Source organism: Astatotilapia calliptera, chromosome 16 (assembly GCF_900246225.1).
Source record: "Astatotilapia calliptera chromosome 16, fAstCal1.2, whole genome shotgun sequence".
Taxonomy (NCBI): domain Eukaryota; kingdom Metazoa; phylum Chordata; class Actinopteri; order Cichliformes; family Cichlidae; genus Astatotilapia; species Astatotilapia calliptera.
Window position 1 is genome coordinate 21,867,962 of NC_039317.1, and position 288,358 is coordinate 22,156,319.

At 40.7% G+C, this 288,358-nt stretch overlaps 12 protein-coding genes and 1 non-coding gene across 27 annotated transcripts; 5 read left to right on the plus strand and 8 right to left on the minus strand.

The window, feature by feature from the left end:
- Positions 1–1,254: 1,254 nt before the first annotated feature.
- On the minus strand, positions 1,255–1,445 carry LOC113008543 (U2 spliceosomal RNA). Its single transcript, XR_003270035.1, has one exon. It is a non-coding gene; the product is annotated as a U2 spliceosomal RNA (small nuclear RNA).
- A 7,042-nt stretch (positions 1,446–8,487) lies between these two features.
- Positions 8,488–55,295, minus strand: LOC113007398 (protein FAM126B). 5 transcript variants are annotated; one of them, XM_026143921.1, is made up of 15 exons: positions 55,145–55,295; positions 54,835–54,983; positions 34,616–34,700; positions 29,020–29,101; positions 27,098–27,199; positions 25,170–25,349; positions 21,947–22,027; positions 19,888–20,003; positions 17,185–17,280; positions 16,338–16,454; positions 14,199–14,286; positions 13,825–13,981; positions 13,566–13,586; positions 12,928–13,107; positions 8,488–9,376 (listed from the first exon to the last, which is right to left on the minus strand). In XM_026143921.1, the coding sequence occupies exons 4-15, from the start codon at positions 29,068–29,070 to the stop codon at positions 8,718–8,720; spliced, it is 1,848 nt and encodes a 615-aa protein (XP_025999706.1). In that variant the 5' UTR covers positions 29,071–29,101; positions 34,616–34,700; positions 54,835–54,983; positions 55,145–55,295; the 3' UTR covers positions 8,488–8,717. The 5 variants fall into 5 exon arrangements, with proteins under 5 accessions (XP_025999706.1, XP_025999705.1, XP_025999707.1 ...); XM_026143920.1 differs by lacking the exon at positions 54,835–54,983; XM_026143922.1 differs by lacking the exons at positions 13,566–13,586; positions 54,835–54,983.
- LOC113007399 (CASP8 and FADD-like apoptosis regulator) lies at positions 55,223–65,965 on the plus strand. 5 transcript variants are annotated; one of them, XM_026143929.1, is made up of 10 exons: positions 55,223–55,365; positions 59,560–59,659; positions 59,742–59,847; positions 60,101–60,236; positions 61,824–61,879; positions 61,975–61,999; positions 62,176–62,222; positions 62,326–62,404; positions 63,235–63,736; positions 63,829–65,965. In XM_026143929.1, exons 1-10 carry the CDS (start codon positions 55,284–55,286, stop codon positions 63,956–63,958), a joined length of 1,263 nt encoding a protein of 420 aa, XP_025999714.1. In that variant the 5' UTR covers positions 55,223–55,283; the 3' UTR covers positions 63,959–65,965. The 5 variants fall into 5 exon arrangements, with proteins under 5 accessions (XP_025999714.1, XP_025999712.1, XP_025999715.1 ...); XM_026143927.1 differs by having other exon boundaries at positions 55,334–55,365; positions 59,313–59,659; XM_026143930.1 differs by lacking the exon at positions 55,223–55,365 and adding an exon at positions 58,269–58,325.
- Positions 65,966–66,587: 622 nt separating this feature from the next.
- dip2a (disco-interacting protein 2 homolog A) lies at positions 66,588–157,363 on the plus strand. Of its 4 annotated transcripts, XM_026145871.1 has the most exons (39): positions 66,588–67,913; positions 120,316–120,387; positions 125,220–125,339; positions 125,429–125,548; positions 128,831–129,100; positions 131,336–131,473; positions 136,931–137,050; positions 138,027–138,224; positions 138,409–138,500; positions 139,591–139,701; positions 140,652–140,775; positions 140,859–140,968; positions 141,120–141,222; positions 141,658–141,722; positions 142,183–142,276; positions 142,692–142,811; positions 142,944–143,058; positions 143,542–143,681; positions 144,079–144,215; positions 144,459–144,539; positions 145,486–145,613; positions 145,705–145,819; positions 145,975–146,176; positions 146,309–146,409; positions 148,415–148,495; positions 148,885–149,002; positions 149,109–149,230; positions 149,425–149,536; positions 149,619–149,728; positions 150,586–150,716; positions 150,831–150,999; positions 151,384–151,554; positions 152,447–152,476; positions 153,613–153,674; positions 153,829–153,886; positions 153,996–154,070; positions 154,792–154,966; positions 155,090–155,213; positions 155,367–157,363. In XM_026145871.1, exons 1-39 carry the CDS (start codon positions 67,790–67,792, stop codon positions 155,617–155,619), a joined length of 4,791 nt encoding a protein of 1,596 aa, XP_026001656.1. In that variant the 5' UTR covers positions 66,588–67,789; the 3' UTR covers positions 155,620–157,363. The 4 variants fall into 4 exon arrangements, with proteins under 4 accessions (XP_026001656.1, XP_026001655.1, XP_026001652.1 ...); XM_026145867.1 differs by lacking the exon at positions 152,447–152,476 and having other exon boundaries at positions 66,596–67,913; positions 146,309–146,418; XM_026145869.1 differs by lacking the exon at positions 152,447–152,476 and having other exon boundaries at positions 66,596–67,913.
- Positions 157,364–158,442: 1,079 nt separating this feature from the next.
- On the minus strand, positions 158,443–177,722 carry LOC113008201 (sacsin-like). Its single transcript, XM_026145447.1, has 8 exons — positions 177,540–177,722; positions 176,300–176,345; positions 175,685–175,772; positions 172,858–172,969; positions 171,347–171,493; positions 169,824–171,255; positions 169,551–169,639; positions 158,443–169,439 (listed from the first exon to the last, which is right to left on the minus strand). Exons 2-8 carry the CDS (start codon positions 176,329–176,331, stop codon positions 158,443–158,445), a joined length of 12,897 nt encoding a protein of 4,298 aa, XP_026001232.1. The 5' UTR covers positions 176,332–176,345; positions 177,540–177,722.
- Positions 177,723–178,654: 932 nt separating this feature from the next.
- Positions 178,655–179,919, plus strand: LOC113008441 (uncharacterized). Its single transcript, XM_026145852.1, has 3 exons — positions 178,655–178,979; positions 179,229–179,412; positions 179,677–179,919. The coding sequence occupies exons 1-3, from the start codon at positions 178,678–178,680 to the stop codon at positions 179,917–179,919; spliced, it is 729 nt and encodes a 242-aa protein (XP_026001637.1). The 5' UTR covers positions 178,655–178,677.
- Positions 179,920–180,510: 591 nt separating this feature from the next.
- LOC113008440 (uncharacterized) lies at positions 180,511–182,707 on the minus strand. Its single transcript, XM_026145851.1, has 3 exons — positions 182,424–182,707; positions 182,033–182,314; positions 180,511–181,541 (listed from the first exon to the last, which is right to left on the minus strand). Exons 1-3 carry the CDS (start codon positions 182,638–182,640, stop codon positions 180,511–180,513), a joined length of 1,530 nt encoding a protein of 509 aa, XP_026001636.1. The 5' UTR covers positions 182,641–182,707.
- Positions 182,708–191,342: 8,635 nt separating this feature from the next.
- LOC113008166 (sacsin-like) lies at positions 191,343–212,385 on the minus strand. The gene is given in 9 exon segments (XM_026145385.1): positions 191,343–192,297; positions 192,299–197,647; positions 197,649–202,396; positions 202,509–202,597; positions 203,796–205,227; positions 205,311–205,457; positions 208,904–209,015; positions 210,882–210,969; positions 212,211–212,385. Coding segments are annotated over 9 exon segments (12,852 nt in total). The 5' UTR covers positions 212,240–212,385; the 3' UTR covers positions 191,343–191,439.
- A 5,480-nt stretch (positions 212,386–217,865) lies between these two features.
- Positions 217,866–236,886, minus strand: LOC113007655 (sacsin-like). The gene is made up of 9 exons (XM_026144398.1): positions 236,718–236,886; positions 236,317–236,461; positions 235,710–235,755; positions 234,989–235,076; positions 231,901–232,012; positions 231,537–231,683; positions 230,007–231,438; positions 229,739–229,827; positions 217,866–229,627 (listed from the first exon to the last, which is right to left on the minus strand). The coding sequence occupies exons 1-9, from the start codon at positions 236,727–236,729 to the stop codon at positions 218,667–218,669; spliced, it is 13,032 nt and encodes a 4,343-aa protein (XP_026000183.1). The 5' UTR covers positions 236,730–236,886; the 3' UTR covers positions 217,866–218,666.
- LOC113007657 (zinc finger protein 525-like) lies at positions 236,616–238,642 on the plus strand. 2 transcript variants are annotated; one of them, XM_026144402.1, is made up of 2 exons: positions 236,616–236,750; positions 237,090–238,642. In XM_026144402.1, exon 2 carries the CDS (start codon positions 237,154–237,156, stop codon positions 238,183–238,185), a length of 1,032 nt encoding a protein of 343 aa, XP_026000187.1. In that variant the 5' UTR covers positions 236,616–236,750; positions 237,090–237,153; the 3' UTR covers positions 238,186–238,642. The 2 variants fall into 2 exon arrangements, with proteins under 2 accessions (XP_026000187.1, XP_026000188.1); XM_026144403.1 differs by lacking the exon at positions 236,616–236,750 and adding an exon at positions 236,940–237,006.
- prmt2 (protein arginine methyltransferase 2) lies at positions 238,294–243,657 on the minus strand. Of its 2 annotated transcripts, none has more exons than XM_026144399.1 (9): positions 243,335–243,657; positions 243,042–243,239; positions 242,158–242,319; positions 241,664–241,828; positions 241,343–241,518; positions 239,686–239,824; positions 239,463–239,599; positions 239,204–239,378; positions 238,294–238,999 (listed from the first exon to the last, which is right to left on the minus strand). In XM_026144399.1, the coding sequence occupies exons 1-9, from the start codon at positions 243,413–243,415 to the stop codon at positions 238,967–238,969; spliced, it is 1,266 nt and encodes a 421-aa protein (XP_026000184.1). In that variant the 5' UTR covers positions 243,416–243,657; the 3' UTR covers positions 238,294–238,966. The 2 variants fall into 2 exon arrangements, with proteins under 2 accessions (XP_026000184.1, XP_026000186.1); XM_026144401.1 differs by having other exon boundaries at positions 239,686–239,815; positions 243,335–243,655.
- A 794-nt stretch (positions 243,658–244,451) lies between these two features.
- ercc1 (excision repair cross-complementation group 1) lies at positions 244,452–250,681 on the minus strand. The gene is made up of 9 exons (XM_026145752.1): positions 250,493–250,681; positions 249,817–250,230; positions 249,054–249,157; positions 248,694–248,793; positions 245,785–245,861; positions 245,529–245,628; positions 245,247–245,318; positions 244,957–245,025; positions 244,452–244,868 (listed from the first exon to the last, which is right to left on the minus strand). The coding sequence occupies exons 1-9, from the start codon at positions 250,550–250,552 to the stop codon at positions 244,806–244,808; spliced, it is 1,059 nt and encodes a 352-aa protein (XP_026001537.1). The 5' UTR covers positions 250,553–250,681; the 3' UTR covers positions 244,452–244,805.
- Positions 250,682–251,486: 805 nt separating this feature from the next.
- Positions 251,487–265,612, plus strand: sona (SON DNA and RNA binding protein a). 2 transcript variants are annotated; one of them, XM_026145018.1, is made up of 10 exons: positions 251,487–251,687; positions 253,851–253,946; positions 255,817–256,024; positions 257,220–257,293; positions 257,404–259,215; positions 259,411–259,798; positions 259,953–260,476; positions 260,655–261,142; positions 261,603–261,694; positions 263,729–265,612. In XM_026145018.1, the coding sequence occupies exons 2-9, from the start codon at positions 253,919–253,921 to the stop codon at positions 261,675–261,677; spliced, it is 3,597 nt and encodes a 1,198-aa protein (XP_026000803.1). In that variant the 5' UTR covers positions 251,487–251,687; positions 253,851–253,918; the 3' UTR covers positions 261,678–261,694; positions 263,729–265,612. The 2 variants fall into 2 exon arrangements, with proteins under 2 accessions (XP_026000803.1, XP_026000804.1); XM_026145019.1 differs by lacking the exon at positions 251,487–251,687 and adding an exon at positions 251,708–251,905.
- Positions 265,613–288,358: the final 22,746 nt, after the last annotated feature.

Genomic DNA, 288,358 nt, shown 5'->3' on the forward strand with positions numbered 1-288,358 from the left:
GGTTCATTGAGAACATGGTTGTTGTTCAATAATAAAATTAATCCTCAAAAATACAACTTGCCTAATAATTCTGCACTCCCTGTATTATGCCAGGTCACAAAGGCAGCAGCCTAGGCAAAGAAACCCAGACTCACCCATTAGAAGGTTTCTCCCTGTTAAAGGGAGATTTTCTTTTCCACTCTCGCCAAGTGGCTGCTCATAGAGGGCCGTCTGATTGTTGATGTTTTCTCTGTATTTTTGTTTCTGCTTATTGTTTTTGCCAGGCAACAAGTAGGAAATATCAGAGTTAATAAGAACGGAAACAACTACTGCTGCTTAGCTGTACTACTTTGGAAATGATAAGACTCTGGACTCAAAGGCAAATGTTTCCTTTAAAGCATGAATACCAGGAATATATTGTAATCAGACAACTTGGTCTTTAACAGCAAGAGACTATCTTGTGCTTCTTGATGTTTATTGGTTGTTGGCAACACAACCACAGACAGTATATAAAATATGGATGTAGGTTCTGAAATGTAAAGCCAACATACAAGTGCCTTAAAGTTGGATTATTTTAATTGTTACCAGTAAAATGTGTGAATTCATCAGGGAGCAAGGTCCAAAGAGAGCAGAAAACCTACAGAGCTCTGTCACTCTCTGGTGGTCGACAGGGGGATAACTACACTGTGAGCTTTATCACGCTCAGTGCTGTGCAGAGCATTAACCAAATTTTTACCAAGATAGCAAAAAGAAGAGTTAAACCTATTAACCTATTTCAGTATGAGTCCTCTGTGGATGAAGAACAGAATGCGCTGTTTACACTTCAGTTAGGAGAGCTGTCGGTCTCTACTGGAAAACAGAGGCAAGTGCCGGCTTTAACTCTGAGCTGTGAACACACGGTTGTATTTTCATTAGAACTTTTTCAAATAATGTAACTGTAATTTAAAATTTATTTATTTTTGTTATTTCTACAGTAAAGTTCACGCTTTGGCCATTTTTCTGTGCCATAATTTGGTTTTCTTAGAACAATCACACTCATAAGTGGAAAAAAGTGTTCTTTCTCCACGTTTCTCACATCAAAATAAACCAGACTTTCATAAATTTACTGACATCAGTTGTGCATACATTGTTTTGTTTTGAAAAATTTCCACACAAAGGGACCAAAAAGGGTACATTATTTATTCACTGCAAATAATCCAAAATTAATTTGAGCTTTGAACTAAGTACCCTGAAAACGCAGTCGTAGCCATCATATTAACTTTAAACATAATAAGGGGTGGGTGCACCGTTCTTGGAAGTACTGCAATACCAAGTCGATGCGTGGAGTGGACGGAGCAAGCCCCTATTCCATCTCCCTGTTCCAAAAATCAATTTAATATATGGTCCCCGGGTAGGGGACGTATCAGATATTAAACTGATAAGAACAGATACTACACTTGATCTTAGCCAAAAGGCCGAGAAGCGATGTCGCATTCGGCTCGGAGGAAACGGCCTGGTTCCCAGCGCCGTCTCTCTGACTCATGGTTTGGAAGCTGAACTGCTGATATTTTGTACTGAATTATCACACAAACAAGAGCAACCATGTTCCCTCACACATCTTATATCGCTGGGTTTGTGTTGCGGTAAATTTAACTTGCGAGCATTTATAACGCAAACGTTATTGCGGCTTCCTGGACACGTGACACGCTTTGATCCAATAGAAAGACCAACACAAATATCACAAATACTTCCACTACATACACGCTAATTATAAATACACGCAATTTATTTATCCATTTATAAAGTCTTTAGACTTTACTCAATGAAGCGGAGTGAAACCTGGGATGAATAAGGTGTTTTACAGATCGACTCATAATAAATATACGTCTTGTAGAGCCCCCTAGTGAAGAGGAGGGTAAACTGCACCACACTCAGAAACTGGTCTAGCAAGACTCAGGAGCTGAATTAAATGACACGGTCCTGGCTCAAGGTCTTCGTATTTACAGATACATTTACAAATTTATTTACAAATAAATAAATGAATAAAATGCGGTTTAAATTATAACACTGAGAAGAGTCCAGTTGACTGACGGTGACAGATATGAGAGCCAAAACAGAATTAAGCGGGGGCAATGAACTGACATTCAGTTAGCTGGAACACCTCTCTCTCAGTCAATGTGGGAATAAACAGTTCTGTCTATGAAGAAGTCAGTAACTAATACTGGAAGCTGTGCGGCCACCTCACCTTGACGAGAATTTCGTGTATGAGTACGTGTCAGTTTACCTGAAGAGTTTCTGAAGAGTAGCTAGTTAGCTAGCTAAATTGACCAGACAACTATGGACGGGAATTTCCGGCCCGGTAAAACTTGCTGTCAAAACTGCAGTCAATAAAATCAAAATTATCTCAAAAAAAGCAAACTTGAAATTTCGAGTTCTTAAGTCAAGATAACCCACCCTTTTTATTATTATTGTTTTGTATTATTATTATGATATTACAGAGACGGAAACAAGCTTCCACAGACAACAAAAACCTAGCTCCTTGCCCTACTATTATCTAAATATTTAAAATGATAAGGGCCATATTAACTTAGCCATGTCTGCTGCTGTTTATGTCTTCGGCCATTTGAAGGTCATATGTTTCTAACGGTCATGCGCAAAGTCGTGAGAGCGTTTGCATTGGAAGAAGCGCACAGTTTTTGACTTCATGACTAAAGCCCGTTAATTTTGCATTTATTTTTGAAAAGTATTTGTTCATAAACAAGATAGAAAATCGATTTAAGAGACTAAATTAAAAAATAAATAAATCAACAACATGTCATATTACAATAACTCTTAAACAGAACTTAATAAATAATTTAAAAACTATCTCCAAAAGTTGATTCTGTTCATCTGGACGTAGCGTTTTGTGGGTGAAACGTTTCGTCACTCATCCAAGTGACTTCTTCAGTCTCAGCTGACTGTTTCCCCAATCTTATAAACAGTACATTTGCATAATGACTGAGGGAGGGAACAATGGGCTGGGAGGTCAGTTTCTTAATCTTAATTATGCAAATTCTTATGACCATTGATCAACAACCACTGACCAAAACCCACTGATCAATGGCCATGAGTACCATTCACAAAAAGTTGGGGAATGGCTGCAATCACAGCATTGTAAGATGGCGAAAGATGTACCCTTAGGCCCCCGGAGCTCTGCAGAACTTCAGCAGGACTCTCCGCAACTTAAATGTAAAAGCGTTAGCTCTTTTCTCAAAAATGCCCTGGTTACACCATTAGAATTGTACATAGAATTTATATTCTCAATTTCTTTTTGGGGTTGAAGTGCCTGGGAAGGGATCTCAACCTCCACTCACATCTTCCTTCAGGTGATCTCAATGGGTCACATAATAGGGTGAGGCAAGGTCTCACAATGGTGTCACCCAAAACCTCTGCTGATAATGACCCACGCCTTTTTTCACACCTTGGTGCAGATGTCGAGGCACATGATCAATAGTGGGTCAACAACCCTGTTAAGAAACAATTCACTAGGGGTTACATATCTGGGACTGTCCACCATTTGTGTTGATGCATGCTCAATCATCCAGGTAAGGAAATCCCAAAAAGTTAATTCTGTTCTTCTGGATGTAGTGTTTTCAGTGGGAGAAAAGTTTTGCCACTCACCCAAGTGACTTCTTCAGTGTCAGAAGTCACAGACTGAAGAAGTTGCTGTAGACCATCTGTTTCCAGGTCAAATGAGTTGTGCTTTCAGATATGCTCTTCTGCGTAGCTTGTTTGTATAAATGTTTTTTTTGTTACCTTTCTATCAGCTTGAAGCCATCTGGCCATTTCCCTCTGACATAACCAGGATTTTCACCCAGAGAACGCTTGCTCACTGGATATTTTCTCATTTCATCCCTGTAAACCCTGAAGATGGCTGTGCAGGAGACTCAGTACAGGAACAGGTGTACCTAATAAAGCGGTTGCTGAACGTATGAAGCATGAATTTACAGGACTATGCAGTAGTTTGTGCTATGTTCTTAGATTGTATAGATTTTCTGTTTGTTTTCCTATGCATATATTTTAATGAGTATTATTTAGCTTGTCTCCATTTCATCAGTTTTGATGACTCAGTCTTTAATGAGTGATGAAAAGTCTTTATTCATTCATCACAAAGTTGAAGTGCTTGACTGACTATTCATGTTCTGACAAATGTGAGAAAGGATTTGATTGTCTTTTGCAGAGGCGAGTCTGTGATATGAAAAATGCCTCAACTGTTTTCAGAACTGCATTAAGAGTGGTGAGAATTACTTCTCTGCTGTGACAACTGAGCCAAATCCATTACGAAAAACCGGAGTGAAGATTAACATTAGTGACGTAATTTCCGTCAAATATGGCGGTCCGCCCAGTTCCCTTCTTTAAAAATGTGATCAGGCAGGATTGAAGCCTCAAAAAGCCCAGAGACACCGGCCATAAGGTCGCTCTGCATTCAGCACTATTGACTGTTACCAGCGTTGCTTGTTTCACAGTAGCTGTTCTAATTTTCTTTCCAATTTCCGTTTTCCCTGCCAGCAAAGCTGTTCTGACTCAGTGGAACCATTAGCTAACAGCAAATAAGCTAACACAGTCAGTTCACAAAATTAGCTGACTGAATTCAGACGACTAAGTTTTTATATTGTAGACAATGGGTTATTCTGATGTATTTAAAATATTTATTTTTGCATTTTTTGATACAATGCTCTGTATTGTATACAGATATTATAATAAAGGATAGTCTTTTAAATTTAAATAAAGACTTCTCTTGCTCAAGACCACTTAAAAACCCCCACTTACAATAAAGTCCGGCTCATTTAAATGAAATGTAAAGAAATGACAGGTGACTTGAGACTTTTGCAGTTATATAGTGAAACCAAACTGGGTACTAAAACTGGAAGTAGTCATGTGATGTGTAATGATGAGTGTACTAAAGCACTCACACACACTCAGATCCCTTACAGCACAATATTTATTCAACAATATACATTAATTTCTCTACATTTCAGACTTATGTTCATTTTTTTTATATTCATCTTGCTTCACTTTTGTACATTTATTTACAAGATTTAAAATAAGTCTTTCTCCATTTATATAACATCATTAGTACAGTGTAATCACATCATCCAGCAGCTTCCCTTGAAGCATTCATAATTGCTAATCTATTTAATACACCGACTGGCGTCTTTGAGCCACAGAGCAGCAAACTGACAGAAGGGCTCAACATGCACTCAGAGTCCAGGTGTCCATGGTCCTCTTAATTCACCCATGTAAGAGAAGTCGTTTGCTCTGTAGCACCACGCAGGGTGTATAAACAGAATCTTTGAATGGCGACACTGTTGAGGTCTTGCACCTTTAAAAATCATCTTAAATGCATGTGGCCCCTCCCACCCGACGAGGATCGGCGAAAGCCCGTCCACCAAAATAAAAAAATAAAAAGGAGAGGGTGGGGGAAATGTTGCATAGAATCAATTCTGATGTCAAGAACAGAAATTTTAGTGCTGCCATTTTTTATTTTATTTTTTTTAAATGTGGCTTTCTGATAATCTCCTGAGACCTTCCAGACCCCATTTTATATATATCTATATATCTATATATATATATATATTTTTTTGGTTTTAAAAAGAAAAAAATATAATAAATAGCTGTACCCTTTGACTTTAACAAAAAAAAAAAAATAGTATTGTGTTGGATGTCACATCCAACACAATGCTACTTTAAAAGAGACTAAAACCCTGCATTGAGTGTATTTGCACATAAATGGATGTCATTTCGATTACTATCTTGAGAGAGGTGGATGGATTAAAGTGCATTCTACTGTATGAAAACAAAGCCCACAGTTGTCACATGCAGGACAGGAAATGAACTTTATTTAAATAAAATATATTTTTTCCTTTATTGAAATTCAAATAGACTTAAGGATTTATAAGCTTATCTATGGCAGCTAAAATTTCCAACCACAGTCAAACTTTAACGTTCATTTCCCACCCTGATCACATGCAAATAACACTGCGTACGCACACACTCCCACACACACACTCTCGGACATTTGTCACTCTGTGGCAGCGTGCAGCACCAAAGTGGCTGCTGGTACCCCTCAGGTGAGGGGGAGTCGTGTGAATGACAAGAACACGTTAACAGTTTAAAAAACAAAACAAAAACAAACAACAGCCAAAAGGTGCCACTCGACTCACAGCAAAATACAGTAAATGGGAAAACACGGCTCGCCGAGAGCCACACAGCACGATGACAGCAGACAGTGGACCAGGTGAGAGTGTGAACTGTAGCTACTCTCCTCTCTTCTTCATCCTCCACAGTCCAGTCCAGTTCAGGAGGAGGAGGAAGATGATGTGAGGCCAAAGAGCTGACTACTGAGGCTTTTTGGCCTGAAATGTGTAAGGCTAAAGCACACACAGGACTCACTCAGGACCAGGAGCAGCAGCTGTGAGGGTTTCAAGCACAGGAGCACGAGCGTGTGGGATTTTCACTGCACACTGAACTGACTTTTATAAATATATATATATATGCATATGTATATATATTAATCATTCATTCTCTTTTTAAACAAGCACTTGAGCAAAACATGGAAATGCAGTACAACCGCTGACTACTACAGTACACAGACGCTTCATATACTGCTTTTATATGTGAACAGCTATACTAAGTGATGATATTTTTTTTTTTTTTTTTTTTTTTTTTTAAATGGCAAATAAAGGTGAAGCTGCATCTAAGGGCACGTTGAACCATGTGTCTAGAGATCCCTTTTTTTTTTTAAATTTTATTTTAAAATAAGAACAGCAGACAGGAGAAAAAAAAAGAAGGCATTTTTAAATTTAAGACATCCAAAGGAGGGGAAACCGAAAGTCCTTAAGGAGAGGATGCGTATCGGCACATCTGGCAAAGACGAGGACAAAACTCGGGTTTGGCTCACCGGGCATTTCATGCCAATGAAACAGCCGGCGCTTCGCAGGGCACTAAACATGCAGACAAGCACGCCGTGCTCAAATCCCTCAGCCCAGACAGGGGGTACTACAGAAGGCCAGCGAGCACTGCGCGCAGATTCAGCCGTTTCACAGCAGAGATCTAACTCCATGTATGTGATTGAAATTGCACTTCCAAAAAATAAAAATAAAAATCAAAGCAGGGCATTTTAGGGACTTAAAATAATAACCCAAATGAGACTGATTGATATATGACAGGAAAAAAAAGAAGAAAAGTCTGATGGTTTTTGTTTTGCAGGTAAAAACTGCACATGATGGTACTCAACTGAAATGCAAGGCCAGGATATTCAGCCACACTTGTCACACGAATGCGCACAAATCTTTACAGTGTCGTCACAGCTGCAGTGTGAAACCATTTGCAATCCTCCCAATTGGTCATCAGTCTGATTTTGAACCATTCTGCATTCTGATTGGGAGACACGTGTCTGAGTGGCAGGTGAACACACAATGAGGTAGAACAAAATGTTTTATAAGCATCCAATCAGAGCACAAAAACAGGCGGTCAGCAGTGACTGCTATACACCTCCAGAGGGCAGCACTTCACCGGCTCAGACATGACGCCAACACACAAGCTTTAACACAGACCTAAACGCTCACTAACGAGTGCTCTTAGACGGAAGGATCCATTGAGCAGTTTGAACCGCAAATTTAACATACAGTCAGCAAAAGTGTGCACGGTCCAATGCAGTTATTCATCGAGATTCAGATTTTAAACCAAACCGCAAGACAAAAGTCTTCCCATAGCTGCACAGTATTTATTTCTCTAGATTTAACCATTTAAAATCTCGGGGAAGGACAAAGCCTCGACACCCTTCCAGTTTGGTTTTACAACAATCCTATTTGTTAGACTTTACAGATGAAATGAGAATTGTTTCTGTGACAAAAAACAGGTCATGGCCTTAACCCTAAAGAATCACTTGGGCCTGACAAACTACTGACACACACACACACACACACACACACACACACACACACACACACACACACACACACACACACACACACACACACACACACAAAAGAAAACCCTTCTTTGGACTCTGATTTAAAACATTTAAAGATCTGTTATTCATAAAACTCTCTGTCGAATTAAAACAAAAAACCCCAAAAAACAGCAATTAACAAGGAAGATAATCAGCAAGAACGATTGCACGTGAGCCCCGGGAATGAAGGAGAAGGAATGAAGAGACAGACCAACCAAGTCCCCCACTCTTCTCCAAATGAGCGACGGTAAGTGTTATTGCTGATTCATTTTTGACTGATTCAGTCTGGAAAACGTAATAATCTGAAATGTCACGGATGACCTACAGCTAGCCTGAAATCCTTGCAGATCTCCTCTCGTCACAGCCTCCCTTTGAGGAGAGTTTCTATGTGGAATGCTCAGCTTGGCAGAGAGGAGGACGCAGTGACACGCTGGACTCTTACACTCGACCGTAGTTACAGCAGGAGCAGCCGGTCACGATTCACTACTTTTCACGTTGTGCTGTCAGTGACTTCATCCACCCACGACGACAGCAGGTCTCAATTACAAATTTTAATGGATGTTTAACGGGGTGGAAACACAGCTCTGGAGATCTCAAATGTGTTTCAATTTCTTAGACACACACACACACATACACAGACAGACGCACAGGTAGAAAGACGTCATAGTCGAGCTGTAGAGAGTCGCGGAGAGAAACTGCATGAATCTGTGTGTGTTATGTAGGTATTCGTGCGTGTGAGTGTGCGCGCCATTCCCTGCACTGGACGTTAGACCTGTGATATGATCTGCATGTTGAAGCTGGGGGAGCGTGACTGCTTGGTAAGAGGTGCTCCAGGAGACAGCAGGGCCTGAGCCTCCTCCGGCCTGAGCAGGTGTTCCTCCTGCAAACTGATGGTGGAGTGCCGGTGAGAACCCCCAGCTAGAAGCCCTTCCCTCTCAGAGCCTCCTGCCTCCTCGTGTTCCTCGCCATTGCCTCCGTTCAGGTTGAAATTCGTGCAGTCAAAGGACTTGCTGGAGGAGGTGCTGCCAGTCCTCACTAGCATGGGGCCCGCGGGGAAGCTCAGGTGCTTCTTTATGGGGCTCAGCTGGATGGCGTCCAAGTTGATGCTCGCTGGAGGCGACTGCTGCCTCTGTTGATGCCTCCTCGTGGCGGCCTGAAGATCCGCAGACAACTCCACCTGTTTGTCTGTCTCCCGCTCTTTCTCCCGCTCCTTCTCCCGCTCTCGCTCCTTGTCCCGAGACAGTCGCGCAGTAATGGCTTTCTTGATGCTGCTCGTGCTGCTGTTCAGGCTGCCACCCCTGGGCCCCACGCTGCCGCCAAGTTTGGTGCCGCTGGGCTGGCTGCTGTTCGACGCCCCAGAGGAGAAACCCTCGTCTGGGTCGTTGATATTGAAGGAGTCCTCCCCGCCGCTCATGCCATCAGCGTCTGAATGTGACGATGAATGAACATAGACAGAAGCAAAACAAAAGCAAAGAGAAATGTGAGTGAAATCACAAAATGCTGAGCTGAGTATGACCTGACTGAGCAAAACTTTTACTCTCATTTTATAAAACCTTCCAAACACTTCATAACTGCAAAGTTTCATAATCTATAATCTCGTCCACATGTCACAGAAGTTGCTGCTCTGGCTCGTTAACACAAAGCCGTGTCTTCTAATTTTTATTTACAGTGTTGTCAAATGGCTTGTAAAAATTTTAGCAGTAATAATGACTATGATTAGATGATTAGAAATACTCCAAAACAAATTAGCAGACTTAATTAGTTCCCCTTCTAAAAGTGCAACACTTTACGCTCGACAGACTGTGCTTCTTCATTATCTCAGTCATTAAGCACCAAACAGAGGTTCAGTTCAATAGACTGCATAATGACCCTGAGCTCTGATCCTCTGATGTAACACAGATTGACTGAAATCTGACCAGCTGTTTGTTTGGGCAAAGTGAGAGTTCAATACCCTGGCTCAAAGAGCTGAGTTTTTTTTAAATCACAATATGCAATCGTCAATAATCTATAGCCTAATAGGCACGATATTTGGATAAAGACCTAAAGATTAAAACATTTTTAATCCATTTGTATCCTCACTTTGAAAGCTGAAAAGGAAAAAAGATGATAAAGTGTTAGAAAAAAAGCAAGTTATTGACATACAGTATGCAGGGTAAAGGCTGTTAAAAGAAGAGAGATGATCAGCTGTCTCTCTCTGTCATGCATCGTTGGGACAAGCAGACCCGGATGACAGGGAAACCACAGACAGCACCAGAAAAAGGAATGCAGAAAACTGAGAAGAAAAAGGTCTGGACTGACATGCACATAACATGAGGAGAAGACACATGCTCTCCTGCCCCATCCCTCGTCTCTCCTGCAGCACTGGCCCAGCGGTCACGTGGTTGGCCGGCTGAGATGTGCCTGCCAATCTGTGGAAAGCGCTGATGCGAGTCCAAACACCTCGCCAGATCAATAGCCTTCCAGTTAGAGCTGACAGCCCGCGAGGCTTAATGAGCCAGTCTGCAAACCACCACAGGCCAACCCAGTCCCCCCAAATGAAGAGTGGTATTGGTGATCTTTACCAACAAGGCTGCAGCCAGTGGTTTTTCCATGTTTTAGCCTTTTGACTACACTTTGCTTATGTCTGCTCATGCAACAGATTTATATACTTCCTGCCGGTTCCCAGTCATTTCAATGCGCTGTGAAATTTAGCCGGAAATATCTGAAATAACCATATTTTGTATTTCAGTTTTTAAGTGGGGAGCATTTTAAAAACTCTTCATGGTGCATTCAAGGTCAATCTGAGGAGCAGCATTTTAAAGTAAACCTGCAAAAATCATTGCTTCTGCAGAAAAAAGAAAATACACATAACCCGCAATATAGCTGAGAGGGTCAGTGTTAGCTTTGCAATTCAAAACAAAAATAAAGGGAGGAAGTGCTACTTAGCATACAAACTATCCATATTTTCCCTGTAAAGTTCAATGCTTTGTTTATGTTTAAAAGTTAAATCGTTGGTCACATTATTAATGAGGATGAACTTTGTGCTTTGCATAACAGAAATTTGGTGTTACAAGCTAAAACAGCACTTTTCAATCCGTAGGCGAATTTCATCTGCAGAAGTTAAGCTCACTGCACATAAGCATCAGAGTTTGTATTATGTAAAATATAAACCAACATACAAAAGAAGTAAACTTTAACTATATAATGATCGTCACTAATGGAAGATTTGTCCAGTAGAAGGCATTATGGGTAACTGTGTTTTTACATACCTGCGTGTTTGATGAATTTTGACTACAGCAGTGTATATTTGAAAAAGGACCTGTTTTCCTACCATAAACAGAGTCCATACATATCAATAAATACACATAAGGAATTCTTCCTTAAGAGTCTTTGATGATCTTCAGCGGCTCATTCTCATATGTTCTGGTTACAACGCAGAACGTATGAGATAGGATCGCTTTAGAACTAAAGAGGACAGACATTAAAGATTTCTAATAAAGACTGATATTTAAATTAATTTTCAGATTGTTTTTAAAACCACAAAGTTTCGAAATAAACTAAAGCTCCTGCATCAGTCGGGCTCTTTTAAAAATCTGACATCATCCGTTCAGAGTTTTTAAAACTGCCCCCACCTCAGATTTAGCAATATTAAAATAGCACATTTTATACTTTTACTTTGAAGTGATCTGAGCTGAATGAATAATTTCCTCTAAGGAACTCAAAACAAAAAAGAAAAATGGTTGCGGTGCAAAGAATATGCTATAAGAAGTTTAAACATGCAAAGGCACAAGCAACTTTCAATTTCAATGCAATGGAGAGGCAAACAAACAGGTTTCGACTTCCTGCAAGAGAATCGCAACTAACTGACTGCTTTTGAAATAATCCCATGTTTCTCTTTAATATGTGGCAGATTTCTATCTAACAAAATCATGATAAAGGATTCTTTCAGAGCGGCGTTCAATGAAAACTCACTGGAAGAAGACGAGATGGCACTCAGACATACACTGACCACAAGCCAGGAAATGCGTCTGACGTTTCAAGATTTCTAAACGTTTATGAATGGAAATGGACACACATATAAAGGATGCAAAATGGGCCTACAATCCCCGCTCGAAATAGTAGACTGACGGCATTCAATTTATAACTTGGCCTTTTTTTCTGATAAGCTAAAAGATCCGACGTTTCTTGTTTGAGCAGAAATCACTGAAGCTTGCTGTAGCGTGTGCATGCAGGGCTTGTTTTCACTCACTGAGCTGGGGAAAAGAAATGCAACATAACGGAACACAAACTTAGGACAGAGTAAAGGTGCTGGACTAATAAAAAAAGAAAGAAAAAGAAAACACCACAAACAAATCGGAGGTTCTCTTTCTGCAGGGAAGGGTGGTAGCAGCAGATGGGTGCTGCTGGCCTCACAGACCCAAAACTTGATGCTATCAAACACCTCAAGGGGCGAGTTCAGAAAGAAGATGCCGGATACTCTGAGCCCGTTTTGTAAAACTGATACATATTCCCTGTCAAAGCTGTAGAAAATATAAATCAATAAACCCAATTATCAAACAGGGAGAGTTTGGAAAGCGCAGAGTAGAAGGTCAAGCTGGACACTAAACATGCTCAGTGAGTGACAAGGGTGGCAGTTTAACGTTGAAGGCATGATGAGGGGAAGAAAGAGAGAACATGACATGACGACAGGCCCATGCAGAACGGCCACTAGCCAACCACACTTCCTTCAAACCCAGAATAGGCGACTCTTCCACTCTTAAATGAGGCAAAAACATAGCAAAGGTTTTGCATTAGAGGGGTTGTTGGCTGAGCGTCTTATAAGACTGGATGAGTTAGTATACTCTGGGGAAGTGAAGAGGCAGCCACAATGGAAAGGGCAGAGTTAACCGCCTCAAGCCGAGAAGGGGTAGTAGGAGGAGGGTTGGGATGATACAGATCGAAGGGGGCACCTCCTCCTGAGACCCGCCCTGCTCTGAGCGTCCGCCCCCGTCCCCTACCCTCGAGAGTGATGGGGGGAATGATGCTGCTGCTGCTGCTGCTGTGGTGGCTGTGTTGCCGCCCTCCTCTTTCCTCTTTAGCCGTGGGATCCCAGTGGGTGCGGTGGCGGTGTTGGTGCTGGGCGAGGCTAGGATTGACGATGAGGCTCAACTCTGCATCGGTTGAGTAGTCAAAACAATCTGGGAGTCAACAACACAGATGAGGAAATGTGTCGCTTTAGTAGCAGCAAGCTTCAATCAATTCGGGCCTCATCATAGCCAGAGCAGGCCTAACTACTGTCTCTAAATTCATATCCACAAGATATGGAAAAAATAGGAACTACCCCATAAATACTTGGTAAAATGGAGACAGTAGAAACTACAGGCACCATTTCGCTCTTCATCGTAACCAGTGAAACAAAGCACGTAATAGACAGGACAAGCAAAAACAGAGAAAAGAAAAGGAAAAAAAGAGCAATAAGGAGCAGTGAGTGGCACAAACACTGCAAACACAGACTATATGACCACAGTTGCATACAATAACTGACATGAAACACCATTTAGATGATGCTAATGGTGTAACTGAAGTACAGAGGAAACGGGTTTTCTTCTCACTGGAAAGGGGGGAAAAAAAAACACCAGAGAAGTCATTTTCTCACCAAATAGCTCCTTCTTGCGGGCTTTTATAGATCAGGGAAAAAAGTAATAACCTGTAAGATTACAGTTTAAATCATAACCATGCACTTGCTTAACTTTCTTCTTCAAACTATCCTCAAGTGCTACGGATAATTCATGAGGTTGATGAAAGGGCGGGAAAAAAAAAAAGTAATCTACTCTGCGTCCAGATTTACTTCCTGCACTGCGGCCTGGCTCGCGTTCCTGTGTGCTGCAGCCAAGATGGCAGATTTTAAGTCTCACCCTCTCTCTTCCAGCGGTGGCGTCGTATCGAGGCGGTGGTGATGGCCGAGATTGATATACGCCTGATGGTGGGAGTCACCTCCACCTGCAGCACCTTGCGGCCCCGTGGTGCGTCGGGAGCGCTTTCCGGCAGCGAGTTTTTCATGGCGTTCCCCAGCTGAAGTCGACACATGCACAGGTGCAGATCAATAAACAATTAAAGGAGCAAAGCCAGGAGGTATAACAAGATTTAAAGCCTGGTTATGGTTCGAATTTGAGGACAAAAAAAAAAAAAAAAGGCAGATCAAAGCCATTATTTTACTTCATGGTTTTTATTTTGTCTCGGGATTTAATTATAGACAGGTGGGAGTTTACTGCTGTGCTGCAGGTCTTACCAGGAGAGGCTGGGAGTAAAGCTCCAGCTGGGCTCGGTACAGAATGTCCTCCAGAGCTTCTCGCCCCATCTCCCACTCTCCATTGTATCTGCAAATCACAACAAAAGACACACACACACACACACACACACACACACACACACACACACACACACACACACACACACACACACACACACACACACACACACACACCGGCATTTAACAATGTCATGCTGCGAGCCTATCTGGAATGTCTCACAAGGTGCCTTGACGTCTGAATCATATCCTCTAATCTATTATTAGTTATTTAGTAATGCCTGCAGCTACAGCGAGGGCGTGGTGGATAACTTGGGCACGTATCTAAACAGAGGGATTATACTCTTTGTCACGCTGTTGAAATGCAAGAAAATAGGCTGAATTTTTTTCCTCGCAGTGAAATAAAATATAAAGCATTTAGAAAAGCAAACTTTATGTCACACATAAATGGTTTTCACAGTTACTAAATAGAATACTGGCACATTAATGGCTGCTAATTTGTGTAAAATTGTGTAAATGCAGGATATGGAAACATATTATAAAATTCCAATTGAAAATCAGCAAAGACTGATAAACATGTATTTAACTTGAAAATGTCCAATAAATACTGAATATTATCTTTGCAGAGCAAGATACTGCAAGATACTACCTGGACTGATGACCATGAAAAAAAAAGTACTATGGAAATAATAAATTAAAATTGCAAAAACACCAGGAAGTGAATGGCTGAACTCTTTGATGTGGTCCTGCAAATGCAACAGTCATGCGAGCGGGGACAAATGTTCTGGGCTTCCTTTTAGTCTTAAGATCAAAAGAAATGGGATGAATGGGCAGGTAAAACAGACTCTGATGTTCACGAGGCTGAAAATTACTCTACAGTAGAATAAATTTCCAATCTGAACAGCACAAGTGAACGCTGTTTCTGTTTGTGATGTTCTGATATCCCAGCACATTTTGCTTCCTCTCTCGGCATTAGCGGCCATATTAACCTAAATCCCAGACTGTCCTCAGCTAGTGCCAAGTGTGAAGCTTGGATTCATGTTCATCTGGCCTTCACGTGAGTGAGCACTGAGGTGACCTATGGTAGGGATTACTAAAAAGGCCATTATTTTCTGTCATCTAAACTCACACTCACACACAGCCCTTTTTTTTCTCCTTTTTTTTGTGCATCGCCTGCTCCAACCTACTGATTTCTGCTCTGCATCCTCATGGAGGTGATGAGGCAGAATGCATGCTCATCCTCTCCCAACCGCTCTGCTACACCACTACTGCAACAGTAGTGATTCCAGTCACCATCGTATCAGGATATCCATATCTGAGGACTTGCTGTCATCGAGGAGCTATAATCAGCTTTGCAATGACTGTCCTCGTAGGGGATGAAATCACCTGCTTCCACAATGCGCTGCTGATGTAATCGCTCTCTACAGTGGGTAGCTTCTGCCCTTGGTGGCGCACTAGCATATGCTGTGAGGAGAATTTCTGCAGCAGCTCATGGCAAACTAGAATCAAGAAGACCCTCATTAGCAATGTTCCAGTGGCAAAAACAACATTATGTTGTGTTGCCCACAACGAGCAGCTGGCTACAGCCACAATAAATACAGAATCTCTTTTCAGCTTCATTTACACCATTCGCTCTGGCCTGTGCAGCTTCAGACTGCTCTCAGAGCAGTAAGGTGGTTGCAGCTCTGGAGGTAGATCGGGCCAGCTACTAATCAGAAGTCGAGTGTTTTTTGTTGGAAAAGGTCAACAGACATATGGGTTTGTTTACTAGTCAGAGGGTTAGTAGTTTGATCCCAGACTCCTCCAGTCAGCATAAAGAAATGCCTTTGGGCAAGAAACTGGACCCCAAACTGGACCTGATGCATCGATCCTTCATGAAAGTCAACCAAAACCGATTCTGACTGTAGCGGGTAGCTAAAAAGCTCTAAAGCCAGCTCAAGACTAAAAATAGAGCTGAAAATAAGTGATAATGTTCCTTTATAACAACAGCATGTGTATATTGCATATATAACAAGTGATGATGCATGAAACTTGTTTCTGCAGCCGTGGAACTGCCAAAAAATCATAATATAATGAAATAAGCAAAAACCGAAACACTTTTCCTGCTTTAAAGACACGTACATGGCATGATACACTGCAGTCAGCATCTGCACCATGAACTCAGGGTCCAACAGCACTCGGTTGCAAGGTTCCCTCCAAAGCTTCTGCTGTTGCCGCGGGAAGCCGCATACACACAACCTGTGAATAGAGATTTTTACTGGTTAAACAACATCCCTTTAACCTCTGTGGAAAGCACACATCAGATAAGATGAGGCTAAATGGGAAGAACAACTAAAGGAAACATCAGACACTTCCTGAGGAAACACATCAAACACTGAGCAAGGGGAACAAAATCTTAACTTCTTGAGACTCATAGAAGGTTAGGCAAGGTCAGCCAGCAGGGCGATCACGTCTTTACTGTGAGGCTAAACTGAAAGAGTGAGTGCTGTTCTCGTGCTCTGAAGTCTTCACAGTCACAGTTTGCCATCTGTCTAGACTAGACTGAGCTTGCTTCAGGCGTTGTCTGTCTGATCGGTCACAGTAGGCAGCGATTCATATCCTGAATCGTCTACATGCTGCGGTGGAATAATTATCTGCGTCATATTGTGAATTCCACATTGATCCTTTCTCCTTAGGGCATCTCAGTGTTTCCAAAATAGACAGATGGAGACAGGTATCCAGCAGTAAGGTTTTTGATTGGCCAAAAGCACAGTCAGTTCAACTCATTTCAAATAAAACTGCATTTATCAAATCCTCCTGCAAAGATGGCAGTCTGTACTGAGATATGGTTACACGGCCTATGAGGTGTTTTAATCCTAATTTCTGGAAAGCAGGTAATACAAAAAATGTGTCATTGCAGAGGCTGGTTATCACTTGGGTGGAGAAAATGCAAAACAAAAGAAGGTACACGCGTTTTTGTTTTTCTTACCGTGAGCTCATCCTACAGACTGACTGATAGGAAGAAAGGGGCATGTAGACCACAGCAGAGTTGTAGCAGAGCATGAGGAAACACAGCACCTCAAACCTGCAACCAAAAACACACTGTTAATCTAATCAACTTAGTCCAAAAAAAAAAAGTTGGGAAAAAAGGAAATATCACTTTTAATCAATATCATACCTTTAAAGTATGACACTTTCACTGAGAACAATTATGCAGCATGGTTCAAGCAATTTATCAACTCTATGAAGTGTTAAACAGTCTGCTTGCCTAAGCACTTTTGTGCATTGTCAGCCAGTGTGCCACTTGTAGGTGCATAGCCTTACATACTGCAGTAATCGCCCTTAAGCTCTCCACAGACTTCTTATCAATGATGCAGAATCAGTGACACTAAAGATTTAAGTCATCTTGAACTCATAGTGGATAGCATACTTGTTGCTGCGGGTTCACCCAGTAAAGAGATTATTGTTAAAATATTTGGCAAACCTACGCAACTCAGAAGCTTTGACAGAGAGGGGCCAAGATTATACTAGCTTCTGGGAACAAGCACGGACAGTTGTGTACAAATAGTTTCTCCTGAAGGACACATAAGTAGATGGTCCATTTCAATGTAGAGCAACATGGACACACACAACTGTCAGACACAAAACCTCACTTTACCCAGTGATGGCAAAATTTACATCACTAGGAGTCATGCATAAAACTAAAGAGGGTGGCGCTGTAGAACACACAGGTGAGATTTGGGTAGTATATGTACAAATTACTAATAAAGTCACTGAAAAGCAACTGTAGCATAAGTTCTGTGGGGGAAAGTGCTCTTCCTTCTAGAAGTTATGGCAAAGGCTGATCAGGCCCACATGTAAGCGTGACAAATGGAGCAGTTCTTTTATATATATATATAGATATATAGATATATAGATAGATATATATATATATATCTTTTCTACTGTAATTGACCACTCAAGGCACTTTCATACAACTTGCCTCATTCACCCATTCATATGGGCACTTTTTATTTTCTTAAATGGAAGTGCTTTCTATCCAACTTTCACACATTCTTACGAGCAACTTGGAGCCCAAGGATGATTGGCACGCAGACTGGAACAGACAGGGGATCGAACCACCAACCTTTATAGGGGACCTGCTCTACCTCCTAAGCCACAGCCACCCCAAACAACAACACAGAAACTGTGAATTATTTAATACAAAAATTTCCATGACAACAACTCATCCGTGACCCTCTGTGTTGTGACAAAACTGTTTGATAGTTGTTTAAAAAAAATAGAGAGAGAGAATAAAAAGTTGGTGGTACTCAAATGGAATCGATACAGAACTCTCCCTTTGTTATTATTAGCCTTCAGCTTCCATATAGCATACTTTATTTCCTTAAGTGCATATTGAGGGAGGACAATGAGGAAGCCCTTGAATCTAAGTGGCCTAACTGAGTCTGTGTGCAAGGTGGATGTAAATTGCTTGGTGCTAGATCATCAGTAGCACTGAGCTGGCACCTCTCTGGAGCTTTGAGCCTTCTTCTCATAAACACTATCTCACGCCCAACTCAACAAATGGATTTCCAGATAAGCTAAGAGGCTTGGTCCTGCTGAAAACCATTCAGTATATTTATGATGCTCTGTGTTTATGGAAACCAGGGGGCCACCCTGCTCTGGAAAACACTAAAGATGATGAGTGTTATCTGTGCTTCCCCTAGATTATCTGCTATGGTGGTGTGACAAAATGTTAGCCCCCTTCCTTCCCCTGCCCGACCAAAATTACTCCAAGCGTGCATTGACGATTCAGTTAAACACAGAGTTCATGATTCAACAATAAGAAAGAAACTGGCAAAACTGGATTCCATTTCTGCCAGTTTCTTTCTTATCAAGGACAAAACCGCTGCTGACCAAAAAGAAGACAAAAGCTTGTCTCACTTTTGTCAAGAAACATCTTGATGATCCCCAAGACTTTTGTCCCATTAAATCTGGTATTTCAGGAAAGGAACATCATACCAACAGTGAAACATGGTAGTGGTAGTGTGATGGTTTGGGGCTGTTTTGCTGCCTCAGGACTTGGAAGACTTGCTGTGGTAAATGGAACCATGAATTTTGCTATCTAAGAAAACATCCTCAAGGAGAATGTCTGCCCATCTGTTCGGTTGTGCAGCAGGACAATGATCCAGAACACATTAGCAAGTCCACCTCTATGGCTTAAGAAAAACAAAATGAAGACTTTGGAGTAGCCTAATCAAAGTCCTGACCTGAATCTGATTGAGATACTGTGGCATGACCTTAAAAAGGTAGTTCATATGAAAAATCAGGAAGGGGGCAAATACTTTTTCACACCACTGTATATGTCACGGGCATTTATGTATATCTGCTCATTCTATTGCTTCATTTCTATGCAAAGATCACCATAGCAGCATAAAGTATTTTAGAGCCAAAAAAGCTTTCAGACCTGCCAAGTCTGGCCAGAGGAGGCTGGGCGAGCATCAAGGCTTACGATCTGATCATCTTAAAAAGGTTTTATAGATGGTGTACAATAAATAAAGTATTTTATTAATGAAAATAAATTAGTCAAAGTTTGATTCAGTATGGCGAGTTGCACCTTGAAAGACCTCTACCACTGCCCCCAATTGAACAAACAGGGATCTCAGTGTGTATAAACTACAGCTAAACATCTAATCTAAATCTAAATCAGTACCTGTTCTGCGCAGTGAAGGTTTCTCTCTGAGGATGGAGGCCGCTGTACACCACTCTGATCAGGTCATGTTGACAGAGCGCTCCCTCTGTCAGTGCCATTGACCCCAGGCTAGAAGGCTATAAAGAAAAACAGTTCATTAAACATTTCCCAGCTGTGGCACCTTTATAGCATGACAGTAAATGATAAATGGCCCTTTTCTTTGTTTAAATGGAAAACTATAACAAAACTTTGTGGAAACGTGTTGAGAAAAATGGAAGAACCAGACTAGGTTTACATGTCACAAAAACAAACTGTGGGGACAGTAGAGACAAAGTAATCCAGCTTGTTCATGGCCTGATGTCGTAATTTTTGTTGTTTTGTTTCATTCTCTTTATTTTTATTATACAAAAGAAAGTAAGTCTTCACAAAAATTACCCGAGTTAAATTTGTTCATGTATTAGTTCATACATATCATGACAGAAAGCATGACTACTGAACAGTCGGTAAAGCCAATGACTCCTTATTTGACCATTTCATCAAATATGTCATATACTTAAATGGATCAAATCAACAAAACTTGTTCAAAAAGAATTGTTTTTGAATTCTCTTTAGCTAAAAACTCTGAAGGGCACCAGAAATCCTGCAATATTGTGGGGAAAAAAATTCTATAAACAGAGCACTTGTGCATTCATGATCTTGTCATCATACTGATCATAAGACAAGACAGCAGAATTTGCTGTGTGGATCTGCTGTGTAGTTTCGCTGACCAAAATCCAAAGCCTTCAACCTCAATTATACAACATGAATTAGCATGTCACGTGGCCTTAACGATAGTTTTATATCCTCAGCAATGTGACTGCTATATGGTCTGACATGGTTTAACTTCCTATTTTAATCCTTGCCCTGTTACAGATCTGATATCTCTAGGTTACCATAAGCACAGAGGATAAACTGAATAACCAAGGTGTATTTCGCTGTCCAGCACTGTGTCATTCCAGAGACAAGCTAAGGTATTCAGGTTAACAAACAAAGTCATCTTAAATCTTCATGTTGAAATAAAAAGAGGAAGAGGTAACGACCGAGTGCGTGGCCTCTTTGGCTATGTCCAAGTGAGGATGTGTCACAAGGCCATTTTATTCTGATGGTGTGCAGACCAAAAGTCACCTCTAAATTGAATTGATATTCTGTCCTAGGTATCTTGTGTGACACTGAGCAGAGAAGGCGAGGCAGTAGCGCTGAGAAAAAACAAAAAGCAAGTGAGCGGAGTGTATGCTAATGCTGGAGGCCAAGGGATAAGGCCACGTGACGTGCAGAGCCGTACTACAGCTGAGGAAGCTTGTTGTGACTCTCTCACTCACACACACACACACACACACACACACACACACACACACACACACACACACACACACACACACACACACACACACACACACACACACACTCACTCACTCACTCACTCACTCTCCTCCATGCTTTCTTCACTCTCTCAGCATGGAGGATAGAGCCTTTCAAGCTTATAATTACAGCAATAAATCGCCCTCAGCACATGCTACACACTCAAGTCTCATCAACACTCGCACGCACAACTCAGAGACAAGCACCTACTGAGGGCTGTCACTCTGTGCTATGAGGAGTAAAAAAGGCTCTAAAATCTGGCTATGAGCTGCCAGTAAACAGTCGGTATGTCCTTTAAAACCTCTTGGTAATGGAATTCCAGGTCAAAGCAACAGTCAATACTGTGCCTGTTGTAGCAGACAGGTCAGCGTTTGCACGAAGCCAGCGTGACGGTGACAGCGACCAAAAGCGACTCAAACACAAAATGAACGAAAGTTGAAATGCTCTCATTTTAAAATCAAAGAAATCGACAAGTGCATAAATTGTTAAATCTTTTCTTATTAGATTTTTGAAAGACACAGATCTGGCAGAGAGGGACTAACACATACAGACAGCTAACTCCTCAAGGTGATGTTAATGAAAAAAAGACCTGCAGTGCTGGGATGTTGAGCTGCCACCTTCTAAATAGCCATTTAAGTAAGTCCTTCTGCAACTTGCAGAGTTGCAGTGAAGAGAGGCTTACCTCATGATATATCGATGGTTTGGAGAGAGATGGAATAGTGAAGGAAAGGAGCTTGCTGTTGCCATCTTTGTCCACGATTTCCTGCAAACCCAAAGAAACAGAGAAGGTGTGTTACTGAAGGAATGCAGGTTTGCATTTGAAACAATGATTCTGATACTGTGAGGTGGGCCTGCTCTGTGGGACATCCACAACCTTTTTTTTTTATTTTTTATTTTTTAAATCAGCTACAGAATTAGGTATAGCAAACAAAATTTGAAAACCACTAAGAATAGCCTTGTACACAGTTAGAAATAGCTTGATCTTTGTGGCATAGTGCAGTATCCTGCTGGAAGCAGCCATCAGAAGATGGGTACACTGTGGTAATAAAGAGATGGACAATGTCAGGAAAGCCAACAAGGTCCAAACTGTGCCAAAAAAATATCTTCCACTCTATTACACTAGCAGCAGCCTTAATACAAGACAGGTGGATCCCTGCTTTTCATGTCGTTTACTCTAAACTCTGGCCCTACAGTCTGAATGTTGCAGCAGAAATCAAGACTTATCAGACCTGGCAACATTTTTCCAGTCTTCTATTGTCCAGTTCTGGTGAATTGTAGCCTCAGTCCGTTCTTAGTGGAGACAGAACGGACACCTAGTGTGAAGGCCTGCTGTTGCAGTCCATCTGTTTCAATGTTCAACATGTTGCATGTTCAGAGATGCTTCTCTGCATACCTTTCTTTTAATGAGTGGTTATTTGAGTTTGTGTTGCTTTCATGTCATTCTGAAGCAACCTACAATGCCGGTCACTGCATAGTTTCTCTTTTTCTGAGCATGTAAACACTAGAGATGGTTGGTTGGGAAAATCCCAGCTGTTTCTGCAATACTCAGACCAGCCGTATGACATCAAAAACGCCAAAAGTGTCACATTCAGAGTCACTTAAATCACATTGTTCCACATCCTGGAACAATGTGATTTAAGCACATTTAAGCAGGTCATCTTCATCATTTCTACATGCCCAAACGCTGCCATGTGATTGGCTGATTAGATATTTGTAAGCAACTGAACATGTGTACTTAAAGAAGAGGCTGATGAGTGTATATTAAGCTTGTAAATGTGATTTTTTTCCCTCTGTGGTGGTTAAGGTGCAAACATTTATCAGTACTGTTGTAGAACCGCCTATCACGCACGCGGTTAAGCCTGGTGTTCGTCTATTCTGCTGGCAGATTAAATGTCACTGCCAGAACCGGTGCCACTCAATTCCAATTTCACACTGCGATGGGTTGCACAAAGATTAACGCTTCTCTGAGAATGATGCCATTTCTACAAGTAATACCTGATTATCTGTGTTCCTGATATATATTAAAAAGAGGAAAAAATAAACATTTACGGATGTACATGAGAACATTTGTGAAACTTTCTCATTTCCCAGATTTATCCTGAAATTCAATTATGAGCAACTCAATAGGACTCAAGTGGCTATTACATGTGAGCATGACGGACACTGTTAACAGAATGAGTAAAGTTGAGACAACTTTTCTTGTTTCAGTTTGATCTCTCCCCCCATCCCCCTTACACTAATCAAAGTGGTGAGCTTTTCTGGTTTTTCAGACAATCTTTCTTATCTGCACTTCTCCTTGAATTTGTTGTTGATTCATACCTTGGTGTGCCCTTCACTGGGTAACAGTACATCTCTGAATATCTGCGGCGACTGCTGAAAGCAAGGCTGTTTATCAAGGAGAAGTCATCGCTGAAGACAGGCAAGATGTCAATGAGCACGAGCAGTATGTACCTATGCGTGTGTGTGTAGGGTGAGTGGTATAGACTGAGGGATGAATTATGCATGGATATACCCTTAGCTCTGCTGGCTGTCATGGAGCTCTTTCTATTGATATCTCAAGCTCTTAGCACATTTCCCCAGGGGTGTTTCCTGGTGATGCAATCTATCTGCGCTCGTCCCATTATCCAGGGTTTTCCCTGTAGGTCGTCTTTCAAGTCAACAGACGTTCAACCTTAACAATGTTTCACTTGTATTAGATCTAAAGCACCTGTGATTTCCATTTAAAAAATGCACTTTCCCACATTCTTATCCAGGGATAGCTCAGTAGGTAGAGTGGTGGCCCCATGATCGGAAGGTCGGGGGTTCGACTCCACTGAACGGCTACCCTGAGGTACCCCTGAGCAAGGTACCGTCCCTACACACTGCTCCTCGGGCGCTGCACTGGTGGCTGCCCACTGTTTCACTGGGTGAATGGGTTAAATGCAGAGGAACTATTTCCCTATGGGGACTAACACGCACACTTTACTTTACACTTTATCCATTTAAATGCATCTTAAGAATTGTAAAGGCTCAAAATAATGCAACGACCTATATTCATCCATATAACCCTATAGCAGTCTAGTCACACCTCACAAATTAACTTCTGCCAACGAGGTTATGGGTTAGGAGGATTACTTGAAACCTTAAGTCTGGATCAATCAACTTTTGACTACTGTGAGACAAAGTGTTGATGTTCTCACAACTACAAACTATTACAATCAGATTCATGCTTGGCATGGTGGGGAAGCTTTAGCTTTGGCAGAGATATCCCTTTATGGATGATGATGTTGTAAGAGCAGTCGTCAAACTAGAACCAGGACACCTAATAAGCAGTACTCAAAACTGAGGAGGAAAAAAAGCTCAGCAGCAAACAGAAGATACTGGTTATGTTTGCAGGGTAAGCAGTTGACAGATCATGTGAAGGGTTTAACAGTGTGAAACTGGACACTGCAGCCACCCTTGCTCCATATTTCAGAATGAGTCTGTCCCTGATTCTGAATTTTGACAGTCAAATCACATTTGGCAGTTCACTGTGAAGATTTGAATAGTCGTTGCTTGTTTGTTTTTACTGTCGGGATACCACATGGATTTGTTGAATTAATGATCCAGGGAGCATTTCAACATTTCGGTTTTTTAAAAAAGTCCTTTAAGGCTAAATTGTATTTAACTTTTAACAATTTGCAAATGAGCCTTAAACAAATGAAACAAAACAAAGATATTAGCATTGCCTGCTAAAAACAAAATAACTGAAATCTCTGTTCAAGTTACTTCACGGCTGATTGCAGGAACTCTACTGGTATGCACTGCAACACTTTATGGTGGACCTGGTTATCCACAAGGTCGCGTTTAAGGCTCAGCCAGTAACAAGACCATCGCTCTGCATCGGGCATGCTACTGTAACCAGACCCAGAAAGGTGAACACCTACCAAGTTATAAATGCCCAGAAGCAGGGCCTCGATGCAGCCATTGCTCTGACGATCCCTGCTGGCAGTGATGCGCAGATAAACCCACACCAGCTCGGGCAGGAACTGCAGGGTGAAGCGTCGCAAGCGGTCTTCGGAGCTCCGGTACAGCTCGAACAGCTGGTGGCACACAGGCTCCAAGAGCTGGATCACAGATGGAAACAAGAAAATGCAAATTAACAAATTAACACGAGGTCTGACACCTTACTGGAATTTACACCATGCTTGTTAGGCTCTCCCAATAAGGCAGTAAACAAAACTAAATATGGAAACTGAACTGTATTTTTCTGTATATAAAATGTTTAATCCATTTATATTTAACCCCAATATCATAAAAACCAATAAAAGCTGTCATTAATACCGTTAACACAAAACAAAAACAGTTTATAGAACATCTAAAATGGTCCTCTTTATTTTTGTTATACGGGGGTGTATTTTTAAGCTCCTGGATGCTCATATTAAGCATAGCCAAGTTTCATCAATGAGGTAGTTTCTTCCACTGGCTCCGTATAATGCTGATGAGAGACAGTATCCTTCTCCACCTGCTGTTCAAACCTTCTGTCTGCGAGGAACAGCCAGTAAGATAAAAGCTAGCTTCAAGGGAGGGTGGCTTTAAAGGAAGAGGAGCTAAAACAGCTCGTTTCAGAGAAAGAATGAACTGCTGGGATGCACCAATGCCTGGTATAAGATATAAAGACCTATAGAGTTAAAAATGAGCATAATAGGTCCACTTTAAGATAATTAAATTCATGGAAATGTATGTCTAGGTTAATATTAAAGAACAATAGGTTCAGGATGACTGCTATAAACTGCTATAAACTATTACCTCCCATTAGCCTCAGCAGCAGCCTTTTTAATAGCCTGCAGAAATGGACTCACATAGCTCTCGTTTCAAAACATGAACGAACGCCATTGTAAACGTAACACGACAGAATGGACAGATGGAGGGAGAGTCTCGCTTCCAGTTGATAATGCGAGATGCATAGAAGCAGAGGGGATAATTCACTACAACGAAAGCCTCGGCAGATGTAGTGTCAGGGGAGGCCAGCTGAGCCACAGCGTTTATACAGTCCAGGGGTCAGTGTGAGTGAATGCCCACACAGCACGACTGTGTAAGTGTGTTGTACATGGCTGACTGGGGAAAAAGGCGGCAAAGAACTTGGCAAGGCATTTGCCCTTCATGTCCTCAGCTTGACAACAAAAAACAACAGCAACAAAAAAACATGCAAAATTCAAGCACATTACACTCTCCCCTACTTTATCTCTCACACACAGACATGCATGCACTCCTCAATCACTTGTGTCATCATTAATGGGATTGTGCAGCCAGACTGACAGCACTAATGGAAGTTAGATCCCTAGTTGCTTGACACTCAAATTCGACCGTGAAATCGAGGTGAAAACGGGGCCAGAAAGAACTGGAGGCACCAAGTGTGTCATTAGAGCCAAATTAAAGTCCTCTCTCATTGAGTACCTCGGGCCTTTGCTTAGAAACTGTGTCATTAGGTCCCTTTAAAGTACAAAACACCGGTCTAGCTGTGCAGGTGCAAGAAACATCTGCTTAGTAAGAAAAAGATATTGAGGTGCTTGGGCACTGCGGTGACTGTGTCTTTTCCAGCTTTGGCTGCGGACGCTTTAGTTTGTTAGGCAAAGCACTGCATACAGGGAACACAGTGTACCGTCTCACAGGCAACGCAGACGGCACCGCCATTGTGCCTTCCATCATACACAACAGCAGAGTGTGTTGCGGTGTGCATGTACGCCCTGCAGACACGGCTGTGTGTCAAGTTTTTTTGCTCAGTGCCAACAGAAACAACATCATGATTCACAAGCAGCACATTTCCTTGAGCTAAAAACCATCCGTCTGCATGTGCGCGTCCTCCGTGTATTACCTCGTTGTTGGGGTCCTGGATGACTCTGTAGAGAGCTGGGACCAAGGACTTCTTTAGATGAAGGCTGCCGGCGTAGCTGGGGATGTGGGTTTCTGGTAAGGACTAAAGCAAGGAGACACAAAGGACTGTTGAGTGATGCAAACAACTTCTACGTCTAGCCACAAAACTAGAGAACAAGTAAAGACTGTGTGTAATTCTACATCCTGTATTCAATTGTTTCACAGCACACAGTGACTTAACTGTGTGTCAGCATGCTGTGACATGTAAGAAGTCCCTTGATTAAAAATGGAAGCATCAAAAAAAGACTTGAAAAGATTGACTTCCCCAGTCGATGAGTTTGACAATGTGGTAGGTGAAGTAAGAAAAGAAAACTTTTAGGAAAGCATAGCTTTTTGATAAAATAACTCTGAACCTAACAGATTGATGATGTCTGACATCCTCAGAACATCCTGGGGTGAAATCCTTCAAATGGTCAAGATCGTGTTTTGTAGATGACAGACGGCAGCTATAGCCTCTCAGCGTGAGAGTATGATCATTTTGAGGGCAGAACACAATGTGCCTGGTCTGCACCACCATGAGTCATACCATTCTATTCTCATCTTTCGTCCTTTCTCTAGTTTTCTGCTGTCTTTTTCCATTCCTCTTAATGTACTGCACATTATTTCCTTCTTTTTAGCTCGTCATCACCTTTGCACTTTTCTGTTTTGTAAATGTGCTGAACAGACTTTTGCATCAGATTTATGATTGCTAAGGTGACAGAAACTTTGTGGCCGTGTCATAACGGTTTAATGCACTGTACAAACCACAGTGCTTAAAGGAACCCATTCCTTCTTCACAGAATGAGAAAGAGAAGTGACATAAACACTTTTTTAAACTAGTCTGGAACACCAAGAGTGAAGCAACATTTATTATTAATTAATTACAGTCAACTAACTACTTCAACTGAAACACTACAAATACCAGCACCCCCCCCCCAAAAAAAAAAAAATCATTTGCATTGCCTACTAGCCAAACTGTCTTAACCCAAATTTTACTGAGTGGGGTCATTTGTGTATATTTTGCATGCCACTGTGATATTTTTAAAGCTATTTTTTCATTACAAGAATATGAATGAAAAAAATAATGAGACGCTTGCTAGCCTGCTATTGTAGTCTTTAGCCTTTTAGATTTGCTATTTGTATTGTTAAAAAAAAAAAAAAAAAAAAAAAAATCAATTGTTGAGATAATATTAGCCTTTTGTCACTAATAGCTGACAATGCAGCTGAGCTTAAATCTATACTGGAAATGACAAGCGGCACTGTGCAATACATTGAGAAACCGCAAACACAGAAAAACTATTGTTAGCGCTTCACAATTAATGAGTATGTGAAATTGCTTTCAGTATCTACTAGCATTTACAAGAACATGAGGACATGAGGCTGGAACAGCAACTCTTGCACTGTTCTTATATAAAAGCTAACTGATTACTGAAAGCTGAATAATCCCATAATTTATATGCATCAAAAAAAAAAAAAAAAAAAAAAAAGGAAAATAAAAATGTATGTGAAAACATGATGAAGCAGATATAAGCAGCTACTTTGCTTGTGAGTTCAAAGAACAAACTATGCACAGTACATTTTGTGTAGTACAGAGAGGTTATGCTGATTAAACACAGCTGACGATAGGCCCGAGTTGACCTAAGCTAGCCACTGTTCTTGCTAGCGTTCACTACATTTAATTAGAATTTACAAAGGACTGAAATGTTAACGAGATGACAGATGCACACAGTTTTTACTCTCAACACTCTTCGCCACAGCTGTTACACACACAGTACGCAGTTCCTCTCTCGAAAAAAAAAAAAGAGAGAGAAAAAAAATAGCCTCCAGGAGTAGATTTCATAGTTATGACTCATGAATGAGAGTAGCGCAATCGAGGGCCTTTACCTTGAATTCTGAGAGCCATTCTTCGACAACACTGCGTTCTGAGCCCAGCATCTTCCTCAGAGACACCCCCCCCTTTGGCTGCCTGGTGGACAAACAGAGGCAGAGGAAGGTGGTGGGTACAGTAATGGGAAGGGAGAAAGGAAAACACAGGAGGAGAATGAAGACAGCAATGTCAATTTTATTTACAAGGAACCTTTCATTACACATAACCTCAAGGTGCTTACTAAAGAAGATAACATAAAAAAAATATGTAGTTTACAATGTCTTAAGGCAATAAACAACACAACAAAACTTCCCAAAGATTTCAAATACAGAACAGGCAAGTGTATGTACTCCACATAAGTATGAAAATATCCAAGCTGTGACTAAGCCCAATAAAAACCAGGCTTAGTAAAAGCTGTGCTTGGTGCTTTTTGGGCTACCTTATTAAACAAAGTCCCATCTGTTTCTCGATAACAGCTAACATTTAGATTTAGATTTTTCAGTGATAATGAAGGTCAAAAACAAAAGCTCTTTCAGGCAACTCATGTTCATATGTATTTAATAGGACATTTGTATTTTTCACTAGAAAATGAATGTCATTTTTTTCTGGAAGTGTTACCAGGTTAAATCTTCAGTGTAACCTAAATCGGCCAGATAAAAAGAGAGCTACTTTAATGACACGGAACTCTTCATTTAAGCTCAACATAACTAACCAACTAGTTGTGTACTACACACTGGTGATTTTCCTTTGGTGTCAGGTCAAAAGCTCTCTGGTGTGTGCCAACATTTGATTTTATATGCAGGGGGGGAAAAAAAAAAAAAAAAAAAAACTCTGTACAGTGCAAAGGCAGTACCCCAGAAACCATTTACCTTGGCCTGTGATTATAACCCAGCAACAGCAAAAAAAAAAAAATCATTCTGAAAGACAACATTAAATCTCATGGGTTTTGAAATAAACAATCAAACATGAAACACAGTGATGCTAAGTGCACATCAGTTCCAGTTAACACAAGCGGCAACATATAAAATCAGCAGCATGCTGTTCTTATCCTCATTACAATGTTATGTAACAAGTCAGCTCAGAGCCAGTACCTGTCACTGCAAACATGAACCACCACAGGAATTCCTTTGAGCTTTCACTCTACAATTCAAATCATAGATGACGAGCTCATGTCTTCTTTCATATATTTGTAACGTCAAAGAACGTCACAGAGCAGAACGATATGGTGGTTAAAAATGGCGAGGGTTTTTAACATTTACAAACAGGACATTTTCTAGCTTGTAATTCATAAAGAGAAATGAGTAATGGGATAGCATCTTCGGCTTCGGCCGCACAGTTATCCTTGGTTCTCTTCTCCATTTCCAGCAGCTAAAATTAACTTCAGCAAACTGTGCAAAGCCATTTCTCCTACAGAACTCACCCCATGGAAAATATATTCTCATTATTTATCCCGTGAAAAGATTTGCTATGAACGAGACGTGTGTCTCAGCAAGGGAGAGGAACTGTGTGTGTGTGTGTGTGTGTGTGTGTGTGTGTGTGTGTGTGTGTGTGTGTGTGTGTGTGTGTGTGTGTGGGGATTGGCTGAGTGAGAGGTGGTGAACAGTCACAGGCAGTGACAGTTTGGATACACACTGAAGGTGATGTTGCATGGACCCAGTGTGCCAAGCTGCCACAGTGACAGAAATAAACAATACTTATGTAACAGCAGATGCACTCTGCAGCTTAAAATCAAGGCCATCCTCTCTCTTGATTTGACACCAATGCCCTTCACCAAAGACTACCAGGATTAATTTACCATCACTAACCTTTAGGAAAGCTACTAAGGCTACGTTCACACTGCAGGTCCTAAAGCTCAATTCTGATTTTTTGATCAAATCCGATTTTTTGGTCTGCTTGTTCACACTACAAATAATCTGCAGATTATACAATACAAATAAAATGTTCACGTTTCTCCAACGCTGTCTCCCCACAGTTTCACTAACATCTACACGGGATGGCCAGGAAGCGTTCGCGATGTCTTTTCGGGCGCTTCTCTGGCGCTGATAATTGGTGTCTGTCTTGTGTCAGTGACGTAAAAGATGGATTTAATGCGACATGACCGTTCAAACAGCAGTCGCTTTCTAAAACATCAGATATGTATTGGATTCAGTACCACATACGAAAGTGACCCAGATCGGATTTGAAAATATCGGATTTGTGCTGTTCACACTGTCATGATCGGATATGGGTCGCATAGGGTCAAAAAAGTTGGATTTGATGTGCTTTCGCCTACAGTGTGAACGTAGCCTAAGAAGAATTATTGCTTAACAAGAATGACAATTAGTCTGACTACTCTCACAACCCAAAGATACACTGTAACATTAAGTTAAAGATGCTGTGCTCTTTCACGTCCACATCCACTTTAATGGCTCTTTAATTGTATTTTAGTAGAAAGACTTTTTTTAAACTAAAAACAAAATTCACATTGCTTATTAGGTCTTGTAAAACCTATTTACTGGCTGAGCTGTGGTCAGACTTTCTGCGAATATGACTCAACATTTAACATAACATCAGCTCGGCCCAGTGCTTTTTCTAGGAAAAACCTCTGAGTCTTCTTTAATGATCTTGTTACTTCGAGGACACTGAACCTTTCTAAAAACTCACTGACGTCTCCTTCCACCAACCTCTGGTGCTAGAGCGCTGTCTGTTTTGCCCTGGTGCCTTTTGAAAACGAACCCACATTTCTGTGGGAGTGAAAAACCGAAAGGTGCTCAGTGGAAATTGGCAAAATTTAAATGACGAGGAAAATCATGCTGGGAAGAATCTGTACTGCATCTGTGAATTATCTGTGAATTTCTCACAGCAGTCACTCCCAAAGTGACTTATGTCAGTGATTCTAGCTGTGGGGCCAGCAATTTTGCGGTGTTATGCCTCTTACTGGCACAAAAATGCAGATTCTAAATTAAGCACTGGGCGTGGGGGGGGGGGGGGGGGGGGGGGTGTTACTTCACTCACGTACACTAAACAGTAAAATGTTTTTCTCCCTTCTAACAATATAGAGGTTTATTTATTTGTCAGGCATTCAGCATTTGCTTGGCTTTTCCCCACTTAATTCGTGGTCAGTGAACTTGACCCCTGGAGTCTTTTACAGCATTTGAATGCAGATATCTTATAAATTTCAGCCCATGCAATAGGTTTGTGCCTCAGTTTTGGTGAAGGTGTGGTTTCAGTATTTTCTTTTTTTTGCTGTTGCTTACCACTAACTTGCTGATAGATACGTTTAAATGTGTCATGTGGTCTAAATATGGTGACTTCTGGCCAACGTAAATATACCCAAAACACTAACACACTCCAACACAGTAACACATTAAGTGACACCATTGCCGTCTCCATTTATACACGTGTATGGTGCTGACCACACTCTCAATCGCTCAGTCTTCTGCTCCTGCCTTGTCACAAAAACGTGCCCCCACAGAATGCAACATGTGATAGCAGAGAGTTGCAAATAAACTCATTACAGCTGCATCTGGGTCAGTGTACTGAGATAACACTCTAAAATGTGCAAGTTAACAGAACTGAAAAAGTTCATAAAAACAGAGATTATGCAGGCAGTTACGGCACACAGTACTCTTTAGATTCAACAGCTGTGTGTGGGCAAATTTGGAAATATGCATAAAAATGACTTTGTCAGACAACTAGATTTAGCAAAAAACTGCTTTTATCTTGTAAGCCTGAAACATTGTAAGACTACATGTGCACAGTCCCACTGCTCACACTGACAGTAAGCCATACTGCTGTGAAACCCCTGTTTAATCTTATTCGTTAAACTCGAATCCTTCCAGGCCAGAAAATGGGCACAAACTCTAAGGCCTGTTTGAATGTACATGCTTTTTTTTTTTTTTTTTTTTTTTTTTTAAATTTAGACCATTCTGCACAGTTTAAATAAAATATAATTAAAAACAAAACTGTGTTCTTCCTGCCAACAGATACAGACACCAATAGCTGGATAAAATGAATCAAATGTGGAAAAGCTCTCAGTTGAGCTTCTCTTTTTTAAATCTACATTTTGATACCAAGCTCATCTTCATACTTTTACATTTTAATAGCCACAAATGTAGCTTATTGCTGTGAAATAGAAAGAAAAACTGTTATATAGAACATCTAAACACCAGTGTGGACACTGATGAATCTCTAGGTCCTGAATTAGTTGTTGCCGTTTGTTTTTTTTAAATACTTAAAATGTGAAGGTTCACAGAGGGTCTCAGGATCAATAGAGCTGCAGATGAGAACTACTGACACTAATCACAAGGAATAGGATGTTCCCCTTTAAAGTTTAGTAAATTAGGTACAAGGAACAAATTTTCACAAGCTAATCAGGCAATTTAGAAACAAACTGCAAAGAGAGCACCAATTGTTTAACAAATGAAAAATGGGCAATTAATTTTCCCCAGGGCTCACATGTTTTGGAGGGTCCCACCAATTGGCTTATAAAGAAATAAAATGAAGACTTTGCAGAATTGAGTTTAGATTATTGGTGCAGTCTTCCACAGTAGTCTCAGTTTCTCACATGGCCCTTTGAGAAAAATTAAATAAGCGGGTCAGGTTAGATGCACAAGTGGATTTTCTATGGAATGACCTTGATAGCATTAATCAATGCTAAGAAAGCAAATGATCTGTAATCAACTCTCCTTAATTCAAATGTTTTTATGCAATACTTAATTACTTCACTACCTGTAACCTGTCTGTAACTTGTCCGTAACCTGAGAGTTACAGATCATTCCCAATCATGTGACTTTTGTTGACAATAAACAATTTAAATAAAGTTTCGTCTGGCTACTTATTAATACAGATATCATTTGTTTGCACACTGGTCAAAGAGTTTCACAGCTTACAACATGTCTTCCTCCAACTGTACCTCTCAGTCTTTATTTTAAAAATGAACTGCAGACAGACGTGTAGAAGCAGAACATCCACATCCAGAGGCTAAACTTTAATGCACAAATCTCAGGGTGCTGCAGATAAGCTTGACAATGTTACAAAACAGGCTCAAAGGAGAAAGATATCTGATTTGCTGCAGGGCTGCAGGAGCTGAGCAGATGATGAGATGAACTGGTGGAATTTCGTGTGTGTGTGTGTGTGTGTGTGTGTGTGTGTGTGTGTGTGTGTGTGTGTGTGTGTGTGTGTGTGTGTGTGTGTGTCTGTGTGCGCACTTCTTAAATCCGAGTCTGTGAATTGAAAGGCTCTCTTTTAGTCAGCTTGTTCGGCTCTTTATGAGGCTGACTCATTTGTTTCCTCCGGCTTGTCAAACCGTCGCTGAGGCAAGCTTGTCAGTTACCATGGGAACAATAGTCAAGTCCTTTTCAGCCACTGGTAAATATTCCCAAATAATAACTCTTCGTTTTCACAAACATAATTTAGATTATATCGCTGTAAGTCAGAGGTTGGATACAACGCAACATGATGTGTGCCAGCATTTGTTCTCCTTCGTATGTCTTTAGCACCGCAATGTTAAAATGGTTTTCAAAGAAAATAAGCAGAAAATGATCAAGAAACGAGCAATGAACAAGACGGTCATGAATATCAACACTACAAACAATGTGAACAACATAATGCAGTATACATCTATGCACTTACCTCAGTGTCCCAGAACTCAAATCTCCGCTGGGAGATGCAAATGGTTCTCCACAGTGTCACACATCTGTCACTCACTGAGGGTCACCTGCAACAACAAGAAAAGAAGAGACCCATCAATCACCATCACAGGAGAATCATCCTCAAGACATTTAACTACAGTCGTACTGTTTAAAATTACTGTCGTCGATGATGGTGAACAGTGTCTATCCATAATTTCCCCAGAGATTTCATAAATGTGTTTGACCCATCTTTGCTGGCATTGGCTAGAATTTAAAAAAATTTAAACATTAGTGCTATCCTCATTAGAAACTGACATCCAAACAGACGATGCAGTGTAAGCAACATGCTAGTCAGTCAAGCAAGTAACTTGGGGTGACACAGAATAAATCAATGTAGGAATGGAAATTTCTGAAATGTTAGCAACCTTTAAACAGCCCCATTTTTATCACTTAAATTTTTAGTTTAGTTGCTTTTGTTTAGAAACACCTGTGTATGGCTTTACAGATGTCACAATTCAATTCATCCATCCATCCATTTGCTTCCGCTTATCCTTTCCAGGGTCGCGGGGAGTACTGGAGCCCATCCCAGCTGTCATAGGGCGAGAGGCGGGGTACACCCTGGACAGGTCGCCAGTCTGTCGCAGGGCTAACACATAGAGACACAGACAACCATTCGCACTCACATTCACTCACAGATTCACACCTATGGGCAATTTAGATTGACCAATTAACCTATCCCCACTAACTGCATGTCTTTGGACTGTGGGAGGAAGCCGGAGTACCCGGAGAGAACCCATGCAAACACGGGGAGAACATGCAAACTCCACACAGAAAGACCCCGGCCTTATGGTGGAATTGAACTCAGGACCTTCTTGCTGTGCAGCAACAATTCAATTCAATTTTATTTATATAGCGCCAAATCACAACAACAGTCGCCTCAAGGCGCTTTATATTGTAAGGTAGACCCTACAATAATACATACAGAGAAAAACCCAACAATCAATATAACAGGAAAATATTCTGCAAATCACAAGCTCACAAGTCCAATACTCATATGCTCAATAATCTGCCAGCCCAAATGATTATAAAACCTGGTACTAAAGGTTTGCAAAAATAAAACAACAGGGACGACCTTGCGGGGTTAATCTAATGGCCACTTGAGGCTGGCTCCAAGAGAGAGACAATCCCCACAGACTGTCATGTTAACTTTAGAGAATTGAAAAGCATGTTTACAGCCTAGTACAAAGAGAGGTTGGTCTCTATGGATAATAAACACCTTTACAACAACCTGACAGTGAGTGAATCTTTATTTTAAAACTCTTCTTGGATACCGGGGTCAGAGGCACGGCCACCTTGTCATAGGTGCACCCACAGAAGGAGCTGTAGCTATCTTTGTGCTGTTACAGCATTATAATCAAATTATACTACAAATAATAAGGCCCGCTGCCTAGGGCTGCTCAATTAATCGAATTTTAATCACGATTACGATCTGGGCTTTCAACGATCATTAAAAATGACTGAGCCGATTATTAGCCCCTCCCTCATTTATCCGCAACACCTTAAAGGCCGGTCCGTGAAAATATTGTCGGGCATAAACCGGTCCGTGGCGCAAAAAAGGTTGGAGACCGCTGATTAAGAGGACCCGAGGGAAGCTCGAAAAGCTAAGCAGAAGTTATTTGGAGAGTGACTGATGTTGGTTGAAAAGAGAGTTTAAAAAAAAAAAACTTCAGTGGTGTTGCACACTATTTTATATTATTTTTTTTAAGTCATTGTTAACCCTTTAAAGCCGGTCAGAGCTGCACGCTCCGTTTTGCGTAACTATTGTTAAATCCCTGTAGAACCTGAACCGTGTAAGCTAGCGCAATAATTTGTTTTGCATATGAAACCGGAGGAGTTGTACTTACATCTTATGCCATCAGCTTGTCCTCGGTCACGGTTTCGTTCCACATATAGCTTTGCAAAAATTGCATAAAAAGCGCTTGCAGGAACAAAAACATAATATTCCAGAAACACGCTTTGCCGTTCCTATCAGCTGTTCGTAACACTTCCCACAGTGAAATGATGCACATGCTGTTTTCTTTGCAAATTTGCATCATAGGATTGTTTTTTGTTTTTCCTGCAGTATATAAAAATTGCTGTATCTCCAAAATAAAACTATGAAGACACTCAAAATAAATTTCCTGTGGTGGGAAACTATTTTTTGCAACTTTATTGTATTTAAAGTTTTGAGGGATAAACCTCTTAAATTTCTCCAAGTAGAAATATATGTAAACAAAACAAAAGCGATTTTAAATTTTTTTTGTAGTTTATTGCACTTTTTTGCAATTTATGTAATTACTATGGACTTAATGCATACATATTATTAAAATATGGGCTATAACAGTTGTATTGATGTATAGCAACTTGAAATGCTCCCACAAATGGCACTACAGCATGTAAAAAAATAATATAAGCTCTGGTGGACTTGGTTCTATAGTAGGTCTTAAAGGGTTAAATAAATATCGTCAAATAATCGTGATCTCAATTTCAGTGAAAATAATCGTGATTATAATTTTTGCCATAATCGAGCAGCCCTACCGCTGCCTTATATAAACTGTACAAGATGTTTTTGCTGAAGTTTTGATGAGTTAAAATTTTGTATTTATTAATCTGCTGTCTAGCACTAATTAGGCTTTTGTTCATAAAATGGTAACAGTTCCAAAATAGCCCACGGTGCTGACCAAAACACTAATGGCTTCAAAATACCTAATCCGTAACTACCCAGGGTCGCCTTGGTTACGACCGCCTTTATAATATCTATGGCAAAAAAAATAAGATTCAGTTAACAATTCATTTTAATCAACATGTCAATTGTTTTCCAGTGTATTGCCTGTTTGGTCTATGACACGTCTGAAAACAAAAAAGCACATCCACAAGGAGTGACGTTAAACACCCATTTTGTCCAAAAAATGTCAGCAAACTGAGTCATCAACTTATCTTTTCTGCTCTAAAGATTGATGCTTTGTAGTAATTGCAAATAAACTCCAAAATGAGCAACAGCAAATGACTCAAGTGACTCAAATGACTCAATATGCAGTCATGAAAATGGACAAAGCAGCTGACGATACGGAAACCAGGGGGACAGTTGCTACAACAGTTCACTAAAAGACACACAGCAATTGTGAGAAACATTTCTACTATGGAGAGATGCATTACCAACAAGCAAAATCATTTCTGTGTCATAATGGAAACCCGTGTGCATTTTTCTCTAGTACTTTTGAAGGTTATTTTGAGTCACGGCACAAGGAAATTTTCAAGCTCTTATTGTTGCATAGCAACAGTCAGCTGGCCAACTTGTTGTCCTCGCCTGCTAAAAATGCATCCTGAGGATCCACACCCATAACATTTCACTGCATTTGACAAAATAAATCATTGTTTAGTGACACGCAAAAAGGCCTCTGCAGATCCCTGAGAAGCTGAAAGAGCCACATCACCGAGCGACCCATTTGCTGTTAAGTATTTCGAACACAGCCTTGTGTTTATCTGACCGAGTCTTACATTAGCAATTCATCACTAAGAGCCAAGGCAGTCCCATCTGTCTGGGATGATGTGTGTACCCTCTCCACCTATTGTAAGCTCTAAAGAAGGTGTTTATTTTCCGTCACCAGATCGAGTATATTCATTCTGTATGACTCATCAAATCTAAGGGTAACAGCGGCTCCGGGTTGAGTGAATAGATCAAAGAGAGGGACAAGGACTGAATAATAGAATACAAACAAAATCTGTGACCTAAGTAGATTACATGTACGAGGACAGAAACGTGTTATATAAAGATAAGGTTTGAAAGATTTTATCATTAGTTCTTTAGAAACAGAAGTTAGAATAGTTCCCATTAAATGTGATCACTGTGTCTCACTGACTCTATATGGTATAAAACGCAGTATCTTCAACCCCAGGGTGGGTCTATAATAGTTTTTTCATTAACATGAAAGGACTTTATCAGGCCCTACCCAACACACAAGCTGCTCAGGAATATTTGAAGAACATGACATAATCCCAAGGCATTAATCTGGCCTCCAAACTTTAAAACTTTTAAACCAACCAATTACAACAACACAAAATTAGCTGACACTTACTTGGGTGATTCCTCCCGTCTCCAACCATCTCATTCCCATATTTGCGTGTAAACTGTGCACTCCAGCCAGCCGTCACTGTTGGCTAAATATGTCATGCACCTAATGAGGTCCTGGCCAATGACAATAGGCAAACTTTCCTTGAAGGAATGCTCTTCCTCTATGCAAGACCTGCTCATTGTCCTTTGGCGGGGCTCACAAGGGATCAGTAGTGTGCCAACCCATCCTGTTTACAACGCTTCCAATCTTGTGTCACAATTCCTGTGCTCAACACTCTGCTAAACAGTGCATACAGCTAAAACAAAACCAACTAACCAACCTATTAAACTACACTAAGTAATTTGTGCACTTTGTTCCAAGACAGACCAGTTAACACACAACACGCTCCACTGTAAATTTGCAATGAGGCAAATAAAAGTTAACATTTTATTTGAACTTTTATTTGATAAAAAACTAAAAGCTCAGCTATTCAATGGAAAGTAAAAAAAGAAAAAAAGAAGTTAATTCAGGCATGTCTGACATTAAGTACTGGAGAGCAAAGCTGCCATGTGGAAGTCTCGACTCTCATGTAACTAACAAACCCCCCAAACCCCAGTTTTAAGTTGTTCAGCCTTGTAATTCAACAACATACATTACCCCTATTACCCTAACTCAGAAGCTGCAAGGAGTCCTGCATCATTTTAGCATGTGGAAGGAGTCACAAGGGTTCACAGCAGTCGTCAGATTGCACAGTGCTACAGACATGAGGGCGGCTCCATAAAGCTATACTAAGTTAAACGCTGATGCTTTGAAATTCAAACTTATATGTGTTTTGCTAAAGATACCAAGTTAAGATTGATTGGGATGTAAAAAGTTTTGCAGTTTACGGTGTAATAGACTAGAGTACAGAATTTGTAAAAATGGTCTGAGGACTTTTTTCTTAATATTTATAATAATCTTACTATAATGATCGTAGTGTGCATATGCATGTATACATGTCTGAATGCCTGTTCCTCAACTCCTCCTAGACGTGTTAATCAGTCTGGTTTATATAATTATTGTAGGGTCTTTAGCTTACAAGATAAAGCACCTTTAGGAGACTATTGTTGTGATTTGGGACTATAAATACATATTTTTTTTAAATTGCTTTGAATTGGGTGAAACGTACTATATAAAACTGCCTAGGGTACCAGGATAATCAGCATATAAACTAATTCCCCAAAGCTATATAAAAAACTCACATCCTTACAAATGATATACTTTAGATGACCTCAAAACAAACTGCAACATTACAACTACTTCATGTGTATGTTGTTGAAATTATGTGACATTTGTAAATACGTTTTTGCTAGCCATTTTTGTGATCTCACTATATTCGCTGATATAATGAAGATAAATGGTAACCTGATGAAATAACATGCGTGTCCATATAACTAGCAAAAACCTCCTCTATTTGATAAAAATATTGCAAGAGTTTAGTCTCAACAGAAGAATATTTTATTAAAATCCTCACAGTATTAAGGTGAAAGAGTGATTTCATTCACATCACCTGTTACAACTTAGAAAGCTGAGTAGCCTAGTCACACAGACATACTCTGTGAAACCTGGAATCTCTGAGTCTAAACACTGTGCCCATAGGCTAAGCTTTCAAATGAAAAAACCATCTTAAAATCTGTCAAGCTGGTAAAATCCAAAAACAACATAATCTTAAATGCTGGGTCAAAGCTGCTGTGTGTGCCATGAGCCGTCTCCTCTCCTGTACTGACTGGATGGACGTACACGGCTAACAGATGCAACACTGAGACGTGTTCAACCCTAATGGACAAACACGTTTATGACATTAAGTAATGAGTATGTGTGCCATCTGTGTTTATCTTACTGTCTTAATACGTAAACCCTTTAAACTTGAGTTTTACTGATGGGCAATATACTGTACAACCGATGATTGTGTCAGTAAAATAACAGGAGACACATGGGCGACAATGCGTGACATGAAAAAACACACAACCTTAGGAACTTGACGCCTTAGCAGCTGTGTGTACAATAGCCATCATTCACTACAGACAGATGAATCACACAGGTTTCCGTGACTGAGAGACTTATTAAACCAATGTCAACAAACGCAAGGTTAAAGCCACACAAGGTACAGAGAGCCACTCTTTGCACTCGGAGCAGGGGAGACAAGATCAGCACTCAAGAGCGTTACAGTTATTCTGTCCTGGTTATAATCAACAGCAGAAACAAACTATGCTTGTTTGTGTAAACAAAGATAAACTAATCAGCTTGGACTTTTTGGCGACACAGTTTCTATTTTTTCTAGCAAGTGATGGCAGCTTTGTTGTTTTTGCTGCTGAATGAATCCCTGTTGACGAGCAGTCATGAACAGACCCAATCAGACAATCAGACTTTTTCAATGAGCATGCCGAGGAAAGAATTTTCAACTTTTTTGGAAATTAAAAAAAAAAAAAAAAAAAAATTCACAACCAAGTCAAGGTAGATGTGCTACAAATTTTTCTTTCACCACATGCTACAAACATATGTTGGAAAGTGAGGGTTCAAAACAGACTTTAGAACCATCTGCAACAAAAAGGAGAAACAGAAATGTTTTCACAACAGATGCAAATGTTCGAGTAGCGTTAGCCAGCAGTGTGAAAACTGGGTGCAGTACCTTTAAGTAGAACTTGCAAAGTCCTAACACTCTGGCAAAAATGTAAGTCATGTTCTGCAGATACTGTGACAAGTGGTTTGTGATCACACCAGTAGTTTCTTTCATCTACACCACCAGCATTTCAACTTAATATGAGCCAGCAGCTGTAATCAAAACTGATAAACACCCACAAAGTTCAGTAATTCAAATATTCAGTGTCCATTTTGAAAAGCGGATTTCAGTCACTATCCGGTCGTTCAGTGATGACGTGACGAATCCTACTTCCAGGCCTAAAGTAGTCTGCGTTTAATATGGCTTTTGTGTTGTTAACATGTTTAATGTTTTGTATTTTCTTCTATTTAATCTCAAAAAGCTCCTAAAACAGTCAGTGATCACTGTTGACCTCCCTCGGCTTTTATTACCGCTAATCATTTATTTAAGCTCAGTTTTTAAAACCTTAGGATGTAACTACAGCCCAGCCCATGCAGCAGTATATGAATGACTAACCTCGTATTGTGGATGGATTATCTCAGTTGTTCTCCTGGCTGACGTTTGGTCCTTTTACAGCATCCTGCCATGCGATTACATTTGTTCCTGACCACCGAGAACACTCACGTTAACTTTTATTGAGTGGGAAAAAAGTTAGCTTGTTTATATTATGCTAACATAGCTGTGTCGCTAGCGGTCACGTAGCACATCATTATATACCAGCTAGCCAAACTTCAGTAACCTTACAAACGTCACTGCTGTTTAGTTTTCTGTCTTCATTTATGCTGGAAGTGATAACAGAGCTGTACGTTTTAATTTGTTTCCAAAACCCCGCAGTCAAGACATGCTATACTGTATTTAGATAGAAGCTAGCGAGCTAACTTCCTGCTAACTTCTAACTCTGTTAAATGTCATAAATTCCGTTTTCATGGATGCCTGGATGTTAAACTCAATTGTTACACCTGGTAGAGCAGAACGCTGATCATTTTATTAAAGATGAAAGACTTTAGACAGTTTTTCAACTCTCAGTAAGCCCATAGTGATCGTTTGATATATGGACCTGCAGCTGAGTTTAGGCCCAGACACGGCTAGTGACGTCAGACTTAACGACCGGATAACTTCATCAAGCAAAGCAGTGTTTCCCAACACCAAATACCAACAGCCTTCCAAGTATTTTTGGTGAGTCATTAACATTTTGATTATGCCACCATCAACCTACAAGTGGGCAACTCCCCTTGCTCCAACTTTGGCAGCTATTTGGATTACAGTTGGGTTTAAGCTGGCTCACTCCCACAATTATGGCAGACTTTGATATCAAGCAGCTGCTTCTCCAGAGAGGATCTCATCTGAAAGTTAGACTTCAGCTATAGCTTGTTGAAATGCAGCTGGAGTTAATAGTCTTTATTCTGCTGAGGAGATCTGTGAGCCACAGGATCACGCCACAGTAGGTAGGGAACTCCTTTGGTACACTGAACCCATCAAGAGCAAAGCAGAAAAAAGATTATAATTCCCAACTGTAGGCTAAGATGTTAGAGTCCATTTGGTGGACTCGCTTAAGAGGCAGCTAATACTACTGCTCAATGATTTATCTGTCACAAAGAGGAGAAATTTCTAAATGGTATTATTTAATAATGATTCGTTTTTAAAACGCCTTTGCTGATGCACATGCAAATGTATCTATGGGAAATATGGTAAAGGAGGCGAGCTCATGCTTACAGGCTGTTTGCCATTTTAATATTTGCACAGGTAAGTTATCAGGCAAGAGCAAATTGGGATTACTGTTTGCTTTCACTCTGTTGTAATCTAATCTAATCAAATTCTTGATACTCATGAAGAGGTAGGTGTAATTGAGTTTTTTGCATTACCTATTTCACTTTATGACACTAAAACTTATTTCTCATGGCAAGGGTGCATTTCTTTTCGTCATATAAAAAAAACAACAAAAAAAAAACAACAACACCTCTACTCATCCTAAAAGTGAAGTAAAACTTGATATGAAACATAATCAAAGTCAAGAACACATGTGAACCAAAGTCATAAATGCTATGTGAGAAATAGTGACACATCCCCCAAAAAATGGGGGACAAGAAAAAAAATTCCCTAAACGGAGGCTGCACACATATGAGTACTTGTTTCAACTTCTCTGCCCTAAATGAGCTGGGCCAGGTTTCAACAGTCCAACACTGGGGACGTTTCAAGGTCAGCTTAGCTCAGTCAGCCATGAATTATTGAACCTGAGCAAGCTGTCTCTCCCTGCAGTTTGGCCCCCTTCTAACGCCATCCTTTTGCCTTCAAGTTTGCTCGCTATGACCATAACAAATGACATCATTACCAGCGACCGTTTAATGATCTCTGTTGTGTACATTTCCTTTGCTTTAAAAATCTGTTTAGCAAGAAAGTCAGAACCCAGAGTCAAATACAGTCTATGTTTCGACCATCAGTACAAACAGATATTCTCCAATCAACTCCAATTATACTCTAGTACCATTATATAGTTTTGTAAAGATAGTCTAGAGAGGCTTAATCCGGTTGTTCAGTCTGACGTCACTAGCCGTGTCTGGACCTAAACTCTGCTGCAGGTCCATATATCAAACGATCACTATGGGCTTACTGAGAGTTGAAAAACTGTCTAAAGTCTTTCATCTTTAATAAAATGATCAGCGTTCTGCTCTACCAGGTGTAACAATTGAGTTTAACATCCAGGCATCCATGAAAACGGAATTTATGACATTTAACGGAGTTAGAAGTTAGCAGGGAGTTAGCTAGCTAGCTTAATAATAATAATAATAATAATGGATTGGATTTATATAGCGCTTTTCAAGGCACCCAAAGCGCTTTACAATACCACTATTCATTCACTCTCACATTCATACACTGGTGGAGGCAAGCTACAGTTGTAGCCACAGCTGCCCTGGGGCAGACTGACAGAAGCGAGGCTGCCATATCGCGCCATCGGTCCCTCTGGCCAACACCAGTAGGCAAGTAGGTTAAAGTGTCTTGCCCAGGGACACAACGACCAGGACAGAGAGCCCAGGGATCGAACCGGCGACCTTCCGGTTACAGATGCGATTCCCAACCCCCTGAGCCACGGTCGCCTTTATAAGCTTCTATCTAAATACAATATAGCATGTCCTGACTGCGGGGTTTTGGAAACAAATTCAAACGTACAGCTCTGTTATCACTTCCAGCATAAATGAAGACAGAAAACTAAACAGCAGTGACGTTTGTAGGGTTACTGAAGTTTGGCTAGCTGGTATATAATGATGTGCTACGTGACCGCTAACGACACAGCTATGTTAGCATAATATAAACAAGCTAACTTTTTTCCCACTCGATAAAAGTTAACGTGAGTGTTCTCGGTGGTCAGGAACAAATGTAATCGCATGGCAGGATGCTGTAAAAGGACCAAACGTCAGCCAGGAGAACAACTGAGATAATCCATCCACAATAGGAGGTTAGTCATTCATATACTGCTGCATGGGCTGGGCTGTAGTTACATCCTAAGGTTTTAAAAACTGAGCTTAAATAAATGATTAGCGGTAATAAAAGCCGAGGGAGGTCAACAGTGATCACTGACTGTTTTAGGAGCTTTTTGAGATCAAATAGAAGAAAATACATAACATTAAACATGTTAACAACACAAAAGCCATATTAAACGCAGACTACTTTAGGCCCGGAAGTAGGATTCGTCGTGTCATCACTGAACAACCGGATAGCTGGTTTAGACTAAACATTTACACACATCTCAGACAAAGCTGGTACAGGGAGTATTTTTTCCTCTGAGATAATTTCCCTTAAGATAGATGGACTGGATGAATACAATGATCTATAAGAACTGTTTTGCCTATTTTTAGGTCGTCAACGTACTACGTGTTTCAAGTTAGGCTATTTTTGTACTAATACTGTGCAAAGAGAATGATCAGTCACAACCTTGCCCATTAACATGCAGCAAAATTCAAATCACTGACGTTACCAGATGACTAAAATGTTCCTCGTTGGTGCTCATTATTATCACAGACTTTATCCAGACATTTTCCCTTGGTAGGTGGATTAACTCTAATACCTGACTATGGTGGGGCAATCTGGTATAATCTCCCTGTGCCTATACTGTAACTGTAACTCCAGCCTGCCACTCACCTGCAGAGTAGGCTGTCCACTCAGGAATGGAATAAGTTTATTTATAGTTAAAAAACAAAACAAAAAAACAACCTAAAGCCCTTTTCCCCAGTCTGCACAGAATGATAGCCACATACAGTTTGAAGAGAGAGGGGCAGACAGGTAAACACACGCCTCTGCGGGACACTAACTGACCAAAAGGACATTTTGGTGAGTAAAGGTCACTAAGAAGCAGGCAACAATGACTAAAAGATCAATGTGCTCCTGTGCAAATCAATACCGCTACCCCTCGGACACGTGGACAGAGTCACAACTACCTACTTCTTTAACAGATGAAATATATATATATAGCAGGCAGATATTAATAGAAAGAAAAAAAAAATACAGGTGTGAATAATAGGAGAGGTAGAGAAAGTGAAAAATTGGCTGCCATTTCTCCCTCATTCTCTCCCCTCATCTCTCATAGGCCAGGCAAAGGGGAACTGAGGCGTACGCACATCCTGGGCTAAAATTAGCTCTGCTGCAGCTGCAGGGCCAGACGTGTTGGGATGGGCCCGTGCATCTAAGTCCACACACACACGCACCCACGCGTACACACACACACACACACACACAGAGAGGTTCCACCAATTAGACAGGGTGAACCACAACACACAACAACACAGGTGACTGCCAACGGCATCCAGCCCCCATCCTGTGCTCATCAAACTGAGACACACAAATGCTTTCAATGCAAATGTTGTGTGTACACAAATCCAGACACAGGATAAACAGGTGCAGTCTGACAAGAGCAGGGTTCTCCATAGTGCCCGTTCAGTTTGATTCTTTACAGTGAATAATCTACAGTGAGTTTGAGTGAACATAATTTTTACACAGCTATTGCCTCTTTTTAAAGTAAATTCCACTATACTGTAGGGCAATTTCCTGTGAAGAAAGCGGAGTGGTACTGTTTATTTTATCATAAATAAAACATGTACCTTGAGGTGATATTCTTGAGATATCAGAAACAATTTTACTACACACAGAGACATGTATACAAGTGAGGAAATTACAGATATAGCAGAAACATCACCTGTTTAACAAAAATAAACAAATACTGATGGCCACCATTGCTACCCTGCAGTGTCACAGTAGATGCACCTATACATTTGAAAATCTTAGGTGATTTTCAGAAAACTTGACCCTGATCTTGACCTTGACTCCAAGGTCACTGATATTCAAACTCGTCCAAGATTTTTAGTACCTGCACCTATGGTATCAATTTGAAAGTCCTAAGTGACTTCCTTCTTCAGTTATCGAATTCACAAGATTTTCTCTAAATTTGACCTCTTACGTTGACCTTGACATCACTGAAATTTTTAATAAATGCACCAAGGGTATCAATTTCCAAAATCCACATCACCCTGTTCTTGAGTTATCGCATTCACAAATTCGGGTGTCTATGCTGTCTGCCCACCCACCCACACACCCAGCCCACCTGCACTGGTGAGTTCCACTGTAACATCTAAGGAAAAGCATTCAGCACAAACCATCTTACTAGGCCCATGTTGGCATATAGCACAGTGTTGGGCCAAAGCTATGCAGCCTTGGTTATCATCTGCCCCACAGATTACATTTTGCTCCATGCAACTTTGTCCTCATCCCTAAATGAAATTCAAGTTGACATGTCACTGTTTTGACACACTGCACATACAAGTGCAAAGGGTCCAAATGAGACACCCAGGAAGTGATTTTTTTAAAAATGCAACCAAGTGCAGCCCATCTCTACCAAGACTATCTTGAAGCCACTTCTAAATAACCGAGCTCCAGATCATATCTCCAAAAAAGATCTCAGATAAGGTTTTCAGGAAGCTCAAGTCCACCACTCACAGCTCGATCTTCACCACAACAGCATCCACAACACTACAGACTGTCTTAATCTGTCAGTCACCCTCATGCCTCTTCCCGTGATACTTGCGTCAGTACATCCAGGTCTTGTGAAAAAGAACCCAAAATAGTTGAGTTCCTCCACTTGAGGCCCACCCACCTCACACTCAGAAGCATACAGCTTCAATGCAAGCTATAGGTCATCAGCCAATGACGTTAACAGAACCATATCATCTGCAAAAGAGAGTAGAGATCTTGATTGTACCAGGTCTGTGGGCTTTCGTGGGCTTTTGCCCAGTCAGTCTATATGCGTTTTATTGAACTGGAAAATGCATGTAAACCACATTCTGGGGTATCCTATTGGGAGGCATGGTCACATTACCAGTAATAACTCAGACATGTTCCTCAGCAGAGTTTGACTCCACCAGCGCTGCCTCTTTTAATATAATAATAATGGTTAAATGGCCAACCTATTATTATTTTTAACATTTAACTACAAATAAGATCTTTGTCTATTATCTATTAATGGATAGATATAAGTGCAAAGCTACTTTGCAAAGCTGGCTTAGGGCTAGGCACCACTGTGCTCCAATGCACGAACACAAGCTACGTGTTAACATTACTCTGCACCACACAAATGCCTACTGTGCTGCATTACATTTACAATTGTAAAACAGGAGCCATGAGGTGGAGGAGAGTGCTTTTCTCAGTCACAAGTTCCCTGACATTTTAAATAAAGACACATGACCACTAATCCCACTACTGGCAGTGTTTTCAGAGCGTGTGTGTCATATATTTAATGTCACTCTAGTGAAATAGAGGAAAGCGCTCTACTGCTGTTTAAGCCCTCAGTCTTTTTAACAATGAGCAACTCTGAGCTTTCATGACATGCCAAGACCACTGGACTGCCCACAGGCTGAGACCGCAACCCGAGGATTTGGATCAGAGAACTTAGTCCCTGAACTTCCTTCCACCCCAGTCATACTGTATGATCGAGAACAATGTGGACCGCATTTTGGCTCCATTCATATCACTGCAGCAGACTCAAAGAAATTACATCAGCTGCGCATGGCACTGTTCTATGAAATCTGCAAGGGACTGTAGCCAAGTTAATAAGCATTAGCCTCAAAGATCTGGTCATTCTCTTGCTCAGTTACTTTAGGACCTACACATCTTAAAACAATCAGACTAAGTAAACCAATTTTACTGCATTTCAGAGTTTCTCTAAATGTATATTTCATGGGCAAGGTTTATATAAACCCTCCAGAAAACATCACAAGCCTCCACATTCTTCCTTATCGTTTCCATCATATCACAACAACAAATAACTGCCAATAATTCAAAGGCTCCTGGAATCAAACAAGCTTTGGCATCTGCTCAACTTCAGACAGGCGCTGAGTCGTGACTGGCAAGCTAAGCAGGAGAGCGGAAAGCTGACTGAAGGGAAGGTAAAGCCCAGCAGAGAACAGGAACTTCTAAGAATATGATGGCCGAACATTACTGGCCCTTGTCACCTCTCGGTCTCTACAACAGAGGAGGAATCCGAAGCAAAAACGTTTGCAAGCTCCCCCTTCTTAAGGACTTGCTGATTTCTGCTTTACTGTTAACTGATGACTGCACATCAGTTTATGCTTGCTGACAAAGTGTTATTTGTTTATGAGAAATGGAGCAACCAGACTAAACTGGAGATCACACTTAGTTGAATCAGTGCTAGAGCTAACACCACTAAGCCAGCTGTCTGCAGATGTAAGGATAATGCCTGATGTGAAGAAACAAACCCAGGGTGGTAAATTAGTGGGTGGAGGTTTCTGCTCTACTTGTGCTAAAACTTATTATTAAACTAGATGCCCCTCTATACGTAGTTAAATGTCTACCAATTTAAAGGTAGACATTATGGGCTCCAGAAAACCCCAACAGTTGATCAAATAATTAGGGATTCACTCAAATATTCAACTGTTTGGATATTGTGTTGTTGTGTAAATATTGTGTTTTCAACTTCTGGATTGGGTATATGACATCTCTCTCACCTCTCAGAAGCGATGATCACCTTCAGGTCACCTAACTGTTTCTAATTAGTGACTTTGTCATCATCTATTAGCGACCTGTCAAACCTATTTAGTAAAATCTTGCCACAAAAGTGCCTAAGAAAAAAATCTTTAGACAATATTGCTTTGCTACTCGCACTGCTATCCTGCTGGGTTCTCTCTCTCCACAGCTACAGCTGCACCCACATGGAGGTAGTGCATGCCATGTCATGAAAAAAGGTTAAGATGTATCCTATTGCTTCCAACTTTGACTCTCACTGATCATTCCATCCATCTTCTTCCACTTATCCAATTCAGGGTCATGGCAGAGCCTATCCCAGCTGTCACAGGGCAAGAAGCAGGCTACACCCTGGACAGCTCGCCAGTCTGTTCAAGGGCTAACACAGAGACAAAACAACCCTTCACACTTGCAATCACACCTTTTGACAAGTCACAATCACCAATTAACCTAACATGCAGTCATATCTCTAGACTGTGGGAGGACGCCGGAGTACTTTGAGAGAACCCACACAGGGAGAAGGAGAACATGCAAACTCATGTTAACTACGTTAATTCAGAGTCTAGCCATAACCTCACAGATGTGAAAAAGAAATTCAAAAATTGTGATGATATAACTGCAAAAAGACACAGGCACTGTGTCTTAACCTTGCTTTTATATATGACTATAACAAGACAACAACCAGTTGGCAACCAGTTGCGTCAAGTCCTCTGTTGCAAAGAAACGTTGCAGATGAGTTATGCTCACTGGAGCAGACGGAGATCGACTGCAATGTGCAAGCAACCTGTCTGTTAAACCAGACAATTATAACATTTGCCAATCCACCTGTGAGTGATTGCAGTTAGTATGAGTTGGGCCAGGATTCTCTGGAGACAGGTTGCCTCCCACTAAGCGACCTTTGCAATTACCTTAAAAGCAATCGAGGTTGAAGGTGTTTCATGCTCAGTCTGTCAGAGATCAATTAGCTGCTGCAAGTACTTCGAATCGGTCACCAAATGTGCACAAGGAGGAGGTTGCGGTCCTATTTTAATTCTAGTGTGACTGAGCCATTAGCAACATTTCTACTTCTTTGGTTTTCCATTTAATGTCAATGTCAATTTTTAAAGTATGAAAAACACAACTTTCATTATGCACTAAAAGCCTTGTTTGTTTTCTCAATTTGCCATTAACAGTGTATAAGACAGGTTTGAGCATGGTTGATAAATACCTGCCGGTAATTACCTATTCGCTGTGCCTGAGTATAGCGGCGGCTTAAACTTTAACTTGATCTAACGGCACAACTTTATCAACAGAGGTATGCAAACATAGCAGTCAGTGACAGAAATGCACTAAAGCAGGTGAAAGCTTGTGACACTAGTATCAACCAGTCTTACTGTACAAAAGAACGAAGATAAAGCCTGATATTGTCTCACATGGGAATAGGCAACTTCCCTTAGGGGATAGTACAGTTAATCTTACACAATCAAAACATTCACACAGACTCCGCAAACATAAAAGCAAATACTGCCAGCAAGCACCACCTAAATATAAACAGGGACAGCTTTAAATGTTTCCGCTTCAAGCACATGTAAATGTCTTTCACATCATATCAGACAGGTTTGACACAGGTGTTTAATAAAGAGCTGGTACAGTGATGTGTTCTCCCTTTGTCTCATATTTGATGCAGTGTCCACAAGCACTGGTTATTAAATGTTCTGTCCAAACAGTATGTTTAACAGTTCCTATATATGTCAACTATATGTGTGTTTTAAAGGCTTTGGGTATTTTCTCATACACTTTTGTACAACTGACAATTTAGAAGTGATGGCTGCTTTTTTAAGATGCAATTCATAAGTAAAACAACTACGGCATTAATGTGTCAGTAAGTCAATGAATGAATTGACAGAAAATTACTCAACAACCACCTTAACTCATTCACTGCCAGCCATTGGCAGTGAATGAGTTAAACCCATTGACTCATTCACTGCCATTGACGTCTATAGCCGTCAATGGCAGTGAATGAGTTAATAAGAAATTTATCATATTAGCAGATATTAGTGGCTATGATATCCCACTGGATAGTAGGGCTGGGCGATATGGCCTAAAATTCATATCGCGATATAATTTGAAGCATGTGCGGTAACGATATATATCGCGATATATTCTTTTCTTCTGTATAACGTATTTTCCACACTATAAGGCACACTTAAAATCCTTTAATTTTCTCAAAAATCGAGAGTGTACCTTATGTATGAATTCTGGTTGTGCAGAGTTTTTGGCTTTCCCCATATTTCAAAAGTGCTTCATCTCTTTGCTATGACTCTCGGCATAATTTGCAGATGATAATGGTTGTAGCCACTGTGATGCTTTTGACCAAAACAGACGCAGCTTGGTGACATCATCAACATATGCTATCGCGATAGAGCAGTATAGTCAAAATCTCTATCGTTGGCCAAATTTATATCGTTTCTATCGTATATCGTTTATATCGCCCACCCCTACTGGATAGCTCAGCATATTTGGATTTTTTCAGACACCCTTCCTGATTTATGGCCTTTTCAAGTGATTCATATCTACTCCCAGGACATAACCAGCGATCTTTTGCTTGTTAGGTGAGTGTGTAAACCCATACACTATGTATCCATTTAGATCAAATAAATAAAATGTATGACTTAATATAAACCTTTTATCTTTGGGTTTTGAATATTTGCTCACCTTCTGAATACACTTTAAGATGTTCAAAACTACAGTTTGGCTTTCACGATACGACAAAAAGCTGTAATTATGCGACAATGTTTAACAGTGCAACGATATATGTTGGCTATACAGATGCTATTACTTTCTGCTTTATTTGTAACAAAAAAAAAATACTATTTTGAACATTACAGCAACCATTAGGTTCATATAGATGAAAGTTCCTAATCTATGTCAAGGAATGTTTTGCAGTGTTTTTAATCACATATTGTAAGATTTATTGGTCATCAATAACTTTAACACACATTTACAATATTCTCTTATATTTTAAACACTAAGTAAATAATCTGCAGGTAAAAAATATTGTTACAGCGATATATGCATGATGGTTAAATTCTGTGCTGATGCCAATGTTAAAATTTTGTTAATTTTGTTGTTTCTGTGTAATTTATTTCCTCTTTTGTACAAAAGAAACAAAGAAGCCTTCATTAAGATTAACTGTAAAGTTAACATCAGTGAACATTTAGGCATCACAAAACCAATGTGAAACACGTGGCCGTGATTATACATCAGTGGATCCCTACGAATACTGGTAGCTGTAGGAGTAGTTCAGCACAAACATCATGCGTCTCGGCCTCTCATGAACTCATGTTGGAGAGATTCACTGTACATCACTGAGACAGCCAACACACTGACAGAGCTCATACCTGGCAGCGCAGTGAATCAACCACCCCGCGGCTCTCTCTGCATGCCAACCACATATCCAGCTGACTCAAGACCGCACGCAACATGATAAAACGGACTCCTTTGAAGACTTTAAAGTATGCGTAGAAACCAATTTAAATGTTAAATAATAGCCAACAAAAACAAAAAGGCTCTAATCTGAAATCCCCACATATTCAGACTCTACAGGGAGGAATTGTGAGGTTTCTTGTCTGCTTGTGGACTCATAGTGACAACAACAAACATGGTGATGCAGCTCTTCTCTGCTGGAAGGAAAGGAAGGGCAGGGGGCTGCCTGCCTGTGTGATCCTCTGGCGCTGTGGGTGAGTACAATGGAAAATAGTCCCCATTGCTAATCCATGGCAGGCTAATTACAGCTTTGATCCCCTAAGCGTGTGCATCACTGTTGGTGGGTGGGAAGGAGGCAACACACTACTGGGCTCAATACCGTTATGGCAAAACTGGCTTGGCTCAAAGATGTCTCCATTTACTCACAAACGGTGCAGAGGTGGAACCAATATGCTGTCAAATCTTACATACACTATATTAATACAAAGGTCATAAGAGTCCTTAAACCATCAGCCACTAGTTTTATGAGCATACAATCCTTCATCGAGCAAATCCACCAGCTTCACAATATGATCCAAAGTCACCGACAAGGTTACCATTTACTCCACTGAGCAGCACATGAAACCCAACTCCTGGAGACATGAGACACAGATTAAGTGGGTAACTGGAGTTTCTGTCTAAAATAGGCCGCTGCTCTGATGATAGCCTAGTCCCAAAACACATGGTGGTGGAAATACAGCAAGGCAGGAGGAGGACAGAGGAGGATGAAGGCTGAGGATGAGCAGCAGATAACTTGGAATTATCTAGAGCTTGAGCTCCACACCTTTGCTCATTATGCCATTAGTGTAATGGTGGCTTATTAGCCTAGACCAATATCACTCCAAGCAGTATCCTTTTAATTTACTGTTTGCTGTCTTGAGCCACAGCAAAATGTCAGTATGGAAGAAGGAATGTAAAAAGTAAGACACAAACATGCTTAGCTTTATGATCACTTTGAAAAACCTCCACCATCTCCAGTTCATAACCTGTGCTGTTTTAAAGGAGGTTTTTGTGGGTTTTCAAGTGGCTTGCATTAGTTATCCCACTATCAATCAGGATCCCCCTCCCCATCTCAATGATGGCCATTTGATGTGTATTAATAAAGCATATTTAAATGTAGGTGCAGTTACACTAATACTGCTTGGTTGACACTCAGTTCCAAGGCACTTGGGTCAAAGCATACAAATAGACCTCAGCACCCAGTTTTGTTTTGTTTTTTTAAATCCAGCCTTACTTTAGTTTCAGTAATTTTTCCTCATGATCAGCTTATCAGTCATCTATTAAACAGCTTGAACAGCCCTAACCTCCATGAATGATGCTATATCAATAAAGTTTGATTAACTTATTGACTGATTAATTGATTGAGCAGCAGAGGCATGTATTAGGTGAATTAGCAGAGCATTGTTTAAGTTATTTGTTCATACCTAAGCCATTCCAGCATATAACTATAGGAATGCATCTATGACGGGACCTGAAATCACCTTGAAGCTGCTGCAAGTTTAAGGTTATTATGGTATAAATGCACACACATAAACAGACTGGCCATGCTAGCGTGTTTCTACACATGGGTTATTTATTCAGAAGCAACGAATCCGCCTTAAAAAAAAAAAAAGTTATAAATGCAGTCGAGAGTTTTAAACCTGGGACTTCCGCTTGTTTTTGTTTGTTTTTTTTGGTTTGTTTGTTTTTTTATAAAAATATCAAAATAAAACCGTTTGTTAAAAAAAATATGCTGCAACGTATTGTGCGATTCAACTACGTATAAATTTATGTTTGTATAAATTGCGGTGGATACATGTAGTTGGCGGGGTAATGTCACAACACAATCACTGTTTAACCTTAAACACTGAAGACACCGTGCAGTCCTAACGGTCACGCAGCTATGTTAGCCAGGTAGTTAACTGCTAGCAAACGGTTGCTCCGACACTGCCACGAAGCCTGAACCTGTACGCCAACGTTAGCTACCTTAGCTCGGCTCGAATGCCGTTAGCACGCCTGTTACAGTCAGCAGCTGTTGGACATCCTCGTTTTTCCATCAGTCGTGACCAGGCCGGGGCTGCTGACTGCTGCCAGCCTGGCTCCAGCCCAGAGCAATCTGCTGTGTGGTCATTTTCCTAAAAGACACCCCGCAGACGTTTAAGCTTCCTTGCCGCGGTTTTACATCCACATCAACACAACAACTGTGCTGTGATGTTCCAACTCATCAGCAGCAGCAGCCCCGGTCTGCGACTACCTGGAAAATCCTTCCTCTTGTAATAGTAAATTCAATACTCACTCGAACTGAAGCTGGTTATAGTGATGCTACACAGTGGCTCTTTTGGGGAATCGGGAACCGTGTTTGGTCAGAGCGGTCACCCAGGTCGTGTATCTTCCCTTCTTCAAATGGTCCCTCGCTCCGCCAGCAGTACCTCCGTATGATCTCTCCACACTGCAATGATGGTGCTGAGGCACAGCGAGACACGATTGGCCAGGCTGAGCGGAACTCAGTGAGCTTTGGTAAGCAGAAATCTCCGGCGACCTGCAGGGGGAGTAGCAGTGGTGCGTTCAAGCCCGTTGGAAAAGTTACAATCAATGGTTTAACACGCTCATATTGCCACAGATAGCCGTTATTTTATTTATTTATTTATTTTTTTAAATGTGTATGATTATCCCTTCAGAGTCTGAAACCCACCATAGGCCACTGAATCTGTTTAAGAAAGAAAAGATAAAAAGATTAAGATAAGAATTTAATATCCCGTTGTTACAGCAGTTAAAAAATTAAACCGAACAAATATATGAGATGTGATATCTTAAATAGCTGAATGGTATGCAGCTCAGTAAAACAATACAGCATGACAAAGCATATATCTAGAGAAGGTAAGACTATTGTGAAATCAGAATAAATACAGCTTAATAAATGTAGTAAAACCAGCATAGCAAATACATAACTTAAACAAATATTCAGAGCTTTGCTGTTTAATTTTTAATGAAGAATAATTTAAATTACATTAAATTAACTTTAAATTGTTACAATTTAAACATAATGTTACCAGACAATGTATGAATAATAAAGGGACTTATTTGCCTCTGACACAGATTTGCCTCTGTGCAACAGGGCAAGCATGACTGTTTTGTTCCACAGTATGAGGGTCCACCTACCCCTTGCTGCAACACTCAGTGGGTGAAAGGTGTTAGACAGGAAGCTGTTTCTAAAGAGTTTATTTTTACAGAGTTCAGTCAGGCTTCTGGTTGAACCTCGAGAGATTTTACAGACAGAGAAGCAGGATTATCATCCGTAGTGGTTCAGTGTTTAACGTGAGGCTCAAATCTCTCAGCACACGACTATCCCAGCATGACACAGCATGATACACACAAAATCCAAAGAATGAACTAATGTCACTTTGTTGTGGAAAATGCAGTCATAGGCGTTCAAACGGCCAAAAAGATTATTTGCTAAGGGAAAAAGTCAGGTTATTGCAAATTATGATCCAGTTAAGTGATACATTTATATTTTTTCCAGCTTGTATGAGAAATTTATTTTCTCTCTGGTAAAAACAAAGAAACAATAAAACAAAACAAAACAAAAAAATCTATTGCAATGACAAATTCATATAGCACATTTAATTGTATGTAAAAATCAAAATGCTTAACATAGAAGCAAAAACACTTTACAGAGAGTTAAACACAGTTAAATTTAGGCCTGTGAGAAAAAACAAGGTTTTGAGTCTGTTTTTGGATTAGACAGAGTTGTAACTGACCTCAGCACCACAGCTATACCTGATTTAGACTTCCGCGGGAAATCTGCATCATAACTTACAATGTAACCTCGAAAAGTCCTTTAACCCTTCGCAGCAACCTTCTAAATGACATGAGGTGCACCTCCCAAGACATGTAACCCTACGTTGGGGTCGATGCAGCCGACAACGATTGAGTGGCGTGTGGAAGGTTGCAGCTGACAGTTAAAGGGGGTTTCGTCATAAATTAGACTGTAAACATTTCGCAGAAGTCAACCTTAACTGAAAACACCCTCACCGCATTTAGATCTAATTTTGTAACTGAAGAACTAGGTTCTCTGTGAACCATATTCGTGTCCTGATTATTCCATATTTTTCAGTGCTTTTAAAAAAAATCTGCAGACAGTATATTTTCTTTAGTGGCAGATGTCGAAAGTTTTACATGTGCAGGTCTAGGCACGGTGGCACATACCTCTGCAGTGAAGTATGTAAACAAAAAAAGTACGTCAACAAAATAGCCGCAAAAGAATATATATATATATATATATATATATATATATATATATATATATATATATATATATATATATATATATATATAGTTTTAAAGTAGAAAATCCCACACCGTGCAAAGGCAAAACAATAGCAATCTTGCACAATTTTGCAAGGTGCAAAACGTCCTACCCTAAGTAGTTTATGTACATTTCTGCTGTCACAGAGTAATTCCAGCACAAATTTAAGTAGGTATGACGGTCTGCCACTTAACTTTGCCCATCACATTATCACTAAATCTTAGCTGTTAAAATATGCTTCTAGCTGAGATTAACAAAGGTAGGACGATTTGCCACTAAATTTTAGCTGTTAGTATGCTTGTAGGTCACACTCACAAAGGTAGGATGGTTTGGCACTTAATTTTACCCGTCAGAGTATTTTTCTGGCTAATATTCACAAAAGTAGGACGGTTCGCTACTTAATTTCGTGTTGGGCGCATGCGCAGAAACAATGGGTAGTGTCACTACCCGATCCGTACCGGAAACCCGATCGGTACCCCGCATGCGCAAATCTTACGTCACTTCCTCTCTTTGCGACATTCAATATATTTGAATGATGCGGTTAGCGCCCAGTTAGCTCCTAGCATTTCTCAACAGCTTCTCAAAAATTGGTGGTCTTAACTTTCTTTTGCTTTGTAATTACAATATCGATAAAATCCCTTTAAAACTATCCAACTTTCATAAACAAATGCTTCTTTCCTGGTCATTGATTTATAAACACAATTTTTCTCCACATAGATACTATATTTGGAACAATAGAGACATTTTATACAAACATAAATCTGTGTTTTTAAGTAATTGGTTTGATAATGGGATTCATCGTGTTGCACAACTTATAAATCCAGCTGGAGGTTTACTCTCTTACTCAGAATTTTTGAATACATATGGTCTTCCTGTTCCACCAAAGGAATATGCCATAGTGTTTGATGCTATCCCTGCTGGGGTCTTAATGTTGTTTAGAAATCTTGTTGTTAGTGATTTGACCCCTTTACCACTGGATCCTGCTGTTACTTATGTCGGTCAGGTGTGTTTCCCTTCTGTAAGGAGGAAAAACAACCGTGAAATACGAACTCTGTTTCAAAAAGACAGAACTTGTGTCCCAACGGCTGTCGCCTACTGGAATAACTTATACCAGGACTTGGAATGGGAGAAGATTTGGACCTTACCGTCGAAATTTCTATTAAATAACAAAGTAAAGGAAATATCTTTTAAAGTTATTCATCGTTTTTACCCAACTAGGTCTTTTCTTGTACGTTATAAAAAGGACATTGATGTTAACTGTACATTTTGTAGTTGTGTGAAGGAAGATATTTCTCATTTATTTTGGTCATGCTTATACACGAATCTTTTCTGGCAAGAATTTTGTGTTTTTGTTGTTTCCTTTATCCTTTCTGAGTTCTCTCTTTGTTACGAGAAAATATTGTTTGGTTTCTTTAAGTACCCCATGCACAGGGCAAACGAATTTTATTTGATTAACTTATTGATATTATTGGCCAAATTTCATATACATAAGTCGAAATTTTCTAACGCAAAACCATCCTTTCGGTGCTTTTTAAATGAAACCAAACAATATGTTAAAACCATACAACATTCTCAAAATCAAAAAGCTGTCAAAACCATAAACCTATGTTCCCTGTTCAATATCATGTGATTCTATAATAGACTGTGTCTATTTTGCTTTTTTATACGAACCCCCTGACATTGTGTTTGCTATTTTGTATTTGTATATCTGTATTTTGTGCTTTTTCAATTTAAAAAAAAAAAAAAAAAAAAAAAAAAAGGATGGATTCCCTGAACACCTCTCGTGCTTCCGCCATGACTTCATTTGTGGGTGTGGTCTGCTATTTTTCTTTGCTTTCGCTTTACGTTGGATTAGACAGAGTGCGTTGCGCAGTTTTTGTAAAAGGACAGAATCAGGAATTACTTATATGGTATTGCTTGTTAAGCGGATCCTCGCTTGTTTCGTTTTAAGTTGGGGAGTATTTGGTAAATCCCCTTCCTCGCGTTTTTAGGCGGTGCGTCATTCTATAGTTTTCCTTCTTCTGCTTTGCTACGTGTTTGTTGCAGGACTCTTTTCGGTAAGGTCTCTCTATAATTTAATAACTATCCATTAGCAATGACTTATTATATTTTCACGACTTTTTGTGGATCTTAACATTGTGATTATTGTGACCCACAGGCTTTGACTATAATTCTTTATTAAGGGCTCATCTCCTCTTAAAGTTTTACCAAAGTCCACATGGCTGTTCCGGATCAATTTCAGCTACTTGCTATAAATGAAATCGCGGAAGCTCTCAGCAGCAATGAACGCAGTAGGCTCTTCTATTTATGTGAAAGCTTGGACACGGACCACAGTGTGGCTTGTATGAAGGAGATGCTCAGATCAAAAGTGACGCAGCATCAAAACGCTCACCTGTTTCTGGCAGAGCTCATGTGGCGTTTGGGGCGTTTGGATATCCTAAGGAAGGTGTGTAAAGTCAACAGGGATGACTTGGAGAGGACCAGACAAATGGTCCCACGTTTCAGGTAAGACATCCTTTAAGATGAGCTGATGAATTGTAAAGATTTGAAGAATCGAAGTTAACAGTGTTTGTTCCACTTACTGCAGAGTATTGATGACAGAACTAAGTGAGGAGCTGGACACTGAAGATTTGGACAGTATTAAATTCCTGTTAAACTGCAAATTATCTCGTGAAAAGCTTGAGAAGACAAAGGTAAAAACAACAACAAAAACCCCAAATGAATGAGACATGATCTTGTTTTCACTCATTTTCAAATTTATGTGGGTGGGGATTTATTACTAACAGCATTAACATGGTAATTTTAATGTAATTTAAATTATTATTAACATGGTGCAGTCAACGATGGGACCCCCCCCCCCAAAAAAAAAAAAAAAAATTAAGTAATTAATTAATTAAAAAAAAAAAAAACATTTTAGACATTTTTGCCATTTCTTTTGTGTTACAGAGTTTTCTGGATATCATTGTTGAACTTGAAAAGCTGGATTCAGTCTCTCCAGAAAGACTTGACTTCGTAGAGGACTGCTTGACAAACATTGGCAGGATCGATCTAGTCAAAAAACTGACCACTTACAAGAATTCAGGTCAGTCTGTGTTTCCCTTTTCGCTTTATATACCGAAGGGCTTGAAATAGCATCGCCACGAGAAAGGTTTGTAACAGTTATGCAGTGAGAAGTGGGAAACACTTCCCTACTAGTTACACAGAACTGGGTTAAGTTTTATGTTCCTCATCAGTATAGCATACCCGAAACTATCGATACTCGCAATCACTCATAATTAATGCAAATATCTATTTCAGTATTTCAGAAACTGCTGATCTACTTGGATTTTCCCACGCCACCATCTCTAGGGTTTACAGAAAACGAAACAAAAACAAGAACTTATCCAGTGGGCGAAAATGCCATGTTGATCTCAGAGGTCAGAGGACAAGGGTCAGACTGCTTCAAGCTGATAGGAAGGCAACAGTAACCCAAATAACTACTCGTTACAACCAAGGTACCCAGATGAGCTCTGATTGCGCAACATGTTGAAGCTTGAAGGAGATGGGCAACAACAGCAGAACACCACACCAGGTGATTTCCATGGGTTCGCCAAAATTGGGCGACAGACGATCAGAAAAATGTGGTCTGGTCTGCCGAGTTTCACTTTCTGATGGTTCAGATGGTAGGGTCAAAATTTGGCTTAAATAATAAAAAAGCATGGATTTGGATCAATTGTGCTTTGCATTAATGGTTCGTGCTGTTGTTGGTGGTGGTGTAATGGTGTGGGAGATATTTTATTGGCACCACAGCCTACCTGAGTATTGTTGCGGATCATGTCCATCCCTTTATGACCACAGTGTGCCCATCTTCTGATGGCTGCTTCCAACAGGATAACGCGCCACACGACAAAGCTCGCATCGTCTCATACTGGTTTCTTGAACATGACGATGAGTTCACTGCAATCAAATGGCCCCCACAGTCACCAGATCTCAGTCTGATAGAGCACCTCTGGGATGTGGTTGAACGGGAGATTTTCCACATTGATGCTTAGCAGCAAAGTGTGACGCTATCACGTTGTCATGGACCAAAATCTCTGAGGAATGTTTTTCCTTCACCTTGTTGAATCTATGCCAATGAGAAGAATGGAGGCAGTTCTGAAAGCAAAAAGGCATCCTACCCAGTATTAGCAAGATGTACCTAATGATGTGGCTGGTGAGTGTAGTAAGCAAAGAATAGGAAGTTTATTACATTTTCCTCACCAAAAACTCAGTATTAAGGGTAAACACCTTTTTTTAGTTTGTGACGACCTGTTCTGAATGTAGCCTTCCTTTGGCCCTTGTTCACCTGGGACTGGAACCCCTTGACCCAAAACTGGATAAACAGCTAATAACATGAATGGATGGATGGACTTTTTTTGTGACTGTGCTCTGTTATAATGTTCAACAACTTTGACGCAAAAGTTAAAAGATTATGATCATGAAAAAATGACATCCAAATGCATTTCAGTTTTATTTAACCCCTGCAACCACAGCAGTAGGGTAGATTCAATTTTCAGTACTAATTTAATGCTGTTTATTTAACGTGTTGGCTTGTTTCAAATGTAATAGGATAATTTTTCTTTAAACAGCGACAACAATAGAACAGCAAACACCGAGACATTATGTATGTATATATGCCTGTCTTTTACAGCTGGGGCACCTGAACAGCAGCGAAATTTGTCTCTGCAGCAACCCCGTAGAATTTCTGTGAGTGAGACACTTTGCAGATGTTAGTTCACATTTCCCATAATGTTTTCTCCACTAAAACCATAAAAATATCTCCTCTTTTGTTTCCTCTACAGCATGTTACACAAGAGCGCCGCATTGGTAAGTCTAGCAAAATACCACAGATGTGTAGCCTAAGACTATATTTTTAATCAAAATACCTTTTTATCCCCATGAGACTGATATCTAGTCTCACAGGGGCTTTACAGCTGGAAACCCCCTGTTGGCCCTGGTGTTTACTTTCTTCTTCTGTTAACCATATCACTCTTTGTTTGCAGTAGGAGTGAGCCCACGATCAGGTGCCTGCCTAGAGCCGAGCTCTGAGGTGAGGATTCCCCTCCTTCTCTGAGTATTTTGATTATATTTTCAAGTGTTGAATGACTCAATTGCATTTACGACATTTCCCCACAATCTCATTTGAATTTCAGAGTCAGCCAGATTGCTATAAATTTAACACTAATCCCAGAGGACACTGTGTGATCATAGACTGCGTGGGTAATGATGGAGGTGAGACACAAAGCACTTTGTACTTTTCTACTTAAACGGAAGTACCAAAATCACAGTGTAGAAATCCTTAATTAGAGGTATAGTCGTGCATTTATAATCCTGCTGGGGGAGAAAAATAAAAGGATGATCACCACATGCTGTAGTAGGTTTTAAAGCTGATGCATCATTGTGTACGCCGGATAAACCTACAGTTATACGCTTATCTGTATTCGATGTATTATTGGGTAGTTTCCAAACGAGGGACCAGCCCCATCCTAGAAAAATTCTTAATGGGAGAAGAACAAGAAAACTATTGTGCTACTCAGATTTGTATTTCTTTGGGAATTTCTTTTATGTCTGCAGCTTTCGTGAAAAGGAAAGCTCATTTTACTTATTTGTGGTTTATTAACAGTTGTCAAAATGTAGCTATTTTAGAAGGCAGGGGAAATTCAAAGGCTGTGAGCTTCTGAAAGAAAGAGCAATGTGTTGTATTTTATAAGCCTAACGTGTGTTTTATTGTAGCAGTATAATTATAAAAAGTCTGTTGTAACTACAGCTGAAACATAAATTTAGTGTAATTCAAAAACAAACAGTGTAGCACAGTAGCTCAAATGTAATTAAAAGTGCCTTACAGCTGCATATAACTGCGTAACAGGTTTTTACGTAGCAAGTTTTTGCTGTTAAAATGTGCATTTTAATCATTGTATTAAGATCATAAATGTTCACCTACCCTTTCAGTAGTTTTGGTTGCCACTGATCTGTGTTTTAAAAATGTAAAGCTACATTTGTCTTTTTAAATTATTGTCAAGGTGATGCTTAAATTCTCGTTTCATCTTTGCTCACTCCTTCAGAAAAATTGGAACAAACATTTAAGGCGCTTCGCTTCAGCGTGAATCTCCACCAGTATCTGAGTTCTGATGAGGTGTTTTCAGCTCTCGAAAATATTCTCGATAAGATGGAGAAACTCAGAAATGATAGCTTTGTGTGCTGCATCATTAGCCGTGGCACAGAAAGTCAACTTTTGGGCACAGATTCGACTGGCAATGGATTTTCTATCAACGAGGTCAGGCGTCTTTTCAATGCTAACAGATGCCCGTTGTTGGCGGGCAAGCCCAAACTTTTCTTCATCCAGAGATACAACGTACCTAAGTTGTCCCTGCGCCCCAGGATGAACCCGGACGATGGGCACCTCGAGACAGATGGCTGTGATGGGGCTGTCACAGCAGCTATTCCTATGGATGCAGATGTGTTCTGGAGTCACTGCTGGACAGATGAGTGTCAGCTGGAAGAAGAGGAACATAGCTCTGTGTATGTGAAGGCTCTGACAAATGCTTTAAACAAAGCCCAAAACAGGTATAAACACTATTTAACTTTACCTCATCATCATGGAAGTTTTCTTATAAGTTTCTTATAAGCTAAACTGTTATTTGTTTGTGCTCTTACAGGAAAATTAAGATTGATGATATTCAAATGGAGGTGAACAACGTCATCTTTGAACACAGCAGAAGTAATCCTCAAGCCAGCTACCACCTTGATGTAAAACACACCCTGAGGAGAGATCTGTACTTACAATAAAGAATTTATTTACTTTTTATTTGCTAAACACCGTGAAGTATCTGGCACCAGTACTGGTGTTACAGATAGGCCTTAGAGTCACTGTGCCTCCTCAGCTGAATTGTGCTGATACCCTTATGTAACTAGATGTTAAATTCAGTTAGTGTGGGGATGAAAAAGTTAAACAGCCACACTGATAATTAGTTAAGGCAGCTCGAACTCAAGTTAATTATTTGCTTAGCAGTAACTTAGTGCTTTTGCAGCACTGAGGCCACCGACTTTGGAGCGGAGGCACCTGTTCAGGTCCTGTTTCCTTGTGATAAAAAAAATAGGACATTCATCAGCTTGCGCAGCTAAACTATACTTGTGGACTTCTTAATCTTTGAATGCAGGTGTCTCCATCCCAATGCCCCGGGTCTCCATAATCATGCACCTAGCCGTGAAGTCTGCCCTTACAAACATTTGTGGAAAAAATGGGCCATTCTAAAGAGCTCAATGGTACGATTGGAAATGACATTTTTAGGGACCAAAGCAGCTAAGCCATGCAGCGGCTGATCGGCTAAAGTCGTAGAGTGCAGTCGGGCTGAGGTATATAGTGCGTTAGAGTCACTACCACACTGCTGACTCATTAACTGCAGAGCTCATCGGGGATTAACTTCACAAACATAGCAGACATAGTTTGCTTTGAGAACACAATCAATTACACATAAATGACAGCATGAAGGCTTCTCTGTCTTTTTATTTCTGTTTTTCGCTTTATTTTATTTCATTTTTTTATGTAGCAAATGAGTCAAATGGCCCTCAATCAAGTTTGTTGCCCTTCCAGTTGTATACTACGGCTGACAGTGTCAGACACACAAGTATTGATGCAGCTCAGAACTTGCTCAAGAAGAACGTTTTTTATTGCGTATATAGTGACACCTAATGGTCATATGTAGTCATGACATGTTATAGTTGGAGGTAAAAACTGAAAACTTTAAATGTGTATTTATTGTTATTATTAACTTTAATTTTCACCCAGCGTGTTGGTGCATGTTTAATAATATATGTTGTGTTTCAACAGATTTATAATTTTAGCAGATAAATCAACTACAACAGTTCCCAACGTTAACTCCACAGGCAGCAACATTTTAAAACGTAAAGGTTTACCAAACAGGACGCCCAGTCATCTGGACTGTGATGAAAGTTACAGTGTATGGGGGGAAAGCAAAAAAAAGTAGGCTTAAATCTTAAAGATGACTTGCAATATTTATTTATACTCCACACTGTACATTTGTGCATTTGTAACATTTTTTTTTGTCTTGTTGAAAACAATCTGAGCTAATTTGTACTTTAAATTATTATTTTTAAAATGTATGCAGAAACCTTGAAAATTTCTCTTAATGAAGGAAACACTATCATGCTTTTTTTAAGTACTTATATATATTTATGTATATGTAAATAGAATTCCTTCTAATTCATGTTGTAATTTAACCCACTACTGTAGTTTGTTTTTGTCACCATGTAAGTACATTACAGTTTTTCGTTTGTTTTAAAATATGTATCTATGTTAGTGTGCTGCAGTGCAATTGGAAGGATGCTAACATAGTTGATACAAATTTAACATTTCATACAAAGATTTTTGTATGAATTGAAATGTTAAATTTGACATCCATAAGCTATTTTTCGCCTTTAATAAAAGTTAATTGTGTTGTATTTAATATTGCATCTGAAAAAACATGTTTGCATAGTCTATATGTGTTTTTTACTTTTATTTTTAACATTTTCTATCATATTATGACATGTTGTATTACAAAAAGGTTAAAAGAAAAATTAAAATAATGACTGGTACAATGGTTAGATTTGAGCATCACTTGACCTTTTAGAAGTTCAACTCACCGAGGCCATGTAGTATTTTATTTCCCAAGAAACTCTGGAATCACAGAAAAGCAGTGACATCACATGTTATGTAAATGTAAATGCCCATGCCTCCACTTTGAACAAAGAGTTCTGCAAATAAAATAAATAGTCTACAAATCCAACCTTAAAGACCCCTCATTACGCTTTTTAAAGATTCTGCGCACAATTGCCATCAAGGTGAAATTAACGCGTAATTATTTTTCTCTTTATGACATATGTTGACCTCTTTTTCACAGACACTGTGGTACTGTCCACTTTAGAACCTGCTGGGAGCATCAAAGTTGGATCCACTGGTCTCAGTAACGCTGACAGGCACTTCTGCAAGAAAATCACAAACCATGTGCAGCTGCACACTGCAGATTCTGTCTTCCAATATCAGTTATGCTACATGTAAAAAATGAAAGTATACATAAATATAATGAAATATGCTGTGGTTCTGTAAAGGCGAAGTACAGCAGTACGAAGTGAAGCTCTGGAAGCAGGACTAGGTTTGATGATGCTGACCTCTCCAGGCTTCCAGCCTTGAGTGCTGCCATATGAACTTTATTTACTGGAATAGTATGAAAAACGCTATGAAGCAATGATGAAACATTTTCTAGTTTAACAAACTATTTTTTTTAAAAATTAATTAAATATACTTTGAATGTCTATATGTGAATGTACAGAGGTATTTGAAGGTAAATGTACATATATGCACACAGGCACACAGAGAGAAAGACTACATACATAAATATTGTAGTATAAATATAAAACAATGGAACACAGATTATGTAGGTCTGTGAGTGTAATGGTGTCTGTGGCTGTGGTACAGGTATGTTTAACTGTATATCTTTGTTGTATGCATATGAATGTGCAGGCATGAATGCACCTGTATGCGTATAGAAGCCATTGGCTGGCCATTTAAAAATGAGAGGAATGTTGCTGTCATAAGAAAGGAAGGAGAGATAAGATCATATAAGGTTATACTTCTTCCTGCTTCCTTTAGAGCCTAAAATGTCAGTTGGTTATACACAGACGAATAATATACAGTGTGTTTTGTTTTATTAAATGTCCACATCTATCTATATGTTACCTTATAATGCTTTATATGCCTTATAATATAATGCTTCTATAGCTGAAAGCCCACTTGAACCGCCAGTGATTTATTTCAAGAATTCCACTCCAGCTTCCACTTTTAGCTCAGTGCATTTCTAAGTGTAACATTTACATTTCTTTCAGCGCTTGAACTTTAATCTTTAAGCGCAGACACTTAAATCAAAACTTCAGCTCCCTTCAGCACGTGTTCCACCTCTTCACAAAGCTTCATCAAAATTAGCTGTTTTTTTGTTTGTTTTTTTATGTATGAAAAGAAAGACAACGTACGGAAATGAAACACAGTACAAAAGAAATCCAGTAAAGGTAAAGGTCATAATGTGTGCCACGAAACCGCTGGGTGACAGCAGGAGGCAGGCGAGCTGTACGCGGAGGAGCAGGCGGCGCACAAACATGCACCGTGCAAGCGCACGAGTGGGGGCCTCGTGAACGCGCACGGTTGGGGCTGCTGTTGCTATGATGCAATGGCGACTGCGCCGTGGGAAGCGAGCGAGGAGTTGAATGAGTTCCCTCCACAGTTGAGGGCAGGCAGCCGCCGACAGTGCCGAGGAGGGACAGACTAGAGGCTGGGAGACGCTGGCAAGGCCCTGTCCCAACACCCTACATGGAAACACGGATCCAGGTGTGTCTGCTAGCCCCGCAGCTAGCCGTGTCATGACGTTTGGAGACATTTCTCACACATCTGTGCGACGTTGCAGCCACACGGGAGAGGAGGCACCAACACCCTATTTGCTCTGAGCCTGAACCAAGTGAGGTGAGGAGGGGCTGTTGTTGTTTCATTGATAATCTTCTGGGCTTGGTCGCATTGTCCTCTCCTCACCGGGCACCAGTGGATCCGTTCGCCCTTCGTGCTGGACCACCATGGCTGAGAGGAGCTCCACCGGGCTGCTGACGATGATGTTAGAGCCCACGCCGGCTCTCGCTATGACCCTGCCTGCTGAGGTCCGGGAGAAGCTGGCGGAGCTGGAACTGGAGCTGTCGGAGGGTAAGTTGCCAACAACATGTACACAAACTAGCACAGCGAGTGGCCCGGAGCGCGCTTTACGCATTATCCACGCGTGTGACAGCAATCAGAACCACCGCCCTTTTATCTGGGTTTTGTACTCGTGTTTGAAAATATGCCAGCATCACCAGAAAAAAACAATCCAAGGAATCTTGCATCAAACTGAACTTCTGCCTTAGTTTGGCTGGTGACTACTGCTCAGGGACGGGTCACATTAAACCAGACCAGACAGCGTTTTGTTTCCCTAATAATGAAGGCAGTGCCGAAGTTTTTAAATACCACACAGTTACGACTCCAAGTATTTGATCGGGTGGCTCTGTCCTAACAGATGCACCGACACACCCATGATACTGATATGTGAGAGCATAACACCAAAGGGTCTGAGGAAAGATTTGAAAAGGTGTAGAAAAAGTAAGTTACAAAGTCAGAGGCCTCACTTAACACCCTGACCCTAACAAGCTGGCCAATTTATTCAAATATGTGCCAATAAGTGTAATGAAGGGGAAAAGTAAGCATGTGGGTGATTTTGTTTTGTGGATATTGCTCCTTGTTCATTTGCTTGTTTGTTTTATTACTGTGCTTAAGTCGCACTTGTAGGCGTGTCTTCTGTTTGACGCTATATTAGTTCTTAATTATAAACCCAAGCAAAGAAAAAGTTAGAACAAGCTGAAATCTCATCATTTGCTCAATTATTTTGGTTTTATATTTTACTTTTAGGTGATTTTTTTATGAATCTTTTTTGTTTTTTAATCTTTTAGACCAATCATGATGGTTTTCGTTCTTTGTTGGTTGCTTGCAAATACTTATAAAAGTTAAGGTTTCTGCAGCACAGACTGTAACAGTAATAATAGTCTCCGATAAGAAGGTAGTAATGAGTTTTTATTGGCGGTTATGTCCATAAAAATGTAATTTCACTACTAGTGAAGTGAGTTAAAGAAATTTTAAATGTTGCAGCTTGAAATTCGCTTGATATTTTCTGTAAACAGCTCCTAAACTTCCTCATATTTGGTGATCATTACACTGAAGCATTGGCACGTAGCTCGGCACAGAGTAAATAAAGATGGGCTTATATTCATGTGCAGTGCTTTTGATGAAAAAGACTCTTGTTCTCACCAACAGTTTCCATTGTTTCCTGTTAATTCAATGAGACTCATTGTTGAACTCCACTTCTTTATTTCTCACGTGGCGAAATTAGCCGAGCTGCAGCAAAGTCTGACTAATTAATGACCTACTTCAAGTCTGATTAGATTTGGAATTTGACCCCAGGGTGGGACCTCTTTTCCCATCAACTCTGGAGAAGATGTTAACTCTATAAACTTGGAAAAAAAAAATGGCGTGAAGTAAAAGAAAACCCACTGATCAGAAAGTCAAAAGTCAAAATCTGGACTGAGTCTTCTCTTCCTGTGTGTCGTGCAGCAGCATCACGCCGGGTTCAGGAGTACACCCGAGGTGCATGCTTTGATAAGCACATTAACTGCGACCCAAACCCTCTAATGGGATAGACATGTTTTCAGGAGCAGCCACCAAACTAATCTATATCTGTCCAGTTTCCTCTTCCTGCTCTCCAAATGTCACATCCTGCCATGTTGAAGCTCTGATAGCTCTATCTCCTCTAGCTTCTCTTCCACTGATACACGCTGTTGTCTCTCCTGCTCCCCCCACCCGCTCGGTCTCACTTTCTCTCCTCACCTCTGTATTTTCTCTATTTTCTCTCACATCAAAGAAAAGGGAATGTCATTTATTTTCCCCTTCTCTCTGCATATCCCTGTGTGCTGCTGTGAACTTTTCACCTTGTGATGTTGCTCCTCAGTCACCTCCCCTCTGCCATCCTGGCCCAGGGCTCAGTAAATGACTCATTTTATGAGAAGTAGATGAGAACTTGAGAGTCGCACAGGTTTTCTATCCTGTTCATTGAGCTCTTCTCTCTGGGACTTCACATGAGGCACGTCTATGTCTGTTGGCGAGACGCATCTTGATGTTTTGTTTTGTTTTTTTTTACCATGCACGAGAGTGCCAACAGTTGTGTGTGTCCTTGTGAGGGAGAGGGAGCACTAGCATTGTATAATTCATGAAGCTGAATAGATGCGTCATGTATGTTTTCTTAAGCAGTTTGTCTGCAGCTAGCTGTTTGGATAGCATGAGATGATATTCCAGTGTCAGCATCTTAGGCCTGCTGATGTGTGAAATAAACAATCTGTGCACTCTGATTGAGCTTATAATAAAAACTGTTTTCTCCAGAGATGCATTGATTCTCGTATTTTCAAATCTTGTATTTGGATCACAGTGAGTACGTGTTCAGAAATGCTTGATTTCACTCTGCTGGTGTCCTCAGCCGATTTTGTTTTTCATGGAAAATGTCGCCTAAGTAACTCTTTCTCTGTCCCTTTAATATTGCGAATATGCAGCGTACTTCAGCGATGTTTCCTTATTCAAAAGGCCCATATATTTTAATAATTGGAAAATGCTCTGCAGTGCAGACTTGAGGCTTCTCCGCTGGAGCAGGATAAGTGAACACACTGACTTACTTAAACTCTGGATAAAATGTGAAAGTGGTTTAAAGTCAGTAAAAGTGCGATTCTTAGCATTCCTCCATGAAATTCATGACTAAACCAGTGACATTCAAAGCTTAAAGCATCTCCAGCAATATAGCTACTGGTAGCCAGATGTTGGTGCTTTAAAGCCAGATCCATTCTGGTTGCTGCTATTTCTGCTCTTTCTCTCATGTAGACCTCAGACAGATACACGGGAGTCACATCTGGATATTTTCCACAGTTGTTCTATCACAAGTGTGGCAACAGCAGGGAATAGTCTGATCTTGACGTGTTTTTGAGGGAGCTGCCCGGTTAGAGTGCAGGGGAGGCATCATACACGGCGCCCACACGCTTGCTGTCTATATAACAGAACGCTTACCCCTTCCTTTCTCATGTGGGCTCTTTTGCCTATCACAGAATTCGTAGCAGCGAGAGAAGTTCAGCTAATGTGTTCTCTGAAAAGTTCAGGCTTCATTGCGTGTGTGAAAACGGCTCTACAGAGATAAGTGTGGTGTCATCAGACTTTCCAACTTTCATCAAACTTGCAGTACGAAGCTGATTGAGAAACTGTGTTTTGTTTTCGGCCTTCAGTCTTTATGTAGGCTGGCTTTGTGAGACACGTAGCTTTTTCAAAAGTGCTGCTTCTCCTCCCACCAAATTCTACACATCATTAAAACGGACCTGTGTTGTTTCTCTGCTGACCTGGATGCAGATCAGTGGCCAAGAGATGGGGCTTAAAGGAGGGCAAGAAGACGAATGATCCCCATTATCTCCTGCAGGGAGGAAAGAGGGAGAAAGACGTGTCTGCTGAGTAATTCATAGGGTCACTCTATCATTCCCTGCTTTTCTGCCCTCCTCCTCTCTTTGCTCTCTAAACCCTCTGATTACGAAGTCTTTTTTAGTCCAGTGCTTGCTGGTGTTTGCTGGGAAACTGCCAAACTCTTGGTTGGTCATTGTGCTTTCCTTGCCTGCTCCCTTTCAGTAAACATTTACAGACGTGCGTGGCAAGTTTTGCTGGTAGTTTAAATGTCGTCTCGCTTCTTTTATAAGTGTTTAGACTCATTGAAACCTTTGTAGAAGTTTTGAGGTGTTTGGAAGATCCAGCAGCACAAGTGTGGCTAATGCTTTCTGCAAACACAATTTTAAAAAAGTGCTTATCACAGTTCAGCAAGCCATGGTTTTCTTTTAATTTGTTCTACTTTTTTACCTATATTCTAGTTTCAGTCGCTGTCCTGACCCAATTACCCCTGAAGATCATTAAAGATTAACGATTTATCCAGTCATTTAGATAAGAGGAAACTTTAGTCTCGCAGGTAAAGAGGTGATCAGGCACTGCCCTGTCAAGTAGTAAAGAAGTAATGAGATGGTGACGATTAAGCTCACACTTGCCTGTCAACCAATGGCACAAGCAAAGGCTTGCTGGTGTAATGACGAGTTGTTTGCATCTAATCGCTGCTAATGGATAAAAACCTTTACTTTGTCACCATTCCCTCCCTCAAAATATGCCTTCATGAAAGGCTGCACAATTAATCAATTTCAATTTTGCATCTCTACAGTCTCATTTTTACCTGACAATTCTGCCACTTGTGCTGCAGAGCGGGGATGCACTGCGTCAAAACAAGCAGCAGTAAATTCTCCCTAAACAGTAATGGCAAGACCGCATTACAGCACTTGACAGAGTGGAAACGGCCAGAGAGGACAGAGACGAAACAAATGTGTCTGCGATGGAGAACAAAACGAGCCACCGAAAGTTGCTGTTGTGAGAGATTTTTCCAATTTCCCAGAGGATTGTAGCCGTCAAAAGCACACATTGTAACTACACTGAGATACATGTTAGAAGGAAACTAGCTGAGAGTTGGTCAGTTGGGACGGGCTCCAGCCTCCGTCTGCAACTCTCACTCGGATAAGTGGTTAAGGAAATGGACGGATGGATTACAGTTATGGCTTCCGGAATTTATGAAACGCTAAAAATGAGATAAAACAATTATTTTCTGCATTTTTTTTTTTTTTTGCAGCGGTTTCATCTTTCTCTAAACACCCCCTCAAACTATCTCCCCTACTGGCTGTGGTAGGTTTAATTTAGCTTGAGACAACGAGACAGGACGAGAAGTCCAGTAAGGAGCAAAATCGCAGTAACCGTGATCCCAATATGGAGCAAAATAATTGCGACGAGCATTTTTTATTTTTTGCCATAATTGGGCAGCTCTACAGTAGCATACCATGAGGCGTCTGAATCGATCGTGGTCAAAAGCCTGGATACTTGGTGTGGAGAGTGAGTAGCTTTGGTGGCCAGCGCTTTTGTAAAACAGAACGTCTTTGGAAAGTATGAGTGTACAGGAAACCCCTGTGAGCTGGCTCTGAGGTTTTGTTAACGAAAGACCACTCACTGAGGGGTGAGCCCACTTAATTCTCCTGAGTCACGGCTTACTGTGGTCACTTGTGGTCCCGCCGCCCGACTCATGAAGAAAGAAACATGGAGTTCAGCCTATTGTTGAGCAGAACCAAACATCAGATAAATATGGGATCACGCTGTATGCTAAGAGCTTCGAGAACATGTAGGATTTGGGGCGATTAGAGGGCTTTGTACACGGTTCCCAGTTTGCTCTGTAATAGGATCCAAAGGAGAAAAATGTTGAGCTTTGGAGTGATCTAGCAGGTTGCGGTAGCTGCTCCAAAGTCCAGCTCGCGGATGGAGAGGCAGCTTTGCTTTAGCTGTGCCCCTGCTGTGGTGGAGCGTGGAACGTGGTGGGTCATAAATATTTCACGGGTGTGCCTCAGAGCACAGCAGAGCTTCGGATTCTCCCGCTGCTCTTATGTACAGACCCCCCTGCTTATGCCAGTCTGTTTGCTCTCGGCTTGTGTCTCTGAATGCTTTGTCGAGGTGGTCCTTTCTATTTATGGGATGCAAAACCACATAGCTGTGTTTTTCATTTAAACCAGCAATGATCCACAGAAGCAGCTATTGTCATACCAGTCTGCTTTGTTCCTCTCTACTGTAGGTCCTTTTTTTTTGTTTTGTTTTGTTTTTTAAATACGTCTCAACATCCTGACTCTTGTCTTTTATGGGAGTTCTGAATATTTAATAGATGTAGTGTGTGAATGTAATATCTAAAATATGACCTTTTCCTCCACTTGTTTTTTCAGCTGTGGATGAGTGTACATTGTTACATTTTCAACAGCTCTGTAATCTTGGTGTCACTCTGTGTTAGAGTTATAATGCTTTCAGTTTCTGTAAGTGCAACTGATGTTTATTAATAACAGTCAGTACAATTTTAATACATGTTAATATTGTGACGTTTTACCATTCTTTTAAATTCCCTGCTGTTTTCTCCGTGGAAGGATTGGGACAGATTTTGTCTTAGATGGATTTTAAAGTTTGTTCTCAGATAACACACAAGTGCTTCTCGCTCTGTCTCTGAACACATTCAGCAAATATCTCGGTGAGACATTTGATTCTGGTAATGGATTTAACCATAAAATGACACACACTTACTGGTGCTGTCTCAACAGTGTTTTATTGCTTGTGGTTGAAACTCATAGCAGAAAGTGCTGATTTTGGTCACGCTGTGAAACCCATCTTCTGTATGGAGCTCTCAACATACAGCAGCGTCCAATGCATGTTGCGATTAAGATCAAATGACTGTAGACTTGTTTTAATTAACATAAAACTAAATTGATGAGTGTTTTTTTTTTTTTTTTTTTTTTTTGCAGTTTTATAGAAACGTTACGCTTAATCAGAGATTAAGTGCCAATCAGCAGCCGAAATGAGAAGCAAATGAGCCCATTTAGTTGTTGCATTGGCACATGGGCACAGTTAAGGCTCATGAAGGTTTAACTGTAGTGTGGCATGCATGTCTGCTTGCTATTGTTGCAACGAATTATGTAAGTGTACTTGTCGTATTCAGCACTCTGGTATGATGAAGCAGTGACCTTGATTATATCTGCAGTGCACTGTGGGTTGTGGATTGTTTAACGTTTTGCATGCATAAGTTATGGGGTGGACTAACACCTATTTTAATCCAAAAATGCTATTTTAAGTATATTTGTAATCATATTTAATTGTATAGGTTTTTCTTTCCCAGTGACAGTGGCAATGCAAAGAATAGTTCTTTCTCCATTCATCCATTCATTTAGAAAGCTCAGATAGCTGACTGGAGGCATTACTAAGATGACTGATGAGCCTTGGTTCCACAAGGACTTTCTAGCATTTCTTGTGGGTATATATCAGATTATGAAGCCAAAAAAAGTTAATTAAAGAGCCGAAATCATTGGACCTTTGCACTGGTCAGGGCTCATTAATTATTATAAAGTAGAGGCTGTGCTATACTTACATTGGTAAATGCTGGCAGCTCACCTGGCTGCTACTGCATGTGCTGCATACAGTCTAATGTATGTTTCCCTGTGTTTTTATGTTAGCTTGAGTGTCCTGCTTTTGTGCTCTCTTGTATATCGCGTCTCTGTGCACTAAGATCATTAGGGGGTTTTGGGTTTTTTTTTTCTGTCTAATTCCACTACCTACATAGCTGTGTGCAATGGTGCCAGCTTCCAGCTATGACACCATCCTGCCTATAGCTTCCACTGAGCTCTGTAGTCTGCTAAGAAGCGCTGCTCACTGTTAAAATACAAATAGATATAAAGGTGTGTTCTTTTTTTTTTTGCACCTTAAGTTCAGAATGGCTTCCTTTGTTTGATGTGTGGCAGATATTGTGTCTTTGGTGCTATCGGTGACTCAGTGTATGTGTCCTTGCTGCTGAAGAAATGGCATGTGCATAGAAAGCATGGCTGTGCGGCAGGCACTGGTGCCAGGGAGATCTGCTGACCAAACAAGCCGCATGCCTTACTTCAAGGACACGTTGCAATTTTCACGCTCTGTCCACTGGATTCTTCTGCCCCAAAAGGCTTTCGTTATGCCTCAATCAGCTTTCTGGTGTAAATTCTTTCCTGCCAGTTCACCTGTCTGTATGTGGGTGTGCTTGATTCCTGCCAAAGGCACGGCTTCACATTAGGGGTAGAAACCAGCTCAGGACAGAAAGTGGGATAATTGCAGCGTGTTCTCATCGGGTAGCTTTTATCTCCCTAAATGCTGTAAATTAAACCTCCAAAAGATAATGAATTTTCCCTCCACAAGAACACAGTGTCCACAACACTTTTACTGCAGTGTTTTCTAAGTGCAAAGTGAATTGCTTGCAGAGTATTGAAGGGTGTGCAGGCGTGAGGTTAGTGAGCTGTGCCGAAAGCCTTCCCACTGTACAAAGTTATTCAGAGCCCAAGGTGAAATCATCAGTTCATCCACACAGCCTTTCATCACTCTTGCTGTTTTATTTGATCAGAATTCTTCGTGCTTAATATTTGACTTCTGCATTTGCAGCTGAATATATTCACAACACGTTTCCAGACATCAGAGCTGTACTTACCCGTGCACCCTTTCATGCATAGATTCATTGTGTAACATCGGCTGCTTCTGTTAAAATCTTCTGACACAGCGTCAACACCACTACATCTCATCCACTGCACTCATTAATGCCTTTATGAAGATGTAAGCTAATAAGTCGAGTATTTCAGGTGATATTTTATTCACAGGATAATAAGGAGTGGAACTGTCTTGTGTGGAAGCACCTTTTCTTTTGTGATTGTTTTAAGTCAGCCAGTGTTTAAAATTCCACATTCAAGTAAAATGTGTGATGCTAATTCACTCCAGAGATGCGTCTGGTCAGCGCTGTCGGCACATACCAGCTTCTTTTGAGTCTTTCTGGTCGGGAGCCTGCAGAGCTCAACCTACATAGCATGACGGCACCATGTGGCGTCTGCTGAACCCGGCCAGACGGCGATCAGACGTCAGTAACAGTAAAGAGGAAGGATGATAAGGACCGCATGTGCTGTTGAGAAAATGTCAAATTTTGATTCTGGGGCTGTTTGTTGCAGAGATTGATGCCCAATTAGATTGCGCTGATAATAGTTTGGGATGGATTCCAAAAAAACCCCAACTTTGATGTTGGAATAAAAGCTAATGAGAGCTGTCTGAAAAGTCAAAAAACAAACTCTGATTTTTCTTTTCTCGCTATTCAGTCAATGTCTAGACCCACTCAGGTGTGATACGCTGATCAAAGACAAACACGGCCCTTTGTAGCTGCATTGTGAGCCTTCCTGGTGAAAAACAAACATACAGAAAATGCCGGGAATGTGCTGTGACCTATCAACTTAACCATGAGGAGAGGGCTTAACAAATCCCCCGACCACTGCTGGAGGGCACAGCTGCATACAGCAAAAGAGAAGGCTAGCATAGCAGGTTGTCCCAGCCTTTTACAAGAACAAGGCTGGTTACCCCCTCGTCTTTTCCTCATTCCCTTAGGTGTCCCTGTGGAATATAAGAGGGAAGTAACACACAAGAAACGAACCAGCTTGTTTCATTTCTTTTTTATTGTTGGGGCTAAAGGCAAGCTTCTTTTTTTTTCTTTAAGGTGTAAAACTTAACTTGGCAGACTCGACTCACATACCAGAAAATGTGTTTTCAGCCTGTTCGCTCCGAACAGGCAGACAGTTTTAGGTGAGCTGTGCTTCTGTTTCTCTCCAGAGACTTCTCAGCACGTAACTTTAGCCAGAAAGAAAGCAGGGATGCAAAGCGAAGGCAAGTCAGGACTGCATTTAAAGCTCCTAAGGCATAACCGAGAAAATATGGGGACTCCTTCTGCATTTGATAATTACCGACTAGTGTCTAAAAGCAAAAGGCTGTAAATCATCTCAATAAAATCCAAGTTATTTATTTTTTTATGAGACTTTCTTTTTTTGGCTGAAAGTTGTAATTGCTGCATTTCATCACATGGTATGTAATATCTGCTGCACAGACTCTTAAAAATAAAAACAAACAATACAATTACACTACGGCTGCTGTGGGACATGTTGTTTGAACTTAGCAGCCTGGTGCCGTTATTGAAGGTTTTATCCAACCGTAGGATAAATAATTTAATGAGCACTTGTAGCGTTATGATGTCCACATTTTAATCTGTTGTTTACCATGTTTTCAAGTTGTAGCATGTAAACAGGGACGGGTCTGAAGTATATTCTTTTACGAGCTAGTGCATCTTTAGTTCACTTAAAGCACCTAAAGCAAATTTGGCATTGAAATAAAAGTTTCCCATCCAGTCAGACAGATTCTGTACTGTGACAGTGTGGGGGCACAGCTGAAGTGGCTGTCAAAACGTTAAAAATGTGAGGCAGATATTTGCCAAATGCTGATAACGCCTCTTCAGATAGGACAAGGAAAATCACATGAGATTGTAATAAAAGCCCTGGGGCTACCCGACTCTTTTGTAAAGGAAAACAAAGGCAAACTCAAGGTTTTCACAGGGCTTAGGTGCTGTCAGGATCTTGGGGTTTAAATAATTGAAAATACTTGTCAGTTTTTTTTCCTTTTTTTCACATTTTAATTATTTAAAAAACAATTTTAAAAAGCTCTGACACTTTTTGTGCTTGTGGATAAATTCTGTTAATCTCACAAAATAACATGTTTGAGATTTTCACAGTATTTTTTGTCCTGTCTCCCTCCACTCACCCTGAACTGCAGGAGGTTTCTTCCTGTTAAAATGAGTTTTGGAGAACAAAGAGTTTTTCTTGTAATTTAAAGCTCATTGAGGTGGCCGTTGTTGTGATTTAGTAATATATGAATAAAATTGAACTGAAGATGTAAATATACATCAACGCAACATTTGAACCATCAACCTAACAATTTGTTTTGAGACATGGACAGGTTTCTTCTGGGGTTGCCTGATTGTGTCTGATACCAGACAAGAACTTGCTTCTTCATGCTTTGGTGAATTGCAGGATCGGCCTTCTTAAGGACGTATATGCATCTTTAATGTGGGTTTGGAGGCTGGAGCAAAGCCTGTGACTTCGTTGTCCCTCTGGAGCTGTACTGGGGATACACTTCTGCCATTGGGAAGGGCGTTTCCATGGGGGTTTTGTTTTTGGTTTGCCACATGTTTAACTGTGTCAAAGTAATCTCCATATACCATTATTTTGTAACAGAATAGGTTTTTGTAAAAAAACAAAAAAAAAGTTAAAATAAACCCCAAAAACATCAAATTTGAACCTTAGCGAACCTATAACAAGCTTACAAGTAGTTACAATAGTAACCCATCTACATTACAAGCGTTTAAGATTGACCATATTCCTCTTTCCATATGAACTGGTGACAGACACGAGTCTGAACCAAAGGGAACATTTCTGGATTTATAAATCACAGACCACTAAATACTCCCGTTCCCCACCCGCCCTTTGCTTTTTCTATTTCCTTTTTTAAAAAATAAACCTTATTTGCCTTTGCATTCCTGTTGTCTGTGGCTGCTGCTGCTGTGTGCATGATGAATGTTTTGGGCTTGGTATTGATATTTTCTGGGCTCCTGCATGTGTCCAGGTTTTGAAGATTGGTGGAGCTTCACAGGTGGAATATTCCCCTCTCACTCTAAGTGGAAGCTTTCCACAAGGTCCTTGCTGGAACACCTTTATAAAAGATCCAGTGAACTCTAATAAACCCTATTTCACTGCCTGATAAAGGGTTGTGTGCCGAAACACTTTTTTTAAAGGTTAAACTTGACCATGCTGTGAGAATAAACTTTATTTGAAAAGCAAGTGCCTTGGAGTTCTTTGATGATTTAAGCTTGAAATATCTGTAGTTGTGAAATAGGCTACATTATTTATATGCTGTCTCTGTCTGCTAACGTTGTTGTTTACAGGATTTACTCCCTGCCAGAAAAAACTATGCATCATTTATCTCTTTTTGTTGTCGTTGACACTTACCTTATTGATGGTGTACAACTTGTTATACAAGTCGCCTGCTGTATGAGTTAACTGCACAGAGATATGTTAGATAGTGAGTGTCTATCACATAGCAATCGCACATTCATTAAATCGCTGATTGACAGCTCATTAAAGCCACCTCTTTGTGTATCTATGTGTGTGTCTGCGTTTGTGCACACAAAACATTCGATCTGATATGTCGCTCAAATACCTTTTTACATTGATTCGGCTTATCGTGCTCCACAAAAGCACTAGAAGGTGTTTAAAAAGGTAAGATATTATCCAAGTTGTCTGACTGGTGCTGTAACGCTCTGCTCCCCACAAATAGAAACTTTTAAATCTGGCTTAACTTTCGGTTTTCAAACCTTATTGTCATCGCTTTGGTTATTTTGACCAGTAGAAATGAAAGCCGCAGCCACTAACATACAGCCTAAGTTATAAGAAGCTGAAAGGATAATGATTAGGTAATGACATAATAATAATAATAATAGTAATAACACTAATCGTGATGTTGCGATGGGTTAAAAAGCAATAGGGACATCTTTCCTGCTGCTGAATTAACTGACACAACCATCTGCTGCAAGCCAAACACGTCTCAGAGAGAGTCCGAGACGATGAGAGTTTTAACTCCACGTTTAAACCTCTAAATATCAGCTTCCTGTGTTAAACACACCTCAGCTTTGAAATAACACAATAAAAGGTTGTGATAGTCAGGAACAAAACCTCTCTCCCGCCTCTTGAAAACTTCTAAAGATGAGCCAGCAAACGGTTTCTTGATCAAAGGGGAGGTGCAGCATCTTACTAAGTCCATGTTTGGCATTGTATCAACTGGGCTTATCTATGTAGTAACTGTATGTCTTTGTAACTAAACAGTAGTTTTCCTGTAAATTTGCTGGGCTTTTAAAGTTAAAAAAAAAAAAAAAAAAAGTCAGCTAGGACTTATTATCAAAGGAGGTTGTGTGCAATCTCCATTCCTGAGTAATGATGTATGAATTTGGTCTCATTCTCTGCAAGTTCAAAGTCTAAACTAATCAGTGTGATACTTTCTCTGCCACTAACAGATGTTCTACTGATACTGCGCTCACAGTGGAGCGCGGGGTTGAGGTGTTTTACTCCGAAGAACCTTTCCAAGCTAATGAATACATTTAAATGAGCAGAACTCAGGAAACACTTTGTCCGTACTGAGATCATATCAGTATAGGTGCCAATGTGCGGCGGTGTGGTGTCTGGCTGCTCTCATGAAATCAAACATTTGGTGTTTGGAGTTTTGGCGATTGCCGCCACGCCCTGAAAATATTGAATAACCTCCTCGGTGTTACGTGTGGAATCCCAGGCACTTTGGGGTGAACAATGGCACGGATACAACTTTAAGCTTACTCGTAATCTAATATAACACACACATATACACACACGTCATTGCTCACAACATTCCTGACATAGAGGTCTCAGTCCTCAGCAGACTGTGGGTAATGCTCACGGCTGCCGTCCTATAACGAGTTTGTGCGACTCGCCCCGCGATGACAGGTGAAGCTCAGTTGTTACATTTTGATTCTCATATGTCTGGTCACCATTAACGGCGCTCCCTCTGCTTTGTCTGCTTTGACTGTTGGCCAAGAAACTAATTACACAACCCCATATAAGGCACCCCGATTCCCCTCTCTTTTACAGCTGCAGTTTACTTGTCTATTATTGAAATTTTTAGCTGTGTGCTCTCAGATGCTGCACAGATGTCGTGCTTGCTAGACATTACACGTACTTACATCAGTACCTTTTACCCAATCAAGCTTTGTAACGAACATGTTGCTGCATTGCACAGTTTTTTTCTGTAGTTTTTTTTGTGTGCTTTAAAGCTGCTTAAATCCTTGTCTTAACTTCTCTAAGTCATAAGAATCAAACAGGTGTTGGATTAGCTATTTCACATCGTTGGCTTTATTCTGTCTTCCATTAGCAAAGCGAATCTTAAGTCTCCGCTGCCAACAAGTGGCGGATATCTGCTGGCAGGCTCTGCTTGTATGTGAAGCCCCTGACGACACGCTTTGTCTGCAGCCTCCATTTGTGCGGTATGTGAGCGAGTAAGCCATATGACCTGAAAATCAGACAGCTAACCCATGACAGAATTGCTGCTGCTGCTGCTTCCTTGTCCCCTCCTTGTTATCTAATTTGATAAGTCAAACTAAATTTGATTTTACTGCTGTGAGGCTGGGTCTATATTTAGCCAGCGGGACATTAAATCATACTACTCTTGCAACCAGGTGATTTTACTTGATGCAGAAAGAGTATCTATAGTATTTATAGTCAATACGTGAACCTTTATTTAGTTTTCAGTATTTCTTTTAAAAAATGTGGTTTACTCTTACTTAGTTTCCAGAGTGGGTCTTCTGGTTTCAACGTTTTGTTTCGGAACAAAGGGGGAATTTCTGGTGGTTATCAGAGGGAAATTTTAAGAAGTTCAGAATAGGTATTACATTACAAACCCAGCATTTTCTTTGAAGGCAGCTGACTCAGTCATGTAGGCATCACTGTCTCTCTAGTTTTACTTACATTTCACCAGTCTAGTTTTTATTTTTATCCCAGACTGGAAAACAACAACTTCTTCCAAACCTAGTTTTAGTTAACTCGAGACACATTTCTGCACAGCTGCCATCCAAACGGGGGGAATTTACACCACAAAGGTCTGCTTCAGTGGGAAGATGCCAACTATATCGCTGATGAATTATGCAGTTCCTGCTGGTTCTCAACTTGTGCACCTCCTCAAGTTATCCCTTTAACAGTTCCGCTTTTTTATTGTAAATAAAAAAAAAAAAAAGTTTTGCCCCTTTCTGTGTTGTGTACTGTAAGCAGTCATAGAAATTCAGTAATCGTCATACTGACCAAGCTACTGAAAATGTCTGAAAATGTGGAAGAAGTCGCTGAGGGAAGATGATTTCTATTTAAAGGTGACCTTTAATTCCAGACATGCAGTTTGGTCTGGTTTTCTGGCCTTAAATCCACTCCATCCAAGTTGAATCTATAAAGAGAGTTGTATTTTCATGTCTGCGTTCAAACAGTCAACTGGAAAAAAAGAGAAGCGAGGAAAATCACAAGACCTGCATTTACATTTTCCCTATACAGAAAGGACCCAGTGAAAAAGTGCATTTGGTATTGTATTGCATCTGAACTGTAATATTAGTACTCTTAATAACAATGCATGCTCATACTAAACATGGCCAAAGTTTCGAATATTTAAGTCAGCATATATGAGGCACAAGTTCTAGCTTACAGCTGCTCTAAGCACTTGGTTTCGAACTTTTTTTTTTTTAACTTGTGGCTCTGTATGCTGTTAGTGAGGACGAACACCCTTAATATCTGTCTGAGGCATTCGACTCTGGCTGTGAGCACCGAAAATTCAGTTTACAATGGGCAGCCGATCAGAAGAAAGGAGAGAGTAAAGGAAGAGTAGCTGAAACTCCTTCTGTCAGGCTGTGGATGAACTGAGTCTGCACCAAGGCCCGTATAAGATAAATAAGCATTATTTTGAACTGTCAGTCATGCAAAGCTACTCTAATAGAGTCCAAGAATAAAAAATATACTTTTGGACATGAACATAATGTAGCCCCATTAATCACTGCATGTACTGGTGCATACAGAAGTAAAAACATCATCAGTATTGGCGAGGTCTTTTTTTTTTTCCTATTAAGCAAAGGATCTAAACTTTCAAAAAGATAACTGCAGCATCTAAATCTACTCCATGGATCATCTCTTTGATCCTCTGTAAAGTATTCTCTACAGGCCCCAGCAGGGTCCTCCTTAAGGCCTTGACCAACGACCCGCTGTCACTGATGCCGCATCAGGATGAGTGTTTTATCCCCTGCAGGTTACAGAAGATGAATGATAAAGGCTAAGACAAAAATTCAGCTGAGCTACTATCAATCTGCAGTTTTCTGTGGGGTGAAAGGAACTGGTCGCAGGCTGGAGACCATGTGCTCTAGGATAGTCTGGCTTCACGGTCATACGGGACCCATGCTCTGCTCTCCCCCCCTTATGTGTGTGTACAGATAAAAAACACACAGGCAGTCTTTCTCTTGTGTCACACAGTCTGTTGGTTGATTTAGGCGTGAGTTTGGCCCCCAGCTCACATGTGTATAAGTGCAAAAGCAGACCCTGTACTGGACGTCTTGTCTGGGTCTCTGTGGAACTGACCATTTATTCTGGTTCTTTGCCTATTTTTTTTCTCTCCTGTGAGGTCTGATGGAGAGCACTGGAGAGTGCTGTTCTCAGTGAAAAATGCTGTTACAAGACTTAGCCAGGAAAAGAGTTTGTTTTCGTCTTTGGAATTAGCTCCACTTGTTTTTGAAGTATCAACTCACAAGTTAAACCCCACCCATAGCAATCCAATACTGGTTCCACAAATAAGGAATATTTTGTCTGGTGCAACGGACTGGTATTTATTAATTGCATTTTTTGGGGATGTTTATTTTGAAACAATATGTTACAGAAGTTCAGGCATTCCTGTGGTGAGTTTGAAAATCTTTTGGCTTGATCATGAAGATTGGCCAGTAATTCCAGAGGTTTGAATTGAACCTATTTACACACAACAGTTGGCACATGCGTGATAATCGTAAACGGTCTCTTTCTAAGAAGTATACACAAATATTTGTCTGTGTTTCTGTATGAAACACCATGTAATGATTTTGGAGGGTCCCCAGTGAGGGAGAGGCTTCAGCATATTAGCAAATAGAGGCCGATTAACCTTCAGTGCTTTTAGTAGATGGTATCGGCTGGATAGTGTTACTGAGCAAAAGCCCCGTGAATGATATCACTCCAGCTGACTCTCTACTGTGCCTTATCTTCTGCATGTCCTGGATGAACGGCGAGCAGCCCAGCCTGCGCCTTTGAATTGTGGGCGTGTGAGGAATGTGTGGTCGGACAAAAAGGCATTGGAGGGCTTTGAGGCATTTTAGAACAACCATATTATTCAGTTATTTTTTATTTTTTTCATGCGGCCGTGAGAGGTTTAAGAGTACCTCGAGCAACTGGTGAAATAGACTCCAAGAAGTAGTCTGTTTGACAGACATGGACAAACAAGCCTCTTTGGTCGCTGCTATTCTGTTTGTTTATGTGATTTAATGCATATTACCTATCATGAATCACCGGGATTGTTTTCCTGCAAGATGTAAATTCTCAGCCTCTGAAGCTACACTTCAAGGCTCTGAGGAAACATGTTTGTCAGAGTGATCGTTCACACATGCTTCAGGAGATGTTGGGTTTCTTTGGGGGATATTGTAAGTCTGCTGTCAGTCTTTCCCTTTCTTCTCTCCCTCATGCATGCTTTAAAGAGCGCGAGGCTAACCTCGGCTCACCTCAGGCTGGAATCTACCGTATTTTTCTTTTTTCCCTGGGTTTGTTTCCTTCTCTCTGCCTGTCAGATTCCTTGCTGAGAGGCTCACTGAAGGGTGTGACTGCTGAAAATAATGCTCAAAGTTTCAGAGGGGAAGATATTGATTGAGGAGCCAGAGGATGGAGAAGCAAAGCGAAAGTCGGGATGAGGGAGTGGCTGATGGTGAGAGGGGAGACTAAAGAACTGATAGGTGGAAATAATGACCAGAAGAAAGATGAGAGTGTGAAGGCTGGAATGATAACAAAAGATATCTCCTTGGTGTAGGGAACGGGATGAAACATGTAGAGAGATTTGTGATGTGTGTCCAGGAATAGATAAATTCAATTCGCCTGTCCTGGGATTTTTTATACTATTTATGACAAAGTAGCCCTTTCAGTGATTTATTGATTTACAGCAATTGATCGTGAAAGGTAAGACTGTGAACATGTCTGTAGATGTTCTTAAAATTTGTTAGGCCTTTTCCCAAATGATGCACACTGTTAAACACGGTCCATTTGGGTGCAGTTTACACTTTCGCCTTACGAGCAAAGGATCCCTGGTTCGATTCTGGGAGGAGACAATTACTACTCGGATTGTGTCGGGAAGGGTGTCCGGAATAAACAAACTGTCAAATCAAAAAATGTGGTGCTACCCACTATGGCGAAACCTTGTGAATAAGTGATGTTTACTCTGTGAAATCCAAAATCTGATCAGCTTTTAAAGGAGCTCAGGAATCATTTTTAGGGGAGCCTCAGTCGGACATTTGTTCCTCTTCAGCAGTTCACTGAGATCACTGCTTATACCATGTAGAAGCATTTAAGTCAGGATTTTATGAAATCTGAGCATCATTCTGTAACCTGCAATGATCCTACAGTCGTCCTACATTCTGCTCGTCTGAACCACATATCAACAACCAGCTAAATTAGCAGATATATTAATGCTGTCAATGTCATACCAGGGCTATCTTTATATGCAACATTGCATTCGAGTTCATTGATTTTAGAGCAGTGATTCCCAAATCGAGGGCCATGAGACCCTGATGAGCTGTGAAGCTGCAAAAAATAATTCAAGATAAACTTTGATTTTAAATTTTGTAAATCCGCTTAAAATGAGCTTGATTGCATATCTAATTCAGGGCTGCGGCTGGGCTGTAGGCTGTCCCAGCTGTGTTAGGGTGAGAGGCAGGGTGGGCAGGTGGCAAGTCTATCACAAAGCTAATACGGAGAGACAGACGATCATGCCTGCTAACACTTACATCTGTGGCCAATTTAGAATCACAGATGAATCTTTTAAGCATGCTTTTGGACCTTTGTGCCCTGAGAAAACCCACACATGCACACGGAGAACATGCAAACTGCACACAGAATAATAAAAGTTGTAAACACATTGGATCTTTGAAAGTTGAAAATCTTGCTGATATACAGAATAAAATGATAAAATGGTTTGTGGAAATCAAAATCATCCACCCTTAGGGGGCTGGATTCTGAATCACACCAAAAATTAAAGTGTTCAAGAGATTAAAAATTCAAGCTTGTCCTGAGCATTTTCGATGTTTCACACTGAATTCGACTGCTAAAATCTCAGGAAAGAGGTGAGCCAAACAACCTAAATACAAAATCCTGAGAACATAAAACAATTCGGTGAAAACACAACTTTGTAGTTGAGGATGTACCACAGTTTTTGTTGGACCACAGACGATTTTTAGATTTAAAAATGGGATGCAGTTACAAGTTGGCTGCTTTGCTGGATTAAAGTAGAGAGGATGGGAGGTGCTAAACTGGATGAATTATCCCAAAATAGATGCTCTTTTATCCGCACACAGTTTCCTATTTGTTCCCGGGAATTTGTATAAATCATGACATGCCAGTCTAAAATTATATGCCACTGTGTGACCAAACATTAAAGACAGAGGGTGTAGTGACTTTGGCTCCTAGCTTTCAAGGTATCAATCATGTTTCTGGCCTCTGTTGAATAAAAAAAATAAAATAAACAACTCAACTTTAAACCAGTGCCGCTTCTTTTTTTCTAAAATAAGGAAGAAGTGAATTAAATGAAAGACAAAGTTTTCCACATGCAGCACTAAGTTCTCAGTGGTTTCTCCTGTGAGAAAATAACCCTGAATCCACTGCTTGTTATCACGCATTGTGCATTATGTATGACAGATAGAGAAGTCTATGGGTTTCACCTGGCCTAGCCCTCAGGCTGAAGTATAGCAGCTGTGGGATACTCTCCGTGGCTTGCTTTCAGTATTAGAGTGAGAAAGTAATGCTGAGAAGCTGGAATTCATCTAACTGTAAAATGATCAGACTGTAAAAAACAAACTGCACAGCTGAATAGCTGGGTTACCTCAGCCAGCAGGTGTTTGTGAGAGTTTGTTTGCACCTGGTCATAGAGGAAAGGATCATTTGACGATGACATCATTAAAAGGCTGTGACATTAAACCTATTATCTGCCCTTTTTGAGTATTAGCTCTGTAAAAAAACCCAAAAGCATGTCTGCTTAGCTTGAATTCAGAGAGTGAGGAGACAGAGTGTACAGCGTTTTATATTTGAGGTCAATCAATAACAGAGGGACTGAGCCCAGTGTGGTAATTATATTGTAGTAATTAATCAGAGTTACACAAAAGACAGAGAAGAATAAAGGCTTGTGAATTTTTTCATGACTAAGCAAAGGCATTAAAAAAAAATCCAGGTCAAGGCACTGAAGGTAGATTTGAACAAGTAATAAAAAGTCTTCGTTTCAGTGGGCTAGCGCTATTAAAAGTAACAGGACTGTTTATTAGCTAGCTCTTTCTTCGGGATGTGATGGAAGGGTTAGTTTGACTGCTCAGTGTTCGACTGATTGTGTGTACAGTAGGGCGCTTGAGGGTGTGTTCTTTGAGATTTCTGCCTTTTAAATTTTTTGACATTTGCTCAATGCATCCGCGGAGACGCATCTGCCCCCGTGGTAGAAAATGGGGGTAAGAAATGTGCAGTTGCCACCAGATACACGCTGTAAAGCCGCAATCCTGCTGCGTCTCATTACATTGCTCTTGTTGGCTACTGAATTTAATGAGCCACCAGGTCACAGGGGACTACTAAAGCTCTGCACTTTCTCTCTTATTCTCTGACCATTGGAGCAATTTGTGTGCTTCCTGCCTTCAGATAAGGTCTTCAAAAGTGGCTTTAACCAAACGCTGGGATTTGTGACTCAACTACCAAGCATCCCTATTCTTTTCTATGAAAAAAAAGGCTGGTCTTCTTCCCCTGCTGACCTCAACCGTGTTGTGTGAGAGCTGCTTGCAGGTCATGCATGCGTGTACCAACATATATGGGTGCCTGCTCAGATGAATGTGAAAGTGGATGTGTCCTGCGGTTGCTGACTGGAATGTGTGATGCGTGTGCAAGCAGAGCACAGTCACGGGTCAGCTAGTGCCTTACTCGGTCACACATTTCCTCCTTTCTCCCTCCCTGCCACCCTGTTTCTCTCTACCTTTCGTGGAACTGGGCATCTCGCCTGGAGAGGGAGGTGGTGAGGTTAACAGCATCCTTCAAAGAATCACTGCGCTCCCGGCCACATTATCCTTCGATGTGTATCGAGGCCCGGTAATTAGCTGATGAGTCAGTGTATGGATATTGCTTTTATAGCAGTGCTGAAATTGACTAGCCAAATAAAGATTGAAGTGGACCTATTATCCTCGTTTCCACCTTCATACTTTTATTCTCAAAGTCTGCTAGTGTTGCTTTATAGTTTAGTGCTTTACAGATTCGCCTAACAAGCAAAAGATCCTCGGTTTGATCCCAGGGGGAGACGCTAATCCCTTTGGGGTTGCGTCAGGAAGGGCATCTGGCATAAAGATTTGACAAATCAATCATGCAGAGCTACCTGCTGTGGCAACCACTTGTGAATAAGGGAGCAGCTGCTTCTTTTTCTCCTCTGCTAGAATAACTTTAAGCCTGTAATGCCAAGTCTATCCTATTTGATGAGTTTTTCAGAGTTTTGAGGCGTCACCATCATCAGTGTGATTTTTGCTTCCCACCAAAAACCTATATGTAATATTATGATAGTTTTTTTCTAAGCAGTAAATTGCAAAAAATTAATAAAAGGATGCAGAAAATGTGGTGCAAATGGAAACTTAATATGCAAATTGATATTTATTTTATTTATTTTTTAAATTGTCAAAATAAATACACCAATCACCTCATGGCTTTGGCTTTACAGGGTTAAAATAATCCTGTTTTTTAAAATTATACACCAGCCTCAGTTCAGCCTCTGAAACAAAGTATTGTAGCTCCTTTCCCATTAAGGCCAGCCTAACTTTTTTCTGATTGGCTGCCACTCACAAACAGGAGGTTCAAGTAGCAGATGGGTGGGGCCTCTATGCCCACAGCTAGAAACCATTTGTCTTTGATATCATAAAATAAGTAGAAACAAATATCTGAAAGCAAGTATTTTGAGTCGTATAAAGCCGGAGCTGTTTTCTTAAAAGAATTACTCACACACACGAGGACTTCATTAATTGAAACCTTGGCTGGGTTTAATATGAGCATCCACTATTGTAGCAGCGTGTTTATATAAATATGACAGATCAAAATAAAAAAGCATAATGGTTCGTATTTGAGGATGTTTTCACGTGTTCACATGTGAAGGCTTGAATTTTGACACTGACCGATGGTAATAACTCAAAAATAAAGTGGTTATATCACTTAAACTTAGTGTGCAAGGTTTGATAACTAGCCATTTGACCTTTGTCTCTTCTATGCGTGCTCTTGTTTCCTGCGTATCTGTGCACTGGCAGCTGGCAAACACCAAAGAAAATGAGTTTAGGTGCATTTTTGTGTTTGCACAAAGATGTTTTTTGTGAATTTACTGCTATATTGCAAGCAACTCATCTTTTCAGCGGTAATCACTTGTAAGAGCACAGGACCGCAGTTGTCAAATAGTGTTCAGTCAGCCAAAGTAACAGCCTAGAGGCCCAAACAAAACCAAACAAGTTTGATTTGCTAATTAAATTTCACCTCTCTGAAATGTTGGCTGTCTGTCGATGTGTGAGTGAGATGCATTATTAAACCCGCCATGCTCTGAAATTCGGCGGCTGTTTCGCTGGTACTGAAGAAGCGTTTGCTGCTACTCCATTTTTCTTGTATTGGGGTTTTATTTGGATGGTCGGTAGTGCAGTAAAGTACTAAATGTGGATGAGGGGTTTGCTGTGAGATGACCAGTGTAAACAGTGTTATCAGGAAGGCTGCAGGAGGAAGCGTCCATCAACAGCTGAGCGATCAAACCCCGCGCTTCGTCACGCTGGTATTTCCGAAGGCTAGATCCTGTTCTTCTTGTCGGATATTAAAAAGGGTCGTGCACTGATGAGCTTGTGTCTTTCTCCATGTGCACCTGTGTTTTTAATTACTTCTAAATCAATACTGAGAGCTAATTTCCGGTTACGGATTGCTTTTATTAAACGCAGCTCATCAAATCAAGCTCGACTTAATTTTCTGAATCAGTCTACCTCCAGACTTTACTGCACACTTGATGTTACCTTACTTTTGACCTCTTGAACCTGCCAGACAGTTTGGATTCAGATGTTCACTTTGTAGCCGGCTGTCTCTGTCCACATGCCGAGGTCATATGCGATGGTTTTTACCCTCAGTCAGGGGCCATAAGCTTCAAAAGAGCCTGTGCCCTGTGGATGACCTTTAACACATTGGTGCAGCCAATTATACTTAGGGGCTGGAAGCTGCTCTGGTAAGCTAAAGGCCATCATGGCCACTGATGAGCAGCTTTACAATGCCAACAAATTAACCAAAGGTCTTTGAGGTCACATCGGGCAGGCGGCCGGGCTTGATGACATCAGTTTGTGAAGCACATGGTGTGTCAGTGTGTGCATGAGGCTGAAACTGAGAGAGAGAGAAACTGCAGGATTAATATTATTGAATCCTGGTGGGAGAGATTAATGGAACAGCGGTTTCATTAGGATCAAGAGCATAAAGCTGAGTTACTGTATCCTCCGCTCGAGTGAGCGACAGAGGAATACAGCGATTGTATTATATGTAGTCTACTCTTATATGCCTCCTACAGGTTTTTTTGGGGTTTTTTTTTTTTTTTTTACATGAATCATATATCCTCGCCTAAACAAAAGACAGTTTCCATTTTCTCACTTGTAGCTCGAGGAGGTTGAGAATTGGATGTTGGAAGATGAGACAAAACTACAAAATTCCCTTCAGGACACAACACAGAGCCTCATTCTTTGGTGCTCGTATGAGAAAGATGTATATAAAAAAAATAGAAATATGGAAGAATGAAAACACAAAAGAAGACGAGGAGAAAGAAAGGCAGGAGATGGAAATGAACAAAAGGAGAGAAACTGTCTTTTGTGCAAAGTTGTACATGGCAGATCTCCAGGCTGCTTTTACCCCGATGTCATGCAACACATCTCTGACCTCAGCTAGCATCTCTCCTAGCAGCGTAGCACCGAATGGTATGGCAACCAGATGACTGATCTGCAAAACTATCCAGTGATGTAGTGCTTTTTTTGTGTGTGTGTGGAAACTTTCTCACCATACATGGTCACAGTGAATTATGTGTAGCCTGCAGATAATAAATTAAGGAGGAACAAAAACCTTTGAGTGCGTGTGTTTGTGTGTGTGTTTTATATCGGACACTTCCCTCCCCCAAAAGGAGGGGAAAAAAAGATTTCATTTGTCATCCTGAGGGAAGTCCAATGCACGGGGCCAGCTAAAACAGCACAGAGGCTCATGTGGAAATGTGGAGCTGCTGCCTTAAACTCTCCCCCCCAAAAGTACTTTTAGTGATGCTAAGTTGAAGACCAAACGGGCCGACAGCATAACCCCAAATAAAACAAAGTCTTTACTGCTTACTTGAGTCCATTTAGCAGCTCTAAAGTCCCCCACTCTCTCACCTTTACTTGGTCTCATTTAAACCACACACTAGAAAAAGATTTGAAATAATTAAAAGCACCAGATCTGTGGCAAAAATCGACATTACGTGGATTGTGTCCGAGGTCTAAAATAAACGTTGCACGTGCGTTTTTTTTCTGCACAGGTGTCTGATCAGATGTGTTTATTCTGAAAGCCGAATGTCCGTTGGTGAACGCGTTGAAGCACCGTCTGTGTTTTGTGGTGTAAACAGGAGCATCGTCAGTGGCTGTTTCTTTGTTTGTGTGCGTCTTGTTGGCTCTTGTAGTCAGCCGTGTCTTTCTTTTGGCTGTGTTTGTAACAGAAGGAGTGTGTGTGTTGAGCTCATAGAGGTAGACTGGCCGTGACTTATGTCCCTGGTTTCCTTTTGGAAGTCTACGTAATGCTTACCTCAGTCTCTCTTGCTGTGTCTCCTGATAATGTGTTTTATCAAGTGTAGTGATGTTTTCATTTCCCATTTTTCTCTCATCCTTTTATTTTCTTACGTCTTTTACAGTTTTTTTTGGTTTCCATACTAAAATCTCCTGTTTCTCGTCCTTGTGCTGCATTACACCCCAGAGTCATTATTCCTGTCTTTGTCCACTCTTCTTGAGTAAGACTTTCCAAAAGCAAGTCCCTTTTTAAACCTACAGCAGACAACCTGCCGATTTGTCCTTATAAGGAGATGATCCAATTAGCTTAGGCCACCTGAGAGAGATGTGTAGTTAATGTTTTATTGGAAAGGCCTTTCTCCTGACTCACCTCTGGAGTTTCATTTTTAGAGCCCATAGCAAATACTTCTTTACCCAAGTTGCCATTTGTATGGATCTCTGGAAAAATGTAGATTTTTTTTTTATAGCATTCAGTTACGCTGTACAAATTTCTCTATATGAAATGTTGCTCATATAAAATGTTTAGTTCAACACATTAAATGGACTATTAAATGCAATCTACACGTGGTAGACCAAACACGGCACTAGTGCTAGTGCACACTTGATATACTGGTTTTATTATTGGCCGATAAGTGCGTTTGCTTTTTACTGAACATTATGCAGAAAAGGTTCATGGCATAATTTTCAAATGATTTCAGCGATGTTGTCCACCTGCTATAGCATTAGCTGTGTGGGATGAATCGAAGATCCCTGAATGGAGAAATGGAGACGGCAGGTTATAACCACATTGGGGGGGAAAATTACCAGGCTGCTAGTAAACTGACTAGTAACTTGTTGTCATGAGAAACACTGGTTCATCCCTTGATTTAGGTAACTACTTTACACTTGAATGATTCATGGGTCAGTGTTAAGCAACTTAACACACAAAGAAAACATTCCTGTGAAAAGGGGCAAGTACAAGGACTGGACTAAAAATGAGTGGAAAAAGCAGCAAAAGTCCAAAACAAACCCAAACTTTAAAAGACCACTGAAAAAAATTACAAGAAAGTCAGGCTACTTGGAACCAAAATATAAAGAAATGAGTTTTTCACAGTGTTTTGGTATCCAACTACACTTTTGCTGTTTTTATCCTTATTAACCAGCCTGCACAGCTGGAGTTTCAGATTGACAGATGAAATACTCAAACCTGTCAGCGAGGCTGTTAGACCGTGTCTTTAGTCAGAGAGCCCATGTTTACATAAGTAATCCTTTCAGCACAATGGATCTGTGTTATCCATATCACTCATTAGACCTGGGCCCTGTGCTTCGTACGTCGCTTACTACATCCAAGATCAAATGAAACATCCAAGACCAAATCATCGCGCTAACTCTGAGCTCGCTATTCCGGTTCCCCGAACACACCTGTTGTTGACGATTAGTATAGCTGGATGAAGTAATGTGAGATCACTGGGTGGCCCAACAGGGGCTACGCATCGATAGTAGAAACATTGATCGGCAACCCTTTGATTGGTCGGCGAAAATGTCGAAGGAGCGCGCTCGGTATTTTTCGGCAGCAGAGCAAGAACTCTTGAGTGAGGGATTTCAGGAGTTTCAGAGTTTAATTAAAACGCAAGGGAACACTGCAAATGCTGCAAAAGCAAGGAGAGAGGGCTGGCAGAAAGTTGCTGACAAATCAAACTCGTAAGTAATTTAATAATAACAATAATAATGGAGTGGATTTATATAGCGCTTTTCAAGGCACCCAAAGCGCTTTACAATGCCACTATTCATTCACTCTCACATTCACACACTGGTGGAGGCAGCTACGGTTGTAGCCACAGCTGCCCTGGGGCAGACTGACAGAAGCCAGGCTGCCATATTGCGCCATCGGCCCCTCTGGCCAACACCAGTAGGCGGCAGGGTAGATTTATCATATCACACCATATTATCCAATATTATATTACATTATATTATATTATAATATGTTATATTATATCCCCTTTCACATTAGAGCCACAACAGGACCCACTAGAACATGGGAACAAGTAAAAGTGAAATATAAGAATATTCTACAGAATGGTAATATTTATCACTTATATTGCTTGTCGTCTCTTGGAAAGAGACCCTGGAATACTCTGTTTGTTTGTTCATAACAGCAACCAAGAAAAGGGCAGAGCAAAAAAAAAGACAGGTGGTGGTCCTGCACCCCCTCGTCAACAAGTTGGTTAAGTGAATAATACCCTCACGGGAAAATCGATATCTCTCTATGAGCACACTGTCGCGCTGAGCTAAAGGATCCTGTCTGTCCCGCAATATACGCTGAATTCTGAGGACTCTCCTTATCAATCTTGCACCTTCCGCAATGGGTGGCTCGCGTATACGGACAGGACATGGCTGCGACAGACTTCCCAAATCCACCTTCGCTTTTATAGCCGTGGTCTCTCATCTTGATTACACGAAGTAATTTACAATTACTACTCTGAAATATGAATTAAATCTGTAATAATCACATACATGTAATATAATGTTAATAGTACATTTCCCTTTTTTAGGGAATGACCTGTATGTATCTGTGTGAAATCAATAAAAGGATCAAGTGCTGCATTATCTTTAGTTACATTGATGTTATTTATTTATGGTGAAACAGTGGTGGAATATCGCTGTTGCTTTCGTATGAATAACGCGGGCATACCTGCGTGGCCGCGATCTAATCCTGTTTACATAAAGTAAACCTGCTCCCGAGCAGGTTTACGCTTACGGCTCTGTTGCTATGACAGCAAGTCCCGGATGGGCTTCGGGGAACCGAACGATCCAGGATCACGCGAAATCGTCAACAATCTAATCCAGCTAACTCACTTAGCGCGGTACGAAGCACAGGCCCCTGGTCAGTGTGCTGGAAAAGAGATAATACCAGCTGAGTGCCAACAGTTCAGGTTTAATGGAGATCTGTGCGAGGTAAGCTGCAAGATATTTAGGTTAGGTCTGCATATCTCGAGAATCTGTAAGGATTAGGAATTAGGATTATCTATAGATATGTCTGTGTTGAGGTATTTATTGAGGACGTGGCGTCGGTGCACAAGACTATATGTCTGCACAAATGCATACGTGTATTTGCATGAGCCTGCATGCATCTGTTTAAACAAATCCGTATAAAAATAAAGTGATCTTTGTAGAGGAGCTTGTAAAGGAGCAAGCGTTCAGCAGCAGATGGCTCTAAACTAACTCAGCTGGTCTCACTCTCAGTGCGGAGCTGTGAAGACTCCTAGACAAACAGAGCTTTTGCAGGTTCACAAAAACAAACACAACCCACTGATATCCCGAGTCAATGGATGGATGTTAGGTGAGGGGGTGGGGGTTGTAAAAATGGCTCACAGCACTCAAGTACTGTATAAAAAAGGGAAGTGGTTTGTGAGTCACACGTCTACATTAGGATCAGTGCAGGATGTGTTTTGGAAGAGAATCCGAGCTTGAAACAAAGGATTAAAACCGTGTGTGTGTGTGTGTGTGTGTGTGTGTGTGTGTGTGTGTGTGTGTGTGTGTGTGTGTGTGTGTGTGTGTGTGTGTGTGTGTGTGTGTGTGGGGTAGACATGGAGAAAGAATGGACCTGTGCGTTTTAACACAGCCTCTCATTAGTGTGGAGGTCTGCGCAGATGTGACCAGTGGGGATGAACTGGGAGGATTACCCTCTTGCCTTAAAAAGCTCGGGTGACCTGTACGTCAATGTGTTCACACAAATCTCAGACTTAAATATTTATGTTTTCTTTTAAAATTAAACTAAATTGGCTATTTTTTTGCACTTTCTCCCACTCATCTTTCATCTCATCCTCTTTAAGTGTTGCACACGGGATGCGCACATGAGTCTGTATAATTACCACTGCCTGTGTGTCTTTGCACTGCGTGTGTGGTCTTGCTGTCTCTGAGCCCCGAGTGTCACTGCTCCTCTGTATTGTTAATTTCATATGCTGGCTCTTTATTTCCCTGTTTTATTGAACTGCAGCCTGGTAAATAATGTGAAAACAGGCATGTCGGTTTAACCACTGTGTACATGTGCTTTAACACATTTGCTTACTTTTCCCACTGCGTGCAAGCGTGGCGTCATATGGAAAGACCTTTGTGAAGGCATTCATACTGTATTGTGTGTGTGTGTGTGTGTGTGTGTGTGTGTGTGGGAGGAAAAGAGAGACAGACAGAGATAGCCAGTGGGGCAGGTGTCAGGTGGACTGGCAGGTGGCAGCTGGAAAACTGGAGGATTTCCTCTTTAGTAACGGCTGATTAACTCCTACACCCTGCACCGTCAGTTCACACAGACTATAGATTTCAAACCAGCTGCACAATTAACCTTGTTACTCCTTCTTTTTGCTTTTGGAAGTTAACAGCTATGCTAAAATATTACAGGCCAAGTGCATGAAGATTGCATTTAAAATCAGGGTGTCAGCTTTGCTCACTGGGTTGAACGGGCGACCCATATGCCGCAAAGCTAATGCAGAGGCTTTCCTGTCGTCCCTCCAATGTCCTATCACAATAAAGGCTGAAAGCATTTATTAAAAAAATAATACTGAGGGAAAAAAAATATGAAGGTATAAAGACTCTGTTTAAAATTGGTTGAGTGATGTTGAGACAGAAATGTTGAAGATAAGCGAGCAAACGGTTATCTGTAAAGCTACAGTTAATTGTTCAGATGACTGTGACGTCTGTAAAATTTAAAGCTGGTATTTAAAATTGTCCTTGACGTAGAAAAACAAGTCAGAATATACATTTTTATTTTAGAGAATAGTTGGTGGTAATGCTTCATCTCTAGCTGACTTCATGCGTCTGCTGTAATTGCTGTGTAGGCTTGGAAAGAAAGTGAGATAAACAAGGAAGAAAAGATCTGGAAAAAAAGCCCTACCCATTCCTGCGATTTCTCTGCATTTAGACATGGGGGTCATTTGTCAAGCAGCAGAGGCGAGGCTGACAGACAATAAAACTGTGAAGGAAAAAGAAGTAATCAGGGGTTTAAATAAGCTTTAAGAGAGAAACGAGGGGTGGAAAATGGCTTAGTTGTTTGTTTTCCATGTCAAACCTGTCAAAGGGGGATTTCCCCTGTTGGGAAAAGATGCCCACATCATTAAAGAACAGACGCATTCTCTACAACTTACGCTCCATCTCTGTTGTGCCCTTCGCCTCCCTTTTTTACTAGCTAATTTTGATTGTCTGTCAAGTGACAGCATGCAGGAGGTAGCAATTCAGGCACTAATGTGATGTTATTTAGTTTCAGATTAGCTTCATCTCCTGGTGTGCACAAAAAGCTCCCTATCATTCTGTTCATCTTCCCTTTATCTGTAGTGTTTACCACATGACACATGCTTTCTCCCTTTCTTTTCTTCTTGCGTTGACCCCAAGTCAGTCAGTCAGGGTCACTTGACCTCCCGTCACCCCCACAGATTAGTTGCGTTTGTTCTTACACTCCATTAAACTTCCATGAACGCTTGAGAAGGCCAAGAAGTCAAGGGCCCAGCTGTGTCATCTGTAGCCTCATCTTCAGATTGTCTTCGGCATTCTGCTTCAGGTCACAACTGCTTTTTGTCCTTAAAATCAGAACAGGGTGCCTAAATGTGGACACAATGGATAAAAAAAAAAACGATGAAAAACTGCAACAGTGAGCCTGAGTCTTGTTGGTAAACTCACTTAATGCAGAGGCAAATTATGAGTGAGAGAGAAATCAGCAGAAAAACAACACTGGAAAACAAAATCTTTATCATTCTCCTGTATTTCTGGAGAACTCTCATAGATCGCGTTGCAGATATGATGTGTGTGTCAATAAAATTAAACGTAAAGTGCGTATCACTACAGTTTCAGAGCCAGTGAGATGAGAAAACAGATGAAATTGACAGAGAGACGAACTCTGTGTTTTGCTTCTCCCTCTGTGTCCTCCGTTATTCTTATTGCTACTCTGAGATGTGACAGATCGTCGAACTCAAAGTGACATTTGACAGCGCAACACAACATTGCAGGTTTCCTCTTGCTGCCTCTCACCACCTCTGTTTCCTTTCCTTTTTTTCTTCTTTTCCTCTGAGAATTTACTATGCAGACAGACACACACTCTGGATCTGCTCTGCCAGCCTTGTGAAACAAGGGTCTGATTGGATGATGCCAGGCTGTCGTTCCTCTGCTCTCCTTAAATCAATCTTTCCAGCAGCTGCTCTCGCTCTAGCCTCCGTGCTCCTTTCCCTTGATGGCTTTTTATTTCTTTCTTTTCTGACCCGCCTGACCAGTTGAACAAGTTTGGCCGGGTGTTTGTAGCAGCATGTCGACCTTTCGCTTTCCCTCTATGCTTTACTGTACGTTACGGAGAGGGGTGATGGAGATTTGGTCATAAAATGTTGGTGCAAATTTGCAAAACCAAACCTCCATGCAGCGAAGTGAACAGTGTATCTGTAAAAATATCACATCTGGATGAATCACTAGGTAGGAATGCAATAATCAGGTAAGGTTTCTTGCTGATTGTTGACAGATTTACAGATCCTTTAGACAAATTTACATTCCACTTCAAGCGCTCTAACGTGCAGAGCATAAAAGGGAACTTGGACTATGATAGAAAGCATTCTTTAAAACCACAGTATAGAGTTCAGGATCTTGCCCAAGGACATGTTGACATGTTGAGTGTAGGGGCCAGACATTGAGCCTACCTGCTCTACCAGCTTGATCTTCAATTACCAGCTGGTGACCTTGTTTACCTTTTTTGCTTTTTTGGTGACTTTTTTCCTCTTTTGACGGTTTGAAGAAGTCACATGAGATCTGATTTGCCAAAAATTAAATTTGGGCCAGTTCCATACAATCATGTGAAAAAGAAAGTAACCTCACTTTCAGCTTTCCATTGGGACCCAGGTTCTGTGGCTGCAAAATGAGCCCAAATCATCGTTCTTCTACCACCGTGCTTAACAGTTGGATGAGGTGTTTATGCTGTGTTTGGTTTTTACCAAATGCAGAACTGTGCATTATAGCCAAACATCTCCACTTTGGTCTTGCCTGTTCAAAACACATTGCTCCAGAAAACTTGTGCTTTGTTCAGACGCTACTTTGCAAACCTAAGTCATGCCACTATGTTGTGTTTTGGGAAAAAGGCCTTTTCCTCACAACCCTTTCAAACAAGCCACGCTTGTTCAGTCCTTTTCTAATAGCACATCATGAACTTTTAGCATGCTTACTGGGGCCTGGAGAGTCCGAGATGAAGCTCTCGAGTTTTTTGCCGTTTCTCTGAGCGTAGCTCGGCACGACCTGGTGGCGAATTTGCTAAGACCATCCACTCCTGTGTGGATTGCAACCATCTTGAAGTTTTCCACTTGTGAACTGTTTTTCTAACTATACAGTATATTGGACTTTTGAAATGGTTTGAAATGGCCTTGTAGCCCTTCCCAAATTCATGTGTGTCGCATTTGCTTCTCTAATATCGGCATTATGTTAACCACATCTGAATGCTCCAAATCTCAAGCTAGTGAATCTGTTTTTTGTGGCAGCAACACTTGCTGATAGTCAGATAATCAGGTGTACCTGATATGCAGCAGCTCACTGCTACTTACCCTCTTTTATTGTTTATATACAACTCAACACCTGTGTAGAGATGGGCTGCCTGACCTGAGTGTCTTGTGAAGATGTGCTGACAGATGTAGTTAAAAGCAGCCCTGCGCAACCTGAAATTTGGCTTAAAGTCTGTTTAACTGAAGCCATTCATATCATAATCACTCCACTCCTGTTTCCCAACTACACATCCGCACACGCCTTCACATAGAAGGACCGTGTGACATCTTTAATGATCATTACTGACACTGATCTGTCAGTTCAAAACCATTACAGACATTTATAACATTAAAGAAGAATCCTGAAAAGAAGTCAATCTGAGAATTTTGCAATTCACTCCAAAAAAGCCAGTCAGCAGCTGAAGTGGGAAACATATGACTCAATCATGCGTACACGTACACAGTAGTTTTAAAACATTTGCAGCTGTGTGGTGGTGAGCATATCTACTCACTAACATAGCAAACATGTAGATAAGGGTCAGAGTTATTATAGCTTTGAGTTTTGTAATTCAGTTTAGTTTCTGTTGTTTAAAAATGTCTTGTTTTAGTTCAGTTTTTAGTACTTTTAGTGTTAGTTTTAGTCTTCCAAGTATTATTCTATTTAGGGCATATCCCAGATATGAGAATTAACTAAATCAGTGTAGGTGGACTCACAGTCTTGTTGACATCCAAAGTCTCAATGAACATGTTCCTCAAAGCCTCATCAGGCAAATTGAGATTATACATTTGACCAAATTAACAAATACTATATTCACTCTTTATTTTTTTTTTATTTCATTTAAATTCCAGTTTTAAACAATTGTTTAATTAGCTTTTTTTCCAAAATGTTCATTTTTCCACACCTAGTTTTGGTTTTTGGTTAAGTTTGAGTCAACTGTAATCACCTGGGTAAGTTATTACTAGTTATTAGTTGTTGGTGACTGGTGTTGTGGCTTGCTGTATAATGCGAATAAGCATAGAAGTTTATCAGTGCTCTGCTGGGAGCAGCAAAGACCTCGAACATGTCGGCAGTTTGTAATGAAGTCAAGTAGAAGTACAACTTAAGAGGGAGGAAAAGGCCTTTTTAAGCCTCTTTTGGAGAAAATCAGCAACATTATTTAACAATTTTTTTGCATATTTGACTGGTGAGTAGTGTTTTATATTGCCCTCTCCTCATTTAATAACTGCCCAGATACCTGCTCGAGGATGTTGTTCAGATGGTTGCCCAGTGGGAAGATTTGTTTCTAGAAAGATTTTGCTGTGACGATTTCACACCAAACAAACCTTTAGTTGGAATTACCAAAAATTCGGGGTTATATACTTAACATGTAATCTGACGTATTTACCGTTGTGATGGAGTCCTTTTTTCTCCGGTGTCAGTTATAAGGAGTAGATTAAGTGGAGGATGGATGAGTTATTTCAAGCCAAAAACAGAGCTCCATGTTGCCAAAGGCTATTGTGTAGGCGTGAATCAATAAAGAGTGGTAAATAGAGTTGGCTGACATGACATATGATGTCGCTGAAAGCCTACCACTTGTGATTTATTCCATTCCCCGATGAGTCATGAAACCGATCAGTTAATCGGCAAAGCTCAGGTGCCTAATCAGAAGAAATGTAATGGTTGGCACGTGAGTGTGCGCCTGTGCGCCTGCGGTAAATGACGTCTGTATATTAAGTATCTGGTATCAGCCCATCTGTTCATCTAGTGAATCAAACCACCTCCCATTTTCACTTATAGCGCAGCCCCACAGTCTGCTGTTAAGTGTTTTCAAGTCCAGAAGGTTTGCACCGCGAGCTCCTTCCTGGTTACTTGCAAACACAGCATGTGTTGTCCTTCCCTCCCAGAACCACATACTTTCCTCTCCACGCTGTGCTTGACACCAACAGGAAGGAAAAAAGGAAACAAAGAACCCACTTCCTGTACGTACAGCCAGCATTCTACACAATGGAGCAGGAAGCGCCTGGCAACTGTAAGGAGTGTGAAGGAAAGATAAAGTGCTCTCTCTATCCTATTGACTGCTCTTTCTTTGCCTGCTCCTCCTCTCGTTTCATTTTCCATCACTTCTTTTTATTTGCGCTTGGAGGCCATTAAACACATCCTATTTCTGTTTCATCCTATTACTATGATTCTCAAGCCAGCCTAGAACAAATCTAGAGTTATACACTGTGGAGAACATTTGCAGACCAGTGTGCTCTGTTTTTTTTTTTTTGTTAGTTTTTTGTTAATTTAGTTTTCAGTGAAGGCTGAATACTTAAGAAATCCCTGCTACTTTCACCATGGTGACCTTTGCTTGAGACAGACTATGTTGGACAGCAGCGCGCCGTGGACTAGCGCTGCAGATGCTGGAAGCCTTTCTTTAAACAACCACAGCTGAGACACTTACTGGCTGCCAAACTCTAGAAAAATCAAAGAAAGAGGCATTAATGCAGATGGTCAACCAGCTGAATGCCAGAAAACACACTGAAGAATGAATGTTTTCAGTTTTTTCTCTATTTTGTTCTGTTATTTAATAGATCAAACATGGAGACAAAAAAAAAAAATCCCCATCATGATTCATCATCTTTCTCTTTCCTTCAGCCGTCCACTCTGCATGATTGCAGCTCTCAGACTCTCCCTCGCCTTTGCTCTAGGGAGGCCGGTCTTTGCTCGGCTCGTAACTTCAAAGTCTGCGCCCCCTCCTGTTTTTCCTGTCGACCCTCTCTTCCTTTATTTGTATTCTCTCTCCCTTATTTCCATTGTTCAATCAATATCTCCCCCTTTCCTGCTCCTTTTCTCTCCCTGTTTTCCTCAGTCTCTCACCACCTTATCTGTTTCTTGCTCCCTCCCTGCCTCCCTCTGTTTTTTTTTTCTTCCTTTTCCTGACCCTCATCTCTCTTTGAGTGAATCCCACCAGTCCAGAGACATCAAAGGCACGTCTCCCCCTCTTTTACTCAGTCGGGCAGACAGGTTTCATGCCAAGGCCAGGTACCCTCAGGGGAGGATGCAGAACAGCGTGGAAACACACTGCACCATATCTAAGAGAGAGTGTGTGAAAAAGATAAAGACCCATATAAGGATATAGTTCATACTTGGTGGAATGTATGGAATAATGGTAAAATGTGTATGAGTTATTGTTCGTCTACACCCCGAGACCAAAGAGAGAGCGTAAGAAGCTCTGCCCGAGCTCTAACGACAAGGCTATAATCTAGACCGACTAACCTTTCTTTTTCTCTGTTTCCATCTTCACAACTATTTTTAGAGGAGCTTCCTATTTTCCAGGAAATGCCATAAAAGCAGTAGTCAAAGTGCAAAATATGTACAAGTACTCAGAGTCGCCGTATGGCATCTGTTTTAATAGCTGCTGTGAACTCCATACCACATAATATCTCCATTCATTTAGGACTGTATAGCAGGCTTAACCAAGGACATGCCGCTATTATCGAATTTCCTGTTCTGCGACTCTCTCCTATCTGTCATCCTTCACTCATGTAAAAGCAAGGGACCGTTTCAAAGTCAAAGTAGACTTCTCACAAAAGTGCTCTTTTGAAATAAAGCTTAAAATAAAGACCCGCCTGTAAACTGGTATCTGTATTCTCAGTTGCGTACTGTTGCACTGAAGTTACTGCGCTGACCCTTTTGTCTGTAGCGGGTTGGTTCACCGATGACTCACTCACACGCACAAATATGTATAGAGCCATTCTCACAGGTGCGCATCCAGAAAGGTGGGAGACCTGTACGCTCTTGTCCCTGTTCAGTCAGCGGTGACCTTCTGGATCGGGGTGGAAGGGACCCTCTGCAGATTAGTTAAGCATGGAGGGAGCCGTGCAGTTTCATTAGCATTGCAGATGCCTTTGAGTATAGGTCACGGGCCGGCATCGTGCTCACGGAGGTACAGTAAAGAGCAAGACATCCGTCACTCACTGTGCATCCCTCCCCTTCTGTCGTTCACAAACTCTCCCATCTATCCACCCGCCCACCCTCTGCGCTGGCCCACATCTGCACTCTCAGCACTCCAGTTTCACATAAAGAGACACTGCTAGTTTCTAAGGGACGTGTTTAACTGCCTCTGCCGTCAGTAGCTACTCCTGTGTTCAAAGGTTTAACGCATTAGTGTTGATATCGATGTTTGGCTCATGCTCTCATTAGCAAAATGCAAGTATAAATAGCAAAGCACATCTAAATCAGCAATATGAGATTGAAAAACCTTTAATAGAATAGTGGCGCCTTTCCAATACTTTCCAATATTTATTACTCCTGTTTTGTGTCAGATTGCAGGAATATGAAAGGAGTCAAATTATTTCATTGCATTTTTTTCTGTTTTTCTTTTTAACTAAATTTAAAAGGAAAGCACGTCCTTTTTATTTTTTTAATTGAGCTTTATCTGCATAAACATTAATAAATGCAGAGGCTTGTGCACCTTTTAACCTTTACCTGCAGCAGATTACCCATTCATTCATGCACTCAATCTTTCAAAATAGCAAAGATTATCATTTCAGCACAGCTGTAAACACGCTGATGATGGCTACTTCTTGTTAGGTCAAGAGCCCGCTGGTTTGTGTCCGAGTACCTCTTCACTTGTGCTGCGGAGCTAAAGTGATTGGTTTTTTATAGCTTGGCCTTTGTTGAAGAGAGCTGATCACACAGAGCTCAGGTTCATTAAGAGCTCACTCATTAGGAAACACGCAAGCACTGTGATAGACGAGCGCAGGCTGAGTGCTGCCACTTCCCATGCAGTCACACATACACGCAACCGAATGCCAGGTTTCCTGACACAGCTCAGCCTTTCCGGCTTTATATGACGGTATTGGGTGCTGTCTCCAAGTTGCTTGTACTTGGAGGCAATTTATCTCACACACTCATTACAGAACCCAGAGATGCCCCGGGCCATGGTGAAATTAGGCTGGTACAGTCAGGAATAGAGGTATAATGGGGTGTTATTCATGAGAGTTTTTACCCCTGAAAAATGATTCTCAGTTTTAAGTGATGAAACAGTTTTGATAGATCAACTCCATATCCAAGTGTGGCAAATAAGTAGCACCCTGGGACACACAAAAACCTTCCCAAAACAAAATTGAATCCACACATTTGGATGTCATGTGGAGTTTGTTTAATGACTTTCTAGGTGAAAGAGGACAGAAGAGGACGATCTGAAGAAAGTCTGAGAGGCGATGGCGTGGGAGCTGCGCATCCCTCTAGCACCCTCTGTTGGACGGATTAAACAAAAGCCCGCCGCTGTTAAAATGTCAGCGTGCTCTCGGGTTGGCACAGGAGCGCCACTGTATTCCCACTGCTACCCAGTTGTGTGCAGATTCAGTTTGTCTCAGCAAAATGGATGTGCCATGGTGATGTTGGTTTGATTGTCGCTTGGAGGCAGACAGTGTGAATATGTAAAAAGTGTGTGCTTAGAGAGTGCCTGCATGTGCGGTAGTGGTTGTGGTTGCTGTGCCACTGACTAATGGACTCATTAGAACAGGAGCTCTGCACATGTGCTCCAGCTGGGCTCTCCTCAAGCTTCCTTTGCTCTCATTACCTCTTATTGTATATGTATGTGTGTGTGTATGAGAGCAGTTGCAGACTGGTGACAAATTAAAGGAAAAATCTGAACCCTTGACCCCCCCAGAGTGAGGGATGCGGTGGCTTTGTTATGCTTTGGTCTGTATTTTGCAGGCAAGGTTTTGTTAACTTTCCGGTGACTAAATATCAATGTTGTGAGTGATCTCGCTTTGTTCTGTAATAAAACAATGTCCCCATCCACAGCATGTGTAGAGTCACTCAGTGATTTAAAGGATAGGAAGATGACATGAATGCCACGCTGTGACTCCTACAGATCACCGGACAATAACAGTAATTCTCAGACTCCGGTATTACGAATCTCAGAAGCTGAAAGAATGTTTCCCCCTGCTTCTCAAACCTCTGAGCAGCAACCAAGCAGTGAGAGATCTTGAACTCTGTTGACTGTACTTGTGGTGCGTTCTTTTCATGTAATTTGTAAGCATGCAATGTGTGTGGTGGTGTTGGGGTTGACAGGTAGAGAGCGAGAGAATTCACTCATCAGAGATGCTAGAAACACGTGCAAACCTCCAAAAAGGATGGAGGACGGAGCCCAATATTACTAGATGGTGCAGTGAAGATTAATGAGGAAAGCAGGGAGAGAGAGTGTGTGGGAAGACACACAGCAGATGGCCTCAGGTCAGAGTTGAACCAAGGCCGCTGCATATGGGCACCTGCTCAACTTGTGAGCTAAACAGGTGCCTTTAGCCCAATATTATTGTTATGTGTAGTTAGGATGATGAGTGGTTAGGAAGTTGGCTTGAAAAGAAAATGAAAGCAAACTTCAACATAGCCTAAAGGCCCAACAACAACACAAACATGAACAGGAGCAGTCCACTTGACAAGGTTGTTATAGGAATGATGTGTCATTGTAGACCTCAGTCTGGTAGTCAGTGGGTGGAACCACTTTACCCTGAAAGGACCTACACAGATACATGTTGTGTGAATCGTAACTCTATCTACATTTGAACTATCAACAGTAAGAGGAGGTGTGAAACAGAGAGGGTGGTGGAAAATATTCTCACTCCGGGTGGCCTAAAGCTGTAAATATAATTGGGCTATTCAACTTTGAATTGTTGCTTCAGAAATGTAGTCACGCTACTCTTGATGCTGAACTCAACTTTGCAGGCTGTCGGTGTGTTTACTCCAATATGTGTTCTTCTCCTCCTGCAGCAGTAAATATCTTGTCCGAGGGCAACCAGATGTTCTAGCCGGTCCTGGTCTTGTTAACAGCAGCTGTGACAGTGTTGAGTCGTGGTGTTAAAATTTAAAAGGATTAAGTTTGGCCATGAGAGCACTTTCACTGTCATGCTGAGCTGCTGGAGGGCAGCCGGAGGCAGTTCAGTTGGTTGTGTTGTGTTGTGGAGAGAGTAAAATTGCCAATTTGGTGCATTATAGATGAACAATCGCGTCCTTATACGGGCTGTAAAGTGAGTAAGGGAGCATATGGCAACAAAAGTTTTTTTAAGAGTGCTCTAGCTTGGTTTTCAACGGAAGACTTTTCCCAATTATATGTTCAGCATTGCTGCATAAGCTGCGGAGGATGGGCACTGTTAACTTGACACAGGCGGACATAAAAAATTAAGCAGGGTGAGAGGAAGGACAGAGGGAGAGGAAGCGAGTGTAAGGAGGAAGAAAAAGTTGTTTATTTGGTACCATGTGACACAAGCTTTAATCCTTACTTTTAAAAACATGGAAAAATCCAGAAAAAGTCTGAAAGGAAATTAATTTTCAGATTGATTTCTCATAATCGGCTTAATTTTAAACACCCTTTTGCTTAATTTCTCTGTAGAGACATAACTGCAAAGTAAAATGTCAATACAAACAAGGCGGTTTGTGAGCACAACACGAACAAAAAGACAAAGTCTGCAGAGCGTGAAGGAGGGGTTTTGATACTTTCTATATTTGCAGGTGTTGGAGCAGTGTGTTTGTGATATAGTGTGGACAGGAAATGGAAGGAGAGGAACAGATGGTGTTTGAGAAGAGGTGAGGCTTGGTCATCCTGTCCAGCGCCTGGGGTGATCATGCTGTTTGTGTATGTCAGACAGAAAGAGCGAATCTCTAAAAATCCTGTAGCTTAGATATGACTAAAAGAGTGATTTGACTCATCATTACATTTGCTTATTGAATAGTGGCAGTTGCTTGGGGTAGCTTGTAATTGTGAGGATCAGGATAGTGGAAAATCAAATTCCTTAACGCATGTATATACGCTGATCAGGCATAACATTATGACCAGTGACAGAGGAAGTGAATAACACTGATTATATCACCATCGCGACACCTGTTGATAGGGCTGTGCGATATGACCAAAATCTCATATCCCGATATAAGAATTTTATCGTCCGATAACGATATAAATCACAAAAATGTAACATTTTCTGTAAATTCTGTGAATCTCGACTTGCGTGAAGTGTTTCCAGCTGCGCGTCATGTAGCTGGAGTCGAGTGTTTAACCTCTGTATGAAACTATACATTTTTAGACATAAGTTGTAACGGCCTCCGTTTTCTTTGTGAGTAATTATTACACGGCGTGCTGCGGGGAAAAGCCTGTTCTAACGTTTGAGTCTAAGGTTTATTTTTTAGCACCTGGCGGCTCTTTTTTTTTACTTCTCATCCGTAAATAATCTGCTCTTTCACGTGATTCAGTTTATTTTGAAAAGTCTCAACAGGATCTTGAGCTTTATTGTGAAAGGTTTATGTGGAACATAAACAAGCGGACACGCGAAGGTGTTACCGTCGTTGTTGCTAACCACAAAGCATAAAAACAGGGGCTTGTCCGTCCATAGTGTGGTTATATAAAATATAAGAGAAAGAGAGAACTTTAAGAAATTAATATAGCCACTACAGTGACCATCAGAACAATGAAAAAATATTGCTGTAAAGAGTTTATTTTGCGACATCACGAAACAGATGATAGCGTAAAATGAAACTGAAACTTATATCGTCATCCGATATATATTGTTATATCGAACAGCCCTACCTGTTGATGTGGGTGGGATATTGTAGGAAGCAAGTGAACATTTTGTGCACAAGGTCAATGTGTTACAACAACATGCATTTGGAACAGGGTCATGCCAAGACTTGCTGATGCACGTGAGGAGCAAAGGTTGACCCCTGTCAACAGATGAGCTACTGTAGCTCAAATTGCTGAAAAAGTTGTTGCTGTTTGGCTGTTTGGTAGAATACAGAGTGCATCACAGAGTGAATCACACTTCTGCATCACGTGGATGGCCAGGTGTGTCGCTTACAGGATGCGTTAAGGGAAGAAGGCAAGCCAGCAGAGGCAGCGTGATGCTTTGGGCAATGTTCTGCTGGGAAACCTTGGATCCTGCCATCCATGTGTATGTTGCTTTGGCACGCACCAGCTAACTAAGCACTGTTGCAGATGATATACACCTTTTCTTTGAAATGGTATTCCCTGATGGCCCTGGCGTCTTTCAGCAAGATAATCCGCCCTGACACAAAAGAAAAAAGGTTCAGGAATGGTTTGAATGGCAATTTAGCATCTTTGGGATGTGTTAGACAAATAAGTCTGATCTATGGAGCCCCCACACCATAATTTAATGTACTTGTTGCTAACATCTTGGTGCAGCCACCACAGTACACCTTCGGGGGTCTGGCTGAGTCCATGTTTTGATGGTTCAGGACTCTTTTGGCAGCAACAGGAAGGTCAACACAATATTAGACAATTTCTCATAATGATTGGTGTACAATGCATATTAGAAAAGAAGTGCAGAAACTTTATTTGTTCAGTCAAACAAAGTTAAACCGAACAGTGGAGTTGCTGTTATGAAAGTGCTCTAATATTTATAATTATAAATATTAGAGCACTTTCATCTTCACAGCTTCACTGTCAGAGCTATTACACCTGACATTATTACAGGCTACAGCTTGCTAGTTCATTAGGTCTTTGTTCTGCTAGAAAAGCATCTTCCTTGTTCCCTGTATTTGCAGAATAGATTCACATTTATGTAAATTTGATGAACTGAAAAGAGGCATTTTATATATATGATGCCAAGAAAGTGCTTCTCTATATTTGCCTATTGAGTTCAGATATAACCTGTTTTTATCACCTCTGCAACGCTGGCTGCATGTGTTGTTTGCGAGTAGGCAGTGTTGTGCTGTTTATAGCTCACGGTGAATGGTGTTTCCGTTTGTTTATTTACAGAATTATAACAGGATGCAAACAAAGAATAATAGCAACATTAGGGTTCGTGCTGTCAGCCAAAGCAAACAATTTAAAATCATTTCTCTGATCGCCGGAAAGTAGTTGTTTTTCTTTAGTATTTGTTGTTATTATGGGTTGAACATATAATAGAGGAATCAGAGAAAAGGATCCCCTAATAAATGAAGTGAAAATAATTTTTAGATGCTGCTCCAGTTATGAGATTAAAAATCAAACCAGGCCCACCCTTCCAGAAGAGGTGACCTCTGGACATAACCGTGCTCCTTGCAAAACAGTGCTAACCACTGTGGCTTCATATTCATAATTATGTTTGGCTGTATTTGTTCCACATTATGTGTCCACCTGCTCGTTCTGTTGACCTGCACCGTTGCTGTGTTTATCCTCTCTCACCTGGACACGCCCGCTGTGCTCTCTCTAAAGAGCTACGGATATATTTGGAAACATACCATTTCACATCTGTTGTGATGACAGGAAATAATGGGCCGATGGTATGTTTCTTTGTTGGACGGGTAAACAGAGGCGCATACACAGTTTTGTGCAGCCACACACTGATGCTGGGCTTTCTACCAAGACCTTGTCATGAATCACAGGCGAGGAACAAAAGACCTTGCCGTGCGGCTTGTTAGACTTTGACCAGGGCTAGTTAGCTTTCGCCCTTATGTACCGGTGCACATCCAGCACTTCTGCAAACACCGTGCGCTCTGACACTGCAAAGTGTATCTGCGTGCACGCCCATTAATTGGATTGCCACGGTGCCCGTGTGTCGATGTTTTTTGTGCATTTGTGCAAACACGCCCAACGCTCTCCCACCCGGCTGTCCCTCGCTATAGCGAAAGTGTTTATGTATGTGTGTGTACATGCAAGGAGCTTAATGGCTAAGCTTGTGTCAAGCCTGTGAAACATGGGCATTCATATGGTAATAAGCAGGCAAAGAAGCAGACAATAAATCTCATTTTATCCTATGAGAGGTGAGCCACAGAGCTGGGAGCTTAAGATGGGACACTATCTGACTCATATCTCAAACGCCAGGGATACAGGAGTTTCTCATCAAAGAGGCTGATGCTGCATTAATCTGCTTCTGCTAAAGAGGTGGGTGATACCATCAGAGAGAGGAAAAAGTTCTGTATTATGGTAGTAGTCTGCAACTGTGACTGTTTCTTAGGAACCTAAAACCATCTTGTCTTGTGCAGAAATTCCAGTTCATTGCTTTTGAAAAATGGCTCGGGTTATTTAAAATGTGGGGCAGAGGGAATGCATGGTGCATGTGGGGCTGCAGGGTTTTCCCACTGGGAAACTTGACTTGGAGTTAGTGAAGACAGGTTGGTTCAGTCTCCAGTTAGTTAATTGCCACTATTTTTGCTCTATTGTGCTCACCACCGCAGCACTGCTCTCTCCGTAATAACACCATCAAGTTGGATGTGTGGGCCGGATGACAGCAGCACACATGATTTCCTGCAGCATCGAGAGCCACTGCTGGCAGAGAGGATTTATAAGCATGTTACTGGAAAAGCGAGCCATCAGGGAGTGCAGAAAGGCTGGCACTTTGGAGCTAAACATGTGAAGTACAGGCAGTTAGTCCATCACAGTGGTGCTCGTTGACTGTGAAGACGTTCTTGTGTTTCAGGGCAAACACTCTGTTTGGAGGCTCCCACACTGGTCACGCTTGTCACACAGATATCTCGCTCTACAAATCACGCACTTCGAGTGGCGCGCATACTAAAACACAGGCAACATAAAAACACTTCCACAAAGAGACTGCATTTATTTATTTTAACACCCGAGCTCTGCAGAAACTGCATGATATATAATTACCATTGCTTTATTTTGACAGCTATAAAATTAGTTTCTTTGACTTGCTCTTGTCGGTGCGAAAACCTTTTACCGGGCTTAAATTGAAAAGTAAATGTGAACAGAAAATTACAGTCCAACAGGAATACACTGTAGACTTATTGATTACTTTCACCATCAGCACAGGTATTGTAGCAGCTTATTGAACTGTGTGTACAGTTGCGGTGCGTGACATGTGGGTAGGACCGAAATAGACGCGTGTTTGCACATCGTGAAACTCTGGCTGAAAGCCAGAATAGCAGCACATCGCTCAGTTAGAGTGCAGCTAAGTCAAGCCTGCGTGTCATGTGTCTTAATGGAGCTGAGATTAATATGTTTGGACTGCAGCCAGGGGATGCTTGCGAAGACCCTCACTGGTACAAAGCAGTTCCTGACACTTTATGCTAACAGTACGAGCCTAAACCCCAAATCTTACTTTAAGTCTGAGACTAAATTGCAACTTTTAAAACGGCAAAAATGCCTCACTTCCCCAAGAATGTCGTCATTCTGAAAATGTGCACACACACACTGAGGTGACCGGTTCACTCCGTCTTCCCCAGGGCTTCAGGCTTTTAATTTAACATAAACTAATCACCACGCTGTGTCAGCTTTTACATTTTTGTGTGTTCGCGTGTGTGCGCCGGCCTGACCCCTGCTCTGCTTTGGTATTCGCTGTGGAATTGATCTGCATCTGCTTCTTTGTGGGAGCTGGTGGAAGCGTTTTGCGTGTGTTCCTTTGATGTGTGCGCGTACAGTATCAGTGTTTATTTGTGACTGTTAATTATGCCCCCCCCACCCCGCTGCCCTCCCTCTCTTGTCTGCTACCCCCAATCAGTGCACAGCTGCAGGGCCCCCCTGTGTAAGGCAGCGCTGCATCTAATGTCTTATTATTCACGCTGTCTGTCTGCTCACCAGCCGCACAGAGCCTGGGGGATGGAGGGGGATTTTAGGCTCTCAGTGTGTGTGCATGTGTGATGAGGGGGTTATGTATTAGCAAAGTGGTAATGGAGGGTTTGTTCGGTTTCCTAATTCGTTGGCACTACTTAATTAAAAGAGATACGACAGTGTGATTGAAGCTGTTGATGGATGGAGACCGAGAGACGCCCAGGCGGTTTAGGATCATGGTTGTCTGCGTGCGTGTGCGCGCCTCTCTCAGCATGTGTGAAAGGAAGAGGAAGTCATTACCTTTTAATCATGTCCTCTGTTATTCCTCCTTTTTCTCTCTCCTCTCTTTTCTCTCTTCATCCTCCTTTCTGTCTTGAAACTCTCCCCAAATCCCCCCCTTTCCCGTTTTTCCAGCAGGCTCTCAGTTTCAAGCTCCTTGTCATCCTCAATCAACCCAGGTCTCTTTTCTGCAGCACTTATCCTTCTTCCTTCCAAGCCTGACTGTCTTTAACCTTCCACAAGGATGCATGCCACATGAATGATCTTACACTGTGCATTCGTGTCATTCAGCCTGTCTTGAGCTGTTCAAAATAATAAATGTTCAATCGCATCTTCTTATTGCCTCGAGGTTGGGTTTTTTTTAATTTTATTTCTTTTTTTGAAAGGTACGACATTGGAGTGTGCAGCGGGAAGCCACATTGAGCATGCGAGTCAAAATAATTTGGTCTGTTATTGCTAAACTCTCGTCCAGTGTACAGTGCAATAAAAAAAAAAACTAGACTATACACAGTACTGTGCAAAAGTTGTGAGTCGCCCATCATCTTTTTGTATTTTACTTCCAAGGAGCCTGACTTGCTTGCAATTGTTTTGTTTTTTTAAAGTAGTCTTGAGCAACGGTTCTCCAGGTTTTCTGAAGGTTTTTCTGTGGACATTGGCTGCTTTTTCAGTCATTTTCAGTCCAGTTAACGCTGACCTATGAATCATTCATGTATAATAAAACATAAAGTCAAAGTAAAATTGATTTATATAGCACATTTAAAACAACAAATGTTGACCAAGGTGCTGTACAATTCAGATAATCAAAAGAAATAAAAGCATAGGGAAACATGATAAAAGGTAAGAAAAAGAATGATAAAATTAGAAGATTTGAGTAAGAAGTAAGATAAATAAAAGTAATACAAACTCTGATCTCCTCTGTGCTTTAATCTGGACCTCGGGACAGCCAGGAGCAATTGATCCGCAGACCTCAGTGATCTTGCAGGAGTGTACCAATTTAAAAGATCGGAAAAATAAAAGATCAAAAAATAAACAAGTACTAAAATCATAAGACAACTTTGTTCAAAATTGGTTATTTGCCGTGTCTTTAGGCACGTTGTTACAAAATCTCTCACTAAAGAAAGAATTTGAAAAATGTCAACGATAACACGGTTTGGCAGGCATTCGATAATATTTTTGCACAATTAAGGTGATTCCCAAAGAGCTACAGTGTTAGCTGAAATATCCGGTATATCTCAGCATGGTGTCTAGTATGTCCTTAAAAAGTTTGTTGAAACAGGACAAGTGGAGGACAAGAGCACAAGTGACAGGCCTAAAAACCGAACTACAGCCGATGAACAGTATCTGACAGTCTTGTCCTTAAGAAATAGGAAAAAATCCAACAAAGACCTGACAGATGCATCTGGCCCTTCAGTTCATCCCACCTACTGTTCTCCTCAACATCATTGAAGCAGTGTGGGATCATCTTGACAGGGAACTGAACAAAAGGCAGCCAACATCTAAAGAAGAGCTTTGGAAGTCCAACAGAAAGCAGTGCAAGAACAACCCTGGTCACCTCAACAAACTGGAGGCAGCACTTTGTGCCTCATGTATCACAAACAGCCTCTAACTTTAGGTATAGCTTCATATTTATACAGATTCTACTAACCTAATCAGGGCTTTTCCCTAAATTAGAGGGATTGTGGAGCGCAATTATGCATGTGTCTGCAGTTTGTACTAAAGGCAATAACTATTCCTAGATGATTAATAATGTCTCTTAAACTTTTCTTCTCTTAAAATTTATCAAAAGCTCCATTAACACAGCAGCGTGAATGTAAGTTAGGTTCATTCGTGAGTGATCTGCCTACAAAAATTATTTCTCAACCACCTTTTGTCAAATAGATGGTAAAATCCAGTCGACTAAATATATTATCATAAATACAAAAATTGCCGTTAAATAGTTACTGTTTTCCTCAACAACAACTGAAATTACTAATTTGTTACCAAATTGTTCCTCAATTAACTTTTATAGTCAAATCAATCAATTAATTGACAATTTTTACATGTATAAATTCATAATAGTTTCATTAGGTTGAATTGCCTGTGATCATATTGTAGATGACCAACCTGAAATCTATGCAAAAAAACAGGTGAGATGATCTACTGTCTTTTATTGTGCAAGCGTGCATGTGTGTGTGTGTGTGTGTGTGTGTGTGTTTACTAATCCAGGTTCATTAACGTGCATTCTCTCAAGCAATAATGCGCTTAATTATATTCAGGTATTCATTTAAACTCGCTGCCATAGGGCGAATTGGTAACTAAATCCTACAATGAAGTACTAATGTGCGCACACAGAAGGCTGATAAGCCCGGTGGGACTGCTGTCTCCCAAAAAAAAAAAGAACTTTAGAATAAAACAGAATAAAAAGGGGACAGCTTTTTCCTCTGAATCAAAGGTAAACCTAATCCTACCCCAGCATAGCTTCTGTTTCCCTCGAAAAATAAGGCAGAATTGTCCAGGAAGCAATGTTTTTGGAAATTGCAGTCTAATTTCTACAAACAGAGACGGGGTGGTTGTGTATTTAAAGGCAGGCGTGATCTGGCTGTCCGTGTGGATGCGTGTGGTTACAGCCACCCTCTAACACTGCTCAGAAATCTAAGGCTGTGGTTTCCTTCAGAGGCAGATAACCATTTTTGTGTACTGTAACATGACCTGTATGGACGTGTTGCTACAGGCCAGCAAACCTTCGTTATAGTTGTACAGTGTGTGAGAGGCTGGTATGTGGGAAGGTGGGGGGCAGGGGTCTGCTTTTGACACCCTAATCCTGCAGCCTAACGTGGCTTTGTAGAGACCTTAGCTGGGAGGAGAAACAAGGGATGGAGGGAGAGAGAGCAAGAGGGGGAAAAAAGGAGGGGTGTATCAGGGGCAGTGGAATGAAGAGGGGGTGTTGGGAGAGATGGGTTTTGAGAGAGGGCAAGAGGGAGGGGAGTGATATGAAGGCAGGATGAGGGTGATGGGGTTTGTTCATTCCTCCTGCTCTCACTATGAAAGGAAACAAAGGATGCTGAAGGGCTTGACTTATGACAGCAGGACCTCTTAAGAGTTTGCCTGGTAGCCCGTTTTAGCTGGTTAGCCTTGACTGCCTGAAATCTGCCGCTGGCCTCTTCTTCTGCTGCCCCTCCATCTCTCCATCTGTGCTGAAGACATCTCCTCGCTTCTCTGCATCTGGCTTCTGCATGTGAGTGAATCAGCCTCTCTTTCTGTGTGTGTGTGTGGTTTAGTTCAATACGGGTCGGCTGTGGTCTCTGTACACTTTATCCTTTTTATTTTACTTTTTCTCCCTGCTGCTCGCTTAGTGTTTTTGTCTTCTAGACGTCCTATTAAGCTAGACGTGTGGTCGAGCCTGTGGTGCGCTGCTCTGTCTCCATCTATCCGTCTATCTCATCCTCGTTTTGTGTCTGCGCTCTGTTTTCTCAGCAATGACGGGAATGTTTTCTAAAAAAAAACAGGAGAAGATACTCATTTCAGCTCAGCTGATGACAGGAATAATGCCCCAAACAGGTCACTTTGGCTCCTCAAATGATCGGCTGCAAATATGCAGTGAGAAAGTGACGAGATTTAAACGTCTGTTTAGGGTAAAGCTTAATCCACGCGTGTAAAACTGACAGTTGTTTGCCAGAGAGCTAATGCTAAGTGACAGCTGGCCACATCTGCTTTTTGCTGGAATCATCACACGAGCCTAGAGAGCAAATGCCGTCCTGCCTAAATATTTAGCTGTGGATTTCTGCGGCTGAAGGGCAGACGGCTTGATTGCTGGCTTGGCAGCTGCGTTGGCACATTGAGGGTCAGACTGGCACAGGAACTGACATTACGGATGGGTGGGGCCACCTACTTGGCTGGCGGTCACTTCAGAGAGGGTGGGAGGGCGGTGCAGACGCACAAGGGGTTTAATTATTCGACTGCTGGTTGGGGGGAAAATGGACACATTTGTACAGCATTAATCACCACAGCATATGTTTATCGATATGGTTAATAAAGCTTCCCCATGTTCCATATACTCGAATGGAAGACTTTTTCTTTTTGCCTTTTCTGGTATAATAAAACGAATATATTTGATTCATCAGTCAAAGCAAGCTATAGATAAAAGGCATTTTATCAAGAGGTTACGATGGACCTCTCAAATATTAGATGCTTTTTAAAACCAAATTTTTAAAATTGACTTTTAAACCAGGCTGAAATGTTGTATTTTTTTTCATGTTTTTTTAAATTTCATTTTAAAATGTGCTTATAAATGAAGTCGACGCACATTTTTCTAATGTTTTATGAATCAAGCTATTAGCTGATTCATTAAGAACGGTATTAGGAAGCTGAGGTAAGAAAAAACTCAAAACATCTCAATCTGAGAACCACAAACAACAGAATCAGACTCTATGTAGGTCGAGACATGTTATCATGTGCTTCTTTCCCTGGTAGACTCATAGCAAAGCAAGCACTGAGTCTGCCATCTACACACACACACGCACACTCAGAGCTGCTGTCTTTCCTACTTAGTTTGTTTGTTCGAGGTTTTGCACGTGAAAGTGATACCAAAGGACAGAGTTGAGAGCCTGAGTTGACACCTTGGATCTAAAAGAAAAGACAAAAGGATGGGTTTGACCTTACAGATGTACCGTTACTCTTCACATTAAAGTAAATCAAAGTTTAATTATATATATCCCTGATTTGCTGGTGCTGGCTTGTAGTGGAATGTGCTGCGTTTCAGAATCTCTCCCACCTGATTGAAGAGCTCCATCTGGGGAGATGCAGGGCAATTCTCTAATGGGCCTCATTGGAGAAACGTCTCCAGTCAGTAGCTATCAGTCAATTATGCTCAATAGCCATCAGTCAATTATAGTCCATAACACATAGCAGAGAACAGCAGGCTCTCTCTCTGTCACTGTTCAGCATGTCACAAGATTGGCCATCTATCCTTTTTTTTTTTTACTCCCCCCAAATTGGATTCAGGCCTGGGTGAGAGGAATGTTGACCGTAATAGCATCGGGTAATGTGCCAGGAAAAACAAAGCTTATGGCCTGAGATGAATGACATTTTGTCACTTCAGATGGATGAACGTTAGCTTCACAAGACTAGCATTTATACTTTGAAAAAATGGGGCAGAGATATCACTCTGTTGTTTTTATTTTTCTCCTCTGGGAAGCTGGAGACATTATTTGAAACGAGAGAGTGTCTAGAGATAACAACATGACAGGGAGGGTTAGTATGTGTGGACGGCGACCCCTCAGCGGTTGAGATAAAGGTGAAGAGGTGATGGTGGAGGGGTGAAGTGGGAAAAAAGAGAAGGTTTTCCAGCTGAGCCCCCTGTCTTTCTCATCCCTTCCTCTTATGTTTTATTTATTTATTTATTTTTGGACCTGTCAAGTTCAGTTTTTGTCTCACCTCCCTGGTGCATTTTTGGAGTTGTAGTCTTTTCTTCACTGCTCAGTACACAGCACTGTTGTAAGTGCAGAAGGTCAAAGGGGGTCAAAAAGAGCGTTTGCCCTTTTGCTGTAAATATACTGCAAGTTACTGTGAATCCATTGTGGCTGTGCAGTGTAGCATAGATGTTACGTTGCCCTCTGTTCATCTTTCCATCTGTCTCCGCCCCTCCACCTTACTATCCTCGCCCTCCTTTGTTATTCCCCAGGCAGCAGGCCACATATTGACCCTTGACCCCTCCCGTTTTCCTCTTATGGAGGCAGTCAAAGATCAGACAGAAAGGGGAAATGAAGTGTCTGTCTGAACGATGCACATATGTGCAAACATATGCAAACTCACACACACATACACACTTAGATTGGACATATTGTAATGGTGCCTCAGCCTTTGTTTTGCTTTTTAGATTCGATTTAGGAGGTCACTGTCGCTCACTCAATACCTCCATATGTAATGACTATGCTGTTTGTTCCCAGATCAAAAGATTAGCTTCACTGAGACATAACTTGATGGATCGGGGTGTGCTAGGGCCTGCTTGGCCACTGAGGCTGAGAATTTGGAGCTGAGAATAGCCGTCCATTGTGTGCTTGTCAAGCTGGTTGGCTGCTGTGGTGTGCAAACTCAGACAGGCTGGCACACACGCAGACACGTACTGATGCACGAGCACACAAACACACACAAACTGAGAACTTATCACCAGAAAGAGTCAGTGTCAGGTCAGCCGACTCGGCCCGTGGACAGCGCTGTATTGTTGCTGGCCTCTGTCTGTCCTGCACATTTAACAGTGCAGGCATTCTGCGGTTACTGGTGACTCAGGACCAGCGCGCTGCGTGGCAACCAGCGGGACCGACAACACCTGCCCTCACACTGTCGCACTGTTGTGTTTAAGAGGCTTAAAGACCAACAAGCAAAGCGAGCCACGGGAAGACTTTGTTAGAATAACCGCAACATTACTAAATACATTTCTAAAGTAGATGCACAGAAATGGGACGCACTGTGTGACCAGGCTGAAGTTAAACAATATTGACCTTTTCTGAGATTGTATTAAAGAGGCAAGATCCATGAATATTCCCTAAGGTAGAATCACACGAGAGGACGTTTAATCAAGTTTTTTTTTCCAGATAGCTTTATGGTGGACTAAATCCTTTACACTTGACATCCAACCTCATGACCCCAACTGAGAGCCTATAGAAATGGATTTAAAGAGCACAGTGTGATATCTATTCAAGTGCCAAAACCCAGTGGAAGCTGATATGGAAATCTTCCTTTGACTTTTATGTTCATTACTAAAGGGTTAAAAGAAGAATATGTTGCACCAAGTGTCTGCTTGGCTGTACAAACAGCCTGGATGTCTGTCAGGCACATTTTCCCCAAAGCACCTCCTCTCTTACAGTTTTGTTGCCAGTTCTGTTTGTTTACATCCATCTTCAGAGGTGTTGGAGCTTGTTATAGAGGTTACATGGAAGCATAACTGTGCACTGATGGTTTGTGTTTGAAGAGAGAAGCTGTCAGTCAGTCAGCCCTCTCTGATTGAATCAATGCGCCTTTTGTCAACAAAAGTCTCCACCCCGTCAGCCTCCTCCTGGCCCACAGCAGTGCCTGTTATACAGAAACACAATGACATTTTACAACCACGGAACCACCCATGAGCCAGAAACACTCCGAACTCAGCGACCTACTTTGCTGTCTTTTGAACAGACCTCATGTGGACACTGATGCCTTGCAACATTTTTGGCCTTTTGGTGACACTGTCATTTAGTGGTGGGTTCACTTTTTCTAAGCTTTTAAGTCACCCTGAAAAGATGCTGTATGTGATTTGCAGCAAAAAAAGGCTGAAAAGGCGTGGCTGGTAAAGAAATGTTGCAGATGGTCTGACCTTGGCAGAGCCCTGATCTGAAAATCATTCATTCAGTGTGTGATTACAAGTAGAGGGAGAAAACACTGAGATGGCCTAAATTAAAAGGACAGTAGCAAGTTTTTCATGCTTGCAAAGAAAAAGCCATCAGTCACATGTAAAAATGTTGGAGAAGAGGTAGCCTCATCAAAGATTTTACTTTGATTCATGTTTTTGTGCTTTCATCACTTTGTGTGAAATTAATAGAAATAGGAAAACATATTCATGGCATTATACTTTTATTGCTTATAACATTGCACAGTTGAATACGACGTATGCGACGCATTAAGTAATAGCGTATACTATACGTTATTACTTAATGTAATACCTCGACCCTCTCTCTGTCTGTCTGCCTCCTTCTAACCTCATTTGCCTCTTTCTTCATTTATTATATTTAACTTCCAGGCATGGAAAAGCTTACACATTGATACTCTTTTCAAATGTGACTACTAAATGACGCGCAGCCTCCAATCCTATTTAACATACTGTGTGGAGACTGACTGAGGCGGACTCGCGTAGTGCTGACAGCAGCATTTTTGACTTTTTGGGAAAATAATGAGGGGGGAAAAATTCCAGATGCATGAGTCAAATGATTTTTTAAATACCACTTCCTCAGCTGACACCACCATTGAGGAATTCAGAGGCAATTCTGCACACGAGCATACTTATCAGCTGTTATTTTTTCTTTCTTTTTGAACTCTAGTGCACATGAACAATTAGGAGAGGGCTGGTCATTTGCAAACCCAACCTGCTTCTGGTGCTCTGTGGTGCCAGTGTAACCAGCCCGGCTGAGCTAATGACTCATCTCTCTCTCTCTTTTGCTCTCCCTCTCTCTGTTCCTCTGTCTCTGTCTGTACAGGGGACATCACTCAGAAGGGCTATGAGAAGAAAAGAGGCAAGCTGTTGGCACCGTACATCCCACAGATACAAGGTAAGCTACACAGGCCTGTGAGAAATTCTCTCTATTAGCATAGCAGTTAGCCCGGTGTCCCTACAGCAACAAACAGAACAAGGAATGGGATTTTAAAAGTTAACAATACAGAGTACAGGATGAGCTTTACTTTTAGGATAAACCACTGTGTAGTGGTGAGACAAGCAAAACAAATCATTTTAATGAGTGGATTATCACAATCTAGACTTTACTCAGATGGTTAGGGGGTTCCTGTGATCTCTGGTGGTCATGTGACCCTTGGCTCTGTTAGCCCTCTGTCATACTGATTTAAAAACAAGAGGAGGAAGACACAATGAAGAGTATCTGAACATATTTTTCGATGCTGTTCCAATAATGCAAATGCAGAGCTCTGCATTGTGTGATGATGCGTTGTTGTTCTTTATTTATTTTAGCCAGCTTGTGCATATTTGTGCTCACCAACCTGTGTTGGGCAGTAGGTGTTTGGAGAAGAGAGGCGGTGTGAAGTTCATCCCTGGTATTTGACTGGGCTGGGAGCTTCTTCTACTTTTTTGCATCCAGCGTGCTTCTTGCCCCTGATTATGCAGTCGTTTCTGTTGCTTCTGGCCGCCCATAAATCGAGGTGGTTTGCGGCGAATCCCAAAAAGGAGCTGCTGTCTGTTTGCTTCATGCTTCTCCTCTATCTATCTAGGGTCCAGAGGAGTTTTTGGTTTGGCCTGATCTCTCGACACCAAGCCTAAGTGGAAACCAGTCTGGTGTGGGCTCCTCGCACAAGGGTTTCCACTGAAGTTAGCAGGGCTGTTATTTAGCTTAAGGCAGATCATCATCTTCATTCTCCAGCTCCTTATTTCTTGTCATCACACGGGGCGGTGTGTTGTCTTTGTGTCTTTCATGCTGTAGTTCATTCAGTCTTTTTTTTTTTTAAATAAGAGAAGTTATAGATACAGAGTAGAAATCAGATTGCTTATGAGTCAGTGATATTCTTTATATACAACAAATGCACGTATTGGAATGAATAGATGTGTTGTTATTTAGTGCTGCTTCATTGAATTGGTGGTTAAGCCTTGGTAGCTGCACTGTTAAAGTGGTTAAGTAGACTATGTGTTTCTGCTGACCTCCATATACAATTTCATAAGCTGTTTTACGGCTTTATATTTCTGTTGTCATCACTTGTTTATATTTCACTGTTTGGGCTGCAAATTATCGCTGTCAGTGCTCGCTCCTCTGTGCAATAAAACTGGATAGCTTTCTTGTCTGTGTGTAAAAGAAGGTTTATTAGCATCAAATTAAGTTTCTAGAGAGAGCAGCCTTGAGTTAATTGTTTTTTTCATTTTCAGTTTATGAATGCAGCCATTCGCTAAAGCACATTTGAGCCTTGGAAGCGATACACACGTCATCAACCACCATGCCGTAAGTAAGCGTTGGCATCAGACAGGTGGTAAAAATTCATCAGGGCCCACTGTGGACCAATAATGACATCTGCTGTGATGGAGCACGCCTCTTATTGGCTCAGTGTGGCGTGTGTCTGTAGTGTGTTCTGCCCAGCAACCGGGTCTGGTGTCCTGGCTTGTTTTATAGACCTGCTTCTTCTGGGAGGTGGGGGAAAGGCCGTCGTGTGACTGAGCTGTCAGAGCGGCTATATGAGGGACCAGCATATATTAATGTGTGCGTGTATCCATGCTTAGTGTGGCTTTATGAGTCAGACACCATGCGATGCATGTCTTTAAATGTCCTCAGGCTTTATTTTGTCTGTGTAATGTTTGAAACTCATGTTGTTTTGTAGGTTTAGTTGGAGCGTGTGAATGTTGCTCAGCTTTGCAGCGTGTCTGTTGCTGCTGTCTGAGAGTTGCTGACAGTGTGGAGCTCACTGATCCCCCACTAAGCTGCCGCTGAAAAGCCAGGACGGCCTGATAGCTGACTGGCTGGGTGTCTGATGGAACAGCAAGCTAAATGCTGGTTCTAACTGGCTGCATGTGGTGTGGCCTGTCCCCAACAACCTGTTTACTAAATGGTAGACTGACGAGGGAAGCCACTCTGCATGGTTCATTGGATCAGGTTAAAAGAGACCACAGCACCAGAAAAGCTCCAAAACTGACGACAGTCTGGTACTCAAGGTTATTTTTTTTGATGGAACTATTAATGTTGGCACTCATTTATCCATGTTTGGTTCTTCTTATGTCTCTCAGTTCAGTATTAAAGAACTGTCTGTTCTTTTTACACCACTCATTCAACTATAATTTAGAAACTGGTCCGTGTTATCATTTTTTTTAATATATTTTATGTGTACAGAATAGTCAGTTAGGGATGTTGTTAACCAAAGAACATTTGATTGACAGAAAATTAACCAATTATTCAAGGAATTGAAAATGAACACATCATCTTTTGATTAACTAAACTGGAAAGGTCATTGAGTTCACTCTACCTGCTAGCCTTTTTAGCCTAAGCTAATTTTAAATAAACCTAAAATATAAATTTGCATTGTATGATGTTATTTGAACCTTTGTTATTTTATTTTAACCCTAGAAAACCAATGGGGTCAGAGCCGACCCCATTGGTTTTCTAGGGAAACCATGGGGTCAAATTTGACCCCATGGGTTCTCCAGGGTTAAAATGATGAAAATGGTTAAACAGTTTCCATCATCATGAGAGGAGGCTTGGTCTAACCAACTGTAACCAACTGGATTCAGATCCAGATGTGACTGGATGCATCTGTAGGCATAAAACGACGATTAAATGGTAAATGGCCTGCATTTGTATAGCGCTTTTCTAGTCCATAGGACCCCAAAGCGCTTTACACTACATTCAGTCATTCACCCATTCACACACACATTCACACACTGGCGATGGCAAGCTACGTTGTAGCCACAGCTGCCCTGGGGCGCACTGACAGAGGCGAGGCTGCCGGACACAGGCGCCACCGGGCCCTCTGACCACCACCAGTAGGCAAACATGGGGTTAGTATCTTGCCCAAGGATATTTGACATGCAGCCCGGAGGCAGCCTGGGATCGAACCACCGACCTTCTGATTAGTGGCTGACCTGCTCTGCCACCTGAGCTACAGCCACCCAATTAAATCAAACATATTAACATTAGTCTCCAGGTTGAATATAATAGCTTATTACAAACCCTGATATTTTCACATTTAAAAAGCACAAGTTGTTGTACTATTATAATGCAGAGGAGTTGTCTTGCTGCTTTTTAATGATATGTCAGACCGGCCCTTGAGGTGGGGTGTGCAATTCCCTCAATGTTTATTTACATGAGTGTCCAGATTTTCAGTAAACTGTCTGTAAACATTATGATTATTAGCGTTGCTCCTAGCCTTTTCTGGTACTCTATGACATGTTTTGACATGTATGTTAGATAACCACTTTATAATCATGATTACCTATCAAGAGGTGTGTCTTGCTTCTAACCCTATGAGACCGGGGATAGGCTCCAGCCGCCTTGACTTTGAACCAGATAGGTTGAAGGCGATAGATATGGATGGATGACATGTTGGTGGATTGAATGAATGGATGGTACTTTTTGTTTTGTGCAGCTGTGCTGTCTGTAACTTTAGATTATTTGGTAGACATCTGATCCTAATTTATCTCATGCACAGAGACGGCTTGTTACTCACATAAAAATGTTTGTGTATTTATTCAGTTCTGTATTTGCAGCTTTGATGGTTTAATGTGCAGTGTTCAGGTATCACAAACTGGATGTTTCTACTCAAATGCATTTCTAAAGTGAAAGTGAAAATTGGCAGGAATCAGTGGAAACATGGCACTAGTTTGAATTGTTTTGTTTCTGAATTTTGACCTTTTTTTGTCTTGTGATGCGGAAAATGTAGTTATAAATCCTTGCATGTGGTGTTGATAGTAAAGTCTCTATCCCATTGTGCCTCCTGCTGTCCTTTAGTGCTGCTTAAAATAACATCTCAGTACTTGTTACAGCGATGTTGCCTATGTATTTCTTTAATGTGCACATTTTATTATTGATCGTTTCTGTGTGCACTTAAATTTTAAACAAGAAGAAAAATTTGCTCTATTACACAATTGGGGATTTTATGCAAATGGTTCCCTGGCAACATGTCCATTGCTCACCTCCCTGTCAAAAAGTTCGCTGTTTTCAAACTTTGGATGTGCTTTACATTTACATTTATCTCATTTGGACTCATTAAGTCCTCTGCACTCATCTGTTGTTTTTAAGTTTCCCGTATTTATTTTCCCTCCAACATGCTTCTTATACATCCCATTGAGAGCGTCGGAGGGAGAAGAGAAGCCAGTGCTAGGAAGATTACTAATGGAGTTTGTATTGTGACCTTCCTTCAGGCAGTAGTCATCAGTTTCCCCTCTGATGCTCACCACTACTTAGTTAATGAAGCTCAAATGAGGATTGCATAAGCCAAAGTGTGAATCACTGCCTGACAACCTCGTGCACAGTGAGGTTGCCTGGTTCGTGGGTTCAATAATTTTAGAACATTACAGTTAGAAGATGTTGTCTTTTTGACATTCATGGTGCTTAATCACCTCCTTCCAGTTACGTCTGTGTAATTTGCATTTTCCTCCTTTGGAAAACTTGGAGGCAGCAGAGAAGCAGTGAGAGAGGCTGGTTTAATTAAAGTGAAAACTTTCTCAATTCTAAACTACTGCACTCAAACAGAGCGGTCTAAGTAGGGATTACCATTAAGCTTGTGGAAACTTTATCTAGTCAAGCAGTGTTGTGCACCATTGGTCTATGTCCAAGACACATTTTGCGTAGAGTTTGTTGGCACGTCTCTGTTATTGATATTGGTACACTGTTAAAGAACATATATTTTTTTTTGTTTCTGTTATAAACGATCTTCTCCCTGCCTTGTTTCTCTACAGGTGTAGATCCATCTCTGCAAATCGACAACAGGATCCAAGCCTCGTCCCAAGTTGCTCTTCAAGGTTCCAAATCCAACAAGTCTCGGGCTGCCAACACCCGGGATGAGCGCTTCAGATCTGGTAATCATGTTTCTGTACTGCCAAAAAGTTTTAAACGCCTTGTGTTTCTCTTTTATTCTGTAGCTAAGCCGAGTTAATGCGTTTCTTAGATCTGCACACAGAAGCCGTCCAAGCAGCTTTGGCAAAGTACAAAGAGAGGAAGATGCCCATGCCCTCCAAGAGACGGTCCGTGCTAGTTCAGTCTTCTGTAGAGGCATGCACCCCGCCAGGTGAGACCCCTGCTCCTTTAAATCACCTGCATCCCAGTTGGTTCTGCTCGTTCTCACTGGGTTGTTTGTTTGATATGTTCCCATGAGCTGTCGAGTGTAGGATGCTGAAACTCCATTGTGTCCACTGATCAAAAATTATGATGTCAAGCATTTGCTGCTGGAAAGAAAATATGCGGTTTGCTGAATGTGTCCATTCTTCGCGACTATAAAAGACTCGGTTCTGACCGTTGTGTTCCCAGAGAGACCTTCCTACACGAGTGGCAGAATGAATGCATAACCAGATTTTGAGCATCATCTTGAAATGTCGACCTTTTGCCTGTTTGCATAACAGTTTGTATTGTGTGGGCAGTTCATTAGAATTTATGTGATTTCACAGCTTTCCAGCAGCTTCTTGTTTTCCCAAGAGTTTCAGGGCCAAAAGAGCCTTGTGCATGTGTTGTTATCTTTCATTAAATAATCTGTAGGAGATTTTATAGAGGGCTTTTCAAACACTGCCGTGATTTTTATCAAGTGGGGGACCTTAAAACTTCAAGTCTTGGATAAAAAGAGAGGACACAGCGGTGGAGCAAGTAACCGGATTAAGAGCTCAGACACAGTGGTGTGAATAGAAGAAGGAGAGGGACTTTTCATGGCTGTTTTGAGTTTCTCTGAGTGAACTATTGTACTTGAATTAGTCACATACATGAGACTGATATATGTGTAATGTACATACAAGGTGATCTGATGATCTGCTGCTTTTGTAAAGATGACGGCAGCTATTGTTTCTACATTTGTCTGGTTAGTCAGCAGAGAAGACAAGAACAGACAAGAAACATCAGATGAGGGTTATACCATGCAACACAGGCCGTCACCTGAACAGCTTCTGCACATTCAGCCAAACACTTGTCAAACACTTACTTTAAGTATGAATGCGTGAGTGGATGTACAGACCAGTAGGTGCAGTATACGCAAAACTTTAGTAATGGCAATCAATCAGTCCGTTGGTTGTTTGTTCCACTGCTTTGCTTAAGTTGGAAAGACTACAACATAACATCATACCCCCCTCAAGAGGAATTGTAGTAACCCTGTAATAACTCTCATATATCATCTAGTATCTGGATTAAATTTCAACGTGTCACGTTCTCTGGCTTCTGAACAAAAAACTGCCCAACAAAAGACATTCCCATCAGCCTGTGCTGTACAATATATCCAATAAATATCAGCATGTTGACATCATAATTGAGAACACGTCTGTACCCTGATGCTATCAGCATTGAACTCAAAACCAACTGTGCACGAGTGCAACGCTTTGATTGCTAAACTGGAATTATTGTACCTAGCCTTGTATCCTATGCTGTATCCTAGATCATAGCCTGATATGAGTGCAACAAGAAAGTCTTTTAATAAACAGGAAACAAGGCAGAAAGCAGTTGTCAGTTTGCTTACAATGCTAATGTGTCGCGTTAAAAAAAGGTACACAGGTGTACAAGGATAAATGCAACGAGTCTGATCAAACAGACTCTCCATCATGATCTTGCATTTGCCAATTAAAATTCATTTTCTATAGACATAAATCAGTGAAAATAAGCTCAGCCTTTTAACTGCTGAAGCTTCGTTAGTTTCCCTGTTTTTGTTCATTTGTACTTGAAGTCGATCTCAGCGTATCTGCTACTCTCCCTGCTCACAGTTTGTCTCTTAAATATCTCTCTGGCTCAGTCTTCACTGCCTCTTCTGGTTTTTGACTACTTTGTGGTGAAAAATAGCACCCCTCTCCACCCTTTTTTTTTTTTTTTGTATCCGTCCACCTCTCAATTTCTGCTTTGCATGTCTTCTTTAACCCTCTATTTCACTCTTCTGCAGGGTAACTGTGCCAAGGTTACCAAGATAGGGAGGCAGATTGGAGTGAGGAATAACAAACTGAATCATAAATGTGAGATAAACTGCACGAGTCCACCGGCTGTAGAGGCATTAAATTGGTTTGTTATAATCACACCTCCTTTAACCTTCCGCTAACAGCCTCTCCAAGACTAAGGAAAGTCGAAGCAGTACTTTCAATGTCTCAATTTGTTGGACTTTACTTGAAACTGTGTACTGTGGGAGATTAGTGGGATTAATTACATGAAGGCTCATTAGCTTAGAGAACATCCATCAGGCACGTGCTGATCACACATGAAGTCATAGCCCCTTTTCTTCTAGACAGTACTCTTTTTCTTTTTCTCCCCCTCTTCTCTCAGTGACTCGTTGTCCAGTTAATCAAAAGCACGATGAATTTTAGTGTAGCAGTTTTCTATGATTGCATGAGTTTTATTGTTTTCTTGGGGTTTAGTGAGTAGGTACGCTATTTTACATGGTCTGGGATGAATAATGCCAAAAGCTGGGAAGTTTCTTGGTGATTTTATAAACAGTTAGGACAATTTTTTTATCCAAAAATGCATGATAGTGAACTGCACTTTCACTGAACTCTGTTCTCAGCAGAATTCATAATGCAAGACTAGTCTGCTGCTGGGTAACTTGGCAGATGAAGTGGAATATGTTCATTTTAAATGATCATTACATTACTTTGAAGCTGTTCCTGTTTCGGCTATTTTTGAAGAGACCAACTGCTCACAGTTGCCTCGAGGGAGAGAAAATAAAATCACCAGTGTCTGGTTTTGAGTTTGAGTCCAAGTGACATGAAAAAGGGAATTTATTATACTAACAGTTTATGTTTGTATTGTGTGCAACTACAGTATGTAGTTATGTGTTATTGCAATTGTCTTGAGGTAGAAATTCAGCCTTAATTAATAGCTAGGCAATATGTAAGTGTGCTGACATGCTCAGAAGAAAGCTCCCATCTATTTTGTTTTTGATCATTCATATTTTTGATGACTGCAGCTCAGTATACCAGACACCTAATTTACTCTCCCTCCTTTTCATCATCATCTTCAAATATGCAACACCCAGTCTCTCCCTTGATACATGTGTTGCAGTTTTATACATATATATTGCACATGTCGTTGCAGTGTGGCTGCTTACAGGCAAATATTAAAAACATAGTAGTGAAGCCATGAGAGATTTAAAAACAAGCATCTCTCAGCCGAATTAACTTCCATCCCCATTAAAGTCATCCTACCCATCCCCTGGCTTATATGTACTCTATCAGTATGTATAAGTAGAATAAAGTGTCATCTGCATATCATCTAAACCCTGCGCAAGTGTTCCAGGTTTTCCCATCTTGATTGTTTTTCCTGGTGACACTGTAGACAGCCCCATGTTCTTTGTCCTCTGTTATGACGCTGCCCTGTCTTGACCTGTCAAACACAGACACCTCCTCAGCGTCAGAAGACGAGGGCTCGCTGCGCCGACAGGGACGTCTGACCACCTCCACGCCCTACCAGGGCCACAGCCACCCAGCTGTTGAGCACTGGTTTAACCGTGTCATCCAGGGTTCGTCCACCTCATCCTCCGCGTCATCCACTTCATCCCACCCGGGAGGGAGATCCGTCACCACCACCAACACCACTGCCCACGCAGCCCTGAACGTCAATGCCGCAGCCACCGCTCTGGCAGACCTTATGGCACACACCCATCTAGGTCAGTGACGCACGCACACAGTTTCAGATACTTTTAGCTGTTGCAGTTTTTAGTTGGTCAGTATTGCATTTCATGATTTAGTTTGACCTCCTTCATTCCTTCATTCTAGATTGAGATGATGTGTTTAAGCCAAGCAAGAAAGCCATTATAAATGGTTTTTCTGTTTCGATTGCATTTCAGTTCAGTTCAAACAGGAATTTATAAATGGACACTTGCCTTCTTAGCTGTCTGCGTTGAAATTCTTTGTTCTTTATGCAGATAGGTTTTATATATGTACATACAAACAATTTAGGGAGTCGAAGACTGAGTTTTATGCTTTTTCCATTATCCTCATTTTGTTAAATTCGGCAGAATATATGGTAGATACGATAACTGCTTCCAAGTCAGATTTGTCATCATATCAAAGGTGACATCTTAACCTGTGTTATGTACCGCAGACTGTTTAATCGCAGATAGACAGCACTGTCCTACACATCGATTGCTTTCTGAAGCCTTCTCTCCCTCTAGATACAAAAAAGCACTCGATGATGACAAGACAAAAGGGACCCAACGACTGAGTTTTAATTCCCGTCTTTCTAGTTAGCCATCCTCGTCTGCCATCTCACTGTCATTCGATCATGTGGAGAAGCTCTCAGCCACATATCTGTCAAAACCGCTTGTTCCATGTTGCCACGTGAGTGTCACGGGCTAGTTAATGAGATTTGGTGGATTTATCACCATTAGTCTCGCTGCAGCTGCAATGTAAGATGGTGTCTTGCTTACTTGTGTGCACGTTTGTATGTGTGCGTACATGTGTGTGCATGTGTTGCTGGTAAGGCGATATCCTATTAGGATGGAGCTGCCTGGTTTTATTTTTTCACTAGCTCGTTTCCCCTCAAGGCTGCTGTCATAAAACAGCAGCAGTGACTTGTGCTGAATGAAGCTGTAAATAAATCTCCCATATTGCCTTGTTCCTCTGCCCCTCAGACACTGATTCTGTCATCCACTTCAACAGGAGACACTAAAAATACTATATGTAGTTAAAGGAACACCAGTTCTCAATGTGGAGTTTTTTTTAAATCTCTTTGAAAACCACTTCCATACATTTGCATAAGAAAAAAATATGCACAAGTGCTCATCCCAAAAGTTGGAACCACTGACATCAGCTGTTATGAGCAGGGTTACTGCGATTGGCAGATGCTCCCCATAAACACTGTTTTCCATAATTTTCAGACCTTGGAAATTACCCAAAATTCTTTCTAGTAATGTGATCTGATAATTAGTTATGACACCTGTCAAAAATATGGCTTGGCTCTGCAACAAGGTATCTGTTTTGGATCCAACTCCAATGTTAGACTGTAAACTCCAGTTCTCATGACACACTTAAAACAGAACAGCTGATCCTGTCACAGACGTTAATGGTAAATGGACTGGTCAAAGGAGCTTGCAAAGAAAAGCGTCTGGACTTCTTTAAGTTACTTGAAGACGTTTTACCTCTCATCCGAGAAGCTTCTTCAGTTCTAAGGTCAAATGGTGGAGAGTCCCAGATATAAACCTAGTGGAAGTTTCCCCCCACAGAGGGACAAAAGGACCCCCTGATGATCCTCTAATCGCCTGAGCCAAGGTGTGAAACTGGGTGTGGGTCCCAATCAGCCAGAGTTTCGGGTGAGTTCATTGTGAAACCTGGCCCCACCTTATCATGCGAATTCCTGAGGTCAGATGGCCCAGGATGTGAGTGGGCGTTAAGGCGTCTGGGGAGGGAACTCAAAACTGGATTATAGATGGCAGAGAGTTGGTGAAAGAAGCCATCTATGTCCACTGTGAGCGACCATCTTTGAACAGAGGCGGTGGTTTACGACACCTTTCTTTGCAAGCTCCTTTGACTACGATGACCTGGATGACTGAGAACCTTCACAGACGTAAATGGACTGCTTCCTATATACTCTTTCATTCACACAAGCACCTTTTTCTATGTCTGAGTGCTTTCTATCTAACATTAAGAGAGCAACTTTGCACTCTTAGTGTCTGGACATCAGTTGGTCTGTAACATAGTGTAAGACATCTTGGGTACAGACTTTTATGTGTGGTGTTGAGGGAAGGTGAAAAGCTGAAATACAGTCTTTGCTTCGGCTCAGAGAATACCAGGCAAATCATATTGTTTGCTAATCCATGCCTTAGATCTTTATATAAGTTGCGAGCACCCACAGTTGGCCTTAAATTTGACCTTTTAACCCCCGACACCCCCACTCATCACAGATAACCACTCAGCGCCCCCTGACGTGACGGGGCTGTCGGAGCGCTCCTCGCATCACGCAGAGCGGCCCCATGTGGCCTCGGTGCGAGGCGTTTCCCGCGGCTTCAACCACCACACCAGCGTCATGGAGACCGCAGATGGTGAGTTTCCTGCCCACTCACACTCACACACACATATACACGCAAAGTCAACTCCCGTTTTCCTTCTCCCCTGCTGTTTGTCCCTCTGTCTTCTCCTTAGTCAGTCTGCCAACGTGACTGGCAAAAGCTACTGACTGACCTGCTCATGTTGCCACGGTAACGGTGCACCTCTCCACCCCCCACCCTCCCTGAAAAATCCATCACGTTCCTGCCGTAATGTTTGGTTCTGTTAACTAACAGAAACACTGAGACAGTAAAGATTTACACAGCATCATGGTCTCGCTTCTCTGCGGCAAACAAATATTTGAGTCATGACATAAAACGGATCATTAGGTGCTCGGTTTTGCGCTCAGTTTTTGCCATGTTGTTGGTGGATCTGTGCATAAAATAGCCTCCAAACATTATTCGTCATTCAAACCGTGCCTTTGCTTGTATGGCTTCAGTACTGCTACCAGCATGGGGCAGTGGATGCTGCAGAGGATAGGTACATACAAATACAGTAAATACAGTATTAACAGGTCATGTTCCACCTCATTTTAAGGTAGGTTTAAAAAAAAAAAAACACAGTTGAGCACATTAATTACAGCCTGAGCTAAGAAGAAAAGAAGGGAGGTGGGTGAGGGAGTGTGGTTTTTATTCCATATAAAAACAAATTTGGTGTCCTAAAGAAGTTTTGGCTTTCTCTTATAGGAAAATTAGCAGAATTGGAGTAAAATGTAAGCAGGGTTTCATTTACCCAACCATAAAATATGTTTTGGTTTATCAAATTGCCGTAAGGGAGGACACACTCATTCCCTATAACTGCTGTGTGCTTACGCTTGTTATCACCCACCGTCTCCTTCAAATTTCTAACCCAACAAGTCCTTTTCCCTTTAGCATGACATCATTTAGCGGTCTATAAGAGGCCCATATATCCAAAAAGTTGTCAGTTCACCTTTAACTTGGCAGAGAGTCTCGCCGTTGGAAGAACCCTGAACACTTTCCTAAACCGCTGAGTTACAGGCAGAGGTTTTTCGTAAATCCACTTACATATACATCTTCTAGTGTGATTCCATTTTAGGTGGCGTCCACAATAGTCTTTGAACCTTACAAAACTTTTTTTCCATTATCTTAACAGGTTATTGAGTTTAGAGTTGCGTTAGGGCTGGAGACGATCCAAGCTGTTATAGGGTGAAAGGCAGGGTACGCCCCATATAGGTTGGTTTGTCACATGACTGGGCCTTTACTTTTAATGTGTGTTTAATATTGTGAAAGTATCCTTAGTTATGTAGGACCAGAACATGGACTACTCTAGAAACAATGCATATATTTCCCAGTCACCAATTTACATTTAAGGCATAATGGTTATATACCAGTATCTGTTTTCTTCATAATGTCAGGTGCTCTGTGCTGCATCATCATACATTATACTGTATTTTACTACTAAGAAACAGAGTGAGTGACCTGAATGCCTATTTTCCAAACATCTCCATCATATATGACAGTGTTTTATTTTTTGTATGAGTTGAGATTACTTGAGACCTATGAAAGAAAACCAGCATCTTGCTACAGATGACAATGAGGTTGACTGGTTCATTAAATCTGCTCCACTTTCTTTGTCTGAGTTCATCTTCATTCATTCAGTTTGTTAATAATCAGGCAGCTTGAAAACCGGAGGACACCTTGAGCAGAGAGCCTATAATCTCCCTGCCACCCGTGCTCTGGATTCTTAAATACTAAACAACCTAGCTGACACAAAAGCAGGAAGTAGTGGTTAAATCTATGGATCTAAACTGCAGGTTTTCCTATGCTGATTACTAAACATGGTGAAAGTGGTAAAACAACAGTGTGATTCCATTATAATCCCACTCTCACTTGCCTGTGGCAGCTGTAGATTTCTCACACATTCACGCTCACGGCCGATTTTGACTTTTGCACAAATCTTTCTAGAGCCTATGTTGTGTTTTTTTTTTTTTAGATGCCAGCCAAAATGGAAACAAATAAAATGCTGGCACTCTTTTCCCTCCTTGGTCCCCACGCAAACATATTTGCCCCTCAGGTTTTTCCCACTTCTTCTTACATTCCCTCACACAAAGTCCAGTACTTTGTGGAAACTCCTTCCAGCAATCTGCTGACATCTGTGAGTCCTTATAGTGAGGCAATGATTGTTATTCTCTCACTGGTTGCGTCAACACGATGCATAGTTACATCCTCGGGGAGGTGCACCTCGGGTTACGGCGAAGGTTTTCAGAAGGGTTCTGTGGTTTTATGATTCAGTGCAGACATATAAATCCCCCGTCATCCAGAAAGTTCACAGGAGCGCTTCATTGACATCCTGATGTGTCTCTCCTCTAGGATGTGAGTGGAGAGGTGAAGGATCCCTCAGTTTAATTGATGGTATTTATAACTGCTCCTTCAGCTCTATGGCAGCCTGCTGTATGTGCACTCTGCTGTATGTGCGTTTGTATTTGTGTGTCTTTGCATCTCTGCCTCTCACCTCCACTGTCAGGTTTACTGTGACACTTGTCCAAATCTTGTGTGTTATAAAAAAAATATGCACAGCTACAGTGAATTCAGTGATACAGTGTGCATGTGAGTGTGTTTGTGTTTGTATAGCTGAGTATGTTGCAAGTGCTCTACCCTTTATAGCATCTTCAGGCAACGTCTAACCTGAATGTCTTTAGAAAGTGAGTGCGTTTAAGCAGAGGTGTAACTCTTCGTTTGGCCTTGCGACTAATTACTATGTTGACAGACTGTTTTCTTATCTCAAACTGAAAACAACTGTCAGTCTGTTTCTCACTTCTTCTTTGACGGCTAGCCCGCAGCCACGCAGTGACTTCTTTGATGGCAGCTCTCTAGGACTGCTGGCATTTTTTTGACACATAGATGTGTGTAAAGAAAAAACAAGTCACGCAGTAGCTTTGGCTCCATCTGTACTTGGATACTGACACTGTGTGTGTTGGTGTTTTATGCACAAATTTTGCCGATACAAATTCAGTATTTTCGCGCTGTTTTCAGCTTGCAATCGTTTAAAAAATTAATTTCTTACAGAATTTTGTGCAGTACTGTGAAAAGTAAACCATTACAACTTCCATAGGAATTAAAAGGGTAGGTAGCAGTTAATCTAATAACTCTTAAAAGCACAAGTTTTGGCAGTTTGCTGGTCTGGGGCATTCAGGTTTGTTAACATGGTGACAATGAACAAAGACAAGAAGCAGTGATCTTAAAGAAACAGCTCTTGCTGTCCATCAGTCTAGGAAGTGTTATACAGCATCTCAACACAAACACCTCAGACCATCTGTCAATGATCTGGGCTAAAGGACCTGGGGACGTTGCAGTCATTAAGATAGCCATGAACTCGTCTGTACATCAAGGTCATATCTGACCGATAAAGCTCTGCTGAAATTAGGTTATACAACAGGACTGTGATACCAACCACAGCAGAAAACAGAATGGCTGAATTAGAGACAAGAAAATGCTCAAGGTGTTGCAATGACCCAGTCAAAGTCCAAACCTCAAGCTGGCTGAAATGATGTCGCGAGACCTAACAGAGCTGTGCATAAATGAATTGAGGCAAACCTCAATGAAATTAAAGCAATGTTATAAAGAAGAGCAGCCAAAAATACCTTCAAAACGATGTGAGAGACTGATAAAGTCATACAGAAAATTATTACTTCAAGTTATTGCTGCTAAATGTGGTTCTACAAGCTGATGAGTCATGCTCCATAGTTAGTTTTCACAGCACTGCACAGAGCCCTATGCAAACTTTCTTTTCCACATCGCTTTATCCTATCAAAAGACCAAAAGCAACAGTAAGTTATTATTACGAACAGGTGTTTATTGTATCCGTAGCCTGATAAGGCTTATTTTTATCCCGCCGACCTCCATTATCATCCAGAAACAATGACAAATGCATCAAGTGAACCATGCTGTTGCAGTGGGCAACATGTTCCCTCATTATGAGTCACTGTGGGTTATTTTGAGCCAGTTTCACATACTGTACACCATCCTGCCTAAATCCATGGCTGGAGATAGTCACTATAAACACACCTTTGCAAATATAAATGTCTGAATAGAAAATCCTAAAAGCTGCAGTGCCCAGCTGACACAGGAAATTGAATGTTTTTAAAAAACAGGACCGTGTTTTTATGACGCATTTTTATGTTTAAAGTGCTCAGCAAGACTGGGCCCCAGAGACAATTTTTGGCTGGGATTTGTTAACAATAGGAAAAAGATGGACTAATACTAGCCCGATCCTATAACTCTGTTATTGTTTACTGTAAAGACGTGGTGTAACATTTTGTCCCACATTAAGGAAGAGCCAGAGATTACTACAGCAATTTATGGCTGTAAATGCATTCATTATAAGATCATGAACACATTAATTATCGTCATCATCACAGACGGGTCCTGGTTGGTCCAGATATGAGCGATCAAGCCTCATGATGAGGTGGGTGGGGGAGTTCAGAGCCAGGATGTTAGGGGCTGCTGTCTAATTGGTCCATCAGGTGCTGCACTGACCCCCACAGGGTCGATCCCTGGTACATCTGTCCCTGCATGAGGAGGCAGGGTCTGTCTGAGCTAGGCTTATTATAGTAAGATAAATCAGGCAAGCTGTGTGCAGCTGTGGCCTTTAGCTCCCGTGGCTGTCTGGGTTGTCGAACACAGCTGCCCCCCTTTTAAAGCTAACTGTATATTTATCGGGTAAAAATAATGTCTGATGATGTTTATAGACTGAACCTCACCTCAAACATGACTCTAACGGCACAACGCAAGTTTCATTCGGAGTCTATTATTTTGTTTGTTGTTTTGTTTGTCTTGTTTTCTCTCCTTTTATGATCTGGCTCAGTTTTTATATAAAAAAAAAAACGATTTAAGGGTTCATTTTAAAGTGTAACATGCATGTCAGACCATTTATCTGTGTTCTGATTTAAGTCGGGGTTAGGTGATTTTAGCCTCTCACTGTCTATATTTTATAGCATGAAACAGGCACCTTTTGAGACACCTCATGAATCATTTTCTGCAGCGAGTACATCTTTGTTGCTAGGCAGCAGGCGAGGCGGCTCCTCGTTTCCTGATTTCCTTTTTTCTTAGCCTTTGAGGTCTCGCAGTGATTCCTGAGACTTCCTACTAAAACACTATGTCTTTAAGGTGACTGTACAGCGCAGGACCTCGTGCTCCACTGCTTTGTTGTCCTGCCACAGTGTGACTGACAGCTGGTTGTCCTCTGTGCCTCATTAGAAAAACACACTGACCTTGTCTCCTTTTCTTTCCTTATCTGTCCCTCCCTTATCCACCCCCGTCCTCCATCAATCTCTCAATCAATCTGTCTGCACATGCCCACGTCCCACCTGCGCCATCACAATTATCTCCACTTTTTCCCGTCTGTATTTCTCTACATGTTTTTTTTTCTTGTCATGTTTATGTCCTCCCAACCTTTTTTTTTGTCTTTTCATCTCCATAAAACTCATTTTATAGGTGTTCCAGTCAACAGTCGCGTCTCCAACAAAATCCAGCAGCTGCTCAATACACTGAAGAGACCAAAGCGTCCACCGTTGCGCGAGTTCTTTGTTGACGACTTTGAGGAGCTTTTGGATGGTAAGCCCACCTGAATGTAATTACAGTGATTCTGCTGAATCAATAAATCTTCGTGAAGAGAAACTCTTTCACACTCCTACTCTTTCGAATGTGATGCTCACATCGCGTTGGTTTTCCAGCTCTAATAATAGTGATCTGTCTAATTCTTGTTGTGGCTGAGATAAAAATGTGACTGTGACCTTGCCAGGTCCCACAAGTAAACCACCAAGGCACGGTTTTAGCTCAGTGGTGGTTATTTTGGCCCCGAAGACCACCAGGTGTTGAAAGGGAATTTTTTAGGGAAGTGCACACGGACTGGACCAGCCCTTCCTAACCATTTCCTCCATTCCAACCAAACCCATCGGTGGGTCTGGGTGGTACTCTGCCACTCTGAATAAACACTGAGTGAATGAAAATGCTGCGGGAATAGCAGTGCATCAGCAGGTAACTGTAAAGCTTCTCCTTGTGGTATGGCAAGCTTCAGTGTGAGCAGAAAAACACACTCAGAGGTAGGATCCAAACACTGATAAAGATGTTATATTTGGCAGAGATATGGCTTACCTGCTTCTTTAAACAGGTCTGAACTCTACTGCTCAGAGAGTCTGAAGGTAAGAATAGAGATGAAGAGATGGAAGTCAAATCCAGAAGTCAATAGAGTACTTAAAGAAGGAGCGAGGCGAGACTGATTTCCAGTAAGCAGCAGCTTCGAGTTTCTCACAAGTAGGAATAATAGACAGCTTAGACTCATGAGGACAGAACACAGCTCACTGTATATCCTCCAGCTTTTCCTTTTCCATCACACCTTCCTCATTGTCTTTTTTTTCTCACACTCTTTTTTTCCTCCCCTGTCCTCCTTACAAGTGTTGTTTAATTTACATATTTACCATTTCTTTGCAGACTAGCCGGTCTTCTTTATCAAGCAGCTCAGGAGCTTATATTACGCTCAATTCGAATCAAAGTCTTAAAGATGTCCAATTCATCTTCTTCATGTTTTCAGTCCAGCAGCCAGATCCCAACCAGCCAAAGCCAGAAGGCCAGCAGATGTGTCCCCTGGAAGGGGAGCCTCTTGGGGTGGTGACCAACTGGCCTCCCTCCTTGCCAGCAGCCCTACAAAGGTGGGGAACCACTCAGCCCAAGAGCCCCTGCCTGACAGCACTCGACAATGCTGGCAAGCCCGTCTACACACTCACCTATGGTAGGTGTTAGCCTGTGGATGTTGGCCCAGAAATGACAATTCAGATGGAAAAGAATAGCACCTCTTTTCATCCACTGTGTCTTTGAAAAACAGACATGATGTATTCTGCTGTTTAAATGTTGTTTTGCAGGTTAGAATAGTTAAATCAAAGGCACTCGTTGACAATGTGTGTTAACCTCTGCAGGTAAACTGTGGACCCGCAGTCAGAAACTGGCCTATACGCTTCTTAATAAGCTGAGCAGCAGAAATGAGCCTCTGCTCGTGCCTGGAGACAGAGTAAGTCATGATATATTACAGTGTGTTCGGTGGCGATTGAATGTGTTACATTTTTTGGCATTTCACTCAATCAATCAGCACTATTACAAATATTCAACATGGAATTAATCACCAAATAAATTCAATGACGTGAGAAAATAAAATAAAACAAAACAAAACAGGGGGCTGAAAGTATTCCTACATACAGTAGGAACCTTTTGGGAAATATAGTTACTGCCTTTTCCTGCTAGATGAAAAAGTGACCAGCTCTCTAATTTGCGTTTACTTTTGTTGTTTTAGATCCACTTAAAAGCTTTAATATTCTATTTGAATTTGGAACATTAATATAGCAGAAAACAATATTTTTTTTCCTATGAAATAATTAATGGAGTGCTTCCTTACTTCTTAGCAGAGAGGAAAGTCCCATTCCTCACATGTTTGTGTTAAGCCAAGTCTGTATCTACATTATTACCTTGAAATCTTTGACTGGGAACGTAAAAGTGAAATGAGCGAGCCCAGTCTGGCACAGTTCATAACTGTAAAGTTTAAAAACCTAATTTATGTGTAGACATTTAATTTCATCTCATTTTCAGGGTCTCTAAAGTTGTTTTGCGGCTCTCCTCTGCTCCTCTGCTTTCAGTTTCACCCTGAGCAGAGGAAAGCTGCAAAAACGGCTCGGCTTGGGTCTAGTTGACTTGCTTGGGTTAATCGTTGTGGCTGGACTTTTTTTCTTGTCTAAAATAATCAAAAAAGATGGGGGAGGCTGGCTGAGAAGCCTGTTTGTTTTGGTGCGAGATGGTGCATGTGTGATTTTTGTCTGATGCAAAAACGGCAGTTTCACGTTTAATGGGGGCTACAGTGAACAGAAAACAGACCCAAGCCAAGATAGAATAACTGACTGTTGACTAAAACCAAGGATTTATTGAAAATATAAATATTATTGTTGTGAAGCTAGAGTTGTCAACTAACTCTCTGGTAGAAAGCAATGATTTCTTAAACTTTAAAGCTTTATTATTTGTATGACATGTTTAGTGTCACCGTCAGTCCACAATACTGTCCATTAAAACAGTAATGTTGGTGTATTGTAACCATGTCTTGAACACACCTGCAGGTTGCACTTGTTTTCCCCAACAATGATCCGGTGATGTTCATGGTGGCCTTCTACGGCTGTCTCCTGGCGGAGCTCGTACCTGTACCTATTGAAGTGCCGCTGACCAGAAAGGTAAAGCAATGAGGGTCTCCTGGGAATGTGTGATTTTTGACGTTTTACTGACCCCTACTGGACATCTGACCTCAATGTGTTTACATGAGAGACGTACTTAAGTCAGATGCAGTTTTTGATTCAGTGCTAATCTTCACTCTCTTTGACGTTCCTTACGCTAAATCACATCTTTGTAAATCTGATCTCTTAAATGTTTAAATGCAGAGTATTAGCTTATGATGTTTTGCGGTTCCCAGAGCATCGATCAGCTCAAGCCGATCTAAATTTATCCATATTAGTTGCACAGCCTGAATATTAATGCCTGTTCGTGATTGCCCTTTATAAGCATGCTGTTGGCAGACTCTGTGCTGTAATTAATGAGATTTGAGTGAGGTGAAATGATGTGTTATTCTAGTCAAAATAGATCACAGGCCAACTGTTCTCAGGAGTCAGACGCTCATTTGCTCACTCTGTCAGCTCCTATCATTCCTCGTCCTCTCGTTGTGTCCCTCTCTTTATCCCTATTACCCTCCTCTTCTTTCTTTCCGCCTCTCCCCACCCATCTTGAGTCTCCCACCTTTTTTTTTTTTGCTTTTCTGAGCAGCGCACTTTGCACAGCACGAGTTTAGCTATAAGCTCATTTGCACAGCCAATCAAATAGGAGCGAGCGTGTGTCAGATCTCGGGTTTCATTCCTGCTACAGTCTGGCTTTGATGCACAGCAGTAGAGTTTTTAATAGTGACTGGCCGTCACTCCGCTTGCTCACCTGCTGCTGCTTTGATGCTGCTGTGATGCTCTGAGGTTTCTTCTTCTTCTTTGTTTTCTTCTTCTTCTTCTTGTCATTGCCTTGTTTTCACTCCATTAGCAATTCCCACATTCCCTCGGCGCATCCTTTCTCAAAGTTATTTTGAATTTTTCTGTTTTTAGTAGTTGATCGTTGTGTGTGACAGATACTCTCTTTGCTCCCCCAGGATGCGGGAAGTCAACAGATCGGCTTTCTGTTGGGCAGCTGCGGCGTCACGTTGGCACTGACCACTGACGCCTGTCAGAAAGGCCTGCCCAAAGCACAAACAGGGGAGGTTGCCACTTTCAAAGGTACAGCCTGTTTTGTTTTCATTGTGAATGTGTGTGCATAGTTTCATTTGGTTTGAGATGACTTCATGTCTCTGTCTCTGCAGGCTGGCCGCGGTTGCTGTGGTTTGTGACAGATGGAAAACATGTTGTGAAGCCTCCAAAAGACTGGCACCCTCCAATACGGGAAGCCAGTAACGACATTGCCTACATAGAAGTAAGTGGGGTTTAATCAAAGGATGTGACGCGATGGTTTTTACTGGATTTGTTTTTTACTTATTCAACTTATTAGGCAGTTTTTGTTTTTACCAGATCCTTTTTCTTCCTAATGAAACTGTTTTTTTTCCCTTTATGCTTCTTACATCTAGTATAAAACCAGCAAAGAAGGAAGCACCATGGGAATCACAGTGTCCCATTCAGCCATGCTGGCTCACTGTCATGCCCTCACGCAGGCCTGTGGCTACACTGAAGGTGAGGAGGAATCTTAATTTACTTTTTTGGTCATACTTTGTTTCTGCAATTTTTCCCTCCATCATTTATCACTTCTTCCGACATGGAGAAAGTTCAGTTGGTGCTGGCAGGAGAAATGCTCTGAGACACTTTTAGGTGTAAATACAGTCTCATTTGATAAATGCAGCTGCTCAGTTGGTTGCGTTCCTTCCATCATACCTGGGTCAGGTCTGCTTAAAAAGAAAGAGAACATAAAGTAGCTCCTTTCTTCTAGTGTCCTACTTTTGTTCTGAGTAACTGCAAACAGCACCAGCAACCCCCAGAGACTCTCCGGATCTGTTTCTGTAACTTAATTTGGCTTACTCAAACCACTGCTGCTACAGTCAGAATTACAGAAACTTATGTAACTGTGTTGTGCTCCTAACCTTGAAAAATTCTCCTTTTTTTTATTTGTAGGTGAGACGATAACCAACGTCCTGGACTTCAAGAGAGAAGCAGGATTATGGCACGGTGTTCTCACTGTAAGTAGTCTCCAGACCTCTAGTAGAGCTAATGGGGCGCTTATATAATGAGAAATGGAGGAGATCTGAGCTCAGTTTGCAGATAAAAACTGAAACTTATCTAACCGGCTTCCCACTGAGGCCTTTATCAGTATGTAAATGCATTCAAACTAATGAAGTCCTGATGGGGGGGGAAAAAGCATCTTATCTAACCACTGAGGAGTTTCAAACCTGTGAAAAATAAAGCTGCTTCCACTGACACAGACATCCCAGCTTTGATTGACTGCTTTCAAACATGCATGAGAATTCCCGGTGCCTTAGGTCATACGTGATTTGTTGTTACGTGTATAAACAGGCTTATTTTTGTACTCTTGGCAGATAAAATCATAACCTGCAGCGTGTTTACAGTGACCTCATTTAGTTGTGATGCATTTCTGGCATATATTGGAGCTCATCTCAATGCTTACTGCTCTCCTGGCAGAGCGTCATGAATCGGATGCATGTGATCAGCATTCCCTACTCCCTGATGAAAGTCAACCCTCTGTCTTGGATAATGAAGGTTCACACATATAAAGGTAAGGGCCAGTCCATCTATTTAGGGTTAGTAAGGAATTTAGATCTTTTTTTGTTGCTGTTTAATTCGGAAAACGAGGACAGAGCACACTTTTCACAAGAAGCTACCTTAGGGAAGATACACTTCAGGTGTTTTATTGTTAAGAAGACCAGATTTTATTCCTGCTTGTTACTGTTTTGATTCTCAGTGCACGTTTGACACGAGTGGATGGATTAAAGAGATCATTTGTTGGACCTATTGATTTCTGGGGTTGTGTGCCCTGAATAAAACTGATCCACAGCTCTGCTCAATCATCTGTTGGCGACTGAGTCAGCTTGCGTCGCTCCTTGCTGTCTGGTTTTATGATCTCGTCAAACTGGACCACAGAGGTCATGATTGTGTCGGTCATTGCTTTTGTCTTTGTGTCCCCCGTGCAGCTCGGGTAGCAGTGGTGAAGTCGAGGGACATGCACTGGTCTCTGCTGGCCCAGAGAGACCAGAGAGACATCAGCCTGAGCTCACTGCGAATGCTTATCGTTGCTGACGGAGCTAACCCATGTGAGTCCATCTGCAGAGGCTCATTTAATAAAACAACACCCTGGAGTCCCAAGAAATTATTATTGATTTGCTTTGTTTGTCTGCCTGGTGCTCTGTGTGTGTGTGCGTGCGCGTGTGTGTGTGTTACCCCAGGGTCGATATCCTCCTGCGATGCCTTCCTCAACGTGTTTCAGTCACGTGGGCTGCGACCTGAGGTGATCTGTCCATGTGCCAGCTCTTCAGAAGCAATGACTGTCGCCATCCGCAGGTGCGCTTCCGTTACTGCACCTGACGAGAACAAAAGCAGCCTCTTTGGCTTTCTGTGCTGCTGTTATGTCACACCATGCTTGCAACATCAGCTGGTTCCTGCAGGGAGGAAGGGAGATTTGTTCTGTTGATCACAGCGCAGACTGTAGAGTCTCACAGCTTTCTGCTGATTGTGAAGCTCAGTTTTGGAGGAAGATTACGATGCCAGACGGATTGGGAGGCAAGAAAATGCTTCAAGTTGAAAAGCTGGCACTATTTTTAGTGAGAGAAATGCAAATTTAAATATATGCAAGAGTTAAGAAATGTGATGGAGCCACAGAGTCATTAAATTTCTCCAGAACCAGTTCATATCTTCTTTTTAAGTGTTAGTACTGCTGTCACTGTACTACACCAGTAGATGGCTCAGTCTGACTGCCGTAAGCAGAAAAGGAAGAATTTAAGTGATAGTATGGCTTAAGTAATAGCATGACTGTGTGTCCCGCAGACCTCCAGAAATGGGGGTTCCTCCTCCCGGGAAGGCGGTGCTGTCCATGGGTGGGCTGAGTCATGGGGTGATCCGTGTGGACACTGAGGAGAAACTCTCTGTTCTTACAGTGCAGGATGTGGGACAGGTCATGCCTGGAGGTACAGTATACCATGCACATTATTAACATTTTACTGATGTTAATGACTAAAATACTGATTCTGAAGAAGGTTGAGAAAAAGGAGATTTTCAAAAATTAAAAAAAAAAATGTGTACATGCTGACACTGAAATATCTAACCATATAAAAGTGCTTGTAGCAAAATATTCACCTTAAAAGCCTCTTTTAAAACAACATTTTAAACGCATCACCAATAAATCACCACATCCAACTTAAATGAAATTATTTACCAAATTTTACTGTTTGAACTTTTTGAAGTGTTTCATAGAAGTTTTTGAAAAGCTTAATGCAAACCGGGATCTTTGAATCGATTTAAATATTGACCTTATGACTCATTCTTCCTTGTGCCCATCCTTCTGTGTCCATTTTGCATTTCCAGCCTTGGTCTGTGTGGTGCGAGCCGAGGGAATACCTTATCTCTGTCAGACAGACGAGGTCGGAGAGATCTGCGTGAGCTCAGGCAGCACCGGTGTCGCTTACTACGGCCTCCCAGGCATGACCAAGAACATCTTTGAGGTTGGTGTTTCGTTATTTCTGTAAGTGGTCAGGTGTGACAAAGGATTCAGCGCTTTTCTCCTAATCTTATTATTCATGAGTGTCACTTCATATGTGCAGTGTAATAGCACCACATTTCTAAAAATCTTCTTAATTGATAGCACTAAAATTAAATGAGTCATCATCTGATTGGACTTCTATTAAGTGAAGGCAGTATCTGTTTGTTTTGATGTTTGGTTTTAATAGTGTTGTATCTTCTTGCAGACTGTCCCTGTAACACCGTCTGGGATCCCGATCAGTGGCCGACCTTTCACTAGAACCTCACTGCTGGGCTTTGTAGGGCCAGTAAGTTCCTCTTTAGATTTCCTTTTAACCTTCCCTTGATTTAATGTCAGTCTTACAGCTTTACACAGGTACATTTTAACTGTCCTTTCAGATCTCTAGTACCTCTGTGACCGTTCTGGCAGCAAAAAATAAAAAATAATGATAATGGGTTTTTCTGCTTAATAGAACAGATATTAATATCTGTCAGAAATAATCAGCATGAAGTGCCACATGTAATATTATCAGTTTTACCATCTTGTTGCCTCTACTCTGGTTTGTGATTTTCTAAATTACTCAGGAAGACTCTCAATGGTTTGTGTTAGTGGTTGTTAGTCAACAGTGAGTTTAGTAACAAATATGCAAATGTTTTACTAACTAAACTAACTATTTGCAACATTAGATTGCCCAGTTAAAGGGTCCATCCAGTCAATGCGCAAAGACCAATCATCTCTGTAATTGTTGCAGGTATTTGTTCGTATTTTAATTTAATGTGCTCACAGAATTGAAGAAAACGGTCTCTGAGGCTATGGCATTTGATTTTAGTCTAAAAGATTAATTTTTCTTTTAGGATATTTCACTAAACTCCCTGTCGGCAGTTTATTTCTGAATTGGATTATTCAGCAGTTTCAAAAGAAAGAAAGAAACGTAAATCTCTTTATTTTGAAGGATTGCTTTTGTGTTTATAGACTTTCAAACCAGTGAAAGATGGAGCTGACCTGAGTTTATTTGTTAAAATCATGGAGATGATCATACCAGTGTCATTATCACTTGACAAATGGTGATGTTTTTTTTATTTCCGAGTTTAAAGCATAATTGTTTTCCCTTTGAGGACATGACAGCTCCTGGATGAAGAGTTTGATGATAGTTTATAAGACGTCTGTAAACCTTTTGAGGCATTCAGATTTCTTTGCACCAGGAGCTCGTGTGTTGTGCGGATCACCACATGAACTTTTGTGACTCTTTCCAGGACAGCCTTGTGTTTGTTGTGGGAAAGATGGATGGACTGATGGTCGTCAGTGGGCGGAGACATAACGCTGATGACGTAGTTGCCACAGCGCTGGCCGTGGAGCCCATGAAGTTTGTGTACAGGGGAAGGTAAAGGAGGAAGCGGCATGGAAATTATGAAAGTTTGCACTTCTTGTTGAGCAGGACAGCCAGTTTGTGACGGTGTTGCTTTGCTCCCCAGGATCGCAGTGTTTTCTGTGTCTGTACTGCATGACGAGAGGATCGTCGTGGTGGCAGAGCAGAGGCCAGACGCCTCAGAGGAAGACAGCTTCCAGTGGATGAGCCGTGTCCTCCAGGTCCTCAATATTTTTTGTTTTGATTTGGTTTATTTTTGAATTTACATGTTTATAAAATAATAAATGAATCTCAAACTTTACCAAAAAAAATATAAAGCAGGCACTGTAAAAGTCGTCACTTGACAGCTTTGTGTAACCTCGCTGTTTGTTTTCAGGCCATAGACAGCATCCATCAGGTTGGGGTGTACTGCCTGGCTCTGGTACCTGCTAACACGCTTCCTAAGGCTCCCCTCGGCGGCATCCATATATCTGAGACCAAGCAGCGCTTCCTGGAGGGTGCTTTACACCCCTGCAATGTCCTTATGTGCCCTCACACATGCGTCACTAACCTGCCCAAGCCGAGACAGAAACAGCCAGGTAGACCACAAGACACCTCACTCTGAGATCAAAAACACAACAATAATTATTCCAATATGTTTGCCTTAAAATGATTTTTGGTGCTAACTTCACTGAGATGTATGATGATGATGCTTTGGTTGTGCTGGACAGAGGTTGGTCCTGCTTCTATGATAGTGGGCAACCTGGTGGCAGGCAAGAGGATAGCACAAGCCTGCGGGAGAGACTTGGGACAGCTGGAGGACAATGACCAGGCACGTAAGGTAGATAGTCATCCTCATTTCATCCATGCCACACCTCTTCTCACACACTGCAGACACAGGTAAGGATCCACACCTGAGGGAGAAATCTGAGTCTAGATTTATGTGCTCTTCAGTTGGTTGGACAACCTCAGTCAGGAAATTGAACAGCACGGATGTTACAAAGACGAGTTGCCTGGATCCAGCCACTCTTACTAGATTGTATGATGTCATCTCAACAAGAACAAATTAAGTTGCTGAATTTCATGCAGATGCTACATGATTTAATTACGTTCACCATAGAAACATGGAATTATTTAGTTCAAATTACAAGTCTGGATCTTGTGCATGTAACAACCACCCAATTTCATTTTTTTGAGTCGACTCGCTAAATTCAGAAGATCACATTAGATGTCAAACCACAGGAAAATCACTGGGGTTACAAGAGGCAGACAACCACATCACGTGTATGCTGTTACTATTTCTTATGGTTTAACTTGTCAAGGACAACAACATAAAGCATCATCAAGCATAGCTTTCCTACTTTTGTTAAGACTGTATTGACAGATTAATGCCATGGTGGTTCGTGCTGTTGCCTCAGAGCAAGAAGATCCTGGGTTCAAATCCACAATGTGGCAAAGTTTGCAGTGGGTTCTCTCTGCGTATTCTGGTTTCCTCCACAGTTAAAAGTCATGCAGTTGTAAGGGTAGCTGGTTATTCTAAATTACCCAAATGTGTTGAAGTGCAAATGGTTGTTTGTCTCTGTATGATAGACTAGTGACCTGTCCAGTCTGTACCCTGCCCCTGTTACCCTATCACTTCTGCAGCCCAGATAAAGATAAGAAGATGGGTGGATTGGAAGTTGCTGTAAAACAAATTTTTTTGTTGAACATTATGTAATATGAATACAACATGTACTACAGACATAAGTTACATTTCATTCATTCAACAAGATTATCATTGGTGTAAGAAACAAATATTTTACTAGTTCATGTGACAAGACTGACTTTTGATGTGCCAAAGTGTTTAAACAATATAAGATGAATTTAAATAAATTTAATTAGACTAACGTGGTGCAAACATGTTGATTGAACAAAAGTCAAATTAATTGAATGTTAATGTTAATATTATGTTAAACCTACACACATATATCGTGTTGACACAACACAACCAAGATGGATTAATATAACATGATTTGTTTAGATGGAATATAAGTGGCAAGATAAAATTACCTTCATCCAATGAATTATTTTTTTGAGTGTACATGCAACTGAGAGATGGCCTTCCCTTCTGCAAAAAACACAGGCATCACATAACTCAGATTGTTTTCCCATCATGCATTACACCTTTTTGCCTTTTGATCATCATCTGCACATGTGCTCTACCCCTTAAATGTTTCTTATTCATGTGCAAAAACAGCCTTGTCCCATTATGCAACAATATTTAACACCATTTATTAAGTGAGGCAAGATATTTTTTGATTTATTGATTTATTGATTAACATTCAAATTCAAATCTCAGTGAAAACAGTGAAAAAAAACCAAAAAAAAAAACAAACAAACAGTGAAAACAGAACAAAAATCTACCATAAAGAAAGAAAGCATGAGACAAGGCTAATCAAAAGGTATTGGCTGAAGCATTTGCTTATTACGCCAACCGTTTTCACAAAATATCTTTTTGTATGCAGCTCCTGTACACAGGGCTTGAAGAAAATAATAAAACAAAGCAAAAACCAAACAAACAAACAAACAAAACAAAGAAAAAAAAAAAACTTTCCACCTTAGATAAGTAACTACATCAAAGCAAAAGAATCAAGAGGTTGTTGTTTTTTTTCTCCTTTTTGCTCTTTTCATTCTTGATTTCTATATTTTTCTATTACTCTATTTTTAAACATGTTTTTAAACAAGGAAAATGAACTACACCTTTTTAAATCACTGTCATAACTATTCCACAGGTTAACTCCTATTTCTGTGTGACACTTTGATATCTTTGTAGTTAATTTTGTGTTTTCTTCCTTTAGTTCCTCTACATTCAGGATGTGCTACAGTGGAGAGCTCAGGCCACTCCAGACCATCCTCTGTTTCTGGTTCTCAATGCTAAGGTATTGTCTGTACTGGGGTTTGACTTAAGAAAGATCAAATACGATCGATAGAAAGATCTCTAAATAGAATGTGGTTTTGAAGGTAGTAACACTGATGTGTTATTACAGTAAATTTCCTTGAAATTCAGTTTAAAACCTTTTTACAAAAAAGATTGTTGTCTCAGGTTTATCTGTTACCCTGATTCAGTTAAATTAAGTGAGTCATGAATAAAGATACTTCATTAAAGTGATGCAAAACTCCTGCAACTCAAGTTTTCATAAGAGGAAAGAAAAAAAGTTGTAATGCAAAGTTAGCTTGTTAGACATTTGTGGACTGATAAATCTTGATAATGGTGAATTAAATAAAGAGAACGGTGCAGATATATGTTACTCTTGTGCTTTCTCGTCAGGGCACAGTGTCCAGCTCAGCTTCCTGTCTGCAGCTGCACAAGCGAGCAGAGCGAGTGGCAGCAGCTCTGATGGGACGCCTGAACACTGGAGACCACGTAGCACTTGTCTATCCGCCAGGTAAAAAAAACAAACATCTGCTGCCCTGTGCTTCTTGGCCTTTTAAAACATCCTCACTCCATTGGGTTTAAGAGAAAAAAAATATATAAACAAACATTATGTGCAGGAATTGACCTGATTGCCACTTTCTACGGCTGCCTGTACGCTGGCTGTGTGCCGGTCACCGTCAGACCGCCACATCCACAGAACCTGGCCACCACTCTGCCCACCGTCAAAATGATCGTTGAGGTAACGCAGAGGCTGTTTGGGGACACATCAAGTGCTTATGGCAGTCAATGTGGATTGTATGCATTAAAAAATACATTAAAGTCAGTGATCTTCAGATGTATCTGTGCTCTGTTAGCGACGCTTTACTGTCTAATAGAAAACAGTGTGAACAGCAACACAACATATGTAGTTAGATTCTACTATCTGTGGTAAAGGTCAGCAAGTCAGTGTGCATCCTGACAACCCAAGCAATAACGAAGCTGCTGAAATCCAAAGAAGCTGCTGCTGCTGTGGACATCAAGAGCTGGCCCACCGTGCTGGACACTGGTAATTTATGTACACACTCAAATGCTTAATATCAATTTCTGCAGTGAACGTTCTCCTAATTCGCTCGTTCTTCATCCTACAGATGATCTCCCCAGGAAGAAGAGCCCCCAGATGTACAAGCCCCCAACCCCAGAGATGCTGGCTTACCTGGACTTCAGTGTGTCCACGACAGGCATCCTGGCAGGGGTCAAAGTATGTTGAAGGAACTGTCTGGTTCAGTAGATTCACATGTTGCCATCATATTGCCTCTTTTTGTTCCTGTTAATGCACACCCTGAAATGGAGGGGTAGGATGTTCCAGAGCTGGAACTGAAAACGCTTATGAAGTTCTAGGTGGGATCTTGGGACTACGAAGAGCTGTTGGTCCAGTGACCTAAGCAAATGACCTGAGACGACCACCACGTGAGAGTGATGGGGATAATCTGAGGCTAGCCCATTAAGGCACTCATGAATAAGATTTTACAATTAATCCTGTTACAAACAGATATCAAGTGTATCATTATCAGAAAAGGTGGCAAATGCTTATCTTTAGACATATATATCAGGAGACTAATTTCCCCCTTTAAAACCCCTTTTCCCAGGATGTTAGTACCTATCAGACATGTAACTAACTACAACAATCTACTCAAGAGGCAATAAAAAACATTTGATCTTTTGAAGGGTATATAAAGAAAGTAAGGTTTGAAGTCCTTTATTTTTTAGCACTTTTCTTGCATTCAGTGTCAGGTCGCAGGACATTTTAACATTAGCTGTACCTCTTGTTCACACTTAATTTGGAAAAACTGGATTCAGATACTTGCCTATAAATGAAATGAACTACAAAAAAAAAACTATGAAGTCCTATTTGACAGATTTGCAAGTCTAATTAAAAAGAGGAACAAACGGCATGTTTGACTGGGTGAACTTCAGCACGTTCTGGAGTTATGATTGATTTTATGGGACAACAGTAAAGGCTTAAAAGGTTCTTAGTCTGCTGTGAAGTAATGAATCCCTGAATGTTACTGCAGCGCCCAGTCTTTTCTTTTTTTTATATCATATTGTCTCTTCTAGATGTCTCATGCTGCCACCAGTGCCTTGTGTCGCTCCATTAAGCTGCAGTGTGAGCTCTACCCATCCCGGCAGATCGCCATCTGTCTGGACCCGTACTGCGGCCTGGGCTTTGCTCTCTGGTGCCTGTGCAGGTAGGGGCTCTCAACAAACGACCACCAGTAACATTTGAAAATCTGGACACAGATTATTATCTTTTCTTTCTGTGGATTCCTGTTTACTCTCTCGCCTGCATCTTCTTGTTTCAGTGTGTACTCGGGCCATCAGTCGATCCTGGTTCCACCGCTGGAGTTGGAGAGCAACGCATCTCTGTGGCTTGCAGCCGTCAGCCAGTACAAAGTGCGCGTCACGTTCTGCTCGTACTCAGTCATGGAGATGTGCACCAAAGGACTGGGTTCACAGACAGAAGCACTGCGGGTCAGTTTGTCTCTTCAGCTGTTGAACAGTGTCACTGCGGGGAAACAACAAACCACAGTGTTTTTCTTGCACAAAATTGAAGTGATTCTCTTCAAATGGTCCTTTTCCCTGCGGTGCTGTTGCAACAGCACCATAATTATCTAGACAAAGTTAGGGTACTCAATGGTGAAGCACTTCACTGCTCCGTGTCTGCCTGCTGATTACTGTCTGTAGCACTTAAGACTGGTCTGTCTGTGGTCTAATAGATGCCTAATGAAAAATAATTATTAATATTAGAACACAGAAACGATTTTTCTCCTTTTTTCTGCAAAGACCAAAATAATCTTATCACTCTCAAGTTCGTAGGTTTCGCTGATGCTGATCTTCTTTTCCCCCCATATCCAGCTGAGAAATGTGAACCTGTCCTGTGTGCGTACCTGCATGGTGGTAGCAGAGGAAAGGCCCCGCATAGCCCTCACTCAGTCCTTCTCGAAGATCTTCAAAGACCTGGGGCTTTCACCGAGAGCTGTGAGCACCACCTTCGGCTGCAGGGTGAACGTAGCGATCTGTTTGCAGGTAGGCCCACTGGTCAAGGAAAATTAGAAGCGAAAGGGGGAGGGCTGGGAAAAGTTCAGAATGAATGAATGTCAGTGTTTTAGAGCCAAAGCAGGCCATGAATCTGGGCAAAGATTCATGGCAAAGATGTTAATGAAATTCTTGTGCGGTGTCGGTTTGACAGCACTTCATAAAAGCATGAATGTTAGTCATGTTGAACTTGGAAAGTTTGTGGATGCTTGCATTAGCTGAGAAGAATAAAAGACAACAATGAGCGTGCAAAGGGTTTATCGATGTATTTATTGATGTATCGATGTAAAGAAACTGAAAAAGTTAATTAGAATTCATCATAAATCCATCAAAAATTAAGATTCGATTAGGAAAACTGCTACGCAGTCCAGTTGTTTTTTGTCTCTGCAGACAGCTTTGTTTATTTTATCTCTAACCGATGGATTTCATTTCCTCGTTTATTTAACTGGCTGGTTATTTTTTCTAGCTCGTTATTTTTCCTGCAGTGCAGCTCTGTACACACCCTGAAACACAAGCCAAAACATTTTAACTGGAAAAAATGGGGCATTTAAAACTTTTTATTAAATAAAACTATTTTATTAGATAATTAAAGGGTGAAATACAAGACCTTGATTTACCAGCTCACTGCATGTTAAGGAAGAGTTTAGAAAGTGCAATGGTTCATCTTACATTTAGTTCCAGTTTATAAAAACTGTGAAATAAGTCATGTTTTGACTTTGACTTTTGTCAGTTTTTGGTCTTGTTCTTTTGTTTTATAGTTTTATTTATTTTTTTCAGTCTCTGATGATTTATGTGTGTGTCTGAGTGTGTATGAGAGTTGCCCACGTATCTGAATACATACACATATATCTCTTTATTTATCTGTCCTGCCCTGTCCTGTCAGCCCAACAGGTTAGGGAAACTGGCTGAGCAGGTACTGTGTGATAAGAGTGGCTGTTTGCTCTGCTGCTTGGTCTGTTTCTGTGTGTTCACGTTTGTCATTTATTTTGCATGAAGTTTTGTCATGCTTAGCCACAGTTCACTATTTTTTTTCAGCACTTAGCTCGTTTTTTTTCCTCTTCCCGATGAGCTTCAGCTTCTGTATCGCTATTTATTTCAGCCGAGTCCTGCTTCTATCAGCTGGCTCCTGATCATTGCTCTACAGCAGGTTTAGATACATGATCCACACATAATACAATGAGCTGGCTGCATGAACTCTGCTGCGACTCAGTAAATTAGGGTATAATCAGTAGAGTTTATGTCGTACTTTCATACTTCAATCCACAATATTATACAAACTAACAGGGCATAATTGTTTGTGTGTCTTTTTATTCAGTTTTTAGGATATATAAATGTTTTTCAGCTTTTTGAACATATTTAAAATTTACCATATTTTGTTTTTATCTTGTTTTCAGTATATAGACTAATGAATTACTTATGTATGTTCTGAGGAACCTTTATGTTGCCCACAGGTGGTCGTTCAGGTAGACGTGCTCTGCTTAGTAAACTGAATCCTGCTTTCTGTGTTTGGCTGTGACTCACAGACCTCGGTGCAGCGACTCATTGCTGGCTTGTGCTCTGGCTGTAGACTGGCAAAGCGAGTGATGGAAAACATAACTTGTTGTGACCAGTCTCACAGCAGTAATGATGACAAATCCCACACAAAGGGATCTATATCTGACAGCTGTAATCAGCACTTGAAAAATGAATCACTTAGAATTCAGCTGCACTGAAGTACTTTGATTTTTAATCAAAACAAATGATGTTTAGACTTTGTTGAGTCATTTTTTATAAGCATTATTATTTAGAATTTAAATAAATGTTCCAGGTTTTCCCACAGAGCAGGTGATGGAGGTATTTGTGTTTACATGGCCCAGGTTTTGCCAGAGTCCTAACTATCGCAGCCTGGCTGGTTGGCTTCTGGCTGCCCCTTGCTTTGTCAGCAGTAGTTTCATAATCAGCTTCCAAACCCCACTCCACTTAAGCAACATGCAGCGTTAATGCCACAGCTGTAGCACATAGGTTATTGGCTCATATCTGGATCTGCTTGTTTCTTTCTTTTTTCCCCAGGGTACAGCTGGACCAGATCCAACCACAGTTTATGTGGACATGAGAGCACTACGGCACGATAGGTGGGAACACTGTGACAGTATGCATTCATATACATGCATTTAAAACATGACCTGACTTTGAACTAATTAGTACTAATAGTTTTTTTCTTTCCTTTATTTACGTGTCATATTTACAAAAACAGTGGATATGACGTTGCTCACTTTGTCTTTTCAGGGTTCGCCTGGTTGAGAGAGGGTCACCGCACAGCCTGCCACTGATGGAGTCTGGAAAGGTACGGCCTAATTTAAAACTAAGAACTGAAACACAGCAACATAGTGTGTAACGCTGCTGCTTCCAGGGCTTTTTTTGTTAATTTGAGTCCTGGCTGTCTGCTGCTGTAGATCCTCCCTGGAGTAAAAGTCATCATTGCAAACACGGAGACTAAAGGACCCTTGGGAGACTCCCATCTAGGAGAGGTGAGTTGGTTTTTAAGAGAGCAGAGCTGTCAGTCAGTCAGTCACTCTTCTGTGTGCTTAAAGGGAACCTGTTGTGCTTGTTTCCATCTCCAGATTTGGATTTGGATGATTCACAGTTTAAAATAATCCATATTTATCTTATACTAGACCTCGTTGAAGTCCCTCAGTCCATCCACTCTCTAAGGCAACCTCTAGACAATAAGAAAAACCACTTATTATTCAGTCCCCTTTAAAGCAGGGTTACAGTCGCTTTCTGCAATAACCTAAAAACATCTTAGAGTTAAGGTGTTTTGTTTTTTTATTTTTAGCAGCAGAATTCATTCAGCACAGTAGAAGCAAATGTCTATTTACATATCAGTGCTGCTTTTTAAAACATCTTGCTGAAATTTGTGTAAAAGCTACACAAAGTGACCTTTTAGGCTGAACAGCAGTTCAATGTTAATGTGATTAATTTACTTGGCTTTTGTTTTTTTTGGAACAAGTTTGCAGGGTTCTTTCAGCTTCTCCCTTATTTCAAGAGGTCACCACAACAAATAGATCTGTATGTTGATTTGGCACCGATTTTATACTTGATACCCTTTAATGGGATCAGCATGAGGAATACGCAGCTTGTGACTCATCATATTGGGTTTGTAGCGCTTCAGAACTTTGACCAGAAGAAAGAGCAAAGTGTGTGCTTCTGAATGTAACAGTCACCAATTGTAACTAATATGTGTATCAGATCTGGGTGAGCAGTCCCCACAATGCCACAGGATACTACACAGTTTATGGGGAGGAGGCGCTGCATGCTGACCACTTCAACACCAAGCTGAGCTTCGGGGACACTCAGACAGTCTGGGCAAGGACCGGCTACCTGGGCTTCCTGCGGCGCACTGAGCTGACCGATGCCAGCGGAGGTGAGTGACCAATGCTTAGTCTAACTTAAAGTCTGCAATCTTTCCACGGAAAGCTAATTTAAGTATTTTCTAGTATCAAAACGTAAACTGAACAGTCTGACTGTGGGTGTTTGTGTGTCTCAGAGCGTCACGATGCCCTCTATGTGGTGGGCTCTCTTGATGAGACTCTGGAGCTGAGGGGGATGAGGTATCACCCAATTGACATCGAGACCTCTGTTATCCGTTCTCACAAGAGCATAGCTGAATGGTGAGAAACCTACAACACCTTTAGTCGCTAGTTGTCAATATGACAACAGAGATTTATTTACTTGATCAATTTTAAAAATGACGAAGAAATATGAATTCTACATGACTTCTCTGTATTTATTTTCATCCGCCATCCTCCTCCTCCTCTCTCCAGTGCGGTGTTCACATGGACCAACCTGCTCGTGGTGGTTGTAGAACTGGAGGGATCTGAGCAGGAGGCCCTCGACCTGGTGGCCCTGGTCACCAATGTGGTCCTGGAGGAGCACTACCTCATCGTAGGGGTGGTGGTGGTGGTAGACCCCGGCGTCATCCCCATCAACTCCAGAGGGGAGAAACAACGCATGCACCTCAGAGATGGATTCCTGGCTGACCAGCTGGATCCCATATATGTGGCTTACAACATGTGAGGAGCTAATTGTGGCAGGGTTGACCCCCACTACCCTATGTGGCTTTATGACACTACAGGAGACAGCAGGACAAGCATCTACAGGGGCTTGTAGCAGTTGCAGGCTCGATCTCTGGATGGCTTCGGTTGTGCAAAAGCGATCGGCCCGCTTTTTTTTTTTCTACTCGTGCAGGAAAAATGTGAAAGAAACATGGATGCAAAACTTGGACACAAACCTCAAGCCTGTTTCTCTCAATTTCTGGTCTCAGCAAATAACTTTTTAAAGGGCATTCTTGTGTTATTGAAGTGAGTTTTGTATGTATGACAAAACCTCATCTAAACCCAGGACACCTGAGAGCGGCAGAGCAGGTGGTTACGGTATGATACAGCGGTGTGCCATTGACATAATTTATTTTGTCAATCTCAAAAATGTTGAATGTTAACTGTGTTTGCCAAACACTTGTGCCATAGAAGAGAACTGATGCCAGTACCCAAACCCTGACTCGAACGACCTCCGACACGTTTCATGTTCAGCCTCCTGCACCATTACTGGTCCAATGCTTTTCACGGGATTTGCCGCTACACCTGTAGGAGCAGCTGCACCCTGAAATGAACCCCAGATTTTTATTCTGCAGCTCAGTACAGATCAAGTTATCGCAACAATAAAGAAGCACACAGCAGCGGCGTCCGAGGAGAAGGAGGAGCAGTTCGTGTTATTTTCTTTTTCGCTCATTTGTGCTTTAGTTTGTAGTGCCAGTAGCTTCCACATAATGCTGTGGTAACTCAGTCTCATCGTTTTCTAATTCTGAAATGTGTAACAGAGTTTTATGTGAACAAAAATGCAATATGAGTGATGTGAAAGATGAATGACTGCATACAGTAAGTGCCGATCAGTCGAAGAATAACGTGCTAAACGATAAAAGCCTTAAGTATTTTTTTCAGACGTCTGTTCCAGGCCCAGCTGGAGTTTATCAGCTGTTGGATATGGGGGGGGTAAATATGCAGATGGAGGTTAGAAATAGCAAATTTCGCTCTTATCGTACCCAAAGGTTTGCATCTTTTTGGCTAAGATAAATATACTTGATCCTAACATCAGCCATTACAAACACACACTCATTCATTCCATAAATATTTTAATGTGCGTCCCTGTCAGCTGTGTCGAGTGTGTGTTTTATAGCAAAAGACTGGAAGAAGTGGGTGTGGCTTTTGTTGCAGAATGTCAGACTCATTTTGAGTGACTGAAAGTTGTTGGGTTACATTTGTCATTAAGGCAAATGTCTAATATGCTCATAACACCCTGACCTCCCATCGTATCACGTCAACTTTCTTGCTTCTTTTTTCTATGTGCACAACCCTTCAGAAACAGGCATCAGCCTGCTGTAAGTATGTACAGATTTTGTGTAAATTATTGATTGAAGGATTAGACAACAGGAAGCAGAACACAAAGACTAAATCTGGTATATATGTGAACTTCTCCCTTACAAACAGAAGGTTATTTGCAAAGGATTTTCATGTGGAAACACTGGAAGGAGACGTGAAAAGCCTTGTAGACATTTTTATGGTATGAAACAACAGCAGGATGAGGTGAAGTACACGCCAAGCACAAACAGAACACAGTTATGCTCTGGTGACGGCGGAGATGTCACAGCCTTTACAGCAAAACGTTGTTAACATATGGAAAGATGCATTTGTCTGATATATGGTTAGTTGTCATTATTTTCATAACATGATTTCATAATGAATAAAAAAAGTTCTTTTAACTTGAAGCCTTTCTCTTCATTGGTTACTGAACGTCTGATCAGTTGTTCATAAAAAGTAAACCAGGTTTTAGGAGTGATGTTAAACAGTGAAGCACTTGTTACTGTTTCTAACAGATCTGTCCAATACATAAAGGAACCTATTAGGCTTTTCCTTATTTTATCATAGTGTTACAGTGTTGGATAAAATAAATATGGCTAAGGTTTTCCACAGTGAGTGGCTTGTCTGTTATTGATCAGATCTTTGGTCTGTGACTCTCTAGATGCATTTTCTTTTATATCACATTGACATTTAAGGGTAAATATTGTTTCTAACCATCCACATGCATGTCCAGAGACATGACCAGACTTGGAAACACTTAAAGAGGGAGAATTTGGTCTGTTTAACTAATCAGACAAAAAAGTCCCAATTACATGGGAGGAGAAATGATTAAAGACATCATTTAAGGTCCTCTTCAGATCTTTCTGCTAGCAAATATTTAAAAAAAAAAAAAAAGGAAAACAAAACAAAAATTCCCCAATTGCAATGTGGATTTAAGTTTAAAGATTTTAAGTTTTTCAGAAGACAAAACTGGATACAAGTAAAAATCAGTATGCGGTAGTTATACTGTCTCTCAGCAAATAGTCATAACTTTAAAACACCAAAACTGCATATTTGCATTTACATTACAAGCATACAGTGAGTATATTGATCCAAGGCAGGTTTTTAACAAACAGTAAGAAATTCACTGAGTGACTGTTTTGATCTCAGAGAGTAGTCAACAGTGTCAACAAGACTTACAAAGAACATCTGATGTTTTCATTTTCATAACACAGAATATATCGATATCACCAATAAGCAGCTTTAAATGACAAGAATCCAAAATAAAGTAATTTAGTACTTACAATTTTCTTCAGTGTGTTTACATATACATGCACACCATAACATAATAATAAGTACTGAGTATGAGAAGTGAGACAAATAAGTAAAATAAAAGTTTTCTTTTTTCTTTCTGATGTTAAATAATATTTCAGTTTTACACTTTACATTACATTACTTTTAACATGTAGAAAACCAGTTACACTGACCAATACCTTGTTTTAAATCCTTAATTCACATATGCTTCTATTTTATTAAGGAGCTCAGATGCCTTGTTCAGTGCCAGCATTTCATTCTCTGATCTGAATTGTCCGTTTGGTATGTGAGGATATGGATGGCAGTTGGGATATTGAGTCCTTTTAGGATCCACCCCGAGTGTCTGCAGGTTTTTCACAATCTCAGGCAGATCTCTCAGTTGGAGGCTGTAGCGGGAAACTTGTGCAGCAGTGGCTGAAATTGAGCTGCTGTTGGGGCGTTGTCCATTTCTTTTATAGCATGCTGCTATGAGAGACTTTTCTACTGCTTGATGGACCTTAAACAGACACCACTCTGTGCTCCCTCCACCAGTGTCTTTGTGAGCTGCATTGAGATCGCAGCGAGCCTGTCTACACCAGCGGCTGGCCTCTTCTCTGTCTGGCCTTGGGACATTTTCATTGTGGGTCCAGAAGTTGTAGGAATGGAAACCTCTATAGCCTCTAGAGAACCTCTCTCGACTATTTCTGTGATACCTGGCCTCCTGATTCCACTCTTCATAGAAGCCTCTGAAATTTGTGTTTCTGCTTGAAAAGGTCGATCCTGCAGCTTTGGGTTTGCTGAGCTCATCAATTCGATTCTGTAAATATTTGAATGCCTCATTGGCGAGAGACTGGCAATCCGGATTTTTGTCAGGGTGCCACCTGAGGTACAGCCTCTTGATGGCTTTGTGCCTCTCCTCCTCAGGAAGCCTCCAGATCTCTGTCAAACATTTATCAATTTCCCTTTTAGCTTCCTCAACAGAGGCTGGTAAAGAATTTGTTGATGATTCAGAAGAATGTGGCACAGCTCCTGTCAGTGGTTCCAGCTCCATGCAAGTGTTTTCTTCTGGTTTTAGCGTCTTCTTCTGTGGTCCTGGCTCCATGCATTTCCTCCTTTCTGTTTTTACCTTCTTTTCTCGTTTAAACTGAAACAGATCAACACAGCTGACTTCAATGGGCTCATCTTCTCCTACTTCTATTTTGTATCTCCATGAATATCGTCCATTGTGACCAGCCAGTTCTTCAACAATAACTGCATAAATGTACTTGTCATCAATGCTGTAGCCAACATACTCCCCCTCTTCAAAGTTGTTGAGGACATTCATGTCCAAACAATCATGCCATTCTTCTGGAACCTCTGTCCCAGGGGCTGCTGGACTAAAAGAGGAACTTTCAGTTTCAGCACTGTCACGGATCTGATGTTTAGCCAAAGTTTTCCGAACATCTTGCAGATCGTCACACATGAGGAGTTGTCCCAGCACTGGAAGGTGAACCGATGCAATTCTGTTTCCTAAAAGAGCATTAATCTCTTTTGTCAGTGTCATGATGACTTCATTTATCACTTTGAGAGCCATGTCATCATTGTGCTTTAAGTAAAAGGTACACCCTTGTTGCTCTCGTTTCACAAAAACATCTGTTTCTTCATCAGTTTTGGGAAGGGGCTGTTTATCGAGCCAGAGAGCTGTTTCCAAAGTTTTGCAGCACAAAATTTGTATACTGCCAAAAGTCTTCTCACACATTTTAGTGGCATCTTCTTGTGTTATTTTGCCTTGAGAATTATCTCTAATAAGACAAATGAATCCATATTTAAAGGCTCCTGAGGAGAGATGTTTATCAAACCATCCACTAAATTCACAGCCAGTCTCAAGTTCACAAAGCTGCATCTCTGATTCCACAACTCTTTCCTCTGTGAACTCAGACAGCATCTTTGGCTGAAATTTCTGAGGCAGCAGTTGCAACAGCTGATGATGCTTGTATTTGTCGTTGCCCAAATGACATTCACTGAGTTTCTGAAGCAGCAGGAACTTGTTCTCCAGCGCTTCTTCCAACCTTTTGGTCTCAAACACTGTGTCGTTGTAGCAGAGTGTGGATGATGGGTATAATTTACCATCTACTGCAGGAAGATACAGAGTCTCAACATTTTCAAGAAGCTTCTGGTTTCCTTGAGCACTGATTAACTTAAACAACTGCTCAACAGCTCGTTTCACAGTTCTCAGCTGGTTTGAATGTAGTTTTTGTTTATCACAGGAATCAGCGTAAACTGCTGCCAAAACATTACAATATTGCTCTGCAGTAGCTTTCTTCTTCACACCAATTTTCCGAAAGAACGGTGCATACATTGCATCTTCTGGAGTAATCTTGTACAGATATGGTCTGAAGTCACGATCATAGGAGAGCGACAGACACACGTCATCAACCGTCACAAGTTTTGTGTCTTTTTCAACCAACACAACAGGAAGACCAGCCAGCTGGTTTCCTTCAAATCTTTTTGCTTGCAGGTAAGCGTACGAACTTCTGAACACTTTAGCTCGTGTTTTGATCAGCTGGTCAGTTTCACATGGTGACTGACAGATGTTTCTTATGTTACTGGTTACACAGTTTGGAGGTGGTTCTTCATGAGCTCCAACATTTTTTATCATTTTCTGAAGACCTTGTGACATAAATGGTAGGTCTATAATTGGGAGGTCTATAATTGGCATGGAGGTCCAAATCAAATCTTGATGCTCTGGATTTTTGTCAGTCAAAGAGCCTCTAATTTTCACAGTAGTTCCTTCAGCAGCAAATGGTTGGTGGTAGTTGGACAGTTCTTTTCGAATCATAACTGGAAAAATGAATTTGATGTCAGCAATGCTTTCCAGCAACCTTTCCTTGTTGTCTTTGGGATCACATGCTTTATTTAAGGCTTCCCTGAAAAGTAATGATGATTTCAGTTTCATGTCTTTGAGTCTTCTGTTAACTTTTGCTTCTGATTCCAGCTGGTATGCAAAATGTATTATCTCGTCCGCTGACACAACATGCTTCATTCCAAGTTCTCTGACCAGCTCTTTTGCTTTTTCTGTTGTGTAGTCATCTCCTTCACACAGTTCAGACCAAAATGTCTCAGGAACAAATCTCTCGTGGGGCAACATTCGTTTGTACAGCTCAACACTCTCATCAAAGTAGTATGATGCAGGCTCCAGTCTACCTTGAGAACTGCGAATCAGTTTCACCGTCTTCAGTGAGGAGATGATAATTTTTCTTTCCTTCAACGAATAATCTAGTGACAGCAACAGTTTGAGGCTGTGAAGAATCTGTGTCTCTGTGAGTTGGTGTACAGCAGGCAGAATGAACTTCATGAAATACTGCAAATCATCCAGGACCTGAATGTTGAGTGTTTCTGACAGCATGTAGTTCTCAGAGTTGTGTTTCAGAAAAATGCTGCTGTTTGTAGGTAGGTTGAACAAATCTGGAAATATGACTGAATATTTGATTTTGAGGATGAAAACCTTCTTAGGTCCATCAATCCTCACTCGTTCACCTTGTGTTGTTTCAAATATTGGTAAGGATTTAAGTTTCCTCACATACTCTTTGCTGACTTTGGACTTGGATAATCCTGATTGCAGGAACATCTGAAACTCTTTCATATCATCATTTGAAAGGTGGGAAAACTCTGAGCAATTAATGTTGTACACTTGATCCAACACTGAGCTTTCATCATCTACATCGAGAAGCTCATCTTGTAGATATGAATATATCCATCGATCCATCTCAGAGAAGAATACATGATCAGAAGTCATAAAACCAAGTTTAAAGAGGATGCCTGATATGTCTTTGTGTTTTTCTGAGGCAAAAACAACACTTGACATGTGTTTCATTGTTTGCAGGAAGTGCTTGTTGTTCAACCTTGGACACACAACAGGTAAAATGTAGCAGTTGCTGAAGAGTTTCCTTACATCACTGAGTGTAAGACTGGACTCGTCATCTCTAGATGTTGGTAGTTTAATTTCACTCATTATGAACTTCCAAAGTAATTTTAGCCACTTCAATATTTTCTCATTGGGGACATGAAGACCACTGTGTGGATCAATGTCACAGTCATAAAGAAGATGCTGAATTAATGTTTTCAGATATTTCTCTGAGCAGGGCAATGTCATATTTCTGACAAGTTTTAATCTTTGAAGAAGCTCAATGTGCCAAATGTTGATCTTATAATTTGAAAATTCATCCTTGTAGTCAAAGAAAAGATTTGCATACCTCGATATCCACTTTGGTGTTTGGGAGCTGAACATTTTCAAAACATTATCTTTCGTGAGAAGAAGTGGAAGGCCTTCGAGCAAACTGGCATTGTCCTGGGTGACCTTTTCTGAGGAGAAATCTTTTAAACAAAAACTCAGGAGCTCTGAACATCTTTTCTCATCTTTGATCAAAGTAGCACTTATGGGTAAAGGCAAATCCTCATCTGTTTGGGTTGGATCATTTAGAGGTTTTGCTCGTAGGAAAGTCTGCACAGTGGAGGGACTGACCTCTTTTACTTCAACCCCAGCAGATCTGAAACTTGTCCAAATCCTCTGCATCTTTGCGGAATAAGGAACCAGCTTCATTCCAAGATCTTCCAAAATGTTATTCAGCTGGAAATTTCCCAAGGTTGTCAAGTAAGGTGCCTCAGTTGAGTCTGTTTCACTGACATTACTCCAGTCAAAAGAGTGCTGTTTAATTTCTCTATATGTAGTTATACGTGTTATGGTCGTCATAACAGGGATTACATCAAGGCCTTTTTCTTTCAATGATCTGTATACTTCATGTATCATTTCATGCCAGTCTGGGTAAACATCTTTGGACACAGTTGGCCAAAAACACAAATATTCTGTATTGAAACATGAGTTAGTATTTTCTATTAAAGTAAGTTTTCTTACTTTCGAGAAAACTTTCTTGACTGCAATGCTGCGCCTGATGTAATGCAGGAGATCTGCATAAAGCGGAGCAATGACGTGCTGTTTCAAAGACTCATTCCAGCCTGATTTCTTACTCTTCCCATCTTCTTTCCAAAGGCTTGTCCTGGCAGAATCAACCTCAAAGTTTCCATTGACATGTACTGGCAGTCCAGTTTTCCCTGGCAAAGGAAGTGAACAAAAGGCTTCTCCTTTAAAATCCATGACGCTGGATCCCTTTGTGTTCACACGTGCAGCTAATGATGCTTGGGGAAGTTTTTCTGATAGTTTTAATTCAAAGCTGTCTTTGAAGGAGCCAAATTGTTCTGCAACAATCCACTTACTTTGTCTTTTATCTGAGGTGGAAATCACAGTTTCATAGAAAGTCTTATGCGGTGTTGCTGTTTTGTCTGATTGCAGTGCATTTTGTAGATGTTTTACAAAAGCATCTTTTTCTTCACGACTTCTTTGTGGCAGATTTTTTTCAACCTCAAAGATGGTTTTAAGTCCTCCTGAATAGTCACTGATTTCATGGACTTTGATTTTGCAGATGTTTTTCAGAAAGAGAATTAGTCCTTCAGGATCTTCAGACAGGGCAGAGCACAGTTCTTTCATGTCGCGGTCAGTGACTCCTTGCTGTGATATTTTGGAGGTATTTGCATTTGTACCCATTCTCAGAGGTAATCTGAACATGGTGCCGTCTTTAAGAGAAAATTTGTCTGGAAGAAAGGATTTGTAGACATCTACGTACATTTCTTTGAAAGTGTCAGCGAGTTTATAGCCAATGCCATATCGCTGGTTATTTGAATGATTTTCAATGTATTTTTGATTGGGGTCAGAAATGCAAAGTACTTCATCTCCTGTAAGGATCGAAGGGCAGTCAGTCAGATGGTAAACAGAGTTGAATCCAACTCCGTACTTGCCTATCTTCCCTGGGGTTCTGTGCTTTCCTCCCTCTCCCAGCTGTTGAATTCCCTTAATGTCAGCATCAGAAAACACTTTGTTGTTGAACACACAAAGTGCTGGACCCTGGAGATTGTTCCATTTCTTCCCAAATGTTTTTACTTTTCCATGTTGTCTTTTGTCCCAGATGAAGTGAATTTCTGTTGCTTCTGCATCATCAGCATTTTGAATGAGCTCTTTAAGGATATCCTTCTTTGATGGATAGGCTGAAATTATGTTTTTAATACGAACAGTCAGCTGTTCCTGCTGTTCAAAGTCAAAAGCAAATGGTGACATGTCATCAACTATGTGGTTTTCCAGAGAATGATGCCTTGTTGTTTTGATACCAAGGTGGCGAGCCATAGCTCGTGGGATATTCTCGTGACATAATGTGACACCTGAAGTGAGTGGCATCCACGGGCTGTCATTGTAAAACAGCTCATTTGCAGGTTGCAAAACTCCATGCTCATTGGGTATCAGAAAGTCATCCGTGATTTTCAATTTGGCCTCAAAAATCCCTTTGTTTAAAATTGTGAAGACAACTGAGAGATCACTCTTTGTTAGGGGCTGGTTTCCATGTTGAGCTTTTAATTCCTGCAACACAGTTAGAAACTGAGTGGTCGTGAATTGTTTTTCAACACCTATACATTTCCAGAGGTTCCTGAAGCTTGTGAAGGCAGCTGGAAGTACATGGAGATAGGGCTTTGCTTCAAATTGCCCGTTCTCAGCTGCATGATCAACATTCACAAATGTATCACCAATGAGGATGAATGGAAATGAACTTGCTTGTTGTGAAATGTAAGTGGTATTTCCAGAGTCACAGATCCACTGATCCAGACACTTATAGCACTCAAATGCTATTTTGTAAAGCATGGATCTGTCAATGGAGTGTGCTTGTTTGCTTCCTTCATGCAGCTGCTGGAGCACCACCTCTGGCTTCGGGGTGCTGTTCACGCCCAAGATCTTTAGGACTGGATCACTGTGGTGTATTTTCAAATTACTATTATTCAGCACTGGTTGTGTCATGTTAACGAGAAGGGAGCATTTGTCACTAAAAACATCAGTGGGCCTTTTAAGTGTTACATTTCCTTCCATTTTTGCATCACCAGGTGAATATGCTGGAAGAAATGCAGTTGTCCTCAGTGTTTTCCAGTGGTGAGAGTCTTTATCATAAATGTGATTCTTCATCAGTTCAAATAGACACTTCAAGTCGACAAATGCTTTCTTTTTGTCAATGCTCCAGGTTTTATTAATCGTGCCTGCTTTCTCTGTGATGTCTTCCAATGGGAGATGGTCATTTGCCATACCAAGTTCCAACAAACGCTGAATACTTTTTGGAGATCTGAAGTCATTTTCGGATCCATCCAGCAAGCGTCCCTCGTTTGGTTCAAAAAGACAGGCCAATTTCCCTGTAGGATTCACAAGTTTCCTGACATGTTGGAGCTGTCCACCCTTTGTGGGTATGCATGGATAGCAGAGCAGCAGATTGTCAATTTCTTTGATATGAAGGTCAATAGCATGCAGCACAAGGGTATCTCTACTCTTCGAGTCCATTGTAGTTAGGTTACCAAACACTGCTTCTCTGTAGAACTTCTCCCAGTTCCAGGTCCTGTTTTGTAAAACCTTTTCTAGGCCAGCCTGTTTGAAAGTATTTCTCAGCCAAAGTGGAAGAGGAACAACATGATTGGGTCCTTTTGCATATTTCTGACAAACTTGCACTGCAAGGTCACCAATCTTTTCATCATTTTCAATGCTCTCATGTAGAAATATGGCATTGTTCATTGAGAACCATTGTTCTCCATCACTAAAGAGCTCTGGACCAACAGAGTCATCAACAATGGTTGAGTAAAGTGCATCCACTAAAGGCTTGAAAGTTTCAGTCACTTTCTCTCTATCAGGCCAAAAGGTGTGATAACAGTAACTCACCAGCTGCTTATTTTCTGACATTTTCTTTAGTGCCTTGAGTACAGTAACATATGCTGTCACTACTGGATCCTGAAGGAGAGCTTTGTTCCAGTCATTTTTCACTCCAGTTTCCCACAGACCTTTTCGGTTGCTTGTCACAGCAAATGTGCCATTTACATTGACAGGAAGACCCGTGTGAATGGGAAGAGGAGGGAAGCAAAAGGCCTGTCCAACAAGATCTGTTTGTAATGTGGTGAATTTTCCAGTTTCTGGATCGTTTTGCAAAGGCACAGCAATCCCTCCAATGGGCAAAGAGAAACTGGCCTGCTTGTTTTTGTGAATGGCCATTTTAAAGGACTCATCTGTCCCAAAGCAGTTGTACAGGAGCCAGAGCTGAAGTTTAGTTTCATTAGACTGCTGACTGGATATTTTCACAATGCTGATTTTGCAGCAATTGATCACCTCTTTGCATTTACCATCAAGTTTCATTAGTGATTTCTCAGCATGACGTTGCTTGGACACACTGGTGTCATCAGGAATCTCCATTGCACTCACAGTGGTTTTGGACACAGAGAAGATGGTCTCTATTTCATTTTCTCTTGGTGGAGTTGATCCATTGTGTGGGATATTTTGGAGGGATAATGTAATGATGTTCTTTAAAAAAAGCAGATGGGTTTGTGAGTTTTTAGAAAAGAGATGTTGAAAATCAAGGATATTGGGTTTTTGATACACATTTGTGCTTATTTCTGATTTGGCAGCCTCTTCTTCACTTCGGAAAGGTAGTTTGATCAGAGTGCCTGGATAGGGTTCAGGAGGACTTTTTCTGGTAAAATTACAGTCAAAAATGTTTTCATATGATCCAAACTGACCAGGAAAACAATGAAAGAGTTGCTGTTGAGAGAGATCCAGCTTGATTCCAGGATTTGATTTATGTTTGATATGTTTTGTGAGATGAGTAACATTTGGATCAAATATGAGAAGAGTGTTGCCACTAAGGATGGAGGGGACATCTGTCACATGATACACAGTGTTGAATCCAAGTCCAAACTTTCCAATTTTTTCTGCTTTGTTTTCCTTTGAGGCTGAGCCAACTCTGACAATATTTTTCCAATCCTCGGCTGTGAACTGCTCATTATTGAAAGCCCAAAGACAAGGTCCCTGACAAAGAGCCATGTCAGGGTCAATCAGGCTTTCGGGGGCATCTCTGTGTACTCTGAAATCCACCAAGAACTTGCAAACATCTGCCCCAGCGTCCTCTGCATTCTGGATGAGCTCTTTGAAGATGTCACTGTCTTCATCGTACTCTTTAAGAATGTTTTTTAATCTCATTGTTATTGGTTCAGATTGTCCACACTGCTCTATTCCTATCTCCTCTGGATCAAGGATGTGGGTACTGAGAAAACGAATTTCCAGCCATTCAGCCGCTGCTTTTGGGATTTCCTCATGTATGACATAAATTTCCTCTTCTCTGCAGTTTAGTTCTTTCAGTCCATTTTTGCTTACATCACAGAAAAGAGCTGTTGATCGTGGTTTAAGGGTAAATTTTCCTCCATCAGCAATGACTGGCACTGGGATGTCATCCTGAACTGTTTTCTTCTCTTTCCAGAGCCAGTTGAGAATTTCTATTGACACTTTGACCTCTGAGGAACTTGCAAATGGCGGTTGTCTTGCTTCAATTGTTTGCTGGATGGAGTACAGAATGCCCAAAATGTCTTCATTGGAAAGTACTTTTCTCAGGCCAAACCTCTGGAACAATGTTCTGTATGGCAAAAATTCATTTGGCACCTTCCCAATGTAAGAACTCAGATCTAGATTATTTGGGTATTCAAGAACCAGATCCTGGGGTGCAACAAACTGGTTCTGGGCCCATAGCCAACATGTCTCATTGCCCATCATTGTAACAAATACAGAGACATTGTCTTGCATGTGTTTGTAAATGCTGTGCAGCTGTCTTTTGAAGTCTACATCTGTGTCAGGATTAACCATTTCCAGTGCTTTTGATTTCAAGACTGACAGATTCTCAGTCACTTTTTCAGGTGGTGGTAGGTCTTTGAGACCAAGTCTGTTGCTAACTCTGTCACTGAGCTTACCTGTTAGTGGCATTACATGTCCAACAATGTCCTTATACACAGAATGTCTTATTTCATTTGGGCAAAACAAACAATACTTCTGAGATTTATCACTGAATTGTTTCTCACTTCCAGGTTGTTCACATGGGATCCATTTAAGCATTTTGAGGCAATGAAGCGGTTTGTGAGAAAACTTTGTCAGTAGATCATTACTTTCCAACATTTCCAACAGAACCTGAGCTCTTCTTAGGGCCTCGGTTTGTGAGTTCATGCACAGTTTGTCAGTCAGCGTGGCAGCATGTAGCAAATGTTCAGGTGAGACATCCATCTCTTTATTCAGTAATCCGATTTCTGTTAAGCTTTCCAGCATCTGCAGTGAATGAGTGTATGAAGGCGGTGGAAAGAAGTCTGACTCAAAGATGACTTTAAAAGTCTGAATTCTTGGATCAAAAAAGTCAGATGCCTTTTTCAGCTGTCCATTCACCTCAATGAAGCTCAAGTCCTTACAGCTACATTTCAGGGATTCGTTTTGTGAGAAAAGCACCTTACCATGCTGTAAAATCCAAGTCATTGTTTTGTTAGTGTTGTCACTGCTGCAAGTGCCTTTCCTTATGCTGTCAACAAGAACATTGGCTGCTTCGGCGGTGTCCAAGAGATGAACTTTGAGCAGCTGTAACAGTCTGCGGTCAGTCTCAGTAGAACACTGGATTATGGAATCAGGCATAGGGAGCTCTGTTGGTACTGTTAGGCCTGAGATCAGAAGCACAGCTTGTTTTGATTGAGCTGCAACACTGAATCCTTTCATGGTTTGAAACAAAGGCAACCTCAAGAGAAAATCTTTCTCTGTTTTTGAGAGAGAATCCAGATAAGAAAGATAATCTTTTAGTTCATTGTGTGCTGTGTGAGAGGCGGATTTGAGTTCTGTGACAAGATGCTGGAAATCTAAATTCATCAGGACCTTCAAAACACTCCTTGGAGATGGGCACAGCACATATGAGTCAAGGTCTACATGCTTGAGCCACTCATTTCCTCTCACCACTGTGCCACCAACTTTGTTCACCAGCTGAGCTATTCGGTCTGGCAAACTCAGCTGTTTACTTTTCTGAAAGATCAGGGTTGTGCTCTGCTGTAGTTTTGCTACTGATACAGTCTGACTGCCAGACAGAGGACTAACTGGTATTAGAGGTATGTCAGTGAAAGGACTTAACTCATTAAAATGACTGTTGAGAAACCTCCAGAATTCTTGGAACCAGTCTAAAGGTGGATGCTGACTGTTGTTGTTGTCCCATGCAACAAGGTTCTTCCCTGTCTGCTTACAGTCTGGTGGCAAATATCGTCTTGCATATTCAGCCAAATGGGATGCATCAATGTTGGTGACCTTGAAGAAATCTGAAGAGCAGATTAAAAAGATTTTTTTTTAAAGTTAAGAATAAATGTGTGTGCTAAAATGTGTAGCTGTGTACAAATGACTCTGTATTGTTTAAAATTACTTTCACTTACTTCTTCTGGCCAGTTCTTTCAGATGTGCACTGCAGGCTGGAGTCAGATCATGTGGGATGAAGAAGGGTTTACAGAATGGCAGCAAGACTCTATAAAAAAGTGCAATGGATTATGTGGATCAAACTGTTAGGAGTTCATTCAGTATAGAAATATTCCTGAACCTTCCAAATATTCAGTTACAATCATTATGTGAATAACACATAAAAATGGCAACTTTAGTCATAATGAATATAACATTTATTTTAAATTTTGATAGATGTATGGAAACCCTACCTTGGAAATTCATGGCTGTCAATCAAAGCAGTGTCTTCCTCTCTGTATGTGAAATATCTGAAAGAGCCATCACTGAGTGGAAGGAGGTGAAGACCCTCAAGTTCTTTGTATTGTTCATCACCTAAAATGTACTCCAAAAGACTGAGTTTGTCATCTTTAGTGATGTTATCCACACCGGTCCTGTGGAGAATGGCCCTGAGGAATGCTGGAGTCACATGTTTTAGGGTAGAAGGGTTTGGGTAGGCCTCATGTATAGCCTTTGCAACACTAGCTGGTAAAGTGACAAGATTTTCTCCACATGACACTAAAGTCCTTTTAATGGCAGACAATATGTTGGTGCTTGTTGGGCCATTGCAGGGGAAAACAGCTTCTGATGGAGAGATAAACTGTCTTTCATCTTTAGCAAGAGAGAGGATGGGCACGTTCTGTCTGAATAAGTGATGAAAAACATCCAGAGTGAGAGCATGCCATTTTTCTTTGTGTTGTATCTGAGTGAGATCTGGCCACAGATTGTACACAGAGGAAACAGGGAGGATAGATTTTTGGGCAAGTTTAATGGCATCTTGAATGATCTTGATGTATGCTTGTGGAAACACCTTCTTCATCAGCATTTCATTCCACAAAGCATGTTCATCATGTCTCTGGTCTTCCTCTTGCCATTTGATGTGTCTTCTATTGTCTGTGAGGCCAAAGCATGCATTGACATAAACTGGGAGTCCTGTCTTATTGGATTCATTGTTTGGAAGGGGGAGAAAGCAGCTCAGTCTGCTCTGGCTACAGTCTCTCTTCTCACCACAGGGGAATGCCAGGTCAACTTGAGGTAAAAAGCTCAACTTCTTTGTAAGCAAATCAAGATCTTCTGCAACGCCCTCTTTCATGGTACATGTTGTCAGAAGCCACTTTGTCTCTTTTTGGTCTTTTGAACTCACAGTTATAACTTTGAACCTTGTTAGACCCTCAGTGATTGACTCCTCTTCTGGCTCTAAAACATCATCTGTGGGGACTGAAGATTTCACTTCAAGTCTGGTGTTAACAGCTCCATCTTCACTAATATGTAACAAGGACACAGAGGTGACATTTTTCAAGAAGAGGAGGCTCAAATCTGCATCTGCAATGAAGCTATCAAAAAGCTCAACCACTTTATCTGAGTCATACAGATTATCAGAAATCTCTGATGCTTCATTGCGTAAAGGAAATCTAAAAATTGTCCCACTGAAGTGCTGATCCTCCATGACAACTTTTGACCATCCATGTTCACATACAAGTGAGACTATATCTCTAAATGGTTGGAACTGATGATGCATATTCAGCAGAACTTCTTGGTCTTCAGAATCATCCAAAGACCACCGAAACCCTCCATTTCTCTCTCCAAATATTTTTTCTTGGGGATCCATCATGCCAAGGTGGCCTGAACTGAATATACTTGGCACATCTATGAACAAAGTAAAAATATGTTACTGCTAACTGTTTATCTTTTCAAAAATTACTACTCATATCTGTGATCTAACTACACATAGTTTCACCTGTTATGTGGTAAACAGAGTTGAAGCCGATTCCAAACCTTCCCACTCTGTTTGGGTCATCACGCTTTACACTCCTTCCAGCCATCTGAATTCCTTCCCAGTCTTCATCAGTGAATGCGGCATTGTTGTAGGTATAGAGAGCAGGACCTTCGTAAAAACATAACAAACTCAAGGCTTATGCTTTAGGTATCTATGTGTTAGTGACACATTCTCTGGAATCTCTATACCAACGTGCACTGAATGAGATTTTTCCAGAAAGGAAATCAGAAGACAGGAGACACTTTTCAGTTGCTATGCAAATGGATTTTATGTAGAACACTTTGAGTGTAACGGTAACTAGAGACAATATTAACAGTGACTATCCTAAATCTTCTCTCTTGATCTGCATATTATAATTAAGCTGAAAGCTCCATTGTTGAAAAATGAAGCCAGTTTTAAAAACTGCAGTGCTGTGATCAGCTGAGGTTTGCTCCAAAAGTAAAATGCTCAACAACCTTGTGCAAGTTTAAACTGTGTTAAGGGTGAGGGCTGCATGAACATACATATAAAACTATTTGGCTGTTTAATTAAGTGAGTACATTTGGTTTTCACTAGTCAACATTCATTATCATAGTGAATTACAGTGCCAGTAGCTTGTTAACAAGTAGTTTTTACTTTGCAAGGCTCTGCCTTTCAGACAAACATGGAATTAAGTGAGTGTGGGAATTTGTTAGGAAGCAGGAGCTATATTATTTAATGATGCTGTAAATGCACATAGGTTATTCATGTTTTCTTATATGACCAATGCCTTTAAGTGAAGCACATTAACAGTGATAACGTTGGTCTCTGAAAGCACAAATATCCAAGAAAGCACAGAAAATATAGACTAAGAAAATGTAATCTGTCCTGTTATGCACCACCTGAGACATGAAAGAATATAAGCAACCTAAGACCCACTATTACTACTATTAAAAAATTATACAATAGAAAATAAATAAATAAAATGAGAAAATTTTTGTACTTGTTTTTCCAATCAGTTGTTGTTGGAAATCTAGTTTTTCCAGGGCCTTGGACAGCTTGAATAAACAATGATGGTGACAGCCAAAATTCCAAAGCTGAGGATTCAGAACTGCAGTCCCACCATGTGACATCACATATTTTATGTAGTCTACAATCAGAATCCAGTTTTATAGGGCTTTCTAAAAACAGCCACCTAGGAAATGTTTGATAATGTGGAAAAATATGGGGAAAAACATCCACACACTATACTTTGGGAGAAATTACACACTGAAACAAGCAGAACCTGCTACTTTTAGCTGCTCCTTTAGTCACAAGGGATTGCCACAGTGAGTAGCTCCACTTTTTGACGTGACCCCCAAAGGAAGCAGAATGTTAAATAAAAACAAACCAAAAAGTTCCCAGCAAACCCGGACAGACATTCTTAACTGGAGATGTATTGGCTCTATTTATTACTTTTAAATGTAAATAAATAATAGTTTTTGTGAAATATATTTCTTTTATTCAGTGAATACCTTGGTATGTCTCCAGTTCTTCAGTCCAAAGGCTTTCAGTCCCATAGCTTCGCTCGTCATGGATGAAAAACACTTCTGTGGCTCGAGCATCATCTGCATTTTGAATCAGCTCCTGTTGACAAATAAAAACAACCTTGAGCAGAAAATGGCAGTACAACGCTGCCACTGACACAGTTCTGCACAGAAAGCTGGTAGATCTTTCTCACAGCAAGTATGTCTACAGAGGAAAAACAAAAAAGGGTCCATTTCAGTCTAACTCAGACTCACTGGACACTGTAGTCCAAAGTGTCCAGTCAGAGTATATGATGTAGTCATTCTTGTTCTTTAGCATACAATGGCAAAAATGTTTTAAGCTTCAAAAATGGTCAATAATTGTGTAAATTTAACTCTGTGGTAAAACTGATGAATTGTACTGCATTATATTTTTAATATTTTGTCTGATAAAATGCCAGCTCAGTATGGTCGGTTGCAAAAAAGCAAAAATTTGCAGGCTCTTATCATTTGCAAGCAGCACAAAATCTGGGAGATTTCTGTGAATTACAACCATATTTTAGTTACACCTCCACCAACATCCATGTTTCCATTTTGCCAATTAAATAGAGCTTTTTCTAATCTGAGCTGATGGTCTAAGGACAGAGTCAGTACATATTATGAAGCTCATTGTTTTATATTTTGGATTTGTCACAATGTTATGTAGAAATAAATGACATTTTCATTAAATGTAGAAATAATTGTTGTTCTTGTTCTTCTGTGTTCACACAATTAATGTGTAGGTTCACTTTCAAATGTTTTTAATGGGTGAAAGGTCCATACTGCAGGCAGGCGAGTTCAGCAGCTGGACTCTTCTACTGTGAAAACATGCTGTTGTACTAGATGCAGTACGGAGTTTAGGATTATCTTTCTAAAATATTCAAGGCCTGCCCTGCAAAAGAAATTACCTCATTGAGAACATTTTGCTCTAAAACCTGTGTATACCTTTCAGCATTGATGGTGCCTTTAGATATGCAAGCTGCGAATTCCATAGGCACTAATGCACCCCCATACCATCAGACATGCATAGTGATGATAATATGCCATATGGGCCCTCTTCTATTCACTCTGGCAGATGATCCATCCATCCATCCATCCTTCCTTCCTTCCTTCCTTCCTTCCTTCCTTCCTTCCTTCCTTCCTTCCTTCCTTCCTCCCTCCCGGTGGGACATGCCCAGGACACCTCACCCATGAGGCGCCCAGGAGGCATCCTTGTCAAATGTCTGAACCACCTCAACTGGCACCTTTCAATGTGGAGGAGCAGCAGCTCTACTCTGAGCCCCTCCCAGACGGCTATCTCTTAGGAAGAGGCCAGCCACACTTCAGAGGAAGCTCATTTCAGCCGCTTGTATCCGCGATCTTGGATCACTACCCACAGTTCATGACCATAGGTGAGGGTAGAGACGTAGATCAACCGGTAAATTGAGAGCTTTGCTTTTACACTCAGCTCTCTCTTCACCATGATGGACTGGTACAGCATCCGCATCACTGCATCCGCAGCACCAATCCGTCTGTCGATCTCCAGCTCCCTTCTCCCGTCGCTCGTGAACAAGACCCCGAGATACTTAAACTCCTCCACTTGGGGCAGGAACTCGTCCCTGTCCTGACCTGGGAGCGGGCACTCTACCCTGTTCTGGCTGAGAACCATGACCTCAGATTTGGAGGTGCTGATTCTCATTCCCACTGCTTCACACTTAGCTGCGAGCTGGACGCCATCACTCGAAGAAGCCAACTGAACCACATCAAAAACCACAGCAAAAAGCAGAGATGAGATTCTGAGACCACCTCTGTCACCTTCTGAGACAAAGCCTTCCGCCACTTGGCTGGGCCTAGAACTTCGGTCCGTAAAAATTATGAACAGAATCGGTGACAAAGGGCAGCCCTGGCAGCCCATCACCCTCCGGGAGCAACTCCGGCTTATTGCCGGCTATGCGGAACAAGCTCTTGCAATAGTTGTATACCCGTCTATGTTTGTAAAAAATAAATACAATTTTGAGTTTTCTGTCTAGACTACAGAATAGGTTTTCACTTTTCTTCAGTCCATTTTAAACAAGCTTTAGCTCTGAGAAGATTGTGGCCTTTCTGAATCGTATTGACATATGGCTTTTTCTTTGCAAGCTACAGCTTTAACCCACATTTGTGGATGGCACTGTGACCTGTGTTCACAAACAGTGATTTGTGGAAGTGTTCTGGAGCTAATGCAGTGGTTTGCATGAGAGAATCATGCCTGTTTTGCAGAACTGCCTGAGGCCTTGAAAATCCTGTGTGGCTGTGGTACTGACTTTTGGCCTTATCTCTTGCACACAGAGATTTCTCCAGATTCTCTGAATCTATATACAGTAGATGATGAAATAATCAAAATCTGCACAATTTTGCATTGAGGAATATTATTCTGACACTATGTCTACAACTTGTAGACATGTTTTTTTCTTTACAGATTGGTGAACCTCTGCCCCTTCACTTGTCTCTGTCCAATCATGTTACTGACTTTTTACCAGTTAACCTCATTAAATGTTGCCCCGTCCCAACTTATTCAACCATGTTGATTTCACCAAATCCAAAATGAGACAATTTTTTTCATGAAATAATAAAATGTCTCAGTTTAAATTTTTACTGTTTTCAGTTGTTCCATTGTTAATCATTTTTATGTTTGTGAGAACTGCAAAATGTAGTAAATCTCATAAACCCGTCGCTTTCTATTGTCATTTACATTTTATTATTGTTATTATTATTTGCACAGCATCCCAATATTACCTAAAGTAACTGTTGTGTGTTTTTGTTACATCATTACACCAACCTTCAAAATTTGTCCACCATCTGGATATCGCCGTAGAATATCTTTCAGATAGTCAATGATGGGTGGTGCTGTGGCCCCGAAGGAAGTCCTAAACAAAGTAAAAGCATTAAACACAAAGAAACTAGAGTCTGAAGGCAAATTAAAACCATGTTGGTCCTGCTGATGCAATGTTAGTAAGGATAAGGTTGAGAGCTAAGTTAGCAAAGCACATGCACGTATTTGACTATTTGACTGATATTGTTAGAGATGAGGTTCTTTACTTTAAATTAAATAGAATCATCTTTATGAAATTAGACAAAAATTAATATTTAATTAAAAAGAGACACTAAAGTCGAGTATAAAAATAATTTTGGCCATCTGGTTTCAAAATGTTTACTTCATGTATAGATTCCACACATTTGCTTTAATGCTGAAAACATATTTATTCCCTAATTTATTTTGACCACAGGAAACTGACTAGTAGTTAGTAATGATATCAATAAAGAATCTGATCTTTAAGCAGAATCAAAAACGGCATTAGTGCCCAAATCCTATTAATATAATGTCTACTCAAGATGTAGGAGAACAGTTACTGCCTCCTACTGCTTACAGTATATTAAAAAGAAAGCAATTCACCGGACTTTCTTCTTTGCCTTTGGATTCACCATGCCAGAACGGGTTCCTGTATGAAATTCAGAAAATTGTGACATGTGTTACAGCAGTGCAAACTTACTGTCCCGCTTTTAGTTTTAAGGTTTTACATATCTGGATGTAAATAAAAAAAAACACATGAACTATGGGGCTTAATGGGTTTTAAAAATAGGTCAATAAAACCTCAGATGAACATCTAAACGTGACATATTACACCGTGTCATTATTTATTTAACAAAAATGAAATCAAAATGCAGAAGCAGTGCATAAAAACTCAAATACACACACACTGCTTCTGCAGTACTTACTGAAGTAAGTAAGTTCCATGAACTGGAAAGTGATTAATGGCATTAATAGCAAAACATTCAGGACAGCTGCCATTCTTCCCCAGGAATGGACCTCCACCAAAGTGGAGAAGTTTGGCCATAAGGAACAGAGCTACAAACGCAGCATTATTGTAGAAAGTAGATTAGGATGAATTATTTCTGTTTCAAGTATTGCATGCTTTTGTTTGCTTATTCTTTTTAATGTGTGATGTAGTAGACCACACTCATGTGGGAAAGGAGACTGTACTCCTCTAGATCAGATGACTGAGATAATTGTGTGATGATAGCAAAGGTTTAACAATTTAGAAACACGTGCAAACCTTTTGCTTAGTTTACAAATTACGTTTATAGTGCTCTCTTTAAACCTCAGAAAATATAAATGTGAAACAAATCTTTGAACTATGAGTCATTCAAGGTTTTATTTCTTGTTTTGTTCTGATCATTTTGCTGAGTAACAGTGTATTGCACAAGGAAACGATCAATAATTCAAGTGTTTAAGTGACTTAGCCTGAATCTAGATGATCTTACGATTTAGCTACTTCACCCACCTCTCAAACAGACTAAACAGCTACAGTACCAGGGCTGTGGTTGATGATGCACACTGAAATTGTGCTTGTGAGCTCTCTTTGTTCACTTTGTTGCTTCCAAAGCATTTGTACTTTGGAATTAAACAACAACAAAGCAGCAAATACAATTAAACACAGTCTAAATAAGATCATCTGTATATAATTTGACAAAAGTGTATAAAATATTTTTTTTAAACTTAGTAAATTAACAAATAAAGATTTTCTCTATTATGTGATCACAGTGTTTAAAATAGCAAAAACACTTTTTTGTTATTAATTAGCTAGTAGCCTACCTAAATACGCCAATAAAACAAATAAATACAATCACAGTACCTCAGTCATGCCAGTGCAGGCTCCTATCAGTGCCAGGGAAAGTAGTGATGCTGCATCAGTCTGCTGTATATAAAGGCTGCTGATGTCCAATCACAGCAACTAACGCCGGTCTTTTTTTCTCTTCCGAGTTCCGTCATCTCGTTAGAAACGAAACTGACTGAAACAGAAGCAGCAGATTTTCCTCTGAGACTGAATTTCCTCTGATGTCCTGGAAGAAACGAAACTTTCGGAGGAAAGTTGCCCCGCATCCCGCATCATCCAGCTGCCTCCTAGCTAGATGATGATGATGCAGGAAATCAGAGGAAATGCGACTTACGCTGTTATTTCACTCTGTTCATCCTTCCTAAGAAATGTACTTGAAGATAGGTATTTATCTTACAAACGTAGTAAAATCCCCACATGAACAATCTTTGCATCCTCAAATGTACAATAGAATAGTTGGTTGGCTACAAAGTAAGCTAGTACACCTGCTTTAAAATTTGCATGTCTCTTATGGTGGCCTGTTTGACCCATAAAGGGCGTAATTGGATGAGTCAGTGCAATCATAATTGATATAAAATAGCAAAAAACTATTGATGGAAAAGGAAACATGACTTATTGTTTATTTAAAACAGTAATAAACCTGTAGGTTAGTAAGCAGAGGAGGCATGGTTATAAAAGAGTGCCAGTCTCTCCAAAAATCAGCATAACTGTGTAAAAAAATAAAGATTATGTCATGTTTCTCTTTCAGATGCTCTCATCATCTGTAGGACAGTGAAAACCCCTCCCCTGCTGCTGTGGGTTCAGATGGCACCATGCTGGATAACACAGTGATCAAGTAGAGCAGCGGTCTGCTCAGACTGTTGGTGTAGTTCTCTTTCAAACATTCGTTTCGGTGTCTCACTATGGGGAACGCTCTCTCAGCGTTGTCCTCAGAAGCCTCTATATCATTACTCCAGCCAGTATACTTGGGTTGCAGTCACGTGGTTCTGATGACGTGCGGAGGCAGCGCGATTTTTGAGTGGAGGGCGGAAGTAAACATGGAGGACACTGTGGAGAGTCAGGAGAGCAGCTATTGTGCAACTTTAGACCCCGTTTCTCGGGAGAGATATAAACAGATAGTTAACCTTACCACAAAGAATTTGTCCCCCAGTCTAGCATGCTTCCTAAAACTGTGCCTGAGTACAGAACACCAGAGACACTGCAGCTCCCCCCCAAAGACCTTGAAGAGCTATGCCTGGACTTCCAGCTTGAAGAGCTCACCCTGTCCCAAGTCCAGGCTGTAGAGAGGGCGACTCGAAGTCAGAGTGCAAGCAGTATTTGGTTTAGGCAAAGAGCTGGACGCGTAACTGCCTCTAAGCTGAAACAAGTTCTTAAGACCAACCCCCAGCAACCATCAAAGAGCTTGATCAAGGCCATATGCTATCCAGAGGCATATAGGTTCACCACAGCTGCTACAAGGTATTTAGGGTTTGATGTAGGGTAAGGCAGAGTTAAGATTTGGGGTATGAAACTGTCCATAACTGTAACTAAAAAAGTGTTATGAAGATGGAGGTTAGTTATAGGCTTATACGGCTAGGGTTATACAGGGTAAGAACTAAGTATAGTTTAGGGTAATGGCATATTGTATAATACATCACTTTACTGTTTTACACATCCAATACTAAGTAATAATTTCCTTTTCATGTTTGGCATGTGTACTGTTTATAGTTATGGATGCAAACATGAAGCACAAGCCAGAGGAGCATATGAGAAGCTTATGAGCCAGGAGCATGCAGGCTTCTCATGTATGGACAGCGGTCTCTGGCTGAACCCCAAGTGGCCATACATGGGGTCCACCCCTGATGGGATAGTCACTTGTGACTGTCATGGAACTGGCATCTGCGAGATTAAGGTATTGACTCTGTTGTAGTCAAGGCCATAGGTGTGACATCTTTCCATAAGAATCAGTGAACTGAGTAAAAATGCAGGAAATACCTTTTCTAATTTCTAATCTATTGTTCAATTAAGATAAGATGAGGCTTTATTGTCTGTCTCAAATAGACATTTGTTTTGGGCAATGAGAGATTATGATAACACAGACCACACCCATCATCTTTGCTTCTTCACTGTTTCATCAGATAAATCTTGATTGTTGTTCTCATCACTGTGATTTTAGTGCCCACACTCTCAGAGAGATGCGGTCAACCTGCGCATGCGTGCTGGGGAGAAGGGCTTCTGCCTCATCAGTGACGGGGATAATGTCACACTGGACCCAACTCATGACTACTATTACCAAATTCAGGCACAGCTTCACATTGCAAATGCAGAGTACTGTGACTTTGTTGTGTGGAACCGCAATGACATATTTGTTGAAAGGATTTTGCCTGACCTTGAGTTTTGGGATGATGCGATTCCTTAAGTTGAGTGTTTTTTTAGAAACAGTATACTCCCAGAAATACTGGGACAGCAAGTTACAAACATACATGTGTAATGTGATAAAAGGACGACAACATAATGACATTTTGAATATTGTTATGACCTGATGGTAGTCATTATGAGTTCTGGCTATTGTATTTGCTCTGACGTAGCATTAGAGCACAGATTGTCATTTAATTTTATTGTACATTTAATTGTGTCATTTAAGTGTTGTGTAACACTACACAATGATTAAATGCTATTGAGGCAGCATAATAATACATTGGTGGTTTATTTACAAGATTAGACTTTTAAACAAATAAACAAAATAGATTGCAATCCATCTCACAGTATAATACTGTACAAACTGCCAGCACAATATGACAGTTGGAGAAAAATATTTCATTTGAAAACATTTACAGACTAATCAGGAGTCAGGACTTAGGTACTACTATTACTCTACCCTGTTCTACTTATCACCAGAGCCAAGCAGCAGATACTGGACACTACTCTTCCTCTCCACCCCCTTCTGTGAGCCGTGACAGTGACAAGACATTTAATTTTTTTTAACTGATTGATTACCACCCACCCCCCCTTACTCCAGTGGGACAACAGACTCGGAGAGATTTGATAAGGCACAACAAATTACCCCAATCTTGTCGATCAATGCATGTGTCTCACCTGGCTTTGTGGACATGTTCTCTATTGGCATAGCCCTGCTCTGCAGAATTTGATATTTCCTCCTGACTAAACCTATGACTCGCTCAACATGGATACGCAAATTGGCTATTTTCCTTGTCTCTGCCACTTCATAGGCTGACAGCTGTTTTCTCCCTTTAGTGAATGCCGGTGTCTGTAGTGAAGCACAGTAAAACCCCACATTATCGCCAATATTGAACCCACGATCTGCAAGGACAATATCTCCAGGTAACAAGTTCTTTAGGAGGCCACTCTCTATTGTGATCTGCTTATCGCTAACTCTCCCTCCCCAGGCAGAAGATATGTAAGTGACGTAGCCTTGGGGGGCAACACCAATCAAAAATTTTACAGTGTGATGGTGCTTGTAGTTGGACCAAGTTTGAGCTTGTGCAAGAAGATTAGATGGTCTCTCAATAAAGACTTCAAAGCAATCAACAATCACAGCCACTTTACATCCAAATGCCTGTCTGAAACTCAGTGGCATCGTAGCTTGAAGAACATGTCGCTCTGGCCACTCAATTAGGAACTCTAACCTTTTATGAAGTATGTCAATTACTTTATGCCAAACTCTAGAAGCAGTGGACAGAGAAATATTGAACCTGAAAGCTAAATCTTTCAGGGGCAGATTTAGTCTCAGCCTCAGCAAAACTAGTATGAATTGTTCAAATTTGGACAACAAAGACATAGGTCCCGAGGTGATATAGGGCTCGCACAGTTCAAAAATCTGAATTAAAACTAAGAAGTTGGGGAGCCCTGTGTAGATCTTTGTCTTGTCTTCATTTTTTTCAAAAGCCTCCTGGCTGAACTGTGTGTCCAGAGCCTTGCTCCGAAGATCAACCAGCTCTGCTGTGTTCTGTCTCAAAACATCCTCCATCTTCTCGATGTCATCCATCGTCAGCTCTGTCTGGCATCCAGCATCCGCACAGCCTGCAATATAACAGTGGGGGAGCATAATCAGCATAATAGAGGCAACCTCAATTTTTACTCATTTTCACTGTAGGAGTTTTTTAGTGGGCTATTAGAATCTGGTGTAATGTGTTTAATTCACTATGTTAATTTAATGTAATTATTTTTTTTAATCAACAAAAAAACATGTTGCGTCTAAACAAAAAATATATTTATATGTTTCTCACCACAGAAACCTTACTTTACGGATATCTTTACTTATCTGTGAAAGGAGACTGTCTGGAATCTGGCAATATAAGAACCACAGCAGTGTACAAAAACCTGTGGTGTGTGCCTGACGGTAATAAGTGCCACTTTTTCTTTTTTCTGAATAAAATGGTATGGATTTACTCTGTGATTAAAAAATCACAAACATGTAATATGTAACTTGGACCATAATCATTACAGATAATGGCATCTTTTTCTCTTTGACATGATTCTTGTTTGTTTTACATCTCAGCACAATATCTTACCTGGATAAGTGAATGTCTCATTCACACTGAAGTCTTCTGGTTGTGGATTCTCAGCTGGAAGCTGCAGTTCGGGGTTCTCCACTGTCACTAGGCTCAAATCCGGGCTCTCAGCCGTCTGTTGCATATCCAAAATCGCCTCTGCACATCGATGCTGTTCTGCCTTAAGCTTCATTCTTTTATCTCGTTTGAGAACTGATTCCGATCTGGGTTTTCGTTCGTAGCCGAGATTGACCGTCGGAGCCCAGTCCTCCGACTCTTCGTCATCCAAAGCACTTGGGCAGCCTATAGTCCCAATCAAGTCAATATTAGACTACTAACTTAAAAGCACTAAGTAAACGAGAATTTAACGACAACATAATGCTAATAAGTTCGTTTGCAAACATAACATTACCTCTGACGAAGTGGTCGCTGCAGACACGGGCATTGGCAGACTCTGCTCCTCCCGACTGTAAACGTAAATTTAAAATCCATTTTTTCCTACGTTTTTCGGTTAGAATTTTCCATTTTTCTCCTCTTCGTTGGGCTATTTTTGGTACCCTAAAATACCGTTTATCAGTTTCTCGGGTCGACCTACTGGAGCATCCGTAAACACAACAGGACAAAGGCATTTTGCGTACTGTCTGTCTGTGATTTTGCGCTGATCTTTTTCACTTCCGCCCTCCAGTCAAATTTCGCGCTTTACGTCGACGTCACGTCTACGTCAAATGAAACCCAGCTATTGGCTGGCAGTCGTGACGCTTGCGTCAGGGAGGGGCCACCCTCCTCCCTATAAAAGGGTGTGACGCAGCGTCACCCGCCATTCAATTTCCTCTTCTCGCTTCTTAGAAACCTCATCTCTCCTGACTGCGAACGTGAGTGCTAGCTTAACTGTCCACACGAGCAAGCTAACACCTTGGTCACCGGGCGCCAGCACGGCTCGCGTTTCGAGTCGCCTGCTCTTCACCACAGAGCCAGGTCGGCCCACCGATGGAGCACACTGAGTCCGCCACACCAGGCACCAGCTGGGGAGACGAGATGGATGTCGTCCTCCCGCTGGTGGATGATGCCGAGGTCAGCTGCGAAGCTATGCTTGATTCCCTCGAGGCTAATGACGAGCTACTCAGCGAATCCTCTGAGGGAGCGTCGGAACATCTCGTCTCGGACGAGGATGACGACGTTTTCTTTGCCCCCTCTGGTCGGAATTCTGCGACACAAGGGGCCGACTGTGATAACCCCGGCACACAGTCCCGCGGCGTGGAGCTATTTGACGTTGCAAAACGGGCAGCTGAAAAGCTGGCAATCCCATGGCCCGCGGTGACAACGGAGACCTCCACCTCACGATACGAGGGTAAAAGGCTCCCCAAAGCAAAGCGCACTACTAAGCAGGTACTGCCGCTTTTCCCCGAATGCGTGGACGAGGTCACACGCTGCTGGGAAAAGCCATTTTCGTCACCCAACCCCGTGCAGGGAACGGCGGCGTTTGACTGCGCTGGAATGAAAGAGAAGGGCATCTACCAAATTCCCACAGTGGAGAATCTGGTGGCTTCTCATCTCCACCCGAACCAGAAACTCTCCATGTCATCTGGTCCGTCCCTGCCCTCCAAGGCCGAACGCCTGCAGTCCTCCCTGGCTGACAAGGCGTATAAATCGGTGGCCACCACCGCGAGGGCATTGAACGCCTCGTCGCTCCTGCTAGCCTACTCGGCGGAGCTCCAGGACCAGGCTGCTGCGAACCCGGATGCTAGCGAGTTGTGGGAAGAGCTGGGCGTAGTTACGGACCAGTGTCTCCACCTCACTAGAGCAGCAGTACAAGCGGCGGGCAGAGCCCTCAGCATCATCGTCCTACAGGAGAGGGCAAGATGGCTGAACTTGTCGGGGCTTTCGGACAGAGAAAAACGTGACATTCTGGACGAAAGCATCGACCCCGCTGGGCTTTTCGGGACCGCCGTTGCCACCATGCAAAGACGAAAGAGGGAGAGGCCCTCCAGCTGTGTCTCCCTAGGAAGACCCAGGCTGCGCCTCCACCCGGTCGCCGCACGTTCGCTCAGGTCACCAGCCGTCCAGCCGGCGTGCCGACGTTTAAAATCCCTCGCCGCCCAGCCCCGCAGGTCGCGGCCCAGGGTCCTCTAGGATCGCAGAACCCTAAGACCCACTGGCCCAAGAAACACGTCCCGCCTGCTGCTGCTCAGGGTGCCCCACCACCAGCCAAGCAGTCGGACCGCAAGAAGAAGCGGACTGCCTAACATCCCCCACGGGGAGATTGGAGCCGGACCAGCCCGGGCTCCAAGTTCACTCCAGGGCTCAGTTCCGGAGCCCGTTCGGAGAAGTGTGTTCTGCCTCCACCTTTCAGCGCCTGGGACTCGAGTTGGATCCCACAGAGCGGATTTCAAAAAAAGAGACGACGAAACGCTGTTCAGCTGATTCAAGCATGTCTGTCTCACAAAACACACTGTTTATTAAAAACTCACCCGTTGCATCCAGGCATGTTGCCAAGGGCACGGGAAAAATGTGTGAATAACACAGAAAATATGTTGAAAAACATAATGCCCCCACGCACCCAGACACCACCGGGGTTGATTCCCTCAGTGGTGTCCGGCCCCATAAGCGCTGGTCAAGCGCGGGCCGCTCGCGCATGCGCAGTCGGGTCTGGTCAGAAGGACCAGTTTCCGCCACAAGAGGGAGCCAGAGCTCCGTCTACTGTGGAGCGCCTATCTTTGGGGCCGCTGTCAGCAAGAATAGAGAGATGGCGAGCTCTCGCTGCGCCAGAATGGGTTGTGAGGACATTAGAGCGAGGTTATCGTTTACAATTCGCAACCACCCCTCCCAGATTTCACAAAGTGATTTTCTCTCTTGCAAAAGGCGAATCAGCCAGGATCCTGCAAGAAGAAATAACTACCTTGCTATCAAAGGGGGCAGTACGAGAAATACCCCAGGAGCAGAGCCAATGCGGCTTTTACTCAAGGTATTTTCTCGTGCCCAAGAAGGGAGGGGGACTACGTCCGATACTGGACCTACGGGCTCTGAATCAGCATCTGAGGTCATACAAATTCAGGATGTTGACGACCACCACTCTGCTGCATGTAGTGCGCCCAGGCGATTGGTTTACATCAATAGACCTGAAGGACGCATATTTTCACATCCCTATTTACCCGCCTCACAGAAAATTCCTGCGCTTTGCGTTTCAGGGCAGAATGTACGAGTACCAGGTCCTGCCGTTTGGTCTCTCACTGAGCCCTCGGGTATTTGTGAAATGCACAGAGGCGGCCATAGCCCCACTGAAGAGGCGGGGCATCCGCATAGCAACATACATAGACGATTGGCTGCTGCTATCAGAGTCAGAAATAATGGGAAGGGAGCACACCAGGTTGACAGTGGATCATCTGATGGCTCTGGGTTTCACCATAAACTACCAAAAGAGTGTCCTGCAGCCAGCTCAGGCCATCTCTTTCATAGGAATAGCTCTAAACTCCGCCTCGTACAGAGCGTGTCTCCCTGTGGACAGAGTAAAAAAAATGCTATCACATGCCGGCATTTTTCAGTTGGGAAGATATCTCCCATTCAGAAAATGCCTGCAGATGCTGGGATTAATGGCGTCTTCACTGGCAGTCATTCCACTAGGCAGACTGCATATGAGGGAATTTCAGCGATGGGTTGCATCACTGAGACTGAATCGAAAGCGCCATACCCACCGCTATATCAGAGTGACAGCAGACTGCGCTGCAGCACTCCACTGTTGGAGAAATCCCACATTTCTCACTCAGGGGGTGTCACTGGGAGCTGTCACAGCCAGAAAGGTGGTGACCACGGACGCGAGTCTCACGGGTTGGGGTGCCACTCACGAGGGCAGAGCAGTGAGCGGCAGCTGGGACTCACAACAGAGGGGTGCTCATATAAATTGGCTAGAATTGCTAGCAGCTTTTCTAGCACTGAGACACTTCCTTCCCCTGTTGAGAAACCACCATGTTCTGATCAGAACAGACAACACCACTGTTGTGGCATACATCAACAGACAGGGCGGGTTACGTTCCCGTCCTTTGCACATGCTGGCTCGCAGACTGATCATGTGGAGCAGCATCAATCTGTTGTCACTGAGAGCCACTCACATTCCAGGAGCCCTGAACTTGGGAGCAGACTTAATGTCCAGGGGAAACCCGCAGTACGGGGACTGGACCCTGCACCCACATGTGGTGACCCAAATCTGGACCCGCTTTGGCCAGCCACAGGTCGATCTGTTTGCCTCGAGGGAGAACGCTCAGTGTCCACTGTATTTCTCCCTGAGGGACCAGGAGGCTCCGCTAGGGGTAGACGCATTAGCTCACAACTGGCCACATGCTCTGCTTTATGCGTTCCCTCCACTGGCCTTAATTTCTCCCACTCTAACCAGAGTGAGAGAGAGAGGGCTAACAATGATACTGATCGCCCCAAGGTGGATGAGGTCCCATTGGTTAGCGGAGATCATGCCACTCTTGTGGAGCGAACCTTGGCCTCTCCCTCTCGGACGAGACCTAGTCTCCCAAGCCAGGGGGGAGATTTTTCACCCTCACCCCGAGCGCCTCGCCCTGTGGGCTTGGCCCGTGAGAGGTTGAATCTGAGTACGGCAGGACTCCCCCAGGGTGTTATAGCCACTATTCAGAGTGCTAGAGCCCCCTCCACAAGATCATTGTATGAGAACAAGTGGAGGGTATTTGAGGAATGGTGTGGAAAGTCTCACACTCTCTCCTTTCAGTGCTCTGTGACAACAATTCTCTCCTTTCTCCAAGAACTGTTAGATAAAGGAAAGGCCTTTTCCACAATTAAAGTATATCTAGCAGCCATTTCAGCCTGCCATGTGGGCTTCGTAGATGGCCCGGTGAGCCATCACCCGCTAGTCTGCCGTTTCATGAAAGGGGCACGACGGCTCCACCCAGTGTCTAAACCTCTCGTTCCCACGTGGGATTTATCCCTGGTGCTGGGGGCAGTTTCACAGCCACCATTTGAACCACTAAACCAGGTGGAAATAAAAATCCTGTCTTTGAAGACTGCATTGCTCCTGGCCCTCGCATCTGCGAAGCGTGTCAGTGATATTCATGCGCTGTCAATACACAAAGAGTGCACCCGCTTCACACGGGATAACTCTAGAGTCACACTCAGGCCAAATCCGGCCTTTGTGCCCAAAAACCCTTATCTTCAATGCACCCCATTGGAGCTGGAAGCTTTTTGCCCTCCTCCTTTCTCCTCCCCTGAACAGGAGCGCCTACATGCTCTCTGTCCAGTCAGGGCTTTATGTACCTATATGGAGAGAACGAAGGTTTTCAGGAGGTCGGATCAGCTGTTTGTTTCCTGGGCTAAACCACATCTTGGCAAGCCCGTTAGCAAACAACGCATTTCCCACTGGATTGTTGAGGCGATCCAATTGGCTTATTCCAGCACGGGTCTGCCCCCCCCGGAGGGACTTCGTGCTCATTCTGCCAGAGGGATGGCAACCTCTTGGGCCCTTTTTAGGGGTGTCTCTATAGAAGAGATATGTGCAGCTGCGAGCTGGGCTTCACCTTTGACCTTTGCAAGGTTTTACAGGTTGGATGTCACTGCACCGTCTCTAGCCCACACTGTGTTAAGTGTGGGTCCCCACGAGACCTCCTAAATTGGCAGTCAGTCGTTCAGATGGGCTTATCTGGCAATACGGGAGTCTGCATATCCCCATAGTGAGACACCGAAACGAATGTTTGAAAGAGAACTTGAGGTTACTCTATTCCGTAACCCCTGTTCTCTGATAACATGAGTGAGGTGTCTCACCAGATCACCCTCCTTGCACGAAGCGAGGAAGAGGTGAGCTTATCTTGAATGGCGGGTGACGCTGCGTCACACCCTTTTATAGGGAGGAGGGTGGCCCCTCCCTGACGCAAGCGTCACGACTGCCAGCCAATACTGGCTGGAGTAATGATATAGAGGCTTCTGAGGACAACGCTGAGAGAGCGTTCCCCATAGTGAGACACCTCACTCATGTTATCAGAGAACAGGGGTTACGGAATAGAGTAACCTCAAGTTTTAGTCTTTCCTGACTCTGACCTTGATTCTGATGACATTCCAGTTGCTCCTAAACAGCAGAATAAAATGACAGTTCTTACAAATGTCCATCCAGGTCCATGCCTTTAAATTTAAAGACTTATTTCTTTCATTTATTTATTTTTGAAAATCATGTCTGTACTTTAATGAGTTGAGTCACTGTAAGAAAAGTTAATATGAGAATGTCCTTTCAGCTCCTTGTACAACTTGATGACAGACTCTGGTTCAGATATTTTTTGGACATTTACTGCCACGTCATACTAGGTCAAGTACACTTGATCTCTCTCTCTCTCTCTCTCTCTCTCTCTCTCACACACACACACACACACACACACACACACACACACACACACACACACACACACACACACACACACACACACACACACACACCACACAGTGGAAAGTGCCCAGTGGATTTTTCTTCACACAGTGAAGTTAGGAGTAAAACACAGTCTTTTCAGGTTAATTTAAGTGGTATAAGTATTGCATTAATTGTTTACAAATTCACAATATGCAAATAAAATCTTAATCGAAAACCATTTTTATCATCAACTGTTAAAGGTGTTTCTGGGTCTCCATAACGCTCCAATGTTATCTTGGAGCATTATGGAGGCATCATTACAGTAAATTAACTGTATAAAAAGTGAACCATATGAAGACGATTCTGACATGAGCGATGAAACAATAAGTGTAAGGACACATGAAGTATATGAAAGTATTCATCGGTTATCCGATAGTAAAGCTTGTGTTTGGATCACATTACTGCAGAACAATTAAAACATGCTAGTTTAAGGCTAGCTCTTCTTCTAGCACTCTGTTTATAATTCATGGCATACCAGACTCAATGATGTGTATTTTTCTGAAGGACAAAGCTGGAAAGCGAGTTGTCTGGATAATTATGGTGCTAGAAAGAATCTTGTTTGATAGAATTAGTGTGTCTTTTCCCTGGATAATCAGTTTGACTTCAAACCAAAGCACGGTACTGACATGTGCATGAAGGGGTCAAGGGTCAAGTGGCTATCTTGTCATTCCAACCATGTGCAGTGGTACGGTACACAGTGAAACAAGACAACATTCCTGCAAGACCATGGTGCTACATATGACACATAACAGACAATCAACACAGGACTGCATAATGTGCAGTGTGCAAAATTGCAAAAAACAAAACAAAGACAGTGCAACATCAGACAGAACAGAGCGATACAGACACAAGACAGTACAGGCACAACAGTGCAATAGAAATGTGCAAAAGACAGCATTGTGCAAAAAGTCACTTGGTGTATGAAGGTGTCTCTGTGTGTATGAGATTGTGCAGATAAGTGCTTGGTAGTGACGTGTATGAAGGTGTGCGTGTGTGTGTGTCAGTCCAGTCTCTGAGGGTTCAGGAGTCCAATGGCTTGGGGGAAGAAACTGTTTCGCAGTCTGGCAGTGAGGGCCAGTACCTCTTGCTAGAATGGCAGCAGGGTGAAGAGCGTGTGTGAGGGCATGTGTTGGGTCCTCCACAATGCTGGTGGCTTTGCGGCTGCAGCGGGTGCAATAAAAAGTCTGTGATGGAGGCAAGAGAAGCTCCAATGATCTTCTGAGCTGTTCTCACTCTCTGTTGTGAGGTATCAGTCAGGGTGGGATTTTGTCTCCAATTTTATTTAATTTATATGTTGATGATTTGCCCATACAGCTGAGAACCTGTAACACTGGATGTATGTTAGGTAAAACATTGATAACTCATCTTACATGTGCAGATGACCTGGTTGTTTTTAGTTTGTAGTGCTGGATTACAGCAGCTTCTTAATATCCGTACTGAATATGGTGTGCTATATGATATAAACTACAATGCTATCTTGATATGTAGAACCAAGCAGGATAAACAGCTAAATTTCCCTGTGTTTAAACTGTCTGACGATACTCTTGAGGTTCATAAAAAGGTGAAATACCTCGATCACTTTATTACTGATTAAATGAATGATGATGACATATACAGACAATGCTGTAAGCTCTATGTGCAGGCAAATACTATTGCACACAAATTCAGCTTCTGTTCAGTTCCAGTTAAAGTGGCTTTGTTTAAAAAGTATTGCGCACCACTATATACTGCCCCCTTGTGGTCATCTTACAAGCAATGTAGCATGCAGAAGCTGCATGTTGCATATAATGATGCAATGAGAATCCTTGTAGGATACCTAGAACTCTTAAACTCTTAAAAAAAATTAATGTTCACTTTTAGATAACGACTGGATGGCTCTAGTAACAGTATAATTTTAGCACTCACAGTGTTCCCATTTTTAATCCAGTTGGAGGAAGCACTGGTTGAAGTGTTTATGTATTTATTGATTTCTTTTAAGTAATTGTGTATTTTACATATATAATTGTTTTATATCTTTATAATTTTTATTAAGGCTTAAATGTTATGTGTTTTTTTTCACACTATGGCCATAAAGTTTTGCAGCTTTTATGCAAAGACATGTTTGATATAATGACAATGGAAAACTATTGTTCATATGCTCTTTGTAATCACATTTGCTATTCTCTGCTCAGATCCCGATCCTCGACGGTGTGCCTGATGTAAAAGGAAATCTGTCAAAACATATGGACTTACTGCATGTCCTCTCAAACATAGAATTAGACCTCTGGGGGCACAATCCTCACAATTTATAAAAGATAAAAGAAGTGGTAAATCTTTGCTGTAACATTCAGTGAAATCACATCATGAACACACACACTGTCATTATTTAGTAAGTACGCTTTATTTCTCAAAAGTTTTGGGTACATGATTATTAAAAAGAGACAGTAAAATTCCAAAAGTAACTATAGAAGTATTAGAAAGACTGGGAATCAGTTTACAAAGGTGTTTGAAATATGAGATTGCTGTTTCATCATTTCATTTTATAAGTAAAATTGAATAAAAGTTGAAAAAGTTTCCATTAAAATCTTTTGTACTTTTATTTCCAGAACAAAACTACTACATTAAAACCCCTCAAACGCCAAATACTGCATTAAATATTTTGTTTCATCTAAATGCTAAAGAAATCTTTGCAAAAAACAAACTTTTATTGGAAATTCATACGGTATTGTTTTGGTCCTCATTATCATAAATCATTTAAATTTAACAATACATACTTGGGTCACAGTAGTAGAACTTGCTTAAAACATAGGAAAGTAAATATTTCTAAATGTATATAAAAACACTAGTGAGTAAATAGCATTGACATAAATAAAAAACATTTTTTCTTTAATATTTTCTGTGATTATTACTGTGAAAAATTAGACAACTTGAAATGATTTTGGTTGTGATGCTAAATAATATTTCAGCTTTAGATTGTAGATATCATCCTTTTAACACGTCAAAACACAGTCACACTAATTGATAGTCCATCTGTCTTAAATCCTTAATTCACATATGCTTCTATTTTATTAAGGAGCTCTGATGCCTTGTTCAGTGCCAGCATTTCATTCTCTGATCTGAATCGTCCATTCGGTATGTGGGGATATGGATGACAGTTGGGATATTGAGTCCTTTTGGGATCCACCCCGAGTGTCTGCAGGTTTTTCACAATCTCAGGCAGATCTCTCAGTTGGAGGCTGTAGCGGGAAACTTGTGCAGCAGTGGCTGAAATTGAGCTGCTGTTGGGGCGTTGTCCATTTCTTTTATAGCATGCTGCTATAAGAGACTTTTCCACTGCTTGATGGACCTTAAACAGACACCACTCTGTGCTCCCTCCACCAGTGTCTTTGTGAGCTGCATTGAGATCGCAGCGAGCCTGTCTACACCAGCGTCTGGCCTCTTCTCTGTCTGGCCTTGGGACATTTTCATTGTGGGTCCAGAAGTTGTAGGAATGGAAACCTCTATAGCCTCTAGAGAACCTCTCTCGACTATTTCTGTGATACCTGGCCTCCTGATTCCACTGTTGATAGAAGCCTCTGAAATTTGTGTTTCTGCTTGAAAAGGTCGATCCTGCAGCTTTGGGTTTGCTAAGCTCATCAATTCGATTCTGTAAATATTTGAATGCCTCATTGGCGAGAGACTGGCAATCCGGATTTTTGTCAGGGTGCCACCTGAGGTACAGTCTCTTGATGGCTTTGTGCCTCTCCTCCTCAGGAAGCCTCCAGATCTCTGCCAAACATTTATCAATTTCCCTTTTAGCTTCCTCAACAGAGGCTGGTAAAGAATTTGTTGATGATTCAGAAGAATGTGGCACAGCTCCTGTCAGTGGTTCCAGCTCCATGCAAGTGTTTTCTTCTGGTTTTTAGCGTCTTCTTCTGTGGTCCTGGCTCTATGCATTTCCTCCTTTCTGTTTTTACCTTCTTTTCTCGTTTAAACTGAAACAGATCAACACAGCTGACTTCAGTGGGCTCATCTTCTCCAATATCTATTTTGTATCTCCATGAATATCGTCCATTGTGACCAGGCAGTTCTTCAACAATAACTGCATAAATGTACTTGTCATCAATGCTGTAGCCAACATACTCCCCCTCTTCAAAGTTGTTGAGGACATTCATGTCCAAACAATCATGCCATTCTTCTGGAACCTCTGTCCCAGGGGCTGCTGGACTAAAAGAGGAACTTTCAGTTTCAGCACTGTCACGGATCTGATGTTTAGCCAAAGTTTTCCGAACATCTTGCAGATCATCACACATGAGGAGTTGTCCCAGCACTGGAAGGTGAACCGATGCAATTCTGTTCCCTAAAAGAGCATTAATCTCTTTTGTCAGTGTCATGATGACTTCATTTATTACCTTGACAGCCATGTCATCATTGTGCTTTAAGTAAAAGGTACACCCTTGTTGCCCTCGTTCCACAAAAACATCATTTTCTTCATCAGTTTTGGGAAGTGGCTGTTTATTGAGCCAGAGTGTTGTTTTCAATGTTTTGCAGCAGATAATCTGTATACTGCCAAAAATCTTCTGACATATGTTAGAAGCATCTTCTTGTGTTATTTTGCCTTGCAACTGCTCTCTAATAAGACAAATGAATCCATATTTAAAGGCTCCTGAGGAGAGATGTTTAGCAAACCATCCGCTAAATTCACAGCCAGTCCCAAGTTCACAACGCTGCATCTTTGATTCCACAACTCTTTCCTCTGTGAACTCAGACAGCATCTTTGGCTGAAACTTCTGAGGCAGAAGTTGCAACAGCTGATGATGCTTGTATTTGTCGTTGCCCAAATAACATTCACTGAGTTTCTCAAGCAGCAGGAACTTGTTCTCCAGCGCTTCTTCCAACCTTTTGGTCTCAAACACTGTGTCATTGTAGCAGAGTGTGGATGATGGGTATAATTTACCATCAACTGCAGGAAGATACAGAGTCTCAACATTTTCAAGAAGTGTCTCATTTCCCTGAGCACTGATTAACTTAAACAACTGCTCAACAGCTCGTTTCACAGTTCTCAGCTGGTTTGAATGTAGTTTTTGTTTATCACAGGAATCAGCGTAAACTGCTGCCAAAACATTACAATATTGCTCTGCAGTAGCTTCGTTCTTCACACCAATTTTCTGAAAGAACGGTGCATACATTGCATCTTCTGGAGTAATCTTGTACAGATATGGTCTGAAGTCACGATCATAGGAGAGCGACAGACACACGTCATCAGGCCTCATAAGTTTTGTGTCTTTTTCAACCAACACAACAGGAAGACCAGCCAGCTGGTTTCCTTCAAATCTTTTTGCTTGCAGGTAAGCGTACGAACTTCTGAACACTTTAGCTCGTGTTTTGATCAGCTGGTCAGTTTCACATGGTGACTGACAGATGTTTCTTATGTTACTGGTTACACAGTTTGGAGGTGGTTCTTCATGAGCTCCTGCATTTTTCATCATCTGCAGAAGTTTCTGTGTTGTATAAACTGGTAAGTGAATAATTGGCATTGAGGACCAAATCAAATCTTGATGCTCTGGATTTTTCTCAATCAACGAGCCTCTAATTTTAACAGTAGTTCCTTCAGGAGCAAATGGTTGGTGGTAGTTGGACAGTTCTTTTCGAATCATAACTGGAAAAATGAATTTGATGTCAGCAATGCTTTCCAGCAACCTTTCCTTGTTGTCTTTGGGATCACATGCTTTATTTAAGGCTTCCCTGAAAAGTAATGATGATTTCAGTTTCATGTCTTTGAGTCTTCTGTTAACTTTTGCTTCTGATTCCAGCTGGTATGCAAAATGTATTATCTCGTCCGCTGACACAACATGCTTCATTCCAAGTTTTCTGACCAGCTCTTTTGCTTTTTCTGTTGTGTAGTCATCTCCTTCACACAGTTCAGTCCAAAATCTCTCAGGTACAAATTTCTCGTGGGGCAACATCCGTTTGTACAGCTCCACTCTCTCATCAAAGTAGTATGATGCAGGCTCCAGTCTACCTTGAGAACTGCGAATCAGTTTCACTGTCTTCAGTGAGGAGATGATAATTTTTCTTTCCTTCAACGAATAATCTAGTGACAGCAACAGTTTGAGGCTGTGAAGAATCTGTGACTCTGTGAGTTGGTGCACAACAGGTAGAATGAACTTCATGAAATACTCCAAATCATTCAGGACCTGAATGTTGAGTGTTTGTGACAGTGTGTAGTTCTCAGAGTTGTGTTTCAGAAAAATGCTGCCGGTGTTGGGCAGGTTGAACAAATCTGGAAATTTCACTGAATAAACGCTGTTGAGAACATAAACCTTTTTAGGTCCATCAATCCTCACTCGTTCACCATGTGTTGTTTCAAATATTGGTAAGGATTTGAGCTTCCTCACATACTCTTGGCTGACTTTGGATTTGGATAATCCCGATTGCAGGAACATCTGAAACTCTTTCATATCATCATTTGAAAGGTGGGAAAACTCTGAGCGATTAATGTTGTATACTTGATCCAACACTGAGCTTTCATCATCTACATCAAGAAGTTCATCTTGTAGACATGAATATATCCATCGATCCATCTCAGAGAAGAAAACATGATCAAACCTCATAAAACCAAGTTTGAAGAGGATGCCTGATATGTCTTTGTGTTTCTGTGAGGCAAACACAACACTTGACATGTGTTTCATTGTTTGCAGGAAGTGCTTGTTTTTCAACCTTGGACACACAACAGGTAAAATGTAGCAGTCACTGAAGAGTTTCCTCACATCACTTAGTGTCAGGCTTTGTTCATCAACTCTAGAGGTTGGTAGTTTAATTTCACTTGTTATGAACATCCAAAGTGATTTCAGCCACTCCAACATTGTCTCATTTGGGACATGAAGACCACAGAGTGGATCAACATAGCAGTTCTTAAGAAGATGCTGAACAAATGGTTTCAAAGCTCTTGCTGCACATGGCAATGTTAACGTTTTGACAAAGTTAAAAGTTTGTAGAAGACGAATGTGCTGAATGTTTGTGTGATAATCTGCAAATGTTTCCTCACAGCCAAAGAAGAGATTTGCATATCTTGATATCCACTTGGGTGACTGGGAGTTGAAAACTGTCAATACTTTATCTCTTGTGAGAAGAAGTGGAAGCCCATCAAGTAAATTTGAATTGTCTTGGGTGACCTTTTCTGAGGAGAAATCTTTTAAACAAAAACTCAAGAGCTCTGAACATCTTGTTTCATCTTTGATCAAAGTGGCACTTATGGGTAAAGGTAAATCCTTATCTGTTTGGGTTGGATCATTGAGAGGCTTTGCTCGTAAGAAAATCTGCACAGAGGAGGGACTGACCTCTTTCACTTCAACCCCAGCAGATCTGAAACTTTTCCAAATCCTCTGCATGTTTGTGGAATAAGGAACCAGCTTCATTCCAAGATCTTCCAAGATGGCCATCAGCTTGTAGTTTGTCAGGTTTGTCAGATAAGGGTCCTCAAGTGAGTCTGTTTCACTGACATTACACCAGTCAAAAGAGTATTCTTTAATTTTTTTATCTGCAATTTTCTGTGTTGAGCTCTTCATCACAGGGATTACATCAAGGCCTTTTTCTTTCAGTGATCTGTATACTCCATGTATCATTTCATGCCAGTCTGGGCAAACATCCTTGGACACAGTTGGCCAAAAACACAAGTATTCTGTTCTGAAACATGAGCCAATAAATGCAAGGGAAACTTTCTTGACTGTGATCATTCGCCTGATGTAATGCAGGAGATCTGCATAAAGCGGAGCAATGACGTTCTGTTTCAAAATCTCATTCCAGTTTGATTTCTTACTCTTCCCATCTTCTTTCCAAAGGCTTCTCCTGGCAGAATCAACCTCAAAGTTTCCATTGACATGTACTGGCAGTCCAGTTTTCCCTGGCAAAGGAAGTGAACAAAAGGCTTCTCCTTTAAAATCCATGAGGTATCCTTTTGTGTTCACACGTGCAGCTAATGATGCTTGGGGAAGTTTGTCTGATATTTTCAAGAGAAAATTGTATTTGAAAGAACCAAACTGTTCTGCAACAATCCACTTACTTTGTCTTTTATCTGAGGTGGAAATCACAGTTTCATAGAAAGTCTTGTGCGGTGTTACTGTTTTGTCTGATTGCAGTGCATTTTGTAGATGTTTTACAAAAGCATCTTTCTCATCCCGACTTCTTTGTGGCAGAGTTTTTTCAACCTCAAAGATGGTTTTAAGTTCTTGTGAATCTTCACTGATTTCATGGACTTTGATTTTGCAGATGTTTTTCAGAAAGAGAATTAGTCCTTCAGGATCTTCAGACAGAGCAGAGCACAGTTCTTTCATGTCGCGGTCAGTGACTCCTTGCTGTGATATTTTGGAGGCATTTGCATTTGTACCCATTCTCAGAGGTAATCTGAACATGGTGCCCTCTTTAAGAGAAAATTTGTCTGGAAGAAATGATTTGTAGACATCTACGTACATTTCTTTGAAAGTGTCAGCTAGTTTATAGCCAATGCCATATCGCTGGTTATTTGAATGATTTTCAATGTATTTTTGATTGGGGTCAGAAATGCAGAGTACTTCATCTCCTGTAAGGATCGAAGGGCAGTCAGTCAGATGGTAAACAGAGTTGAATCCAACGCCGTACTTCCCTATCTTCCCTGGGGTGCTGTGCTTTCCTCCCTCTCCCAGCTGTTGAATTCCCTTAATGTCAGCATCAGAAAACACTTTGTTGTTGAACACACAAAGTGCTGGACCCTGGAGATTGTTCCATTTCTTCCCAAATGTTTTTACTTTTCCATGTTGTCTTTTGTCCCAGATGAAGTGAATTTCTGTTGCTTCTGCATCATCAGCATTTTGAATGAGCTCTTTAAGGATATCCTTCTTTGATGGATAGGCTGAAATTATGTTTTTAATACGAACAGTCAGCTGTTCCTGCTGTTCAAAGTCAAAAGCAAATGGTGACATGTCATCAACTATGTGGTTTTCCAGAGTATGATGCCTTGTTGTTTTGATTCCAAGGTGGCGAGCCATAACACGTGGGATATTCTCGTGACACAATGTGACACCTGAAGTGAGTGGCATCCATGGGCTGTCATTGTAAAACAGCTCATTTGCAGGTTGCAAAACTCCATGCTCATTGGGTATCAGACAGTCATCCGTGATTTTCAATTTGGCCTCAAAAATCCCTTTATTTAAAATTGTGAGGACAACTGAGAGATCACTTTTTGGTAGGGGCTTATTTACATGTTGAGCTTTTAATTCTTGCAACACAGTTAGGAAACTGAATTTTTGTGAAATGTTTTTCAACACCTATACATGTCCAGAGGTTCCTGAAGCTTGTGAAGGCAGCTGGAAGTACGTGGAGATAGGGCTTTGCTTCAAATTGCCCGTTCTCAGCTACACGGTCGACATTCACAAATGTATCGCCAATGAGGATAAATGGAAATGAACTTGCCCAGTGTGGGATGCAAACTTTTCCAAAATGAGAGATCCACTGATCCAGAAACTTATAGCACTCAGATGCTATTTTGTAAAGCATGGATCTGTCAATAGAGTGTGCTTGTTTGCTTGTTTGGTGCAACTGCATAAGAACCATTTCTGGTTTCGGAGTGCTGTGAACTCCTAAAATCAGTAGAACTGGATCTGTGTTGTGTATGTTTAGATTAGTATGATCCAACACTGGTTGTGTCATGTTAACGAGAAGAGAGCATTTGTCACTAAAAACATCAGCGGGCCTTTTAAGTGATATATTTCCTTCCATTTTTGCATCACCAGGTGAATATGCTGGAAGAAATGCAGTTGTCCTCAGTGTTTTCCAGTGGTGAGACTCTATATCATAAATGTGATTCTTCATCAGTTCAAAAAGGCACCTCAAATGCACAAATGCTTTCTTTTTGTCAATGCTCCAGGTTTTATCAATTGTGCCCGCTTTCTCTGTGATGTCTTCCAATGGGAGATGGTCATTTGCCATACCGAGTTCCAACAAACGCTGAATCCTTTTTGGAGATCTGAAGTCATTCTCAGATCCATCAAGCAAGCGTCCCTCTTTTGGTTCAAAAAGACAGGCCACTTTCCCTGTAGGATTCACAAGTTTCCTGACATGTTGGAGCTGTCCACCCTTTGTGGGTATGCATGCATAGCAGAGCAGCAGATTGTCAATTTCTTTGATATGAAGGTCAATAGCATGCAGCACAAGGGTATCTCTACTCTTCGAGTCCATTGTAGTTAGGTTACTGAACACTGCTTCTCTGTAGAACTTCTCCCAGTTCCATGTCCTGTTTTGTAAAACCTTTTCTAGGCCAGCCTGTTTGAAAGTATTTCTCAGCCACAGTGGAAGAGGAACAACATGATTGGGTCCTTTTGCATATTTCTGACAAACTTGCACTGCAAGGTCACCAATCTTTTCATCATTTTCAATGCTCTCATGAAGAAATATGGCATTGTTCATTGAGAACCATTGTTCTCCATCACTAAAGAGCTCTGGACCAACAGAGTCATCAACAATGGTTGAGTAAAGTGCATCCACTAAAGGCTTGAAAGTTTCAGTCACTTTCTCTCTCTCAGGCCAAAAGGTGTGATAACAGTAACTCACCAGCTGCTTATCTTCTGACATTTTCTTTAGTGCCTTGAGTACAGTAACATATGCTGTCACTACTGGATCCTGAAGGAGAGCTTTGTTCCAGTCATTTTTCACTCCAGTTTCCCACAGACCTTTTCGGTTGCTTGTCACAGCAAATGTGCCATTTACATTGACAGGAAGACCCGTGTGAATGGGAAGAGGAAGGAAGCAAAAGGCCTGTCCAACAAGATCTGTTTGTAATGTGCTGAATTTTCCAGTTTCTGGATGATTTTGCAAGGGCACAGCAATCCCTCCAATGGGCAAAGAGAAACTGGCCTGCTTGTTTTTGTGAATGGCCATTTTAAAGGACTCATCTGTCCCAAAGCAGTTGTACAGGAGCCAGAGCTGAATTTCATTTTCATTAGACTGCTGACTGGATATTTTCACAATGCTGAATTTATAGCAATTGATTAACTCTTTGCATTTACCATCAAGTTTCATCAGTGATTTCTCAGCATGACGTTGCTTGGACACACTGTTGTCATCAGGAATCTCCATTGCACTCACAGTAGTTTTTGACACAGAGAAGATGGTCTCCATTTCATTTTCTCTTGGTGGAGTTGATCCATTGTGTGGGATATTTTGGAGGGATAATGTAATGATGTTCTTTAAAAAAAGCAGATGGGTTTGTGAGTTTTTAGAAAAGAGATGTTGAAAATCAAGGATATTGGGTTTTTGATACACATTTGTGCTTATTTCTGATTTGACAGCCTCTTCTTCACTTCGGAAAGGTAGTTTGATCAGAGTGCCTGGATAGGGTTCAGGAGGACTTTTTCGGGTGAAATTACAGTCAAAAATGTTTTCATATGATCCAAACTGACCAGGAAAACAATGAAAGAATCGCTGTTGAGAGAGATCCAGCTTGATTCCAGGATTTGATTTATGTTTGATATGCTTTGTGAGATGAGTAACATTTGGATCAAGTATGAGAAGAGTGTTGCCACTAAGGATGGAGGGGACATCTGTCACATGATACACAGTGTTGAATCCAAGTCCAAACTTTCCAATTTTTTCCACCTTGTTTTCCTTTGAGGCTGAGCCAACTCTGACAATATTTTTCCAATCCTCGGCTGTGAACTGCTCATTATTAAAAGCCCAAAGACAAGGTCCCTGACAAAGAGCCATGTCAGGGTCAATCAGGCTTTCAGGTGCATCTCTGTGTACTCTGAAATCCACCAAGAACTTGCAAACATCTGCCCCAGCGTCCTCTGCATTCTGGATGAGCTCTTTGAAGATGTCACTGTCTTCATCGTACTCTTTAAGAATATTTTTTATCCTCATTGTTATTGGTTCAGATTGTCCACACTGCTCTATTCCTATCTCCTCTGGATCAAGGATGTGGGTACTGAGAAAACGAATTTCCAGCCATTCAGCCGCTGCTTTTGGGATTTCCTCATGTATGACATAAATTTCCTCTTCTCTGCAGTTTAGTTCTTTCAGTCCATTTTTGCTTACATCACAGAAAAGAGCTGTTGATCGTGGTTTAAGGGTAAATTTTCCTCCCTCAGCAATGACTGGCACTGGGATGTCATCCTGAACTGTTTTCTTCTCTTTCCAGAGCCATTTGAGAATTTCTGTTGACACTTTGACCTCTGAGGAACTTGCAATCGACTGTTGTCTTGCTTCAATTGTTTGCTGGATGGAGTACAGAATGCCCAAAATGTCTTCATTGGAAAGTACTGTTCTCAGGCCAAACCTCTGGAACAATGTTCTGTATGGCAAAAATTCATTCGGCATCTTCCCAATGTAAGAACTCAGATCTAGATTATTTGGGTATTCAAGAACCAGATCCTGGGGTGCAACAAACTGGTTCTGGGCCCATAGCCAGCATGTCTCATTGCCCATCATTGTAACAAATACAAAGAGGTTGTCTTGCATGTGTTTGTAAATGCTGTGCAGCTGTCTTTTGAAGTCTACATCTGTGTCAGGATTAACCATTTCCAGTGCTTTTGATTTCAAGACTGACAGATTCTCAGTCACTTTTTCAGGTGGTGGTAGGTCTTTGAGACCAAGTCTGTTGCTAACTCTGTCACTGAGCTTCCCTGTTAGTGGCATTACATGTCCAACAATGTCCTTATACACAGAATGTCTTATTTCATTTGGGCAAAACAAACAATACTTCTGAGATTTATCACTGAATTGTTTCTCACTTCCAGGTTGTTCACATGGGATCCATTTTAGCATTTTGAGGCAATGAAGTTGTTTGTGAGAAAACTTTGTCAGTAGATCATTACTTTCCACCATTTCCAACAGAACCTGACCTCTTCTCAGAGCCTCGATTTGTGAGTTCACACACAGTTTGTCAGTCAGCGTGGCAGCATGTAGCAAATGTTCAGGTGAGACATCCATCTCTTTATTCAGTAATCCGATTTCTGTTAAGCTTTCCAGCATCTGCAGTGAATGAGTGTATGAAGGCGGTGGAAAGAAGTCTGACTCAAAGATGACTTTAAAAGTCTGAATTCTTGGATCAAAAAAGTCAGATGCCTTTTTCAGCTGTCCATTCACCTCAATGAAGCTCAAGTCCTTACAGCTACATTTCAGGGATTCGTTTTGTGAGAAAAGCACCTTACCATGCTGTAAAACCCAAGTCATTGTTTTGTTAGTGTTGTCACTGCTGCAAGTGCCTTTCCTTATGCTGTCAACAAGAACACTGGCTGCTTCGGCGGTGTCCAAGAGATGAACTTTGAGCAGCTGTAACAGTCTGCGGTCAGTCTCAGTAGAACACTGGATTATGGAATCAGGCATAGGGAGCTCTGTTGGTACTGTTAGGCCTGAGATCAGAAGCACAGCTTGTTTTGATTGAGCTGCAACACTGAATCCTTTCATGGTTTGAAACAAAGGCAACTTCAAGAGAAAATCTTTCTCTTTTTTTGAGAGCGAATCCAGATAAGACAGATAATCTTTCAGTTCTTCTCGTGCTGTGTAAGAGGCGGATTTGAGTTCTGTGACAAGATGCTGGAAATCTAAATTCATCAGGACCTTCAAAACACTCCTTGGAGATGGGCACAGCACATATGAGTCAAGGTCTACATGCTTGAGCCACTCATTTCCTCTCACCACTGTGCCACCAACTTTGTTCAGCAGCTGAGTTATTTGGTCTGGCAAATTCAGCTGTTTACTTTTCTGAAAGATCAGAGTTGTGTTCTGCTGTAGTTTTGCTACTGATACAGTCTGACTGCCAGACAGAGGACTAACTGGTATTAGAGGTATGTCAGTGAAAGGACTTAACTCATCAAAATGATTGTTGAGAAACCTCCAGAATTCTTGAAACCAGTCCAAAGGTGGATGCTGAATGTTGCCGTTTTCCCATGTAACAACGTTCTTCCCTGTCTGCTTACAGTCTGGTGGCAAATATCTTCTTGTATATTCAGCTACACGGGATGCATCAACATTGATGATCTTGAAGAAATCTAAAGAACAGATCATAAAAATAAAGAGAGATTTTAAGAGCTGTGCTGTTTAAAAATGCATGTATGGTAGGTACAAATGACTTTCAGGTCTCTGCATACTACTTTGACCTACTTCTTCTGGCCAGTTTTTTCAGATGGGCACTGCAGGCTGGAGTCAGATCATTTGGGATGAAGAGGTGCTTACAGAAGGGCAACAAGAGTCTGCACAAAATTTAATTTTGTTAATTCAATTTAACAAAAACAAAAGTAGTGATATCTGTTGATCAAACTGTTAGGAGTCGTGTAATGGAGGCGTGGTCTTTTGCTCCACAGCAGGGGAGGGATGGTGCAGCAAGCCCGAGGACTAGTGCCAGGTAGCCTGGCAGGGCACGTGCATTCCAACTAGAAAAAGCTCCTCTTTTTTAGTGACACTGGGACTGGGAACTGGAAAGTTTGCTGGCCGTTGTCAGAAACGTAAAAACGAAACTGTTCACTGTAAATGAAACTCTTCACAAGCACCCTGTGCCTCACAAGCAGTGTTGGTCAAGTTACTTGAAAAAAGTAATTAGTTACTAATTACTGATTACTTCTCCGCGGCGGTCAGTGGGGGTTGGTGGTTGGGGTGGGACCTGTGAATTTCACATTCCCATGGCAGCTTGCTAGGTGCTTGCTCAGTTTAATTTTTCGCTGTAGAAAGAAGTTTTCATCCCACACAAAGTGTACAGCGGATGCTAATGTTTTTGTCATTCTTTACAGAATCAAACTTAAAGTAATGTCAGTACTTCCAAGTTTTAAACTCTACATGGTCGTTCTCTCTCCTGCATTCCATACTATTCATTGTTGATCTAGGAACGTCTGTTGCTGCCACGGACATCGCACATGCTTACATCATTGTCATGAGACACTCTCACAAACAAAATTACAGTGGTTTAGTAATGCAGTAATGCAGGGTGTTTACGGGAAAGTAACGAATTACTTTTTTTGCAATAGTACTCCTTAAATTACTTACTACAGATTACAGTAATGCGTCACTTGTAACGTTTTACTGCGCATCTCTGCTCACGAGTCATGACTTGGGTTTACAATTTCATTCAATATATGAATATTCTTCGAAATCTTATAAGCCCAGTGGATCTGTCCACCTTTTTTGGTGAACATAGTCGAACAGTAAATCAGGTCTTTTTGGATGTCTAATTACCAAAATTTCTGCTGCAATTAAAATGTGGCACTATGTCACACTATTCAGCTTATGCATGCTTTATTTTGGTTTTATCAGACGTAACGATAAGTGCTAGTTTTGCCTTAAATGTAACAAAACAATGGAAAAACTTGCCACTCAAAATAATAAAAAAAATGACAACTTCAGTTATACTTTATGTAACATTTATTTTAAATATTGATAGATGTATGAAAATCCTACCTTGGAAATTCATGGCTGTCAATCAAAGCAGTGTCTTCCTCTTTGTATGTGAAATATCTGAAAGAGCCATCACTGAGTGGAAGGAGGTGAAGACCCTCAAGTTCTTTGTATTGTTCATCACCTAAAATGTACTCCAAAAGACTGAGTTTGTCATCTTTAGTGATGTTATCCACACTGGTCCTGTGGAGAATGGCCCTGAGGAATGCTGGAGTCACATGTTTTAGGGTAGTAGGGTTTGGGTAGGCCTCATTTATAGCCTTTGCAACACTAGCTGGTAAAGTGACAAGATTTTCTCCACATGACACTAAAGCCCTTTTAATGGCAGACAATATGTTGGTGCTTGTTGGGCCATTGCAGGGGAAAACAGCTTCTGATGGAGAGATAAACTGTCTTTCATCTTTAGCAAGAGAGAGGATGGCCACGTTCTGTCTGAATAAGTGATGAAAAACATCCAGAGTGAGAGCATGCCATTTTTCTTTGTGTTGTATCTGAGTGAGATCTGGCCACAGATTGTACACAGAGGAAACGGGGAGGATAGATTTTTGGGCAAGTTTAATGGCATCTTGAATGATCTTGATGTATGCTTGTGGAAACACCTTCTTCATCAGCATTTCATTCCACAAAGCATGTTCATCATGTCTCTGGTCTTCCTCTTGCCATTTGATGTGTCTTCTATTGTCTGTGAGGCCAAAGCATGCATTGACATAAACTGGGAGTCCTGTCTTATTGGATTCATTGTTTGGAAGGGGGAGAAAGCAGCTCAGTCTGCTCTGGCTACAGTCTCTCTTCTCACCACAGGGGAATGCCAGGTCAACTTGAGGTAAAAAGCTCAACTTCTTTGTAAGCAAATCAAGATCTTCTGCAACGCCCTCTTTCATGGTACATGTTGTCAGAAGCCACTTTGTCTCTTTTTGGTCTTTTGAACTCACAGTTATAACTTTGAACCTTGTTAGACCCTCAATGACTGACTCCTCTTCTGGCTCTAAAACACCATCTGTGGGGACTGAGGATTTCACTTCAAGTCTGGTGTTAACAGCTCCATCTTCACTAATATGTAACAAGGACACAGAGGTGACATTCTTCAAGAAGAGGAGGCTCAAATCTGCATCTGCAATGAAGCTATCAAAAAGCTCAACCACTTTATCTGAGTCATACAGATTATCAGAAATCTCTGATGCTTCATTGCGTAAAGGAAATCTAAAAATTGTCCCATTGAAGTGCTGATCCTCCATGACAACTTTTGACCATCCATGTTCACATACAAGTGAGACTATATCTCTAAATGGTTGAAACTGATCATGCATATTCAGTAGAACTTCTTGGTCTTCAACATCATCCAAAGACCACCAAAACCCTCCATTTCTCTCTCCAAATATTTTTTCTTGGGGATCCATCATGCCAAGATGCTCTGAACTGAATATACTTGGTACATCTGTGGACAAAGTAAAGAAAGATATGTCAATGTCAACTGTTTATGTTTTCCTTGCCATGTGTGCTAATTATAGATAGTTTCACCTGTTGTGTGATAAACGGAGTTGAAGCCAATTCCAAACCTCCCGACTTTGTTCGGGTCATCACGCTTGACACTCCTTCCAGCCATCTGAATTCCTTGCCAGTCTTCATCAGTGAATGTGGCATTGTTGTAGGCATAGAGAGCAGGACCTTTGCGAAAACAAAACATGCTCATGGTGTATGTTTAAGGTATCTCTGCATTACTTGATACATTCTCTGTAAAAGATTGTTTTCGGAGCTGTGGTCTGTGGGTTCAGGAGGCAGTGCCAGGAGGCTGGCAGAGCAGCTGGGACTGATCTGGCAATTGGTTGGGCTATTTCAATAGCTAGCTGGGTCCAGACGAGAGAGGAGTGCCAGGAGCAAGTCAGCTGAAAATCTGAAGACTTGGAAAAACTATAAATGAAACAAAACGAGCCTATCCTGACTGCAAAGGGGCATTAAAAAGGATACATCTCTACACAGGTTGGCAGTCTGTTGCATAACCATTCAACCTCATTGTCACACCTATGGCCAATTTAGAGTTGCCATTTAACCCAGCGGTCCCCAACCCCTGGGGCACGGACTGTGAGTCGTTTGGTGAGTTGAGTCTCAGGTGTGAAATGTATGTTTTTCAGGGTTTTAATCGGTTTTATTCATTATTTTTTTTTATCGTTTTTATTGTTAACTCTGTTTCACTGGGTCTTTTCCCATGTGTTATGAACAGTGATGGGAATAACGGCATTACAAGTAATGGCGTTACTAACGGCATTACAAGTAACGGTGTCAGTAACGCCGTTACTAACGCTGTTACTTTTTTCAGTAACGAGTGATCTAACTAATTACTATTTCTATCGTTACAACGCCGTTACCGTTACTAACATGAAAATGTGGTCGGGTTACTATTTGTCAACAAACAGACGGCTGAAGCTGTGTTCAGCTTACAGCATCTTATATCAGTTGCATGGAAGTAGCTGTCTACGTAAGTAATCCGGGCGCAACAGCTTTAAGCAGCTCCGCGCGCCCTCGTGAGCGACTATCACTTTTTGGCACAACACCTGGAGCTAAGGGGGCAAAACAATCGCATGAGTGCTGCTGTTTGGCTGAGGAAGAATAAAGTAGTCGTGGTAAGCCAATCATATGACCACTTCAAGATGACAAAGCAACAAAGTGATATATACCAGTTTTTAATTGTGTTGATAGGCCAGAGTCATGATAAACAATATATACGTGGCGTTTTTCCCCCAATAGTTTCGTCACGTTAACTGTCTAAGGACAGCGCTAGCAAGCACTCTCTGCTTATGACCAAACAAAAAATAGCCCGTTCCTGTTGGTGGAAAAATGCACCATGTCGACCACTCAAAAGTCATATGGCAACATGACATTTGGTTGTTTAGGAAGAGGGGGAAGTTTTAGGAGTGACGGCAGGAGAGAGAGAGAGAGAGAGAGAGAGAGTTTTGAGTTGTGAGTTGTGAGAGATTTGTGACGTTTAGCATGTTTGGAGTGTGTAGTTAATGTGTTGTCTTGTGTAGTTAGTGTGTAGTGTTGTGGATAGTTTTGTGTTGTGTGTCAGAACAATGAGGCGACTGCTGGTAGAGAACAGGAGTGATACACCTGCTGTCAGGACTGCAGGTATCAGGCTGTGATGTTCTCCTTTACAGGGAGTGCAGAATTATTCGGCAAATGAGTATTTTGTCCACATCATCCTCTTCATGCATGTTGTCTTACTCCAAGCTGTATAGGCTCGAAAGCCTACTACCAATTAAGCATATTAAGGTGATGTGCATCTCTGTAATGAGAAGGGGTGTGGTCTAATGACATCAACACCCCATATCAGGTGTGCATAATTATTAGGCAACGTCCTTTCCTTTGGCAAAATGGGTCAAAAGAAGGACTTGACAGGCTCAGAAAAGTCAAAAATAGTGAGATATCTTGCAGAGGGATGCAGCAGTCTCAAAATTGCAAAGCTTCTGAAGCGTGATCATCGAACAATCAAGCGTTTCATTCAAAATAGTCAACAGGGTCGCAAGAAGCGTGTGGAAAAACCAAGGCACCAAATAACTGCCCATGAACTGAGAAAAGTCAAGCGTGCAGCTGCCAAGATGCCACTTGCCACCAGTTTGGCCATATTTCAGAGCTGCAACATCACTGGAGTGCCCAAAAGCACAAGGTGTGCAATACTCAGAGACATGGCCAAGGTAAGAAAGGCTGAAAGACGACCACCACTGAACAAGACACACAAGCTGAAACGTCAAGACTGGGCCAAGAAATATCTCAAGACTGGTTTTTCTAAGGTTTTATGGACTGATGAAATTAGAGTGAGTCTTGATGGGCCAGATGGATGGGCCCGTGGCTGGATTGGTAAAGGACAGAGAGCTCCAGTCCGACTCAGACGCCAGCAAGGTGGAGGTGGAGTACTGGTTTGGGCTGGTATCATCAAAGATGAGCTTGTGGGGCCTTTTCGGGTTGAGGATGGAGTCAAGCTCAACTCCCAGTCCTACTGCCAGTTTCTGGAAGACATCTTCTTCAAGCAGTGGTACAGGAAGAAGTCTGCATCCTTCAAGAAAAACATGATTGTCATGCAGGACAATGCTCCATCACACGCGTCCAACTACTCCACAGCGTGGCTGGCAAGAAAGGGTATAAAAGAAGAAAAACTAATGACATGGCCACCTTGTTCACCTGATCTGAACCCCATTGAGAACCTGTGGTCCATCATCAAATGTGAGATTTACAAGGAGGGAAAACAGTACACCTCTCTGAACAGTGTCTGGGAGGCTGTGGTTGCTGCTGCACGCAATGTTGATGGTGAACAGATCAAAACACTGACAGAATCCATGGATGGCAGGCTTTTGAGTGTCCTTGCAAAGAAAGGTGGCTATATTGGTCGCTGATTTGTTTTTGTTTTGTTTTTGAATGTCAGAAATGTATATTTGTGAATGTGGAGATGTTATATTGGTTTCACTGGTATTCTATTCTATTCTATTCTATTCTAAAAATAAATAATTGAAATGGGTATATATTTGTTTTTTTGTTAAGTTGCCTAATAATTATGCACAGTAATAGTCACCTGCACACACAGATATCCCCCTAAAATAGCTAAAACTAAAAACAAACTAAAAACTACTTCCAAAAACATTCAGCTTTGATATTAATGAGTTTTTTGGGTTCATTGAGAACATGGTTGTTGTTCAATAATAAAATTATTCCTCAAAAATACAACTTGCCTAATAATTCTGCACTCCCTGTATAGTAGACAGAAATTTTTGGAGTGGCACAAATAATTTGTGTGGCATCTTATTGAAAGCAGAACACCTGATTGTTATGTAAATAGTTTGAAATGGTTATAAAAAAGGGCTAAAAGGTAAATAGCTGCAAATAACTTTGTTGTTTGCAAAACTTGTGCATATGATTTTAAAATTGACAATTTATATTTGCATTTAAAGTTATGAAATATGATTAATTAAACATGTTTGTGGTTGTTACAGTAAAAAATATAACTTTTTCTACTCAGATTTTTATAACAAGGCAAAATAAACAGTTTATATTTTCTATATTCATCTTTTTAAATGTAGAAAACAAACAAAAAAGGTTTCAAAACTTCAGTTTTCAGTGAATACCTTGGTATTTTCCCAATTCTTCCGTCCAAAGGCTCTCAGTCCCATAGCTCCTCTCATCATGGATGAAAACCACTTCTGTTGCTCCAGCATCATCTGCATTTTGAATCAGTTCCTGATTGACAAATAAAAATAACATAAAAGTGATATGATCGATGACTTTGTTCCAAGAAGTGTTCCATCTCTCCAGTGAATCAGCATACCAAACACTGAGAGTGACTCATCTAAATGGGATCTAGCCCTGTTTTTATTAGAAATTTAGAATTCCCACATTAACATCAAAATATCTAGAGTGAAAGGAGTTTCAGATTCTGTTGTTAATATTTATCTGCTGTGTATAGTTGCACATTATTTCTTATTCTTTATTCTCCAACAATGACAACCAAAAGTGTTTTATGCTTTGTCACATGTTCATTATGTGTATTGATTTAAATCACTGGTAATAATGAAGGCTACATATATTTTATTGTTGAACTCTACTGCATTATATTTTTTCATATTTCACCTACCTGAGTGACATATGAAGGATATCTGATAAAATGTCAGCTCAGTGTGGTCAAATACTTAAGAGTATACATATTAGTATAGTACAGTATTATGTTTTTATTTACAGTCAACATCTAAGTTTCCATTTAGCTCACCAAGTCAAGTATCTAAGGAATGTTGCTTGCAATACATATGATGAAGTGCCTTGATGCAAATTTTGGGTTTGCCATTATTTTCTATATAAATAAAAAGGTATTTGTCTGGACACTGTTATAGTTTTTAAGATCTCTGAAACCAGTGCTAATGTCACTAACAAATCATTTTTGACACGTTTTTCTTTTTCTTTTTTTTTTTTATCAACAAGCTGTTTTGCCTGATGAGAACAAGATGATGTCTAAATAAAAACTAATACATGAGGACAAAACCAATCCATCCAATCAGAAGTAAAGTAAAATGTCAACACTTGAGAGCAATGAATGAATTTGATGGCAAGGAAAACAAGGTGCTTTGTAAACCGTGTAGAGTAACTTTTAGAGGTGAAAACACAACAAACTTTTATACTTTTTTGTTTTATTCACCTTGATCAACTTTAGATTTATACACACCTAAACTCTCTTAGTTTTAGTCTTGACTAAAACTAAGAGAGTTTAGGTGTCTAAATTATCACAACCTAAATGAGGTTTTAGTCAAATGACTATGACTAAAACGAAATTCAAGAATCAAATTAAAATTTGCTGTCAACATGAACAAATTGAAACAATAAAAAGAGCATGTCACTTGTGCTCACATAACAGAACACAAATTTGTAGCCTCAACAGAAGACAGAGCTTCAAATATGAATGTTACTGCAAAGTGTTTTTGTCACTGTAAACTACATATTTTGTTTTCTGTTCTCATGCTGACCTCCCATAAGGAACCCAGTATGAGTAGAGGTCTCTTTTTTCCCCTCTTCCACTTGCCCATTGTATTGTACATTTCATTGTTTTTTCCAAATTACTACCTGTCTCTGACCTGTCTTCCCACATCATGTCTTTGCTATATATGTATGGTCCGGGGGGTCCAATTTCACTGCAGGTGTAAACATTGCATGTGACAAGTTAAAAACATGAACATTATAACATTACTCACTGAAGTCCATCATGAGGCCTTGAGCTAAGCATATTTTGCTATCCTCATTTTGATGTTTTTTAGAAACCGCAAATGGTGGAACTCAGTAGGAAACCACACAGCTGACATTTTTTTAAACACAAGTCATTAGCCAGTTTCCACACCCGAGCCAATCATCATTTATAAAAGTTAGAATGATTATGTTTACAAAATACTTTTTAGTTAGTGTGGTCCAAAATGCTAATTAAGATCAAGATTAAGATAAGCATTTACTGAGGTCAGGACCAAGGGTCTGGTTCCCGCAAATTTCTAAAGAATAAGAAGTTTTTTGTGAAGTATTTTGTGAAGTGGCTGATATGATGGGCTTTTGGCAGAACATTACACCAACCTTCAAAATCTGTCCACCATCTGGATATCGACGTAGAATATCTTTCAGGTAGTCAATGAAGGGTGGTGCTGTGGCCCCAAAAGAAGTCCTAAAAAAAGCAAAATTGATGGTAAGAAACTAAAGAACATATAGTTTGAACTAAAAGTAACCCAAAATGAGTCCTCATACATTATAGGTGTAGATAATATTGTATTACTATACAAGTATATAATTACTACCTAGTATTTAGTATTTTAGGGAATTGGTTACAAATATACTATTTCATGGAGATCATTGAAGTTGTGCACTCAAAGACTAATAAAAAACATTTCATATAGGGGTTTGAATCTTTACACACTGAGCAGTAATTCACACTGTGTGGGAAAACAATTCCATGTCTTATCCAGTCTTATCTCTGTAATCAATTACAGAGATAAGACTGGAAGTGTAGGGTGTAACCGTGCCCCTCCCTATAAACAGGCACACAGTCATTATCGATTGCTTTCACCACGCAATTTCAATAATACTGTCAGTCAAACACTAGAAAACCTCCATGCTTATAATTTCCTTTTACCAATACTGACATGTTTTTTTCAGACACTTTTGCATCACAGAACAATTGTCTCACATTCGTGTAATGCAGCTACACTGAGTTTACATTAGGAGGTAATAAAATGTTGCAACATTGGTGAAAGCCTTTTTTTTTTAATTACAGAAAACAAACCAGTCACCAGTAAGGCAACTGATAAATAATCTGACCTACAAGCAAACTAAAAAATAACATTAGTGACAAAATCATATCAATATCCATCACTGTTCAAGATGCAGGAAGTGCTGCATACCATATCGTCCACTTTATCTGTGAAGCACTTTTAAAACCAACAGTAATAGGGCAAACCAAAGTGCTGTACAATACCACCAAATATAAAAGACAAACACAGCTTGCTTATATCAGCCTGTTTTTTTAAACAACAAACTGATGTCTGACCTTTGATCTGGCTTCTATGAGCTGTAACAACTTGACATTTTAGGATGTATTCATGAAGTGTGTGATTTAGCAAAGTTTTATCATTGTAATGTCAAAAGTCAACTTTGATTTTGGGCATAGCAATAGAGGTCAGGTCAAGGTCAAATCCTTAGCCAACCTAGGTAGTCATGTCCCCCAAGGTCTAGTACATTGTTAAGTTTTGAAGGCGATCCATAAAAAATTGTGGGTAATATAATGTTTTCAATGATTTTCACATTTGCTCCGATCTGATAGACTGCTAACAAACACACAGACAAACAAAAGAGACTTAATACACAATCACTCCCTTGAGGGTGGGGTGGGGTAGAATAAGGAAAACTCACCGAGCTTTCTTCTTTGCTTTCAGACTCATAATTCCTGCTTTGGTCCTTGTAATAACTTCGGGGTATTGTGACACATTCTGAAAAGTTTAAAACTTCTAAAACTTTTGCAATTACCTGCAAATATTTGCAATTATCAAAGGAAAAGAAAACAAAATAATTTGAAAAATTTGCAGAGAGTAACTGTTATTTAAAATAAAGCAAGCAAAACTCTGCCAGGGATTAAATTCTGCAGACTTTTCAGTACTATCCCTGATAAGCAGCCAGCCTCCTGGAAGACAGAAAAACAATCAAATATTAATCACCTAAAAAAAGTCCAAGACTGAAAGCTTGAGATTTTTTTTATTTGTACTTTAAAATTGCTTTTAGACACAAAGAAATGCCACAAAAGCTTCACAATTAAGAGCCATATATTTACTTGTACATCTTTTTAGGAGTATATGGCACAGAGTGGGAAACTGCTATTTACTGATGACATTAAAATATTAAAATTATAGTACCTCGCTCGTGAAAGTGAACGGTCCCATCTGTTTCAGTGATGATAGTGATACTACATTATTCTGCTTTATATAAAGACTGCAAGTGTCCAATCACGACGTCGCACGTTGGCTCCAGTCAAGTTTGGTCCCGTTTTCTCCGTTATTCATTTGGAAACGAAACTAAAGAAACAAAAGGAGCCACTGAGGTATTTTTTTCTCTAATGTTCCAGTGAAACGAAACTTTCTGAGCTCCAACAGGTTACCCTACTTCCTGTTGTTGTCCCGCCGCTTGCTAGATGATGCTGCAAACCCATTTAAAAAAAATGGGGGCGCTTTTTCAGCTTTATTGGACAGAACAGACGGAGCAGACGGAGCAGACACGCGGCAAACGCGGACGCTCCACGCCATGCGGCATATGTTCGTCCGCTCATCCTAGTGAACTATACCGGGCCCTCTCCTGCTCCCCTTTTTATTATTATTTTTAGTTTTTCTTTTTTTTTAAATCACAAAACGGGCTACAGCATGTTCTTGCAGGAAAACTATCAAATGTAACATTCAATCCTGCGCCTTTATTTTATGGTTTTTTTTCTTACTGCGTTTGTAAGATAAGTACTTACATTCTGTATATGCACGGCTCTGATATTCGCCTGTTAGACCCACTGAGAGCCAGCATCGGCGGTCCAAAGGCGTTACTAGGTTTTTGAAACATTGGGCGCTTAGCCCAGCCCTATAATCTTCTGGTTTTTCACTAACAATGTCATTCGTTAAGTAAATTATTCAAGATAGTTTATCTGAATTTTAGGATCACACCTTTATACATGCTCATTCTGGTTCTTCCACAGAAGTGGGTCGGACTGTACTTAAGTAGTTTTCAGGTATCTATATTTTACTTGAGTACTTATTAGCTTTTTACTTTTACTCCCTATATTTTAACACAAATATAATTACTTTCTACTTTTTACATTTTCATAACGGACTTGTTACTTTTGGTTAAGCGGTGTCATTTATAACGGAAATGTTTGGGAATTAAAGTGGGTTGAAAGTAGTTCATATGATGTGCTTTAAGAAATTACACATTTTAGTTAGTTTGCAGGACTGTGGTGAATTCACAGTAAAGATCTGTGTTAGACTGATACACAGTGGCTGTGGTTGTGATGGTCAGACTTATGTTACATCAAGTGTAGCAGGGATGAATTTGCATTTAAACTGGTGATGCTTCGATTCATTCACTGAATTCCAACTTTATACTGTCTAGTGTAAACACTATAGTGTCAGTTTAGGAAATGGAAATCAGTGCATTTAGGCATGTAGACATGGCCAAGATGACCCAGCTAAGTTCAAAGTGAGCATCGGCTGATCTGAGTATTTCAGAAACTGCTGATCTACTGAGATTTTCCCAGACAACCATCTCTGGAAGGACAAAAGTAGAATTAGCAAGCCTGAAAGAACTCCTCTAAAGCAGAGGAAAGCATACAGTCTTTACTTGACTGTGTACAGAAAAAGAAAAGATGGATTTTAAGCCTGGTTACCTCATTTACCTTTTTACTCTGTACATTTTTATGCCTGAACCTGCATAATTTGTGTCTACTACATTAATGTATTGCACTGACCTCTTGTGGTAAGATCTAATCATGTAACTGCTATGCTGTCTTATTTGTCAGTTACTGCCTTATGATGACTCTGAATGTCTCAATGTCAGCGACCTCTATCTCTGTATTTGATCACCGCTCTACAAAGGCACTATATTTTTTTGTACTATGATCAATTTACACATGTACTCTGCATACTGCAACAGAGCATTGGTCTTTTCAGCCATTTCAGAACTGCTGTGTTTGGAGTGCAATATATGATTTTCCATTTATAATATGTTCCATACTTAATCCTTTTGGAGCTTTTTAGGTTGTTAGGCAGGATAATGGTATCACATTGAATTTAAGGTGTTAAAAATACACAGTAACTGATGCTCATGTTAACAAATAAATAAAAATTTTAATGAGGAGCCACCAAATAAAGTATTTGGAGTAATGCTCAGCAGTTATTTAAACAGGTAATAGTTGGTAGACATGCTATTAAACTTGTGAGAAAATCTGTAGCTTTTTTTTTGGTACAGAGCCATCATTAAGGTTCCCAAATCACTTTTTTTCCAAATACAATTTCTTATCAAAATGCCTGAAAAAAGATCTGTTGCAGTATGTGAGTGCTCAGGGGTAATAAAGATCAGGTGTAAAGAATAAATTAATAAGACCTATTTATGCTTTACTTACAGGGACATTTGACTAGAACAGAGCTGGAGGCAAATCCATGACGGATACTTTTCCACTCTGTGTTTTTCTATCCAGGTATGAATTTACTGCACTGGCAGTGTGTTTGGGATCATTGTAAGGCTGAAAAATGAAGCTGTTGCCAATCAGACCCTTACCAGATGATACTGCATGCTGGAACAAATCTGACAGTATTTTTCTGTGTTGTTAATTCCACCAATCGTGACAAGATTGGTGCCTTGTGAGTTGCCAAAGAGTTTTGAACAGTATTGTACACCCTCACATGAATTTAAGATTATTGTCACTATTTAACTGTTCTATATAAATATGCTGGCTTTTTGTTCGAGAATCTTAAGTTTAAACCTCTTTCAAACTCCACAATCACATAATACAATCATGCATGTTTAACGTATGTAAGTTACATCCAATATTTTTCTGGTCAGGTACGACAAACCCACCTGGGTAATCTGCAGTTTCCCTGGTGGGTTTTCCTTTTCTCATTTGTGAAATATTAAATTGCTGGTATCCGCAGAAAGTTTAAGTTTGGATAAAATAAAAAATTATGAATAAATTAACCAAATTCTATAGTGACTCTATTTCACACATGCGTATAAGCAATTATTAATGAATTAAACTTCAAAGTTATAAAGACATTTTTTTAATCTAAATAGTTATTTTTGTCATGCATTCATTTATGATGGACACATTTTGAATTTGATGGCAAGGAAAATAAGGTGCTTTGTAAACCGTATAGAGTAACACACGGTGTCCTCAGGCAGCTTCAGGTGTTTTTAATGAAGCTTTTCCACCGCTATTTCCGTGTCCTCTCCAGCAGATTCTGGAATACAAGAGAGCACAAGGTTATCTCTCATGCTACGGGCTTGTAAATGATAACAGTCTCTCTTTCTTCTTCTTCTATGTTTAGCTGGGTCACATTTTCGGTAAAAGATCTGACCGACTCCCGTAGCGTGACGTTTTCAGCAGTCTCCAGGGATTCTCTCAGAGATTTAAATTCCCGGTGTGAAATCTCCACCAGGGACATCCTCACATCAAAACTGGACAATCGCTTGTCGATTGACTCCAGGATGTCTGCAAAGTCATTGCCGGTGTTGTGCCGAAAAGTGATTGTCTGCCAGAAAGTGATTGCAGCTGCTTAAAGCTGTAGAACCCAGATTACACCTTGAGCTCCCATTGTATCGCACTAACTTTGTAAAGATCCTTACTTCTTTTTTCTATCGACCGTGGCTCAGGGGGTTGGGAAGCGTATCTGTAACCGGAAGGTCGCCGGTTCGATCCCCGGTCATGGTCGTTGTGTCCTTGGGCAAGACACTTTACCCTACCGCCTACTGGTGTTGACCAGAGGGGCCGATGGCGCGATATGGCAGCCTCGCTTCTGTCAGTCTGCCCCAGGGCAGCTGTGGCTACAACCGTAGCTTACCTCCACCACTGTGTGAATGCGAGAGTGAATGAATAGTGGCATTGTAAAGCGCTTTGGGTGCCTTGAAAAGCGCTATATAAATCCAATCCATTATTATTATTATCTTCACATCCCTTCAGTTACAGGCGCCACCCTGCTGTATGTAGAGATTTAGTGTAAATTATCAGTTGAAGGAAGAGAGAATAGGAGGCAAAACACAAGGACCAAATCTGATATATATGTGAACTTTTTCCTTACAAACAATATATGGAAACATGTATTGGCCAGATATGTTGTTAAGGTGTCATTATATTCATAACATGACTTTACAATGAATAAAAAAAAATGCTTTTAACTTTAACTCGTGCTCCTCTTCACTGACAACTGAACATCCAAATGGGGTCCAATGACATTTTTTAGATTTAGGTTCATTATCTGCTAACACCCAAATTAGAATTTCCTTTGTGAAAACAAGATTATCGTGGAGACCATATAGACATGTTACGTAGTTGGGTTGATTATACTACTTGTTGGTTTGAAGGTGGTTGGAGGTACACTTGGAATTCTAATTCAGCAAACTCCATTTACTAATATGGATGATTAAGATTCACACAGACAATTTTTGAGAAACTTAAGTACATTTAATGATCATGTACAATCATTTCTTATTCTTTCTAACGGATCTCGTCTCTAATTACGTTTCTTTGAGTTCAGTATATGTAAACGTAATCTTTAAGTGAGCATCACTGTCTTTAAACTGCCCAAAACACTTTGATTCAATGGTTTGTCTAATCTTGTGCAGGGCTGATCTCATCTTAGCATAGATGTCTTTTGTATGTTCATCTCAGCCGCAGCTCATGAATTGCAGAGCTCAAGTAATCCTGAATTTGAGCAATCTTAGGCTACGTCCACACGTACCCGGGTATTTTTGAAAACGCAGATTTTTCTATGCGTTTGCACCTTTCGTCCACACGTAAACAGCGTTTTCGGTCACTGAAAACGGAGATTTTTAAAGACTCTGGCCAGGATGGATATTTTTGAAAACTCCGTTTTTGCGTTTACGTGTGGATGAGAAAAACGGAGAAAACGCAGCATCAAAGGTGTGCGCTGCTTTGGCATGTTCCTAGCAGCGTTTTCCTTCATTTCTGCCTTTACGTGTGGACGGGATTATTTTTTAAAACGAAAACGGAAAATCTCCGTTTTCAAAAAAACCCGTGTACGTGTGGACGTAGCCTTAATTCTACATTGCCATAGATGGTGGTCGAAGTTTAGGGAGAGAGTCAAAGTCAGCAAACTTCAGAGATTTTTTGCTGTCAGATTTTACTGGTATTACCGGGTACAGTTTTTATGTCACACTGGCCACTGACACATTAAAATTAAATGATACAGTGAAAAAGTGAAATCACATTAAACAGACACAGTTAGTGTAAAGTAGGTAATCTTTATTCCTTTACGAACTCCTGAATATACAGTAAATGAACAAGGAAGGAAATGAAGTAATAATCTTAAACTTATTACATACTTATACTTAATTATAGTAAAATTAGCTAACCCTTGACCCGTATTTAGAAATATGATAGGCATTGCCATTTCTTTTCTTTCATAAGAAAACTTTTATTAAATGATAATGATAGGTTGCAACAGATTTCTGCCAATTTCTTTTGCATTTGCACTTAACATAACAAAATTACATGCTGAGTGTCTTCTGTCACCAAAAGTTATGGATGTCAATAGTAATAACTGTTTAAAATGTAAGAAAAATAAGTAAGAAAATCTCTAAATACATTAGACAGAAGTTCTACAGTAGTTGCAGCTTCAATCAGTAAGTAGTCTTCACATTTGCCTTTTCATAAATGTTATATTACAGTAAGTATATTGCTTCCCAGCAGGTATTTACCAAACAACAATGAAGCAGTCCAATGACCTACTCCAAAGAGTAGTCAAAAATCCCAACTAAGTTGCATACAAAAAATACTTGATATACGCATTTTCAAAATAAAACAAAACACATAATATATCAATATCACAAATGAGCAGCTTCAAAACGAAAGCAAAGCAAAACAAAGTCATACAGTCATTACATGTTTCCTAGGTGAATATTCATGAAAGTGCACAAAAACCTTTGTTGTTTATACTTCATACTAACATCATTCAGTGATCATTACTCAAAAAAAAAAAAAAAATACAACTTAAATTCCTTTTTGGTTGTGATGCTAAATAATATTTCAGTTTTCCACTGTGGGAATCATCCTTTTAACATTTAGAAAAACAGTTACACTGACCAATACCTTGTCTTAAATCCTTAATTCACATATGCTTCTATTTTATTAAGGAGCTCTGATGCCTTGTTCAGTGCCAGCATTTCATTCTCTGATCTGAATCGTCCATTCGGTATGTGAGGATATGGATGGCAGTTGGGATATTGAGTCTTTTTGGGATCCACTCCGAGTGTCTGCAGGTTTTTCACAATCTCAGGCAGATCTCTCAGTTGGAGGCTGTAGCGGGAAACTTGTGCAGCAGTGGCTGAAATTGAGCTGCTGTTGGGGCGTTGTCCATTTCTTTTATAGCATGCTGCTATGAGAGACTTTTCTACTGCTTGATGGACCTTAAACAGACACCACTCTGTGCTCCCTCCACCAGTGTCTTTGTGAGCTGCATTGAGATCGCAGCGAGCCTGTCTACACCAGCGCCTGGCCTCTTCTCTGTCTGGCCTTGGGACATTTTCATTATGGGTCCAGAAGTTGTAGGAATGGAAACCTCTATAACCTCTAGAGAACCTCTCTCGACTATTTCTGTGATACCTGGCCTCCTGATTCCACTCTTCATAGAAGCCTCTGAAATTTGTGTTTCGGCTTGAAAAGGTCGATCCTGCAGCTTTGACTGTGCCTTTGCTAAGCTCATCAATTTGATTCTGTAAATATTTGAATGCCTCATTGGCGAGAGACTGGCAATCCGGATTTTTGTCAGGGTGCCACCTGAGGTACAGCCTCTTGATGGCTTTGTGCCTCTCCTCCTCAGGAAGCCTCCAGATCTCTGTCAAACATTTATCAATTTCCCTTTTAGCTTCCTCAACAGAGGCTGGTAAAGAATTTGTTGATGATTCAGAAGAATGTGGCACAGCTCCTGTCAGTGGTTCCAGCTCCATGCAAGTGTTTTCTTCTGGTTTTAGCGTCTTCTTCTGTGGTCCTGGCTCCATGCATTTCCTCCTTTCTGTTTTTACCTTCTTTTCTCGTTTAAACTGAAACAGATCAACACAGCTGACTTCAATGGGCTCATCTTCTCCAATATCTATTTTGTATCTCCATGAATATCGTCCATTGTGACCAGGCAGTTCTTCAACAATAACTGCATAAATGTACTTGTCATCAATGCTGTAACCAACATATTCCCCCTCTTCAAAGTTGTTGAGGACATTCATGTCCAAGCAATCATGCCATTCTTCTGGAACCTCTGTCCCAGGGGCTGCTGGACTAAAAGAGGAACTTTCAGTTTCAGCACTGTCACGGATCTGATGTTTAGCCAAAGTTTTCCGAACATCTTGCAGATCGTCACACATGAGGAGTTGTCCCAGCACTGGAAGGTGAACCGATGCAATTCTGTTCCCTAAAAGAGCATTAATCTCCTTTGTCAGTGTCATGATGACTTCATTTATTACCTTGAGAGCCATGTCATCATTGTGCTTTAAGTAAAAGGTACACCCTTGTTGCTCTCGTTCCACAGATACATCTGTTTCTTCATCTGTTTTGGGAAGGGGCTGTTTATCGAGCCAGAGTGTTGTTTTCAATGTTTTGCAGCAGATAATTTGTATACTGCCAAAAGTCTTCTCACACATTTTAGTGGCATCTTCTTGTGTTATTTTGCCTTGAGAATTCTCTCTAATAAGACAAATTAATCCATATTTAAAGGCTCCTGAGGAGAGATGTTTATCAAACCATCCACTAAATTTACAGCCAGTCTCAAGTTCACAAAGCTGCATCTCTGATTCCACAACTCTTTCCTCTGTGAACTCAGACAGCATCTTTGGCTGAAATTTCTGAGGCAGCAGTTGCAACAGCTGATGATGCTTGTATTTGTCGTTGCCCAAATGACATTCACTGAGTTTCTGAAGCAGCAGGAACTTGTTCTCCAGCGCTTCTTCCAACCTTTTGGTCTCAAACACTGTGTCGTTGTAGCAGAGTGTGGATGATGGGTATAATTTACCATCTACTGCAGGAAGATACAGAATCTCAACATTTTCAAGAAGCGTCTGGTTTCCCTGAGCATTGATTAACTTAAACAACTGCTCAACAGCTCGTTTCACAGTTATCAGCTGGTTCAAATGTAGTTTCTGTTTATCACAGGAATCAGCGTAAACTGCTGCCAAAACATTACAATATTGCTCTGCAGTAGCTTCGTTCTTCACACCAATTTTCTGAAAGAACGGTGCATACATTGCATCTTCTGGAGTAATCTTGTACAGATATGGTCTGAAGTCCAGATCATAGGAGAGCGACAGACACACGTCATCAACCGTCACAAGTTTTGTGTCTTTTTCAACCAACACAACAGGAAGACCAGCCAGCTGGTTTCCTTCAAATCTTTTTGCTTGCAGGTAAGCGTACGAACTTCTGAACACTTTAGCTCGTGTTTTGATCAGCTGGTCAGTTTCACATGGTGATTGACAGATGTTTCTTATGTTACTGGCAACACAGTTTGGAGGTGGTTCTTCATGAGCTCCAACATTTTTTATCATTTTCTGAAGACCTTGTGACATAAATGGTAGGTCTATAATTGGCATGGAGGTCCAAATCAAATCTTGATGCTCAGGATTTTTGTCAGTCAAAGAGCCTCTAATTTTAACAGTAGTTCCTTCAGCAGCAAATGGTTGGTGGTAGTTGGACAGTTCTTTTCGAATATTAACTGGAAAAATGAATTTGATGTCAGCAATGCTTTCCAGCAAACTTTTGTTGTTGTCTTGGACATCACATGCTTTATTCAAGGCTTCCCTGAAAAGTAATGATGATTTCAGTTTCAGGTCTTCAATTTTTCCTTTTCCTTTTGCTTCTGATTCCAGCTGGTACGCGAAATTTATTATTTCATCGTTTGACACAACATGCTTCATTCCAAGTTCTCTGACCAGCTCTTTTGCCTTTTCTGGTGCGTACCGGTAATCATTTCCTTCACACAGCTCAGTCCAAAATCTCTCAGGAACAAATTTCTCTTGAGGCAGCATTGTTTTGTACAGCTCCACACTCTCATCAAAGTAGTATGATGCAGGCTCTAGTCTACCTTGGGAACTACGAATCAGTTTCACTGTCTTCAGTGAGGAGATGATAGTTTTCTTGTCCTCTGAAGAGTAATGTAGTGAGAGCAACAGCTTGAGGCTGTGAAGAATCTGTGTCTCTGTGAGTTGGTGTACAGCAGGCAGTATAAACTTCATGAAATACTGCAAATCATCCAGGACCTGAATGTTGACTGTTTCTGACAGTGTGTGGTTCTCAGAGTTGAACTTGAGAAAAATGCTGCCGGTGTTGGGCAGGTTGAACAAATCTGGAAATTTCACTGAATAAAAGCTGTTGAGAACGTAAACCTGTTTAGGTCCATCAATCCTCACTCGTTCACCATGTGTTGTTTCAAATATTGGTAAGGATTTGAGCTTCCTCACATACTCTTTGCTGACTTTGGACTTGGATAATCCTGATTGCAGGAACATCTGAAACTCTTTCATATTATCATTTGAAAGGTGGGAAAACTCTGAGCGATTAATGTTGTACACTTGATCCAACACTGAGCTTTGATCATCTACATCGAGAAGCTCATGCTGTAGACATGAACGTACCTCTCGGTCCATTTTAGAGAAGAAAACATGATCAAAACTCATAAAACCAAGTTTGAAGAGGATGCCTGATATGTGTTTCTGTGAGGCAAACACAACACTTGACATGTGTTTCATTGTTTGCAGGAAGAGCTTGTTGTTCAACCTTGGACACACAACAGGTAAAATGTAGCAGTCGCTGAAGAGTTTCATCACATCACTTAGTGTCAGACTTGACTTGTCATCGCTAGATGTTGGTAGTTTAATTTCACTTGTTATGAACATCCAAAGTGATTTCAGCCACTCCAACATTTTCTCATTTGGGACATGAAGACCACAGTGTGGATCAACTTCACAGTTCTTAAGAAGATGCTGAATTAATGGTTTCAGATATTTTTCCGAGCAGGGTAATGTCATTTTTTGGATGAGTTTTAAACTTTGAAGAAGTTTAATGTGGTCTTTGTTTGTCTGATAGTCTGCAAATGTTTCCTCACAGCCAAAGAAGAGATTTGCATATCTTGATATCCACTTGGGTGACTGGGAGTTGAAAACTGTCAATACTTTATCTCTTGTGAGAAGAAGTGGAAGCCCATCAAGTAAATTTGAATTGTCTTGGGTGACCTTTTCTGAGGAGAAATTTTTTAAACAAAAACTCAAGAGCTCTGAACATCTTGTTTCATCTTTGATCAAAGTGGCACTTATGGGTAAAGGTAAATCCTCATCTGTTTGGGTTGGATCATTGAGAGGTTTTGCTCGTAGAAAAGTCTGCACAGTGGAGGGACTGACCGCTTTCACTTCAACACCAGCATCTGTGAAACTTTTCCAAATCTTCTCCATGTTTGTGGAATAAGGAACCAGCTTCATTCCAAGATCTTCCAAGATGGCCATCAGCTTGTAGTTTGTCAGGTTTGTCAGATAAGGGTCCTCAAGTGAGTCTGTTTCACTGACATTACACCAGTCAAATGAGTATTCTTTAATTTTTTTATCTGCAATTTTCCGTGTTGAGCTCTTCATCACAGGGATTACATCAAGGCCTTTTTCTTTCAGTGATCTGTATACTCCATGTATCATTTCATGCCAGTCTGGGCAAACATCCTTGGACACAGTTGGCCAAAAACACAAGTATTCTGTACTGAAACATGAGCCAATACATGTAAGGGAAACTTTCCTGACTGCAATGCTGCGCCTGATGTAATGCAGGAGATCTGCATAAAGCGGAGCAATGACGTTTTGTTTCAAAATCTCATTCCAGTTTGATTTCTTACTCTTCCCATCTTCTTTCCAAAGGCTTCTCCTGGCAGAATCAACCTCAAAGTTTCCATTGACATGTACTGGCAGTCCAGTTTTCCCTGGCAAAGGAAGTGAACAAAAGGCTTCTCCTTTAAAATCCATGATGAGGTATCCTTTTGTGTTCACACGTGCAGCTAATGATGCTTGGGGAAGTTTGTCTGATAGTTTTAATTCAAAGCTGTCTTTGAAGGAGCCAAATTGTTCTGCAACAATCCACTTACTTTGTCTTTTATCTGAGGTGGAAATCACAGTTTCATAGAAAGTCTTTTGTGTTGCTGTTTTGTCTGATTGCAGTGCATTTTGTAGATGTTTCACAAAAGCATCTTTCTCGTCCCGACTTTTCTGTGGCAGATTTTTTTCAACCTCAAAGATGGTTTTAAGTCCTCCTGAATAGTCACTGATTTCATGGACTTTGATTTTGCAGATGTTTTTCAGAAAGAGAATTAGTCCTTCAGGATCTTCAGACAGAGCAGAGCACAGTTCATTCATGTCGCGGTCAGTGACTCCTTGCTGTGATATTTTGGAGGTATTTGCATTTGTACCCATTCTCAGAGGTAATCTGAACATGGTGCCGTCTTTAAGAGAAAATTTGTCTGGAAGAAAGGATTTGTAGACATCTACGTACATTTCTTTGAAAGTGTCTGCTAGTTTATAGCCAATGCCATATCGCTGGTTATTTGAATGATTTTCAATGTATTTTTGATTGGGGTCAGAAATGCAAAGTACTTCATCTCCTGTAAGGATCGAAGGGCAGTCAGTCAGATGGTAAACAGAGTTGAATCCAACTCCGTACTTGCCTATCTTCCCTGGGGTGTTGTGCTTTCCTCCCTCTCCCAGCTGTTGAATTCCCTTAATGTCAGCATCAGAAAACACTTTGTTGTTGAACACACAAAGTGCTGGACCCTGGAGATTTTTCCATTTCTTCCCAAATGTTTTTTCTTTCCCATGTTGTCTTTTGTCCCAGATGAAGTGAATTTCTGTTGCTTCTGCATCATCAGCATTTTGAATGAGCTCTTTAAGGATATCCTTCTTTGATGGATAGGCTGAAATTATGTTTTTAATACGAACAGTCAGCTGTTCCTGCTGTTCAAAGTCAAAAGCAAATGGTGACATGTCATCAACTATGTGGTTTTCCAGAGAATGATGCCTTGTTGTTTTGATTCCAAGGTGGCGAGCCATAGCTCGTGGGATATTCTCGTGACATAATGTGACACCTGAAGTGAGTGGCATCCATGGGCTGTCATTGTAAAATAGCTCACTAGCAAACTGCAAAACTCCATGCTCATTGGGTATCAAACAGTCATCTGTGATTTTGACTTTGGCCTCAAATATCCCTTTGATTAAAATTGTGAGGCAAACTAAGAGATCACTCTCTGTTAGGGGCTGGTTTCCATGTTGAACTTTTAATTCCTGCAACACAGTTAGAAACTGAGTGGTCGTGAATTGTTTTTCAACACCTATACATTTCCAGAGGTTCCTGAAGCTTGTGAAGGCAGCTGGAAGTACATGGAGATAGGGCTTTGCTTCAAATTGCCCGTTCTCAGCTACACGATCAACATTCACAAATGTATCACCAATGAGGATGAATGGAAATGAATTTGCTTGTTGTGAAATGTAAGAGGCATTTCCAGAGTCACAGATCCACTGATCCAGACACGTATAGCACTCAAATGCTATTTTGTAAAGCATGGATCTGTCAATGGAGTGTGCTTGTTTGCTTCCTTCATGCAGCTGCTGGAGCACCACCTCTGGCTTCGGAGTGCTGTTCACGCCCAAGATCTTTAGGACTGGATCACTGTGGTGTATTTTCAAATTACTATTATTCAGCACTGGTTGTGTCATGTTAACAAGAAGGGAGCATTTGTCACTAAAAACATCAGTGGGCTTTTTAAGTGTTACATTTCCTTCCATTTTTGCATCACCAGGTGAATATGCTGGAAGAAATGCAGTTGTCCTCAGTGTTTTCCAGTGGTGAGAGCCTTCATCATAAATGTGATTCTTCATCAGTTCAAAAAGGCACTTCAAGTGGACAAATGCTTTCTTTTTGTCAATGCTCCAGGTTTTATTAATTGTGCCCGCTTTCTCTGTGATGTCTTCCAATGGGAGATGGTCATTTGCCATACCAAGTTCCAACAAACGCTGAATCCTTTTTGGAGATCTGTAGTCATTTTCGGATCCATCAAGCAAGCGTCCCTCTTTTGGTTCAAAAAGACAGGCCACTTTCCCTGTAGGATTCACAAGTTTCCTGACATGTTGGAGCTGTCCACCCTTTGTGGGTATGCATGGATAGCAGAGCAGCAGATTGTCAATTTCTTTGATATGAAGGTCAATAGCATGCAGCACAAGGGTATCTCTACTCTTCGAGTCCATTGTAGTTAGGTTACTGAACACTGCTTCTCTGTAGAACTTCTCCCAGTTCCAGGTCCTGTTTTGTAAAACCTTTTCTAGGCCAGCCTGTTTGAAGCTATTTCTCAGCCAAAGTGGAAGAGGAACAACATGATTGGGTCCTTTTGCATATTTCTGACAAACTTGCACTGCAAGGTCACCAATCTTTTCATCATTTTCAATGCTCTCATGAAGAAATATGGCATTGTTCATTGAGAACCATTGTTCTCCATCACTAAAGAGCTCTGGACCAACAGAGTCGTCAACAATGGTTGAGTAAAGTGCATCCACTAAAGGCTTGAAAGTTTCAGTCACTTTCTCTCTATCAGGCCAAAAGGTGTGATAACAGTAACTCACCAGCTGCTTATTTTCTGACATTTTCTTTAGTGCCTTGAGTACAGTAACATATGCTGTCACTACTGGATCCTGAAGGAGAGCTTTGTTCCAGTCATTTTTCACTCCAGTTTCCCACAGACCTTTTCGGTTGCTTGTCACAGCAAATGTGCCATTTACATTGACAGGAAGACCTGTGTGAATGGGAAGAGGAAGGAAGCAAAAGGCCTGTCCAACAAGTTCTGTTTGTAATGTGGTGAATTTTCCAGTTTCTGGATCGTTTTGCAAAGGCACAGCAATCCCTCCAATGGGCAAAGAGAAACTGGCCTGCTTGTTTTTGTGAATGGCCATTTTAAAGGACTCATCTGTCCCAAAGCAGTTGTACAGGAGCCAGAGCTGAACTTCATTTTCATTAGACTGCTGACTGGATATTTGGATAATTCTGACTGTGCAAGATTCAATTAGTCCTTTGCATTTACCATCAAGTTTCATCAGTGATTTCTCAGCATGACGTTGCTTGGACACACTGGTGTCATCAGGAATCTCCATTGCACTCACAGTGGTTTTGGACACAGAGAAGATGGTCTCTATTTCGTTTTCTGTTGGTGGAGTTGATCCATTGTGTGGGATATTTTGGAGGGATAATGTAATGATGTTCTTTAAAAAGAGCAGATGGGTTTGTGAATTCTTAGAAAAGAGATGTTGAAAATCAAGGATATTGGGTTTTTGATACACATTTGTGCTTATTTCTGATTTGACAGCTTCTTCTTCACTTCGGAAAGGTAATTTGATCAGAGTGCCTGGATAGGGTTCAGGAGGACTTTTTCGAGTGAAATTACAGTCAAAAATGTTTTCATATGATCCAAACTGACCAGGAAAACAATGAAAGAGTTGCTGTTGAGAGAGATCCAGCTTGATTCCAGGATTTGATTTATGTTTGATATGCTTTGTGAGATGAGTAACATTTGGATCAAGTATGAGAAGAGTGTTGCCACTAAGGATGGAGGGGACATCTGTCACATGATACACAGTGTTGAATCCAAGTCCAAACTTTCCAATTTTTTCCACTTTGTTTTCCTTTGAGGCTGAGCCAACTCTGACAATATTTTTCCAATCCTCGGCTGTGAACTGCTCATTATTAAAAGCCCAAAGACAAGGTCCCTGACAAAGAGCCATGTCAGGGTCAATCAGGCTTTCGGGGGCATCTCTGTGTACTCTGAAATCCACCAAGAACTTGCAAACATCTGCCCCAGCGTCCTCTGCATTCTGGATGAGCTCTTTGAAGATGTCACTGTCTTCATCGTACTCTTTAAGAATGTTTTTTATTCTCATTGTTATTGGTTCAGATTGTCCACACTGCTCTATTCCTATCTCCTCTGGATCAAGGATGTGGGTACTGAGAAAACGAATTTCCAGCCATTCAGCCGCTGCTTTTGGGATTTCCTCATGTATGACATAAATTTCCTCTTCTCTGCAGTTTAGTTCTTTCAGTCCATTTTTGCTTACATCACAGAAAAGAGCTGTTGATCGTGGTTTAAGGGTAAATTTTCCTCCCTCAGCAGTGACTGGCACTGGGATGTCATCCTGAACTGTTTTCTTCTCTTTCCAGAGCCAGTTGAGAATTTCTATTGACACTTTGACCTCTGAAGAACTTGCAATCGGCTGTTGTCTTGCTTCAATTGTTTGCTGGATGGAGTACAGAATGCCCAAAATGTCTTCATTGGAAAGTACTTTTCTCAGGCCAAACCTCTGGAACAATGTTCTGTATGGCAAAAATTCACTTGGCACCTTCCCAATGTAAGAACTCAGATCTAGATTATTTGGGTATTCAAGAACCAGATCCTGGGGTGCAACAAACTCGTTCTGGGCCCATAGCGAACATGTCTCATTGCCCATCATTGTAACAAATACAGAGACATTGTCTTGCATGTGTTTGTAAATGCTGTGCAGCTGTCTTTTGAAGTCTACATCTGTGTCAGGATTAGCCATTTCCAGTGCTTTTGATTTCAAGACTGAAAGATTTTCAATCACTTTTTCAGGTGGTGGTAGGTCTTTGAGACCAAGTCTGTTGCTAACTCTGTCACTGAGCTTACCTGTTAGTGGCATTACATGTCCAACAATGTCCTTATAAACAGAATGTCTTATTTCATTTGGGCAAAACAAACAATACTTCTGAGATTTATCACTGAATTGTTTCTCACTTCCAGGTTGTTCACATGGGATCCATTTAAGCATTTTGAGGCAATGAAGCTGTCTGTGAGAAAACTTTGTCAGTAGATCATTACTTTCCACCATTTCCAACAGAACCTGAGCTCTTCTCAGAGCCTCAGTTTGTGAGTTCACACACAGTTTGTCAGTCAGCGTGGCAGCATGTAGCAAATGTTCAGGTGAGACATCTATCTCTTTATTCAGTAATCCGATTTCTGTTAAGCTTTCCAGCATCTGCAGTGAATGAGTGTATGAAGGCGGTGGAAAGAAGTCTGACTCAAAGATGACTTTAAAAGTCTGAATTCTTGGATCAAAAAAGTCAGATGCCTTTTTCAGCTGTCCATTCACCTCAATGAAGCTCAAGTCCTTACAGCTGCATTTCAGGGATTCGTTTTGTGAGAAAAGCACCTTACCATGCTGTAAAACCCAAGTCATTGTTTTGTTAGTGTTGTCACTGCTGCAAGCGCCTTTCCTTATGCTGTCAACAAGAACATTGGCTGCTTCGGCGGTGTCCAAGAGATGAACTTTGAGCAGCTGTAACAGTCTGCGGTCAGTCTCAGTAGAACACTGGATTATGGAATCAGGCATAGGGAGCTCTGTTGGTACTGTTAGGCCTGAGATCAGAAGCACAGCTTGTTTTGATTGAGCTGCAACACTGAATCCTTTCATGGTTTGAAACAAAGGCAACCTCAAGAGAAAATCTTTCTCTGTATTTGAGAGAGAATCCAGATAAGAGAGATAATCTTTCAGTTCTTCTCGTGCTGTGTAAGAGGCGGATTTGAGTTCTGTGACAAGATGCTGGAAATCTAAATTCATCAGGACCTTCAAAACACTCCTTGGAGATGGGCACAGCACGTACGAGTCAAGGTCTACATGCTTGAGCCACTCATTTCCTCTCACCACTGTGCCACCAACTTTGTTCACCAGCTGAGCTATTCGGTCTGGCAAACTCAGCTGTTTACTTTTCTGAAAGATCAGAGTTGTGTTCTGCTGTAGTTTTGCTACTGATACAGTCTGACTGCCAGACAGAGGACTAACTGGTATTAGAGGTATGTCAGTGAAAGGACTTAACTCATCAAAATGACTGTTGAGAAAGCTCCAGAATTCTTGAAACCAGTCTAAAGGTGGATGCTGACTGTTGTTGTTGTCCCATGCAACAAGGTTCTTCCCTGTCTGCTTCCAGTCTGGTGGCAAATATCGTCTTGCATATTCAGCCAAATGGGATGCATCAATGTTGGTGATCTTGAAGAAATCTGAAGAGCAGATTAAAAAGATTTTTTTTTAAAGTTAAGAATAAATGTGTGTGCTAAAATGTGTAGCTGTGTACAAATGACTCTGCATTGTTTAAAATTACTTTCACTTACTTCTTCTGGCCAGTTCTTTCAGATGTGCACTGCAGGCTGGAGTCAGATCATGTGGGATGAAGAAGGGTTTACAGAATGGCAGCAAGACTCTATAAAAAAGTGCAATGGATTCTGTCAAACTGTTAGGAGTTCATTCAGTATAGAAATATTCCTGAACCTTCCAAATATTCAGTTACAATCAATATGTGAATAACACATAAAAATGGCAACTTTAGTCATGATAAATATAACATTATTTTAAATATTGATAGATGTATGGAAACCCTACCTTGGACATTCATGGCTGTCAATCAAAGCAGTGTCTTCCTCTTCGTATGTGAAATATCTGAAAGAGCCATCACTGAGTGGAAGGAGCTGAAGACCCTCAAGTTCTTTATATTGTTCATCCCCTAAAATGTACTCCAAAAGACTGAGTTTGTCATCTTTAGTGATGTTATCCACACCGGTCCTGTGGAGAATGGCCCTGAGGAATGCTGGAGTCACATGTTTTAGGGTAGTAGGGTTTGGGTAGGCCTCATTTATAGCCCTTGCAACACTAGCTGGTAAAGTGACAAGATTTTCTCCACATGACACTAAAGCCCTTTTAATGGCAGACAATATGTTGGTGCTTGTTGGGCCATTGCAGGGGAAAACAGCTTCTGATGGAGAGATAAACTGTCTTTCATCTTTAGCAAGAGAGAGGATGGCCACGTTCTGTCTGAATAAGTGATGAAAAACATCCAGAGTGAGAGCATGCCATTTTTCTTTGTGTTGTATCTGAGTGAGATCTGGCCACAGATTGTACACAGAGGAAACAGGGAGGATAGATTTTTGGGCAAGTTTAATGGCATCTTGAATGATCTTGATGTATGCTTGTGGAAACACCTCCTTCATCAGCATTTCATTCCACAAAGCATGTTCATCATGTCTCTGGTCTTCCTCTTGCCATTTGATGTGTCTTCTATTGTCTGTGAGGCCAAAGCATGCATTGACATAAACTGGGAGTCCTGTCTTATTGGATTCATTGTTTGGAAGGGGGAGAAAGCAGCTCAGTCTGCTCTGGCTACAGTCTCTCTTCTCACCACAGGGGAATGCCAGGTCAACTTGAGGTAAAAAGCTCAACTTCTTTGTAAGCAAATCAAGATCTTCTGCAACGCCCTCTTTCATGGTACATGTTGTCAGAAGCCACTTTGTCTCTTTTTGGTCTTTTGAACTCACAGTTATAACTTTGAACCTTGTTAGACCCTCAGTGATTGACTCCTCTTCTGACACCAAAACATCATCTGTGGGGACTGAAGATTTCACTTCAAGTCTGGTGTTAACAGCTCCATCTTCACTAATATGTAACAAGGACACGGAGGTGACATTTTTCAAGAAGAGGAGGCTCAAATCTGCATCTGCAATGAAGCTATCAAAAAGCTCAACCACTTTATCTGAGTCATACAGATTATCAGAAATTTCTGATGCTTCATTGCGTAAAGGAAATCTAAAAATTGTCCCATTGAAGTGCTGATCCTCCATGACAACTTTTGACCATCCATGTTCACACACATGTGAGACTATATCTCTAAATGGTTGAAACTGATCACGCATATTCAGCAGAACTTCTTGGTCTTCAGCATCATCCAAAGACCACCAAAACCCACCATTTCTCTCTCCAAATATTTTTTCTTGGGGATCCATCATGCCAAGGTGGCCTGAACTGAATATACTTGGCACATCTGTGGACAAAGTAAAGATATGCTACTGTCAATTGTTTATTTAAAAAAACAAAACAAACATTACTCTTATCAAGTGTGATAACTATACATAGTTTCACCTGTTATGTGGTAAACAGAGTTGAAGCCGATTCCAAACCTCCCGACTTTGTTCGGGTCGTCACGCTTGACACTCCTTCCAGCCATCTGAATTCCTCCCCAGTCGTCCTCAGTGAATGCGGCATTGTTGTAGGCATAGAGAGCAGGACCTTCGTAAAAATAAAACATTCTCATGGATTGGTGATAATACATAAAAAAAGAAAAAGAAAGACTGAAAAAAAGAGTTATCCCCCCCCCCCCAACAATCTATTTTCCTTATTGTCTATTTTTGTTCTTTTTAACATTTTTTCATGTAAAAGTAAAAGAAACGTTAGAAACATATGTTTTAGAGAAAAGGTTTTTTATTTATTGTTAATCAATCAATACCTTGAAATTTTCCCAGTTCTTCAGTCCAAAGGCTTTCAGTCCCATAGCTTCGCTCATCATGGATGAAAACCACTTTTGTGGCTTGAGCATCATCTGCATTTTGAATCAGTTCCTGATTGACCAACAAAACCAACTATTAACATTAGACAGCCAATGGAAGCTAGTAGGGCTGCAAAAATTCATCAAGTAATTGAATTCTAAAAAACATTCGACACAAATTCTTCTATGCTGTGTTTAACGCAAGGCTCTGTAGCGCGCTCATTTGCCAAAACAACGTAAATGCTAGCTTTTCAAAAACACTGATAACACAATAGCAGCAGTGATGTTGATGTTGGCACAGTTTAATGTGGAGCCAGAGTCTGTTTACACAGAGCAAAGAGTCAGAGCCATTACCGAGAACGGTGAGGTCAGGATGAGCGTCCAAAACAGCAGGGCTGTTCATGTAATTACCATTAAAACCTTTACTGGAAAAAAGCTCCTGGGAGTTTAGTCTGACACCAGACTGGTAAAATCATCATTTAATTTCATAAAAGCGATACCTTCAGCAAACAGGGGTGAGGCTAAAGGGGGAGATGGGGTGTACCTGACCTGAGGGTTTTTAAACTTACCTTTTAATAATGTCAGAAAATCTTCCAACAAGACAGAGAAAAGGTACATTTTTATTCCTTAGTTTACTTTGTGATTGAGATTTGAGATTTTTATATATCTTTTGCATTTAAGAAACTGTTTTCTTTAAAAGCTAAAATTTCAATATAGATTTTATTTTATTTATTTATTTTTTACAGATCTTGTATGCAGTTAAACTTTAAAACATTGCAGTATGTAAAATTGAAACCAATGCACTGCTGGTTCTTTCTCTTTTGATTATTTATTATTGCTCATTAATAAGACAAAAGTATTTCTTATCAATCACTCGAATAATCAATTGAATAATCGATAGATTACTTGATCCCTAAAATAATTGATAGCCGCACCCCTACAAGCAATTTTTCCTTACTTTAGCAGGAGAGGTGATGTGAACAATGGTTTTGTTCCAAGAAGCGTCCCATCTCTCCTGTGAACCAGCATACTAAACCCTGAACGTGACTCGTTTAAATGGGATCTAGCCCTGCTTTAATTAGCCATTTAGGTTTCCTACTGTAACATCATATATTTTGAATTATTTAAAAAACAAGAATTGGATGCACAAGGTTGAATTTATTTTAGATTTTCTCTAATCCACAGAAGGCCAAAATATAACATATAATATATATATTATATACATACAGTAACTTAAATCTTTTAAGTGCTACTGAAGGTTCTACAGTGTCTTTTACAATGCCAAGGCCTATTAAATTCTTATCATCATTATTAAATCATGACTGGCTATAACTGAAAGTTTACAGGATTTACATTTATTTCTTACAGACCTTGGTCTGTGAGAAGACCCAAAGACCCATTTCTGCCTCGCCCTGGACTTAGACGGTGCTAACAAAGAAAAAAAGCACCTGCTCCAAAATTGGCACCTTCTGCTCAACTAAAATTTGCAGCTTCCCACAAGGACAAGCCAAATACATTCAGGAGAAAAGTTTTATAGTCAGACGAAAACAAAGATTCTGGTATTTGGCCACAATGAAAAGCAGTGAAGCTGAGTCTTTCAAACCTAAGAACAGTGTGCCAGTTTGTCAAGCATGATGTCAATAGCTTCATGCTTTGGGGCTGTTTTGCTATGGTACTGGTACATTACACGAAGGGGATGGAATATTGAAAATTGACTTCTTCAACTTTACATCCAATCAACAGTCAGACAGTTAAAATTTAAACACCATTGAGTGTTCTAACATGACAATGATCCTAAACGCACATCAAAACCGGTTTTGAGATGGATAAAGAAGGCTAACTTAATATATATCTTTGACCCTTGGTGGATTAGGGGAAATCCAAAATAAATCCAAACTTGGGCATACAATTCTTAGTTTTCAAAGAAAAATTTATCCTGACATTCATGCCCCTGTGTATGTAAACTTCTGAACACAACTGTATACTATTAGTGTTGAATTGTACTGTATTATATTTTCACATTTTCTTCCAACATTAAAGCACACAAAAAAGGCAACTGAGTATGTAGAAGAACCCTAATGTACATGGTGCTTATGTGGTGCAAGTGGTGCAAAACCTCAGAAAAAACAGAATTATAGTAATGCTTGCAGTCAGTTTGCAGTTTACATCCATGTTTCCAATAATCCACTAATTTGATCCCTATCCAAGTCAAGCATCTAGGATAGAGAATGTTGTTTGCGGTACAGATCTTGAAGCTCAAAAAACATGTTACATGTGCTCACGTTTGACCTGTAAAGCTGATTCCACACACAAGTTTATAGCTATGATAGCCAAAAGAGTTTTAAATATATTTGTTACTAAAAAGAAACTGTATCCAAGCAGCAAAAAGGTTCAAATAGTCGGACAATACTCACAAGGTACACATCCAGGATTAGTGTTGCAGTATTGAACAATAGCCAGAAAAGTGTTTTTTTTTTTAAATATTATGTTACTGTAAACCAGAAATTTGACCCTTTGGATATAAAATATCATCATTTCCTAAAACGTATCCATTTGTGTGAAATTTGGTCAAAATTAGTTTATGAGTTCTTCACACTATGAAAGTTGGACAGAACCACAGTGACATTAGTCATTGACGTCTGTTATGAGGCCACAATCTTAGTGTTTTTTTGCTGTCATTATCTTGTTATTTTTTGGAAACCGGGTGCACAATGGTGTATCTTACTGTGAAAATAGTGTTTTTTAATAACAAGGAGTTAGCCCGTTAGCACAGACTAGATAACCCTCCTTTGTGACAGTTTAAATGATCACATAATGATTTATTTAAAAGTTATTTACAAAATGGACTTCATGTTTTTTTATCAGCAAGGTACAAAATGTCAAAATGAGTAACTGAGACAATTCAATCATTAGGAAAGCATTTACTGATCAGAGCCAAGGGACAGTTTTGAAACCGGATTTCTAAAGGACTGAAAATCCTTTTGCAACCCTATGAAGTACTTTAAGAAGTAACTGATGAAATGGACTTTTGGCAAAACATTACACCAACCTTCAAAATTTGTCCACCATCTGGATATCGACGTAGAATATCTTTCAAGTAGTCAATGAAGGGCGGTGCTGTGGCCCCGAAAGAAGTCCTATAAAAAAGCAACAGTATCAGCAGAGAAATTAAAAAGCACCGAGTTTGAATTTAATTTAAAACAAAGTGAGTCCTCCTGATACACTGATTATAGGAAAGAGCTAATATTAAACAAGCTTGTGTATTTTACTTGTATTCTTAGCCATAAAGTTCTCAACTTTCAATCAGATAACAGCTTGTGATGAAATCAGAAGATACTTTATGGGACAATAAATTGAAAAGGGGCAGGTACTTGATGTAATTTGGATGATAAAACGTTGAATACGAACTTTGCATTTAGTATGTAATTGTAGGGAACTGGTTACAAATGGAGATGAATGAAGATGTGCACTCAAAGATTATTAAAAACATTTCATATAGTGATTCAAATAATTACACACTGAGCAGTAATTCAATTCAATAAATAATTTGACCTACAAGTAAAATGAGAAAATAACATTGGCGCCAAAAATCATATTAATATGTATCAGCACTTCCTACAGTACTATAGAGCCACACATTTTTTGCGTACAGTACTTCCTACAGAAATACTGTTCTGTAGGAAGTGCATAACAGTATTTCCTATTGTTTTATATACAGTAGGAAGAACTGTATGTATACATAACATTAAAGTAAAATCAAAGTAACTCACCGAGCTTTCTTTTTTGCTTTCAGACTCATTGTTCCAGGGTTGGTTCCTGTAAGAAATTCAGGGTATTGTGAGCAGAACAAAGTCATATAACATATCCTCTTGAGAACCAGCCTATTCGTTTATGTCCTCTGTAATAGACATTTGTTTTTTGGTCTATATCTTTTGACTTATTTGAGATATCCCACTAAGTCCTGATGTACTAAATAGAGGACATTCTGGGCTTTTTATTGATATCTCATGTGTTTGGGTGGCCTCTAAGAGGAAGGAAATATACACGATCGCTGAATAGCAGCCAACTTCCTGTTAATCAGCTGGAATTTAAAAAATCAAATATCAGCTACCTACACGCTGCACTGTTTTTAGATACAATGCAATACTATGCAAACTAAACTATGAATACTCTAAGTTGTTTTATTATGTATGTTGCATTCTTGTACAGCACTTTGGTCAACGCTTCTGTTGTAATTAAATGTGCTATATAAATAATTAAACTATTAAACTATTAAAGAGCCACACTTTGTACATATCTGTACATCCTTTAAGGAGTACATTATACTAAGTAGGTAACTGCAATACCAATGATATTAAAAGATTAAAATCATAGTACCTCGCTTATGAAAGTGAGTGGTCCCATCTGGTCCAGTTAAAGTAATGATCCTACACCAGTCTGATTTATATAAAGGCTGCTGATGGCCAATCACAGCGTGGCACGTGGACTTCTGCTCAGGTTTTGTCTCATTTTCGCCCTTATTCTGTTAGAAACGAAACCAAAATAAACAAGAACAGCCACATTCTTCAAATGTTCTGAGTGAAACGAAACTTTCAGAGCTTCCCAGTGAGGACAGTTGTCCCGCCGCTCGCTAGATGATGCTGCAGCCCGTTTTTATCAGAAAACGGGCTGCAGCATCATCTCAAAGGAAAACGATAAAATGTAGACGACAGTGTTCCGCCGTTATTTAACCCTTGTTAATATGGTGTTTTTACCGCGTTCGCACGAAAAGTACTTACATTCAAGCACATTGCTTAGGAAGGATGAGAACGGTATGTGAAATTGTTGTTTGTGTGCTGCTTGCGTCCTCAAATATCTTCCGCATTGTTTAAAACCAACCACGGCCTACAATAGTTGGTAGGCTGCTAAGTAAGCTAGTGCACATACTTGTTATATTCGCACAGGTCTTGTTGTCGCCTATTTGGCCGACAAGGAGCGCTAATGCGATCATAACCTATACAACATGCCCAAAAACCGATGAAGGATATCCGGCTTATATTTCACCTGAAACAGCGATAAAACTGTTTGGTCAGTAAGCAGGGGGGGCATCGATTAAACAGTGCGTTTCCCCCACAAAAAATAACAATAATTATGTCATGTTTGTCTCTCAGATGCTCCCATCATCTGTAGGACCGTGAAAACCCCTCCCCTGCTGCTGTGGGCGTAGATGGCACCATGCTGGATAACACCGGTGATCAAGTGGAGCAGCAGTCTGGGCGCTGCTCAGACTGTGGGTGCAGTTTTCATCTTTCACATCCTGACTCTGAGCCTGATTCCGATGACACTCCAGCTGATCCTAAACAGCAGAATAAAACAGACAGTTCTTCCAAATGCCCATCCTGCCAGGCAGGCAGCAGCCCCCAGAATGGACGCCGGCCACACCGGCGCATCCGCCTGGACCCTCACAGCTGCAGCCTGTGCTCCAAAACCTTCATCTCTTCCGCTCACCTGACCCTTCACCTTGCTTCTCACAATAAGGAAAGGAAGTTCAAATGTAACACCTGTGGCAAGTTCTTCCATCAGTCCTCCCACCTAATGGCACACAAGATAATCCACAGCGGAGACAGGCCGTTTAAATGCCCAGATTGTGGTAAGACCTTTGGGCGCGCTTCACACCTGAAGACCCACCGTCGACTCCACACAGGCGAAAAACCTTTTAAATGCACTTACTGTGACAAGTCCTTCACCCAGAAGGCTGGGCTACTGGCACACGTTCGTCTGCACACCGGGGAGAGACCATACAAGTGCGAGCAGTGTGGCGAGGGCTTTCGCTCTTTGTCACTGCTGCTCTCTCACAAGGCTCAAGAGGCTTCCGGACAGGCCAAGTCACTGTCGCCACCACCGCTCAGCCAGCCTCAGAAAACACAAACCAACGGCGAAGATCTGAAATGCGGTGTCTGCTGTCGCACTTTTGTCAGGTCATCTTATATCAGGCTGCACATTCGCCTCAACAAAGGACAGAGACCTTATCACTGCAAAGTGTGCAACAAGACTTTTGTCAAACTGGAAACATTTGTGAACCACTGTGACAAACACCTGAGACAGAAAAAGGATAAAAATAAGGGGGTGGAAGACAAAGTCGTCAAACCTCCCCTGTTTGTTCCGCTCTCCAGGCCTTCTTCTCCTGAGTCCTTACCTGCTCAGCAGCTATCCCAGGAGGTCAACACACGCTCCAGAGCAAAAGCAAAGATTAAAACAGAGCCATAGCCAGAAGGAGAGCGTCAGCTGAGACAGAGATGGTGGCAGTAGTATAATGTTGGTGTTTTAAAAGGTTAAATGTTTACAGATGATGGTAAGAAAGGGACAAACACCAGATTGGTAGTTGAAACAGTTCCAATTTTTATTTAATTTATATCAATGTGAGTTCACTAATTGTTATTTTAAGATGGTGATTTCCATTGTGAGCAGTTATCTTTAAGCACTATAATATTTTTATTGAGGTATCTTTTAGGCTAATGTTTGTAACATTTCAGAGGCGTACATTGTTCTGATCTTACAATGTTAAAATGAAAAAAAAAGGTCATATCTTAAACCATTGTAATTTATGGTTTTCATTAATCTGTTCTTCTAAATGCATAAAAGCCTAGTGACATGTATGTACAAACAATAAAAAATGTAAGTTAAATGCTTATTGTAAAACAATATGCCATTTGATGAAAAGTAACCTAGTGTGACTCAACCTTGTCTTTTTTTTGCACCTCAGTAAACAAAAAAAACAACAACTGATGTTCCAGCTGTGCGACACAGTGCTGCTTTATGTAAAGTACTTTTGCCCTTCAATAAAAATGAGCAGTAAACGTGCTCTTAGGGTGGTGTGATTGCAGCAATCGGGCTCATCACTATGATAGCAGGCATTCCTCTGGCACATTCATTGCAACATGTGAGCAACACACCAGTCCGCTTCAGCAGCAGTCTCACAGCCGAACAGTTTAATTTTATTAGACTGTTTTTCTATTTTAGATCTTCACCGGTGATGAGCGAATATGTGTCACCTCCACATGGGGAAACTCTTTGTTCCAGCCTAAGGACAGAGGGGAGGGGGAAACAGCAAGTGAACAACTTTATGGGCAGGGTTAAGTTAGGAGGTTGTGCAACAACAATGCAAAAGACAAACAAAAGACCCTTCCAAAGAACACTCATATAAAAAGTAATAAAGAAACCTTCCAATTCCTTATAATCAATACATATCTCAGATAAAGTGCATATAGTAAATGAAGATGTTTGCCTGGGAGTTGTCTGGATTGTCTGTGCTCCCTTTAATGGTCCAGTGCAGGGTAACGGTCATGTGGCGCCTCCAGACAGGATTTCTCTGGAGGACAATGGTTCCACTGATTGAGTCTCCTGCGCATACACTTACTGGCCTGTCTAGCATGAACAATGTCTGCTTCCAGTGTGTTGGCCTGTAGGGAAAAGGGACTAGTTAGTATAAAATCATATTTAACTAATTATGCATCAGATTGTTTTTGTGCTTTTCATGTTTTCACCCAGAGTTGGGGCCGGTGTTTAGCTCCACAGTTGCGCCTCCTGCCTCCAGGCTCTCGAAGCAAACAGTGAACCAGGCGGTGAATCCATGGAAAACTCCAGACTTCTCCACACAAAAATGAAACTGACCCTTCATTTCCTGAGAAACGAAACAGTCAAGCATTAGTAATAAAATCCAAGTTGGCTCATTTATAACTTTCCCATAAAAAATAAATAAAAAATGACCTCGAGATCTCCCACTTGTAAAGTGTACATGTCGAGGGAGATGACATCACAAGGAGCAGCGAGGCAGTCACATGGTTCAATGATGTGGCTGAACTTGGGCTTGGTGAAGAACTCCTGCTGTGCCAAAGGCCTCCAGAAACAAAAGTATTTAGCACAAGGGTAAAATGAATTATCAGTGTACTCGTAAATTATTCTAACCTTATATATTTCTAGCCAATATGTGATGAACTCTGATATATAAAAATGTTAAATGCAGGAGCATCTTAACCTCCAAGTGCATTGTATTTAGTCAGCTAAACAAAATATTATTGTAAATACTGATGAACAAAAAACAAGTCCCCAGATGAAAAAGTTTCACGTTAGATTTCAATTGCAACATTAAAGATAAGTCAGTTATCCCTATTTCTGTATTGTAAAGCGCTATATAAGTAAACCTTATTTACTTGTTACAGAAATTTGTGGTAAAAAACCTGGCTATGTTACATTGTAATTGTAATTTACATACATAAAACTGATGATGCCAAATTTTGTGTTATTATTTCAAAATTACAACTTACAAGATAATAACCTGAAAATCTGACATATCACTTTTCAGTAATGGACACAAGCTTTCATAGTTTGGTCCTAATACTGCCAGGTTTTTTTATTTTACACTAGTGGAAATGTAGTAATGGGAACACACATTAAAAGAGTGATCACTTACATTTTGGGGCTATTTATCACCAACCTATCAATATTCAATCAATAAAAGTAATTTCACTTTGTACTGGTGACAAACTACAGCAATTCCTACGTTTAATTGATCGGGCAGCGGGACAGAACAAGAGCTGAAACTGACTCTTCATTTCCTGAGAAGTTTAAAGTTCTAGAGCTCTAACGTGCTGCTGACATGGTAGAAACAGCAACACAGACAGCTCACTGAGCAGTAATACAGAAATATATTTATTGTACTGCTCTGTGTGCTTGTGATGATCAAATCACCAGAGTAGAGTTTTTGAAGAAATAATCTCATATTATTTGCAGCTCCAGTGCTGCATTTTGCTCTCATCGTTTTATAATCTTTACATATTGAGGTTAGATGCTCTTATATTGTTGATATTGTCCCTGATTGCACCATGCTGTCCACAGCTGATTTTGTGTGGAAAAAGAATGATGTGTAAAAGACTTTTTGTGTGAACGTGCACAGAGCCTGAAGCAGAAAGACTGGCTGTTGATAGCACAGCATCATGAAGCCTCTTATCTCAGACTGGGGTTTTAGTTTCTATCAAGCCAGCTAAATCAAGAAAGCCTGGATGTGTTGAACTTGCTTTGCAATATAAGTGTTTAAGGTAACGCATGAACTGGCACAAGGCTGTCTCTCAGATATGAATCAGAGAGGATGATTCATTCAAAGCTGGCCATCTAGTGGTAAAACAGATTTTAACACAAGCACATAAAGTAAGAAATCAGCCATTACTGGACTTAATAAAACAAACAAACAAACAAACAAACAGACAGACAGACAGACAGACAGACAGACAGACAGATAGATAGATAGACAGACAGATAGATAGATAGATAGATAGACACATACATACATATACACACACACAAACACACGCATATCTGTAAGTGACAGGACATTCCTCACTGTCAACTGTGAACTAATGGCTCTTACTGAAGAGGAGTGAAGTCGAGGCCATATGGCCGCTCCCAGAAGGCCATTTTCTCGGCATAATAGCTGTCGGCCTGACATGGCACAAAGGTGAGGGCCGCAGAGGAGGGCCATATCGTGCCACCATCTCTAAGCCAGCGGTCCCTGGCCAGCAGAACTGACTCCACCATGAACTCAAACTAGAGCATGGGGAAAAGGCAAAACAAACAACAATGAAAGAAGCAATGTGGTATAGTAAAACCTGAACATGGGTAAGAGCAGAAAAGGATGTCCCACAACAATGTATTTTTTTTAAAGTAGCAGGACAGGAAGTGTTATAATTACCAGAAGGCAGTTACCCATCCACTCAGAAACCAGGACGTCCACCTGTTCAGGCAGCTCGATCTCCTCAGCCCGCCCCTGAAGCACCGTGACCACCTCATCATAGCCGTTCTGCTTCACCAGCTGCCTGGTGTACTCTGCCATTGAACTCGCCTCCACAGCATACACCTACAACACCACAGATAATCTCCTTCCGTGCACTCTATACATCATGCTGTTTCCTCAATGCAGCAACACTCTTTGTCCAGCAGATGGAAGTAGAAGTACACCAATGTTCAATACCTAACTGGTGATTTTGCTCCTCTAAGTAACCACATGAAAGATTTTACTTTTGGACCCTTAGATTCTAATTCGTTTTTGTTATTTGGCAGGAAACTTAAACTTAACTCACAATATATGCAGATTTTTCCTCATTATTTAAAAATGAATGCAATCTCATTTCATTTCAATCTGATTTCATTTCTCCTTATAACACAAAATCCAAGATTCAACATTACCATTGAGGGGCGTGCCAACTGAGCGCAGAACAGACTGATGATGCCAGTCCCACAGCCGAGGTCCATTACCCTCTTGCTGCTGAGAGAAGCACTGTTGCTGAGAATAACCTGCCGGTATGCCTCAGTGCGGCTCTTGTCTGACAGCATCTCCAGGTGAAGCCTCTGTGTCGTGAAACATGACTAAATGAAACACAGTGCCTAAAAAAATGTACGTACAGCAAACTGACAGGTAGCCACTGGCAGTTTATTTAATGCTCAAAAGTTAGACATTTTTTTAACTATAATAAAATACTGATCAAAGCAGTGATCAGTCACATAACTGTGCCCCTGTTAAACCTAACTCTTTATAATGAAAAGTGGCTTCATAAAATAAAACGTTAATTTCTAAATGGCAATATGAAATAAAATCAGACATATAAAATTTGCTTGAATTAAACAAGAGTTTTTGATAATTAATCGACTGATAAATAAACGACTCCAAATGGGATCCAAATAAATTCCCAAAACACAGCAGGGTCTAGTTACATGCTTTCCCCCCTTGTTTATCAGGGGTAATGCATTCAAGAAAAGGCTTACATGTGTATATTTGGAAATCAGGGTCTAAAAGCAATCTTTTATCTATTCTGAGCATGGTTTCCCAGCATCTCAGGAGTAAATATATCACTGGAAACTCTGAATCATGCACCACTGAGGACCATCATCTTAAACCAGCACAGCTACATTGCAGGGTAGTGTCGACAAAAGACGATGCTTAGACGCATGGCTGCTTAACGCGCTGGGAAACAGTTTATACTCGCATATTATGATCAAATCATCATTATCTTCAAGTTCATGATAATAATCTGGACATATGCAAAGCAATACACTTCTTTAAAATGTCCAACCAGCGTTCCATAATTGCCAAAGTATTCTTCATCTTGCCACGGGTCTTCTATTGAGGGGTCCTCCTCCTCCTCCCCTGCAGCATCCTGGCTCATGTAGCTGGCAGGGACATAACCTATGACCCCCTGCAGCTCTGCCCACCACCACTCTGAGGAGGGCTTCGCGTGCACGAGCAATCTGTCCCCTCTGCTGAAACTAAGCTGTGAGACCAAAAAAAAAAGTCACACGGTTATTGCTGATACCCCCACCTCCCATTTTAAGGCTAGGATCTCGGAGGTCTGCGGGTCTCTCTGACCTGATCGGTGCTACTTCCAGTGAAATCTGACCGGGCAACGTACTCCTCACAGGACGCCTCATCCTCATCCTCCGTCTGCATATTTGCTTTTGACACTTTCGCTGGTTGTTTTTCTCTAACAAACAAGCCAAACCATTTCACGTGCAGAGCAACTAAAAAAAACTACAAAAAAACCCCCACTGTGTGTTTAGAGTGAATCGAGCGGCGAAACTCCTACTTTCAGCTACAGCGCGCACTGCAAACACTTCCTGTTTCGACGTAAGGTTGCGTTATCAAGCCTTCACGTGCTGTCGGAAGTTTCGAAACTGTAAGTTCATCTCAAACGAAATAACACGACATTTAACCCTGCATTTACTGCATTGTGCACCAAATATTATTAAGCTTCATTATGAGATACGTTGGTCTTCATATTCGGTTTGTTTCACAGTTGCATTTTCGTCCTTCTTCTGGTGTCATATTCACTTCTATTTCCAAATGGCCTCTATGTTAATATCACGTTAAGTAACTGGCCGACTTGAAGCTTGTGTAAAGCGACCCTTCACTGAAAGTTTCCTGAAAGACCAAAGAACAGAATTTCACAATTTCCTGGACAAAATGTTTGACTTAAAAGAAAATGACTTGAGGGTATGAAAAATTTATTTTTGATCTGCACGCTTTTCCCGTTGCCTCAAATTTAAACATTAGGTTCTTGATTAAAAATAACCCTGGACCATTCATGTAAATACATTAAAAAAATTTTTGGCAAGAAGATAAAACAGATTTAATATACTGCTGGACATCTCAAAGAATTTTAGATATCCTTCCATCCACTTTCTCAAAAACTTAGATCATAAAAGCTATAAAAAGGAAAGCATCCCGGACAAGTCGCCAGTTTATCCATACCTCTATATCAGACTTTAAATTTTTTTTGCCTTATTTATTCCTTTTTTGAATGAGTTTTTTTTAAAGCACTAGTTTTTTTCTAGTGCACTTTCTGCAGAGATTCAAGCAAAATCATTGTTGTCTTGTGTGTCTGCAATGAAATATTAAGATATATTATACAGTTAAAAATAAAATAATGTAAAAACCAAAATATAACAAAAATATTTATTAACAAATTATACAAATTAATAACACACGCACACACACAGAAAAAAAAATACATAAGTTTGAAGCTCAAACAGTTCACAACTTAAATTCCTAAAACACATCCACTGATTCCAGCGAGGAAGAAGGTACATTTTAAACATGGACCACTTCAAACTAACCAGTTCATGTCAAGAATCCACAAAAGAAAAGCCATGGCATGAAGTTTGAGGTCTAGTTGAGTTTGTATGGGATAAACATGTTTCTCCCTTAACTCTGTAAATCGATAGACTTTGTAGTATTCAGTCCTCCTGAGTGTTTTAGTTTGATGTTCAACATGATGATCAAACATGTAGAACTGTTTTCAGAAGCATATCACATTCTTGGTAAAAAAAACCCAAAAGTCTCAGCTGTCTTTTGTCTTTGCCTTGAGAAAGGGCTTATGGAGGACGTCAAAGAGTCGTCTTGCCTGTAAACACAAAATGTCAACATGTTAAGTCATCAAACACTTCATCTACGCCGTGTATATTTATACTCAGCACATGTGTTTTCCTCACTTTTTGTGGTCCAAGTCCTGGGCAGACAACCAAATCTTCCTTAGAGGCACTGACGATTCCTTCTACAGACTGAAGAATACATCATGTCTGTTTATTGATTGGATCATATCCACTGACAACATGACTGAACTACAATTACACACTCGCAGTTGTTCATGAACCAATCAAGTTGCACATCTCCCTTTAGGCTTTGCAGACTCTTGTGGTATATATAGTGAGTCTTTAAAGAAATTTAATAAACATGATTAATTAATACTTGAAGTGAAAATTGTGAAAAATGAGGCACTCACAGAGAACGCAGACAGCAAAGTAATGGCATCAGTTTTGTTGATAGACTTCACAGTTGTCAGGCAATCTGTAACCTTGAAGTAAGCAGAGATCCAATCAGCATTTTCAGTATTCATGGTCTTAAAGCTACTGCAACATTTTGGCAAATACTGTACATTCCCATGTTATCATATCTTCCATGACATTTCTATAACATCTATTTCTTTTATTAAATGGGCACAAGTACGCGAAAAGACAAAAAAAGCACCAAGAGCTCACATAGAAAACAGTGACTCTACACACACCTTTGACAGGTAGTCTTTTTCGACTTGCTCCTTCAGCATGTCAGCTGGCTTCTTTTCATACGACTTATACGTTTCCAGGTAGCGACCTGCCTCTTCTGGACTGGCAGTTCAAAATGAAAACGACAGAAAACAACAAAACACATTTAAAAAGACAAGAAGTGTTTGACTTTGTCTTTGAACTATAGTTTTTAGATGTTGGAGCCAGAATCACACTGATTATTTATTTTATATATGTGTCTTGTAGCAAGCTGCTTACCTCCAAGCCAAGATGAGAGTGCAGTCAGCCATGATGCACATGCGAGCCAGCTCTTTTAACGCATGATGAGGATCTTTCTGTAGTTGAACAGATGTTAGGGTTAAAACAAAATACAACAACAATTCATTCTTAAAGACTTCATGAAGTCACATTATTCCTTTAGATTTGCTACAAATTGAGATGTTGTAACATTTTTTCATTTTGACCCAAATCTGAGTCTTCTTACACAGTATCTATTATTTGGCAGCTCTGAGATCTTTATTTTCCTACGCACAGTGCCAAAAATAGTCTCCAGCTGCACCTCTTCACACTTCATTTACACCACTGTTAGCGAAACTAATTCAGCTGAGGCAAGATATACTTCACAAATGAGTAGATCTGCATTGATCACTTACATTAAGCTGCTAAAGGAGAGCTGTAATGTCCTGAAAAGATTGTTGTCTTGTTAATATATAAAACTTTTGGATGTTTACATTTTTGTCAGCAATTCATAAGGCCAGCTGACGTTACCAACCTGACAGCTGTTATCGTTAGATAATCCACAGTTTCATAGAGGTAATTTGTTTCCCCGTTTCTGTTGTTCACTTGCTTAAAAGCCTCAAATTTTGTTTCTAGTATTACCCAGATGTCCCAAAGCGGCCCTGGAGACACGAACACTTGCAGAACTATCACAAATTTACTTTTGAGTTCTGTGGCAGATGTTTACACAGTATTTAACAAAGGTGAGTATAATCCTTTGAAACAGTGTTTAAATGATAAATGATGTAAATTATATCACCTTATGGCACTTGCATTCTCCTGAGCTGACATTTAGAGTAGTGATTCTTATGAAAAGTAACACTCTTTGCTGGACTTTCTCAATTTTGGACCTGTGGGTTTTGTCTGATCTGTATGTCTGCCTCATGGTTCCACATAGAAAAGAACTGTCAGAGGAACTGAATAATCTCAACACGAAGCTCCACAAAGATGGAAAAAACATAAAGAAAGATTGATTTCCACCTAAAAATCAGTGGAAGCACAGCTGCTGCAGCAGTAATCAGGAGGTACAAAATGAGCCATATTGCCACTCATCAGAGCTGCAGTGGCTGTCCTCCTAAAATGATGCCACCAACAGTGCACTGCTTGCACAATCCAGCTCTGAGAAACAGTTGGGTAAGTGCTTAAGACTTGGCACAGGGGTTATAAATGGAAATCAGAGTTTTTGTGACAGCTGTGAAGGACAATGCATAACATTAAGCTCAGTGGATGGCGTCCAAGTAAAAGAACTTGCTTGTTCTTCAGTACAAAACTGTAATATTAAACTTAGAGGAGAAAAAAAGGACATGGAAAAAAAAACCCCAAAACAAACCGATGAATATTGGGAGCACGTTCTTTGGGCAGTTGAGAACAATATAAATATGTTCAGTTCAAATGGGATCAAACATGTTTGATGAGGTGTGGATACATTGGTGCAAAAGGTGCTGGGGAGATGACCTTTATAGTTTGCACTATGAATGTACCAAAATACTGTCTGACACCATGACTCCTAATCTCCAGAAGCCGGCAGAAGAGGGATATTCCAGCATAATAATGATCCAAGGCACACTGCCCACATCACAATAGAGTTTCAAAAGTAGAGGGAAAAAACACTATGACCTGCCCTTTTCAGGTCAGACCAAGTATGCTGCCTGACTTGAATCCAACTGAACCAGTTTAAAGAGAAAGGATAGAGCAATACAAACCATCCACCTAATAAGAAAAAGAAAAAGTATACTCCATGAGGAGGAGGACTGAGTCTGTCGTGAAAAATAAAGATGGACACAAAGTATTAAAGTATAAAAAGATCTAAAATGCAGTAGCTGCACTGATTCTGCTTTTATTATAGTCGATCTAAACAGGATCTAAAATGAGTTACTTTAAGAGCAAATTCTGTTCAGCATAGATGTAATCCAGTTACAAGAAAACGACACAATTTTAAAACCAAGTGGTACTGCACAGGTGTGTACCCACGTCTGCTGTCTGTGTGCAAATCTTCTGAATGTAATACCACACAGCTGTGCAAAATGCAGTCATTATATTTCACAGATGTGTAGTGCACAACAAAAGAAAATGAAGCATGAGCGCAAATTAATTTGCATCACCACTGTTTTGATCCTGTCACAAGACGGCTTCTAGTTGCTTGGAGGAAGTGTAAAAGATTTAGATGAAAACAAAGAGAATAAGAAGATGGTATCAGTCTTGAAATCCTGTAGCAGGAAACTTTGTACAGCCTCCTCCTTTCCTGATATGTACAAACTGAAGCTATTCAGATATAGATTTCACAAGAGTAATGTTCAACAGCTTCTGAGGTACTGAATGATTAAAAAAGATGCAGGAGCTGCATTTGAAATAGAAAAAAAGTGCCTTAATGCATTATTTATGTGACTACAGTTTCAAATCACTTTGACGCATTTCTCACATCAGGAACACCATTCTCACCGCTCTTCTCAAATTAATAACACGCTTCCCCACCAACCTTAGCATTTCCCATTGCGTCTGTACAAACTGCTGTTGTTTCTGCACATACACTCCTTTACATTCCTTTTTAAGAATCTGAACACTTAACATTAGGCTCACGTTTTTGCAGTCAGTAAGGTTTTGATAAAAGTAGAACAATAAACACATTAAGACAATTGAGAAAAAACTCTAAACTGGACTGTATATTATAAGCATGTGCTATTTTTACTTTATCAGAGGAAATGACACCTTAGAATAGCTGCTGCAGCCATTCAAAGATCTTAATTTGATTAGATTTGACAATGACTGACACAGAGCATCCCCTAATGGTTTGATAAATAGTAATAATCTCCAAGTTACCACAAAGAAGTCAGGCCACTGAATGTTGAGAATACTTTAAATAATCAGTAATGCTAAAGAGCATCTTTACTTACCACGTCTACTTGAACCAGTAGCACTCGTAGTGTGAATGTGTGTCCAAGCTGTTTCAGACGGTCATGGATATAGTTTGGGTTGAGATTGTGATACCTCAGACTTTATGTCGAGTCAAAAAACAAACAAACAGAAAGAACATAAACCAACATCAAAGCAAAGCAAAATACACAATAGAAATAAAGCAAAGGAAAAAAGCATATTTTTTCAACAAATATAAGCATAGAAACCTTTTTTTTTTTTATAACAACATGATATTACAGTAACAGAAAAAAGTAAAACAAAAATGTTCCAGTGTGTGTGCAGTGACAACAACTTTTTCTTGCTCACATAAACAGAGTTTGTGAAGCACAAAAACCCACCTGAGGAAGAGAGCACAGGTTGTCTGTCCCAAGACATAATCTGGCACAACATCTCCAAACTCCCATGGGACACTCCTAACAAACTTCAGAATGGGGTTTCCTCTCTGTAGTGTTAGAAATAAGTTTTGGGGTTTTTGGGTGTCTTTTCAACATCGACTGCAATATATGCTCATAATAGAGTTGACACACTCCTCATTAAAAGCATTAACCCCATGTTGTAAAGGATGAACTAAGAGAGATAGAAAGAGTTGGGTGTAGAAGGTAAATTGCTACACACTTACAGAACACAGTATCAGACAAGAAAGGTTACTTGACCTTGAGTGTATAATAACAGGGTGCTATAGCCAACAAGAAATAGAGACTTCATTGTGTCAATTAAAGCTGACTTCAACATGAAAATAAAACATCGCTGGTAACAACTGTAAGGTAGGGAGCGGTTTTCTCACAAGATCCCTGACTAGAGGTTAATGACCGTTGCCATGCGGAAGAACCCTGAGGGGAACAAATCAGGGGGCGACAAGTCTAAACCATCGCATCTTCCCATCAACAGCCAATCACAATTATTTCCTGTTTTCATGTGTCTAATATATACTTTGAATTATGAATTGTACTTCACTTCTCCGTGTGCAGACTGCTTGACACTGAGGAGTCCACAGCTGTGCAAGCCAAAATCTGGGACACTAATAGGAATGCATGAAAGGACGCTACGGTTTTCTGTAAACCATAACCTGTTGGATCAAAGCTATATAGTTTTAATACATACCTGTCGAGGACTGACAATAATGGTGCTCCCAGATCCCACTGGTTTAGGACCGGAGCTGATGCCCGGTTCTGACCTTTGGCCGCTTCCCTCTATTTGACCCGTTGTAGCCTCTTGTGCCTCTTCACTCAGTTTGACATGGGGCCCTTTAGCCAAGTCCTGCACTGTTTTACATTTTTCTGTGCTGGAGGACACTGTAGATGGTTCACTTTGCCTCACACAGGTAACTTCAGCATTATCGCTCCTGGGCAACTTGGAGGCAGCATCTCTACGTGAAGCAGCAGCCGCATTGCTTTTACTCTGGACGATGTATTCTGCGTAGGAGACCGGCTGGGTCACTGACTGAGCAGGCTTTGTGGTAGCTGAAGCTGAAATGCTTTGTCCAACTTTGGAAGCGAGTTGAAACTGTGGCTTTGGCTGAAACGCAATCACAATGATCAATCAACAATCACAATCAACTCTCTGAGAACCGATAATTTAACTATGAATTAAATCATATCAAACCACCATTCACGAGTCTGGAAATCCACCTGACGAAAACCCTTTATAGATACGTTTTTATAGCTCATTTTTAAACGAATCTTACGTTAAAAATTTAAATTGTATGCTTGAAGACTCGTTTGCTAGCAAGCCTGCTACGTAACCGTGAACTTATTTTTTTTTTTAGCAAAATACAGACCGGTGTTCTTTCTTTAGTGAAAGCAGAATCGTCCAGGTTGATGTTAAATCTCTTCTTCATGTCTGTTGACAGCTGGAGAATTCTCAAGTAAAAACATTAAGTTGAACTTGCAAGAACTCGCTTTCTGACACACAATGCAAGGTTGCAACGGCACTTCCGGGCCAATCCTTTCAGAATAAAAGCACAAACACACAGCCTTTTCAGTTCCTTCTGTCACAGGATAAAAACAAGCGTTATTACGCGATAATTATGCACTAAACTAGACTGTTGGCATGACATGCAAGTAAGTTAAAACAACTTTATCAACACGACCTTAATTTGTCTTGATATTTCCGAATAATTAGTCCACGTTCACACAGACCCGCAACTGATTTGAAGGTTTTTTAACATTCATTTTAAGGACATTTTTAATGCGTGTCATTCCTCATTAGTGGGATTAGGTGTCCCACTTTAGCATTCGTTCCTCATGTCAAAGCATTGCCCCTAATTCTGTTTGGCTCTGATTTTCAAAGTGAATACATGTCTCAAAGAAACGTGTCTGTGATAAACCACCTATGCATCCCTGTTGAAATCCAAAGGCGATTCAAAGAGAGAACGGTGGCTTAAATATATGTTTTAACTGTTTTTTGCCCCTAAATTGAATGGATACAAGAGTCTATGAAGACTATTTATTAAAAATCTTAAAAATAAATCTAGCTTTCTATTCATACCAAATTCTGGAAAAATTATGAAAAACACTTCAGGCCGAAAATATTTCTAAACAAATATCAGCAGAAGTGCATCAAAACCAAAATCCAAGTTTGTTGAGTAAATAGCGTTCAAGAGAGTAGCTTAAACTACATGCCTAAACTATGTGTGCAGTGGACTAAATTTCCACACCACCACTTATGTACACGATATGGCTATATAGGGTTTTTTGCATTGCAAGCTAAAGTAATTAATAAATAGGAAAACACCGAGATATAAACATGTCAAGTTTTAATGCATTTGGCTGCGCTTGGAGTTGCCTAGGAGACAGTGACGCCGCCATTCAAACCCGCGGAGCATGGCATGTTGGGATACCTTCCCCATCATGGCGGGGCATCTAGTTGGCTAACGACTACGGTTAGCATATTCAGTGACTTCTTAGCTTCGGGCAATTTGCATTCATTTGGCATCCTCTACGCGGGAAGCGCAGCCATCCAACATTAACACAGTAAGTTTGCGTCACTGAAAGGGCTGTATGATGAACGAACGAACTAATCTGTTTTGTTGAAAGAAGTAGCAGCCAAGTGATTAGCAAACTAAGCTAACGAGCATGCTATGGCTAGCGGTAATGTCCTCGCTGGAGAGCAAGCGGGCAATGAGCCGACATTGAGGCCGAGGTGTGCAGGCAGTATAGTTGTCTTTTACTGCTTTCGTGTTGCCTAGCTGGTAAGCGTTTAGGTTAAAGGGAATAATAGTTTGACAAACATCGGAATTATTGTTCTTTAAAAGTAAGCTAACGTTAACTAGCAGCAACCAGCTGCAGTCATCTGTGAATGAACGTTAGCTTTAGCAGCGCAGGCCCGACAGCGGCTTATCTAACGTGTTAACGAACTGTCGCAGTTTGAAACTTTGTGTCCCTTGTTTTCGCCATTCATTTAGCTTTTGGTCTGCGAGTACAGGAGGGTTGTATTTCGCAGTTAATCAAAACTGTATTATAATATATCTGTTGCTGAAAGGCCAGCTAAACTAGCTCAAGGTAACTGAATCCAAAAATAATGTGTTCTCTGGCGTTAGCCTTAGCTTTAATAGAGAAACGTAATGTCCACTAAACGTGTTAGCTATTTAACACAGCTATTTAACAGCATCTTAGCGTAGTATCGTCTTTGTTTTCGTTGAAGTAACCAGTTCTGAATTTATCCTTAAGTGAAGCCTTTACGTCCCGAAATTGGCGTTATTAATAATGTTTGTGAGCATTGGTCCTTTTCGCAGGTTATGTATCCATGCTGGCAAGGACTACTGATGGCTTTGTTAAAGCTTTAGCGTTACAAAACCACTTCGTCCGTGAGTAATGTGCAGAGTTTAATGGAAAGAAAAAACCGAATTAAAATCCTCAAATAAGCAATTGGGACCTGATTGTAAAAGATTTATAGAATCGTTTTTTAGATGTTACTTAAGATGTCCGTTGATCTTAGATTTTGGCTAACGAAGCATTATTGCTTAAAACTACGTGGCTAAGTTACACTGTTGAATACTTTTGAAATATGTTTGCCTTCACATTTCAGATTCACCTTTGTGTGGTAGACGGCAAGGGTAAACTACCTGATTCTGGTTATTATGTGCTAAATGGGTTATGATATTGGCTTATAGTAGACATATTACTGGAAGTGCTAGAAAACTACTTTCTTCAGTAGCGGAATAAAAGAGCGATGTTTTGTTCTTTGGACATGTAAATATTAAAGGATACTCATCTGCTAAATCTGTGTTATCTATGTTGATTTTTCTGGTTGATACTTCATTGTTTATTTCCAGAGTAATCTTGAAGAGTGTTAATTGATAATTTTCCAAAAATATACCAGTTTTAATATGGAAGTTGCTGCTCAAGACAAGGGACTTAAGTGTTAAACGTCAGTCTTTTTAAAAATTAGAGAAATGTAGGAAGATGGCCGTTTGATGGTCTGTTGTTGTTTCACAGTAAAACTTGTGATTAAATATAGGCCAAGCTATTCTGTTTTTCTTTCAGAATATTGTCTGATTTTGATGTACTGGTTTATATCCTTTTTCATAGATGAGCTACCTTAGTTTCCTAGTAGAAGGCTATTCTCAAATAATTCATTTGTTTTGGTAAAATCAAAATCAGTATTAATCGCACCATGGCTATATTATTTGTGAGGGAGCATTAAGTTGGCTTGCCATGGGGACTGGGTAGAGTACACTGTCTTTTTTTTTTCTTTCTTTTGTTTTAGAAAAACAGAGCAGCTTTAATCACAGCCCTACTGATTACTTTGGGGCAGTTTTTGTACCTTTGGATAATTGCAGGGGCAAATAAAACACAAGTGTAGTAAAACAAATTTTTCTTCAGACTCATGTTAGGCATTAAGAATATTTCTCCCACGACATTTAAAACCAATTAGATCGGGCTGTTTTTTTTTATTAGATACGTGAATACCACTTAAATGGTATTTAGTCATCAACAGTGGTTGACTCATAACAACCAATGATTACTGTTTTGCTCCAAATCAGTAGAAAGTTTTCATCCTTACATGTAGTTTGAGGAAATATTAGCAGTTTCAGTAGCGTTACCAAAATGTATACTAAAGTATGGTGAATCTATACTTCTGTTGGTATGGCATCCGTTTGTTGCTCAAGTTAAATTACCTTTTTCTCTCCCTAGAGTTGAGAGAGGGAACAGCACAACAGTGACATTGAAATAATCTTTTACAAGATCAGCATAACAGCATAATGGAGTGTGCAGTGGACATCCCCTCAGGTAAGCGATGCACAAGCCCCAAAGAGGTCCGAATCTGTTCAGATTTGACTCATTTTGTTTAAGTTTGTTTTTGCCCCACAGATTTCAGTGTTAAAGTGTAAGTATGTGCCTCAGTAAATTTATGTGAAATGAATAAAATATAACTTATATTTATTGTTATCTCTAATTTATGTGAGATTTAAAATAAATGTACAAAAAAATATCAAGTTGCTTTTAATTTCTGTAAAGCTCCATGCTGAACTGGTCTCACTGCATGATTGCGGATGCCTTTTAGTATTCATTTTTGGGATGGATAAACCACAGTATTTGTGCTAGTTTCTCTCCTCTCTTTGTGTAAAGCTCTTTACTTCCCTTTGCACATAGCAAGCCCATTGACATGAAGATAACTAAATGATTAATTAGTCTGTTTACAGTTAATTAGTTATTTTCCCAACAAATAATGATCTGTTCAGAACGAGAGTGACTCACTGGAAACACTGCTTGTTATTAGGCATGGACACAAATACGATCATTGTTGAATATTTGAATAGATAAGATAAGATAGAACTTTATTAATCCCTCGGGTGGGTTCCTCTGGGAAATTCGACTTCCAAAAAAAAGCACAGCAATGACCGAAGTTACAGTTACAATAGTGATTAAATTATTAAAATACAAAAAAAAAGGTAATGGTTTACATGACTGTTCCGTCTGAAAATATTGTTCTTTTGCAATGCTGTGTAAGATGTAATGTCCTATTAGTGCCAGGTGGTGGTAGTATTGATCAGAGCTGTTTACCTATCACTAATAAACAATAAGCAGGCATCTGATTAGTAAAAATGTGTTTACATTGTACAAACAGGAAAATGTAGAACCAAACGCCACTGCAGCTGCCAAAAAGTCGTTTTTTCATCTTGGGTAAAATAATTACCAATAATTAGATCTAGTATTCTCTCAAACAGGTAAAGCTACTATCTAGGTATGCACTGTAATTTGATAGTTGTTTGGGTGGGCTGTGATTGCCAGTGAAAACTAAATTGTGAATGAGATGTCAATCCTTGTATTCCAAGTGTATGGGAAACACAACCTTAAAGCCTGTTGGGAATGATGTAGTTGTTTGGGCACAGGTTTTGCTGCCTGCTGTTCTGTCAGTATCATTGATCAGCTGCTCATCCCATCTACTAGATGCTTGAAACTGGCTGAAGAAGGTTATCAAAACAGACTGAACATTCAGAATATCTCATGCTTCATTATGTTTGACCAGCGCTCTTGAACACCATCTGGCATTCCCCAGAACCATGTACAGAGTTGGTTACAGTTATCCCTCTCTCTAGATGGTTCTAGTTTTCTCTTGAACTGTTTTCACCCAGTGTTGGATTTGATATTGAACAGGATATTCAAGATACCAGCTCCGTGGACACAAAGTCCAGTTTGGAGCACAAAGTCTGTGTGATGTTTTGTTACAAAAGTGTTCGAATTACGCAGGTAATTGTTGAGTGAATTCACAGAGTGTGTGGCCATCACTCTTCCTACTGGGTGCTCTTGCCTTACAAAAAAAAAACAAAAAAAAACAACTATACATGAAAAGTGGTAAATTACCCAACATGGTTCTCTGGGTATTGTCAGTAAGTTTTACCCATATTCTATTGCAATATTTCATTTTATTATCGTTGCCCGACATTATACCGGTATTACCGTGAACGGTATGATATGACCCAACCCTAATGCTGGTGCTAACCAATATCTGTAAACTATCTCATAACAGCTTGCTCACAACATTACACTATAAACTAGATGAACCGTACAGAACTAAATGGTATCTGCTTGCTGTAGATTTTTCATTTTCTGTTTGTCAAAGACTTGTGTAATTTGAAATATTGGATTCCCTGTGCAGGTGAGGGGGAGGCACCTGAGAAAGATGACATGAATGCCAAGGAAGAGCTTGAGCCTTCCCACAAGAAAAACAAGAAACACAGAAAACACAAGAGCAAGAAGAAGAAGAGGCGGAGGAAGGGCGAGAAGGAGAGTAGTTCAGAATCTGGTGCAGAGTCTGATGTTGAGCCTCCACCTCCACCGAGACCTGTCAGGACCACCAGAGCCAGGTTGGAAAAATTTAAAATTCTAAACTAAATGTGAGACTTGATAAGTTGGCACAGTAAAAATTGTACATTACTTAATATTTAGGATTTTTTTTCTTGCATACAAAAGCAATTGATTAATAAAAGTTTCATTTTCCAAAACAAAATAATCAGTTTTGTTATTCAGAAGTGCTTAGATTTCTGTAGTTGACTCTTTGCCGTTACTGTACATGGACTGATTCATGCTTACTCTTGTGCCTTGAAGGCCTACATTTGACCAAGGAAAATCCTGTATTCAAACCATTGGAAATTATTTGCAATCTTAAATTTTAATAAGAATATTTTCTTCTTCCTGCTCCTTTTCACACATGGTTGTAGTGCTTTATTGATAGAAAGTGTGGTTTGTTTGTTTGATCTGTTGTACCAAGTGTGAAATAAATAAATGAAATGAAGATGTGATTGTTCATTATGTAAGTCATAATTGTAGACAAATGTAATCTGACTAAAACAACACATAGACGTTGCATTTTTCTTTTTTCTTTTTAATGTAAGTAGAAATAACTGAAATTGTAAACCACTAAAATAATATAAAAGTTGAAGTTGTTTTAAAAAAGGCCTATATTAAATGGGAAGCTTTTCTAAGAAAAGTCACAAGGTGCCTTTTTTGTTGGGCACAGACTGCACGAATTATAAAGATTTTTGATGGATCTGTTCTCTTTTGATGAGCAGTTTGAGAGGAATCACAACATTTAATCAGCTACCTCAACAACCAATGATCTGTGTCCTCTCTAAACCGTGGTGCAGAACAGACACGTGCACATTATCTGAATTTCCTAAAGGTCTATGTCTACATGTTGTATCTTTCTTTTGTTGGTACCATTCATTCAATTGAAATTGCATGACTGTCTGCATCTCTTTTAAAACACTCATGACAAATCAATTTTGTCTAAATGAGCCCATGGTTGCAATTAGGCTGACCTCCACTTCAAAGCCAGTTAACAGATCTATACATCTGCGCATAAAAGTAGCAGGTTTTGCCTTTGACTAAAGACTTAATGAATTCTGAATCAACCCAGTGTGCTATTTCAATAAATTTTCACTGTCTGTGAACCTTTTTTGATAGATTAGCTGAATTTTTTTGTTTCAAGTGTGTTAATTTTTTTTTTTAGCAGATTAACAAAGAAAAATCTCTTTAACTTAGTTTTTGTTGTATTTTTAGTGCCAGACTGGCAGCAGCTGCAGGAGTTGGAGACCAAGGAATCAAGGAAGAAAGCAAAAAGGATCCAATTACAGGTAGGAGAAAGTCAGACATGGCTATAATTGATAATTGCTTAAAAAGCAATGGTGTAATGTCAACTTTTTTTTTTGTCTTCTTTTTCTTTCTAAATTGTGATTTTCTTCAGATCGTATTGATACAGAGGGAGAGACAAAATCCAAAAAACAAAAAAGGCATGCAGCTAAAAAGAAGAAAAAAAAGAGAAAGAAAGATGAAAAGCAGGAAAGGAAATCCCCATCTCGCTCCCCTTCTGAAAGCAGCTCTGCCTCAGGTTCAGACTCTGAAGGTGAAGGAGGCAAAGCATCTGGTGGTGGTAAATACTCTCCAGCTGTGGCATCTGACCTCAAAGAACCAGTATCCAGACTGGTTCCAAAAGGCAAACGAGGGGAGGAGAAACCCCTTCCCATCATTGAGCAGAAATCTGAATTGCTTGGAGTCAAAAAAGAAGAGACATCAGATATCGATGTGCCCACAACTGAGGCGCAGGACAGTAACATTAATGAATTGGAGGAGAAGCCTATGAGATCACCCCCTGTAGACCAGGAAGAGGCAGTCCAGATGGCAACAGTTAAAACAGAGTGCAGTCAGGGAGATGGTACATTCAGCCATGCCCAGGAATTGCCTGACATAATCCCAAAACAGGAAGGTGCTGCTCAAAGAGATGACCCAGTACTGAAAGATCAGACAAATTCAATTCAAGGGGCGAAAGTCACGGAGGATGAATTGCGTAATTCTCCTTCACCTTCCAGAACCGTAGAAATAAAGAAGAGTGAGTCAGGCCCAAGTCGGTCACCATCACGTAGTCCCAGCAGGCAGGAGTCTCAGACAACATCATTAGTGAAAGAACGGTCAAGAACCCATTCCAGGTCAACCTCAAAGGGAAAACGATCTGCAACTCCTATAAAGCACGCCCGTTCTCGGTCCCGCTCCGAGACCCCTAAATCCCAGACGAAGTCACTGTCTCCCCCCCGCAAGTCTCCGAAAAGAGTAAGCCGTCGGTCCCGATCTACTTCTCACTCTGTCACCCCTAAAAAGAAAGTGTCAAAGTCTCCAAGGAAGTCCAGGTCTCCGAAACGGCGGAGGAGTTCCCTATCTGTTTCCCCAAAGCGTCGTCATCTTTCTCCGTCTCCAAAAAGAAAGATATCACGGTCCCCTAAACGTGACAGGCGGAGGTCACCATCTCTATCTCGGTCTCCGAGGAGAAGTCGAAGGTCAAAGTCTCGTTCCCGTGGAGGCACGCGGCACTCCAGGACCCGCTCACCTCGCCGTGGGGGTGGAGTTGGCAGACGTTCGCTGTCACGTTCAATCACTAGACCACGCCGCTCCCACTCTAGATCCAGGCGTCCCTTTGGCCGCTCCAGATCACGATCACCAGCAAGACGTACTGGAGGGAGACGCTCCAGGAGTCGATCCTTGTCTCGGCGCAAGCGATCACCACTCCCCAGATCCCGTCGTTCAAGATCTCGGTCGGTCCGCAGGAGCAGACGAACTCGGTCACGTTCTATTGTAGTGCTTAAGCGCAGTCGTCGCTCCAGATCCAGGAGTCCCCGCAAACGAACAAAATCCAGGACCCCTCCCTCCAGACGGCGGTCTAAATCCCGATCTCCAGTCAGAAGGCGCTCTCGTTCCCCTGTTAAGAGAAACCGTTCACCACCACGGTCTAGTAGACGGTCTAGGTCTCGCTCATTGACTCGAAGACACCGGTTAAAGTCACATTCACCACCGCCTAGCAAAAGGAGGTCCAAAACTCCGAGGAAGAGTGGAAGAAGATCAAAGTCTAAATCTGAGTCTGCCGACTGCAGGTCTAGGTCTGAGTCAAGTGGTGGGCTTTCTGACAGCTCATCTCCAGCCAGATCCACATCTCCTTCCCCAGTTAAACAGAAGAAGCCCCCCTTGCTTAAGGTTGCTGGGGAAAATGGAGGACTTGCAGCTACAGAAGGTGAGACCTTTTCCCTTCAAAATATTTAAGTAAGCCATTGAAACCAATGTTTTTCTCCAGATGTTTTTATCTTCATATAAGTGTCCCAATTCATGTATTGCCCATTAGATTCAAGTAATCAATCATTTAATTGATTGATTGGTTTAGTTTATGCAAATGTGCATATCTTCATATGATATGTCATTGACGTTGCAGGTGCTTGGAAGCCAGTACTCCCAGCAACATCTTCCAGCTCTGAAATTGGGAATTCTTCAGAAAAGTTGCAGGATGAACTTGTTAATCAGACAAGTTCAGATTCTCCTCAAAAAGGGGGAGATGTTTCCAGGTCCAGGTCTGTTTCTCAAGAGCCTGGCACTGGCACGGATGGGTCAGATTGTTCGGAAGGCTCAGATGAGGAAGTGGAATCTCCAGTTAAAACGGGATCCAAAAGCCAGAGAAGCTCCTCACGTTCAGCATCTCCAGAAGTACAGAAAAAGCAGCTTTCCCCATCTCCCTCACCTGCGGAGCACAGAAAACTTTCTCGTTCAACTTCATCACCTCGGCGTTCAGCATCAAAGTCTACATCCAGAAGAAAACTGTCCAGGTTTGTTTTGTGGTATTACATGATACCAAAATAGTAAACGAGAGAAATCTCTCCCTCTTGCTTGTTCTGTAGTTGTTAAACTGTTGGACTGTGTACAGATATTAAATGTGAGTACAGTGTACGGTTATCAGTCTTATCATTTACCTTCCCTTAGGTCCAAGTCTCCAGTGAAGAAAAGAGAATCTGTTTCTCCATCAGAGAGGAAGAAGCGGCGGTCCAAATCTCGGAGCCCTGCACGTCGTCGGAGATCAAGGTCACGGTCTGCCACGCGACGCAAGCGCTCACGGTCCAAGTCACGAACCAAAACGCGCCGGTCCAAGTCCCGTTCTGCAACCCGCAGGAGGCGATCTCGTTCACACTCACCAAATCCCAGAGGAAGGAGGAAGTCCACAGAAAGGAGTAAGCGCTCTAAGAGTCGCTCCACTGGCCGCAGAAAAAGGTCCAGATCAGGAGATAGAAGCAGGCGATCCAGATCTCGTTCACCGGATCGTAGACGCAGGTCAAGGTCGAGGGGTCGAGGGAGGCGCCCAGTATTTCGCAGTCGATCCTTTGACAGACGAGACAGGTGGAAGAGGGAACCTAGCCACTCTCCAGTTCTCATCCTCCGCAAACAACGTCGCTCAGGTTCCCGGACACGACGCAGCACCAGCAAGACTCCTCCACGGCTGACTGATCTGGGTAAGACATTTTGATGTCATATTTCTAAACATTTATGCAACGTGTTTACGTGATTTTTCTTTTTGTGCTCCACATATGCAAGAGGTTTTGTTTCTTAATTCCATTTGCTTTATCTAAGCTTCCTTTGCCCTAATGTGTTTCCCCTCATTCTGTCAATCTTTTACCCTCCTTTCCTCAGATAAGGATCAGTTGCTCGAGATAGCCAAGGCTAATGCTGCTGCCATGTGTGCCAAGGCCGGGGTTCCAATTCCTGAGAGTCTTCGACCAAAAGCCATCCTTCAGCTCCCTCTGCCTACTCCATCTCCTTCCCCCATCTCCTTACCTTTACCTTTGCCCCTTCCAATGGGCATGGGAATGCCAAACATGCCGAATATGCCCAACATTGGTCCAATGGGGTTACCAAATATTCCGGGAATACCCAGCATGTCAAACATCACTATGAGTGCTGCTGTGGCAAGTATGACAGCAGCTACTATGACCGCTGCCTTGACCAACATGGGTGCCCTGGCGGCCATGCCTCCCCTTGCTCCACTTCCTACAATAACTAACAAGCCTCCCCCGTGCCTTGTCCCACCAACACCATCTCTTAACCTGGACCACATCGAGGAAGCCAAGAGGAAAGTCACTCAACAGGCTAACATACATACCATCAAAGAGCTTACTGAGGTAAACGTGTGGTTTTGCTTCAGATTTTGATTGACGTTGCTGTTTTTCTGAAATCATGTGGAACAGAAAATATTGTAGTGCAGTGTTTTTTTTTGTTTTTGTTTTTATTTATTAATTTTTTTAAATCGTTCAAGGCTTTAGTACATTTATCTTTTTATTTGAGTAGGTTTATGTCTATTGAAAGAATAATGTGTTGGATATAGCCATCTAAAACAAATCACAGTAAGTGCAAATTGAAAGCAGTTAGAATATTAAATATTTGACATAGTGACATAATGTTTTTCAGGGTTCAGTTATATTGAGGTGAAGTTGTTTGTCACCATGCAAAGAACACAATGGAATTTCTTTTGCTTGTGTTTTCTACTTTTGAACCCCATAACATTTCTGTAATGGTTCATATATGTAAAGTATGGACCATTCTTTACCTGATGTTTTTTTTTTTTTTTTTTTTTTTTTGTAGAAGTGTAAGATGATAGCAAATAGCAAGGAGGAGATGGCCACTGCTAAACCACATGTCTCAGATGATGAAAGCTAAACACCCCAACCCTCAAGGTAAATGTCTGTCTTTATTTCATTTCTATATTAGTCTGTACCTTCGTCTTTATTAGGGCTGCCACAAACGATTATTTTGATGGTCGACTAGTCACCGATTATTTTTGCGATTAGTCGACTAATCAGATCATGCATCCATTGAATGTAAAACGTACAGCTTATTGCACCAGCATGCATCTGCTCTTATATAACAATCATTAGCTTACAGTTTTAAGTGTTTAAGGTATGTGCTAACTAAAAATAAAGACAGGATGATAGTTTATTAAATTTTAATGAAGTTTGCAGATTGTTTCGGTGGAGTTTAATAAACTCAGCCGTCTGCTCCTTGCTATCTAAAATATAACAGGACACTGGAGTATATTCTCGAGCGTCTCACACTTCTGATACCGTAATCAGTTGTCTGCTTGACGTTTATTCAGCTGTGTAAAAACTATAACTTTAATCTCAGCCTCAGATTTACTCAGGGACAAATAAAATACTGAAAAAAGCCAAACAATAACATTTTTAAGTTATCTAAGTGACTTATATATGTTTAACCTGAGTAGCGAAAGACGGCGGTGGGTTTGAAAACGATTTGCCGGAAGTCCGGTGTTCTCACCGGCTCTAGTGAGCCTTGAACCTCGGCTAGCTAATGAGCTAGTGGGTAACAGACGTCTCCGAAAACAGAGCGCTTTTGAAAATATGTGGTGTCTGATAAACTGAGCAGATGTTTGAAGTTTACACAGCTACATTCTCGTCTGAAAATATGTTAAACATTTATTTTGTGACCCAGAAAGAATAATAAGAGTAATATTAAAACTAACTAGCTGCCGCCATTGTTGGAAACTGAGCAGGGCTGCGATGGGCCGCGCTATGAATTCTGGGACACAGTTTCTTCTTCTTCAGCGTTTAATGGCAGCTGGCGTCCTTGTACATGCAATGCTGCCATCTTCTGTTTCAGTCCGTTATTACACTCTTAAATCCTACTACTTATTCCTGCGTCTTTTGGGATCTTACAAAGCTTCCAACGACACGTCGACTATTAAATTAGTCTTCGACGATTTTGATAGTAATCGTGGCAGCCCTAGTCTTTATATTAATTTCATAAATTATACGTTATTCTCCTGTAGGTTCCTCATTCTGCTATGTGCTGCAACACCTTTCAGCAGCTTAGTCATTAGGCTCCATCAAATAAACTTTTTAAATTTAATTTTTATATAATTGAATGACACAAAGTTATAGCCCATCAAATGTGAAGTGTCCGTGTTGTACATTCAGAAAGGTGTAGCATTCATTATTTTCTAAGGAATGACTTGTAAACTCTTTGAAATTATAAACATTTTAAAAGTGATAATGAATAATGTGTCTGGTTTTTATCTGACTGTTTGCTGTGATTAGTGTGGGCTGATTGTTTGTCCATAATTGTGATGAAGTCAGGCCTCATTTACAAGTAATCACTTTAAAATCTTGGCAATTCCAAAGAGTTCACAAGTTCTTTGTTTTACGGTAACTACATTACTAAATCACTAAAGCCAACTGTGCAATTTCAGCTTTAAAATTGCACATTTACTATTATAGCTGCTCATCTGACAGTTGAAAATATAAATTTTACTTTTGTTCTTGTAAATGACACCATTTGTGTTCCCCATAGCAACAGAGACCTCTAAATATGTTATTTTTGTTCATGCAAATATTTAGGCACTAGGTCATACATTAGCCTGGAAAGGCATGCAGCTTTTAGTCTATAGCTGGTGGACAACAACTTGTGCACTGCCAAAACGCCTTGAGTGGAGCGCCCCCCTCTAATTTTAGTACTAATTTAGAACACAAGCACGTCAACATCAGTAGAGCTATTATAGTTTAAGCTCACAGGGTATACGGACCTGAGAACAGCTATACCAAACCAAATAATTCAGAAAAAAGAAATGCACATTACAGCCCTGTTTTTGTGCATAGATGGTGATCATTTAATCAGTTTTGTGATTTTTTGTCGATTATTCAAACTAGACAAAATACCATACATTTATATTTTCCTCTGTCTTTGTCTCTATACAGCCTCTTCCCTCGAAGGACTGAAGGAAAACATTTTTTGTCTTTTCCCCCCCAAAAGGACTTTTCTCTCTGTTAGACAGATGACTTGGTTGAGTGGAGGAGCACTGTAGTTGTCATACACAACATAGGAGTACTGGCCACTGCCCACTCTGCTCCCCGGTTTGTAGGAGTGAGATACAACCAGACTTCCACCTGTGATGCCACTGAGAAAACTGGGGACTCTGGGGCGTGCAACAGTTGGACGACTGTACTGTGTGTGTGTGCGTGTGTGTTTGTACATAGTGACTTACACCACCAACACCTCAGTGTTTCTGCTTATGCAAGCAGTCACTGTTGTAAAGACTGAAGAGGAAACAAACCAAACTAGTGGCGCAAGTGTTTTTGTAAACTGCCTCCAAATTTCTCTACATTTGTTTTACCTTCATGCTTTCTTAAGAATTGTGTTCAGTGGAGACTGTTTCCTTGTTCTGCTGTATTTTTCCCTCGGTTATCTCTAGTCCCTGATTTTATAAATAAATAATGCATATTAAGGTAGAGATAGTAGATCCTCACGTGTTTTAATAAGCTTGGATCTCCAGGGTGTGTGAGTAACCACAGGTTCTTTTGAAGGAAAGAGTCATTTGAATATATAGGTTGCCAAAAAAAAAAGAGTGCTTGAATTGTGGCAATGAAAAAAAGAATTTCATTTCACTAAACATGACTAATTCAGTTTGTACTGCCCTGGGTGTTCTCCCCCTCCCCCCTGTTTTTATAGCACCAAGCTGATCTTTGATTCTGTCCTGGTCTTTCATTTGGGCTTTGTTGGGATGTTTTGAACTTAGGAACATGTTTTGCTTCAAATTTTGAAAGGGGAGTTTATTTTTCCATCAGTATGGCAACAAGTGCCATTTGTCAGGCATGACAAGCAGTCGAGATTGATGGGCTGTCTTAGAGGTACTTAAGACAAGTGGTGAATATCCTATATTTAGATCACAGGCAGAAACGGTTGAGAAGGTTTCCTGATGAGAAAAAAGAGGGGTGCATATTCATAGAGTTCATCAGTACAGGTTTATCAGGTTTTTAGTTTACACATTTAAATGTCAGTTGTTTGTGTTTATGGGCCTTTTTTTTTAAGAGGCAGACATGGCATGTCAGTACCAAGAAAGGTATGGTTGTATTGTACTGAGCTGGGGTTAGCGCATGGTTAATACTGTAGAATGAGTTGACGATGCTCTGTTTTTGTGTATTTGACAATCAGGTTATTTCTCTCAATATGCTTGTTTTGAAGAAAGAACTGTAGCTGCTTGAAATGTACACGTCTTGTACTCAGGTGGCAAATACAAGTGAATTGATATCAAGAAAAGTGTGTCGTGCAAACCTGAAACGCCCAACAAACCCTTTTGATTTAATTTCATCACATTTAATATTTGCTTTCCATGTAAATGCTATTACATTATCCTGTATTATGTGGGCCGGGAAAACATGTTTCATAGAATTAATTTGTCCCTAACTGAAGAACAAAGACAAACTTGGTGCTCTTGGGAAAACTGACAGGGACGAGCTTCTTCTTCTTCTTCTTCTTCTTCTTTTTTTTTTTTTTTTGCTGGTTTTACAAAAATCTTGCACTCATAATTCATTTGTTTTCATTAGAGGGAGGAATATTCCTGAATCCATCTGGCTTTGTCTTCCTCCCATGCCCAGGGCTGTTTAACTGTTGGAGGGAATCTGAAAGTTTTAACAAGACTTATTCGGTTGACTTGATCCCTGAGGTAGCTATTTTAATGAAAGAAAAAAACAAGGTGATGCATTTTAGGATTTTTTCTTTTTCTTTTTTGGTCATTTGAATATTACATCGCTTGCTTTGTACATAAATGTGTCGATGATTATTAAAAACCTCAATGATAAGTACTTCTGATCTCCTGTTCTTTGTTGACTTTAGTCATTTTTATGTGGATCTTAATTTCTGGAGAAATTTCCAGTGACATCATCATCATTACAAAACATTATTTTGAATATTACAAGAATTAGTATAAATATTAACTAGTAAAGCTTCCCATAGAGGGTGCGTGCATTTTCAGCTGCAAGCTGTGCTGTACTAACATGCATCGCAATAAATAAATTTAAAAAAAAAAATTATCCACAGTTTATAGTGTTTGTGTGAAGAAATTTTCCGTTGTGATTTTAAAGGTGTGTGGCGATACACTGGCATGATGGGTGATTTGAAGTGGATTTAACACATCTTGTTCATACTTAAGCTAGAGGTTTTGGATATGTAGAAAAACGAATGGATACTAGTACTACTATTTGGCAAAGCGATGTGAACACTTGGATGCATAAGTAGATGACATTGTTTAAAGAAATTGATTTTGTGTCTTGTATTGCATGGTAAGAACCGCCCTTAATGAATTAAATTCTCCAAACTCTGAAACAATGCACTGCTCAATATTCCATCAAATGTCTCTTGGTTCTGTCTAGTGGAGTCAAAGACTTCTCTCTAAATTTACCAGTTTGCGGGGGTGTTTTTAAATATATATATATTTTTTAAGGGAAGGGAACAGCATGGTTTAAATTATCTCTACTGAATTTGTAGAGTCATATTAAATTGTGGTGGCGATGTAATTGTGTGGGTGATGTTTTCTTGGCACCCTTTTTAGCCCTTTCGTATAAACTGAGCATAATTTAAACATCACAGAATCAGAATCCTTGTTACTGATAAAGTGTCTGTACACATACAAGGAAGAGGGCTCCGGATATTTCTTTGGTCTCAGTGTACTACATAATAAACAACAGCAACTAAGTGTTGTTGCTGACCATGTCCATCCCTCTGTGACCACAGTGCACCCATTTTTGGTGGAAACATATTGAAAATAATAACACCTTCCTAAAATGTGGGCATGACACTTTTTAAAGAAAAATGCAATTATATTAAAGTGATAGAATTCAAGAGAAATTGCCAAGTTATATGAAAAGAAATATCAAATTTATATGGTGTGAAGCCGGTGCTGACACATCAGTGCTGTGTTGATGGCAGAAACCTCCATAACAGGCTACGCTACGTCCAGATGAACAGAATCAACTTTTTGGGATTTCCTTACCCTGATGATTGAGCATGGTTTAAGACACTCCATAATAGGGATACGTAGCGATGGAGCTCAACTGCACAGTCTATACAAGTTATTGATTTGGAAGAGTGTTTGTTGGTGTGTGAGCAGTTTGTATTTTCTCTGTTTAAAAAAAAAAAAAAAAGATAGAGATAATGATAATGTTTGAACTGGGCTTGTGCTACTATATCCTCAATGCTTAGATAATTAAAATGCCCTTTCAGAAAATGATTTAGGGCAGAAAAAAGCAGTAGTTATAAATCTCTCCTATAAGTGGTGCACTTTCTCTTTATTTCCACTGTACTTTCATCGTGGAAGTTTTGACACTTAAATCAAGAAACATGAAGTCTGTGAAATCACGCACTCCGTGATTTGCGACAAATGCCCTTAAAACACTAATGTGAATCCCTAAATATTGTGTAGGAACTGCATTAACAGAAGTTTGTTTGGGAAGTGACACTTGAAATATTATTTTTAGTATGCAAGCCTTTTGTGTTACTCAGACCGAGCTACACAGGAGAGCCTTCATGGAGAGAGTTTGAAAGCCTTTAATCTGTGGATTTTCTTGGTGAATTAAATAAAAAGCTTAACACTCCACAGTGAGAGTTTCTACCTAAGTCTTTATCTGCAACCTGGTCATGGATTAAAGGCTTTGGACTGACAGTGGATCGTTTTCATTTATTTCATCTTCAGTCTCTCATGAGTGAAGTGACTTTTTTATTTGTTGGTTTGCTGTCAAAAGTTATCCGATTTTTCTCTTTGAATTTTAAGCTTGATAACACATTTGTTTCTCGGCATTGCCTTAAAATCTCTCCATTGAGATGGACATTCAACGCCCTGTCGAATCAATACACGGGCCATTAAAAAATGGCGTCATATTGAAGGGAAAGCCTGAACCTTTGACCCTAGAGTGAGGAAATCCAGTGGCTCTGTTTTTGCTGTGGAGGGAATCTCTCTGGCATTTTTAGGTCCTCTTGGACAGAATCAATACAAAGTTGCTCTGAGTGACCTTTATCCTTTGTTCAAACATTTCGGTCTTATTTCTCCTTACTGCCGGACAGAAATGCATTGGGCTGAAATTTATGTGAACAAGCTCTGACCTCTACAGTCACCAGGTATAAAAACAAATCAAATCATCATTTCTGGATGGAGAGCTTGGACCTGTTATTGGAATGCTCTTTGCCACCATCATCAAATCACCAAATGAGGAAAAATCCTTCGGAAGAATACTGTCACATCCCTCCATAACAATGACACAGACTTGTATAGTTAATGCCAAAGCAGACTGAAGGTTCTTTGGCAGTTTGTGATGACTTGACATCTTACAAAGACACGTTATGTTGCTTTTCCCTTTAATTTGTTACCTGCCTGCATTTCTTCATTTACAGTATGATGTAACACTTTGTAAGTATCTGCACACCCACGTGAACGACTTGTGCCTGCGTGTCTGAAACCTTAATTGGGCAACCTTACATAAAAAAGATATCGAGGAATATTGCAGTATTTTTCTAAACACAAATGAAAGACAGCATGAAAATTCCATTAACCCCACATGTATTCATTCTCATTGCTAATTTAATTGAATTATTTTTAAGTCCTGTAACACTAGATTTTAAAAAATGACTGTAGAGTCACTGACCCCTTTATTAGGTACATATTGATAGAGCTTGGTTTGATTTCCTTTTATGTTCAGAGCTGTCTCAGTTCTTCATATCATAGATTCAACAAGGTGCTGAAAACATTCTCCAGAGTTTTTGCCCCACATTGACATAATAGCATCCCAGAGTTACTGTAGATTTGTCTACACATCCCTGATGAGAATCTCCTTTTCCACCATGTTCCAAAGGTGCTCTACTGGATTCAGAACTGGTGACTGTGGAGGCCACAGATAACTTACTGTCATGTTCAAGAAAACAGTTCTCGATCTGTTTGAGCTTTTGCACATGATACAATTTCCTGTTGACAGAAGCCATCAAAAAATGGGTATGCTGTAGTCATAAAGGGACAGGCATGCCTTATATCTCAGGCAACATTATTCATGTATGCTGTGAAATTTAAACAATATTCAGTTGGTACTGAGTGTCCCTAGATGTGCCAAGGAAATATCCCCCTCATCATTACACCATCGCCTTAATTGTCAATACAAGACATGACGGATCCGTCCTTTCGTGTTGTTTGTGCTGAATTCTGACCCTACCATCCAAATGTTGCAGCAGAAACCGAGACTCGTCAGATGAGACAACGTCGATTTTGGTAAGTCTATGCGTATTGTCAGTTTTCTGTCATTAGCTGACAGAATTCACATCCAGCGTGGTCTTCTGCTGCATGTCTGATTCAAGATTGTATTGTATTATTTGTTCAGAAGATGCTCTTCTGCATACTTTGGTTGTAATAATTTTTTTTTGAGTTACTGTCATCTTTCTATGAGCTGCTCTCCTCTAACTTTTGGCGTGAAAAAGGTATTTACACCCAGAAAACTGATGCTCACTGGATATTTTCTCTGTTTCAGAGTATTCTCTGTAAAATCCCTGCAGATCATAAACACTTATGCCAGCCTGTCTGGCAACAACCATGCCACATTCAAATTGACATTAATTACTTTTCTTCCTCATTCTGATGCTCAGTTTGAACTTTGGTATCTTTATGAGTTGCTACCTTGTGATTGGCTGATTAAGTATTTGCATTTATGAGCATATGCACTGGTGTTCCTAATAAAGTGGCTCGTGACTCAATTTTAAGGCAAAAATAACACATAGAAAAAAGTATTGCATTAAAAGAAAACGTGCACCCCACCCTGTTTCTGGTCCCCCATTTTAGATTTTTGCATAGTTTTGAAAACAAAAAAACAAAACAAAAAAACCCCACAAGGACTACCTTACTTAGAAATGCAAAGGCAGTATTTCAATTCCACCTTTAGATTCCAATGTCATTTTCTTAATTACTATGTGTGGGCTGGGGTTTGTAATCTCAGTTAACTGCAATCTCCAAAAGAACGACTCTGTCTAAATAGTCTGGTCCAATTATAGTCATTTAATTTGTGGACTGTAATTACATTAATCAGTCAGTGTCTTCATGTGTGCTTGTTTACTAACACAACAGTCGCGTCTGCATGTATATGAATGTGGGTTGCATTCAGAGTAGCTAGTGAGTCATTGGATTTTGCAGATCAATGGCCGCCGGTCGATGGACGGCTGAGTGCTTTGCTACGACCACCCATTCCAAGCACCCTACCCATTTTGTTAGGCAGCCAGGAAAGGAGGTCGCATACACAAATTTCTACGCTCCAACCCTTGCTTTCAATTTTCAGAACATGCTTTTCTCCTACAATGCTGCTTCACACTGTAGCCATAGACACAAGCCGGTGCGCACAAACACACTGGATAAGCTGATGAATTCAGCCCGTGGTGAAGTTCTGGATAAGAGTGGAAGTTGTTTCACTATAGTGTGAGGCAGACTAACGAAGACAACAGAGACAGCCAAGACAAAAAGGAGAAAAGAGGATTTGAGAGAAATGAGAGGCTCGACGAGATAAAAGCTGACGAGAGCGAAGAGAAAAGAGGCGAAAAACTGAGAACAAAAGAGAAAATATGATGCCTGTTCTTTTCTTTTTTCTGAGAGGGATTTGGAGTACTGTCTGCAGAAGCAAGTGAGCTGCGTCTGGAACTGTGCGGGTCCATGTACTGGTCAGACGAGTAAAACAAAGGCTGTGACTTTGACTGTACTTGTCGGTTCGTTGTACTGTCAAAACTGTGTGTGTGCACATTTTAGTTCAAATGTGTTTGCGACTGTCCTCAAAAGGACAGACTTCACCCAACACTGTACTAAAGAGCTCGGCAGCAACAATAAAAAATGAAAATGTACGCCTGCATGACTGAAGTCGCACGTGTTGCGTCCGTGTGTGAATATTTCATGAGGGCACTGGAAAGGAGCAACTATCGATTTTAATTTATGGATGAGGTTTAAACTAATTCAATTATTCATGTGGAAAAATGCAATACCAAAATATTATCATTTTTCATTTTATCATCCTATATTTGCGTCAAATTAAAATATGCATATGCGTTAACATATTTTTATTTTTATTTTGAACTACTATAATTATTTAAAAGTTAGTGAAGCGTTCAAGGTAATCGTGTTTATTCAGCAACCGTAGCTGGAAAACATTATTTTATATGCATGTGTGATTGTGTTTGCACGCCCACCTACACATGCTCATGTGTATTTACATTTAGACAAATGAGATGAGAAACAAGTGCTTGAGGTATTTTCAACATCTGAAATCCTCTCAGTTTAAGATGCACCGCATCATTTGCAGCAGACTTACATGTTTAAGTTCGTTGACAAACCTCTTATTTGGAAGAAATCCTGTTGAAATACCTGTGAAAAGAAGAAATATTTAGATATCAAGTCGCACAGTTGCCCTCAAATGTCAAGTTCAAATCATGTACATGTAGTGTGTATGTTGGTTCAAAACTCCAGGACCAGCAAACAGCAGCAACACTGTGAAAATAGAATTTAAAAGAGGACATATGCAAATTAGTTTAACCCCATGTTTCATTTTAAAAACATTGCAGCGACAACATATTAAATATTAAAACTGAGAAGTGTTGTCTTTTGGGGGAAAAAGCTATGCTCACTGAATTTTTATACACACAGCACAGTTGACAAAGGATGCAAAACAGCTGCAAAAGAGTGTGAAAGTTGTGTAATGATGCTAAGTAAAAGGTAAGTAATGTGATTGACTAATTAAAAAGGTATCACAGAGTTTTTAAATGTGGTATCTAGTCATCAAATTTAATGAGTTTAGAAGAGATGCTGGCTACTGTCTATAACATTAGATGGATGCTACCTGAATGTAGCATGTTTCAGTAATGAGCACTGGGATAGCATAGTGTCATTTGTTCGTACGTATCTGTCTGGCTGCATTGATGTAAGGTCCTGGTGATTCATTTCTATAGGAAGAGAGCATGGGGTTTGTATACATGAGACATCATAGAATCTGTGTGCTTTCAAGGCTGTGCTTTTCTGCGTTCAACAAACAAGGTTGCGTTGCGTGCATGTATGTGTGCATGTGTCCTCTTCGCCTCTCTGCCTGTGTGTGTGAGACAGCCGCAGGAATGTGTATATTAGTTCCAGCCCATTGCTTGAGAGTGAGAGCAGAGGCAGCACTGTGTGTACGTGTGTGTGTGTGCGCACACGTTTTTTTTTTTGTCACAGGAATGTGGTGATGATGATGTTGTCCACAAAAGATCAAGGTAGATCAAGGTTATGTGTGCTTATGTCTGGGAGTGTGTGTGTGTTTGCTGCAGGGAATGAAAGATTCTCTTGTGTCTACAGAGATTAACATTGCATGTGTTCAAGCATCAAAGGTGAGGCTCGGTGTGAAAGGGTCAGTGGGAACACATATATATTCATCTGTTGGTCAGACACTTAGGGTGTGCATGTGTGAATGTCATATCTACCAAAGGTTACAACCCAGTGCTCACACCTAAACCCCGAACCTCACTGTCAAGATGAGTGCGTTAGAGAGCCATGGACGTTCCGGTCTAACGCCCATGCTGGGGCTCACAGTGAGAACATTAAGATAGTGATACAGGCACAAAACAATGTAAGGTCGAGCTACAAGGAGGCAGAGTGGAGCCGTTGTGTTTCATTTGCGCTTGTACTAAAGAAAGATCTAGTTCATCACTCATGCTTGACATGCACAACAAAAGCACCGAGGAATAGTGGTGGTGTTTTGTGTGCGAGTATGACTTTTCATCAGTAGAAACAGCCTCCACAGTAAACTTAAGAGTAGCTATTGGTGCTCTCTTATGTGTGTAGGTGTGCGTGTGTGTGTGTGTTTGTGTACTTTACCTGAATGTGTTTCCTTCCTAGAGAATTCACTGTTACATTTACACTGGAAACAGGCAGGTAATCTATTCAGTGTGACCATGTTTATTCATGCACGAAGAACATTCAGGGGGCTCAGATGTCTAATGCAGTAACACTCACTGCAGCAAGCTTATCAAGGAGAACGAAGATGACCACATGTGTTGACAGGATGTATTATCGCCCACTTCTGAAGGCTGTTGAGGGTATTTTTATACTACAAGTCTATGGTTTGTCCTTCCAGATAAGGCTAGCACAGCTCTTCATCTGCAGTCTAAAAGAAGGAGAAGGATGCATGGATGCAAGGTTACTAAAATTAGAAAGGAGAGATTAAATTAAGGGAGACTAATCTCAGAGGCCTTTGGGTCATTATGACCTTTGAAACCTTACCAAGTAGAGTGACCTGCTTCGGGGGCTACTGACTGTATTCACAATTACCTAAGGTGAAACGTAAAAGCTGAAATTACTATTATTACAATATCTATCTATCTGCACTATTTTTTTTAATGAAATATGCATGCATGTATATATATATGTATATATATATATATATGTATATGTATATATATGTATATATATATATATATATATATATATGTATGTATGTATGTATGTATGTATATATATATATATATATATATATATATATATATATATATATATATGTATATGTATGTATGTATGTATGTATATATATATATGTATATGTATATGTATGTATATATATATATATATATATATATATATATGTATATGTATATGTATGTATATATATATATATATATATATATATATGTATATGTATATGTATATGTATGTATATATATATATATATATATGTATATGTATGTATATATATATATATATATATATGTATATGTATGTATATATATATATATATATATATATGTATATGTATGTATATATATATATATATATATATATATATATATATGTATATGTATATATACATATATATAACCAGGGCACCCTGACGAAAAGTGGGCTACTGGAACAAGAAGGCATCGGTGGGCAAGGGACGAAAACAGGGCGTTGTTGGAATGCTACTACGCAAGTAACCCCGGCGGAAGGGGCTACATGAATAGGATGAGGGACCTATGGATTCTTCGATACCCAACATCCACAATGACGGCGAAACAACTAGTAGCTCAGTGTTCCAACATTCGAAAGAAGGGACTGCTCTCACAGCTAGAGATTGACGAGGTACAACACAAATGCTACGGCAAGGAGGAGTCAGGACGCCAGGTCAGGGGGGAGATATCATCACCCCCACCCGAGATTGGGTACATAGCCCCAAGTGCGATAGGAGAGTTGAGTGCGAGAGGAACTGACCTGAAAAATAGGATCATGGCCAAGCTTGAAACCTGGATCCCCCGTAGCCGGTTACCAAGATTACGTGAAGTACCCTCAGAAGGTCTGCTAGATGATGTTAATGCAGCACTACGGGCAATACCTACAACCACGATTACCGACACTAACAAGCTGATCTACAATACGGCAGCAGTGATCAGTGAGATGCTTGGCTACAAGTTGAACAGCCACAAGGGGCAGTACCCTCCATGGAGAAGGAGGCTAGAGGGCAAGATCAAAGTAGCACGGAGGGAGGTTAGCCAACTAACGGAGTTGCAGAAAGGTGCGACGAATAAGGTGCCTAAGAAATACAGTAAGCTGTCCATACCCGAGGCCTTGGAAACTGCCAAGCAAAGACTCACAGCCTTGGCCAGCCGCTTGAGGAGGTACACCAGAGAGATAGAAGGCAGGAGAATAAACCAGCTGTTCTCCACAGAACCAGCAAAGGTGTACTCTCAGTGGCAAGGGAACAATAAGAGAACAGCACCACCAAGGCTGGAGAGAGGATCTGAGGGCAGACCACAGCGACCTCCCTGAACAGGGTCCAGTAACCATCACAGTGGCAGATATCCAAGAAAGGGTCTCCAGTATGAAGAGTTGGACAGCACCAGGGCCCGACATGGTTCACGCCTACTGGCTGAAGAAGCTGACTGCACTCCACGAGCGTCTGGCAGCACAAATGAACCAGCTGCTAGTTAACGAAAGACACCCGGAATGGCTAACTGAAGGCCGGACGGTCCTGATCCCCAAGGACCCCAAGAAGGGACCGGACCAATAACCTGCCTCAGTACTACATGGAAGCTCCTGTCAGGCATCATATCGGCTAAGATGAACAGGCACATGGGTCAATACATGAGCGGGACACAGAAAGGAATTGGCAAGAATACCAGAGGTGCAAAACACCAGCTACTGGTAGACAGAACAATCAGCCGAGACTGCAAGACCAGACTGACCAACCTGTGCACTGCCTGGATTGATTACAAGAAGGCCTATGACTCAATGCCCCACAGCTGGATACTGGAATGCCTAGAATTGTACAAGATCAATGGGACCCTAAGAGCCTTCATCAGGAACTCAATGGGGATGTGGCGTACAACACTAGAGGCCAACTCCAAGCCCATAGCACAAGTCACCATCAAGTGCGGGATCTACCAAGGAGATGCTCTGTCCCCACTGCTGTTCTGCATAGGCCTGAACCCCCTCAGTGAGATCATTAACAAGACTGGCTACGGATACCGACTACGGAACGGAGCAGTTGTCAGCCACCTCCTGTACATGGATGACATCAAGCTGTATGCCAAGAGTGAACGAGACATCGATTCACTGATCCACACTACCAGGCTATACAGCAATGACATTGGAATGTCGTTCGGACTGGAGAAGTGTAGTCGGATGGTAACAAAGAGAGGGAAAGTAGTCAGAACTGAGGGGATTGAACTACCAGAAGGCAACATTGCAGACATAGAGGACAGTTACAAGTACCTGGGGATCCCGCAGGCGAATGGGAACCATGAAGAGGCCGCTAGAAAAGCTGCAACCACCAAGTACCTGCAGAGGGTCAGGCAAGTCCTGAGGAGTCAGCTGAATGGTAAGAACAAGATCCGGGCCATCAACACCTATGCCCTGCCCGTGATCAGGTACCCTGTTGGGGTAATAGGCTGGCCAAAGGAGGAGATAGAAGCCACTGACATAAAGACAAGAAAGCTCCTTACCATGCATGGAGGGTTTCACCCTGAGGCTGTACGCTAAGCGGAAGGAAGGGGGCCGGGGACTGGTGAGTGTCAGCACCACAGTCCAGGATGAGACAACGAACATCCAAGAATACATTGGGAAGATGGCCCCAACTGACCGAGTGCTCAGTGAATACCTCAGGCAGCAGAAACCCAAGAAAGAGGAGGGAGACGAGGAACCATCATGGAAGGACAGGCCCCTGCACGGTATGTACCACCGGCAGATAGAGGGGGTGGCTGATATCCAGAAATCCTACCAGTGGCTGGACAAAGCTGGACTGAAAGACAGCACAGAGGCACTAATCATGGCAGCACAAGAACAAGCTCTGAGCACAAGATCCATAGAGGCTGGGGTCTATCACACCAGGCAAGACCCCAGGTGCAGGCTGTGTAAAGATGCCCCAGAGACAATCCAGCACATAACAGCAGGGTGCAAGATGCTAGCAGGCAAGGCATACATGGAACGCCATAACCAAGTGGCCGGCATAGTATACAGGAACATCTGTGCCGAGTATAACCTGGAAGTCCCGAGGTCAAAATGGGAGATGCCCCCAAGGGTGGTGGAGAATGACCGAGCTAAGATCCTGTGGGACTTCCAGATACAGACGGACAAAATGGTGGTGGCTAACCAACCGGACATAGTGGTGGTAGACAAACAGAAGAAGACGGCCGTAGTGATTGATGTAGCGGTTCCGAATGACAGCAATATCAGGAAGAAGGAACACGAGAAGCTGGAGAAATACCAAGGGCTCAGAGAAGAGCTCGAGAGGATGTGGAGGGTGAAGGTAACGGTGGTCCCCGTGGTAATCGGAGCACTAGGTGCGGTGACTCCCAAGCTAGGCGAGTGGCTCCAGCAGATCCCAGGAACAACATCGGAGATCTCTGTCCAGAAGAGCGCAGTCCTGGGAACAGCTAAGATACTGCGCAGGACCCTCAAGCTCCCAGGCCTCTGGTAGAGGACCCGAGCTTGAAGGATAAACCGCCCGCAGGGGCGTGCTGGGTGTTTTTTTTTTTTACACATATACACACATATATATGTATATGTATATGTATGTATATATATATGTGTATGTATATGTATGTATATATATAGTTCCTTAAAAATAGTGCACAGTGTGTAAAAGAGTACTCTTCCCTGTGTGATTTAAATATCCAGGTTTGACATTCTGCCCAACCGCAGCTGGCAGATAAAATATGTATACCTGCCACAGGGCTGTGAAATACTCACATTAGTTGAGTGGTCCCCCTGACTTACATAGAGATCAAAAGTTGAAACCTGGATAAACTAATGTAATCCTCAATAATAAACTGAATCCTTTTGGCTTTGTTATTCCTTCACAGAAATCTTCTTTTTTATTACACTGATTGAATCCCCACCCAACAATTTTTTTTAAGCATTCATTTTGAAAAAAAAAAAAGCCTTAGTACTGATCACGTTTTTGCTGAGAATAAAAACATTTCTTTGTACCCCAGCCTCATTAGCTTTTTTAAAGCTGGAAGAAAAAAGGACAGAGAAGAAAAGCGGACTGAGGCAATTAGCCAGACTTGGACCAATCTAATGAGTCTGTAGTGGCTTCATATGCTATTTAAATGGTCATTATATTTGAAATCATGTAAAATTTTCTCCACCTATTATATTCTTTTCAGCCCTATCATATTTCATTTTATTTGCTACTTTACTCATACTGTCCTATTCCTTCACATCATATCATCCTATCATCCATCATTTCATTCAGTCACTTCACATTGAACAGCATTGTGTCGCATTGCATTGTCACATGTCGTATTATTTTGTGTGTTTTGGTGAGACCTTGCTGGGTGAAATCGGTCACAATGTGGGTGTTGTACTGAATACCTCCTTGCGATCGCTACCGTCCCTAGTAGATTGCTGCAGTCATCCATAGTTTGCTTGGAAGACACTGAATTTTGTCTCCAAACACTTACTAACCTACCACCAAGTGGTAGTGAAGCTTGAAAAAAATAAACTGGAAACAGACTGTACACCTATGTGGTGAAAGCTGTGCGATACTGCGATACTCAAAAGGTGGAGCTTTTATTTTGACGGGGAATGGCCTCCCTTTCCGGTCTGAGTCACACTCTTCGCAGTTTACGAACTACTTAGTGAGCAGTTGGCGATTGTTTGCAGACAAGTGGGCAGAAACGTATACTTCTTAGTAACTGATTTTACATAATATCTGCAGGGCAGCCATGTGCAGCCGGTCGGGCAATGCTCATTTTGCCAGGCAGTCGCTAGCCGATCTTAAGACCTAAGTCTAAAGACAAAGCAGGCAGAGCATCACTGAATCCTCCTGTAGGAATACATTTTACTGAAGGTATTTTGCTGTCATATACCACAAAAAAGAATGATGATTATATTGACTAACTAATAAACTCTTACTCAGACCAATGATAATAGTTTTTTTTCTTACAAATAGTCTACATCTATTTGAGTATGACTTTTTGATTGTCTTTTTAATCGGTGATTGTAAATTGGCTGTAGGTGTGAGTGTGATAGGGTTAGTCTCCAGCTTATCCAACTGGATAAGTGGATGAAGATGGATGGATGGATGGATTTTAATAGGACCTGAATGACTCTTTAATTTGCAGGTAGAGAACTCACATTTCAATACCCCCTAACAATCCAAAACGCCACGTGGTTCTCGTTTGCTGTAATTTCTCAGATAGCACTTACTTTAACCATACATTTTAGTCTAATAAAATGCGTTATAAGAATATATCTGGTGGCAAAAGGATGTGAAACATTTTCCATCCCAAGTCAAATTTTTTCTTCAATGCCCCCCTCCCGCCATTTTTTTTCAAAGACATTACACTTTGAACATTTTATTCATGAAAAGTGTTAAATGCTGACTCACTTTCACCAACAACGACAAACGTTTTCACTCTGCTGCTGTCCCGGGACTTTTACCTTTGACTGTACTTGTACACATTTCTATACATGACAGCTCTTTTAAACTTAACTCACTGTTCCCTGACATAGCAAAGCAGCCAAGAAATGTATGTTTTTGCCCACTGCTGCATGCATTAATTATGGATTATGGCTTCCATGCAAAATAAATTAGATCTGCAACTTCACTGAGTGGCCAAGGAGTTCAGAGCTCTCACATGGCTCAGCTTCCTGTTCCTCCTTAACTAAATGGGGGGGGGGGGGGGGGGCAATTTATGACATTACGCCCCTTATTTTTGTTGCTTTGGTAAGTGGATATTACATTCCTTATCTTTGGGGTGTTGCTAAGACATGGCTACCATTTAATTTGAAATGAATTACGTGGAATAAGCAGCTTTGTAATTGTATTCTGTTTTAATGAAGGAGAACAGCTATTTTCATGGGCATTAAATCACGTTTTTACCGTGCAACTGTTTCCTGCAACATTGTGCTGTATTACAGAGGACAGGAAGCCTGATGTGTCATTATTTTTGTCATTCTTCTGTTTTCCTGCAGGACATTTTTGACTTTGAGGATACAAGGGCTTGCCTGTTAGCCTGTCTCCTGTTGTCTCCTATTATTTCCCGTTTTTGAATGCTTGTATGACAACACTGACCTGTGTTTGTTTTTCCTAGATGAAAATTTTCCTTTTTCACCCCAGTTTCTTTCATAGTCATTTGCCAAAAAACATTAATTAATATGCATCGTGGTTGAGGTTCCTGGAGTAGATGGGTTATTAAAATGTAATAGGATGTTTGGATCCAACGCTGTTATTTTTATTGGGTGCAAACTTGTAGGACAGTAGAGACTTATTGCTGCTAGGACTTCACAGGAAACCTTTCTATATTTTATCATATTCATATATTATATAGTAAAAAAAAAAACATAATTTACCCAAGTTACTCATGTAAATATAATGCTACCTCTAATGTGGCAAATACAGGACTGGATTTTTTGACAGCAGAGTTTGCCCACAAGTAGAAATGTTTAGTCCTGGGCTTTTAATTTGACAGCTCTTATCTGTATCTGTGAAAAGAGTACTTTTACTTTAGTGGTTGCTATCGACCTTCTTAGCCCCTAAAGTGTTGTTCTTATTAGCCAGCTGACAAACAATCTATGCCAAATGGACTCAGACTTCAGATGGGTGCAGCACGTACAGTACCTGTGGGAAACCTTTTAAGTTTTGTTTTTTTACTTTTATTTGCTGTGTCCTTTCCGTGTCCTTTTCTGCATCTCCTCTTTCTTTGAGGGCACTTGTGCCTTAGTGCATTTATACACGCTGAAATATTTGCCATCCCCCTCTCTCTCTGTCTCTTGTATTTCACTCTCTCTGTCTCTCAGTCCATTAGTTCAGGTCAATTTAAAGAGGCTTAATTGGCATGAATTTGGATGATGTATTATTGCTAAAATACATTATGTTGATTCATTCCTTTCTGCTTGCCTATTGTTTCTGCACTAACTCTCCTGTTCTTTCAGACTTAGAACTCCCACTTGCCCTTCTCTTCCACCAATATGATGGCCTTTAACTTCTTACTCACTTACATTACCTTGCATTGTTAGTTCAGTATATATATATATATCAGTAATTCACAATCCATCCCCTCCTAGATTGCCCTTTAAGCATATGCCAGTGCATTTGTCACCATAGCCTGTTTGCTTTTTGCTCTTTTTAGACTCTAACCTTCACCTCCATCATTGTCTACCCACTTCTTTTTGTTTGCATGCCTGGTTTGATACAAAACAAAAGTTTTTTCTTTGTCCTCACCGTTTTTTCTTTTTTTTAGGTCTATTAACTCTAACAAGCTTGAGAACTAGAGGTCATAATGAAACCTGACCACTGCATCAGTTATTCCTTCGATTCTTGAACCTCTTATATTGCAGAAAACCCCTAATGGCCCTGATCAAGGGGTAACCGAGTGGTTGACCTTCCAGTGCATTGCTTTTGGCAAGCAGAACTGGTGCTGCAGGATGAACCATGATAACAACCGAACACAAAGGCATAACCACAAATGACATATATTTTCAGAGCTAAAATATTCTATCTCAAATTCAGACCACAAGTATACTTTATTTTATGGTTTCACTTCAGAGATTGTAAGTCTACAAAAAGCTTGTGACAAAGAAGGTGCGACTTTATGATTTACTTTCATCTCATTTTTTTTTCCTTTTACATTATGCCTGCACTTTAAGCACTGACTATAGCAGTGGGCTTTACTGAATCATCTATAAACAAATAAAACCCATCCATGACCCGCTTTTGTACTGAGATATTAAATGATATCAATCAATCATGCCAGCTTACTCTTGGTAAGACTAATCATTCGTCTCAAGACTGTTTTTCCTCGTTACTTTGTTCGAGCTATGTGACATAAATGGGCATATTGATACAAAGTGACATGAATATTTTCATGGAGTAATGTAGTCTTAGAAACTCAGCTTCTCTCTTCTGCTTTAGACCGAGAGGATTATCCAGCAGTGGCTTAGTTTTAGCCCCTCATAGGACTGGAGGAATATACAATAACAGTTGATTAATCTTTAAATTATAGCCATTTCAGCTCATTCGTTCTTTTATTTATTTATTTTTAAAATGATCTATTTCTGGGAGCAGGATGGCTTCTTTGCAGTTATCAGCCTGTTTAGGGATGTTTCTCACAAATTGAAACGCGGCCTCGCGAGTCATAGTTCGCTTGGGTCTGTAGAGCTCAATTAAAGAAAATAAGGGAATGGAGAGAGTAAAAAAACTCAATTACATGGTGAAAATCCAACCTCACTGTAATTTTGCAGATAAATTTGTACTCTGTGCATTTCATGCAAACTTTGTTTTACCGTAACGCCTCATCATTTACCTAAGCAGCTGCTTTAGTGGCTAAAAGTGATGGAATATATTTTAAATGTTGAATCTTAGGAATTAGTATTTCAATAAACATGTTCTGCATTACTATGAAACCTGTTGAGCTCCACTTAGTGCATTTTTTTTTAAATTTTTTAATTTTCTTCGACTAAAAATATATGTACTTCAGGAGTACAGGCTACATGAATGAGCCTTTTACCTCTGCAATTCCACACAGAAAACTTACAAGAGTGCAGAAAGCGACTTTGCAAGCTTGTAGTACATGCACATACATATTGCATATTTTAAACCTGGTTACTTAGTATCCTTGTGCTCATTTGCATTTGTGTGTCTACATGTGAGAGTACATTGTGTGATGTTTTCCCAAATATATATGTATGTATGTGTGTGTGTATGTATATATATATATATATATATATATATATATATATATATATATATATATGTGTCACCCTCAGTGGGAGTACACACACACACACACAACAGCAACATCAATCATTTTAATTCCTCTGTCTTGAAAGGTTCTGAAAAAACAAACAAACCTATTGTTCATCATCATTCTAGAAGAGCAGTTCTCTGTTTTGTGAAGATTTCTTTTTTTTGCATAATTTTAACAATGCGCAAACATAGATACGGAACCTTTATTGTTTCATTTTATGTAACATTGCCATGAAATGTGGCAGTGATTGAGATGATGGCAGGTACCAATCAGAGAAGCAGCACACTATTGTGAACGGCCTCATTGAAGGGAAGTCTTTTTCTCAACGAGAATCAAAATTCTGACAGTAATTTTGTTGGAACACTGCTTAAGTAAACACAGCAGGAGGTGTGTTGCCGCTGCATAAATTCATACTGATGTGACAAATTGGATTTGATACACAGTTTTCTGCACAGGGAGTTTAAACAGAAGCTCATGCACAACCCCGACAAGAGCTGACAGAGAGAAAGAGAGAATGATGTTTGAGTCTAGCAACAGGATTTCACCGACACTTCAGAAGTCTCTTTTGCCCAGCAGTGCCTGCAGGTCACACGACTGAACAGCTGCCGTATCAATTCAGTGGGCAGTGCAGTGGCTATTTGTGGCTCACCGGCACCTTCAGCAATAAATTACGTGACACAAGCACACAGCCGTGAACACATCCCTCTCACGCCGCGCGCACTCCTCAATCCAGTGTTGTTGTTGGACGGAATGGAGCTTTACCTCATGCGCTCATGTAATTCACAAATATTTAGAAACAGAGAAGCTCCAGCCCCTGAGCAGTGAGACTTTCTTATTCTATTTGATGTGAGATGACAACAGGAACCCTCTTTAGGCTGCGATACGTGGACATCAATTTCAGGCACGGTGATTTTACAAATTCAGTACTTGCTATATGCTGAGATAAAAACAAAATGATTATCACATGGTATAACTATCACAACAAATATATAAGTTGCAGGTGTAGCTATAATATGACATTTAACTTAAGAAGATGTACACATTAGAACTTTCAGTATTTTGGGTAAAAGCTTCATTATCATCATTAATCATCAGTGTGATTTTTTTCCCCCTTAAAACCTGTGAACAAAAATTCAGAGCACTAAACCAAACACCAGTTCAACAGTCAATTTAACCAGAAAATCAATCAGCAAATCAATCAACCGATTATTGCTTCCCAGTTTTGGAAAACCACTCAAGATAACCCAGTGTGAGAATTTGACCTGAAAGGGACACGACACATGATTATGACATTAAGGATGCTGAAATATTGCTGTTTTTCTGGAAAAATAAATCAATTAGTACTGCAGACTTCATGCTTAAATGATAACATATTAGAAAAAAAATATCTCTTGACTCATCCGGACCAATGAACAATCAATATAAACATTGTTTTCTGGTAGATTGATTTGCTCTAACCTCTGCCTGTAACAGTCCATAGAGTATGATCAATTATCGGACTTATATTTTCATGGTACACAAGCATGGCCCATACGTATCTATATTTCAGCACAGCCTCTGGATTTATGTGCACTCTCGTGTTCGGGGTCAATCAATATTAAGTCCTCAGCTGTGTAAAATCCTCATCCCATAAAGTCTGTTCTCAGGAGACTAAAAGTGCGAACTTAAGAGATTGATACAAAGTTTCCTCTCTGTAACATTGTATCATTTTCTCCGTCTGAATCGCTCTCACCCCTTCTAATTGCTTCTAACAGTTTTCACACTGTCAGCCTCGTCCATTACCTCTCCTCCTGTTTTCTCTTTTTCCCTTAGCTGCCACAGTTTCTCCTTTGTTTCCTAATAATCTTCTTTCTCCTGCGTTGTCATCACGCCTCCCCCTTTTTCCTTTAATCCTTGTTTCTGTCTCATTCACCCCTACATTGCTTGCCCTTTCACCCCTTGTCTTCATTTGAAATGTGACAGCCTTTACTTCCCACTCTCGTCCTCTCCTCCTACTTTGAGGCTGGGAGATATTTCAGTAATAATTGCCTCTGTGTGCAGTCTCAGAATGCCTCGAGAGTGCCAGCCATTGTTACGTGCATGCTCATGCAACCTGCAGGATTCCAGCACCGCTACCAAATAGGGCCGTGCTGCACGTAAAACTAGGTACTGGATAAATAAACCATGAAAACACACACAAAAAAGGAAATGTGGAAACGATTTAAAAAAAAGAAGAAGTCCACATTAATATCAAGTTTATCACATAAAGGCCTACCAGTTGGATCTTTTATTTTACCGGGGCTAACAGTTTCTTCATGGATTGTGAGTAATTAATGAGTGATTACTTTCTGTTTTGTTATCAGTAACAAAACAGAAAGAGAATTCGTTCTAGCAGCTAACAAAGAGAGCAAAGGAGGGTGAGTCTTTAGCCAATCTAAAAAAATGGTTAAGAGGCCATAACTTGAGCCAAGAGCAAATTAGACACCCTTTAGTCTAACTTTCATTACACACTTTTCTATAACAGTTACAACCAATTTAATGTTATCGTAACTTATGAGACATTTACAGTTATCGTAACTGCTGAACATTTAAAATGACCCAAAATCAAAGTTTTTAAATACCTATGACTTTTTTAGTGGTTTGTTATGTGAGATCTATCAACATTCACTGGCTGTTCTGCTGGTTACGCCTGTGTAACTGCTTGTTAACATGTGTGCATGGTCAAGACGACCTGCTGAAGTTCAAACCGAGCATCAGAATGGGGAAGAAAGGTGATTTAAGTTCCTTGGAGCGCAGCATGGTTGTTGGTGCCAGACAGGCTGTTCTGAGTATTTTAGAAACTGCTGATCTACTGGGATTTTCTCACACAACCATCTCTGGGGTTTACAGAGAATGGTCTGAAAAAGAGAAATTGTTCAGTGAGCGGCATTTCTTTGGATCAATATGCTTTGTCAATGACAGAGGTCATAGGAGAATGCCCGGACGGCTTCAAGATGACAGGAAGGTAAAAGGTAGGGTCAGAATTTGGTTCAGGTTGTTGGTGGTGTAATGGTGTGGAGGATGTTTTCTTAGCACACCTCGGGACCTGTTGTACGAACTGAGCATCATTTGAACACTCCTACTCGAGTATTGTTGCTTAGCAAGCTCAATAAACACCAGAAATTTTCATGGATTTAATTTGATGGATGTGTGGACTACAAATCTGCAGCAACTGTGTGATACCATCGTGTCAATATGGACCAAAATCTCTGAGGAATGTACAGCAGCTCGTCTAATTTGAAGTCGAGCTGAGGGGCTAACCCATACTAGCAAAGTGTTTCTAATGAAGTGGCCGGTGAGTGGGTGAGTGCATGTATGAAATGACTGCTGCCATTTGTTGCCTTTTCTTACGGGATGTATGTTTGTGGATATCTTCTTTCTGTTTACTTTACTCAAGTGTACGAGTGATTAAAAAAAAATCCTGCATTTGTAGGATATAATACTTCTTCTACAATGGACACTTAGATCATTTGCCATTTACAGTGTTCAGGACTTTTCTCTGTTCCCTTTCACCTTTATCGCTATGGTTTTAAGCTGTTACATAATACTGCACAATATTTTCCATCACAGTATTCATATTCCCATGCCGCTCCACCCATTTCATTACTTCAGACAATATGTGAAACGTTGCTTAAGGCTAGATGCCAATTAAGTAAAAAAGTGAAGTAAAAAGTTCCTTATCTTATAGCCTGTTAGCCTGTATCTTCCAGACTCTGTGTGCTTCCATATGTTGTCACTAAAGCCACAAATTCAACAGAAGCTCTGAAGTTTGGGCTTGGTTTTGTTTTTTATTGGCCCTTCTTTTAATATCTGTTTGCATGTCCTTTATTTTCTTTGGAGCACTTTGTGACAAAGCACTTTGTGACAAGTGTTTTATAAATAAATTGAACTTGATTTGACTGCTCAGCCATATAATATGATGGCAGAGATGAAAAATACTCCTACAGCGCCACTACATCAGTGAACCATGGTCAAGGAAATGGGCATGAGGAGAGAAGCTCTCAGACACCATATGCAGGTTGACTGAAATACAATTTGAACATTTAATGAGATAAATTGAGATCTCATGTCAAGACGGTACATACGAAATGCAGCTCGGAAAGTGGTGGAGCGCTTCTTTTTATCCCATCTGTGTTGTCTGAACAAGATAAAACAATAACTCCCCCCATTTGTGCGCTGTATTTTTTTTGTGTCTGGTTAGATTTTTGTACGCAGGCAGAAATAAGAAAAGATTTTCTTTGATGGCAGTAATAAGCTGCTTATACTGAACACAGACTTTACTGTCGTTTAAATGGAACAATTTTTACGAGACAAGCAACAGGTTTAGGTATTTCAAGAAAATGCAGCTGTGAGTTCTGGAGCTCAGACGCTCATTTATTTCTCATTATTTTTCAGACCCAGTGTAGCACAAGCTGAAATAACAAACACAAGAGACACAGTGCCAGTAACTTGTTAACTTTTAAAGAAAAGCATCCTATGAGGAAACATCACTAACTGCTATGGGAGGCTTGTGGGCGCAGACCAAAAAGCTGTGCAGCTTGTTGGTGTGATGAGCCGAGCCCAAAAGACACGAAAAGACAATACCAAGCTCAAACACAGCCAGCTCACTCCTCTACCATCTTTCAAGTGATAGAGTAATACAGTAACTCTGCTGCTTCACCATCAGACTGCTAAACTCCTCCTTCACACTTTTAAAATGATTTAAGTAATTTATTTATTATACAAGTTTGTGTTATGCAGTGATAATTAAGACTATCTTTAATGTTAAATCAGTGTTCCAATAAGAAACAAGCTGAGAAAGTTGTGACTCACGGGTTTGTTGGGTATAACACATGCAGTATGTTCCATAAAACTATAGCTAATAGTAAAACATCTCACCAGAAAGCTATACTAAATAACAGCACCTATCGTAGTTCCAATAAAGCAAAGAATTATATGTATATTTGTAAATTAATTTACTTGCGATGTTGTGTATGGGGATTATAGGGAGCAATAAAAGATTTAAGAGTTAGTTGTGTGTCAAAGAGACAGAAAAAGTGTTTAAGGCATCAATGAATATTTTAAGAGAGAGTGGGAGCTGTGGGAAGGATGTACAAGCTGAAAGAGAGTTGGTCTGCTGAGAGACGGAGAGATAATTTAATAGACGGGCAGAGCAAATGTGTTGGAGGGGAGATAAAAAAGCTGGAGGGATGGGAGATGAATGAATGGTGGACTAATCTGGACTAAGCAATGGAGAGAAGAAGCGACATTAATTTAATAAGATAGATGAATGAGCAAATAGATGTATTGTGCAATGTTAAAAAAGACCCTAAACTTGGACTGGCTTTGTGATAAATAATAAAAAAAAAGGTGTGTGAAATAAAAAATAAAATATAAATGAGAGTAAATCTAGGCATAGACTCAAATAAGGTTTAGACTCATGAGGTCAGAAACCCGTACTATAAAGCTGGATGTGAGGTTAGTGTGGTAACTGGATGTGTTCTCATTCCAGAGCATCAAATGTGGCTGGTATCAGACCCAATACACACAAGGCATCTCTTTGAAGCATCTTCTGTGGCCTTATTAGACGTGAAGGAAATGAAGAAGTTTGCATTTTCAGACGAAAGGAAGGCGGTGATGGAGTAAGTCATCGGTTTGTCAACTAGGAGCTGATTACAGTTTATTTGCAAATCTGAAGGTCTGTGTTTTACAATTTCCTTTTTCCTTGTTCTTTTTCCTGTTTTTGTTTCCTTTGGTTGGTTAGGTTTAGGCAATAAAAACTATGCAATATTTTCCTGAAACTGAGACTGATGAAATCATCAAAGCTTTGTACATGTTGACCTTAAAGGCCTGACCTATTATTGTTAATCATCTCTAGGGCCGCAGTAGAAAGAATAAGCTGTAATACATCCAACCAACACATTTAATTAGTTCCATTTTTAGCACAAACGCAGCCACAAAGAGGCAGAAAATACACTAAATTTATGATTTGTCAGCTGCTCTGGTTTCATCTGATTACAAGCTTGACACCTTCAGCAAAAATTAGACATGGAGCGTCACAGAGGTGAGGCAAAAACAGACCTTTTAATGAAAGCTGTGACACAGTGGACTTGTTATCTCCGCAGTGATTTGTCTTACATGTTGAACAGTATTATCCTTCTTTGAATCGGGGGTTCGGTATACCTCAGGATTAATTCTGAAGTGCAGTTTTATTTTCACTAGCTCACTTGTCAAAATGACACTCTGCTCCACTGCAATGCTGATGATGGTGCGCTGTATTTGTTAGATGTAAGTCTTGTTGTAAATGAGAGTCGTAACCAGAGAATAAGCTGGACCACCACCAGCGAGAG

What these genes read in the sequence shown, in the direction of transcription:
- LOC113007398 (XM_026143920.1), bottom strand. Translation starts at nt 29,070, where the DNA reads ATGCTGGGCTCAGAACGCAGTGTTGTCGAAGAATGGCTCTCAGAATTC. An exon ending in TCCAGGACCCCAACAACGAG is followed by an intron (nt 25,350 to 27,097) that starts GTAATACACGGA and finishes TCTGTGATCCAG; the next exon opens with CTCTTGGAGCCTGTGTGCCA. An exon ending in TTCTGGGCATTTATAACTTG is followed by an intron (nt 22,028 to 25,169) that starts GTAGGTGTTCAC and finishes TTGGGTTTGCAG; the next exon opens with GAAATCGTGGACAAAGATGG.
- LOC113007399 (XM_026143927.1), top strand. Translation starts at nt 59,373, where the DNA reads ATGGCTGTTCCGGATCAATTTCAGCTACTTGCTATAAATGAAATCGCG. An exon ending in AAAAGCTTGAGAAGACAAAG is followed by an intron (nt 59,848 to 60,100) that starts GTAAAAACAACA and finishes TTTGTGTTACAG; the next exon opens with AGTTTTCTGGATATCATTGT. An exon ending in GACCACTTACAAGAATTCAG is followed by an intron (nt 60,237 to 61,823) that starts GTCAGTCTGTGT and finishes TGTCTTTTACAG; the next exon opens with CTGGGGCACCTGAACAGCAG.
- dip2a (XM_026145871.1), top strand. Translation starts at nt 67,790, where the DNA reads ATGGCTGAGAGGAGCTCCACCGGGCTGCTGACGATGATGTTAGAGCCC. An exon ending in ACGACATTGCCTACATAGAA is followed by an intron (nt 140,969 to 141,119) that starts GTAAGTGGGGTT and finishes TCTTACATCTAG; the next exon opens with TATAAAACCAGCAAAGAAGG. An exon ending in GCCGAGACAGAAACAGCCAG is followed by an intron (nt 146,177 to 146,308) that starts GTAGACCACAAG and finishes TGTGCTGGACAG; the next exon opens with AGGTTGGTCCTGCTTCTATG.
- LOC113008201 (XM_026145447.1), bottom strand. Translation starts at nt 176,331, where the DNA reads ATGGTGAATCCAAAGGCAAAGAAGAAAGTCCG. An exon ending in AAGGCAAAGAAGAAAGTCCG is followed by an intron (nt 175,773 to 176,299) that starts GTGAATTGCTTT and finishes TACTTTGTTTAG; the next exon opens with GACTTCCTTCGGGGCCACAG. An exon ending in ATGGTGGACAAATTTTGAAG is followed by an intron (nt 172,970 to 175,684) that starts GTTGGTGTAATG and finishes ATTTGTCAACAG; the next exon opens with GAGCTGATTCAAAATGCAGA.
- LOC113008441 (XM_026145852.1), top strand. Translation starts at nt 178,678, where the DNA reads ATGCTTCCTAAAACTGTGCCTGAGTACAGAACACCAGAGACACTGCAG. An exon ending in TTCACCACAGCTGCTACAAG is followed by an intron (nt 178,980 to 179,228) that starts GTATTTAGGGTT and finishes TACTGTTTATAG; the next exon opens with TTATGGATGCAAACATGAAG. An exon ending in CTGGCATCTGCGAGATTAAG is followed by an intron (nt 179,413 to 179,676) that starts GTATTGACTCTG and finishes CTGTGATTTTAG; the next exon opens with TGCCCACACTCTCAGAGAGA.
- LOC113008440 (XM_026145851.1), bottom strand. Translation starts at nt 182,640, where the DNA reads ATGCCTTTGTCCTGTTGTGTTTACGGATGCTCCAGTAGGTCGACCCGA. An exon ending in CAGCGACCACTTCGTCAGAG is followed by an intron (nt 182,315 to 182,423) that starts GTAATGTTATGT and finishes TTGGGACTATAG; the next exon opens with GCTGCCCAAGTGCTTTGGAT. An exon ending in TGAGACATTCACTTATCCAG is followed by an intron (nt 181,542 to 182,032) that starts GTAAGATATTGT and finishes GTTATATTGCAG; the next exon opens with GCTGTGCGGATGCTGGATGC.
- LOC113007655 (XM_026144398.1), bottom strand. An exon ending in AAAGCAAAAAAGAAAGCTCG is followed by an intron (nt 235,077 to 235,709) that starts GTGAGTTACTTT and finishes GCTTTTTTATAG; the next exon opens with GACTTCTTTCGGGGCCACAG. An exon ending in GACAGCCATGAATGTCCAAG is followed by an intron (nt 229,828 to 230,006) that starts GTAGGGTTTCCA and finishes ACTTTTTTATAG; the next exon opens with AGTCTTGCTGCCATTCTGTA.
- LOC113007657 (XM_026144402.1), top strand. Translation starts at nt 237,154, where the DNA reads ATGCTGGATAACACCGGTGATCAAGTGGAGCAGCAGTCTGGGCGCTGC.
- prmt2 (XM_026144399.1), bottom strand. Translation starts at nt 243,415, where the DNA reads ATGCAGACGGAGGATGAGGATGAGGCGTCCTGTGAGGAGTACGTTGCC. An exon ending in AGTTGGCACGCCCCTCAATG is followed by an intron (nt 241,829 to 242,157) that starts GTAATGTTGAAT and finishes GTGGTGTTGTAG; the next exon opens with GTGTATGCTGTGGAGGCGAG. An exon ending in TACAAGTGGGAGATCTCGAG is followed by an intron (nt 239,600 to 239,685) that starts GTCATTTTTTAT and finishes TTCGTTTCTCAG; the next exon opens with GAAATGAAGGGTCAGTTTCA.
- ercc1 (XM_026145752.1), bottom strand. Translation starts at nt 250,552, where the DNA reads ATGAAGAAGAGATTTAACATCAACCTGGACGATTCTGCTTTCACTAAA. An exon ending in TCACTAAAGAAAGAACACCG is followed by an intron (nt 250,231 to 250,492) that starts GTCTGTATTTTG and finishes ATTGCGTTTCAG; the next exon opens with CCAAAGCCACAGTTTCAACT. An exon ending in ACCTGTGCTCTCTTCCTCAG is followed by an intron (nt 248,794 to 249,053) that starts GTGGGTTTTTGT and finishes CTCGACATAAAG; the next exon opens with TCTGAGGTATCACAATCTCA.
- sona (XM_026145018.1), top strand. Translation starts at nt 253,919, where the DNA reads ATGGAGTGTGCAGTGGACATCCCCTCAG. An exon ending in CAAAAAGGATCCAATTACAG is followed by an intron (nt 257,294 to 257,403) that starts GTAGGAGAAAGT and finishes GATTTTCTTCAG; the next exon opens with ATCGTATTGATACAGAGGGA. An exon ending in TCCAGAAGAAAACTGTCCAG is followed by an intron (nt 259,799 to 259,952) that starts GTTTGTTTTGTG and finishes ACCTTCCCTTAG; the next exon opens with GTCCAAGTCTCCAGTGAAGA.